This window comes from Aedes aegypti, chromosome 1 (assembly GCF_002204515.2).
Source record: "Aedes aegypti strain LVP_AGWG chromosome 1, AaegL5.0 Primary Assembly, whole genome shotgun sequence".
Classification (NCBI taxonomy): domain Eukaryota; kingdom Metazoa; phylum Arthropoda; class Insecta; order Diptera; family Culicidae; genus Aedes; species Aedes aegypti.
In genome coordinates, this window is record NC_035107.1 from 160,898,427 (window position 1) to 161,114,697 (window position 216,271).

The following is a 216,271-nucleotide window of genomic DNA, read 5'->3' on the forward strand; positions in this document are numbered from 1 at the left end:
TTACAATGATATTCGTAAAATTTCAAGAGCATTGTCAATATCAATTCCCTCTGTAAGAAAAAAAATACATACAGCAATGTATGTTTTTCATGCATTTCAATCAGATTTTGATAACTCAAGCCGGAATTGATAAGGTTGAGAATTGCTTATAATAAATTTGAAAACCTGTAGGGAAATGGTGAAAATTAAAGTAAGGTTGTAGTCTATTAATGTCAAATCTATCATAAAAGGGTTTTTAGGAAAAGAAATGCAAGTTGGGCTATCAGGGTATTGAATTTAGAAATATTATGAAGAATTCTCCTTGAAAAAGTTCTGTCACAGCACAAGTTTCACACAAATGAGACATTGAATTCTTCAACGAAAAAAAAAAAAAAACATTTCGAACAATTACTGCAAGTTCAAAAAAATATGTTCAATTTAGTAGAAAGGCGCAGAGCAGCTTAAATAGTAAATTATTCGAAACACGCTTGGAAATTGCTGAAGATTTTACCTACATAATTACAGGGGTACGATAAACGTTCCCGCTTATCTGCTTGGTACAAGATTCCAAAGATTCACCGTATGGTTGCCTCCGCAATTCGCATATATCCCTTTATTAGTATATTCTTTCACAAGACAGACGTCATCAACGTGAAAAGAATCTCAAGAAATCTCACATTTAGCATCCATACGGCAATGTTTGGTACCATGGCTCAACTGATGGCATCTGCGGCACTGGGTGAAGTTTTTGATTAGCTCAAAGGATTCCGCAGATTATGCCTTGTTAGGATAAAATAACAGAATATAAATTTAGCGTTTTCCAAAGCTCTTATTTTATTTAGAACAGGGTTGTTAAAGTGCATTCCGAAGTGGGTGTCCAAAAAGGGTTACCAACACTAACAGAATTTTACTTACAATACCGGGTCTCCAACGCCAACGAGAAATCGAAGGCGTGGATCCTAACAAGATCGAGGAGGGATCAATATGTATGAAAAGAGGAACTCGAAAGTACTAGTTTAGTTACACTAAGAAGCACTGTTTTAATGCTTTACATGGTATCAAAACTTCCGTCAGCAGAAAGATTGCTTTTGTGCACAGCCTGAGAGTATCTAGGATGTTTTACATTTCAAATAACTTGTAGAACATACATTCACAATTCAAAAACATATTTTTTATGAGAATCCTAGATTTTAACAGATTTACTTTACTTTCATAACATCTGTGGTATATTTGGTTTCCAACTGCCTTTGATACTTAAGTCGCCCAAAGTTATGAACGATGTTATAGGTTCTAGGTTCTACTTAAATACTTTCTTATCAGTCACTCTTCATCACAAGCTGCCAAGCTACAAGGCCACCGATCTCAATTTTGAGGAATATTTATGAATGACCTCGTAAAAACGCTGTTGTAAACTACGTGATCGGAACCAAAAAACTCTGCCATCGCCAGAATATAGCACATTGCGTGACGTCAGGTACGAAGATTTTTGACACATGATTCATTAACGAGAACACAGCTAGGTACCCGCACACATGAGAAAAAAAACGTCGGAGGAATCTAAAATTAGTTATTCCGAAACGCAAAGTTGCACCGTGTGTTTTTCTCTCTGGGTGTGAGTTTTTACTGCAAGACACACTACCATCTGCACGAAAAGCGTAGGATCTTAAATTCCTTTGCAAGATTTAAACATTACTCAAAACCTTAACCGGATCGCACAAAATCTGCAACCCGATGGAATCTCATACATAAAATATGAACGAAGCAAATGTTGAAGAGAGTCGTATCTTGCAACCCTTTCTGATTGTTTTATTTCCTTCGAATGGCCCTCTAGTCAACCCAACAGCTCTCGAGCATGTGCATGAGATAGGCACTTGCTAGTCAAACAAATTTTACCATTTTCTCTCGAAGGACGGTAAAAATAAATTTCAAAAGCAAAACACAAACGAGCTATCAAACTAAAATTAACCTCAATACTCCAACCAACCGTCGGGTTGAGCTTGGAAGGCATATCGGACATTTGTTGCGCCTATATGGCACAGTGTCCGACTGAACAATTCAACAGGTTTACGTTTATTTTTCTCATTTCAATAGCCCTAAATTGAATTTGATTTGAACGCCTGAGACGATGTTTGGTATTGGGCATGGTTCCAAATCAAAGTGCCAGAGCTTTCAAAAGGATAATTAACATGATGCAATAATGTTATGTCACTGTAGAAGCGCAATTTACGGTGACTATCCAAAAACAAAAAACATATTGAGCTTGAACTTATTTTTTAAATTTTCATATCGTATTGTGGGAGTCGCATCAATCGGAAAAACTTTGTAGATAAGTTGTTTACTTGCTACATTTGGTTTCAGGCTGGTCCATAATGATCAAACTAAACCCTCAGATTTGTTTATTTGGACCTCCAGAAGCTACTTTGAAAGTTAGAGCGCAATCCGTCAATTCTACGGGGGCTAAACGAGATTGAAGCTTGTGTTGAAAAAAAAAAAAAAAAACAAATATATGGGAAGAAATATTTCAATTACATTTTCAACCATAGATAGCGAATCAATACTAAAAAATATTGTATACATACATTTTTTTGTTTTGGAATAAACATGGCCCGATCGACCTTGGAGGAAAAACGAATACGAGTTTCCCAAGGTAATATTTTTTTTGTTGATTCTTAACGGAAGGATTTCCGGTTTTTTTGCAGTCTCTTCTATTTTGATTGCAGAATATTCTAATCAGAAATATAAAAAAAAATATTGACTACACCTTCATCTATGGTCGAAAATGTAGTTGGGATAGTTTTTACCTTATATTAGGTCGATTTTCTCCATTATAACTTCAAACTAGTTTATCCTCCGTAGAATTGACGTATTATGCTCAAACTTTCATACTAAGTTTGTTTTTTTTTTTCTGATAAAAAATGACCATCCTAGTGGATATCGCATTGGTTTCGGTAATGTGGTTGTGGTTGTCCGCTGAATTTAGGTATACCTGTAGTAGGAACGACTTGTAAAATAAACCAAACAACTTCTAACATGAGCTGATGGATCTTGATGGCTGCTTGGGCACGTCAGAAGATAATCATCAATATTAGCCTCCTTTTCCCGGGCAGCCTAGATAGCGGTTGTTCCAATTGGCTAAGAATTAACACAACCGACTGCTTGCTCCGGTGGTCCACCTCACAGGTGACCCCTTATTTATGGAGTGATGCGTACAGTGCCTAGGAATGAATGGTTAGGAGAGTCTAAATAAAACCTAATCACTAACGGAGCCTGTGGAGTACTAGGGCGCAATCTGCATATTGTGCCCTTCATGTGCTACCCGGAGAAACGACGCAGGCTAAATAAGGGCGGAATTGTGAATATGTTGTTATTTATTTTAAATTATCACCTACATATATGATTTTGCGTTTTACACAGTGTATTCTGTGCTTTTTCGATCTGTTTTTTCGCTGCTGGTCTTTTTCGAGCTGAGATTGCAAAATGCTTTATCCTGCCTAGTTTCGGCAGTAGCTACGTTTAGGATAACTCAGAGCAATCTTCAGCATAAAAGAACAGCAATGATCAATCTTTGAAGACTCATACAAAATGATACAGTCCAAGTGGCGCTAGTTCAAGAGCCTTACTTTCGTAAGGGGAACTTCGATCTAGGTAACCTTGTGGACCCAAGTTTCGCTACTTTCAGCAAACTTGCAATGGCAAACTTGCGTTCCATGCCTCGCGCCTGCGTGCTCGTTAATAAAGCAATCGTTGCTACACGCACTTCTGAGTTAAGGCCCAAGTAAAAATGGTGCAAATGTGAAAACTGGAAAAGCAGTTTTCTCTTTTTAAACAGACATATAAAAAAATTGAAACACACAGCTTTTTTATTCTCCAAATAAAAGAGCTGTGTGTTTTTATTTTCTTTGATTTGTTGGTTTGAAAGGAGAAAACTGCTTTTTCAGTTTTGACATTTGCTTCATTTTTACTTGGGCCCTTACTACCAGAGATATATGTGCTGTCACAATCGATGTTTCTGTTAGTGACCTCAATAGGAAATACGTCTATAGTTCGGTATATTTACCACATGATGAACCATCCCAAACGGATGATTTCAAACGAGTTGTCGTACACTGCGTAACAAAAAACCTTCCTCTCATTGTGGGCAGTGATGCCAATGCTCATCACATCATCTGTCGCAGCTCAGATGTCAATTTGGGAGGCTCCAGTCTGATGGAATACTTAAGTAGTACAGATCTTGGATTACTTTGTAACCTACGAGTTGCCTTGTGGATCGAAAGTAGTCATAAGCCACGTGTTATAATATGGCTTTCAAAAAACACAATACTACCACTCTAATAAAAATCGAGGGGTAAATAGATAGGAATACACATGGGACAAATTATCTTGAATTCCGTTTAAATGTTTATTAGAATACCAGTTTAGAGATGACTTCTTCAAAATACTTTGACAACATGCAATATGTTTCTGAAATACATTTAAAATATATAAATTCATAAAAAGTTTATCAAATATTATAATTTTTTCAACATGTTTTTATGAAATTTTTAAACCACCACAACAGAAAAGTCCCACGTGGCCCCACTTTTCTTTCTTCGCGACAATGAAACTTATGTTCTTGACTAGACGTATACAAAAAATTAGCTGCCGCCATCTGCCGCTTCATAAGTTATCCTGGATTTCGTAAAACACCGTTTTTACTAAAAATATAATTAAATCTGTATATTTTGCTAGTAAATGATGTAAATTTACTATGTTATAGTTAAACTTCTAAAGCTTGATGACAAATTTTTTTTAACATTTTTTTGTACAATAATATGATCAAAATCGATATTTTTCACTGTTTTTACTAAATTATCATATATCGTAAGTGTTTTCGGAAGAAATGTCAAAAATGCCTCGATAAACAACTTTGCAGAAGAAAGTTTTTTGCTAGGATGCTCCTATCAAAAGATAAAACTGATCTAGATCAGTTTTCACTTATCTAGATCAAATCTGAATGCGTCAAAATATAGTACAAATTATTCCAAAATACTTTGTCAAAGACATCAAACCTCTAGGATGTATTTCCAGAGTACTAGAGGTTTTGGCCGTCGAAAACAGCGATCTGCCCCAGTGTGCGCTAGTAGACAAACATATTATTTGCTTATATCTCAATCCATTGAATGGATACAAAGTTAGTGTTTTTGACAAAGTTGAAGAACTAAATGAGACCTATTCGCCTGGAAACTTGTTACTTCGAAAATCACGTAAATGACACTACTGGGCACACATTTTATTCGCTTATATATCAGTCCACTGATTAAATCCAAAGAAAGCTATTCGTCTAAAACCTTCATAGTTCGGAAGTCTTTCTCATGATAGCGCCATCAGTCGGCAAATTTTTTATTCGCCTATATTGAAGTCCAGTGATGAAAAATTTGGTATCTTCGAAAACGATGATAAACTAAAGGAGATATTTTCGCAAAAAAATAAAAACATATTAGCCGGGAATTGATTTTATGTGCGAAACATCAAGGAAACAACGAATAAGAAATTGGTCTACCTAGATCAAAACAATGGATACTTACTATGGATTCGAGCAACAATCGCTTATTTCAGATGCAATGATCCTTACATTTTTAGATAAACCTTGATACCATTTAGATCTTTTGATCTTTTGAAGGGAGTGAAGAACGAAAAAAACGACAAATTGACTTATCCATCCATGAACTGAACTCCAAGGGTGAAGGGCGGCTATCAAATGAGAGTAAAATAGAATAGTTGCCAACCTACGTCCAGAACCAGTTTTACGGCTTAACGTGAAAAAGTAAAAATTATTATTCGCAAAATTACAGGTAATAAATGCGCTTGAACGATATTGATTGTAAGCAGTTATTTACTACGCGCTACTGCAGTGCGTTGTTGCCAATTTAATCAGAAAATTCAACTAAATACAAAAAATGTATGTTTTCCAGAAAATTGATTACGCCTCCACCTTTGTTTGGTCGTAATTTTGTATGGTTGTTTACTTTTTAGAACCAGCGACACGTGGAGGTAGCAGTAAAGCGCCTCCCTTGCTGAACTCACTCGGTCCAAGAATTGTGACATTTGAGCGGGCATGCTTCCGTATGCTCCCCAGGTATTCTGGCATCTTGGACCGCGCGGGTTCGATTCTATCGGTGGATAAAATGTCGGCCAGGGTAGACGCGTCACGCGAAGCGACGCGAAAATCTTTTGGAATTTGACATTTCATTATTAATAATTGTTATTCCTTCGCAGGCAATTTTCGCGTCGCTTCGCGTGACGCGTCTACCCTGGCCGACACCTAAGACCATATAGAAGAGTGCATGGTGACGTCACGAAAAATTCTCCTTCTCTTTCCCGCTTTCATCACGCTCAATTGACTGTCCTGCTCTTTGACACTCACTGCTGGAATTGTTTAGATTTTTTTTGTATGGAGTTGACATTCACTGCTGGAATTGTTGACATTTTTTTATATGGAGTTACGAGGTTAGGTCAGGCGTGCAACGATCTATGCATCAGTGATGCAGTAACCTTAACGTTATACACGGAAAAATATTTTACCTAATTTTTGAGTTGACTTTACCCAAAATTAAGTATATCGATTATTCTCTCAACCCAAAATCTCTCGGTATTCTCTCTCTTCCCCACCAATGTTGTCAAAAATAGAGAGAGCTGCACCTACCTAATGGGAGTAGTTTGGCCCAATAAGCCAAAATTGTGTAAAATGCATTATTCTCAAGCTTGGTATGAATGAACTCAATTTTGCGTTGAATCAAACCAAATTTAAGTAAATTTTTATTATGGCTTTAAAGGCAAAGTACCTAATGGAGGCCTTGGAAATTTAGCCAAATTTGGGTTATTGGGCTCAACTACGGTTTTGCGTTGAAACAACTCAAATTTGAGTAGATCCGCGTTGCCGTGTAGACTAATAATGTTGGCTTCAAATATTCACGTCTGTAAAGCATGTTATAGTTGGAGTCCAATATTTGACTGTCATATGAACTGAAGTAATGTATGCAGTAATGAAATTCTGATATTGCCAAATATATATTTCGATCGCTGTCAAATCCGAGCCACATTGTATACTAATAACTTGTCCCAGAAAACATATTTTGATAGTTATATTTTCATTATCAGCTGGCAAGTTTTATAGAATCTTGAAGACTATTCTGAAACATCTGTAGGTTTTTTTTATAATCAGAATATTTGACGTATGGTTTTATTTTGTTTTTGGTATAAATTGTGTAAATGTGCATAATTGTACATGTACATGTATGGAAATGTATGTAGGGTAGTTGTACCAATAGTGGAGGTACTAAACACGGTAGAACTTTATTTAACCGCCTAAATCTAAGAAGCGCAATTAATGTACATGTTAATGTTGTAACGGGAAGTAAAGTCCATTGACTTAATGAGAAAAATGATTTCATCGCAGTAATGCACGGCATGTCAGTGAAAAATAATACCTCCACTATTGATACACTGTTCCTTTAGTTGAGGTATATTTTTAATTTGTGTTCCTATATTTGCGGTATCCGTTGTTTTCTTATGAGATCCTCCACTATAGGAACATTTTACCGCAACTATTGGTACAAGTAAAACAAGTTTTACTTATTTAGTGATATTTCATCAGTTTTAAAGCAATTTGAACGCTCTTTTCAACTATTCCGCGTATCAACAAGCCAATACGTCGATTGGCAGTGTCGGGTCTGTGGCTAATGTAATAAAATCAGTGAAAACGGCACTACCGCAACTATGGGAATCCTCACAACTAAGGGAACACTTACCCTATGTCTGTATCTTACTAACGTGGTAGAGTAGAAAATTGAATTGAAGTCACTAAACGATTTAGTTCTGGCATGCATCTTTCGCTTCTGAAATTTTTATTCTTTATGTTGCAATCTCTTCATCAAGGTACGTCCATAAATTACTTCACGCAAAGTTTTTTCCATATTCATCCTCCTCAATTTATCTCTGTATCACACTTTTTGTATGGATTCTAATTTTTATATGGGTAGTCACGTTACCTTGTCACGCCCTCCTTCCTCTTCTGTACGTGACGTAATTTATGAACCTGCAGTTATTTTTCAAATTGTTTACATTGTAATGGGTCAAAGAGCATGAAAATATATTTGATTAATCTCGAAAATAAACTTGTAGAACAGCTAGATATGGACGACACACTTTCAAGAATTTTTTTGGATCCCCACCATAGACCTGAATTTTTTTGGTGACATAAGGTTCAATTTATGGGAATATGACTATAAATAACAAACACAGAGCTGAATTCCAATTGTGAGATACCTTGGGCGTTAACGGGTTAAGGTCGATCATACAGTTCGGAGATGATCAAGAGCGCAGAGATCTGTGTGGAATAGGGCGGTTAGGAATTCAAAAATATTTGAAAATCCAATCTCCCATATCTTCCTTATCATCCTTACCAGGAAAATAGTGTTCTGTGAAATTTTCAGATTTTTCGGTGTTGATTTAAAGATGGCCCAAAGACAAAGTAGGTTTATATGGAAATTACTATGGAGAAATTTTGAAAAATGTTCCAAACATGTTAGTACTGGAATGTAAGCATAAACTCATCATTCCATAGTGAAAACTCATTCTTCAAACCATAGTAAAGAATTTTGCTGAAGAGAGGAATTCAAGCTGTTTGATAAGTGAAGAGATATTTATGAGTTTGTTTGCTATTATTTAGCTTAATACGGGATTATAGCCCTGAAAACATATGCAAAAATCCCAAACAAAAATTAGCTCAAAAGTGATTTCAATCTTCAGCAACATCTTTCATTAAGGTTTGAATAATGAGGTTTCACTATGGGATGATAAGTTCGTACTTACATTACTGTAATAACGTGTTTGAAACATTTTTCAAAATTTCTCCATAGTAATTTCTACATAATCCTACTTTGTCTTTGGGCCACCTTTAAATCACCACCGAAAAAGCTGAAAATTACACAGAATACTATTTTTATGGTAAGTTATCATCCTTATAGATATGGGAAGATATGGGAGATTGGATTTTCAAACATTTTTGAATTCTGAACTGCCCTAGTGTGGAATAAGGTCAAATTACTGCAGGACGTTGATACAGCTGGATCAATTGATGTCTTACAGGGCGTTAAGATGAATCTGATCTACGTGGAATAATGTCAAATTACTCCCTGGCGTTGATAATGCTTGGTATTTTCAACTGATGTCCTACAGGGTATTAAGATGCACCTGGTCTACATACGGTAAGGTCAAAATATTCTAGGGCGTTGATACAGCTTGGAAATTTTGATTGATTTTCTACAGGGCGTGAAGATACTCCAGATCTCGCAAAGATCTGTGTGGAACAAACTCAATTCTTTCTAGGGCGTTGATACAGCTTGATTTATTTATGTTATACAGGGCGTTAAGATATAACTGATCTACGTGGAATAATTTCAAATTACTCCAGAACGTTGATAAAGCTTGTTATTTCCAATTGATGCTCTATACACACCACCTACATAGGATAAAGTCAAATTACTCAGTGGTGATGATACAGCTCGAAGGTGCTCCAGGTCTCGCAAAAACATATGCAAAATATAGTCAAATTACTCCAGGAAGTTTATACAGATTGATCGGTTGATGTCATATCAGGCGTTAAGATGCATCTGATCTACGTGAAATAAGGTCAAAATACTCTAGGGCGTTGATAAAGCTCGGATTTGATGTCTCACAGGGCATTGAGATGCACTTGATCTACATAGGATAAAGTCAAAATACTCCTGGGCTCGGAAATTTCGATAGATTGTCACCAGAGCGTAAATATGCTCCAGGTCTCGCAAAGATCTATGTGCAATAAACTCAAATTACTCCAGGGCGTTTATAAAGCTTAATAGACTGATGCCATATAGGGCGTTAAGATGCATCTGATCTGCATGGAATAAGGTCAAATTACTCCAGGGCGTTGATTAAGCTTGGAATTTACAATTGATTCCCTACAGGGCGTTAAGAGGCGTCTGATCTTCACAGCTGGGAATTATTAAATGATGCCCTACAGGGCGTTTAGATGCAGCTGATCTTCACAGCTGGGAATTATTAAATGATGCCCTACAGGGTGTTTAGATGCAGCTGATCTATGTGAGACAAGGTCAGGGCATTGCTACAGGTCGTTAATTTCGATTGATGTCCTACAGGTCGTTGGGTTGCACTTGATCTCAAAGTCAATTTACTTCAGGTCGATGATACAGCTTGAATTTTCAATTGAAGTCCTACAGGGCGTTAAGAAAAAAATATGAGAAAAGCTTCTTAGTCGTCGACTAAGCGCGACTAAGCAGGATGACAGGGCTGGCTAAAACATACATTTAAAGCCTTTCATTTTTTACTGTGAAAAGCCAATTATTGTGGGAGAAAAAAAAAAACAATAAATTTTGTGTACCAAACAAATTTAAAAATTGTAGAAATTTTGAGAAACTCGTTTCCGTAGAACCAGTAAAATACTAATGAAAAGTAAACTAACGTCAAGAATTTATGTAACATAATTTTCACAGAAACCGATCAAGTGAATGTAATTTGCATTCCACACCTTCAATAACAGAAAATCTTTGGTTTTAATTAGCCGGAGGGCTATTTTCAACAAGCCTCTGATTTAAATAACATTTCGCAGTTTCAATAAGTTTATATGTCTGAACGTCAAACAACCGAGTGTTCAAATTATGTTTAAAAATAGACTACTATCCTCCTCCTATTGTAAGTGAATCCGACGAAAAACTTTTGCTCCAGACATGGGTTGATTTGGGTATCGTTCCGTTCCCTGCCGTGGGAGTAAAAATACGACTGAGCCGAAAAAACGTATCGCATCGGAAAACTGGTCCGATATTGAGGACACTCCTATGCTTGATAACGTGCATGTACGTGCTTCTGGGATGGTGGGGGAAATTGGTGATGGCTCGTGTCGTGCTGAGACCCCAGCAAACCTGGGGTTATATTGAATGAAATATGTTGGAATGGTTCTCATTGCGCATGACCAGCTGTAGGAAAACCTGTGGCCGAAGAACGATCGTGCGCGCTCTCAAGGTTTCCTGCGCCAAATTCGACTTCGTACTTGCCAAATATAACTCGCACTTGTTTCACTACGTCGTGAACCGTGATTGAGAATCGTTCCTCAGTTGAGTCTACGGCGATCCGCGAGATATACAAGACACAATGGTGAGTGCTCTCTAGTGCCAATAGAAAAAGGATAAATTGTGCATTAAAAAATGTATGAAGTTTTGAAACCAAGTGATAAAGGCATAAGCCATCGAAAATATGATAAAGTTTTGAGCAAAGTGCACGGATAATACATTAAGTGACCATAATTCTAATGAATTTCTATTCGGTTCAATTCCCTTTCAGGCAGCAGATCTGAAAGACGTTGAAATTGAGAGTAAGTATGAAAAGCTGTGCATAACGACTTCAATATTCAAAGGAAAAGTGATTTAGTAAGAAGTTACAGAATACTAGGCAAAGTGGCTCTTCCTAAAATTAGACAAACTATCAGTGACCAGACTCGTCGTTCTAGAATGTTCGAATCAATGACGCAATTGTGAAGTGTGGATCATGTTGGATTAGTGAACTCAGACTGGTGTTTGTATTTGCACAAGGTGGATCTAAAATTAGCTCGGTTCAAAAAAGGAGCGAATCAATGTGAATTTTTGTTGCCGTCTGCCTCATTACTAAATCATGTTTTCCTATGAGTGAAAAAATGTAGGCATTGTAATGACTAATTATGTTCTCTGTACCTATTGCGTGAACTTCTGCAGAGGCTCAGTTTGTCTTTTCCGTTTACGATTGGGATGGCAGCAACAGCATTGATGCTTTCGATATCGGAAACGCTCTGCGTGCCCTCAACCTGAACCCAACTCTGGAACTCATCGGCAAAATGGGTGGTACCCAGAAACGCGGTGAGAAGCGAATCAAGCTCGAAGAATTCCTCCCCATCTATGCCCAGGTGAAGAAAGAAAAGGACATGGGATGCTACGAGGATTTCCTTGAATGTTTGAAGCTGTACGACAAGGAAGAAAACGGCACTATGCTGTTGGCTGAATTGCAGCACAGTTTACTCGCTCTGGGTACGATTTGTTATAATTGACAACTATCGATTTGCCATTCCTAACGGTATTTTCCATACACCAGGTGAAAAGTTGACTGAAGATGAGCTTGAAAATGTCTTCAAGGATTGCATGGACCCCGAGGACGATGACGGTAACATCCCATATGCCCGTAAGTATCGTAGCGATTTATAATCTGAAAATTGAATAATGTTGATACAGTTAATTTGCAACACTTAAAATTCAATCACAACTAGTGTTACTTGATATGGTTGATATTTTAAATGTTACTAATGATTAGCTGTATGGAATATGTTGTATTTGTTATTAAAACATTTTTAATGTATTTTTCATGTGAACCCATCGTAAATGTTCGGCATTCCTTTTGTCTTCATAATATGTGTTACGTGTTGATCAATTGTAATAACAGCCTTCCTGAAGAAGATGATGGATAACATGGTCGTCATCAACCTCAAGTAAACATTTGAACGAACATCATTCAATAACTAAATTTACCAACATGTAATATGTAAGAGTATTCGTAAGTATTTTTCGTCTTTTTGCACAGATTACGCTTCGCACGCTTTAAAACGCTAGTAAAGTTATTTTACTTTTTTAAAAAAAAAACATTACACAGTTACATATTTCTGGCAAAATCAAATTTCTAGCAGTAATTTCGTTTTCATGATTTCATCGCGTTTTCAACGGATCGGTTATTTTCGGCACACACCCCGAGCGAAAAATGGACGTGAAATATTTCCACCCATACGGTGTTTTCACGCACTAAAAGTTATTTTTAGAAATTAGTAGACTACATTCCGCACCGGTATCTTACGAAACTTGTTGTTTTACTTTTCCCTGAATATCAATTAATGACATAACCGTGCCAGTTACCTTCAGTAATTTTTGTGTTCGCTTTTAATCGGATGATTCATTGAATAATAACGATAATTATTTGAATATTATTTTGTGTTTCATTCTGATTGCCAAATGCTATGCGTTATATCAACTGTGTATTTGTGGAAACTCATATTTTTTTTATATTTTCCACAGCATTTCTTCAGAGATTGTGTGACTATACACCAAAAGCATATTAGATCTATTTTGCAACCTAAAAACATGGTTGCAGAATGTGTTTGATTATGTTGAAACAAAACCAAAGAAACGTTGAACAACATCAACCAACGTCCAGGGAAAATAACGAAACAACATCGACGAAATAAATAAACAATACAATAAACAGCGTTTTATCAAACATCATCACGTTAACAAAACTGATAATTTATAATGACATCTAGTATGGGAGCGGTTATTATTAATTTCTTTTTTTTTAAGTTTTTAATAAAAGTATATGTATAAAGAGATTATATAATCCCTGGCAGTAGTTATTAGACTTAATCTTGAAAAATATCACAAAGCCATAAGTATAGTTAATTATATATTTTTAAGTACAGTCAACCCCTATTTATTTCATCGTATATTTTCACATTCTTTCTCTGACAAAGTTACTGTTTCGGCATTCGTCAATCGTTTGTCAGAGAAAATTTGTCTTGATATTTTCTGTTTGTTTTTCTTTAGTCGTGGATGTTACCACAAAGCTAAGATCCTTCATCTTAATATTGAATAGTTATATTTGTGTTCTCAAGATCTAGATTTGGCATGAAATTTTCAATTATCTTTTTGAATCGCTGTGGATGTTGGGTAGGATTTAACCGGAATTAAGTTATATGAATAGCTTCTGGTTCTACATATATATGGTGTTCTTTTTCTCTCTGACGTTACGTTCCCATTGGAGAGGGCCTGGTTCACAGCTTCTTATTAAATCTTTAGTTGATAATTGAGCACTTTCAAGTTTGTATATCGTGTGACAGGTACGAAAATTTTTTATGTCCTGGGAAGTCGATAAAATTTCCTCTACTGAAAGATCCTTCGCCGGCGGGATTTGAAACCCCGACCCTCAGCAGTGCCTTGCTGAATGACAATGAGTTTACAGCTGCGGCTGTATGGATATGATATGTAATTGAGAGAGGAAAATGCACCAAAACGAATCACTGAGGTTTAATGCCCATCCTTCTTTTCATCCCACAGTTGCCGCATTTTTTTGAATATATATACATTGACGGACATAATTTTGGTTTTGGTTGACACGGCCTCAAAAAAAAACTATATTTCCGCTACATTTTGTACATCCAAAAACATATTCCGTTGATTTTATTTATAAACTCATGTAAACGTAAAAATTTATTAAAATGTAATTATTTGCATATATTTTGAATTTTTTTTTGTGTTTTCTGAATTATTCCGGCTCGGTGAAGTGCTTGTTTTGTTCGTACCCAAACTGCAATAGGTGAATTCGTACGCAGCTATTGTTGTCAAAGTTGCTGTGGTTAATTTTGTTATTTTTCCCCGAATGTCGTTTCCCCGAGTGTCATTTTCCCGAACGCCTTGCTATGCAGATTGAAAGCGCGCACAACCTCAATCCAATTCTAACTGTTTCTCAGTTCTTGTGAGCTTTTCCACTGCGAGCTTTTTATGTCAATTTTGAATTAACTCTGAACTTTGTATGGTAAATAAAATAAGTTGCATGTCGTAAAGCGACAACATCGATGAAATGTACTTTTTCAAACATCTATCTATAATCGACTATATCTGCTCTGCTATATTTTTTAGAATCTGGATTTGTTCTAAGCATTCCTTTTATATATTGATTAAATCCTGAGTGTGATTTCAATCTGGAAGGAAATACTGTACATTGCGCGTTTATTTATCACGACGGCGATCTTGAAAGCTTGTTAAACTGCTGCGCGATTTATCCTCAATTTTCCAAGGCATGATCGCGCAGGAGACACGAAAATGATTTGAAGACTGCGACGTTTTTAAGATCGCCGGCGCGAGAATTTTTATCTTCAGACTGTTGGGCAGAGGTGGACACAGGGTCACCGAGGCGGAACACGGAACCAGGATTTCGGTAGGAAAGAAAACAACTACAACTTTACTACAAGATAACTTTACTAAACACGTCTGTACGGAACGAACATTACATTACGGATGAATGGAAAAACTTTCCATTCTCCCTTTCTATTTGGCGCACTCGCTGTCGCCGCTGCGACTGCATTTAGTGCCGCCTCACTACACACATCCAGTGCTGCCACTTTGCATACGAGATACAATCAATAATGCATACTCCAACACATACAGGGTCCTGCAAATGGTGTCGCGTTATGCAAAAATATTTTTTTTTTATTTTTATTGACGAAATCGGCAATGTTGCCTTTATGTTTCGGAAAAAATGTATATTTAGTATTGGTTTTTGTTTAATGCATTCGACATTCTGCATCACAGTGGAGTAATTTGATCCGATAATGCCCAAAATAAAAACGTGTTTCTGTGAAGCATTTTGAAATAATAGAATTTGACTAAATTCTTTCCATAATATTTAAACGTCTCTGTGAAATTTTTGATGATGTATCCAGTACAGTACCTTCGGATGGCGGTGCGAATAATTTTGAATTTTGACACATGGTGAAGTGATTGAATTTGATTGTAAAATAAACTCAACTACGGTTGTCATGTCTATTACGGCTTAAACCAGCCGACGGTGTTTTGAAAAAAAAAAGAATCTGATGGCAAAATTATTTAGACGTTTCAATAATGAGTTTTTAAGGTCATTGTTTCCGAAATTTGTAGAAGACCATAATAGCTTCCGAATAGTGTACCAAAAATCTGTATCTGAGCCGTTGTACAGATTATTTTAGCTTTCATTGACCATAGCATAGCATAGCATAGACTGACTGTACATGTCAATGGATGCTACTCCGTGATTGATCAGAACTGGTAAGAATTGCACTTTGATCCAAATGAATAAGGGATGGGAGTCTCCGATTACTCTCGAAGTGCAAATGATAAATAACGGCACCGTCCAAGTCCTTACAGTCAGTTGGGATGGGGAAGGAATGATAGGGTGATTGGTACTTCTAGAGATCAAGAATACCTCTTCATCTCCACAATCACCACGGTAAGAATGTATATAAGGGAGGAAAAGATCTGGGAGTCAAATTTGGTCGGTGATGCTATCCATGGATAAGGAGAAAACGACGTATACATAAAGCTAGTTTTGCATTTTCGTCTTGAGAAGTTTTTGGTAGAAGATTTAAAAAATACTTCAACATCCATAATGAGCAATTCTCGCTGAAATCAGGTCGCCAACGGTACCCATCGTTCGAATTCCAATTTGACGTCACTGATCGCATGTATATGCTAAAAATAAAGGGTGGTCGTTTCGATTTTCTCAAACAGGTGGACCCCTTGTACATCAGCTAAGCAGTTGCGTTGCGTTGCGTTGCGTTGCGTGGTAACGGAGTACCGTTTTGTCTCAAATTCCGAACAGACTCATATTCCGAACACTTGGTTTTTGTATGGCGATGTGGCTGAAATGTTTTGCTGAAATATGTCATCAAATTAAAAGGAAAAGGCAGTCAATTGCAATTCAATTTTAACGTCTTCTAATCTATGTTATATCTCTGGAGTAGGGATGATTCTCTAGTTTGAGACCAGTAGAACTAGCACTGATTAATTTATTTGCGAAATTATTCATTTGAATACGATTTATTCGTGCTGTTCGGAATTTGAATCAAGGTGTTCGGAATATGAGACAGAATGAACACAGTGTTCGGCATTTGAATCAAAATGATGTTCCATACTTTAACGTGAAAACAATACTAAATAAGCTAAAATAAACAATTTTGTCGGCACTCCCAACAGCTAACCGTTAGACTTCGCGAATAAATTGAAATTTTCACAAATATCTGCTAATGTATGTCTATCAGATGCATTTGAAGTCACTGTTGGCCTTAAGTGTTCGGAATATGAGTCAAAACGGTATTTCGTAGATTGCATACTGAAAACTGTCATGTTAGAAACTTTACAACACTTATTCTAATTGCTCATGGAAAACTATTTTGGATCAAATAGTTATCCAATCGGAAGTCAGAAATGCAAAGACATGATAATTTCCATTGCCGGCCACGCCCATCTTCTCCGTTACGAGGAAAGGAAAGGAAAATGATGATATGACACCTACTTGAAGAGAGGCCAGCGAGTCACCGACGCCCTCATAGATGTCAAGGAGTTGGATGATGGGAAGGGTAATGGTCTAGGATTCACTATAAGCGAGTGATGCGACCGGATTGAGATTTAGTGTATGTGTAGTTTAGTATACTTTTTGTAATTGAGTGTAAGTTTGAATGTGATGTTTTCATCATCGTTGGGAGTGACGTTGCTAAGAAAGTTAAAGTCACTCCATGCGTGTTCGTCTTCCAGGGATGAAACACAGGTATTTCCACCTTGTGCCCTAGCTAAGAAGCTTTGGTTTTAGCGCCATTACTCGCTCTCTGAAACGAGAAGATAAAATAACCCAACCTCATGCTACCGAAATAGCCCAGAAATAAAAATAGCGGTTAAATCGGAACAAACTCACCAAATCCGTCCATTTATCGAAACGCCGAGTAAAAACACGTTTCATCAAAAACTTTAATATTAATCTGTTGGGAATTTGAATCGACATCCTCTGAATGGTTTCATATCTGAATTTGGTTTTCTGCGTTGCACAATAATCATCATCGAAGGCGGCTTTCATTCTTAACACAGGTTTTCAAAACTTATTATCAGAAAGCATAAAATTAAAAATACTGAAAATCTTACAACCGTATGCTTTTTTATCTTATTTTGTCAAAGTCACATTTATTCCAAACGAGAAATTATCCGGGTGGCGTAACACTAACGGAATCATGCAAAAATCTAGCACGCCACAAGCCATCTTTGAAATCTTCGCAAATAAAAAAATAACACTTAAATCACTGTACCATCAGCCAGTTTTATTGCAGCTGTTTATCACTGTACAAAGCACTACAACCCGGATTACGTTGCACCTGCTAATATCGGCGGATTCGGGAACAACGAGAGCACAAAAAAAATTGAAGGTGGCATAGCGCCATCAGCCGAATCTATTTTTCACCGTCCGAAACGCGGAACCGGAGTAAACGTGACAGAAAATTCAGAACGCCTCCCTCGTATATTTTTTGATAAATATTAGGTATGTCTTCGAGTGATTCACTCGAATAAAAAAAAAACACCAATGGTTGTAAACTTATTTCTTTGTACAAAAAATGATGTTTGTATTGATATTATTACAATACGTCATAATCGTAGAACATGATTTAGAAAATCGTTGATTTTATAGGGTAACTACAATTGGTCACCTAGTTTTTGTAGCATTTCTTACTTAGTTTTATCTCAGCTTTCTGATGGTGATCTTAGAATACAAAACAAGCGGAGCGCTAATTGTGGAAAAACGATTTTTCTAACAAAATTCAAGATGGCGGCCATATTAAAAATGGCAATATATCACGCAAAGAAACACCAAATTTTTCAAAAAATGGACTTTTTCGCAAACTGTTCAGTTAGCTAGCGTACGTGGAATCCACCAATTTTGAGAAAACCGAAACGAACACCCTTTTGTTTTAAAATATGCTAGCGATCAGTAACATAAAATTGGAATTTTAACTTTGGCAACCTGGTTTCAGAGAGAATTGCTCTATGTTGAACCATTCAAAAGACGTTTTTCTTCTTCTTCTTCTTCTTCTCCCTGGCATTACGTCCCCACTGGGACAGAGCCTGCTTCTCAGCTTATTAACTGAGAGCTTACTTTGCCAATGATCATTTTTGCATGTGTATATCGTGTAGCAAGTACGAAGATACTCTATGCCCTGGGAAGTCGAGAAAATTTCCAACCCGAAAAGATCCTCGACCGGTGGGATTCGAACCCACGACCCTCAGCTTGATCTTGCTGAAAAGCTTCGCGTTTACCGCTACGGCTATCTGGGACGTTTTTAGTAATGGTGAAAAGAGAAAAACATATGTATATATTTTAAATTATATGAAACAGGAATAAAGCCGACAATTGTAATGACGAAGCATACATAGTTTGTTTGAAAATTACATAAGACTAACGCTGTGCATTTTTGTCTCAACGTTAAAAGATTTTGGTAGACGTTTTGAAAAATACGTCAACATCCATAATGCCGAACCAATCAAAAGATGTTATTTAAATTGTCAAAATAAGAAAAATATTTGTATATTGAAATTTTATAAAATATGAATAATATCGACATTTGTAGTGACGATGCATGAAATGAGCTCACCAGTTGATAATCCTCGACAGAACACGAATATCTTTTCGCACTCACAAAACACGAACCGCAAAACTTCTCGGCGTCCTGAAAACGAACCGTCTTGCTTGGGCTTTCCGAAGCAGTGCCCAGCAAAATGCGCGAAACGAAATGACTATTTTTACGGATGTTCTTGGTCTTCCAGAGGCCGTAATAGTGGCCACCTAGGTGCATGAATAATTTAAATAATCTATTGCGTTCTATAATATGGGATTCTGATGAGTTTTCATAAAAAAAAACACAACAGTCTTGGATTCTTTCCATCAATCGATCATTTTTACGGATGTTCCGGATTTTCTGCCAGAGAAACACGTTGTTTACCATCGGAGCCAACTATTCCCCAACATGTGAGAGACTATTCCTTCACTAAACGTCACCTGTCTGAAAAAAATTGGGTCACAAATCAAGGCGTCCATTAAAAAACCAAAGCTATTTGATCAGTTTTTAGCGAAAAACGAGAAAAAAATGTAGACATATTTACATCAATTAACTTGATAAAACCTCGCCAACAATATTTCGCCAATGCACTCGGTTCATGGCCGCTTTTCTCCATCTTCAACTGCGACCCACGCTCTCCAGGTCCTGGTGCACCTGGTCAATCCACTTAGCTTGCTGTGCTCCACGCCTTTTTGTACCGACAGGATTCGTGGCGAACACCATGTTTACATGGCTGTTTTCCGGCATTCTTGCAACATGCCCTGCCTATCGTATCCATCCAGCTTTAGCCACCTTCAGGATACTGGGTACGCCGTAGATTTGAGCAAGCCCGTAAGTCATTCTTCGCCGCCACACACTGTCCTCCTCGAGCACAGTCCACGTCTCATGCTCGTAGAGGACTACCGGTCTTATGATCGTTTTGTACATCGTGCATTTGGTGCGGGGGTGAATCTTTAATGACCGCAGTTTCTTCTGGAGCCCATAGTAGGCACGACTTGCACTGATGATGCGCCTTCGTATTTCCCGACTAACATTGTTGTTAACCGTCAGCAAGGATTCGAGGTAGACGAACTCATCCACCACCTCGAAGGTATCCCCGTCTATCGTGACACTGCTTCCTAGCCCTGTAGCGCTCAGTTCCGCCTACCAGCATGTACTTTGTTTTCGACGCATTCACCATTATCCCGATTTTTGTTGCTTCGCGTTTCAGGCGGGTAAACAAATTTGCCACCGTTTCAAATTTTCTACCACTAATGACATGGATATCGAAGCAAATTGTCCGAATCTCGTAAAATCGTGCCTCTAAGTCGGGCTCTCTGCATGACACCTTCAAGCGCAATATTGAAAAACAGACACGAATGTCCATCGCCTTGTTGTAGTCCCCGCCGAGACTCGAACGAACTGGAGTGTTCGCCCGAGATCTTTACGCAGTTTTGCTTACCGTCCATCGTTGCTCTGATCAATCTTGTGAGCTTCCCGCGTAAGCTGATCTCGTTCATGATCTTCCATAGCTCTACAGGTCAATATTATCGTATGCCGCTTTAAAATTGATGAACAGGTGGTGCGTAGGGACCTGGTACTCACGATATTTTTGAAGGATTTGTCGCACGGAAACGATCTGGTCCGTTGTCGAGCGGCCATCGATGAAACCTGCTTGATAACTTCCCACGAACTCGTTTGTATAGGTGATAGAAGACGGAAGAGGATCTGAGATAGCACTATATGGGCGGTTGCACGATAATTTTTACACTTCAGTTTGTCGTCCTTCTTGTAGATAGCGATTATAACGCCTTGCTTCCACTCCTCCGGTAGCTGTTCCGTTTCCCAGATTCTGACTATTAGCCGATGCAGACAAGCGGCCAACCTGTCCGAGCAAATCTTGATGAGTTCGGCTCCGAAACCATCCTTGCCAGGCATCCTCCTTTTTTTGTATTTCAAGATTACGGAAAATGTTATACTTGGGCATTTATTAATATTTCAAGTTCAAAATGATGCAAGAAGATCGAATATCATTGTAATACTGCTTAAAACTAATGTATCATAGGCCCGAGTAACATTTTTTTTTAATTTCTTTATTAGTATCATTCCAAACATTACATTTATTTCTGATAAGACAACATTAACATTACATTCAGCTTATAAGAGAAAAAAACACGTGTTCAATTTACTTAACCTAACTTAACCTAAATATATAACGCATTAATCGTGGCAATAGAAGATTGTGACGATTTTTGCCTGAAATTATTAATTATTTTATTTACCATTTGTTCCAATGTTTCAACATTGGATATTCTATGTAACTCATTGGTACTATACCAGGTAGGAAGCTTCAGAATCATTTTCAAAATTTTATTTTGAATTCTCTGCAGAGCTTCCTTCCTGGTATTACAACAGCTGGTCCATATTGGTACAGCATACAACATGGCCTGAAAATTTGTTTGAATATCAAAAGCTTGTTCTTAAGACAAAGAGTACTGTTTGATCCTTTGACCTGGTTGCTTGCTCCTGCGGGGGCGAGCGACGAAGGCAGGATCAAACATGTCGCGCGTCGTTCGGGAAGAAGTGAAAAAGCTTCGCGATTGTTAGTATTGTTTGATCCTTCGAATTTGTTGCTTGCTCCTGCGGGGGCGGGCGGCGAGGGCGGTATCAAACATGTCGCGCATCGTTCGCGAACCACGGTGGAATAGTATCGCGGATCGCGTTAGTAGTGTTTGATCCTTTGATCTTATCGCTTGCTTCTGTGGGGCGAGCGACGAACACTTGTTCGGCGTTCAATGCTTTTATCGAGTAATATCGCGAATCTGGTTAGGCGCATTAATTTCAAATTATATATTTATCGTTAACCAAAACGAATCCTTTACCCAAACCTTTCCCATATCCAAACTCCCAGTGTCTACTTGTGGAAGTGCAGAGGACTCCTCGGCTTCCATAAAGCAAGTAACACGTCAACATTTCCCTCCCATCTCTAAATTGACCTGCATTCGGACGCAGCCGGCGCCGTTATTGTTTGTTATAATAATGAGAGCACCAGTACTTACACATTGAGGATGCTACTGATCCCGAGTAGTGTCTGTTGGTTCCCTGTGTAAGTACAGCTGTTCTTGCAATAACAGAGTAGCATCTGCGGGCGGTCAATCATGCTCAAGCTCATGCTCATGCTCAAAAGCTTGTTCTTAAGACAAATAACATGACAATAACATAATAACATGTACACTTGAAATTTTCAAATAAAGAGCTTTTGGTTTATGTGGGAATATTATTAGTTGAGTTTTGGAAGCATTAGGCGAAATCATTCCATTTCTGCAAGTATGATGAAAAAATATCCAAACTTTTTTTTTGCAATCGACTACAGATGGCACGCAGACTTCGTCTTTTGGCGGAGAGGCCTGTGTCATCCGCAAACAAAGATTTTTGACATCCCTGAGGTAACTCAGGAAAGTCAGATGTGAAAATATTGTATAATATTGGTCCCAAAATGCTGCCTTGAGGAACACCAGCATGAGTTCTGATAATTAACCTGAAGTGTACGATTTGACAGATAACTTTGAATTATTCTAACAATGTACGTTGGAAAATTAAAGTTTTTTAATTTTACAATCAAGGCTTCATGCCAAACACTGTTGAATGCTTTTTCTATGTCTAGAAGAGCAAGACCAGTAGAATAGCCTTCAGATTTGTTGGAACGAATCAAATTTGTTATACGTAAAAGTTGATGAGTTGTCGAATGTCCATAGCGGAATCCGAACTGTTAAATGGCAAAAATTGAATTTTCGTTGATGTGGGCCATCATTCTGTTCAAAACGACCTTTTCAAAAAGTTTACTGATGGAGGAAAGCAAACTGATTGGAAGCTTCTGCAAGATTTATGTCTGGTTTTAAAAATGGTGCAACCTATGCATTTTTCAATTTGTCAGGAAAATATGCTAATTGAAAAAAAAAAAATGTTAAATATATCAACTAAGAATGATAAGCTACTATCTGGAAGTTTCTTGATAAGGATGTAGAAAATTCCATCATCGCCAGGAGCTTTCATATTTTTGATTTTTTTTTAATAATAGTTCTCACTTCTTCCAAATCAGTCTCACAGGCATTTTCGAAAACGTTTTCTTGATTGAGAATATTTTCGAAGTCCTGAGTAACTTGATTTTCAATTGGACAAGTAAGTCCTAAATTGAAATTGTGCGCGCATTCAAACTGCATAGTAAGTTTTTGAGCTTTTTCGTAATTAGTTAGTAATAATTTGTTTTCCTCTTTCAATGCCGGTATTGGCTCCTGAGGTTTTTTTTTCAAAATTTTAGATAATTTTCAAAAGGGCTTAAAGCCAGGGTCCAATTGAGAAATTTTATTTTCAAAATATTTGTTTCTTAATTGTGAAAAAACGTTTCTTGATTTGTTTCTGCAAATCCTGCCATATAATCTTCATAGCAGGATCGCGAGTGCGTTGAAATTGCCTTCTCCTCATGTTTTTAAGGCGGATCAAGAGTTTAAGATCATCGTCTATAATCATGGATTCAAATTTTTCTTCACATTTTGGAATTGCAATGCTCCTGGCTTCAACAACGGAATTTGTTAAAGTTTCAAGAGCATTGTCAATATCATGTTTTGTTTGTAAAGTAATGTTAACATCAAGATTAGAGTCAATATATGTTTCATATATATTCCAGTCGGCTCGGAAATAATTGAAAGTGGAGCTGATAGGATTGCGAATCGCTTCATGGGATATTTGAATCGTAACAGGGACATGATCAGAATCAAAACCAGCATGAGTAATAAGTTGTCTACAACGATGACTAGAGTCGGTTAAGACGAAATCAATCGTAGATGGATTTTTAGAAGAGGAAAACATGTAGGGCTATCAGGGTATCGAATTGAGAAATATCCTGAAGAGCACTCATCAAATAAAGTTCTGCCGTTGGAATTACTTTGAGAATTATTCCTTGACCGATGTTTGGCATTAAAGTCACTAATGACAATAAAATTGACTAATTGCGCAAGTCAGTTTGGAGCAAATTAACTTGCTGTTCAGAGCATTGAAAAGGCAAATAGAGAGCTTGAAAGTATATTTAGTAAGCTGTGTTGCAACAGAATCACCTAAAGTTTCAAAAACTTTAGTTTCAAATGACGAAAACAGTTATACGTCTATGAATGATGATTGCAACTCCTCCACATGCCCCATCAAGTCGATTATTACAATAAACAAAAAAGTTAGGATCTTTATTAGTTTGGATCCTGGTTTTAAATAGGTTTCAGTAATAACTGCTATATGCACGTTATTAGCTGTAAGAAAATTAAACAGCTCGTCCTCTTTAGCATTCAAAGAACGAGCATTTCAATTTAAAATATTTAAATTACGTTTACACACTACCGTCTTCGTGACTATGATTTTGATCGAGATTTGTTACGTCAAGTGTTACGTCTGTTTGTCTGTGCATCAAACATTTGATTCAATTGTTCAGTTACAAAAATAAAATCAGAGGCAGACATATCACTTGAATTGGGTACATTATCTGATGATTTTCCGTTTGAATTTTCGGTAGACGAAAAGGCAGAGTAGAAGTTACCTGTGGCGGCAGGGTTTTTTTTTCGTTTGATTTGAAACAATCAGAACTGGTACTCACAGTATGTAAAGGGGAGGAGTTCAAATTACCTGCTACGACATCGGCAAAGGATTTTTCTTGGGTAGATACATTCGAAATCAAAAGATTCGAACAGCTACCCGACGGATTAAAATTAGTTTGTGAATGAGCATGATTATGATCTACCAGATGGGTATGATTCCTAATCAAGCGATCGTTAACTGAAAAATGAGCTTTGTTCGAAACTCTACCAGAGAAATTCCGGAAACGACTGTTATCGTAACTGATATTACTGTTCATCTGCCTGGCACGAGCCTCGACGACTCGCCTACGCGACGGACAAGCCCAACAATTTGACTTATGATTGTCCCCGCAATTCGCGCATATGAACTTATCGGTATCTTCCTTCACTGGATAGACGTCGTTAGCGTGAGAAGAACCTCCGAAAATCATGCGTTTAGCATCCATGCGGCAATTTTTTGAACCATAACCCCACTTTTGGCACCGACGGCACTGAGTGGGGTTCTGGTAATTTCCTCCAGGTTTCTGGAAATGTTCCCATGTCACACGAACATCGTCTCATCGTCTAGCTTTTTCTAAAGCTTTAAGATCTTTCTTGTTAAAGTAAACTAAATAATATTCTTGAGAAAGCCCGATTCTTCCGAACAATGCCTGATTGGGTTCTCTTTTTCATAATGATTACTTGGACTGGGGAAAATCCAAGTAAATCATTTATTCCATTTTTGATCTCTTCAGGTGACTTATAGTCACATGCGAGACCTTTCAAACGACTTTGAACAAACGTTCAGTTTTGTTGTCATAAGTAAAGAAAATTGTGTTTCTTCTCTTCAAGATGTTTGGGAAGATGTTCGCGATCTTTAAGAGTTTCCGGCAAAACGCGACAGTCTTCTTTCTTTGCGATTTGGAAGGAGACCTTGTTTCCCCTAATGGAGTTCAAGATCTCCTTTAGGCAGGAAAAATTCGGAACAACTGACCACGATAGGCGGCACTCTTTGCTTCCTCACTTGAATCAAAGAGCCCGGGCTAGAGACTTGGTTGTTCGGAAAATTTGTCTTGAAAACGAAAGAAGACGAGACCTCCTAAGAGGTTTTTTTTTCCCAAGACGGTGTCCAAGAAGGATTACCACCGCTAGCTTTCGCAAACGGGTACAACTAAAAATCGAAGGCATGGGTCCAAACAAGAATCGTAAAGGGATCAATAGTAGAAAAAATAGTACTGAAAAGTACTGTTTTAGTAGCACTGAAAAGTACCGTTTTTAATTTTAGCACTGAAAAGTACTGTTTTATTGCTTTAGGTAGTTTTTAAAAAACTTCCAAGAGCAGAGAGGGGGGTGACCCATTTCGCATAAAGACGTTTCGCATATGGACGTTTCGCATACGGGCGTTTGGCATAATGGACGTTTCGCATAAAGCAGTTTCATACAATAACAGGTAGCATTTTAAAGAAGGCATGTAATTCTGATTATGCCAAATGTCCATTATGCCAAATGTCCGTATGTGAAACGTGCTTATGCGAAACGTCTTTATGCGAAATGTCCCAACCCCAGCAGAGAGAGTTGGTGTACGCACAGCACGAAGGTACGATTAGCACCGGTTAATTCATTTGTACAACGAGCTGCACATTTGGTTACCAATTAATAGTGCGACTTTTTTGTACCATTAAGAATATGATCATAGTAGATTAGAAGCAGCGGTTATGACAACAGTATCAATTTAAGCTATTATCTTAAAGTTAATACTGCTGTACACCTAATTTGGCCACAATATTATTCGCCAATTTAAGAACCGAAGTTAAAATGTGGCCGAAAATGGTTCAAGCAGCTTATTGCAACCAACGTGATTCTGGTCAATCTTATAGTTTTCATACATAATATCGATTGAAGCATGACATATGTTCCATATATTGAAGTCTTCCCAGATGTTTTCAATATTACCTGGCCAAAACCGGTGCTTTTACCTTATATCTGTTATATCCGTTTAGAATGTTTTATTCTATTTATTGTTAAATATTATTTATGTATTCATGATTTAAGAATATATTACAAACATGATTATTGATAGCTTTTCGGACGCGTGCTTTTCAAGTCAGAAACATGTAAGAAAAGTTGTACAATCATGAACGTAGACGGCATCAGGAGAATGAAGCTTTCTGTGGTTTCTACTGAGTGCTGCCATCTGTGAAAATCTGTCTTCAATTTTGGCGCGCATGCGTTGGTTGGCGCGAAAGTGTAGTAGACCAACATGTAGACACGAAAATTCCCCCACATTTGAAACAGTTACGGCAGTTTTTCGCTTCACGAACGGCTCCTAAATATCTGTTATCATATTTCTCCCTATCATCATCATCACTAGACGACAAAAACGCTCGTCAAACGCGATAATTTGCGGTGCAGTGTAAACAAAAAAGATAGGTGGATCCTCATAAGCATCATCCGTCGCAAAACGTTGAAGGGAAGTTCAACTCAATCAGTAATAGAGTTGCTTCCATTTGATTCAATGATCTTGTGAAGCTGTGGTTGACACTTGTTGTGCTAACTGTCTGCGAGCAGTGATAGAAATTCGCGAATCTTTGCATTACCATTGATTGAATAATCTATATTTTTCTCTCAGTGTTAAAAAAAGTTTAAAAATAGTTAAAAGTGTGGTCATCTTTGTTATTGTAGAGCAGCTGAGAAAGGTTGATGGGTGTTGATGTGATTAGAAAGAAGTGGAATAAGCATTTGTAATCGAAATCGTGAAAAACGCAATTTTATTGTTTCAAGGAGATAAAAGACTGCTAAAAGCGCAATTTCTGTTCTAGTGCAGCCGCCCATTCTTTGTGTGCTGGATTCAAAGCTGTAAAAAGGATACACGTAGAAAAAGCTCTTTGAAAATATCAAGATGGCGTCTGTTGCCGAGAGTACAGCATCATCGTCTGAAAAGCAGGGACTGTCGGATGCTGCAATTCAACGACAACGCCAAAGCACAGGTATTTCCTTACATTTGATAGCTCATGGTTAGCAAATTGTTTGTGTTTTCACCGGTTTTCATAACAAATGAATATCGGTAATATTTGGTATGTCCATCATTTCACAACATACATCATGGACTTATTTGAAATAGATAGCTATAGATAGCAATGTGGAGTGATTGTTAGATTTGATGGAACAATAAAACAATAAATAATTACAGTGCGAATAATTCAAATCAAGTGATAACGATGCAGTTCAATATCAGTTCATTGTTATTCATTTTGGCGTGTGATTAAGTAGATTAGATTACAACTTCATTCAATGTGAAGGTTTTTCAATGTCTCACCTTCACTTCCAGCAAATGGTAAACAATAAATTAGGTCACGATCTGTCTGCACAAACATCGCTATGGTTAGCACCTGGCTGTGAAGGGCTATACCCAATTGGTGTGCATGGAATTTGTACCCTAGATTGCTTGTTTAAAGATTGACAATAAAGCAGCCTAAGTGAACCATGTTTTAGTTTTTCTAGTGAGATTGAATACGGGGATAGTTGAATGCAATATAACTCTTCGGATTTGCTACATTATATCGGGAATTATTTTATATTGGGACATTTGTCCCTTTTTATTATTATAATACTACAGATATATCAGTAGAAAAACAACCATTCGAATGCGTTTTTGAACTTATCAAATTTTACACCACCAAATTTTCAGATATGTACATTGTTTCCAAGCGATAACATTTAGGATGGTCATGCTTTTTCGGGAAACTAAAATGGAGGAAACAAATTTAGAGCAGACATTCTTTTCTGGATCGGGATTAACAAAAACGAAACAAAACTTGTAAACTTAAGCTTCTTTCGTCCAGTCTAGGCATTCATTTATATATAAACTTACACTGCTTGTCATGGTAATCTGTTGTATCACAATCCGAGGGCAGTTTAACATAAAGCTTTGCCCCAGCTCTCAAAAGCGCACCATTTCTATTTTTTCATCTTTCTAAATTAATTAATATAGGTGTTTTGTGCTAGGCAACAATGTCATCCAAATTTATTAAAACTAAATTGAACATTTAGTTAACAATGTTCTTCTTGTCCCGTAACACGGGTAGATCACTTTTTCGAGGTGCGTTACGACGTTAGATCTACCATATTGTACTAATGTCGATCTGTTCTTGTTAATACTGATAAGTTATTGTCGAAAGAGTATAAGAGAGTAAAAAGTCACCAAAGCACACCAAATTTGTCCTAAATGATTAGGAGGTCGAAATGAAAAAAATGACCCAATCAGCATCTGGGGCTGGTTTCAATTCATAAAACAAGTTCTTTCCGAGTTCAAGTGCTTATCTTTGGATATCTAGGAGGTAAATGATTCCGAATCAGTGGAATAGCAGACCTCCCAAATTCAAAAATAAGCTTCTTGTTTCAAGGAATCTAAAATTCTATTGCGATAAAACCTTTTCACAGTTACAAAAAAAACGACTTTAGACCTTAAGAGTAGAACCAATGATTTGATACGCTAGAGTACCGATGCATGGTCAAAATCAGTATCATTCAACCAGATTAGTAGCCGAACTTGAATGAGGAGCTCGCTTTTGGGAGTTTAATGGTGACAAACTGTTTTCTCCAGAAGGTATAAATAGCGGTATCTTTTTCTTAAAAGGCTCTATGCAAAATGGTAAAGAATGATAATTGTATAAAAAACTATCAAACGGGGCTTCTTTTGACATTATTTTCACATGTTTCCCCTTGAGGATTTGTAGCTCTAAGAATTAAGGATAGATTTCGATAATTCTTACATATATCATAGTTGTATATGTGCGTAGCAAAAGTGCAAACTATGAGGCAAATCCATTAAGAAATAAAAATAGCAAAAAAATGTGTTCTTCAAAACAAAAAAGGGGCTACTTTGGGCACTTTTAGAAATCATTACAGTTTGATAATAAAATGATTTGTTTTCATAAATTTTGAACAGGTTCTATAGATGATCATCCGTTATGATGTTTTTGAACGTGTTTTTTTTTTAATCAAAAAACATAATTTAGAAAAAATTAAGGCTCGAAAAAATTACACATATATACTACACTTTTCTGCGAAACATGCTATTCACAATTTTTAGTTTGTAACTTCAAGTTTACCTTCATTTAAATGGAACTGTTAGTTACGAATGCTTGACTGTTTAAGTTGATACACACGAATATGTAACTACCAAGTACTGCAATGATTTATAAGTTTTGTACAAAACATTCGTTCTGATCCTTATTGTTATATGCAAGATATGTAGAAGGATCTAATCAATTCCTGTAACTAAAAGTAATTTCTATTTAAAGCGCAATCCATGAAGTATAAGAATAATGTTCCGCAAGATCGTATATAATTATAATTTTGCTTATCTTACATGCATTTTGGTTCTCAATAGTTTTGTGATGGCGTAAGAGTAGTTTATTTGTAGCAGATGAGGTATGCAATTACGTTGTACTGCGGATTCACGTAAAATTTGACCGAAATTTTTTTTAAAGAATTTGTTGCGAGTTCACTGTTTATACGTTTTGAAATATATATGTTCACTTTTCTGAATCCTTAGTTTAATTTTGTTTGTGTTGTAAAATATACAAACCAACACTCTAAACTGAAATAAAGGTCGTATGATAATAACCTTTGATCAATAAATAAAAAAACAGCAATTTTCAACATTAAATTATTGTTTTTATGAGCACTTCTATAATATTAACTGAGAGTTTTCTTTGCCAAAGTTGTCATTTTCGCTTTGTGTATCGTGTGGCAGGAACGATGATACTCTATGCCCTGGGAAGTCAAGGAAACTTCCATTTAATCAAAAAAATCCAGGACCGACCGGGAATCAAACCCAGCACGGCTTTGTTTTGTAGCATCGGAATCTAACCACTCGGCTGAGGAAGGATCCCTATGCTAACTTAACCTTAATATAACGATTTTTACGAATTACACAGCGCAACAAAAATGACATTTTTGCGTGTCTCAAGGATCAAATTATGTTCCTCTAGCAGATTTGAGGTCGCTGAATCTGATGCTGTTCTCAGAAATGTCACTGCACGTCACAATATTTAGCTACAGGTCGCCAAAGTTGTATAAAACACTGGTTTAATTGATGTTTACATGAAATATAGAGTATGATTTACAAAACTTTTTTGGATTCTGTAGCAAATTAAGCCAATATATTGCCTTACAAGCTGGCAATATCTCAAAAACTAGACGTGCTATGATATTTTTGAAAATGGCAATGGATTCAGCAATCATAAAATAAGTAAATAGCTGTATTTTGATGCTTGTGACAAAAACGTGTTCCGCACTGTTATCGATATTTTTTTTCGAAAATTTCTCCAACGTTTCAACATTGGATGTTCTCTGCAATTCACTTGTACTATACCAGGAAGGTTGACAAGGAAAGATTAAATACTGTAGTTAGCGGTTTTGCAAGTGTATCCACACATCGTTTTATAACAAGTGATAGTATATAATATATAATATATATTATAGTAGCAGCGATAACCATATCATAGTTAAGACAAATAGAAGTTTAGGCGCACGTAGTAACAATGAGTGTAAAAACGTTAGTTCCGCGATGGGTTGACTGCAGTACTCTTGATTTCGTCTCCTTCAAAACTGCCATAGACCGCAAGTGGAAGTCTGCCGCAATGATGTCGTCTACATGGCCGAACAATATGAAGTTCCGATTGTGTAGGGTAGAAGCACCGGTTTTGGCCATACGCCAGTTGTAGCCATAGTGGATTATACACCGTTTTACATAGCCAATCACCATGAAACCTTTTGTGTTCAGTAGATCACATTCATATGATAGAGCTACATTTATTTACTTGTCCAAATTGACGTAAAACATAAGACAAACAATTCATTTTCCTTATAATTTTAACTCCCATACACCTAATTTGGCCAGGGCACTCCTAATTTGGCCACTCTCATGTGAAATCAATGCAATTGGCCAATTTAGGAACCGAAGTTAAATCTATGGCCGAAACTGGTTCCGTTGGCCTATATTGACCAACAGGATTTTCAAAGCGAAAAACAAAGTTTTAGCTCAGTTTTGATATAATACATACATAATATGGATTGAAAGCTTGCATTTGACATATTTGTAGTTTAAATACGGCTTCACATTTATTTTTTATTGGCATTTTCTCTTAGGCTGACCAAAACCGGTGCTTTTACCCTACATGGAAACCCGACGCTGTGTAATTTGATCCTCGCACAATGGTTGGACTCCATGTAAAGGGGCAACCAAAACCACCAAATTTTTTTTTTTAGATTTTTATGACTTTTATAATTTTAAAATATACCTCATGTGTTATATTATTATGATCCTTAATTGAAATTGAACTAGAATTTAAAGTTCAATTACTTTTATGACGGCAAACCGGCTGAAGTCAAAAAATTGGAAAATGTAACAATAAAACAAAGCACAAAATTTATAACTTAGGAATGCAATATTTCCCCAAAGTTACGCACTATCTGGAAACTTATGGCTCAACACTTTTATTGAGCATGAGGATGGGAAAAAGTATTTGGTTGAAGTTTTTATATAACACTTGAGTAATTTTGATGATATTGAACATGAAAAACAACTCTTGTCGCGCCATGTCGCCGCTACTTCGAATATTGCGCATCAAAAAGCATCTTTAGATCTTACAAAAAACCTTTGACATTTTCGCAGAAATTTGCTGATTTGCAAGTTAGAGCTATTTGAATAATTCAATATTTTACATATATTTTGGTAATATTTTTCATACAAAGTTTATTTAAAATATATTTAACCACTATTCATACACATTTTGATCAAACTCGATCAAATATAAATTAAAATTTGATTACAATAACAATTTTAATAAAAAAAACTTTTTTTTAAAAGGCTACGTCATTTATGAATAACCCCTTCTGAAACAATAAAAATGCCAAATGACATATTCAGATTACATATTTCATCGATTTAGGCGATAAAAATAGTTTTGGCCAAACTTTTTTTTTCCGACCATTGTGCCTCGTTTGTGCTGTGAAAGTCTATAATTTTGTATTTGCGTGATGTTCAAATGTTATAAGGATTGTTTATTTCATAAAGTGGACACCTTGTACATGCAATATGTTTTTATTTATTATTGAAATTGCAATCGGTTTTCTGCACATTGTTCGACTTATATTGCAGGGGAAGGGGTGGTAAAATGAACATCTTAAGGATATCATCTTGTTTCTGATAGAAAAATGGAGAATTTATATAGTACAATCGCACAACATCAAAAATAAGGATGTTATCTATAGCAGCGACACGAATTCAGACTGAAATAGCCAATTTTTTACATATTTTTATCGCTAGCAAAAAACGATGTATATGTTCATTTTACATGCATCATGTGGGTAAAATGAACAGCTATTGGTGGTAAAATGAACATCATGCAAAAAAATGTGAGCAAAACAAATATTTTTGAAAATTTTCATTGCATTTCCGAAAATATATCCAATAATGATTGTAATACATTCAAAAAGAAATATGAAGGTATCAGATTTGACATCATATCATAACGATATTCACCCCACTGAAAAACCTCAAGACTCCCGAGCTAAAAGTTACGTCAGTTCTAATTTTCAAACGTGGTTTTCTAAAATCTTTGTTTTCGTTGATATTTTCACTTCAATTGACCTCCGTATCAACCGAACACTCCGATTTATGCTCTAAATCGTCCGTGCGTGAGAAAAATTCAATCATTTTTTTTTTCTCGGTAAAAGGCACGGTGTTCATTTTACCACCCCTGTTCATTTTGCCACCACTTCCCCTACAATATTGTGATAATAAAAAGCCACGAAAATAATTAAATTTCACACTAATAACGCACAACGCTTAGTACAATCCAATTTGGGAGGTTATCAAAAACAATGATTATTAGAAATCGGCGTTGCAGATACTACAGATTAGTCACATTGATCTTAGAACACAAAATGACATAAGGTCCAGATCCTACAATCGTAAAAATACCTATCGAGGACTGTGTTCATGGTTAGCAAATTGTTTGTGTTTTCACCGGTTTTCATAACAAATGAATATCGGTAATATTTGGTATGTCCATCATTTCACAACATACATCATGGACTTATTTGAAATAGATAGCTATAGATAGCAATGTGGAGTGATTGTTAGATTTGATGGAACAATAAAACAATAAATAATTACAGTGCGAATAATTCAAATCAAGTGATAACGATGCAGTTCAATATCAGTTCATTGTTATTCATTTTGGCGTGTGATTAAGTAGATTAGATTACAACTTCATTCAATGTGAAGGTTTTTCAATGTCTCACCTTCACTTCCAGCAAATGGTAAACAATAAATTAGGTCACGATCTGTCTGCACAAACATCGCTATGGTTAGCACCTGGCTGTGAAGGGCTATACCCAATTGGTGTGCATGGAATTTGTACCCTAGATTGCTTGTTTAAAGATTGACAATAAAGCAGCCTAAGTGAACCATGTTTTAGTTTTTCTAGTGAGATTGAATACGGGGATAGTTGAATGCAATATAACTCTTCGGATTTGCTACATTATATCGGGAATTATTTTATATTGGGACATTTGTCCCTTTTTATTATTATAATACTACAGATATATCAGTAGAAAAACAACCATTCGAATGCGTTTTTGAACTTATCAAATTTTACACCACCAAATTTTCAGATATGTACATTGTTTCCAAGCGATAACATTTAGGATGGTCATGCTTTTTCGGGAAACTAAAATGGAGGAAACAAATTTAGAGCAGACATTCTTTTCTGGATCGGGATTAACAAAAACGAAACAAAACTTGTAAACTTAAGCTTCTTTCGTCCAGTCTAGGCATTCATTTATATATAAACTTACACTGCTTGTCATGGTAATCTGTTGTATCACAATCCGAGGGCAGTTTAACATAAAGCTTTGCCCCAGCTCTCAAAAGCGCACCATTTCTATTTTTTCATCTTTCTAAATTAATTAATATAGGTGTTTTGTGCTAGGCAACAATGTCATCCAAATTTATTAAAACTAAATTGAACATTTAGTTAACAATGTTCTTCTTGTCCCGTAACACGGGTAGATCACTTTTTCGAGGTGCGTTACGACGTTAGATCTACCATATTGTACTAATGTCGATCTGTTCTTGTTAATACTGATAAGTTATTGTCGAAAGAGTATAAGAGAGTAAAAAGTCACCAAAGCACACCAAATTTGTCCTAAATGATTAGGAGGTCGAAATGAAAAAAATGACCCAATCAGCATCTGGGGCTGGTTTCAATTCATAAAACAAGTTCTTTCCGAGTTCAAGTGCTTATCTTTGGATATCTAGGAGGTAAATGATTCCGAATCAGTGGAATAGCAGACCTCCCAAATTCAAAAATAAGCTTCTTGTTTCAAGGAATCTAAAATTCTATTGCGATAAAACCTTTTCACAGTTACAAAAAAAACGACTTTAGACCTTAAGAGTAGAACCAATGATTTGATACGCTAGAGTACCGATGCATGGTCAAAATCAGTATCATTCAACCAGATTAGTAGCCGAACTTGAATGAGGAGCTCGCTTTTGGGAGTTTAATGGTGACAAACTGTTTTCTCCAGAAGGTATAAATAGCGGTATCTTTTTCTTAAAAGGCTCTATGCAAAATGGTAAAGAATGATAATTGTATAAAAAACTATCAAACGGGGCTTCTTTTGACATTATTTTCACATGTTTCCCCTTGAGGATTTGTAGCTCTAAGAATTAAGGATAGATTTCGATAATTCTTACATATATCATAGTTGTATATGTGCGTAGCAAAAGTGCAAACTATGAGGCAAATCCATTAAGAAATAAAAATAGCAAAAAAATGTGTTCTTCAAAACAAAAAAGGGGCTACTTTGGGCACTTTTAGAAATCATTACAGTTTGATAATAAAATGATTTGTTTTCATAAATTTTGAACAGGTTCTATAGATGATCATCCGTTATGATGTTTTTGAACGTGTTTTTTTTTTAATCAAAAAACATAATTTAGAAAAAATTAAGGCTCGAAAAAATTACACATATATACTACACTTTTCTGCGAAACATGCTATTCACAATTTTTAGTTTGTAACTTCAAGTTTACCTTCATTTAAATGGAACTGTTAGTTACGAATGCTTGACTGTTTAAGTTGATACACACGAATATGTAACTACCAAGTACTGCAATGATTTATAAGTTTTGTACAAAACATTCGTTCTGATCCTTATTGTTATATGCAAGATATGTAGAAGGATCTAATCAATTCCTGTAACTAAAAGTAATTTCTATTTAAAGCGCAATCCATGAAGTATAAGAATAATGTTCCGCAAGATCGTATATAATTATAATTTTGCTTATCTTACATGCATTTTGGTTCTCAATAGTTTTGTGATGGCGTAAGAGTAGTTTATTTGTAGCAGATGAGGTATGCAATTACGTTGTACTGCGGATTCACGTAAAATTTGACCGAAATTTTTTTTAAAGAATTTGTTGCGAGTTCACTGTTTATACGTTTTGAAATATATATGTTAACTTTTCTGAATCCTTAGTTTAATTTTGTTTGTGTTGTAAAATATACAAACCAACACTCTAAACTGAAATAAAGGTCGTATGATAATAACCTTTGATCAATAAATAAAAAAACAGCAATTTTCAACATTAAATTATTGTTTTTATGAGCACTTCTATAATATTAACTGAGAGTTTTCTTTGCCAAAGTTGTCATTTTCGCTTTGTGTATCGTGTGGCAGGAACGATGATACTCTATGCCCTGGGAAGTCAAGGAAACTTCCATTTAATCAAAAAAATCCAGGACCGACCGGGAATCAAACCCAGCACGGCTTTGTTTTGTAGCATCGGAATCTAACCACTCGGCTGAGGAAGGATCCCTATGCTAACTTAACCTTAATATAACGATTTTTACGAATTACACAGCGCAACAAAAATGACATTTTTGCGTGTCTCAAGGATCAAATTATGTTCCTCTAGCAGATTTGAGGTCGCTGAATCTGATGCTGTTCTCAGAAATGTCACTGCACGTCACAATATTTAGCTACAGGTCGCCAAAGTTGTATAAAACACTGGTTTAATTGATGTTTACATGAAATATAGAGTATGATTTACAAAACTTTTTTGGATTCTGTAGCAAATTAAGCCAATATATTGCCTTACAAGCTGGCAATATCTCAAAAACTAGACGTGCTATGATATTTTTGAAAATGGCAATGGATTCAGCAATCATAAAATAAGTAAATAGCTGTATTTTGATGCTTGTGACAAAAACGTGTTCCGCACTGTTATCGATATTTTTTTTCGAAAATTTCTCCAACGTTTCAACATTGGATGTTCTCTGCAATTCACTTGTACTATACCAGGAAGGTTGACAAGGAAAGATTAAATACTGTAGTTAGCGGTTTTGCAAGTGTATCCACACATCGTTTTATAACAAGTGATAGTATATAATATATAATATATATTATAGTAGCAGCGATAACCATATCATAGTTAAGACAAATAGAAGTTTAGGCGCACGTAGTAACAATGAGTGTAAAAACGTTAGTTCCGCGATGGGTTGACTGCAGTACTCTTGATTTCGTCTCCTTCAAAACTGCCATAGACCGCAAGTGGAAGTCTGCCGCAATGATGTCGTCTACATGGCCGAACAATATGAAGTTCCGATTGTGTAGGGTAGAAGCACCGGTTTTGGCCATACGCCAGTTGTAGCCATAGTGGATTATACACCGTTTTACATAGCCAATCACCATGAAACCTTTTGTGTTCAGTAGATCACATTCATATGATAGAGCTACATTTATTTACTTGTCCAAATTGACGTAAAACATAAGACAAACAATTCATTTTCCTTATAATTTTAACTCCCATACACCTAATTTGGCCAGGGCACTCCTAATTTGGCCACTCTCATGTGAAATCAATGCAATTGGCCAATTTAGGAACCGAAGTTAAATCTATGGCCGAAACTGGTTCCGTTGGCCTATATTGACCAACAGGATTTTCAAAGCGAAAAACAAAGTTTTAGCTCAGTTTTGATATAATACATACATAATATGGATTGAAAGCTTGCATTTGACATATTTGTAGTTTAAATACGGCTTCACATTTATTTTTTATTGGCATTTTCTCTTAGGCTGACCAAAACCGGTGCTTTTACCCTACATGGAAACCCGACGCTGTGTAATTTGATCCTCGCACAATGGTTGGACTCCATGTAAAGGGGCAACCAAAACCACCAAATTTTTTTTTTTAGATTTTTATGACTTTTATAATTTTAAAATATACCTCATGTGTTATATTATTATGATCCTTAATTGAAATTGAACTAGAATTTAAAGTTCAATTACTTTTATGACGGCAAACCGGCTGAAGTCAAAAAATTGGAAAATGTAACAATAAAACAAAGCACAAAATTTATAACTTAGGAATGCAATATTTCCCCAAAGTTACGCACTATCTGGAAACTTATGGCTCAACACTTTTATTGAGCATGAGGATGGGAAAAAGTATTTGGTTGAAGTTTTTATATAACACTTGAGTAATTTTGATGATATTGAACATGAAAAACAACTCTTGTCGCGCCATGTCGCCGCTACTTCGAATATTGCGCATCAAAAAGCATCTTTAGATCTTACAAAAAACCTTTGACATTTTCGCAGAAATTTGCTGATTTGCAAGTTAGAGCTATTTGAATAATTCAATATTTTACATATATTTTGGTAATATTTTTCATACAAAGTTTATTTAAAATATATTTAACCACTATTCATACACATTTTGATCAAACTCGATCAAATATAAATTAAAATTTGATTACAATAACAATTTTAATAAAAAAAACTTTTTTTTAAAAGGCTACGTCATTTATGAATAACCCCTTCTGAAACAATAAAAATGCCAAATGACATATTCAGATTACATATTTCATCGATTTAGGCGATAAAAATAGTTTTGGCCAAACTTTTTTTTTCCGACCATTGTGCCTCGTTTGTGCTGTGAAAGTCTATAATTTTGTATTTGCGTGATGTTCAAATGTTATAAGGATTGTTTATTTCATAAAGTGGACACCTTGTACATGCAATATGTTTTTATTTATTATTGAAATTGCAATCGGTTTTCTGCACATTGTTCGACTTATATTGCAGGGGAAGGGGTGGTAAAATGAACATCTTAAGGATATCATCTTGTTTCTGATAGAAAAATGGAGAATTTATATAGTACAATCGCACAACATCAAAAATAAGGATGTTATCTATAGCAGCGACACGAATTCAGACTGAAATAGCCAATTTTTTACATATTTTTATCGCTAGCAAAAAACGATGTATATGTTCATTTTACATGCATCATGTGGGTAAAATGAACAGCTATTGGTGGTAAAATGAACATCATGCAAAAAAATGTGAGCAAAACAAATATTTTTGAAAATTTTCATTGCATTTCCGAAAATATATCCAATAATGATTGTAATACATTCAAAAAGAAATATGAAGGTATCAGATTTGACATCATATCATAACGATATTCACCCCACTGAAAAACCTCAAGACTCCCGAGCTAAAAGTTACGTCAGTTCTAATTTTCAAACGTGGTTTTCTAAAATCTTTGTTTTCGTTGATATTTTCACTTCAATTGACCTCCGTATCAACCGAACACTCCGATTTATGCTCTAAATCGTCCGTGCGTGAGAAAAATTCAATCATTTTTTTTTTCTCGGTAAAAGGCACGGTGTTCATTTTACCACCCCTGTTCATTTTGCCACCACTTCCCCTACAATATTGTGATAATAAAAAGCCACGAAAATAATTAAATTTCACACTAATAACGCACAACGCTTAGTACAATCCAATTTGGGAGGTTATCAAAAACAATGATTATTAGAAATCGGCGTTGCAGATACTACAGATTAGTCACATTGATCTTAGAACACAAAATGACATAAGGTCCAGATCCTACAATCGTAAAAATACCTATCGAGGACTGTGTTCAGAATTTTTGTAGAGGTCAATGGGCGACCTCTACAAAAAAGTAAGTTTTCCCCATAGTAAATTATAATTCCACCGATCGAGCTGAAATGTTGTTATTGTTATCGGAACCAATTGTAATCCAAAAAGTGGACTGGTGCGAGAATCTGAATTTTGCCCCACACTAATGCCCAGTATATGCCGACCAATCATTTTCCTACTGATTTGCTTTGGCCATATTGTTCTAATAGAGTAAAGTGGAATCCAAATACCATTAAGTCACCAGTCACCGTGCGGCCTCCATTCACCGTGCACATATACAAATTCCTACAGAATATTCATACAATTTTCACAAATTATTATTTTGTCAGCAAAATAAGATAAAACTGATGAAATGAAGTAGTTTTTGTCACAAAGCATTTTCAAAAACCTAGTTTATGTAGTCAAAATCATGTGAATTCTGTTTGATAATGAGATTTTTCAACACTCTTAGTATAAATGCCAAAAATTCACTTTTTTTTCATTTTAACGCAAGAGTATGAAATTTTTCAAAATTTCAACAAGTTTTCACTGTGGATACTATTAGTAAGATGGATTTCATTGTATGAGCAATGAAATTTTATGCAAATTAGAATTTTTTATTTTGTCTCAGTCGAAACCCAAATGCACGGTGAATGGACCCTTTTCAATATACAGGGTGATTACTATTTCCTGTCAGTAAAATCAGTAATCATAGAAAAAAGATGGTTTGTATAAAATTTAATTATCAGTGCATATCCAGTTTTGAACATCTATAACATTTGCCTTCACTATACATAGATAACATATTTTTTTACCCTAATTTCCAGCCACATGCGTTGTTTCAGAAGCATTACAGTCAACACGCACGTTATTCAATAGCATATATCTTAACCAAAAAAGACATATTTTTTTCGCTAAAATTTTTCATAATCAGTCTTATGCTATCCCTAGTAAGTCTGAAAGATGGTGGTAGCATACTGTTTCAATCAGGCAAATTTTTCAGCGGAGTTTAGTCAAAAATACATATCTGTGGAAAACGTGCGTGCCAGGTGTAATGCCTTTGAAACAACATATATGACTAAAAACTAAGGTAAATGAAAAAAAGATTGAATCTTTACTTTGTCAAAACAAACTTTATAGATGTACAAACCAGGATGTACACTGGAAATTAAAATTCATACAAACATCTTTTATCTACGACAGTGGCGCAACCAAGGGGGGGTTTTGAGCCGAAAAATATAAGGCTCACCAAGTATATTTTTGAAATTCAACGCTACACATCATATACCTACAGAGCAGTAGCTTAGTTTGATTCGTATTAACACTAAAAATTTCAGTCGTTTTTACAATTTTCATTCTTCTAATTTGTATTTCAATTTATATTCGTAGACCTCTAAAGAGTTCGAAAAAAAAATTATTTCCTGCAAATTCGTAGTAATAAGCTAAAAACATAGTTTTTCAGCCTTTTTTAAAACAAAACGAATCGTATCAAGAGTTTGTCAAACCTTCAGATGTATTGGAACCTTTTTATTGGTGCAGTAGTAGAAATCCAGTTGCCTCAGCATTTTGCCAAATTTTGCGACCTTCAGAGGTTACGAATTTTTGAAAAAGTGTGTGCTATTGAAGTATTTAGCTGTCAGTGGAAGCATTTCAGCCCCATCAGGAATTTCAACAAATTTGAGATTTTGTTGTCGTGGGTCATAAATTACATTCTATTTTCTGGGTAAATCATGAGGGTGTTCATTCAATAAATTTGTCCAACATAATAAAATACTAATTGGCGTCTTACTACAATAGTAAATCAATCAGATTACAAAGTCATCGAAAAACAAAGTTTAATTGTTGTATTGAAATTTAAAGGTTAGTTATCTCGTTTTTATAGTAGCATCTTCACAATAAAAGCAAGACTCATTTTTGACATTCGGACTCGGTTTTCTGGATTGCCAATTCTGTAAGATGTGACAATTAGTCTTTAGTTTTGTAATGCTGATCTACTTTGGACCTACAATAGTGGTAATAATTACTACTGCAAATTGCTGCGCTTATTCTCGAATATTTTTTTCATTGTTGAAAAACTCGACAACACAGAGGAAGAGCGATTAAATGGAATCACGCTAATGTATTGTCATAATTCTTAATTCAAAGACAAAACATACTTAAATACTTCAATTCGATTTTTTTTATTAAAAAATATCTCCTCAACAAATATTTTAAAATTTGCTAAACCCCCCCTAGAACCAAATCCTGGTTGCGCTACTGATCTACGATCATTTACTTTACTGACAGGAATTAGTAATCACCCTGTATATGGTTCCTATTACCGTGCATTAGTTAAAAAAGCCATGAAATCATTCGGTAATATTAGATTTAGATTAGATTAGATTGCTATGTCGTGATTAAACTACTTCATATTTAGTTTTTGAGTGAATATGGAACGGCTTGGATAATACAGTCAAACGTCCTATAACGTACAGTCCTATAACGATTTTAGTAAAAAAATAATTATTTAGCAAATTTTTAAACTTTTTATGTTTTTTTTTTTAAAGAAGATTTGAATACTCTTAAAAATAAGTGCGCACACTACTAGCAACATAGTTGCTCCATCAACAACGTTTTTTCAAGATACGTAATAAAATCATGACGAAAACTATATGCACGGTGAATGGTGCACTAGTGAGCACGGTAAATGGTGACATAGAACGGTACGAGGCGACATTAACATGACATTTTCAAACATAATTTTTGAGTATTTTTTTGTTATGCATCACTAGTTTTAGATTTTTCCCTGAATTATGATACAACTTCACGCTACGTACTGGTATTCTAGAACGCTTCAAATTATTTGAATAAGTTGTATAATTTTTTGAACTGCAAAATTATTCTTAAATGCACGGTGAATGGTAGCTTGACGGTATGGTTATTCTTATTTGCAAAAGCAAGGGGAGGCAAGGTTTTATTCCCACATTGTTCAATAAGTAGGAACAGTAGCTAAGAGTTTTCAAAAATGTTCGTGACAACATGTGATTTTGATGTGTTCTTATATGGGATAATGTTATATGCAGTGGGATTGAATATAGCTTTTTCCTAATAACTAATAAAATATCAAGTAATGATAATACAAAGCCAGTACCTATTTGAATATTATTTGTCTCGGATTTAAAAACACAACATATATTTGAATGCTAGAACAAACCTTGAAGCGCTTGTCGGTCACAGCGTTGTCAGCTGCGTTAAATTTACCAGACATGCTTTCTAGGAGTAGACATGTCTGGGTAACTGAAATGTCCAGGGTTTGCTTTTTCTCTCCTACGCCATAAACAACGGGAACAAGCAACGATTTGTCATAGGATACCGGCCTGTACTATAAGTGCCTGTATGACGTGAGTTCGATCATTGACACATAATGTGATTAAACTATATTGTAGAGAACACCCGATGCACACATCGGTTTATTTTGCACAGCCTGTCTACTTGTACCTAGTTCACTTTCACAGAGCTAATGCTATACAGCAACGAGACAGTTAGTAGTGGACCAAATTTCATGTGGCTGTGTATGTCGGAAGAGCTGGTTTTGTTTTCATTTTCTATTTATATGATTCAATTTATTTCCGAATCGTCATCTGCCCTCAGTAGGTATATTTATGCAATGACACCGATGCCAGTGTAGGTCAGCGTCGCGAGAGTAGATATCTGTTTAATATCGTATGTTTTCGTGACACGTGCTATGAAATGCAAGCCATATGGACGATATGAACTTTTAAAGTTGAGTTCAGTACAGATACCAAATAAGCAGGACAAGTAATTCATGTTCAGGTTGGTGTTAATCATGAACGGTCAATCGTAATTAAGGGTCTGTCCATAAATCACGTGTTTTTTCTGGGGAGTAGGTTCTGACAAACGAGCATGAACGAAGAAGGAACAAAGTTCGAAGGTGAGCCACGTGATTCGCATTTCTGTAGATTTAAAACAAATATTCAATTCAAAATTGTATAGAGATTTATCGTTTATTCAATTCTTTTTTGCACGGTTTTTCCATGATCGTGCTGAAAGTTTATGTATACCGTCAAGCCACCATTCACCGTGCATTTAAAATAAATCTGCATTTCAAAAAAATATTTTTTTTTTCAAATCATTTGAAGGGCGCTAGAATACCACTATGAAGCGTGCAATTATAACATAATTCAGTGAAAAATCTAAAATCAGTGATGCATAACAAACAATTACTCAAAAATTATGTTTACAAATATCATGTTAAGGTCGCCTTGTACCGTTCTATGTCACCATTCACCGTGCACGCTGGTGCACCAATTACGGTGCGTATAGTTTTCATCGTGATTTAAGTTTGTATCTCGAAGAAACGTTATGGATGGCGCAAATATGTTGCTAGTAGTATGCGCACTAATTTTTAAGGGTATTCAAATCGTATTTTACAATAAAATTCATAGAAAGTTGAAAAAATGGTTAAATCATTATTTGTTCATCAAAATCGTTATAGGAGGTTTGACTGTATTGTCCAAACTATTTCATATCTGCTCAAAGACTAAATATGAAGTAGTTTAATCATTCATGAAATAACAATAAATCCAATAGTACCCAATAATTTCAAGCCTTTTATACTAAAGCACGGTAATAGGGACCATTAACATTGCAAAGGATCTATTCATCGTGCATTTGTGTTTCGACTTAAACACAATAACAAAAACTTATTTGCGTAAAATCTCATGGTTCATACGATGAAATACATCCTACTAGAAATATCTACAGCGAAAACTTGTTGAAATTATGAACAATTCGATACACTAACGCTAAAATGAAAAATGCAAATTTTTGGCATTTCTACAAAGAGTGTTACAAAATCCTATTATTTAACAGAATTTACATGATTTTAACTACATAAACTTGGTTTTTTTTTAAATGTTATGTGACAAGAACTACTTCATTTCATCAGTTTTATCTTATTTTGCTGACAAAAGAATGATTTGTGAAAATTGTATGAATATACTGTGGGAATTTGTTTATGTGCACGGTGAATGGAGGCCGCACGGTGACTGGTAACTTAACGGTATTTTTTCCGCCAAAACCTTATTTTTGCATGACACTTCGAGAAATGGTGTTTTTTTGCACATTTTTCGAACTTTTGAGCGGAAAACTTTTTTTACACGGTACTAATCGCCCGAGCAAAAACTGAATCTGGTGTTTTGTATTAACATCATGATAAACCTTATAATACCATGGAGAAGGAGAGAGAAAGGATGGTTGGCACTTGTTTGCTCACATCGGACCGTGTTTTATAGACGACCTATAATCTGGTCAAATTTCTGCATTTGTACAATTTAGGTACCGTCGTTGGGGGTGAGAATGGGTCAAAAAAGGATATGTACGATTTATTTATTGAATAACTTTTGCAATTTAATTCTAATAAACTTTAAATTTGGTGTGTATGTATGTTCGATGTTACATTAACAACTGTCCAAAAAATTATAGAAAAATATGTATTCACTGCGGCGCTACAAGTGAATAAAAAACGACCCAATCTCACCCCATAGAGGGGGTGACATTGGGTCACTGAAACTGAAATAACTTGTTTCTGACAATATGATTGCAAAACTTTTCAAAACTGAAAAATATTGATGAAATACGATGCAAATAAGATGAAAAGACGTGTAAGATGTTTCACAAGTATGATAAATCCACTTAAAAGAACGATTATAGCAAAAAATTGAAGAGCTATGAGGAAAAAAGCATTTATCGTCAAGTTTACACAAATTTTCTTGTTTTTTATTTACCCCAAATTGTCTTCAAAGCCTCATCCTCATTGCCATAAAGCCTATTTAGTTTCCCCAGAGGTTCACAGAAATAATGATTATTTTAAACCTTCGCAAATAGTTAAATTTCGGTGCGACATTCCACGACCAATACATTTTAGGCAGATGTTTACGTCATAATCGTGGTATTTCAGCGATCCAACTCATTTGTACTTCCGTGAGATGTTTCTGTAATATGAAAACACTAATAAATAATTAAATTTCGGAAAATAAAAAATCCGTTTGATAATATTACGATGTTGCTGCGCACGAAAAACAGTTACTGGTTAGAGGAGTTGTCAAAATGCGTTACATTGTTATTCAATGCACGGAGTCCTCAACTAGACTTGTTTGATGTTTCAGCGATGCTGTATTTAGTAAGAATAAACACATCTTAATGATGAAAGAGTACACATGGCACCGTTAAACGAAAAAAAAAGTAGACTTGTGATTCCATTCAATATTGTTCTTCCTTCACCCAATCTCATCCCCATTTTTAATGTTTTAGACACCGTACCGAAAAAAAATGAAATTTTTGTGGAAAAATCAAATAGATTCCGGAAAAAACGTGTGAAGTGTATTGGAAAGACTTTTTACCTTCTACTAATATAACAATAGAGATTAGAGTACATGCGTTATACTTGGCACAGGAGAAATTTAGTGTTGTTAATTTTGTCTCTTTTAAACATACAAGTTCATTGATATATCAAATAAAAACTACTGTTTCTGAAAGTGTATATTGTGATCAGTTATGTGTTGTAATATGTTCCCTAACATATGAATTATAGATTTTAGTAATATTAGAGTTATTAGCTGAAATACTTCATAAGTCATATTTTTCCGTTTTGACCCAATCTCACCCCCCAGACCCATTGTCACCCCCATCGACGGTACCGTAAAACAAATTATCGTTGATAATGCGGGTAACTTTGATAGTACGTGACCCAAAACATACCATACAAAATAGCATATTTTTTCTAAACAGTTAAGCAAAACGAATGCAAAAGTCGTTGTATGACTTTTTATGACAGAGAAATTTTCATTGAAATCAAGACCGCCTGAGTCCCAATATTCGAATACCGTCAAACGGGGTAACTTGCAACAGAGGTGAAACTTGCAACACATCGACATGTAACCGAATTGACGATTTCTGTAACATGGATTGTTATTATTTAAATTTATAATATCAGTTGTTGTTCGTAGGCAAAATTAGACGATTTTGATAAGGATTTGAGTATTTGTTCCATTTCGGTTGTTTTTCTGGAGGTTAAAATTATTACACATGTTTGATCGTATAAAAACAAGACTAAAAATTGTTCCCAGAACCACACAAATGGTAGAAGTATGCCATTAGAGGTATTTGCTATCAGTTACAGTATTTATCGGTGTACAAAATGACTAGATAACAGTTTTAATAAATTCAAAAAACGTGTTTGACTACCCCTGTGGGGTAACTTGCAACAGCAATTTTAATCTGCATTGCTTGATATTTCTTGCCGCTTGTCATCAAAAAGATTTGAAAAAGTTATTTTGAACTGAATTGATTAACTCATTACGCGTGGTAAACTTGAATATTTTTTTTTTCATTATTTCACCCATAATATATCCATCTTTACCACGCGAAATGAGTTAATTAATTTAATAACCATGCGGATCGGATTACCGAAAAGCTCAATATGTGTGTTACTATTTATAATTGAACATGTATATGGACTATTACGTTGAAATAGTTGTACTTCATCCACTTAATTACACATTTGGTACAAAATAATAGAAAATTTACACGAATCGCAATATTATTAGAATTATTTATATTTTGCCCGTAAAAACTGTGATTGATCTAAAAAATCTGAAGATATGCCATTGTGAACTTCCTGCATAAAATGCTATGTCCAAAAATCAACGGATGCCATTTCAAGTAATAGCATATCAATGAGACAAACCTAACCAGTGGAGCATCATTTGTATCTGATACTGTAAAGCATCATTTGTATCTGATACTGTAATTTGTATCTGATACTGTACCGGACTAAGTGGACGAAGATGAGAGTTTTAGCTTACTGCTAATAAACATCGATGGTAGCGTTTCGGAGGTAGACGTTCAACGAATGATTTGTCGAACATGGAAACCCGACGCTCTGTAATTTGATCCAAATAGTATGATAGTGATTCCTCGTTTGTATGATGTTGTTAAAGTCTTTAATTTTGTAATAGCGTAATGTTCAAATGTTATAAGGATTGTTCATTTTATAAAGTGGACACTAGTGTGGGACAAAATTTAGATTCTCGCTCCAGTCCACTTTTTGGATTCCATTTAGGACTCATAACAACTGTGCAAAATTTCAGCTCGATCGGAGAAACTATATTTTAGCGCCAGCCGTTCAAAGTTTTGTATGGGATTTACTATGGGAAAGCTTACTTTTACAAAAGAAAAATCGCCAAAGGTCGCCCATTGACCTCTATAAAAATTCTGAACACAGACCTCGATAGGTATTTTTACGATGAAGAATATTGCCGAAGACCGCAAAACAATCCGACACTCGTGAAAAAATTATTCAATGAAAACCTATTGGCGACGTTGATTAACACGTAAAGGAATAACAATAATAACAAAATCGGGCAAAATTTCCGAATAGTCTATGCTCAATAACTTTTTCACAAGCATCAGATTGCTTTGCGCTCTTCGGCAATGTTGTTCATCGTAGAAATACCTGTCGAGATCTTTGTTCAGAATTTTTATAGAGAACAATGGGCAACCTCTGGCGATTTTTCTTTGCAAAAGTAAGTTTTCCCATAGTAAATCCCATACAAACTTTGAATGGCTGGCGCTAAAATATAGTTTCTCCGATCGAGCTGAAATTTTGCACAGTTGTAATGGGATCTAAATGCAATCAAAAAAGTGGACTGGAGCGAGAATCTAAATTTTTCATATAACCGTGTCCCAGGCTGGACACCTTGTACATGCCAATATCTTTTTAATTTATTATTGAAATTGCAATCGGTTTGTACAATATTGTGGTAATAAAAAAGCCACGAAAAATAATTAAATTTCACACTAATAAAACACAACGCTTAGTACAATCGAATTTTGGAGGTTATAAAACACAATGATTATTAGAAATTTTCTTAAAAGTTCAACAATCGATATATATATTTTTTTTCATATAAGGCTTGTCTTCGAAAGCATCATAAATCAGACGCCTGCTAAAAAATATTTTTGGAGTTATTTTTGAAGCAACAATTTTTCAGATACATATAATAAAATCATTTTTTACCGTTTTTTTTTAGAAAGACATTTAAAATTTAAATGGAACTGATATGAGTAGAATTTTCAGGTTTAAAGTACGTCCTCGCGGAAGTACTAATATAGTATTAAGGTGAAGATGAATCGAAGCCGATCCTCAAATTTCCTAGAGCACAAATCTGGAGAACCAAACATTCGATTAAGCTGAAAACATAATCGATTGGGCACTAGCTGGTGGTGACCAATCGATTAAGTTTTCAGCTCAAACGGATGTGCGGTTCTCCAGATTTGTGCTTTTGAAAATTTGCGGCTTGGCTTCGATTCATCTTCACCTTAATATGGAAAATAACCTACGCCTTCATAGAGTTGCTAATTTGATCCCCACGTCACATTTAAATCACAATAGAAAAACAAATGCTATATTTCCAGAAGACCTTCCAAAGCACAATGAAAAACATCAATGTTGAGAACACTGCTGTAATGAAATCGAATTTATTTTCCATGTATTGTTTTCATATTGTGTTATGCTTGGATTACCAATCAAACATCAAACCATATAACCTATGCCTAATTGATGATTCTTTTTCCCTGCACTCGGTCCTGAGCTAAACGGCTTGAACGTGAAGTGTCCTTATGTCCTCATCAACTGCGAAAATCTCGTACCAATTTTGTGATCATTCAATTTCACGATTGATTCAAAATATAGCAGATCCTAATCTCGCTGAGACTGGCCCACTATTTACATTTGGTCTTTCAAAATGTTTAAAATTATGCTCATTCGAAAGCTCCTGAGTAAATAATGAAACTGCGGTAGCGATTCAATATGGAGGCTGAATATTTTTATTTTTGCAAATGAAGCTTCTATGCTTTCTCTTTCCAAAACCCATGTTGTTGGAGAGGGGATGTTGAAAAAAAAATCGAGTTATGGCGGTTTGAGTGATATTGTCAAAAATCAAGGGGTTCTCAAGAACTGCTTTGATTATAACTACCGAGGGGTCCATCAACTTGATCTACCGAATGCAGTTTCTTTATTTACTCGAGACAGGAGCTTTCGAATGAACATAATTTTAAACATTTTGATAGACCAAGTGTAAATAGTGGGCCGGTCTCAGCGAGAATTAATCAACTACATTTTTCATATTTTTTTTTTTACTTTTAGGCAAATGCAATCAATAAATCGCGGCGAATTAGTTATCCAACTATATATGTAAGATTATTGTGGACTGTTTGTATTACTTTCCATCCATCCAGACTTTTTACGCTGTTAATGATTGCCTCTGGTGCTCCCATATAACCGAAGCGGTTAACGCGCAGCTATTCAGCAAGAGTCAGTAGGTCGTGGGATCGAATCCCACCGGTCAAGAATCTTTCCATCAAAGAAATATTCTTGACTTCCCTGGGTATTGAGTATCTGCAGGTACGAAGATACATTATCTTCTTCTTCTTTCTGGCGTTACGTCCCAACTGGGACAAAGCCTGCTTCTCAGATTAGTGTTCTTATGAGCACTTCCACAGTTATTAACTGAGAGCTTTCTTTGCCGATTGATCATTTTTGCATGTGTATATCGTGTGGCAGGTACGAAGATACTCTATGCCCTGGGAATCGAGAAAATGTTCTTTACGAAAAGATCCTCGACCAGCGGGATTCGAACCCACGACCCCCAGCATGGTCATGCTGAATAGCTGCGCGTTTACCGCTACGGCTATCTGGGCCCCATCTGGGAAGATACATTATGAACACATGAAAAAATGGACATTTTGACAAAAGAATGCTCTGATTAGGGTAACTCGGTGTAATTCGCCCCAACGGGTCCAATACGCCCCTCTTCATTTTCACGGGATCGAGGTTTGATTACACGTAATATGATCACATATCCTAAATATTCGCGAAAAAAAATGATGTTGCGCAGACATGTTCTTTGAGAAGTATAAAAAATCAATAGAAATGCTGTGGACCTTTTTTTCTATAGGAGGGGCATATTGCCCGGGTTGTTTTAAAACGTAACATTGGGACCGTTTACAAAAAAAAACATCTTGTACACTTTTTTCGAAGCCGTCCTGGAAATGAAAAGTTGCGTGCTGAGCATGAACAACTAAATAAGAAACACCTTGAACATAAAAAACTTAAGAAGTGATGCATTTGCTACTGGGATAGAGCAAGATTTCCTTAATGGGGGTGTATTATACCTTTTTACCTTAATAAGTGTGGAAATGCTCATAAGAGCACTAACCTGAGAAAGCGGCTTTGTCCCCAGATGGGGATGTAACGCCATAAAGAAGAAGAATGTAGAACGATGGATGTTTTCAGATTTCTTTCGTCCGTGAGTCCTTTGTGTTTAGCGTTTATTCCATCTTCAACCAATGTCACCCTAGATTGTAGCACAATTTGGCAGTGAACTTTCTTCATAGCTCTAATTCTAGCCTTGTTTGGTCGTTGTATGTTTTCCGAGCAGAAAGATGTATCATAATTATGTATATATCTAGTAATTTTTAGTAAATGTTTCAATGAATTAAACTAAAAAGTTAATCCAACGAGATTAAAAAACTAGATCAAGAACGGAAGTATTTCAGGCTCTTGGGTTGTGTAAATAAGTTTAAGGGATGATATTTATATTCATTATCACTCTATCTGTAATCAACATTAGAGTGTAAAATAAAAGCTTAATATTTGATGCATTTTATTATCGTGGACTACCGTTATCATTATTCTTCTTAGTCTTTCTGGCTGTTACATGCAAACTAGACAAGTCTGATTTTCAGCTTAGCACTTCCACAGTTATTAACTGAGAGCTTTCTTTGTTAATAGTGGTGCAGGTACAAAAAACACCCTATACCAATGATTCCCAAACTTTTTGACTTTCGCCCCCTTGTGGCCAATATTTTTTAGAGTCGCCCCCGAATATATAATTTTAGTGGTTATAAGAATATTAGTATGACACTTCATGTAAAAGCTGTTTTCATTTGAATCGAATCATTTGAGGCTTTATATGCGAATATCAAAAATTAATGTTTTTAGCATTTTCGAATCGCTTTGCAAACAATCTGTTCTTACAATCACTATTTTGATGTTGTTTAGAATCATAGGACTGACACGACTGTCATCCTGCATACATTTTCGGCTTTTCTCCACATCGTTTTTGGTACTTTGCGTTTTGGTATCCACTTTCTGATCGGTTTGCCCTAACTTGCTCCTGATTTTCGAGTATACGGCTCATGTGCTTGCTAGTGGCTAGTTTTCTGGCAATTAAATATAATTGCGTTGAATCGTCGTATTTGATGACGCTTTCCTCGTGTTCAACATTTTGTTGAATGTTTTATGCATCATTTAGGTATCATTGATGTCTCCTATCCAAAAAATCATATGTTTTTCAAGTCCCAAATGAATCAAAACAATTACAATGGACGCCAATGTTGAATCAATGTTGGGTAGCAATTATATGGCTCATTTCATTCCCTGTTTGAATAGTTGGTCACTTATCGTTGACAGCCTAGTTATAATAGAGCTTATATATGGTCTCAAATCTCTTAGCGAAAAGCATTTTCACACACCTGGACCATTTTGGAAATCTAAGTCAGAAATGTCCATATAAAGTTAAACGCCTTGAGGTATGCAATGCTCTGAACATGTTACCTAATTCATTCATTTTTTTTTTATTCGATTATATGAAAAATTATACATCTATTCAAAATAAATCTTTTGGCAATCTATTAACTGCAATCGATAGCTAGGATGCCAGTACATGTTTTAATAATATAAATTATAATTCTTTGAAACAGCATGCACAAATATTCAGGTTTTCTTCAAAAAAACTATCAAAATTGCTCCGTTTTACGGTACTTTCTTTGTCAATTATTTGCAAGGTACGAAAATATTCTATGCTATAGGGAGTCAATGAAATTTCCATTACGAAAAGATCCTCGACCATCGGGATTTAAACCCACAACCCTGAGCTTGGCCTTGCGTGTTTACCGCTACAACTATCTGGGCTTTTGGTGTTTAATTATTATCATCATTAATGTATAACAAAACCTTAGGTTCTGGGTACAGGAAAGACACACGAATTATATATAAAAGTGACGTTCAATCACTTCTACTGCTCTTCTTATCATCTCTGGTTATAATTTACAATAACAAATAAATAGTCATCACAGATAAATGGGCAAATAGAAAATTCCTAAGTATATAGTAGTCGAGTTTAAACCAATTTCGTTTATCAATTTATCTTTCAGTTCGAAATCATACTAAAAAAAATTCCGATTAGAGTGTTTCACATATCGATATTTTTTTTTCTCTTGAGGCTTTATTCAGTCAGAACTTTTAATCAGTTCTTAATTATTGTTAGTGAAGCATATATTAGAAATAACTGCGATGATTAAAAAATTGATTTCGACCTTCTGTTCGGGATAGTATGCTTGTTTGGTAGAAACATGCCATCGAATTAACTGTTGCTAGGACGAATGGTAAGGGTTATTAACGAAAACATGGTAAACGAGTAGCGTTCAGGACAGAATGGTCGGTAGACAGTTTTTGGCTGGTTGTCTTTGCGTACGTCAGTATCTCAGCAACAGCCATTCACTCTCTGTGCTTTATCTGTGTTCCGCCTCGGCTTTCATAAATATTCAAAATATCTCTTGCGGTGATCAATTTGTGTTTGGTTTTAGTGGGTTCCTACTCTATCATGAGGCATACCAAACTTATCAAGAACAACATATCCAAAAATCGAGGTAAGCAATATATCTACATGTAATGCATCGGAATGTGCTTTATATCCGTGAAAAGTGCAATCGTTATCGATTCCATCACTTAGATTGCTCCATTGCAAGGACATTGTTTGAGAGTACGTTGAACTTGCAATGCTCATGCTCAACCGTTGGTGCTATTTATGAATGCACGTGAACCAATTTGTGTAGTGGTGTCATTTTTCCAGACTCCGATGAAACGTTACCAAATATTTCTTTGGTAATGGTTTGATGGTGTGAAAGGTCATTCTTTTTGATTATTCTATCAGGCCAGCATGTGGCTTGGCTCGACATAATCAAGGTGCACGTTTGATCGATTCCAAAACGGTTGAAAATTGCTGAAAATATGAAAGTAAAACATAGATACAGGTATACTCCATATGATTCACCGTTCATAATACAATGGTACGAAGACAACTGTTGAGCAACTTTAAACTTTTCATTTTTCACCACTTTAAGAATAATAGGTTTCCTATAGTAAAAGTACCGTAAACCTGGGTAACATTGATCAGGTCATTTTGTTTTTTGTTATAGTTGCTTACAAGAAAATGCAAACTTTGCTTATTATTAATTTTGGATATCAATTTTGGCCGTGAATGTTTTAGAATAAACACATTAACACCTCATGAAGAAAACAACGCAGTCTAATGTAATAGCTCTCGGCAAGAGTAATTTGACCCTAAAGAGGTTGTCCATTAATTACGTAAGACAATCATTAGCCCAGTTAGGATTTTTTTTCTAAGGCCTAACAAATACTTGTTTTTCAAAAGTAATGTCGGACGTGATAATCACGATTTTCACAAATTTCGTAGTTTTAACAGATTTGTATTGATTCTATTATTAGGTGTTTTCTCTCATTTCGCGAAAGATCAATGATATTTGTGAATTTCAATTTTCGCTACGAAAGAGATTCATTCTTTTTGTAATCCAGTCAAAAATCCTTCAAGAATTTTAGCAAAGAAAAAGCTCACAAGGCATGTCATTTGTGATTCTTCCACGAACTTTTCAAGTATTCAACCATGTGCTCTGAAGAGATTCCTTTGATTCCTATGGGAATTTCTTCATGAATTATTTTCGTACTTATCAGTGCTTTCTCCAAGAACTCCTTTATCAATTTTTACTGAGTTTGTCCTGGGATTTCCACAGAAAATCATTCATAGACTTTCTGATCTCACCAGAAAATTTCTCGATGAAACTCTCTATCGAATTGGTTAAAAAATCTCTTGAAGAATTCTGCCAGATAATGCTCTAGAAATTCTTTTAATTATTTCTCCTGGAAGGTCTTTACGTACTTATTACATATAAATTCCAATTGTTAGTTTCAAGTGTTCTCCCGTTGTTCATTAATAATATGCTGTTGTTCATTAATAATATGCGCCTCTTTTGCATGGGAGTGTTCATATAATCACGAAGTAATATGTCTGAAAAACTAATTTTAACAATCTTTCTTTTTGTTTCTTTTTCAGGTACGTTACGTATTCAATTACTGTGATGAACAACAAGGTCCTTAGCCTAAGGAGAACAGCTCTACTTTATATTTACCTTGCTAGCTTTACTAGGTAGAAATCTTAGTAGCACCAGTACAATTTCGCATGACAAAATATTTCAGCACGAGTTCTATTAGGACAGATCGACCACAACCAGCCTGACCGAATTCACACCTTTCTGTTTCAAACACATGAACCGCTTACTCCAAGTAGACCTGTATACGAGGACTTGTAAGCTGTCCTTTATTGCGTGGATCATCGTTTACTCTTGGCGATAGTTTGGCAGATAGCTTATGGGTGTCACCACCAGTTTCGATCGTTTGCTCGAGTCATATCTGATCTGGCCAATCATGGTCTGTCTGTGAAGCTAGGAGATATCGAATTGTATATCTAATGCAACGAAACTGAAGTTCCTTAAGGAACATCTTAGAAACACTTCTGTCCTTCCTCTTTATTTTTTTAATTATTCATTAGCATAATTTCAAGCATTACGTCCACCTCGGTGTTCTGTTTTAGGTTACACTATCATTATAATCTGGTATAAATAAAAGAAGCTATTTTTTTAATATTTTGTCAACAAGAGGATTTCAATATTTTTTCTAGTGTTTAAACATTAGATATTCCAAGTAGGGAAGTTCGGAATCATTTTGGTTATACATCTAAGCTATAAACTGATGATTGCTGTTGATAAAAAAGTGTTTATGATTTTCTACTATTAGTTTGATGTAAGAGTAATAAACACATGTGATACACATTTTTCGAACACCTTGACTGAATCTACTTAAAATCGTTAAAATTTCTAAATCTAAGTGAGTTTCAAGAGTAATTGAGATTCAAAAGGTCTTCCTTTTCTTAGAAATTTCTTGACCTATTTTATTAAAGTACTTCCAAAAAATGAACTACAAGATCAAGTGTTCGAAAAATTAGTACTAACAGATTCATTTGAGATAAAATGTTATATTTATTAACCAAGACAGATAAGCTACTTTCTGTAAGTTTCTCGATGAGGATTTCATTATCGGCAGGGGTTTTCATTTTTTCAACAACAGTTCTCACTTCATCGAAATCAGTCCTTCAAGAACTGTCGAAAACCTGCCCTTGATTGAGTATGTTTGAGTTACTTGATTCACAATTGTTAATTAGTACATTAAATCATTAGTTAAACATATTTTCTCTTCCTCTTTCAATGCCGGAACTAGATTCCAAAAAGGCTTAGAGCCGGGTTCCAATTAAACTTCTGATCTCAGCTTAATTTGCTTAATTTCTTCTACACAATAATGATGACACTGTTCTTCACTATTCGAAGACAAAAAAATCCTGCCTCTTCAAAGCTTTTTTAGATTTTCTAAAGGACACTTTGAACTATTTTCATGAAAAGTACCGTTTTTTTTTAAACTATTGAAATTAAATTTTATCAGCTTACCGCTTTGTTTCAAATTCCGAACATGACTCATATTCTGAACAGTGGTGATTTCTAAGGTAAGAATTGATATTTTTACAATTTTAAAATATAGAGGACTTGAATCATGAACATGATGATCTGATCATCCTGCGAAGAAGTTTGAAGTTTTTTTCTCTAGATAATCGATATCAGATTTTGAGTGTTTGGCATATAAGTCTGCAAAACGATACTTCGTATTTGTGATGTTCTAATTACACGTTGACAAAATATTTTTTGTTAATGCTCGAAAAATAGTCAAATTTGTATTTTTATTTTATTCATATTCTATATTTTGGGTAATATGCAGAACAGTCCAGTCCTTTCGAGAAATAAAACTGATCTGTATCCCTTCAAACATATCTAGATCAAAACCTGAAGAATAAAAATGTAGTACAAATCTATAAGAAAAACTCGAATATTCTAAACCTCTAAGATACACATTAAGGTAATGCTTTTTTACATGAAAAAATGCAAATACGAATAAAACCATTTTCTTTCGTTTCCATTTGGCCGCTACCGGTTTCGATTGAAATTTGTCTGGGAAGTTATATGGAAACCCCTATTTTTAGGTTATTTAAGAGTACTTGCACTCAACAAATTTGTGAAGAAATCGAGTTGCTTAAATCTTCCTTTAAATATATAAACCTTCAACATACAAATCTTGCGTACTGAGATTTGTTTTCACCTTGAGCCCTATGTAAAAGCACCAGTTGTGCTGGCAACAGAAGTATTGCATTGGTGTTCCCATGCTGGATTTTAATTTTTCGAAGCAGGGAATAATTATTTAGAGTAGAAATTTCTGCCTGTTCTTATGCATAACTTAATGTGTCAGGATAAAATCCTAAATCTTTAATTTACTGTCATTGGGCTGAAGGTCATTTGTTTGACACTTTAGAAACTCTAATAGTTTCAAACAAGAATCAAATCCCAGGCAAATATTTGCACAAGATACTTATAGCTTAAGCAAAACCCAGCGAATTCCCAAGACGCCTCCAAAAAATCTCCAGTTTTCCAACTAAGAGAAGAATTATGTCTTAAACCAAGGGTGGCTGACCTAAATGTCTTGAAGTGCTGTCACGATGCTATAAATTTTGGAGTTTTAGTAAATTAAGGTAAATTACAAACAATTTGAGTTTCAGTTTTTATACTATGTGTACTATCATATGCTATAATTTGGTTTTTAATGTGATAAGTGTTTAGGTAATTGATTCCAAACGATGATTTACAGAAGGAAACTGACAATTTATTCACAATTGTTAGAGTACATTTCTTAGAGGTTTTGAACCAAATATGATTTCTCAATTGAGTTGCAAAGGAGTGAAAGTGACATTTTGATTGGTTTTGAGATAAGTAAATTCCCGTGCAAAAGTTTGGGTTCGCCCCCTACAAAACCTACAAAAGTGTTTTGTCTTAATCTCTGTGATTACGTTCAATTGAAGCTCTCTATGGCGCATTTGAAAGGCAATGAGTTTTTCTTACTTTGTAGGTATTTTTGCAAAAACTTTAAATTTAAATTTTAATATCAAATTTATACTTAAAGTTGTGACTTTATAAAAAATAACACGCTAAAAAACATGACTTATTTTCTAATCTTTTATCGATCAAAATTTTAAATCAATGTGTCTTTCGAATCGTTATTTTAAAGTCGATGTAAAATGCTCACGAAGTTTTGGCAAATCAAACTGAAAACTATTCAAAATCGATGAAACAGTCATTAAAGTTATCATGCAAAAGTTTAGGTTCAAAAAACTTACTTAAAATACGTAAATTCAGTGAAATCTCAAACTAATCATGTATCCGCCATTATTTGCGTTTGAAAAAGCTATGAGCTTCAAAAATCGGTTGAAAAATGATAGTAATATTAACAAAAATGATTTGCGTGCAGCTCAGGTGATCCCAAACTTTTACACGATGACTTTAATGACTGTTTCATTGATTTTGAATAGTTTTCAGATTTTTCCGCCAAAATTTCGTGAACACTCTTCAGAGAACATACGATTACGATTCTTACGACACATTGATATAAACTTTTGGTCGATCCAATGCTGAGGAAATGTTCTAGAATGCCATGTTTTTTTTGAAAATGTTACAACTTTTAGTAAAAATTTAGTATACAAAATTCAAAAAGAGCTTAAGAAACGGAGCGAATAAAGAATAAATAATTGCATTTGGAATGCATCAACATAGAGAGTTTTAATTGGACGTGTAATTACAGAGATATGAACAAAACACTTTTGTATGTTTTAAGGGGTTGAACCTAAACTTTTGCACAAGAGTGTATAATGAAAAATTAAACTATTTCTATGCTCTCCAATAGTATTTTTTCGGGCCTCAAGTATATCCAAACTTTTATAAAAAAGGATTTAAAAAAATATTTCAACATATTTATTAGCGAACCTTAACAGGAGAAGCGCCAACTAGGGTGAGCGGTAGGCCGCCCTTAATTTTCGAAGATGTGAAATGTTATAAGTTCGTCACTGTTAAGTTCTTGCTTTGATAAGAAAAAATCTGGTAAAAATTTCCGTACATGGACGTTAAATAGTTCCAAAACGGCCCGTAAGATACCTATCAGGTGTAGATGACTGCGCAAAATCTCTGCTCTAGTGCATGCATCATGAGTACCATAGTCCGGGGTAACATTGATCGAAATGTAAGAAGTTTGAATCATCATATATCGATGACATGTTTTCAATGCATGCATGGTGCATCTTTTTAATATATTCATGAGCTAATAAAACTTAACCTTTTTGTGAAAATTGAGTTTCATTCATGCGTAAAGTTTTCAAATTTGTGATACTATGATTTCCATGATTAAGAATGGCGCTAATCAACATTCATGTCTTGTATGAGTTCTGCATATGATGTAAGCAACGAAAATGTGTTTTTTTACTAATAGTGGCATCGCCAAAAATCACCAAATTCCGTTGTTAAAATTTTCATAATTATTTTCAGTTCAGCAACATTGACGAATTTCTATGAAGAATGCAGAATTCCCTTAGAGAATTCCCTATCTGTAGGCGTATACCGCAAGACCAAGCTGAGCGAATCCCACCGGTAGAGGATCTTTTCGGGTTGGAAATTTTCTCGACTTCCCAGGGTATAGAGTATCTTCGTACCTGCCACACGATATACGCATGCAAAAATGGTCATTGGCAAAGTAAGCTCTCAGTTAATAACTGTGGAAGTGCTCATAAGAACACTAAGCTGAGAAGCAGGCTCTGTCCCAGTAGGGACGTAATGCCAGAAAGAAGAAGAAGAAGGCGTATACCGCGGTACAAGGCCTTCATATTCAGCTTCGGGAGCCATGATTATAGTATGTAATGTCATTTTCAATATTACCAATCATTGTTTACTTGAGTGATCAACGTTACCCCGTATAAGCAAAATCAAAAAATTTCTCAAAACATTTTTTTGAACATGCTTAAATCTTTCAGAAAACAAAATATAGTACATATTCACGAGTGATGGGTGCCAGTACTTGCTTCAAAAATATAAAACTTGCAACATTTGCATCTCCAATTGAAGTTTCTATTAAATATCCAAAAACCCTGATCAATGTTGCCCCGGAATACGGTACAAATTCTCCTGCGCGCGTTGATAATCTGCAAACAAGTTAATTTTCTTAGGAGTTACGAATTTTATGTCAACGTGCACAGTTCCAGAGGTGTCCATGGTATAAAATATTATTTTAGTTTGAACTAGTACTAATTTAGTGCATACGGTTGAAATGCTCCAACCTGTATCCACCCATCAAAAAGTCAGAAATTGTAAATTTTGCCATTTCGGCAATTTTCAACGATTTTTTTTTTGTTTATGCTTCAATGGACTCGTAAGATGTCTAAAATTATGAGGACCTTTAACGTGAAGATGCATCACCTTAAGCCAAACCTCGAATTTTCAAGAGCACAAGTCTAGAGAACCTGACAACCGTTCACGTTGAAATATTGATCGATTGGTCACCATCAGCGAGTGACCAGTGAGTTAAATTTTCAGCATAAACGGTTGTCTGGTTCTCTAGATGTGTGCTTGTGAAAATTCGAGGTATGGCTTCGATGCATCTTCACCTTAAAATCTTTCAAAATTCCCACCGGTCGGCAGTCATTCTGGTTACTTTGTCAGGTCGCTTAAAAATAACCTATTTTTCCTTTTTCATCAACATTTACCCAACTAAGAACGTAATTCAAGCAATAAAAATCTCTTGAACAATGCTGGTTGATATAACGTTTATAATTACAATAAAAAATGAACTTCAATGCTGACTATCAACGCGTGCAGAAGAATATGTTACTAGTGGCCTTTCGTAGTCATGTAGTCATGGTCTTCCACACCTGATATCTTCAGAGCCGTTGGAGAAATACTTAGCGTCCACATAAGGACTTCAAAATTTTACCTGATTTATTCTTATCGAAACGAGCACTTTACAATGACGAACTTATTACATTTCACATTTTCGAACAGTAAGGGGGCCTATTCAGCAGCCAGTCTAAACTTCAGAATTCAGTAGTCAATCAAAAAAGAGATCTGTGAATTAAATTATTATAATTATTGGGCACTTACGTATTTACATTTCGTAACAATCCTGGATAAGTATTCTGACTGACAAATTTATAGTTCATTTTTACTTCAATGAATTTGTCTGACAAATAATACATATTATGGTAAGTGATAAATATAATATTTTCGTACACCCTCCTACTTTTGCAATATGTCCTGCGTTACACGTTAAGTTAGGTTGAAGACAATATAATAATCTTTCAAACATTGTTAATGATTAAGTTATTACCATATTATTAATTCACAGCACGCATTCTTTCTGTTCTACCATGTATGGCGTGCAGTTCAGTTCGATAACAGTTCTTGCTCATCACACGATCAGTAGCAGTTCATTGGCTATTGACATTGAAATTTAATGATATCCCCGTTTCAACCGTCTGACATCTATTTTTGCTGGTTTCCAGTGCCAGGTTTTGGTGCCGAAGGATATTGTTATGGTACTCGTAGTCCTTGGTGTGCGCCGACTCGTGGTTTCCTTGGGTACCTTAAGTTTTAGGGAAAACTACTTTACCTTTGAAGGAAACTTTCAGTCCGTCTTATTCCTTGAGCCAGCTCACACGGAGTCGTTTCGGATTGTGTTAAGGATAACAGGTAAACAACCGTAGTTGGTTCTCACTTTTAACCGTACACCTCACAGTACATAATATTACAACAACACGCACACACGTTGTGGGTTAGAAATAGTGTTTTATACTTATACATAGTCTTTTCTCCTGTATAATAAAACTTTGAGAAAGCAAGTGATTTAGACGTACGTACAGCTCTGCTAAATATGTAAAGAAATAAAAAAAAAGTTCAAAACGTTATACTCATTAGGCTTCGTTTGAGGTGTCAGTAGAAACTTTGTTCATTTTTTTTCCTTCGCGAGTTCTAGCTTTCACTTTGCGCCACGAAGCAATTTTCAGCATAACTCTTCACCATCAAATAGGAATTGATTAACCGTGTGCTGAAATTATATAGTGTGTCTTGAAAGAAAAAAGAAAGTTTTCTTCTACGCATGATATACGATGTGCTCTACGCTGTCAAGGCAAAGAATTGAGGTCTCGTCGCTGTTCATGGATTCAGGATTGAATTTGGAACTGAATTGTTTCGGCTCAGAGGGATGTTCTGTACAATGTTCCCTTCCGAAGTAGTAAATAATTCAATCATCTATTGTGGTTAGTGCAACGGTGAAAATAGTGATTTACTATACTTTAACACGTTTTGTGCATCGAGTCAATGTGGGTGTGTTTTTGTCGAGTGTATGAAAACCTTCCATGGATATAATATAGAAAAAACAATCATATGATGTGAATAATAAAAGGATTATTTTGAATTGAAACCCCATCGGCTGAGTCATGCCACGCATGACATGCCTACCTATATTTTTTTCTGAATTTAGAACATTGCGGCTAGAAATTTGACTAAGTTTCATAACTCAACTTAGCTTTCCCAGTCATTAAATGAATTTAAACTCATCCATTTGCTCAATGAATCTATCCTATGCCATATTTTTTCCATGGATAATTTGTCGGCATATCAAAACCAAACAACCCATCAGCCTAAATTGAACAGGCATATTTTTCCCACATATGAGATACTGATTTAAAGCATGGATCTCCAAGGCCCTAGGGCACATGTTTGACATTGTTTAATTTATAATGGTTGAATTGTGTGCTGTGTAATTAGATCAATTGCTTCGCCAAATCAACGGTACCCTTGTCCCATCAACTATTTCAACAACTTTTACTACTATTTCAAGAGAATGTTGTAATCATGCGTCAGTTTTCACGGTTTAGCTGTTCCGACAAGGGCAGTTTTGACTTTTGTTGCAATAGTTGTGATGCTTTGTATAACTTATCAATTCTTGTTTAATGGTATATACCATCTTCAAACATTTCTTTATATGGGACGAAATAGAATTCACTTCCACATGGTTTATTTTTTCAAAATTATTAGGCTTACAATTTGCCAAAATACTTATGTGTCGTGTTCAAGTGCATCCCAAAAATTCAAATAATTTGGCCGATAAAAATCTCCAATGCCAAAGCGAATCATGAGAGTGGTCAAGTAATCCTTTATCGTACTGGTCGAAAATAACTATTAATGTAACAAATTGCACCATTATGACTTTTTCATTGAGAGTCGTACAAAAAATCGCTGAAAAAATCGAGTTTTGCAACGAGTTGCTTACAACATTTTTTGCAATTCCGAAAATGCCGTTACAGTTGGATTATTTCTTGGAGAATAAACATATGAAACCCACATGAATATTCATGCGTAGTATACGGTGTCCCTGAAAGTATGGGCACGGCATTGATAACGAGAATCACAATATTTTTTAACAAACGAATATTTTTATAATTTGGTGTTTTTTCAAGGGGTATTTTTAATGCTGCCTGTAGAAATTTGGTTCGATAAAGTAACCTTTTTCATTGGAATTTTTGATTTTAGAAAATCAATTCTTATCTAGCCAGAACAGACCCTACTTTTGCGTATCGTTGGAACTTAACTTGTAATGAATGTTTTTATCAAATTCCTTCGATGTGGTGAGTTCAAATACATTGTATCTAAAACAAAATGGTAATATTCTAAAAAATCACTGCTTTTTCTCTTCACATAAAGTAACATCACGAAATCATGGCTTTTCAAGTATTTTCAATATAAATGGACAATATACGTTTCAAATTTATCTATGCCAAGTACCTATACTTTTGGATAGGTAAGAACAATTTTAGATATTTGCATGTTTTAACGTTTATATAAAGACTTAGTTTTGACCCATATATGAATTGACCACAGCTGGAATTGAATTTTCAGTTACTATTCAAATTTCGCATACTTAAGTTTATAATTTTCATGAAAATAAGTTATAGTCTCATCATTTATCTTATCGGCAATGATAAATATAATTTTTCAGATTTTGTTTGTACGTATATTATGAATTAGAACAAATTTCGTACAACAAAGACGCTCATAAATAACGCAATTTGTGCAAAACTGATAAGTCGAGCTTCTAGAAATATAACACTATAGGGTGTCCCAGAAAGTATGGGCACGACTTCACCATACTGCCATTTCGAGACTAGTGAAGATAAAAATCTGATTTTTACTCATTTGATTACTGTGCCTAACAAAAGCAGATTGCGATTTTTTAATGAATAATTTAATTATCGATGAATTGATATCGTAGCATTTCTTTGAAGCATCTCTTATCAGTCTTGCACAAATCGCGTAATTTTTTAGCGACTTTGTTTTTCAAAATTTGTTCTATGGCAGAAAGTGTGTATAACAAAAATCTGAAAAAAATATTTATCAGCAACAATATGATAATTGATCGGACTATCACTTATTCAAATAAAAAATTCAAAAAATTATGTATAACTTCCTTGGTGCAATGTAATTGAACTCACCACAGCGAAAAATTTTGATAAAAACATATTTTACTAGTTATTTTTTAACAAAAACAAAATCTAGGGTCTGTGCTGACCGGATAAGAAGAGATTTTATAAAATCAACATTTTCAATGTAAACAATTATTATATCAAAAATATTTTTCACAGATGCTGGTTGAAATAGCCTATAGAAAAATACAAAATTATAAAAATATTTGATTGTTTGGAAAAGTAACATGATTTTCATTATCAAAGTCGTGCCCATACTTTCTGGGACACACTATATCAACAAACCGGTAGTGAAAAAAATCGCTCAAAATTCAAAATCTGCTCTTAATAAAAGCAAGAATCAAATGTGTGAAAATCAGATTTTATCTTCACTAATCTCAAAATGGTAGTATGGTAGAGACGTGCCCATACTTTCTGGGGCACCTATAACATGCATAATTTCTCAATCAGGTAGGCTGTGGCATGACTGTCACAAATTTTCACACTTCCATTACTCATTCAATTTTCAAAGTCGTTTTGCTGTTCATTCTCTTGAAAAAAGGAAGCTGATTTGCAACGGAATTGCAAAAACTTTAATTTTAACAGAAATAGTAGACTCGGGATTTAAAATCTTAATAGGATAAAAACATCTTTCTATCAAATATTTTCGCACTATCTTTAAATTTATTTTTACTTTCCTTTCAAGCATATCTGGAACATTGGGAGCTAAATAAATTTGAAACGAATAATGTTTTGGGAATTTCTTTCATGCAGAGTTATTTGACTCATTATGTCGTAAGATCTATATTAAGATACCCCGGGGCACGTGGAACCAGTGATGCCACATACACAGATTTATCTGTAATTACACAGATTTTTTTCCTGTTCTGGCCTACAGATATCTGTGATCACAGATCAAAGATTTTTAAGATGAAAAAGATTTTTAGGATTTATTGCCATTCTACGAGTTTTGGGCACGATTTTGACACATAATAAAAATAAATGCAATTCTTCCACTTAGTTTTTGTTAAATACCTACTAAAGTAATCCAAAATGTTTACCCGTAATGCGGGTAGATCACCTTTTCGAAGTGCGTCACGGGGTAAGATCTACCAAATTGTACTCTTGCTGTATCTGTTCTTGTGAATACTTATAAGTTACGGTCGGAAGAGTATAAGAGAGTAACAAGCCACTATGACCCACCTATTTGTCCTAGATGATGAGGAGGTCGAAGTGGAAAAATGGCTTAATCAGCATCTGAGGTTGGTTTCAACGCATGAGACAATTTCTTTCCAAGTTCAAGAGTTTATCTTTCGATATCTAGGAGGGAAAAGATTCCGAATCAATGGAGTAGCAGACCTCTTAACTTCTAAAATAAGCTTTTTGTTTCAAGGAATCTAAATGTCTCATGCGATGAAACCTGTTTACAGTTTCAAAAAACGACTTTTAACCTTATAAGTAGAAGCAATAATTTGATACGCTAGAGTACCGATGCATGGTCAAAATCAGTATCATTCAACCAGCTTAGTGGCCGAACCTGATTAAGGGGCGCGCTTTTGAGAGTTCAATGGTGACAAACTGTTTTCTCCAAAAGGTATAAATAGCGGTATCTTTTTCTAAAGAGGCTCTATGCAAAATGGTAAAGAATGATATTTGTATAAAAAACGACTACTTCATTATTTCTCAATAGTAATGGAGTAGAACGACATGCACTAAACAAAGGACACGGGTATACCACAAAAGATCAAAGAAAACTGGTCGCAGTGGTTCATCCCGAACAGAAACAGAAAAAAAATCCAAAATTAAAAAAAAAAAAAAAAACAATCAGCTATCATTTTATTTTAGTTGTGATGGTTCCGTTGCGAGATGCACAGTCTACTTGTTAGTAAAAAATATTGCAAGAATAATTGTTAACATTCCGAGAACAGGCTGGTATGTTCACAAAAGCTCTTGTTTACCTAATTGATTGAAATTTGAATTTATTTACGAAACACAGATTTTTACCAAGATTTTTGGAGGTTGACTACAGATAAAAAAGATTTTTTCAACCAAAATCACAGATGAGAATTGAAAAATATGTGGCAACACTGCGTGGGACCTCAAAAAATACGACAGTTTAGACAAATTGTTGAATATATTTTATAAAAAAAAAATCTAACCATTCGGCCTTCCTTAGCCGAATGGTTAGAGTTTGCGGCTTCAAAGCAATGCCATGCCGAAGGTGTCTGGGTGCGATTCCCGGTAGATCCAGAATCTTTTCATAATGGAAATTTCCTTGACTTACCTGAGCATAAAGGATCTTCGTACCTGCCACACGTTATACGAATGCGAAAATGGCAACTTTGGCAAAGAAACCTCTTAGTTAATAACTGTGGAAGTGCCCATAAAAACACTAAGCTGAGAAGCAGGCTCTGTCTCAGTGAAAACGTTTATGTCAAGAAGAAGAAGAAGAATAATGGTTCAGTTACCTTATGGTAGCCTATTTGCTGATGTTTGCCCGAATGTGGAGTAATGGTTTTAAAATATTGAAAACTCTAGAAGAAATTCTGAAATATAAGTTATAAGTGGAGGGCTTGTTTCCCAGATTTTTCAGACTTGAAAAAATCACGCGATCCGGATTCTTATTTTTGCAATTCGAGGATTTCCCAAGATCCCGGGATTTACCCAAATTATCTAAAAACTACTAAAAACCCGACCAGTGGATTACAACAGAGTTGTAACAGATTTTGTGACTCAGTTAGCGTGTTTTTTCTTACAAAATATGTTACAATTTAGGCTGGTTAGTAGTTAAAATAACAAAAAATATAACACAATTTCTTCTACACTAAAAACAGCTGAAACAAAATATGTTATTATTTTAAAAAAAATTAACTAATTGTGTTTCAAATTCAACAAAAAATAACTCATTTTGTTATTTTCCACAACCGAATTATAACTAAAATTGTTATTTTCTTTACATGAATAAACGCGCACATTATAAGCAATTACTCTTAAATTATGTATAACAAATTGTGTAATAATTATGTTTCACATTGACACAAATTTGAAACAGCCTTTGTTATTATAGAGTAAGGTGGGGCAAAAGTTCGACCTTAGTGGTTTAATCAAAGTTTCCAGGAAAACAATAGCAGTTAAAACAAAATAAATACCATACAGTGAACCGTCAACATATTGGCTATAATTTTGCTGAACAAACTTGTGTCAAAATATTTACCCATTTTTAGTTATAACAGTTTCAAAATTAATTGTCTTATTCGAACTTTTGCCCCACCGGTGGGGCAAGAGTTCGAATCTAGTGTGGGGCAAAAGTTCGCTGGCTAAAACACAAAATATCGATCCTTTTATGATAGGCATACTTTACACCAGCCATAAACTTAAGTTTGACGAAAAATACACACTAAATTTTCATCAAAAAATTGCCCAAAACCGGGTTAATTGTAATATACTCAAAAATAGCAGATTTTCACAAAACTATGTGGAAATTTAAAATTTTGGTGACAATTTTCACACGATCAGACAAATTTAACTGAATTTGAAGATAATATGTGGATTTTAGGCAATTTGCAAATTTTTCCATGATTTTATACATGGGTCGAACTTTTGCCCCGCTGATTCGAACTTTTGCCCCACTATGGGCCAAAAATTGTTTTCAAGCATCTATGCAAAAACTAATACACCTCAAAGCAACCTTATGATAGGCCTAGAAACGCCCTTACATAAAATATTGAAAAAGATTTTATCTTCAGTTGGTTCCATGCAACGAAAGTTTGACAAAAAATTACAATATTCACGTTGAAAAACAACAAATAGCCATAACTTTTCCAAATCTCAATCGATTTTTATGATATTTGGATTGAAAGTCTCTTACTTGAATAGCATTCGAACCACCATGGCATTTATAAGATTTGTTTTGAATTGAGCTGGAAATCTTAAAAAGAAACTCTTACCCCACTCGAACTTTTGCCCCACTTTACTCTAACTGATTTTTTTTTAAACTTAAAGCATCAAAGAACATACAGGTTCAAATATTTAGCAAAAAAGCAGTGGTACTCTGAACGTAAGTGAATGATCATATGAGATATCTCAGCATGGTTCAGATATTGATATCATTAATAACAAATTATCCTCACATCCCATCAAAATTTGGTCTTCGGCAAAGTTGTAGCTGGAAAGATTTTGTTCACTTTTCTATAGATTATTATTTCGAGCAGTTAGGGGACTGAATACAAAAGCTTCGCCTTTGTCGTAGTAATTTCCATGTAAACTTCAAATGGCGTGTGCACAACCAAATCACTTCAAATTTTGGGACAATGATTTTTATCATAATTGGCACCGTTTAAGCAAAGGGGAGCAAAAATTTCAAAATTTGCATCAGTCTAATGTCCAATTTTGTGAATTTTCAGGTCAATTTCAAATTCCCCATGAAATATAGAGAAGCAAATCAATCAATCAAATTCCCCATGTATTTTGACATTCTTCCAAAAAAGATTTCTGGTTACTAATGCGGGAGTCCTGTTCTTGGTGACTTTGTTTTACTTCGACAGGGTTTTTTTAGCTACTGGCTTATATTTATCCTGAATATATCTCCAGGGTGTCGACTACCTGGAAAAACCTGGAAAGTCAGGGAATTCCATTTTGACCTGGAAAGTCAGGGAAAGTCAGGGAATTTTACTTAAAGTCAGGGAAAAAATCCATACTATGTTCAATATTCAAACGAGTTCTGCCAATAAAAACACTTTCTACCTGTTCTACGACTCTAAAAATGACAAATTTAGATTATAAATCAAACAAGTTTATGACTAAAATCGTCCTTTCTAACAAATCTCTACTCATTAGATGCAAATTTGTTGCTGAAGTTCAAGAATTTCTAATCGTGGAACAGGTAGATTTGAGGTTAGAGAATCGCCACTGATGGAATAATTCCTGCGGTGGGGATTTCACAGAAATTCTGATCGAAAATTTTTGATGAATTTAACCTCTTTCGGCCCCCGACTTTTTTCAATGTCTTGGAGGGGCAAAAATGAGCTAGGTATACCAAATTTTCTTGAACAAAAGTTGATGAAAATTATCTAAACTTATCTAAATCGTAAAAATAGTTTTGGTTGTAAATAAATCAATAGTTCTTTGATTGTTTATCAATAATAGTTTATTGAATCAATAAGTATGGTGTATGAATGTTCCACTACGCTCATAATCTCATCAGATACCTACGTTACAATATAGAACAAAATTAGTTTATGTTGAATTCGTCAAAAAGTGATGATGCTCTAATAACACCACGGAAAAATCCCAAGAATAATTCATGGTGGAATCCATCGAAAAATGTCTAAATCCATAGATTCGTAAAAACTCGTAAGAGAATCCCTTGAGTTATTTCTGAAAATATATTTAAATAATACTGGTTGAAATCTTGAAGATGTTTTGAACGAAAGTCCTGGAGATTTTTCCAAGATAATAGAAGATAATGGTGAAAATATTGATAAAGTTCAAATCCTGTAACAAATTCTAGAAACATGCAGTTTTCTCTTGTTAAATTCCTGGAAGAGTTCCTTGAGAACTTTCGGGTTGAATTCTTCAAAGCGTTCTAAATAGAAATCTTTAAGGGAGTCAGAAAGCCGTTGCGGTAAACGCACAGCTTTTTAGCAAGACCAAGCTGAGGCTTGCGGATTCAATTCACATCGGGAGAGGATCTTCATCTTTTCGTTAGGGAAATTTTGTCGAGGGAAGTCGACTCATAGAAAATTTTCGTACCTGCCTCTCGATATACACAGGTAAAAATGGTCAATTGCTAAAGAAAGCGCTCATTTAATAATTGTGGAATTGCTCATAAGAACAGCTGAGAAGCAGGTTCTATCCCAGTTGGGACATAATGTCAGATATAAGAAGAAAAAGGAGAAGAAAAAATAAAAAGAAAACCGGAAACTTCTACGAGAACGTTTATGGAACCGATTTAATGTATTAACAGTATATTTCCTGCAGATTTTTTAGGATTTCCTTTAAATATTTTTTTTCAAGTTTTCTTGCTGAAATTAATATGTTCATGAAACAAACTTATTGGACAAATTTTAGCAAAGTATTGAGGATTTTTTTAATCAGTTCAAATTTGTCGGTCGAGGATGCTTAAAAAAATGTAAAAATAGAAGTTGAGTATTTGCCGGTTTTTCTAATTCAGTAAATGTGAAGGCTGATACCAAATCATCGGTTTCAGTTGTTTTCTGCTTTTGCTGGCCTCGAACTGAAAAGCAGTTACGGCGTGCCGTGACGAAAAAGTCTAAACCATTCAAATTAAATTTCAATTGACAGTATTTTTTATATTTTATCTAAATGTTCTAGAAGACATCATAATAATCGAATGTTTGAATCTGTTCGGAAATTAATCTACTATCTATCTATAGTACTATCCTGAATAGTGTTATCGTTTCTAATGAATGATTTTCTATCATGTTTAGATCTTTTCTTACTCTGAATGTAAAATGTGCCCAGAAATATTGTGGAAGCTGAGTTAAATTCATTTATAAAAATATACCATTTTCGATAATTGACATATTGTTTTCTAGTAATAGCTTAAACTATGCATACTGATGATAGTTATTCAAATATATAAAACTCTCAGTTAATGACTGTGGAAGCGTTCATAGGAACACCAAAAAAATATTTAACGAGGATGTAACGCCAGAATGGATTTTTTTGTTAAGCTCATACTTGTGCCAGTTAAAAGCAATAATTTCAATGGTCTGTATTTTTTCTGGAAATTTACTGGAAGGTCAGGGAAAGTCAGGGAATTTTATTCTCATAATTGAGTCTAAACCCTGATCTCGTATTGAAGTTCTTCTAATTGCAAATTTCCAAAATAATCTGCCCCGAAAAGCCGCCTTTGCCAAAGTGACTCATGGGAGTGTCCGAATAAGTTTACTGGTATGATTTTTTCTACTTGTTTGGAAGGAATTTCGAAATTTGGTTTCAAATGATTACTGTTTTTATATTTATGGTTCAAAGAAATATGTTTAACAGTTAGATATTAGAAAGAACTAATTGGGTACGTTCATTGTTCACTGAGACTAGGAGTTTTCTAAGGTCAAATTGTCTTAAATCGGTAATGCACTTATGTAAGATGCATATTGTTGCAAAAAATGGGTCCAGCGGCTTAAAAAACTGCCGAGAACAATCAAAAGTACCAATAATTTGATTCGTGTCCTTCTTTATTATACATAAACCAATTTAAACAGAATCACAGTTCATTCTTCTATCACACGATTGTTTATGAAATATATTTAACACAATCTTTGAAATACTCTCATGACAATTTGGTTGTTTAGCGACGAAAAAGTTACAGTGTTTTGTGGTTATAGAATAGAACTCATTTTTCTATTGTCAAAGAAAGTATGGGCACGACTTTGATAATGAAAATCATAGTATTTTCTAAACAATCAAATATTTTTATATTTTTGTATTTTTCTATAGGCTTTTTTAACCAGTATCTGTGATAAATTTGTTTGATTAAATAATTGTTTGCACTGAAAAATTTTATTTTAGAAAATCAATTCTTATCTGGTCAGCACAGATCCTACATTTTGTTTTTGTTAAAAAATAACTAGAAAAATATGTTTTTATCAAAAGTACGTTGAATCAAGGATGTTTCAAATAAATTTTAGTTTGGCTTTGTAAGAGAACACTTGAAAAAATGGTAAAATTCGAAAAATCTCGTATTTTTCTCTCCGCATAAGAAAACATCACGAAGTTATAACTCTTCAGGTTTGTTAAATAGTAATAAAAATAATACAATCCGAAATACATACGAAAGATTAATCGATATTCTCTTCGAAAGTGTGAACCGTCAACATATTGGCTATAATTTTGCTGAACAAACTTGTGTCAAAATATTTACCCATTTTTAGTTATAACAGTTTCAAAATTAATTGTCTTATTCGAACTTTTGCCCCACCGGTGGGGCAAGAGTTCGAATCTAGTGTGGGGCAAAAGTTCGCTGGCTAAAACACAAAATATCGATCCTTTTATGATAGGCATACTTTACACCAGCCATAAACTTAAGTTTGACGAAAAATACACACTAAATTTTCATCAAAAAATTGCCCAAAACCGGGTTAATTGTAATATTCTCAAAAATAGCAGATTTTCACAAAACTATGTGGAAATTTAAAATTTTGGTGACAATTTTCACACGATCAGACAAATTTAACTGAATTTGAAGATAATATGTGGATTTTAGGCAATTTGCAAATTTTTCCATGATTTTATACATGGGTCGAACTTTTGCCCCGCTGATTCGAACTTTTGCCCCACTATGGGCCAAAAATTGTTTTCAAGCATCTATGCAAAAACTAATACACCTCAAAGCAACCTTATGATAGGCCTAGAAACGCCCTTACATAAAATATTGAAAAAGATTTTATCTTCAGTTGGTTCCATGCAACGAAAGTTTGACAAAAAATTACAATATTCACGTTGAAAAACAACAAATAGCCATAACTTTTCCAAATCTCAATCGATTTTTATGATATTTGGATTGAAAGTCTCTTACTTGAATAGCATTCGAACCACCATGGCATTTATAAGATTTGTTTTGAATTGAGCTGGAAATCTTAAAAAGAAACTCTTACCCCACTCGAACTTTTGCCCCACTTTACTCTAACTGATTTTTTTTTAAACTTAAAGCATCAAAGAACATACAGGTTCAAATATTTAGCAAAAAAGCAGTGGTACTCTGAACGTAAGTGAATGATCATATGAGATATCTCAGCATGGTTCAGATATTGATATCATTAATAACAAATTATCCTCACATCCCATCAAAATTTGGTCTTCGGCAAAGTTGTAGCTGGAAAGATTTTGTTCACTTTTCTATAGATTATTATTTCGAGCAGTTAGGGGACTGAATACAAAAGCTTCGCCTTTGTCGTAGTAATTTCCATGTAAACTTCAAATGGCGTGTTCACAACCAAATCACTTCAAATTTTGGGACAATGATTTTTATCATAATTGGCACCGTTTAAGCAAAGGGGAGCAAAAATTTCAAAATTTGCATCAGTCTAATGTCCAATTTTGTGAATTTTCAGGTCAATTTCAAATTCCCCATGAAATATAGAGAAGCAAATCAATCAATCAAATTCCCCATGTATTTTGACATTCTTCCAAAAAAGATTTCTGGTTACTAATGCGGGAGTCCTGTTCTTGGTGACTTTGTTTTACTTCGACAGGGTTTTTTTAGCTACTGGCTTATATTTATCCTGAATATATCTCCAGGGTGTCGACTACCTGGAAAAACCTGGAAAGTCAGGGAATTCCATTTTGACCTGGAAAGTCAGGGAAAGTCAGGGAATTTTACTTAAAGTCAGGGAAAAAATCCATACTATGTTCAATATTCAAACGAGTTCTGCCAATAAAAACACTTTCTACCTGTTCTACGACTCTAAAAATGACAAATTTAGATTATAAATCAAACAAGTTTATGACTAAAATCGTCCTTTCTAACAAATCTCTACTCATTAGATGCAAATTTGTTGCTGAAGTTCAAGAATTTCTAATCGTGGAACAGGTAGATTTGAGGTTAGAGAATCGCCACTGATGGAATAATTCCTGCGGTGGGGATTTCACAGAAATTCTGATCGAAAATTTTTGATGAATTTAACCTCTTTCGGCCCCCGACTTTTTTCAATGTCTTGGAGGGGCAAAAATGAGCTAGGTATACCAAATTTTCTTGAACAAAAGTTGATGAAAATTATCTAAACTTATCTAAATCGTAAAAATAGTTTTGGTTGTAAATAAATCAATAGTTCTTTGATTGTTTATCAATAATAGTTTATTGAATCAATAAGTATGGTGTATGAATGTTCCACTACGCTCATAATCTCATCAGATACCTACGTTACAATATAGAACAAAATTAGTTTATGTTGAATTCGTCAAAAAGTGATGATGCTCTAATAACACCACGGAAAAATCCCAAGAATAATTCATGGTGGAATCCATCGAAAAATGTCTAAATCCATAGATTCGTAAAAACTCGTAAGAGAATCCCTTGAGTTATTTCTGAAAATATATTTAAATAATACTGGTTGAAATCTTGAAGATGTTTTGAACGAAAGTCCTGGAGATTTTTCCAAGATAATAGAAGATAATGGTGAAAATATTGATAAAGTTCAAATCCTGTAACAAATTCTAGAAACATGCAGTTTTCTCTTGTTAAATTCCTGGAAGAGTTCCTTGAGAACTTTCGGGTTGAATTCTTCAAAGCGTTCTAAATAGAAATCTTTAAGGGAGTCAGAAAGCCGTTGCGGTAAACGCACAGCTTTTTAGCAAGACCAAGCTGAGGCTTGCGGATTCAATTCACATCGGGAGAGGATCTTCATCTTTTCGTTAGGGAAATTTTGTCGAGGGAAGTCGACTCATAGAAAATTTTCGTACCTGCCTCTCGATATACACAGGTAAAAATGGTCAATTGCTAAAGAAAGCGCTCATTTAATAATTGTGGAATTGCTCATAAGAACAGCTGAGAAGCAGGTTCTATCCCAGTTGGGACATAATGTCAGATATAAGAAGAAAAAGGAGAAGAAAAAATAAAAAGAAAATCGGAAACTTCTACGAGAACGTTTATGGAACCGATTTAATGTATTAACAGTATATTTCCTGCAGATTTTTTAGGATTTCCTTTAAATATTTTTTTTCAAGTTTTCTTGCTGAAATTAATATGTTCATGAAACAAACTTATTGGACAAATTTTAGCAAAGTATTGAGGATTTTTTTAATCAGTTCAAATTTGTCGGTCGAGGATGCTTAAAAAAATGTAAAAATAGAAGTTGAGTATTTGCCGGTTTTTCTAATTCAGTAAATGTGAAGGCTGATACCAAATCATCGGTTTCAGTTGTTTTCTGCTTTTGCTGGCCTCGAACTGAAAAGCAGTTACGGCGTGCCGTGACGAAAAAGTCTAAACCATTCAAATTAAATTTCAATTGACAGTATTTTTTATATTTTATCTAAATGTTCTAGAAGACATCATAATAATCGAATGTTTGAATCTGTTCGGAAATTAATCTACTATCTATCTATAGTACTATCCTGAATAGTGTTATCGTTTCTAATGAATGATTTTCTATCATGTTTAGATCTTTTCTTACTCTGAATGTAAAATGTGCCCAGAAATATTGTGGAAGCTGAGTTAAATTCATTTATAAAAATATACCATTTTCGATAATTGACATATTGTTTTCTAGTAATAGCTTAAACTATGCATACTGATGATAGTTATTCAAATATATAAAACTCTCAGTTAATGACTGTGGAAGCGTTCATAGGAACACCAAAAAAATATTTAACGAGGATGTAACGCCAGAATGGATTTTTTTGTTAAGCTCATACTTGTGCCAGTTAAAAGCAATAATTTCAATGGTCTGTATTTTTTCTGGAAATTTACTGGAAGGTCAGGGAAAGTCAGGGAATTTTATTCTCATAATTGAGTCTAAACCCTGATCTCGTATTGAAGTTCTTCTAATTGCAAATTTCCAAAATAATCTGCCACGAAAAGCCGCCTTTGCCAAAGTGACTCATGGGAGTGTCCGAATAAGTTTACTGGTATGATTTTTTCTACTTGTTTGGAAGGAATTTCGAAATTTGGTTTCAAATGATTACTGTTTTTATATTTATGGTTCAAAGAAATATGTTTAACAGTTAGATATTAGAAAGAACTAATTGGGTACGTTCATTGTTCACTGAGACTAGGAGTTTTCTAAGGTCAAATTGTCTTAAATCGGTAATGCACTTATGTAAGATGCATATTGTTGCAAAAAATGGGTCCAGCGGCTTAAAAAACTGCCGAGAACAATCAAAAGTACCAATAATTTGATTCGTGTCCTTCTTTATTATACATAAACCAATTTAAACAGAATCACAGTTCATTCTTCTATCACACGATTGTTTATGAAATATATTTAACACAATCTTTGAAATACTCTCATGACAATTTGGTTGTTTAGCGACGAAAAAGTTACAGTGTTTTGTGGTTATAGAATAGAACTCATTTTTCTATTGTCAAAGAAAGTATGGGCACGACTTTGATAATGAAAATCATAGTATTTTCTAAACAATCAAATATTTTTATATTTTTGTATTTTTCTATAGGCTTTTTTAACCAGTATCTGTGATAAATTTGTTTGATTAAATAATTGTTTGCACTGAAAAATTTTATTTTAGAAAATCAATTCTTATCTGGTCAGCACAGATCCTACATTTTGTTTTTGTTAAAAAATAACTAGAAAAATATGTTTTTATCAAAAGTACGTTGAATCAAGGATGTTTCAAATAAATTTTAGTTTGGCTTTGTAAGAGAACACTTGAAAAAATGGTAAAATTCGAAAAATCTCGTATTTTTCTCTCCGCATAAGAAAACATCACGAAGTTATAACTCTTCAGGTTTGTTAAATAGTAATAAAAATAATACAATCCGAAATACATACGAAAGATTAATCGATATTCTCTTCGAAAGGCAACTTTAATTTTTGATTTATTCATGTTTTTACGTAAATATAAGGATTTGTTTTTTGACCTTTTTCAAACTGACCACGTCTGGAATCGGATTTGTAGTTCCAATAAAAATATTACATGCTTAAGTTTGAAATTTCAATTTGAATAAGTGATAGTTCGATCAATTATCATATCGTATTCTTTAGTAATCTACAAATGCCTGGGGTTCATTTACAGTGTAATGCACAATATCGCACCTTTTATAATTTTCTACAATCAACCTATCATAGAAGAAGAACCTGGTGGAATAAAAATAATTTCAAAGCTGTTTTTCCGTTAGTTACACGAAAAAAAAAGGTTCAAAAAAAAAACGGAAAATTTAATATTTTCAAAAGCATTGTGAAAACCTTAATTTTTATTTTTGCCAAAAATCAGTAGCCAGAAAAGGCTTCAAGAAAAAATGAAAAGGGACAGGGATGTTTAAAAATAAAAAATATAAAAATCAAAATTCACAAATGCGCGAATAGAAATAAATCATTGCTCAAAACGTGTTTAGAATGATTTTAGTTAACAAAAAATGATATTTAGATCGAGAATAAAAATTTGGGTATTAGAGGGTTATTGGGGCTTGGAATTAGCTTACCATTCTCAATGTGCACAAATCGAGGATTAAAAGTTTAAAAGTCAATAACGGCGCCAGCCAAGTCCATACGGTCATCGGGAAAAGGAATATTAGTTAGACAACCATTGTAAACCTCTGTCTGTTTTTTGGGGTCAATGACCCCAGAGAACTTTGAAGGGGTTTGTGAGTTTTTTTTCACACATTAGTGCGTATCCACGAGTTGTTTGTTTCGCACATGAAATTTTCTCAAATATCTTGTAACATAGTGTAAAAAAAAATAAAATAAAAATTGTTAAACATGATGATAAAATCATGAAATATGTGATTTCAACGTCGATAGCTTCAAATCCTTCTATCAATAAAATGTATAAAAATCACGATTCATTGGAAATTTCCCTGCAAAAAAATTCTTGCACTGTTCCTTTTGTGGAGGTATGTTTGAACCCATTGATTTCTTATGGGACCCGCCACTATGGGTACTGATGCACCACTAGGGAAGATGTACCGATATTCGCCATGTACCAGTTATTCGCCACCCCGGCTTATATACCGTTTTACGACATATATGGTTGCCAATTGTTTAGTGTTCGCTCAATTGCTTTAAGATGGTACGGAAAAATTCTTGGAAACCGCTAACATTTTTCAGAAAATAATAGAAAAAAATCATTTTCCTTAAAATTGTTGCTCCTTTGCACCTATGTTTCGCCATGGTGTTCCTGATTCGCCACCCTCCATAAGAAATCAACATAGGTGGCGAACTCAGGAACCGAAATTAAAATCGTGGCGAATACTGGTGCAAGTGGTCCAGTATTCGCCACCCCCATTTTTAATACAAAAACAAAGTTTCTGATTAGTTTTTATATTTTCCCTGCTGGGCATGGATTGGAAGCTTTCGTTTAATGTATGGACAGAAACCAAAGGTCTTTTCATTAATTTTTAAACAATATTTTTCCTTAGGGTGGCCAAAACTGGTACACCTCCCCTATAGGTACAAAGTAGGAAAAATTTTAGACAAAATAATTATTTTTAAACAGTTTTACGATTTAATTTCATTGTTATTATTCAATTGCTTGAATCATTTTCGCATCGCACATCATAGAAAATATCATATAATAATTCATTTAACTGAGACATGTCAAAACACACTACCTCCACAACGGGAGCGTTTGCCCTATGTTCACTAAACCAGAGGACACTGCTGAATGAAGGAAGGCTCAGCGTTCAAAACCATTGTAAACTAGTGATTTGTCTAGATGAGATTATTATGCAGAAAAGGAAACGAAACAAGCGTCGACTCATGTGGGCAACTTTTACTACCGGCTTGAAGTGCAAATAACAAACGAAAAGTTCTTGTTCACACCATCGCACTAAAGTGTTGCATTTTACTCCTCCTGATGGCGGAGAAAAGTTTGTGCCCGAGTTTCCGTGCGACGATGTCGATGAAAAACATTAACAACAACTCACGTGACGACTAACAGTGCGCCACGCCATGGCTCTGGCTTTGCTCTGTCTATAGTAGTCTTGCTTATATAATGTTGTTTTGGTAGCTATTGTTTTTATTCAGTGTCTACGCGATTTACAGAGAACCGTATTCGTGGGGTTTTCTAATTTGTTAGGATTGATTCATTAAAAAAATGTAATGAATTCTTAAATGTAAAATTCATTTAACTGATGTGATGTTAGTGATTAATTTTACATTCATGTTTAGACATTTTAGATTTTTTTTTTGTTCAACTTAATGTTTTGACATTCCTGTCTTTTGGTTTTCAATCTTGAACGTTTTTTTAATTTAAAGTTTTCACTATTTAAAAATCTTATTTTTTTTTTCGTGGAACTAACTAACAAATTTCAAGAAAATCATCATTTTTAGGAGATTGGATTGACTTTTACAAAACAAGGGAATCCTATTTAAAGAAAATATTTAAACTTTATTCAGACATAAGAGAACACAGGGAACAGATCCCCAAAAAAAATAGATTTGACATATTAAAATCAGTAAAACGACGTGAATTTACTGCATAAATGACGTAACAACTTTCAATGAATGGTAACCAAACGATAGTTTGATTAATCATATCAATGTTATTACAAACCCACCATCAAAGTTTCGCCAATATCGTATATTGATTATATGAAAAATTATTGGTGCATTCAAAATGAATTATTATACTACCATTATATTCAAAATAAATCAACTACAATCGAAAACTCAGACACCAGGACCTGTTTTTAAAATATTACATAAATAAAAAATTGCAGAAATATTTAGATTTGATCCAAAAACTATCGAAGTTACCCTGTTTCACGGTAATCTAGATGTAGTAGATAATCTTTGGTGTTCTCCAAATCCTTGAAAAATGCTGAACCTATTGGAAATTTTTCCCAACGACGGTGTCATTCGATGTTGCTTCTACTCCTTATGAGGAGGATTATTTATCGTGTTGTACCCATAAAACTAACCAAATCTAGACTGGAAAAGGATAGTGGGCAAGCCTTCAGGTTCACACATAAAAATATGACTTCTGTTTCGCATAAAATTTATGCTGGTTCAATTGATCAAACAAAAGCGTATATACCAGGTGCACATATAAAAGTAAACAATCGAACCAGGTCATCTTTTCGCTACTGGAGAAAGCTCGTTCCCTGTTGTAAGGAGACAAGTTTATTGACATACATTAGCGGTGAGCGATCCCCGAAAAGGCGGCAAAGTTTGTCGAGAAAAATGGGAATTTCCTTGAAAATTGATTGCTGACTCTAATGTGATGTTTTGTTGACGGCTCTGTTTGACATTGCACAGCAAATTGTTGATAGGCATGGAAAAACTTCTCTCAGAACGTTGTGAATTTTATGGGTATGCATTTGTGTAAGATATATGCAAGACTAAAAAAGCAGCAATTTATATTTTGTCTTATTGCTGGATTTATCAGCTGGTTCAACTTTCAGTCTTTTTGGGAATGTTTCATATTGTGTTCTTCCCGGACAAAATGTTTAAGCCAGTTGAAGCAATGGCAAGCAAACAAAAAATCTCCAAAGCCCAAATGCAGTAACCCCTCCGTTTTTAATCAACTAAGGGTCATTTTCAGATCAAAATATGATTAAAAAGCATGATGACCTTGTTGTTGTCGGGAATACACTTCAAAATTCGCGGTTATAGAAATTCCGAATATTGTCCTTAGAGCGCTTATAATTGTAATGCTCATGCGATATGCGTTCAAGCCTCCTGTTTAAAATCGCTGTCTTAAGGAAGTCTTAAGGAAAAAAGGTAAATTAAACGTAACATAATTTGTATAATCCCCTGTATAGTAGTCAGAAAACAGAAATTCAACACGTTAGAAGTCAGAGTCAACCCTCTTTGCCTGTAGAAATGATGTCGATTGACGACGAAGGTTTCACTCCACGTTTTCTCACATGCGATTGCCATTACCTTGCCACCGGTAAGAAGACATTGGTAAAGAAATGGAAAAAATCGATTTCAAAGTGTGTAAATATAGCGGTGCGAGTATGAAACCTGGATCAACTATTCCGTGACAACGACCGCGTCCTATTTTGATTGTTTATTACCGAGATTGAGTAAACTGTATTGATACGTTTGGTAAGATAAATCGCGAACGCAGCGAATCCGTTACTGAAAGAAAATCAGAATACAATATTGAATGAGGTCAGTTTCAGTTAACCTTCCTAATGCATTAAGAAAAAGTTACACATTATGCATTAAGGGTCAAAAATGACCCATGACTTTAAAACGCTCTCAAAAATCCATTTTTGAACCGATTTTCGTTCTTTTAGCTTTATATGAAAGATATGGAACCCTGGAAATTGTTTGTCAGTATGGCCATTCTGGGCACAAGGGCACAAGGGAACCTGGAACCTGTTTCAGAAGGAACTGGCGTATATCATATTCAGCAGTTCATACACATGTATATAACGATGGTTCAAATTTCATGGGTTTTCATTCCGATTTACAAGAGCACCAAGAGGACCAACATTCAGATTTTACCGGTATTTCGGAGTATTCCGGAACCGGTTCCGCTAGGGTGTGATGTGGACATTTTCAGATCATCATATAGTAGCATCATGCGACGGCTCAAAATACATGATTTTTCATCCAGATATTAATGGACACCATGCCTAGCGAATACCTAGCGTTACGCACCTAGTGGAACAGAGTCTGCTTCTCAACATTTATTAACGGAGAGGTTTGCCATCTGACTATTTTTGCCTATGTATATCGCTTGGCAAGCATGATGATATTGTATACCTGGGAAGTCGAAAAAATTTCCAACACGAAAGGATCTTCGACCGGTGGGAATCGAACCCATGCCAATTAGTTTTATCATACTGGAAAGCTGCGCGTTTACCGCTTAGGCTATATGGGTCTCTTAAACATAAAGTTATCATACTTGAATTTTATTTCCGTTATTACCAAACTAGTAAAAAAATGTAATATAAGGAATCGAAATCATTCGACATAATTCTAACTTATTACTATTATAACTTTTGACATCAATCACAATTTTGAGACCTGCTCAAATAGGGCACCAGACATCCTTTTAGGAAAACCTGCAGATATTCCTTCAAGAATCACTCTCTAAATATCTCCAGAGGTTCTTCCAGAGAATTCTCCAGGAATCATTTCGAAAATTGCTTCACGAATAATCTCTACCGTAATTCTTACAGCAATTTTTTCACTAGGGCTTTTGCCAGAGATTGCTCCAGGAAGAATTATTGTTTTCCATGATACATTTTAGACCAGTTTTGATAGGGCTCTTGATAGGCTGAATATCCTCCTGGAGTTTCTCCAGGGATTCGATAAGCAATTCGTCTTAGGATTCCTGCAAACAATATTTACAGGCATTTAATTTGGTTACCGGCATATCGGTCTATTTTACTTGAAGTAAGAGGGAGAATGGAATAGAAAGCAATGGATACTAGATGGATGGGTACCGTAAGGGAACGGCGAGAGAAATTGGATTAGATGTTGAAGAGGGCATACCATATAGAACAGTATTACTTGAAACGTCCTTCTTTCTGGCTAACGTCCACTACCACTACCAAGACAGCCAAGACATTTACAGGGATTCCTGTAGAGATTTCGCAAGGAGTTTCTGCAAGAATGTCTCTAGTGATTACTAAAGTAATTTTTTTACTGGAATTCTTCCAGGAGTTTCTCCCAGAAATCCTCCAAGATCTGTTCCAGGAATTTTTCCACGAAAGCTGCGGAATTTCTCCAGATAATTTTCAAGCGATTTTTTCTGGTATTCTTTCAGAGGTTCCTCTAGAACAGTGATTCCCAAAGTGGGCGATTTCACCCCCCTGCTGGGGGCGATTTTAAGGGCCAGGGAGCGATAATTTGTAAAATGGAATTTGGGGGGCGAAAAGACTAGAAAAGGGGCGAAAATGAGAAAAACTGGAAACCATCCATAACATTTGTGAAGCCGCTCATTTTAATAGAGGATTATATCCTGAAAATCATCTCTAGTAAAGAGTCTATACGTACTCATATCATGATCATAATTATCAAAAAAGCATTTAGGCCTTTAAGTTTAAATCTTGAAATTCGCTATGAATTACAAATTAGCAACTGTTTTTTTTTATTTCAAAACACAACTTATTTAGATTAACGTTATCTCTTAGTAGTCATAGATAGCATTGAAATTATTTCTAAAGTAAACAATTTGTAAAAATTAGAAAAAAAAACTTTTAAAATTGGTCGTAAATCAAAACAAATGATGTTTAATTTTGTTGACGAACTTAAGAATTGGACAGCTAATGTTACGATTATTGGTATCCGGGCAAAGCTTTCGACTCAACTTGTTTCGATATTTTGTAATCATTACTTATAGTACAAACTGTTTGATGAACAAGTTTCATAAAAAAATGAACAGCAAAAATTACCAATTACCGAAAACGGTATGAAAACTACATAAATTCAGAAAAGGAATCTGGATTTCTTTGTTTTTTTTTTCTTATGTTACATTGCAGTAAAAAAAGGTTTTTTTCATTATTCAGTGTTTTTAAAAGTTTTGGCTGTGTTGAATTGTCAAACACTCATTATCCAAAGCTTCTGAAACCTACTTGAGTAATTTTAAAAATAACAGATAATTCAAATTAAAATAACTTTCAACCTATCAAATTAGTATGTTTCGAAATGCAGAAAATGTGTCAAATCTATTTTTACAGTGCAAACTGGCCAGTTGCTAATAATACACGTCTAGGTTAGTATTATATTTTGTAATGAATCAATTATTGTTAGAATTAAAATTAAAGAAATATGTCGGATAGATTTTTCGATACAAAAATCTATCTATATAAATAAAAATAGAATGGTGTTTGTATGTCACGAAATGGTCTGCGAACGGGTTAACGGATAAGAATGTTTATTTCTCCGTTTTGTTCGTCAAGGGTTCCGATGTGTTTGTGTGTATAAAAATCCCAAAGTATTTCCCGGTGTAATGGGAGTGGATGGAACTGTAATTTTGTATGGGACGATCTATAGCGTATTCAACAGCCTACTTGATGGCAAGACGAAGTTTGCCGGGACCACTAGTATAAATGAAATTGAACGTAATCGCTTGGCTTTAACGTATATAATCGGTTCGAGGAAATTTTTGGGATTATAATATGCTTTAAAACCATTTTGCACCAGTAAACTTGATAACTTATTTAATCTTCGAAGCACTATGGTAATATATTGATCAAAATGTTAGCAAAGTGTAGCGTTAAGTATCAATATTTCAAGAACATATCGGTGGGCGATTCCTAAATATATTGGCCTCAAGGGGGCGACAGTTAAAAATGTTTGGGAAACACTGCTCTAGAAAATCAAGGATTCTTGCAGAGAATCTTCAAGGCAACACTTTTTTTATGGAGGGATTGTTAGAGTATGTTAATTTTCATATCTTCAAGGTTTCCCCCAGGAGTTTCTCCAAGAGTTACACTAGGACATTTTGTTTCAATGGTTACTCAAGATATTTATCTAGTGATCTCTTCAGAATTTTCTCTGATGATTCCTCCACGGAAACAAACAAAGATATCTCCAAGTAGTCCTCTCAAGATGCTTCCAGGAATTATCCAAAAATTTCTTCTTGGATTCCTCCCTGGATTACTCCAGGGATTCTACCAGGAATTTTTACAGGTGTTTCTCAACTTACAAATTTCTCAAGAATTTATTGGAGGAATTCTCCCAGAGTTACCACAAGGAAAATCGCGACATGAATTATTTCTATAATTTCTCCAGACTGACCGGAACTCGTTCTGAACCACCAACAGGGATTCCTCTAAGAGTTCTTGTTGAGATTCCTTCAGTGATTCTCCTATGAATTTCTGCAGGAACTTAGTCATACATTATGCTAAGAACTACTTCAGGGATTATATTACGAAAATCTCTTCACATATTCCTCCAGTAAATGCTCTACATTGATTTTTTTGGTAAATATCTTCATGGAATCCTCCAAAGATTTTTTTTGAGATTTCTTGAAGAATTATTCCATGGTTTTTTTTCCAGGGATGTCTCTACAAATTCTACCAGCATTCGCCGTGGGACACCTCCAAGGATTCTCCAAAAATCCTCAAGAAGCCCTTTAGAAATTCCTACAGGAGTATCTCCAGAGGCTCATCCAGGGATTTCTCTAGTAAAAACCTCTACAGCGATTCCTGCAGGGATTTCTTCAGCTTTTTCATCAGGAATATCACAAAGGATTGCTTTAAAAAAAATCTTAATGATTTCCTCTAGAAATTGTCCAAGGATGGGCTGGTAGACAATCAACTGCACATTTTAATGAAATATGCTTTTCGTCTACGCAGTCTTTATTATAAAAAAAAAGCCGGTAAAAAAAAAACAGCGGAGCCAAAAAGCATATTTTTTGTTCCAGGGATTTTTTCATGAATTCCTCTAGAGAATTCTTCTAAGAATCCCTCGATAGGCTCTTGCAAGAATTACTTCAGACATTTTTACAGGAATTCAACCGGGGATTCTTCAAGGGATTACTCTATTTTTTTCTAGAATAACAACGCATTTATTCGCATCGATCAAAGAGTGCGGGTTCGATTCCCGCTTCAGTTAGGAAAACTTTTCGTCAGGAACGTGTTTCGATTGTGAAATTGGGCGTTGCATGCTAGTCCGTGGTCTGGTGCGGTGCTCCTTTCAAAGGACAAAAGGTCCACTGGAAGCATTCACGTGAAAGTGTTTTTTAAGGTTTCTCCAGGGATTACTCTAGGAATCTTTTCAGGACCTCATCTAAGATTTTACTTTCAAACACCTTCTTGAGAAAAGGAGTTCCTATAGGAATCTTTTAAAAAATCGTAGATGAAATTCAGGATGAATTATTATTCATTTTGATGAAATCTCTGGAGGAATTCATGGGTAAATCTATGTAGGAATTTATAGAGGATTCTCGAAGAATTGCCCGGAGGAGTTTTTGGAGGCCCAGAACGAATCTCTAAAAAAATTTGAAGGGGAATTCCTGGAAGATTACCTGAAAAAATCCTTAGAAGAATGCAAGTAGCGATTTCCTGGATGCATGCCTGAGGGAATTCCTAAAGTAAACTTTTGAGGAATCGCTATAGGAATTCAAGAAGTTGTTTATTGTAGAATCCCTAGATGAATTTCTCCAGGAGAATTTCGGGAGCGATCCCGGAGGAAGTCTCAGGAATAATTCGTAGAAGAATCTTGAGAAGACTACCCGAGAATATTCTGGAGAAACGAATGGAGAAATATCTGGAGTAATGCTTCAAGAAATCGTTGTATTGTAACTTGGAGCCTCAAAGACATCACTGCATAAATCCTTGTAGAAATATTCCTGGAGGAATGCTTAGAAGAGTCCCCGACCAGATAGAAGAAACAAGATTGTAACAGTTTTGCTCTTATATGATTTTATTATAAGACCAGTTGTTATAAAACATATACCGTTAGTAGTTGGAATAACAAATTTAACGCCAAATAAATATAGAATATAACAAATCCTATTAAAATTATACCAATATGATTACAAAACGTGTTACCGACCTGTCACAACAAAACAACATTATTGCAAATTTTGTTATTGTTCATAATTTTAGATGTTATTTACAACCAACTTACACATGCAATGTAAGAAATATAACAAATGTCATGTAATTAATCTGGTACAAAAAAATGTGACAAGTTAAGAACAAAGCCATCTTGACAAAGTTATATGAACTTCTGTTATTTTAACAGCTTTTGTTACAATATGTCATAATCTTCTTATGTAATTCTAGACGGGTGTCTGAGAAGCCTGAGTGGCCCAGAAGTAATATCTGAAAAAGTTCCCTGAGGAATCGTTCGAGAAATTCCTGGAGAAATTCTAGTTAAAATTTTACTGGAGGAATCTCTGGAGGAATCACTGGAGACATTCCCGCAGTAAGTCTTGGCGAAATCCCTGTACAAATATTCCTGCAGAAATGCCTGGAAAAATCCTTGGAAAAATCTCTGGAGGAACTTCTGGCAATAATCCTGATGGAATTGCTGGTATTTCTGGAGTTCTATCGGAAACGGTCTGGTAGCGAACAAAATTTGTTTCTTGGAGAAATCTCAGGGCAACCAGTGGATTACAACAAAATTGTATCACAATTATATCAGGATTTGTTACAAATATCAAATTTTATTTCATTTTTGTTCATGCACTTTGAGTTGTAACAATGTTTTTACATAATTAAAACAAAATCAGTTATAATAACAAAGGCCATTTCAAATTTGTTTAAATTTATAACATAATTATAAAAAATCTGAGGGAAATTACTTATACATGAGCGCTTTTATTCATGTAAAAAACATAACAAATTTTGTTATAATTAAGTTATGAATAATGACAAACTGAGTTATATATTTGTTTGACTTGAAACATAATAAGTTACATTTTTGTTTAAATTATATTATATTTTGTTTCAATTTTGTTTAGTATAGAGGAAATTGTATTGTATTTTTATCTACTACCGACCAGTGGGTTACAACAATATTGTAGCACGATTATATCAAAATTTATTACAAATATCAAATTTTGTTTCATTTTTGCTAGAAGCGCTTTGAATTCATGGAAGAAATTTAAACATAATTGAATCAAAACCAGTTATATTAACAAAAGCTGCTTCAAATTTGTTACTAGTTAGAACATAATGATAACACATTTTTCATAAAATTTGTGAGAGAAATTACTTATAACAAATTTTGCTATAATTCAGTAATGGAAAATGGGTTATATTTGGGTTTGATTCGAAACATAATGATTTACAGTTTTGTTTGAATTATAACATATTCTGTTTCAGTTTAGTTTAGTTTATAGTAAATTGTGTTATAATTTTTATTATTTTAACTACTAATTTCTTAAAAAAAAACGCGCTAACGGAATAACAAAATTTTTTTCAACTCTGTTGCAATCCACTGGTCAGGTTACTCTAGCTTTTACTGTATACCTCCCTTATTATCTGGTCCGTTCAAAATCCAGTTATGCTGAGTTGACTGTATAATCATTTTTTCTAGTCTAGCTGTAACGGAAATGATATTCTAATATAATATTTTTATGTTTGGGAAGCCCAGCGGTAAACACGCAGCTTCTCAGCTAGACCAAACTAAGGGGCATGGGTTCGAATCCCACTGGACGAGGATCTTTCCAGATTGGAAATTTTTTCGACTTCCCAGGCATACAATATTATCGTGCTTGCCAAGCGATATACATAGGCAAAAATAGTCAGATGGCAAACCTCTCCGTTAATAAATGCTGAGAAGCAGACTCTGTTCCACTAGGTGCGTAACGCTAGGTATTCGCTAGGCACGGTGTCCATTTATATCTGGATGAAAAATCATGTATTTTGAGCCGTCGCATGATGCTACTATATGATGATCTGAAAATGTCCACATCACACCCTAGCGGAACCGGTTCCGGAATACTCCGAAATACCGGTAAAATCTGAATGTTGGTCGTCTTGGTGCTCTTGTAAATCGGAATGAAAACCCATGAAATTTGAACCGTCGTTATATACATGTGTATGAACTGCTGAATATGATATAAGCCAGTTCCTTCTGAAACAGGTTCCAGGTTCCCTTGTGCCCTTGTGCCCAGAATGGCCATACTGACAAACAATTTCCAGGGTTCCATTCTAGAGTTCCATATCTTTCATATAAAGCTAAATGAACGAAAATCGGTTCAAAAATGGATTTTTGAGAGCGTTTTAAAGCCACGGGTCATTTTTGACCCTTAAGGTGAAGATGAATCGAAGCCAAACTTCAAATTTTCAAAAGCACGGATCTGGAGAACCAAACATCCGTTTAAGCTGAAAACTTAACCAATCGATTAGATTTTCAGCTCAAACGGATGTCTGGTTCTCCAGATCCGTGCTCTTGAAAATTTGAATTTTGGCTTCGATTCATCTTCACCTTAATGCATAATGTGTCACTTTTTCTGTAGCGCCGCTCCTAGAGGTCGCTGAAAGCTTCTTTTAGCACGAAAATGTTTGTTTTCAAAAGTTAGGAAAAGTCAGAAAATTTCAGATTTATATCTCTTTTCTCTACAAAGTTACAGCTTATTTACTGTGCCGATTGGCCAAAAATGACCCCAATGCACAAGGAAGGTTAACAAGAATCAAACGAAACTAATCCGTTTTGAAATTCTTTATTAGTATCATTCCAAACATTACATTTCTTATATCTAGTTGTTCTGTGTTAGACGACACTATTATCCTAATTTGGTAAAACAAAATTAAGCATTAATTTAATAGCATTTGTTTAACAACATATTACATTTCATTTTTCGTAGCAGTTCAGAATGTTTACGGATGAGTTGATTTCACCTGCTTATAAAAGAGAAAAAAAAAAATTTCAATTTACTTAACCTAAATATATACGCGATTAATCGTAGCAATAGAAGATTGCAACGATTTTTGTATAAAATTATTAATTATTTTATTTGACATTTGTTCCAATGTTTCAACATTGGATACTCTATGTAACTTATTATTACAATACCAGGGAAAAAGCTTCAGAATCATTTCCAAAATTTTATTTTGAATTCTCTGCAGAGCTTTCTCCCTGGTATTACAACAGCTAGTCCATATTGGTACAGCATGCAACATGGCTGGCCTGAAATTTTTTTTGAAGACCAAAAGCTTGTTCTTAAGACAAAGTTTTGATTTTATATCAATAACATTTTATATATTTCTTACATTTGGCTTCAATGTGATTTTTGAAACTTAATTTTTTATCTAGCATGAGCCCTAGATACTTAACTTCATCGGATCAATTTATTGGACCCCTCTCAACGTGACAACATGTCTACTTAAAGGTTTCAAATAAAGAGCTTTTGGTTTATGTGGGAATATTATTAGTTGAGTTTTGGAAGCATTAGGAGAAATCTTCCATTTTTGCAAGTATGAAGAAAAAATATACATACTTTTTTGTAATCTTCTCACAGATGGCACGCAGGCTTCGTCCTCTGGCGGAGGGGCCTGTGTCATCCACAAACAAAGATTTTTGACATCCCTGAGATAACTCAGGTAAGTCAGATGTGGAAATATTGTATAATATTAATCCCAAAATGCTGCCTTCAGGAACACCAGCTCTTACAGGAAGTCTATTAGACCTGGAGTTCTTATAGTTAACCTGAACTGTACGATTTGACAGATAACTTTGGATTATTTTTACAATGTTTGTTGGAAAATTAAAGTTTTTTTCAATTTTACGATCAAACCTTTATGACAAACACTGTCGAATGCTTTTTCTATGTCTAGAAGAGTAAGACTAGTAGAATAGCCTTCAGATATGTTGGAACGAACCAAATTTATTACACGTAAAAGTTGAAGAGTGGTCGAATGTCCATGGCGGAATCCAAACTGCTCATTGGCAAAAATTGAATTTACGTTGATGTGGATCATCATTCTGTTCAAAATGACCTTTTCAAAAAGTTTACTGATGGAAAAAAAGCAAATTGATTTGACGATAGCTAGAAGCTTCTGCAGGATTTTTGTCTGGTTTAAAAATTGGAACAACTTTAGCATTTTTCCATTTGTTCGGAAAATATGCTAATTGAAAACATTTGTTAAATATATCAACTAAGAATAATAAACTACTTTCTGGAAGTTTCTTGATAAGGATGTAGAAAATTCCTCTTGATCGAGAATGTTTTCGAAGTCTTTAGTAACTTGATTTTCTATTGGATTGTTAAGTCTTAAATTAAAATTGTACGCGCTTTCAAACTGCATAGCAAGTTCTTGAGCTTTTTCGCAATTAGTTAGTAATAATTTATTTTTCTCTCTTAATGCATTGACTTTTGAGGTTTTTTTTTTCAAAATTTTAGATAATATCCAATAGGGCCTAAATCCAGGGTCCAATTGAAAAACCTTATTATCAAAATTTTTGTTTCTTTATTGTAAAAATCGTTTTTTTTTATTTTTAGGTAGGCCGTGTCGATTGTGGCTAATTTTCGAAAACGAAAAACCGCATAAGTAGTCACAAATGATAGCAAATGGGCCCAAACAAAACCCTGCAAAATTTAAAAAAATTCTTAAATATCGTTTAGCTACTCGGCAAGCAACTTGAAGTTTAGTATGGGAAAACGATTTATTCAGTATGGGGAAACTAACCATTTCAAAAATAAATAGAAAAAGGTACTTTAAGGACTTACAAGAAACTCTCCCTAGCTGATAATTTAGGGCATGAAACAGTGAACATTTCGTTAGAAAACATCTTCCTATTAGCTCTTCAAATAAACGAGTTATAAAATTTGGAAGCACCGAAAATGTTATACGCATGATTTGCCATTTTTTAATCTGGCATCGCGGTGCATTTTATGTGGGAAAGTGGGTGGCAAAGCCGTCTTCCGCAAAACCGCCCGCTGGATGGAGGTGTCAAGTAGTTGTTGAAACTAGTTTTACTTCCATGTTAAGTATTTTTTTGTGATTTTCACTAGATTAAATAACAGTGTCTTCAGCAAAGTTGTTACCTAATTCAAGGACTACCTCTTGGTAAGCCTATTTTTTAGTAATTCAAGTGCCAGGCGTCGCTAGAGAGCATACAAACTATGCACAAACTCTACAGATATATGCTGGTATCTCAAGATCCTAATCATTTAGAAGCACGATTTCTTCTACAAGTTTGTTCAGGTTGAAAACTACTGTCAATCAAACATTTTGTAATCTAAAATGGCGGCCTGGAAAACAAGATAGCGACTTCCGGTTCAATTTGTCAAAATCGATACAGCCTATTGAGACAGCCTTTTCCGACGTATTAAACAAGCAAGCAAGATTGAGTTCACTCTTTCATAATGATTAGTTGAACTGGAAAAATTCCACCTTTGATTTTTTTAGGTGAGTTATAGTCGCATAAGAAACCTTTCAAGAAGACCTTAAACAAACGTTCACTTTTGTCGTCGTTAGTTAAAAAATGTGCTTTTTCTCTTCAAGATGTTTGAGAAGTTCGCGATTTTTAAGAGTTTCTGGCAAAACGCAGCAATCTTTTTTCATTGCGATTTGGAAGGAAACTTTGATTCCTCCAATGGAGTTCAAGATCTCCTGCCTAAGTCTTCTAAATTCGGATCAGCTGACCACGAAAGGCGGCACTCGCTTGAATCATGGAGAATGGGCTAGAGGCTGCTTCGATTTGATGTTCGGGAAATTTTTCTAGAGCATCAAACTGTTTGTTCATTTCAATTCAATTATTAACAGACGCAGACAAAATATGTGTACCCACCCCACACACGTAAAAAGGGTTAAAAAGAGGTACTGGTTAAAAATCCAGTGGTTCCCAACTGAGTAGCCACGAATCACATTGCATGATTGGCCGCTTACATACTTGTCCTGTTTGTTTTTGTTGATGTATGCAGTGTGGGTTATGACTACTGAGTTAGGAATCAATGCCTCAATACGTGATATTCACGGCATTTAGATGAATTGGCCTTACAGTATATATATGGCCCGACGACGGAAGATGAGTACATATAATCCCATACTTTAAGGCAGTTTTTAGAATGATCGCTCGGATATTCTCGCATTCCATGTTGTCATTATTTTTTTGTACATAACACATATGTTTGTCAAAAATTTCCAAAGACCGCGATCCGACATTTGTGAAAAAGTTATTGAATCGATGGCAAGTTTTAACATGTGAAGGATAATCAATAATAATGAAATTTCGCGAATATTTTCTTGATGCTCAAGGTTTTAGAACTATTTTCGCGGTTTTCGATGTTGTCCTTCATTTCCTACTAAGGACAAATTTTGAAGAGATGATGACCTCTGGCGATTTTCAACTTCGGAAAAAAAAAATGGTGGGCTTAATGACATTTAAATTCGTCTAAATACAGTGTTCTATTGAGTTTGTTTGCAGTTGATAAAAAATGTACCATTTGCATAGAGTTCTCTCGTATGTAATATACTTACCAACCAAAACATCAACCAACCACTATCTACTAAGTTGTTTGTTTTTGCTTTACACCGTACTGTGAAGAGAATCGTATCGTAGTTATGTATACATTACGTATGTAGAGTCTGCACCAAAGAAACAACTGGGTTATGGCCGACACTATTGGTTGTAGTAGAAAATGTTTATGTAAAAATCTTTTAATTATGGGCTCGGAACGATGATCCAGCTTTTCGTATATTTATGTTGTTATCGTTGATTTTCAGCATATTTTTTTATTTTTTCAACAATGTGTAAGTTGTAGAAAGTAGCATTGTTTAGATAGAGATACTAGTTTCTAAAATACATGAAACCAATTGACGAATTTTATAGGTTTCAGAGGTTGTAAAAACGATCATCCAAACATTCACAGTAACATTCTAGTATAACACTGAACATAGAAACATAGAATACAATTTTAAAAATCATTTGCCCGTGTCTGGTTTTATTTGACTTTGTAAACCTTACACAGTATGTATTTCCCAAATTTTTGATTCTAAGCTGCATTAACTCTAGCGTTTGATGAAGTACACTGGGATAATTATTCGACCTATGTTATCTCCAATATAAATGATTGAACCTAAAACACCATTGAGGTGCGTTTCCCATAATTTAATTTCAAAACTTTCATTTTGAATTGTATGTAACAGCCATTAACAGCTATACAATGTATATACATAGCAAATATTAAAGCAGTGTTCAAAAGAACAAATAATGCGCGAAATGATATTACTATAGTTCGTGTATATTTTTCTATAAATAGTTATTTGAACTAAATTAAAGTGTATTTTACCCACAGGCAGGACACACAATCAAGACATTAACTTCAAAACAATATCGACCGACAAAGAATCTGCTTCCGAATTCGGATACAAACACACTCACAAAGGCTCACCCCCTAGGAGCAAGCCAATCAAGAATATGAACAGCTCGTTTTGATTTTTGTGTTCAACATAGAAAAAGAGTGCGTACAAGAAATGGTAAGCATGCGGTAGGAAGATTTATAGAACGCTATCGCCGAAACAGTGATTAAGGTAGAATGTAGTTCCACACCGCTCTAGCTTATAGATTATGTATGCTAATTCTGGTAAAAAAAAATTCGCAGTGTCTGGTGTGTCTGAAAGTAATAAATAAACAAGGCGGTATGAATATTTTGCGGGAGATTTTACAAAGTTAGAAACAAACTAGCTGCATTTTGAATTTAGGAATTGTTTAAAATCCGTAACCACAAACGATGGTTCATATCTTTTCCTGTTAAAATTTTGTTCTACTTCTTTGTAAAAAAAACTGTGCATAAAATGTGTCATCATTTGAATAATTTCTTACATGCATTTACAGTAAAGACTCGAATTAATACTTATTCTCATTAATTCTCATAAATTCTATCTGACAGTTTATGTCCTAATGAAACAGCCATTCCATGAAAAACCGATCTAGTGGGTCACCGAATTCCGTAAAAATTTGCTATTTAGTTCCTTATCCGAAATAAGGATACACGTATTTTTGGATTTTTTGATTAGAGTGACCATTTCCGAAATAGGGTGATCAGAAAAACCGCGATTTTGCAAAATTTTTATATTAAAAAATATTATAACTTTTGAACCGTTCGACCGAATTTCAATCTTTTTGGACGAAATGAAGGCTAAAGATTTTGACTTTCCAGGAAAAATATAAAATTTCACAAAAATTGTGTTTTTTACATGAAAAAACTCAATAGTTTCCGTTTTTTTCGTGTTTTGAAAGCCTCGGGACCAAAGGAGCTATTGCTGTTCTCATTTTTTCTTGAATGTTCAGAAAATTTTACGTCTACTGTCAAATTTTTAGCAATGTATGTTTTTTAGTTTTTGAAATATATATTTTTTGAAAATAAAAAATCAGTCATTTTTCATCGACACACACTAAGTCTCAGCGCATTAGATTTTTTTATTTAAAAAAAAAATCATAACTTTTGAACAGCTTAACCGATTTCCAATCTTTTTGTATGGAATGAAAGCTTAAAATTTCAACTTTTCAGACAAAATTGAAAAATCTGATAAAAATATGTTTAATCGTGAAAAAATATGAAAATTTCATAAATTTTCATATATTTTAATGTAAATTCGGTAATTTGTTCTCCTATTGTAAATGAAATTGGATGCTTCCGGAAGCAGTCGACGGAAAATTTGGTCTAGTTTCAGGAACTTGATTGGTCATGCATATTGGCCACTGGACACCGAAGATGTTCCGGATTTTCCGAGGTTATGACCAAATGTCATTTTTTCTGTCGCTTGTATTTTTGTGCGGTGTAAAGTTAGATAGATGTTTACAATTTTCCTAGAAACTACAACTAATAGGAAGTTGAATACCGCCGGACGCATTAAGATTCGTTGGAAATCTTCAGAAATATGACCATTTCCGTAAAACTGGTTCCGGAAGACATGGTCAGTAATGTATGTATTTTCAATAATGTAAATATTATCCGGAGCTACATCCAAGTGGGCATCAACTTTCAAAATTATGTTTCCAGCAGCATATTCATAACCATTAGATGCACAGACCACTCTATAGTAGGTTCCAGGTGCCCTGGGGGAAGTGGTAAATTATGAACATATCTGGAACCTTATCAATATGGGCATCAAACTTAATGATTTTCAAAGGTTATGCTTTCCGAAGCATTTCTAGCACTGGCTGTGGTGACCACTCTTATAGTAGGTTCCAGGTGCCACGGGAGATGTAGCCAATTCAAACTAGACCAAATTTGGCGTCGACTGCTTCCGGATGCATCCAATTTCATCCATTTTTCATAGAGTTATAGGCATTTGAATTTAGGCAAAATTTTGCCTATCTCAATCATTTTGCCTATCCCTTGTATAATATGGACGTATGATAGCCGAAAACTTCACAATAAGATTCAATTATCTCCACCACCAATTGAATTTCCATAAACTAAGTGATTCCTGTGAGACATAGCTATATATGTTGTGATCGCCATCTGTATTGTAGCAGATCTGCCCATTTTGTCCAAGAATATCAGATCAGTTCAGATTGTGTAGATTTATGTGAACTTGACATTATGCTCCTGCAGACCACCACAATCATTACACATACTATTTACAGTTAATTTAAGAAAGATGTGCTAATTAGTGTTTACGTTTATTCAGAATCCTCCAATCGTACTGTCCAAACCGGATTTAGGTGAAAATCCAACTGGTTCACCTGCTTCAACGCATTTCGTACCCCCAAAACCGCCTCCTCAACCACCATTACAACCGCAGCCACTAATTCGTCAGCTCTACACTAAACCTATCATCGCACCACAACTACTTGACCTGCATAGTAAGCCACCCTTATCACAAGGACAAGGGAATCAATATCCGGTACAGAAAACCGGCACATTTCCCCCACATACCGCTTCAATTTACTATCAATCTGGAACAAGACAAATAATGAGCCAAAATGGACCTGGAACACAGCGGCCCCCTAATCCTTCGATGTCACCGCAAAACATGCGTTCTATGGGCCCCATGATGCAACGACCAGGAGCACCCCCTCTCAACAGACCTCCCGGTCCACCAGGACAGTATATAACTTCTCCAAATGTAAGACCCCAAATGCCACCCCCTCCACAACAACAACAACAACAACAACAGCCTAGTATGCAACGACCTCCTTTGCGTCCAACGACCCCACAGCAAGTAAGACCTACTAATGTGATGCCACAAAATGTAAGGCCTCCATTTTCACCTCAAAACTCAACAACTGTAACCAACCAACCTATCAGATCAGGAGCTCCTCTGGTGAGGCCACCAAATATTGGACAATCTCAATCACCTATTGGCGGTCCAGGAACCCAGCAAATTAGACCTACACCAATACCACAGCAGATAATTAACAATAGACCACCTTCGATGCCGTTTAGATCCCCAGCACAACTCGGCAGTTTTGAACAGTCTGGAACTGAAAGAGACTCACCAGAAACGTTCAATAGAATGCAATCAGATTTGAGCTTGGGAAAAACAGATAGTCCTAGAAGTAGCTATTTGTCTACAGATGATGACGATGACGTGGTTATTGGAAAGATCACTCCTTTGGCATCATCACGGTCACCTGAAGATCTGTTGAGTGCCACATCAAAGATATCAGCTCCTTTGAATAGATCAGATAGTCAAATATCCATACCATCGAGACCACAGTCAGGACTTGGAAACTACATTAAATCCTCAGATAGAACCGCACAATCGCCTCAACCACTTCAATCAAACGAAATTGTTTACAAAGAGAAACAACCAATTTCTGCGGAAAAGCCGCTGGACGGCTTGAGCCATCCCGAAAAGGCAAATGATGAGTTATCGAAAAATATAAGTCATGTTCTTTCGAATGACAACACTAATCGACCTAATAAACCACTGGATTTTGCATCATCACGTCAGCAGTCATCTACTAGCGTGGGAAAACACCGGCAGTCAACACCAACGACACCCGGTGGAACAGATCGGGTTACCTTTGTTTTACCAGATGAAACAAACGGTACTGAAAACTCGGAACACTTGCGGAAGACTCCTCTCCCGCCAAATGCTCTTAAAAAGCCCGACGTGGAAACGCGTGGCCGTAGCCCTTTTAAGAGCAACCTCTCTGTGGATAAAGACCATCCAGATAAAGACAACAGTAAGATGATTTTTTTTTTATTCTTATACAACATTATATTTATGTGTCTGTTCTCCTTCGGCTAGTTTTCTATTAAATTGAACTAAAAGTAAATAATTTGCTTCTAACAATATGAATTTCTCTTTCACAGAAGGCGATAATGACAGTGGAGTGGACGAATCGACACAGGAAAAGGTTAGTATATACTCTGATTAATCATAACATGTTTGTTTTTTATATTAACTAAGGGAATGTCAGTACCTTCAAGCGTTAAGAAATGTTTCAAAATAATAAAAATCATCTCAGTTTGTCTAAGCCAATGTAATTTTTCATCAATTGTTTTGATACTTAGGCCAAAGTTAGTTGGATAAAAAACGATGGTTATTTTTCTGACAAATATCTTCGTTCATTAGGGGGAGATCCCCCAGTGCCGGACAGCACCCAATATCGGACAAAGTCGGAACATTGAGAAATCATGGTCCAATCAAGATGATGTATTAGTAGAAAAGAAAGCTATTATGTAGACTAATGTTTGCGTAGAATAACACATCCTTGAAATATGCATGCCTTTTAAAAAAAGTAGAAAAGTTTGAAAATCTTTAAAAAATTGACGTATCTTCTTAATTTTGAGCCTATTTAGTAATTATTTTGAATGTGAAAAAATACTTTGGATCCCACAAGCATGATCGAACATAATCCTAATTTGATAGTATGAATGTATTTTGTACCATAATTGAACTAAATATTGACAAATTACAGTTTTGGTTAAGCACCTCCTGTCCCTCAGTTTCGGACAGCTTGATTTGTTATATGATATCTTTGTAATAATTGCATCAGTGTCTCAAAATACTTTCATTTTCATGGGTTCCGTCGATCGTGGTATCAAACATGCAATAAAATTAAGAAGAATGAACATTCAGAACAACATCGTAAAATGTTCTATTTTTCATCATATATGAAAGAGGTTTTTAATAGGCATCTTGCAAACTAGGAAAAAACTCAAATTATTCTTGTAAATGTTGCAAATGCATTGAATTGGTAATTATAAACTATTCCTATAGTGTACACATTCAATGATGTTCAAATTTACAGAATTCGAGGCATTTCTAGATCGTGTCCGGTATTGGGTGCCACCTTTCAAGATCGATCAATTTGGTACTAAAATACATCATCAAAATACAATGTGAAAATTCATATTTATATTTCCAAATTTATTTTTGTACACTATAAAAATGATAATATTTATCATAAATGGGTAACACGAGCCCATAAAATCAATATTTTTCGAATTATGAATTTAGTGGCTTAAGTGTCCGGTACTGGGGGATCTCCCCCTATACTTCATGACAGGACATGAAAATCACAATTAGTATCGTACTTATTGAATAAAATATTGTTTTTTATTTTTTTTTGCAATCCCAGAATTAAGAAGTTATATTCATATTATTTTGTTATACAAATGGAAAATAGCGTAAGGATAGAAAATTTTCTCATGCCTTTAAAAACTTTAGAAAAAAAAATGCATTTCTTTTAGCAATACTCAAATGGCTCGTCATACACCTTCACGACAAATACTTTGTACCATACCTTTGCAAATTATTATATTTACAGTCACCCCACACTTATGGAGCAACTAAGGATCATTTTTTGAATAAAACATGTTTAAAAATCATGATGACGTAGTAGAAAATAAAATTTCCTCCCTGGCACTGCAGAATACAGTTGTTTTCGGGAATACATCTCAATATTCTTTATTAAAAGAGTGAGGATAATTATTATATTCGCCCCCAAAACCTCAATTCGACCTCTGAGGTATGTTGCTGTTGTCATGGTTATGGTTATAATATATGAAATTTAAATAGATCTAATGGTAGAGATTTCAATTTCTCTACACAATGGTATTTTAAGAGGTAGCGAAAAATGATCCAAACGTTTTTTTTAACGCAAAAATCGCTCGGGCCACAATGCGCATGAAACTAACCTCAAATATTGTATTGACACACTTATTGAGCTGTTCGATAATCCAATCCGCAAGGCTTTTAAATTAATACAGATGGATACAGATGGATAAATTATGAGTTAAATTATGAAAAATCCATGTGTTCAGGTGGGATTTGAACTCACGACTCTTGTATGCTAGACGTGTGCTTTACCAACTAAGATACCGAGCCACTTGATGACCCAATAACTCCGAAGGTATCAAATTTCGAACTCAAATTCCAACAGTTCACGCAGACCTTTTCTCGACTTCCTAGAGCATAGGTCATCTTTTTGCTTGCCTCTCGATAAACACATGCAAAAATTATCAATTGGCAAAAACAACTGTACGTTAATAACTGTGGAAACAGTCTATGATATTTGGTCGAATGACATTTAGTCGAATGACGTTTGGTCAAAAGTACATTTGGTCGGATGGACATTTCGTCGAATGGACATTTGTTCGAAAATGTTTAACTGCCACATTTGGTTGAACCGACATTTCGTGGAAAGGATATGTGGTTCAATTTAAATAGTACTTATGCACATAACATATGTGGAACTCAGAAGTGAAAGCGAGTTTAAAAGTTGTACCCACTTCCAGCTGCTGGCAAGTGGTATATCTAGTATAGAAGACATCGTACTGTCATTACCAATAGTAAACAAAAAACATATGATTCCAGCGGTAGACCAGTTGCTGCAAAGATTACAGACATTAAGATCGGGGGACGGTCGACAACGTTGGGAAGCAATGTCTAAAGATAAAACATTTATTTTATTTTTTCATAAAATGTGATTTTTTTTCTGTCATACTATTTAATATTCATGTTTCATAACAACAGAATGTGATCGTTTCGGAAATATTATTTCCTATCAAAAAACTTCCTGTTTCATAACATGAAAAAGCTTTTGCTTTCCAAAATCCTTCCATTCATTCACCTAAAAAATACAATATGCTAGAAACAATACATAATACATTGACTAAATTATCTCGGATACGAGTGGTGTAAATCTTATTCTAAACTTGTACCATAAATAGTTATTTTCATTCCCTTCGTTGCCACTCTGGATATATGTTATCTTTGGTTCATTTTAATACAATGTAACATTGGGCCAGACCGCAAAATTAGATGAAAAAAATATTTTGATTATGAAGATGATTTTTTAGAACAAAAATGGCTTAGGCAAAAATGTTACATATGATGAGGACTACATTTTGAGATTAAGTGGCATTAGGGTGGTCCACCAAAATACGGACATATTTTTGCCAACTTTTATGCTCTGCAATTCAACGCTTTTAAGTGTTCTATCAAGTTGATCTTTGTTTAATTTTGAACAACTTTGCCGAAGACGCCAATCTTGTAAGTCTACTGTAGCCATAGCTATGGCGTTTTCAATGATGCAGGGTAGGGTGGTCCATGAAAAAATGATATTTTGCTCATAACTTGTTTATTTCAAATTCTATCAAAATTACGCATTCTACGAAGATCTAGAACTAATTGGTCGGTGTTCAGGCAAACCGGACTAGATGGTATTTTGGAGTTTCAAAGATACGTTAATATCTCTTTAAATTCGGAATTTTTCGATGCTGTTCTGATACAGATGTATCATCAAATAGGTTAGTTTCATTACTACAGCAAATAATGCAAATATTTTCAAAATGTGAATGCCTGGGGTTTGTTTTTATGAAATCATTGAAATATACTTGGTTCAGTCTGTTTGGACACCGACCAATTGAAACGCGTATTTTGGTGAAAGAAATAAGTGATTCTATTTATTCGTTTTTGAGATATGAGCATTTTTATTCCAATAAATAATATTTTTCAAACTTCAATATCTTCAAAATGGGGACAACGGGGATGCAATTTGTGCAGGATTTGAAAGGTATAACTTAGAGGTTCAAATGGTATATGGTATCTTTGGAGGATATTGGAGGATTTACAGTATAATTTTGATGTGAAAACAAATAGTTTTTACAAATTCATGATTTTAGTTGAAATATTGAACATTACGGCAAAGTTCTATATAATGTTTAGATTCATATTCCGAACACTTGCGGTTTACGCTGACTTGAAATGCAACTTATAGGCGAAAATCAGCCTGAATTGGAGATAAAAATATTAATATCTTCTTCCCCACTGGGACAGAGCCGGCTTCTCAGCTTAGTGTTCTCATAAGCACTTTCACAGTTATTAACCCATATCCGCCCAGCGTCCTAAAAATAGGACAGAAGCCCCGAACGCTCAGCGTCCTATAAATAGGACAGTACTTGTAGTGCAAATATCTTGAAAATAAAGAGGTTTAGGAGAAAACTGTCTTCTGCAAAGTTGATCACAGGACTGCTGACTTCCACTTGGTAACTATTTTAATTCAGAATTAACTCACCAGGTGGCGCACAGACGGCAACAAATGTCGCATATATAAGCAACATATGAAACAACTTTTCAGCGTATAAATATTTGCATCGTTTATATCTCAGTCCAGCGATGAGATACAAAATTGGTGTCTTCGACAAAGTTGCGCAACTAAATAATACCTATTCGCACAGAACCTTATAAATTCGGAAACACTCCCAAGGTGGCGCTAGTGAGCCAAAATTTTATATGCTTATATCTTAGTCCAGTTATGAGATACAAAAATGGTGTCTTCGACAAAGTTGAACAACTAAATAATACCTATTCGCATAGAACCTTATAAATTCGGAAAACACTACCAAGATGGCGGTAGTGAGCCAAAACTTTATTTGCTTATATCTTTGTCCAGTTATGAGATACAAAAATGGTGTGTTCGACAAAGTTGAACAACTAAATAATACCTATTCGCATAGAACCTTATAAATTCGTAAAACACTCCCAAGATGGCGCTAGTGAGCCAAAACTTTATTTGCTTATATCTTAGTCCAGTTATGAGATACAAAAATGGTGTCTTCGACAAAGTTGAACATTAAATAATACCTATTCGCATAGAACCTTATAAATTCGTAAAACACTCCCAAGATGGCGCTAGTGAGCCAAAACTTTATTTGCTTATATCTTAGTCCAGGTATGAGATACAAAATTGGTGTCTTCTATAAAGTTGATCAACTAAATGAGAACTATTCACCTAAAACCTTATTTGTTCGGAAAACACTCAGAAGATGGCGCTTATGGTCGAACATTTCGATTGTTTATATCTCAGTTCAGTGATGAGATACAACATTGGTGTCTTCGTCAAATGTGTTCAACTGAATGAGATCTATTCGGCCGAAAACTTATTAGTTCGGAAAACATTCACTAGATTGCGCTAGTGGGCAAATATTGTATTTGCTTGCATCTTAGTTCTGTTATGAGATATAAAATTGTTGTCTTCAACAATGTTGAACAACTAAATGATACTTAGTCACATAAAACCTTATAACACTCACAAGATGGCGCTAGTGGGTAAAGATTTTATTTGCTAATATCGCAGTCAAGTGATTAGATACAAAGTTTGTGTCATGGACAATGTTGAACAACTAAATGAATCCTATTCGCCTAAAACCATATTTGTTCGGAAAACACTCACAAGGTGGCGCTAGTGGTCAAATATTTTTTTTTTATATATCAGTCCAGCGATAACACTGAAAAAAATCGAACTCTCGAAATTGGTATCTTCGACAAAAGTGTTCAACTACAGTCGCCTCTCCACATCTCGATATCGAAGAGACCATCGAGATAGGGAGAGATCGAGACAAAGAACACATTTTTAGCGAATACTAGATTGAAAACCACTCCGTTACAGGGAAATTAAAAACAAACAAACGTGCCTTCGTGTTCCCGAACTGTTTTGAATCAATAAAATCGGGTCTAGTAACCTTTGATAATGGGCATATCGACATACGGAGAGGTAATCGGGAGCAAACATTAACTAGGAACACATCGAGATAGGGAGATATCGAGATATAGCGGATATCGAGATACGGAGAGTGAAAATGTATGCAGAGTGAAGGGACCGAAGAAATCATCAACATAGGGAGAGATATCGAGATATAGAACATCGAGATGTGGAAAGTCGACTGTAAATGGGATCTATTCGCCCAGAAACATAGTAGTTTGGAAAATTATCCCAAGGTGGCGCTAGTAGACAAACATATTATTTGCTTTCATCTCAATCTAGAGATTGGATACAAAATTAGTGTTTTTGACAAAGTTGGAGAACTGAATGAAACCTATTCACCTGGAAACTTATTACTTCGGAAATCACCTAAATGGCACTACTGGGCACACATTTTATTCGCTTATATATCAGTCCACTGATTAAATCCAAAGAAAGCTATTCGCCTAAAACCTTCTTAGTTCGGAAGTCATTCTCATGATTGAAGTCCAGTGATGAAAAATTTGGTATCTTCGAAAACAATGATCAACTCAAGGAGATATTTTCGCAAAAAAAAAAACATATTAGCTGGGAATTGCTTTTATGTGCGAAACATCAAGGAAACAACCAATAAGAAATTGGTCTGCCTAGATCAAAACAATGAATACTTATACTATCGATTTGAGCAACAATCGCTTATTTCGGATGCTCCTTACATTTTTAGATGAACCTTGACACCATTTAGATCTTTTGATCTTTTGAAGGGAGCGAAGAACAAAATAAAACGACAAATTTACTTATCCATCCATGAACTTAACTCCAAGGGTGAAGAGCGGCTGTCAAATGAGAGTAAAATTGAATAGCCGCCAACCTAAGTCCAGAACCAGTTTTAAGACTTAAGCGTGGAAAAGTAAAAATTACACAGCGTAACAAAAAATGACATTTTTGCGTGTCTCAAGGATCAAATTATGTGTCTCTAGTAGATTTGGGGTTGCTGAATCTGGTGCCATTCTCAGAAATGTTCCAGCACGTCACAATTTTTAGCTACAGGTCGCCAAAGTTGTATAAAACACTGGTTTTATTAATGTTTACATGAAATTTAAAGTACAATTTATCATACTTTTTTGTAATCTAATCCACCAAACAAGCAAACTAGAACTTGAACTTTCATTTCAGACATAATTTGATTGAAATTGCGCGATTAAATTTTGATTAAACCGATTTTTTCAACATGCTTGCAGTCTCCATACAAAATTCTTCGTTTCTTCTACATGGCAAAATACAACAATTCTCTAAACCATCAAAAAATAACTTTTCCGTATCGAAAGTAATACAAACTTTGATGATAAGTATTGTTATACACATAAAGTTTGAATTCTGTGGCAAATTAAGCCAATATATTACCTTACAAGCTGGCAAACTTGCATGCAAGTTGGTTGAAATAGTCATTTTTTGCATTTTCAACAGTCAATATCTCAAAAACTAGACGTGCTATGATATTTCTGAAAACGGCAATGGATTCAGCAACCCTTAAATAAGAGAATAGTGGTAATTTGGTGCTGGAGACAAAAACGTGTTCCGCAGTGTTATTATTCGCAAAATTACAGGTAATAAATGCGCTTGAAAGATATTGTTTGCAAGCAGTTTTTTAATACGCGCTACTGCAGTGCGTTGTTGCCAATTTAATCAGAAAATTCTACTTAATTCCCAAAATGAATGTTTTCGAGAAAATTGATTACGCCTTCACCATTGTTTGGTCGTATTTTTGTATGGTTCTTTACTTTTTAGAACCAGCGACACGTTGAGGTAGCAGTGGAGAGCCTTCCTTGCTGAACTCACTCGGTCCAAGAATTGTGACATTTGAGCTGACACGCTTCAGTATGCTCCCCAGGTATTCTGGCCAGCTCTAGTGTCAAAAATCTTGGACCGCGTGGATTCGGTTCTATCGGTGAATAAGACTATATGCATCAGTGATGCAGTAACTTCAACGTTATAGCCGAATAATGTTGGTTTCAAATATTCACATCTGTAAAGCATGTAATAGTTGGAGTCCAATATATGACTGTCATTGGACTGAAGGACTAATTTTTGATCAGCACTAACGAAATTCTGATATTGCCAAATATATATTTTGATCACTGTCAGATCCGAGTCACATTCTATACTAATAACTTGACCCAGAAAAAAAATATTTTGATAATTATGTTTCCATTACCAGCTGGCATGTTTTATATAATCTTTATGAAGACTATTCTAAAATATCTGTAGGTTTTTTTTCTAAAATCAGAATATTTGATGTAAGATTTTATTTTGTTTTTGGTATAAATGGTTTAAGTGTGCATAATTGTACATGTACATTGAATTGAAGTCACTAAATGATTTAGTTCTGGCATGCATCTTTCGCCTCTGAAATTTGTTTTCTTTATGTTGCAATTTCTTGATCAGGATACGTCCATAAATTACGTCACGCAAAGTTTTGCCATATTCATCCTCCTCAATTTTCCTCTGTATCACATTTTTTGTATGGATTCCAATTTTTATATGGGTAGTCACGTTTCATTGTAACCCTCCCTTCCTCTTCTGTACGTGACGTAATTTATGAATTACCCCTCACCAGCAGTTTTTTCCAACTTGTTTATATTGTAATGGGTCAGAGAGCATGAAAATATTTTTGATTAATCTTGAAAATAAACTTATAGAACAGCTAGATATGGACGACACAATTTCAAGAATTTTTTTGGATCCCCACCATAGACATGAATTTTTTTGGTGAAATAAGGTTTAATTTATGGGAATACGACAGTAACATGTACATCACACATGTTAGTAATCCTTTCAGTTCTTCCAAAAAAGGACCACACCAGTGGTACCCATTTCTGAGAAATATTTGTTCCTATGCCATCGAACTGCCTATGCCATGAAATGCAAACGAGTGCATAAGCATGGTCGATGACTTCCAACTGTGCCCAATAAAATACTCATATTTCACGCAATGCAAACTCGGCGCAACGTCGTCAAGCGACTTGTTGCTAAGAGCCTTCTCCGTATGTTCTCTTGCTCACTCTCTCCGCCCAAAATTTAGTATCGATCACTGATTGGTGATCGAGTAAATAATGAAATGAAATAACTGATTCCCACTACCTCCTTAGGCTAAGCAGGGTAACTTGAATATTCTCAATAAACATTCTTGATCAACGATCAGTCCGGGTAGCACGTATTCCTTACCATGAACCGATGACATCCGTAATCAAGTGTTAATAATTCAACTTAGAACTCAAAGTAGTTCTATATGGCTGACCGCGAACAGGTGACAAAAGTCTGCAGTAAAAGTGCTTAAGAAAAGAGCAAGTGTTAACAAGTGTTCCAGTAACATTTTAGTAACCCATAATCAATATGGGAAAAACAAATTCAAAACCAGTTAATAACAGTGGGGATCCACAATTTTTGATCCAAAACCAGTTAGAAACGCATGCTGAAATGCATGAAAGCCACGACTTGAAATTAACTGTGATAATGGTTATCGTGTGCCTCCAATTAGCCATTACAGTGTACGTGATGTATAAAAAGCACTCCCGTAGAGAGGCCTTGAAAGTTGCAAAATCGGTCGCCTCATTACAGGTTTAAATCAAAGACGAAATAAGATCTCAAAGTGTCTAAGACAAAACGCTAATCGAAGAAATTTGTTAAAAGTGAAAACCCCCCAGCTAAGGGACAATCACAACCAATGTGAGTGATACAGAAAAATAAACAGTTCAAACGAAGCCACCATCTATGATGTGTGCCTAAAAATATCGAAAAGTGTTATCAGCGATGAAGCTAATCAAAGCCCACGAAAATACCGAACGAGTGTTCCTGCGTACTGAATACCAACAGGGGTGAGCGTTGAGGAGAGCGCCTCCGCCATCCACTATCTACTAAACCATCAAGGTGTTGAGGAGAGCGCCTCCACCTGAAATACACTCGTGTGGAGACGCGAGCCAATGTCGTTCATCAGCAAGCAGCAGAGACAGGAAGTTTTCAACAAATGCATGGGTAAAACGCATGTATCGTGAGTAGTTTTAAAAATTATTTTTTCAAACATTGTTAGATATTTGGTAAATTGTCATGAAAGACAAATACAACTCTTTGAAATTATTATTAGAAGAACTAAAGTCAAAGAGTGAAGTAAGGTCTTCAACCAGAATTCTAAATAAAAAGTTAGCTACAGCTACGGAATTATACAAACAAATTACTAGTAAATTAGGTGATAGCGAGCAACATGCACTAATATTTGAAAAAACAAAATTAGTATACGAAACGATAATAAGATTAATTAAAGAGAAAAAGCAAACAAACCTAAAATCATTCAAAGGAGTGGCTACCGCGATTATCTTCACAAACAGATTGAATAATCATCTAAAGATGGCGAATATAATGGAAATAGTGAAAATTATTCCGCAGTTAATTTTGCCTTTTAATGGTGATGGAGAGAAATTAAATGGTACCATAGCAGCATTAAATGCATGCAAGGAATGCGGAATGCGCATTTCTTTACATTGACGATATAATTGTGATTGGATGCTCAATAAGTCATCACTTTTCAAACCTGGAAAAAGTCTTCAAAGCTCTTCAAAAATACAACCTAAAACTCAATCCCAAAAAGTGTAAATTTTTTTGCCCAGATGTAACCTATTTAGGACATCAAATTTCTTCTGAAGGTATTCAACCGGACAAAGCCAAGTATTCAACAATTTTGAACTTTCCAACACCAAGAGATGCAGATGAAGTAAGAAGATTCGTCGCATTCACAAACTATTACCGTCGATTCATACCATATTTTTCGGACATCGCAGCCCCTTTAAATAACCTATTAAAGAAAAACGCTAAATTTGAGTGGACTACAGAATGCCAAAATGCATTCGAGACACTTAAGCGAAAATTATTATCACCAGTCATTCTGAAATTCCCTGATTTTACACAAAAATTTATTTTATATACAGATGCCTCCAAAATAGCCAGTGGAGCTGTACTTACGCAAAAACACGGTGACATTGAACTCCCAATTGCATATGCGAGTAAAAATTTTACTAAAGGCGAGAAAAACAAATCGACCATTGAACAAGAGCTTACAGCCATTCATTGGGCGATTACTTATTTTAGACCATATTTATATGGGAGACGGTTTACTGTGAAAACAGACCACCGTCCACTCGTATACTTATTCTCTATGAAAAATCCCTCGTCAAAATTGACACGGATGAGACTCGAGTTAGAAGAGTACACATTCGATATAGAGTACGTGAAAGGCAAAGAAAATGTCAGCGCTGATGCTCTTTCGCGAATTTTTATCGACTCTGATGAACTCAAAAATATTTCGTGTTTACCAGTTCAAACGAGAAACATGACCAAAAAACGAAATACGCAACACAATGATACGACAAATACTAATTCACTTGTCACTGAGATTGATCACCTTAGGGCATATGAATCAGTCAATAACTTAGATGCTTATAATATGCCGAAAGTTATTTTTGACTTTGACGACAATAAGTTATGCATACACATTTTAACAAAGAACCAGAAAAGAATAATTGCTCAAGCGCAAATATTCTATAACGGTAGCAACATTGAATTGCAAGAAAGTCTGCAGACCCTAGATAATATGGCCAAGAAAACAGAAATAAAAACGCTAGCTATGAAAATGAATGATAAAATATTAACACTGATTTCTCGAGAAACATTCAAAAAAGCATGCAACGAAATTTTAAAATGTGCGAAGATAATACTTTACGTGCCAGCACAAATAATTAATGACGACGAAACTATAAGAAGGATAATCTCTGAAAACCATGACACACCTACGGGAGGTCATATTGGTACTGGTAGATTATTAAAACGACTAAAATCAAAATATTACTGGACAAACATGAAACGTACTATCGCAGAGTACATAAAACGATGCGATAAGTGCATAAGAAATAAACACAGAATAAGAATTAAAGAAAATTTTGTAGAAACAACAACTCCGACCAAGTGCTTTGAGTTAGTCTCAATTGACACCATCGGACCACTTACAAAATCAAAACTTGGGAACAGATACGCATTAACTATGCAATGCGATCTGTCCAAGTATATAATAATCGCACCAATTCCAGATAAAAATGCACAGACTTTAGCGAAAGCTTTTGATTTGATCAAGGTATATGGTTATGGTTGCCCGATAGCTATAAAATCAGATCTCGGAACAGAATTCAAAAACGAACTGTTCAAAAACATTTGTGAATTTCTCTTAATCAACCAAAAATTCTCAACAGCATATCACCCAGAAACCATAGGTAGTCTTGAAAGGAATCATCGCGTTCTTAACGAATATCTTAGGCATTTCATTAATGAACAACATGATGACTGGGACACCTGGTTACAATACTACACGTTTTGTTACAATACAACCATACATTCAGCCCATAATTTCAGCCCTTTTGAATTGGTTTTTGGTAGAGTAGCTAACACACCAAGCTCCATCGAAAACATCATATCCATAGATCCGCAATATAATTATGACTCGTATTTAACAGAATTGAAATACAAAATTCAAGTAACTGCGCTTAAAGCAAAAACACTTTTGGAAAAAAGCAAAACAACTAGAATAGTAAAACACTCTCAAAACGCAAACCCTATAGATGTCAAGTTACACGACAAGGTCTATCTGAAAAAAGAGAATAGAAGGAAACTGGATAACGTATATTCAGGCCCATATGAAATAATTGCAATACAGCACCCTAATGTTACCATAAAAAATTGTTTAACTAACGAAAACCAAGTAGTACATAAAAATCGAATAATTAAATAAGCGAATACATATAATCTTGCAAATGATTTTAATACATAAAATCATTCTTTAGAAAGGGAAGGAATACACATACATAACTATATATCTACATAATTAATACTTACAATAAATAAATAAGAGAAATTGTGAGAGGTTGTCGGAATCAGAATTATACGTTTTGAAAATGCTAATATTCGGTTAACTATTTTTCCTTAGGGGGATGGTGTAACATGTGCATCACACATATTAGTTATCCCATTTCTGAGAAATATTTGTTCCTATGCCATCGAACTGCCTATGCCATGAAATGCAAACGAGTGCATAAGCATGGTCGATGACTTCCAACTGTGCCCAATAAAATACTCATATTTCACGCAATGCAAACTCGGCGCAACGTCGTCAAGCGACTTGTTGCTAAGAGCCTTCTCCGTATGTTCTCTTGCTCACTCTCTCCGCCCAAAATTTAGTATCGATCACTGATTGGTGATCGAGTAAATAATGAAATGAAATAACTGATTCCCACTACCTCCTTAGGCTAAGCAGGGTAACTTGAATATTCTTAATAAACATTCTTGATCAACGATCAGTCCGGGTAGCACGTATTCCTTACCATGAACCGATGACATCCGTAATCAAGTGTTAATAATTCAACTTAGAACTCAAAGTAGTTCTATACGACTATGAATAACAAAAACGGAGCTGAATTCCAATTGTGAGATACCTTGGGCGTTAACGGGTTAACTGAGAGTTTACCGTATTAATTTTACCGTATTAAATTTTAGACTTGTTGATTGTTCCGTTGTCTACAAGATTATCTTTATTTAGAATCATTTTTACTTACAAGAAGTCTTACAATCATTGAATTGCTTATGTTCTAAAAGTGTTCTAAAAGAGGCGGTACTTGGAGTTAACTTTTGGTATGTAAATATAAGCCAATCAGAATTTAGCACTATGCATTATAAGCGAAAAGAAATATAACCATTGGCCTCTTGCATCGTGAGAACGATGCACTTGGCGTAGGCAAGGAGATCGAATTACGCTATTGCATATATCGATTGTCTGGAATGATCGTTGGCGTCAGAGTGTAGTGACAATGACATGGGTCATTGCCTGAGTTGTAATTTGGAAAAGGTTGGCAATAATTTGGTTTGAATGTTAGCATGATATGAATGCTTGGGAATTGTGAAGTAAGGTTTTTATGATCGTGGGAAGGTTCAGCATTTCAGTTGATGTGAAATTTAGTTTTACTGTTTTATGCTTTTCACACTCTTAAGGATTTGTGAGAGCTAGGAAACGTTCTGTAATTTGATATTCTTTATGAACATCGGAACATGAACATGTTCTAATGCTTGAGATGAATTATTTATGTTTTTTGAATATTAACTTTGTAATGCAAGTCTATCATGCTACACCTCCACCCTTCGGGAGAGTAATGTATCGAAGAAAAATTACTCGTGTATAGCTATGCTCCAAATACCGTTTACATAAAAAAATATACTTATTTGATCCTATCGAATTTCAAGCTTCTTAGTGTTATACTAAGAAATTTTACCTACCCCATTTGATTGTCATTTTTTTTTTTGTGTTTTATTCTCTTTTTTATGGGTGTTAGGCTCGGTGGATCTCTTTTGTATTAAAATTTATTGTTAGTTATCGATACAATAATTAAATCAAAACTTTGTGTTTTTTTTTTTTTTTTTATTTTTATGCTTTAATAAGTCGATTTTTGTGAACTGTAATATTCTCATTATTTTGTGTCAAATAGTGATTAATTTTACAATTTGGGTCATTGATTTCGACTATTTTATAAGGTCCTGAATAAAATGAATCAAGTTTTTTTCTGTTTTCTACGGTTAAATATACTAAATCTCCAATATTTAGATTTATTGGGTTGATATTTTGATTTGCTTGATTTGTTCGTATTAATTTTTGATCAATTAATTTTCTTCTAGCGGTTTCATTTGATTTCTGAATTTTAAATTTAAGTTCATGATAATAGTCCTCGTAATTATAAAGTGGTTCTATGCCTTTTTCGTATATTTCGTTGGGTAGTTGAGCTTTTCTGCCAAAAACTAATTCAAATGGTGTAAATTGATGATCTGAATGTGGAGTGGTGTTATAGGAAAAACTGTAAAATTTTAACCAATCATCCCAATCTGTATGGTGTTCATTTGTAAAAGATCTCAGATATTCATTCAAACATCTGTGATTTCTCTCTAATGAACCAATAGTTTGGGGATGATAAGCCGTTGAAAAGTTTTGTTTAATTTCCAAAATTTTGCAAATTTGTTCTAAGGTTTGATTTTTAAATTCGGTTCCTTGATCTGACCTCGATTCAAGGAAATTTCCGTACACTAATATGAAATGATCGACTAATGCCTTGGCAATGACATTAGCTTCTTTGCTTGCCGTTGGTATTAAAACAACATACTTCGTTAAATCACATTGGATTGTAATTATGTATCTATTTTTGTTATTACTTAATGGAAGTGGTCCAACTGTATCAATTGAAATCACTTCAAATGGTGTGGAAGGTGTTGTGGTAACTATCATATTTTCTTTAGTATGTTTAGTAATTTTATTTTTTTTACATAATTCACAGGATTTTACGAACTGTGATATGCAACCTTTCATATCCTTCCATTTATATTTTTCTCTTATCTTGAGATAAAGTCTATGTTGTCCAATATGACCTCCTAATGGGGTCTCATGGTTAATTCTAATTATTTCATGTATTTCATTTTTATCCGTTATGAATTTTGGCGGATTGTAAATTATTATTTGCACGTGTCTAACTTTTTCATTTGTTATTTTTTTGAAAATATTTATAGGCCATAACTTGAAAAGTTCATTATCCGAAGATAAAGCAATCTTTTTAATTTTCATCGTAAGTAATAATTTTTCTAATTTCAGAAGAGCAAACTCAAGTGTTTGACTTCCGTTTCTTATAAACTGTTGTTGCACTGATGCAACATGTTTTTTACTGTTCTTTGAAAAAATTATCATTTCAAGAACATTGTTATCATAACTAATTCTTAACTTATGCAATTTGTTGGTAATGCTTGGATTTTCAGTTACGTAAGTAGAGAGGTGATCAGGCTCTTTACTAACAGTAACCTTTGGTGTTTCTGCGGGTGTTGTAGTTTGATTTTGTTCTCGGGTCATTGCTCTTGTATTAACCTTCAAAATATTTATATTTTTCAATTCTTTAGACGTTGTGACAATGCGTGACAGTGCGTCTGCGATTACATTAGCTTTGCCTTGTATGTATTCTACGACAAAGTCAAATTCTTCTAAGTCTAAACGCATATTTGTGAGTTTCGAGTTTGGATTTTTCATTCCAAACAGGAATACTAGCGGTCTATGGTCTGTTCTTACAACGAACTTTTTTCCATACAAATAAGGTTTAAAGTAGTTAATAGCCCAATGTATCGCTGTTAACTCTTTCAAAATTACTGGTTTATTTTTTTCTCCTTTCGTAAAGGTTTTACTTGCGAAAGCTATCGGTAGCTCGCTATTTTCAAATTGTTGAGACAGTACTGCTCCACAAGCAATGTCTGAAGCATCTGTCGTCAAAATAAATTGTTTATTAAAATCAGGATATTGAAGAATCATTGGTGACATTAAATAATTGCGTAATGATTCGAATGAATATTGACATTCATCCGTCCACATAAATTTTGAATTTTTCTTAAGTAAATTATTCAAAGGACTAGCAATTTTTGCAAAGTTTGGAACAAATTTCCTGTAGTAATTGCAGAAAGCTACAAATCGTCTAACATCATCCGCATTGGATGGAACTGGATAATTTTTAATTGTATCAAATTTAGAAGGATCAGGTAATATTCCTTTATCAGTTATTTTGTGACCTAGATAAGTCACTTCTGATTGAAAAAATTTACATTTACTTAGATTGAGTTTTAAATTATAGTGTCTCAATCTGTCAAAAACTTGTGTAAGATTCATTAGATGGTGGTTTACTGAACAACCAATCACAATGATGTCATCAATATAAATAAAAGCTAATTCGGGTGTCAATCCAGCCATGGCGATTGTCATCATACGCTGGAAACTATTTGGACTTATATTTAATCCAAATGGTAAACGCGTAAAATGATAATGTCCAGACTGTGTTGAAAACGCTGTGAATTTTCTTGAGTTCTCATCTAGTGGGATTTGATGAAAACCAGACATCAAGTCCAACGTGGAAAAATATTTAGCTCTTCCCAATTGATCCAAAATAGTATCAATCCTGGGGAGAGGAAATTTATCAGCAAGGATTTTTTTGTTAAGCTGTCGAAGATCGACAACTAAACGCCATTTCTTGTCATTAGTATCCGATTTTTTCGGTACCAACAAAATTGGAGAATTATATGGGGATACTGAGTGTTCGATAATGTTTTCACCCAGCATCTTATCCACTTGTTTCTGAATTTCATTGGTTTGGGCATGTAAGTTTTTGTAATTCGGAATATATATCGGACAGTTGTCCTGCAGAGGAATTTCCTGAGTATAAAAATTGTTAAAGGTTAAAACATCATCAGGTAAACTAAAAATGTCGTGATATTCTGCAATGAGGTTCTGTAAACCTTTTACTGCATCTAAAGGTATTCCAATAGTTTTAATTTGATTCAGAATGTCTTGCTGACGATTCTTCTTATTTTTAATACTACTATTAATTTTCATTATATGGTAATTATAGAGTGGTTCCATTATAGGTTGGAATCGTGAATACAATATATGTACAGGATTTTCTGTAGTGTTGATAAATTTAACATAAGGGTTATTAGATGATATGATAGTATTTCCACAGAAAACGCCTGGCAATATTTCCTGTGAATGCACAACCATATCGTATGTATATGGAATATTTATAATTCGCCTAATGACTTCACTTCTTTTCGGTAAGATAAAGCCATTGTTTAAGTTGTCTTGAATTGGTATAGTTATTTCTTCATTATTTACATTAAACTTAAGTAACCAAGACTCATAATCAATTATGCATCTATGGGAACTTAAGAAATCGCGGCCTAAAATGCCGTCTGTCATAATAGGGAATTCATCATTTACAAGGTGGAATTTATGCTTGATGCACAGTCCTCCTTCAAAATATAGGTCAGTTACTGCTGACGCGATGGTTTCAACCGTGTCATCAGTGATACCTGTTAACTTGATCTTCTCCGTTATATTTATTAGATAGCTGGGGTGTATTTTGCTACGTTTGAAAATAGATATGTCTGCTCCACAATCTATTATGAATGTGTTTGTAGTGTTTGTCATCTGAACATTGACCGATATGAAATTGGACGCGTTCAGATTCATCGTGAGTACGGGAACAGACCTGTTGTTCCTAAAAAATGATTTGGAACTTGTTGAGGTTGTTGGTGTTGCCTTTGCGGTGGCATCATGTTACTTGGCACCATACTTACCGGTTGAGGCAATGCACCGTTTGGCGCAAATTGACTGGAAAGCATTGAACCATCTACCTCATTCATATGATATAATCGTCTATTACCGGAATGGTTCCAGTTTTGTTGTCTTGGATGTTGATGATTGGTATTTTGGTAATTGTATCTTAAAAATCTGTTTGATGATTGTTGAGGAAAATTTGGTGTGGTTTGACGCGTATTATTACGTGTGAAACCTCTAAAATTACCTCTAGAGTTGTTGCCATTGTTGCGATTTTGATAATTTGATTGATAACTTGGCTTATTTTGAGGAAATTTCTTTCTCATCTGTAACATTGACACAGATGGTTCGTTGTTAAAATTCTCGTTTTCCACAACGATATTCAATGCCTCAGAAAGCGAATCAAATTTTCCAACTTTCAAAAGCATTTTTGTTTCCTGCTTCTGTGATGCGATAATCAAGGATTGAATGGCAGCCTTGTTTGCTAATTTTTTTGCTACTTCATTAGGTACTTCTTCTCTAATGTAAGCTTGTTTCAATTTATCTGCTAGTATGTCTACTTCCTTGGTAAACCCAGAAGTTTCTTGGCCTTTTTTTGGTTTAATATTTTTCAAGTTAGCGAGAGCTAATTCTGAACTGCTTTTGTCAGTGCAGTCAGCAGAAATTTTATCCACAATTTCTTGGTAATTAGCCGGAACGCCAGTAAACAAATCTCTGGCCTTACCAGTCAACCTAGTCAAAATGAGCTGAATGGCAGGGGCTTGCTGATCTGCTGGCACTATAGTTTGCACCAATCTGATAGCATCAATAAATGATTTTACACCTCCTGGATTTCCATCGTAAGAGGGAATCAGTGATGCTAATTCAGATGCTGTTTTTATGTTCAATGCCATTTTACTTTTTTTTGAAATCTTGATCAGTCTAATATTGAATATTATTGCGTAACTAAGTGATTTTAATGATATTGGTTTTGAATATTTCTTAAGTTTTGTTTCTAGTATATAAATTATTTCATCATAATCAAGACGTGCTGCTTTTATAAAGAAATCAACATGTCTATTATCTAAAACATCTTCATATTTCAAAAGAGTTTGTACGACTTTATTGTATATGGTTTTAGTTAAAAGAATTTTATCCTTTAGAGTACTTTTAAGGTATCTTCTAAAAGGAGATTTTTTTAAGTTTGTTTTAATATTATGTAGTTTTCCAATTAAATTTTGTATTTCTAATTCAATTCCACTCATTGAAAACTTTTAAAGTTGATCATAAGGTTAATTGCATAATAAAAAAAAATAAAATTTTTCTTTTATGGTTTTTCGCTCAGGGGCAACCATGTGATTGGATCGTCTCCTGGCAAATTTTCAATTCTTGCTATCAATTCTTCCCACGTACGGGGGGTTGTGTTTCTTTCAAAAGGTGCAAATGGTTCTGGACCATTACCCTTTTCAACTTCATTTAAAAATTTGAGAAAATCTTCCCATTCAATGTCATTCATTTTAAAATTTTAATTATAATTCATATAGTTAAGAAAAATATCAATACCAAATGAAATTTACTAATAAAGGCATAAACTTTCATTTATGTTCACCATATAAATCATAACATATTATTTCTTAATGGGGAATATTCATTCTTCTGTTATTTTCCAATATAATTATAAAAGTAGATTTACAATGCACAATTCACATATGAAAATTATTAATTAATGTTAGTAATCAATTACGGATTTGATACGCTCACCAATAGTTGTCTTCCTACGGGTAATTCTGCTCATCGCCATGTTCCTGGCTCTGGCACGATCGTTGCACCTCGGTCACTGCTGCTGCTTGTTGATGTTGTTCTAACTGTACGTTCTCATCTTCGTAGGGGCAGCTCCATGTTGCCGGTTTGCCCTTTGTTGGGGCGGCTCCAAGTTGCCGGTTCGCCCGTGGATAATTAATTTTCGTTTTCAATTCACTGCACCGCGGGATTTTCTTGTGTCACGCGATTCTTCAGTTTATTTTTATCGAATGATTTAAAATGTTTATTTTTATTCACTGCACTTGATTTCTTACTCAAACTTTTTCCAGTACAGCAATACTCTTAGCTGCTTTGAGTGCATTTTTTCGAGTGTTCTTCTTTATCATGTTGTAAACCATTATCACTGTTTGGATACCAACCATCACCAAAATTAGCCACAACTTTAATGCATTTTCCTCATGGAACTGTTGATGGTTTTCTAGGAGATTAGTTATTTGAACATTTGCGTCGCCTTCGTTGGACGACTTTGATGCGCCTTTTCCCATAATTGAATCTCACTTATCACTTGAATCTCACTAGCACTGTTTGAAAAACTTCCGATTTTTGTTTTGTTTTTTCACTTGTTTGCTTCATGCAAAATCAATCACTAGATCATCTAGTTGGTGATCAATAATAATCCACTTCGGACTCCGAAAGATTCGAAAGTCACCGGTCGCCATTTACCGTATTAATTTTACCGTATTAAATTTTAGACTTGTTGATTGTTCCGTTGTCTACAAGATTATCTTTATTTAGAATCATTTTTACTTACAAGAAGTCTTACAATCATTGAATTGCTTATGTTCTAAAAGTGTTCTAAAAGAGGCGGTACTTGGAGTTAACTTTTGGTATGTAAATATAAGCCAATCAGAATTTAGCACTATGCATTATAAGCGAAAAGAAATATAACCATTGGCCTCTTGCATCGTGAGAACGATGCACTTGGCGTAGGCAAGGAGATCGAATTACGCTATTGCATATATCGATTGTCTGGAATGATCGTTGGCGTCAGAGTGTAGTGACAATGACATGGGTCATTGCCTGAGTTGTAATTTGGAAAAGGTTGGCAATAATTTGGTTTGAATGTTAGCATGATATGAATGCTTGGGAATTGTGAAGTAAGGTTTTTATGATCGTGGGAAGGTTCAGCATTTCAGTTGATGTGAAATTTAGTTTTACTGTTTTATGCTTTTCACACTCTTAAGGATTTGTGAGAGCTAGGAAACGTTCTGTAATTTGATATTCTTTATGAACATCGGAACATGAACATGTTCTAATGCTTGAGATGAATTATTTATGTTTTTTGAATATTAACTTTGTAATGCAAGTCTATCATGCTACAAGAGCTTTCTTTGCCAAAGTTGCCATTTTCGCATTCGTATATCGTGTAGCAGATATGATGATAATCTTTGCCCAGGGAATTCAAGGAAATTTCCTTTACGAAAAGATCCTGAACCGAACCCAGACATCTTCAGCATGGCGTTGTTTTGTAGCCGCAGACTCTAACCACTCGGCTAAGGAAAGCCCCGAAAATCTTATAATAAAAGGAGATAATAATATATCTCCTTTTATTGTAAGTTTTTCGCAAAAGTATTGAACAACATTTTGTTTCCATTGTCAATCACTGTGATTATTCTGCCACATATTCCGATCACTGTGATTCATATTCCGAACAGCACGAATAAATCCTATTCATATAAATAATTTAGCATACAAATCAATCTAATCTGTTTTTTCTGACATCGAACTAGAAAGTCATTACTACTCCCAGGGAATAAAATAGGTTCAAACACAATAAATTTGAGTTGCAATTGACTTCCACTTCCTGGTAATTTGTTGACATATATCGGTGAAATATTTCAACCAACACGCCATTCAAAAACCGCGTGTTTGTAATATGATTCTGATTGTTTAGTGTTTTAAATCATCAACGAAAATGTTTTGATTCGTTGTATATTTCCAATGAACAGGCTGTGTATGGTTGATAGTGATTAAATAAAAAAAAAATAGACTATGAAATTGGTAATGCTTTTTGGTTTTGTAGAAAAATTACTTTGCAATGGATTACCTGCTTCGCTCTTGTCCATAGTTGATCAGCAGTTTTCTATCCAGACATCTTCAGCATGGCGTTGTTTTGTAGCCGCAGACTCTAACCACTCGGCTAAGGAAAGCCCCGAAAATCTTATAATAAAAGGAGATAATAATATATCTCATTTTATTGTAATTTTTTCGCAAAAGTATTGAACAACATTTTGTTTCCATTGTCAATCACTGTGATTATTCTGCCACATATTCCGATCACTGTGATTCATATTCCGAACAGCACGAATAAATCCTATTCATATAAATAATTTAGCATACAAATCAATCTAATCTGTTTTTTTTGACATCGAACTAGAAAGTCATTACTACTCCCAGGGAATAAAATAGGTTCAAACACAATAAATTTGAGTTGCAATTGACTTCCACTTCCTGGTAATTTGTTGACATATATCGGTGAAATATTTCAACCAACACGCCATTCAAAAACCGCGTGTTGGTAATATGATTCTGATTGTTTAGTGTTTTAAATCATCAACGAAAATGTTTTGATTCGTTGTATATTTCCAATGAACAGGCTGTGTATGGTTGATAGTGATTAAATTAAAAAAAAAAATAGACTATGAAATTGGTAATGCTTTTTGGTTTTGTAGAAAAATTACTTTGCAATGGATTACCTGCTTTGCTCTTGTCCATAGTTGATCAGCAGTTTTCTCTTTTTATTTTGTATGGGGAAAGGCATCTAACTTCAAATTTCTCGTAAATGAAATCATTAGTCAAAAAATATTTAGTAGGCGTGATAACCATCATCAGCACACACAATTGGTTCCAAATATTTTTTCAAAAATAGTTTCCAATTTGGAGAAATAATTCGTTAAATGTATTTCGCCATACAAATATTTTAAAATTATACAATAAATCCTCAAATATTCTCCAGTGATACAATAAACCATTTGAACCTCCAAGTTATACCTTTCAGATCCTGTGCAAATTGCATCCCCGTTGTTCCCGCTTTTTGAGATATTGACGTTCGAAAAATGTGATTTTTTGAATAAAAATGGTCATACATATCTCATAAACGAATGAATAGAATAACTTAACTGTTTCCCCAAAACACGCGTTTCAACTAGTTCTTGATCTTTGTAGAATGCGTAATTTTGATAGAATTGGAAATAAAAAAGTTAAGGGCAAAATATCAATTTTTCATTGACCACCCTACCCTACATCATTGAAAACGCCATAGCAACGGCTACAGTAGACTTACAAGATTGGCGTCTTCGGCAAAGTTGTTCAAAATTAAACAAAGATCAACTTGATAGAACACTTCAAAGCGTTAAATTTCAGAGCATAAAAGTTGGCAAAAAATATTTCCGCATTTTGTTGGACCACCCTAACACTTAATGTCAAAATGTAGTCCTCATCATATGTAACATTTTTGCCTAAGCCATTTTTGTTCTAAAAAATTATCTTCATAGTCAAAATTTTTTTTTTCATCTAATTTTGCGGTCTGGCCCAATGTGCAATGTCGATTGATGAATAGTGGTGTAACTCATTTGACATTTCGATGTCCTTATACCAGCATGCAAATATTAAAGTGGGTGCCACTTTTTGAGCTCGAGTTCCACTTATGTTATGTGACTTATGTCCAATCTAATGTTTTACGTTAAGTCCGATAATCGTCGGAATTAAGATTATGTCGCTTATACACGGCTTTAGGAAATTTCGTCGAATTACATTTGGTCGAATGGCATTTGGTAGGAAGTACATTTGGTCGAAAGGACATTTGGTCGAATTGGTTTGGAACATTTATTTTGGTCAAACGACGTTTAGTTGAACAAAAATATGGTTGAAAGCTTATTTTCAAATGGTTAATTATTGTTTCTAAGTTACGCAAAGTTGGTTAGATAACGTATTCTTTCGAATAAACTGTTGTTGAATAAAAAACGGGACATTCTATGTAGTCTTATTTTTACTTTCCAAACATCTTTTTATTTGTAAATTGAAGTTAAGCAAAAATCGAGGATTTCAATGATTTTGAATTTTTTAGAAGTAGGTTTTTTGTACATTGACTGAAATATTAAGTGAATTTATTATTCTTTGAAAATATCATCATTCTTTGAAGAACTGCTCAACAAGTTATTTTAATTCTCAACGATGTAGACATAATGTTTTTATTACCTTATATTCTTTTGAAATGTCATTGTTCTTCGTAATGAACTGTTGTTCTTCATTTGATGGAAGTATTCGGAGAGAGTGCTTGAGATCTTTCTTTGAATTCCGGGTCTTGCAGCGTATTGACGTGGGTAAGATTTTTGAAAGCGGAAATCATAATTGAAACGGCAGAAAAAAAAATGCTTCAAGGAAAACCTTTATTGCGAAGTGAATGTTAGGTGTCGGTTAATCTACTTATGGCCAATTGGCTTATTGTCACTTCCAGCTTAATAACATTCCTCATGCAAATATATGACTTTGCTGACAGTGTTGATGACCTTGGGTGAAGAGTGAAGTTTGCAGTAAAAGCTTTGAATTAATAAAATATAAAAATGTGCTTATGTTTCGGGAAAGGGACTGAGGTGACAAAAGTTGGCTTGCTTTCATTAAAGATCAGCTTATGTCAAATCACAGAACATGCCTGAACAAAAAAGCAGCATGAAATGTCAAAAAACGCAAGAGGTTGATCAATATTTTGGGAGAATGTCCATCAAATTGTATTTCAAAATTATGCTTATCGCATATAGATTGTTGAAAAAATAACTGATACTTTTACAATTATTCAATTACTCTTGTATAAGCGACAAAATGCTACCATCGACGAAAGTCAGACTAAACGTAAACCTTCGTTTTCATACTATTTAGATTCGACCACTGTCCTTTCCATGAAATGTCGTTTTGACCACAGATATGTGATATGATAATATGATTTCTGTTGCAAATAAACCTTTTCGACCAAATGTCCATTCGACGAAATGTACTTTCGACCAAACGTCATTCGACGAAATTTTCTAAAGCCCTGTGGAAATGCTCATATGAACTCCAAGCTAAGAAGTAGGCTCTGCCTCTGTTGGTACGTAACGCTAGAAAGAAGAAAAAGTAGATTCTCAATAATTTACTTATAATGTTTGTCATTGATTTCTTACAAAGTTTCTCTAAGAATTAGTTCAAGGGTTTCTCTTAGAATTTCTGCACGCATTCCTTCAAGAGGTTTCTTAAAAAGATGCGTTGCTATTCATTCATGATTTTTTCCATGGATGCATTGAGTAAACTCTTAAAATCATTATGATTAGTTATAATAGATATAAAATAAATGTTAATAACAATTAATGAAAATCAAATAGTTATTCAAATTTCATCAGAGATTTATTATTGAAAAATTTTAGGTATCCATCAATGGAACTTATATAGGATGCCCTTCTGAAATTCCTCACGTGATTCTTTCTTGAGTTTATAAAAAGATTCTACTGCAAATGCTTCCAGGGATTGTTCTATGAAATTGTGAGTAGGGGGAGATCCCCCAGTATCGGACTAAGCCACTATATTAATAATTATGGGCTCGTGTTACCCATTTATAGTAAATATTATCATTTTCATAGTGTACAAAAATAAATTTGAAAATATAAATATGAATTTTGACATTGCATTTTGATGATGTATTTTAGTACCAAATTGATCGATCTTGATAGGTGGCACCCAATACCGGACACGATCTGAAAATGCCTCGAATTCTGTAAATTTGAACATTATTGAATGTGTATACTATAGGAATAGTTTATAATTACCAATTAAATGCATTTGGAACATTTACAAGAATAATTTGAGTTTTTCTTAGTTTACTAGATGCCTATCAAAAACCTCTTCCATATATGATGAAAAATAACACATTTTACGATGTTGTTCTGAATGTTCATTCTTCTTAATTTTATTGCATGTTTGATACCACGATCGACGGAACCCATGAAAAATGAAAGTATTTTGAGACACTGATGCAATTATTACAAAGATATCATATAACAAATCAAGCTGTCCGAAACTAAGGGACAGGAGGTGCTTAACGAAAATTGTAATTTGTCCATATATAGTTCAATAATGGTACAAAATATATTCATACTATCAAATTAGGATTATGTTTGATCATGCTTGCGTGATCCAAAGTATTTTTTCATACTCAAAATAATTACTTAATTATGTGTTGGGGATACGTCAATTTTTTTAAGATTTCCAAACTTTTCTACTTTAAAAAAAAGCATGCATATTTCAAGGATGTGTTGTTCTACGTTAACAATAGTCTACATAATGGCTTTCTTTTTTAATAATACACCATCTTGATTGAACCATGATTTCTCAATGTTTCGACTTTGTCCAGTATTGGGTGCTGTCCGGCACTGAGGGTTTCCAGCAGTGTGTTTCATTTGGAATTTTTTCACCGGAACTGATTCTTCTAGGATTCCTTCAAACATTTTTTTCTGATTCTTTGTTATCTTGCTGGAATTCTCACAAGGATTCCTTCAAGTATTCAAAGATTTCTCTGTGGATTCATCCAGAAAACCTAGTGAAAATTTTCCAAGGATTGTGGCGCACAGGTCTAAATCAATGTTTCATTTTGTCAATGATTAATGAAAATACTTAAAAACATAATCTATCAGTACATTAACCCCTCTACCGGCAAGGAACATCGGAATATCTTCAAAACCAGATCACCAATGATTGATATCGACATGGATTTTTAAACTAGTTTTTTGAGAACTTGTGAAAAAATGGTGCAAAAATATTGAAAAACAAAAAAGTTATCACGATATGAATATTTTTTCTGCGGTAAAATGGAAGCTGATGGTAGAGGGGTTAAGGGGAAACATGGTTCATGTTTTGTTAAATTTACTGAGTGAAATATTTTTTGACATCATTTTCAAAAATCATGAAGAAAATTATTGTTGTGTTAAATAATATGTCATTAATTGAATAAAAGGCGAAAATCTGTCCAATAAATCTAATGGATAATTATATGTAATAACTTATTGAAAAATAATTATAATTGATAATCTACAATACTCATATTCAAGTTATATAAGATGTCTAGCTGATTAGCCACCCTATGAATTCCTTTTATATACATAGCTACTACCAAAGAAATATCACCGCAAAGACCTCGAATTATGTACCGTAGCATTCAGCTAGTTTACCTACCCTATCCAAAACGTTTGATCGAATAAAATGTCGTTAACCAACAACTTGAAACAATATGTGCTGAAGTCATGGTTCATTAGACTTTGTGATATTAATCACTTTTCATGTCTGCTTGCTTCTGCAAACGGTCACAGCGAATTTGGCATTCAGTCTTCTGTCGACATCCGCAACTAAGAATTGTTTGGTGTCAGTTCTGCTTCATACCTATGATTTCAATCATTTGGTAACATAGATACCTTTCAACTTGTTCTCATTTTTAAACATCTGGGACAGTAGATTTAATCTACCAATGATTAAAGACAAACTCTTTAAGAAAACTAACAGAGTGAAATTTTCGTTAAAAAGGTCACTTAAGGTGATGCTGATGGTGCTGCAGTAATCTCTAATAATCAATTAATTTGTTTCATATTTAATCAGGATCGAAATGGTCCAAATTCTCCAGGATCTCCATTGAAATCACCCACTAAGATTCCATCATTGCGGAGGCCAGAGAGCATTACCCCTCAAACACGATCCAGAAGTACTTCGAAGCAACGACTCACTGCTAAAACTCCGGAATTTCCAACTGAACCATTAATCAAAAGTAAGTGTTGGAAAAAGCTGTTGATTTCTTGATTGATAATTTATTGTTCATCTACAGAAGTACCAATGAATAAGATCCAAGTTGGAGCCGCACCTTCGCCGAATTTGAAGGTTGTTAGATCGAAAATTGGATCCTTAGAGAATGCAACGCACAAACCCGGTGGTGGACACGTTAAAATAGAGACTAAGAAACTAGACATCAAAGCTGCTCCGAGAATCGAAGCCAAAAACGAAGCATACGTTCCCAAAGGGGGTGATAAAAAGGTAAGTCGAATTGGATATCCGCTGGAAAGTTGTGTAAGTTTTGAAAGCTTATCTGTTGAACGTTAGAACTCTTCTAATCATGATGATTCGTGTTTAGAATTGAGCCAAAGGTTCATTCATTGAAAGGAAAGTGCAGATTTTTACTTGCTTTTGTTCCAATCTTTAGCCATGATGACTAAACTAAAATCTCTCAACCTTGTGGAATTTAGTTTCTAAATTGATAGAAGTGTCAGAAAAAACTGAAAACAATTCTGTTTTTGCTTATCAATTCCGTACAACTCTGTGGAATCTCGTGTCGAAATATCGTTGATAGAATCATTCTACATTAGTAACCAATTACTTCAACAAACAGTCTACTTCTACTGCATGGTTTAAATATTGCAATCATTTGTAAAAGCGCGTGATTTTAATCGAATAAAATATAAGGTTTTTATATTCATTGGCCAAACATATGCCCAAAAAATTCTCCTGCATAAACATTTACAGCGATGTACCAATTGGACCCATAAACCGTACAACAAAATTTCAACAGCCTGAAATATTTATTTCAAAGCATTTGAAAACGAAATGTATTATAGAATTAGCTGGTTACAAGTTAAAATAAAAAAAATTACAACATGGTTGACTCGACTATTTTCACGACTATAACAAATTTAGTTACGTATTAATCATTTTTTTTTCGACGTGAGATACAATCAACTGTGAAATTATAATGAAAGTGGTTTCAAATTAAATATTAATATATGTATTTACAAATTTTGCTATATGTTTATTTTTTATTTTTATATAATCTACTACATAAATTTAAACAAAAATCAAATTATGTGTCAATTTTGATATGAATAAACAAGCACACATTTCTTCTATAACTGTAAACGACTTTGGTATGACGTTTGTTGGCCACTTTTACGCAAAATATTTAAATATGCCATACATTTATATGAATTACAATTGGTGATATGATTGTATTATAACGAGATATTACTTCATAATGGCCTACCGCGTAACTCCGAGATATCGACTGCAAAAATCACGGAAAAAGCTGTAACCCATACTGTAAACTTTAAAATATATTTTAAACATCTAATGTTTTCATAATTTTACAGATTGTAACGACGAAGCTAACATGGAACGCAAAGCCCAAGATAGGATCGTTAGACAATGCCAACCACAGACCTGGAGGTGGTGACAAGAAGATCGAAACGCTGAAAATGGACTTCAAAGACCGTGCCAGGCCAAAGATTGGCTCCAAAGACAACCTGGGATATCAACCGGGAGGTGGAGACGTAAAGGTAATCAAAAGGCGCACCCAATATCGATCGTTTGTTCTGATGGCTCACGAGTCAAACCGGTGGGATCTTATTTATTAACATGATGATAATGAGTGTACAAGCAGGTTATCTTTTGGGTATGGTATGACGCTATGTGATTAAATTTGTGATCATGTTGGTCATACTAAGTACAATATTACAGGCTCAAACTACGATAAACTGCAAAACTTAAATTGACATTACTTGAAATGATCAAAATTATCATTTCATTTGATTCAGTTTTAGAAAATTCTTTTCTAATTTATTACTTCAAAATGATATTTCCTTATGATTAGAAATAATGTGAAACCTACATGAAATTAAGGGTTGAAGTAAGAAATGGTTAAAGTTTATTAACTTATAAGTATTAATAATTTATATGGTGGTCAAAAAACTGCAGATATATAGTTTCATTATTGGTTAAAGCATTAAATTCAGTGTATTATGAGTACAGCTCAACTTGTTGCACGTATTTTGCAAACCCTTGTATAGTTGAGCATAGGTATGTATAGGCAGCATTCAAAGCGTTTTGCTAAATCAAAAGATTCTGTTTTATTTATTGACACTGCATGCAGCAATCAACGTAAATATACAATTTTATTAGGACCGCATTGCCTTAGCCTATCACATTCATGTCGCTCTAGTTCATATTTCATCTTGACAAATGTTTGCGATGCGTAACAAGGCATATCTTGGTCGCGCTGTTTGCAAAGTAGTTGCTCTTGAATTTGCATCATAAAATTTCGTCAATCAACCAAAAAATGTGCGCTCTTGTTTAAATCTGTAGAATGTCGTATCGGGCTCAACCCATGCATTTAAGAACACACCCAAAAGTCATCTGCTGCCTATTCATTCATTAGCTACAGTGTGGGTGGAACGTTGATGAGGAGCCAAGCGATCATAAACCAAAGAACAAAATGTCACATGCAATTCCAGAAACATCAATTTCAATAGGAATAATAGAAGCTAAAGCAGCGATTGTGGGTTTTAAAATTTGAAACCAAGATCATTGAGTCATTCGATCGATCAGATCTTTCCATTTCATTGTTTTCTTCTTTCCTTATATTTAATAATTCGTTCTATGCCATACACATTTCCCTTATACGTATCATAATGCCTATCTTGAATATTCTCGTAAGCCTGGAAGCGCCATCACTGTTGAGCAAAAAAGAAAAGCAGTAAGTACTGATCGTACCGAACACCTATTAGAATATTATGTATTGACAACCGTAGCGAGCATTATCTTGTGTCGTATTGCAATCATACTTCAGCGATTATAAAGTCATTTTTTTTCGACTCGTTAATTGTCTCATCGTTAATTGTGTCGATTCATTTATAATTTTCATCCATCATCATTCATTTTCGACGCATATGAGCAAACGCTTTGCTTAAGTAATACATCATTTGCATTGCAATTCTGCACTGTTTTAAACAAAAAATAAACATTATATAGAACTTAATAATTAGAAATATGTTACCTATCACACGACGTTTACAAAACGTCGTACAGATTTTTGATGATTTTCGACTGAATAAGTTATTGTGGTATTTTTTTTCTTGAGAAGTCGAGATAATTTTCAATTTGACCAGATCCTTGACTGAACTGGGGATTCAAACCCGCGTGCATTGATTGCTATGTATACAGCCATTTCATGGAAAACCGATCTAGTGGGTCAACGAATTCCGTGAAAATTTTCTATTATGTTCCTTATCCGAGATAAGGATACGTGTTTTGGAGTTTTATTAGGGTGACCAGAAAAATCGCGATTTTGCAAAATTTTATTTTTTTTTTTTTAAATTATGACTTTTGAACCGCTTGACCGATTTTCAATTTTCTTGGACAAAATGAAAGCTAAAGATTTTGACTTTTCAAGGAGAATATAAAATTTTACAAAAATTGTTTTTTTTTTTTACATAAAAAAATCAATAATTTCTGTTTTTTCGTGTTGAGGCTATTGCTGTTCTCATTGTTTCTTGAAAGTTAAGTAAATTTTACAGTAAACGTCAAATTTTTATTTTTTTGAGAATATGTTTTGTTCTCATTGTTTTTGAAAGTTGAGTAAATTTTACGTTTACTGTCAAATTTTTATTTTTTGAGAATATATTTTGACAATAAAAAATCAGTCATTTTTCATCGGCACACACTGTAGGTCTCAGCGGAATAGATTTTTTAATTAAACAAAATATCATTACTTTTGAACCGATTTCCAATCTTTTTCAACCTCAAGCTCAACCTGTTCAAAAGCTATGATTTTTTTTAAATAAAAAATCTATTCCGCTGAGACCTACAGTGTGTGCCGATGAAAAATGACTGATTTTTTATTTTCAAAAAAATATGTCTCAAAAAATTAAAAACATTCATCGCTGAAAATTTGACAGTAAACGTGAAATTTACTTAACTTTCGAAAAACAATGAGAACAGCAATAGCCCCTTTGGTCCCGAGGCCTTCAAAACACGAAAAAACAGAAATTATTGATTTTTTATGTAAAAAAAAATAACAATTTTTGTAAAATTTTATATTTTCCTTGAAAAGTCAAAATATTTAGCTTTCATTTTGTCCAAGAAAATTGAAAATCGGTCAAGTAATTCAAAAGTTATAATTTTTTTTTAAAATAAAAATTTTGCAAAATCGCGACTTTTCTGGTCCCCCCTTTTTTGAAATGGTCACCCTAATAAAAACTCCGAAAACACGTGTATCCTTATTTCGGATAAGGAACATAAAAGAAAATTTTCACGGAAATCAGTGACCCACTAGATCGGTTTTTCATGGAATGGCTGTATATATAGGGACCTACTTAACCTTAGCGGGAAAGTCCGCGGCAACAAAGCAAATCCACGTCGAAGGCGTCTGGGGTTCGATTTCGGGACGGCTCAGGATCTTTTTATAATGAAAATTTCTTTAACTTCCCTGGACATATAATGGACATGCCTGCCACAGATATACGAATGTGAAAATGATACAACTAGCAAAGAGAGCACTCACGTTCAACGCTCCGTCATTGTAATCATCGTCATCATCGAAACTTCAAAAGCAGTTTTTCTGTTCAAAGCTGAAAATTATTCGATGAAAATGAGTTTACTATGTCTCGGTTGGAGCATAGAATACAGTGAACACATTTCCCTGTAAATTTTCTTGATTTTGAACGAAAAAACTGATGTCAATCTATCCAGCAGGATACTTTTCACCAAAATGAAAACTAATACCGTTTCGTGCGTGTACCAAGTGCGTACCATAGCGTACCTCGCGGGATTTTGAACGTACCTCACGTTTTCATCAAAAACGGCGATCCTGCTGAATAGATGGTCGATATTTTGAAAATCTAGGAAAACCGTTCCGATTTTTTCGGAAAATGCATGTACCAACGACGTACCTTCCGGATCTAACCTCGGTTTTAAACGTACCTCAAAATTTTCCATACTTCCTTATATAAACTTTTTTAAATCGCTTTATATGTTTAATAATTGCACCGAATCGGATTCCTTGTAAAATTTTAGCCCGAAAACATGTAAAAAACTTTATACTTAAGTTGAAATTTGACAACTTAATGGCAAAAAACGTAATATTATTACGCTATATGTGAGATTTCGAATAAACCACTTAATGTATACTACAAGATGTGTTCATATAATTGCCTGGATGTATGCAACACTCAACATTAAACATAGAAGCACATACCAAATATTAGCCGTGATGTGAACGGGCTTAATATGTAACATAAAGAAAATATATGATACATAGGGATACATATGTAGCAACTATGATATATTAGGAAAGTTTAATGTAATGCAGTTAACTAAAATCATCTGAAAATCATTCCTAGGTTTGTAAACTACATTCCCAATGTACTCACATTGAACGTACCTCGATATATTTCATATTTTATGAATAATTTGTATGCATATGAAGAAACACCCATATATAGAGATTTTAGCCAAAATTGTTTACTTACGTAGCATAATTGTTACTTGAATGTACTTAAATCACCTGAAAACCATTCGTAGATCTATGAACTACATTCCTACTGTACTCACATTGAACGTACCTCGATATATTTCATATTTTATGAATAATTTGTATGCATATGAAGAAACACCCATATATAGAGATTTTAGCCAAAATTGTTTAAGTACGTCGCATAATTGTTACTTGAATGTACTTAAGTCACCTGAATATCATTTATAGGTTTGTAAACTACGTTCCCACTGTACTCAAATTGAACGTGCCTCGATATATTGCATATTTTATGAATAATTTGTATGCATATGAAGAAACACCCATATATAGAGGTTTTAGCCAAAATTGTTTAAGTACGTCGCATAATTGTTACTTAAATGTACTTAAGTCACCTGAAAATCATTCGTTGATCTATGAACTACATTCCTACTGTACTCACATTGAACGTACCTCGATATATTTCATATTTTATGAATAATTTGTATGCATATGAAGAAACACCCATATATAGAGATTTTAGCCAAAATTGTTTAAGTACGTCGCATAATTGTTACTTAAATGTACTTAAGTCACCTGAAAATCATTTATAGGTTTGTAAACTACGTTCCCACTGTACTCAAATTGAACGTGCCTCGATATATTGCATATTTTATGAATAATTTGTATGCATATGAAGAAACACCCATATATAGAGGTTTTAGCCAAAATTGTTTAAGTACGTCGCATAATTGTTACTTAAATGTACTTAAGTCACCTGAAAATCATTCGTTGATCTATGAACTACATTCCTACTGTACTCACATTGAACGTACCTCGATATATTTCATATTTTATGAATAATTTGTATGCATATGAAGAAACACCCATATATAGAGATTTTAGCCAAAATTGTTTACGTACGTCGCATAATTGTTACTTAAATGTACTTAAGTCACCTGAAAATCATTTATAGGTTTGTAAACCATATTCCCACTGTACTCACATTGAACGTACCTCGATATATTTCATATTTTATGAATAATTTGTATGCATATGAAGAAACACCCATATATAGAGGTTTCAGCCAAAATTGTTTAAGTACGTCGCATAATTGTTACTTCAATGTACTTAAGTCACCTGAAAATCATTCCTAGGTATATGAACTACATTCCTACGGTACTCACATTGAACGTGCCTCGATATATTCAATATTTTGTAAATAATTTGTATGCATATGAAGAAACACTCATATATAGAGGTTTCAGCCAAAATTGTTTAAGTTCGTCGCATAATTGTTACTTAAATGTACTTAAGTCACCTGAAAATCATTCGTAGATCTATGAACTACATTCCTACTGTACTCACATATTTCATATATTATGAATAATTTGTATGCATATGAAGAAACACCCATATATAGAGGTTTCAGCCAAAATTATATATGTAAGTACGTTACATAATTGTTACTTAAATGTACTTAAGTCACCTTAAAATCATTTATTGGTTTGTAAAATACATACCCACTGTACTCAAATTGAACGTAGATCTATGAACTACATTCCTACTGTACTCACATTAAACGTACCTCGATATATTTCATATTTTATTAATAATTTGTATGCATATGAAGAAACACCCATATATAGAGGTTTCAGCCAAAATTGTTTAAGTACGTCGCATAATGGTTACTTAAATGTACTTAAGTCACCTGAAAATCGTTTCTAGGTATGTAAACTATATTCCTACTGTACTCACATTGAACGTACCTCGATATATTTCATATTTTATGAATAATTTGTATGCATATGAAGAAACACCCATATATAGAGATTTTAGCCAAAATTGTTTACGTACGTCGCATAATTGTTACTTAAATGTACTTAAGTCACCTGAAAATCATTTATAGGTTTGTAAACTACGTTCCCACTGTACTAAAATTGAACGTACCTCGATATATTGCATATTTTATGAATAATTTGTATGCATATGAAGAAACACCCATATATAGAGGTTTCAGCCAAAATTGTTTAAGTACGTCGCATAATTGTTACTTAATATTTTGTAAATAATTTGTATGCATATGAAGAAACACTCATATATAGAGGTTTCAGCCAAAATTGTCTAAGTACGTCGCATAATTGTTACTTAAATGTACTTAAGTCACCAGAAAATCATTCGTAGATCTATGAACTACATTCCTACTGTACTCACATATTTCATATTTTATGAATAATTTGTATGCATATGAAGAAACACCCATACATAGAGGTTTCAGCCAAAATTATATATGTAAGTACGTTACATAATTGTTACTTAAATGTACTTAAGTCACCTTAAAAATCATTTATTGGTTTGTAAAATACATACCCACTGTACTCAAATTGAACGTAGATCTATGAACTACATTCCTACTGTACTCACATTGAACGTACCACGATATATTTCATATTTTGTAAATAATTTGTATGTATATGAAGAAACACCCATATATAGAGATTTTAGCCAAAATTGTTTACGTACGTCGCATAATTGTTACTTAAATGTACTTAAGTCACCTGAAAATCATTTATAGGTTTGTAAACCATATTTCCACTGTACTCACATTGAACGTACCTCGATATATTTCATATTTTATGAATAATTTGTATGCATATGAAGAAACACCCATATATAGAGGTTTCAGCCAAAATTGTTTAAGTACGTCGCATAATTGTTACTTCAATGTACTTAAGTCACCTGAAAATCATTCCTAGGTATATGAACTACATTCCTACGGTACTCACATTGAACGTGCCTCGATATATTCAATATTTTGTAAATAATTTGTATGCATATGAAAAAACACTCATATATAGAGGTTTCAGCCAAAATTGTTTAAGTACGTCGCATAATTGTTACTTAAATGTACTTAAGTCACCTGAAAATCATTCGTAGATCTATGAACTACATTCCTACTGTACTCACATATTTCATATATTATGAATAATTTGTATGCATATGAAGAAACACCCATACATAGAGGTTTCAGCCAAAATTATATATGTAAGTACGTTACATAATTGTTACTTAAATGTACTTAGGTCACCTTAAAAATCATTTATTGGTTTGTAAAATACATACCCACTGTACTCAAATTGAACGTAGATCTATGAACTACATTCCTACTGTACTCACATTGAACGTACCTCGATATATTTCATATTTTATTAATAATTTGTATGCATATGAAGAAACACCCATATATAGAGGTTTCAGCCAAAATTGTTTAAGTACGTCGCATAATGGTTACTTAAATGTACTTAAGTCACCTGAAAATCGTTTCTAGGTATGTAAACTATATTCCTACTGTACTCACATTGAACGTACCTCGATATATTTCATATTTTATGAATAATTTGTATGCATATGAAGAAACACCCATATATAGAGATTTTAGCCAAAATTGTTTACGTACGTCGCATAATTGTTACTTAAATGTACTTAAGTCACCTGAAAATCATTTATAGGTTTGTAAACTACGTTCCCACTGTACTAAAATTGAACGTACCTCGATATATTGCATATTTTATGAATAATTTGTATGCATATGAAGAAACACCCATATATAGAGGTTTCAGCCAAAATTGTTTAAGTACGTCGCATAATTGTTACTTAATATTTTGTAAATAATTTGTATGCATATGAAGAAACACTCATATATAGAGGTTTCAGCCAAAATTGTCTAAGTACGTCGCATAATTGTTACTTAAATGTACTTAAGTCACCAGAAAATCATTCGTAGATCTATGATCTACATTCCTACTGTACTCACATATTTCATATTTTATGAATAATTTGTATGCATATGAAGAAACACCCATACATAGAGGTTTCAGCCAAAATTATATATGTAAGTACGTTACATAATTGTTACTTAAATGTACTTAAGTCACCTTAAAAATCATTTATTGGTTTGTAAAATACATACCCACTGTACTCAAATTGAACGTAGGTCTATGAACTACATTCCTACTGTACTCACATTGAACGTACCACGATATATTTCATATTTTGTAAATAATTTGTATGCATATGAAGAAACACCCATATATAGAGATTTTAGCAAAAATTGTTTACGTACGTCGCATAATTGTTACTTAAATGTACTTAAGTCACCTGAAAATCATTTATAGGTTTGTAAACCATATTCCCACTGTACTCACATTGAACGTACCTCGATATATTTCATATTTTATGAATAATTTGTATGCATATGAAGAAACACCCATATATAGAGGTTTCAGCCAAAATTGTTTAAGTACGTCGCATAATTGTTACTTCAATGTACTTAAGTCACCTGAAAATCATTCCTAGGTATATGAACTACATTCCTACGGTACTCACATTGAACGTGCCTCGATATATTCAATATTTTGTAAATAATTTGTATGCATATGAAAAAACACTCATATATAGAGGTTTCAGCCAAAATTGTTTAAGTACGTCGCATAATTGTTACTTAAATGTACTTAAGTCACCTGAAAATCATTCGTAGATCTATGAACTACATTCCTACTGTACTCACATATTTCATATATTATGAATAATTTGTATGCATATGAAGAAACACCCATACATAGAGGTTTCAGCCAAAATTATATATGTAAGTACGTTACATAATTGTTACTTAAATGTACTTAAGTCACCTTAAAAATCATTTATTGGTTTGTAAAATACATACCCACTGTACTCAAATTGAACGTAGATCTATGAACTACATTCCTACTGTACTCACATTGAACGTACCTCGATATATTTCATATTTTATTAATAATTTGTATGCATATGAAGAAACACCCATATATAGAGGTTTCAGCCAAAATTGTTTAAGTACGTCGCATAATGGTTACTTAAATGTTCTTAAGTCACCTGAAAATCGTTTCTAGGTATGTAAACTATATTCCTACTGTACTCACATTGAACGTACCTCGATATATTTCATATTTTATGAATAATTTGTATGCATATGAAGAAACACCCATATATAGAGATTTTAGCCAAAATTGTTTACGTACGTCGCATAATTGTTACTTAAATGTACTTAAGTCACCTGAAAATCATTTATAGGTTTGTAAACTACGTTCCCACTGTACTAAAATTGAACGTACCTCGATATATTGCATATTTTATGAATAATTTGTATGCATATGAAGAAACACCCATAAATAGAGGTTTCAGCCAAAATTGTTTAAGTACGTCGCATAATTGTTACTTAATATTTTGTAAATAATTTGTATGCATATGAAGAAACACTCATATATAGAGGTTTCAGCCAAAATTGTCTAAGTACGTCGCATAATTGTTACTTAAATGTACTTAAGTCACCAGAAAATCATTCGTAGATCTATGAACTACATTCCTACTGTACTCACATATTTCATATTTTATGAATAATTTGTATGCATATGAAGAAACACCCATACATAGAGGTTTCAGCCAAAATTATATATGTAAGTACGTTACATAATTGTTACTTAAATGTACTTAAGTCACCTTAAAAATCATTTATTGGTTTGTAAAATACATACCCACTGTACTCAAATTGAACGTAGATCTATGAACTACATTCCTACTGTACTCACATTGAACGTACCACGATATATTTCATATTTTGTAAATAATTTGTATGCATATGAAGAAACACCCATATATAGAGATTTTAGCCAAAATTGTTTAAGTACGTCGCATAATTGTTACTTAAATGTACTTAAGTCACCTGAAAATCATTTATAGGTTTGTAAACCATAACCATATTAAATTTCAATTTGCATATCAAGCAGGTAAATCTACAATAACGGCATTACAATCGTTAGTTATTAAAATCGAGAAATCATTTCAAGCCAAGGAAATAGCTGTAGTGGCTTTTCTTGATATTGAAGGCGCATTCGATAATGCATCTCATAACTCCATACGTTCGGCAATGGAATTAAGGGGCTTGGATAGATGCCTTGTTGATTGGATAATGAAAATGCTAAAAGATCGAGTAATTTGTGCTCATCTGGGAGGTGCGCAACTATCTATAAAGACGATAAAGGGTTGTCCTCAAGGAGGAGTACTATCACCCTTATTGTGGTCATTTGTAGTAGACGACCTTCTTAAAAAGCTAACGGACCAAGGTTTTGAGGTGATTGGATATGCAGACGATGTGGCTATTGTTATTCGTGGAAAATATGAATACACGATTTCTAATCGGTTACAAGCTGCACTAAACATGACTCTCAAGTGGTGTAGAAGAGAGGGCCTGAATGTAAATCCTTCTAAGATTAATATTGTTCCTTTTACCAGAAGGAAAAAAATTACTCTAACACAACCTTCTCTAGATGGGGTCCAGGTTCGGTTTTCGGATGAAGTGAAACATCTCGGTGTTACTTTGGACAAGAAATTGAACTGGAACTCACATCTAGAGAAGGTTATCACTAAGGGTACAAATGCTCTGTGGGTGTGTAGTAAAGCTTTGGGGAAAACATGGGGACTGCGGCCAAATATGGTTCTTTGGATATATTCGGCAATAGTTCGCCCAAAAATTACCTATGCTTCTTTGATATGGTGGCCCAAAACCAATGAGGTAACCACTCAAAAGAAATTGGGTAAATTACAAAGGCTTGCCTGTATTTCGATAACAGGGGCAATGAAAAGTACACCATCAGCCGCTTTAGATGCCCTTCTTAATATATTACCTTTACATCAATTTGTTAAACTGCAAGCAGCAAAAAGTGCCTTACAGTTTATCCGTTATAATGAAATATTGGATGGAAATCTGGTAGGACATTTAAAAATCATCAGTGACTTCAATCTGAACTCAGAGATAAAGACAGTAGAAGACTGGATGACAACGAAGGCAAACTATGATGCTCCTTTCAAAGTGGTTAAATTAAGCCGATATATATGGGAGTCTGGTGGGCCGAGTTTACGTCCAGGTTCTATTAGTTTCTACACAGATGGGTCTAAGATTGGTGAAAATACAGGAGCCGGAGTTTTTGGTCCTGGAATCAACAAAGTAATACCTATGGGGCACAGTCCCACTGTTTTTCAAGCAGAAATTCAAGCAATTATAGAATGTGCGAATATCTGTATTGAAAGGAAGTACAGATTTGCTAAAATCTGTATTTTTTCGGATAGCCAAGCAGCTCTAAATGCGCTGAAGGCATTCACTTGTCAGTCGAAGCTAGTGTGGGAATGCATTCTTTCTCTGAAACAATTGGCCAGTAGGAACGAAGTTACTTTATACTGGGTGCCCGGCCATTGTGGAATTGATGGAAACGAAACGGCCGACAGTTTAGCGAGACAAGGTTCTTCAATGAATTTTATTGGTCCCGAGCCATTTTGTGGAGTTTCAGAGTGCGCTCTGAGAGCAAAACTTAAATCTTGGGAAATGTCTATGGTAGAATCCAACTGGAATACCACGGATACATCAAGACAAGCAAAAAGGTTTATAAAGCCCAGTGGTTCAAAAGCCCAGGCTATGCTAAATTTAAATAAAAGGGATCTGCGGGTAATAACCGGTCTGTTGACTGGTCACTGCCCTAGTAGGTATCATCTGTATAAAATTGGGAAAATCCAATCTTCTGAATGTCGTTTTTGTCAAATCGAAAACGAAACTGCTGAACATATACTCTGCAGCTGTGGAGTTTTGTTCAATCAAAGAAGGTCAATTTTTGGAAAAGGGTTATTAGAGCCCCTAGAAATCTGGCAATGTAATCCCAACAGGGTTATAGACTTTATAAAACAAGTCCAGCCTAACTGGGATCGTGTGCTATATCAACCAATGTCTATCACATCTCAGTTGTGACAGGATATTTGATAAGCACCAAATCAATTATGGGTCATACCACAATATTCCTAAATAATGGACGCAGTGGTTAAATAGGCTCTACAGTAAAGGGAAAAAAAAACCATATTCCCACTGTACTCACATTGAACGTACCTCGATATATTTCATATTTTATGAATAATTTGTATGCATATGAAGAAACACCCATATATAGAGGTTTCAGCCAAAATTGTTTAAGTACGTCGCATAATTGTTACTTCAATGTACTTAAGTCACCTGAAAATCATTCCTAGGTATATGAACTACATTCCTACGGTACTCACATTGAACGTGCCTCGATATATTGGATATTTTATGAATAATTTGTATGCATATGAAGAAACACCCATATATAGAGGTTTCAGCCAAAATAGTTTAAGTACGTCGCATAATTGTAACTTAAATGTACTTAAATCAGCTGAAAATCATTCCTAGGTATGTAAAAGACATTCCCACTGTACTCACATTGAACGTACCACGATATATTTCATATTTTGTAAATAATTTGTATGCATATGAAGAAACACCCATATATAGAGGTTTCAGCCAAAATTGTTTAAGTACGTCGCATAATTGTTACTTCAATGTACTTAAATCACCTGAAAATCATTCGTAGATCTATGAACTACATTCCTACTGTACTCACATTGAACGTACCTCGATATATTTCATATTCTATGAATAATTTGTATGCATATGAAGAAACACTCATATATAGAGGTTTAGCCAAAATTATATAAGTACGTTACACAATTGTTACTAAAATGTACTTAAGTCACCTGAAAATCATTTATAGGTTTGTAAACTACGTTCCCACTGTACTCAAATTGAACGTACCTCGATATATTTCATATTTTATGAATAATTTGTATGCATATGAAGAAACACCCATATATAGAGGTTTCAGCCAAAATTGTTTAAGTACGTCGCATAATGGTTACTTAAATGTACTTAAGTCACCTGAAAATCATTCCTAGGTATATAAACTATATTCCTACTGTACTCACATTGAACGTACCTCGATATATTGCATATTTTATGAATAATTTGTATGCATATGAAGAAACACTCATATATAGAGGTTTTAGCCAAAATTATATAAGTACGTTACATAATTGTTACTTAAATGTACTTAAGTCACCTTAAAATCATTTATAGGTTTGTAAACTACGTTCCCATTGTACTCACATTGAACGTACCTCGATATATTGGATATTTTATGAATAATTTGTATGCATATGAAGAAACACCCATGTATAGAGGTTTCAGCCAAAATAGTTTAAGTACGTCGCATAATTGTAACTTAAATGTACTTAAATCAGCTGAAAATCATTCCTAGGTATGTAAAAGACATTCCCACTGTACTCACATTGAACGTACCACGATATATTTCATATTTTGTAAATAATTTGTATGCATATGAAGAAACACCCATATATAGAGGTTTCAGCCAAAATTGTTTAAGTACGTCGCATAATTGTTACTTCAATGTACTTAAATCACCTGAAAATCATTCGTAGATCTATGAACTACATTCCTACTGTACTCACATTGAACGTACCTCGATATATTTCATATTCTATGAATAATTTGTATGCATATGAAGAAACACTCATATATAGAGGTTTAGCCAAAATTATATAAGTACGTTACACAATTGTTACTAAAATGTACTTAAGTCACCTGAAAATCATTTATAGGTTTGTAAACTACGTTCCCACTGTACTCAAATTGAACGTACCTCGATATATTGCATATATTATGAATAATTTGTATGCATATGAAGAAACACCCATATATAGAGGTTTCAGCCAAAATTATATATGTAAGTACGTTACATAATTGTTACTTAAATGTACTTAAGTCACCTTAAAATCATTTATTGGTTTGTAAAATACATACCCACTGTACTCAAATTGAACGTAGATCTATGAACTACATTCCTACTGTACTCACATTGAACGTACCTCGATATATTTCATATTTTATTAATAATTTGTATGCATATGAAGAAACACCCATATATAGAGGTTTCAGCCAAAATTGTTTAAGTACGTCGCATAATGGTTACTTAAATGTACTTAAGTCACCTGAAAATCATTTCTAGGTATGTAAACAATATTCCTACTGTACTCACATTGAACGTACCTCGATATATTTCATATTTTATGAATAATTTGTATGCATATGAAGAAACACCCATATATAGAGATTTTAGCCAAAATTGTTTACGTACGTCGCATAATTGTTACTTGAATGTACTTAAGTCACCTGAAAATCATTTACAGGTTTGTAAACTACGTTCCCACTGTACTAAAATTGAACGTACCTCGATATATTGCATATTTTATGAATAATTTGTATGCATATGAAGAAACACCCATATATAGAGGTTTCAGCCAAAATTGTTTAAGTACGTCGCATAATTGTTACTTCAGTGTACTTAAGTCACCTGAAAATCATTCCTAGGTATATGAACTACATTCCTACGGTACTCACATTGAACGTGCCTCGATATATTCAATATTTTGTAAATAATTTGTATGCATATGAAGAAACACTCATATATAGAGGTTTCAGCCAAAATTGTTTAAGTACGTCGCATAATGGTTACTTAAATGTACTTAAGTCACCTGAAAATCATTCGTAGATCTATGAACTACATTCCTACGGTACTCACATTGAACGTACCTCGATATATTTCATATTTTATGAATAATTTGTATGCATATGAAGAAACACCCATATATAAAGGTTTTAGCCAAAATTGTTTAAGTACGTCGCATAATTGTTACTTAAATGTTCTTAAGTCACCTGAAAATCATTTGTAGATCTATGAACTACATTCCTACTGTACTCACATTGAACGTACCTCGATATATTTCATATTTTATGAATAATTTGTATGCATATGAAGAAACACCCATATATAAAGGTTTTAGCCAAAATTGTTTACGTACGTCGCATAATTGTTACTTAAATGTACTTAAGTCACCTGAAAATCATTTATAGGTTTGTAAACTACGTTCCCACTGTACTCAAATTGAACGTACCTCGATATATTGCATATTTTATGAATAATTTGTATGGCTGAAACCTCTATATATGGGTGTTTCTTCATATGCATACAAATTATTCATAAAATATGAAATATATCGAGGTACGTTCAATGTGAGTACCGTAGGAATGTAGTTCATAGATCTACGAATGATTTTCAGGTGACTTAAGTACATTTAAGTAACCATTATGCGACGTACTTAAACAATTTTGGCTGAAACCTCTATATATGAGTGTTTCTTCATATGCATACAAATTATTTACAAAATATTGAATATATCGAGGCACGTTCAATGTGAGTACCGTAGGAATGTAGTTCATATACCTAGGAATGATTTTCAGGTGACTTAAGTACACTTAAGTACATCCAGGCAATTATATGAACACATCTTGTAGTATACATTAAGGGGTTTATTCGAAATCTCACATATAGCGTAATAATATTACGTTTTTTGCCATTAAGTTGTCAAATTTCAACTTAAGTATAAAGTTTTTTACATGTTTTCGGGCTAAAATTTTACAAGGAATCCGATTCGGTGCAATTATTAAACATATAAAGCGAAACAAAAAAATTTATATAAGGAAATATGGAAAATTTTGAGGTACGTTTAAAACCGAGGTTAGATCCGGAAGGTACGTCGTTGGTACATGCGTTTTCCGAAAAAATCGGAACGGTTTGCCTAGATTTTCAAAAAATCGACCATCTATTCAGCAGGATCACCGTTTTTGATGAAAACGTGAGGTACGTTCAAAATCCCGCGGAGTACGCTATGGTACGCACTTGGTACACGCACGAAACGGTATTAGTTTTCATTTTGGTGAAAAGTATCCTGCTGGATAGATTGACATAAAAAACTGCTCTTGAAAATTCCGATTTTAATGACGGATCCTGCCCCCTTCATCACTGTGGAACTGTTCAAAGAGCACTATATTGAGAAGCCGGCTCTGTTCCAGTGCCGATGTAATGCCAAGAAGAAGATATATAAGTTCAAAACCTTCTAATAAAATCTAATTCCAACGACTCTAACCAGAGGCGCGTCCACGTTCGGAACCATGGGTAGGACAAACATTGGCAAATATTTTGTGCACATTGAAGCTTAAAAAGATAACCCTAAGAAATCTTAGGCTGGACACTGAAATGGGCTCAAACGCGAAGGGGTGTAAGTGACATTTTGGTCGGTTTTGAATTGAGTTGATTAAATTCTATTGTTTATAAGTTTATAACGATATTTTCAAGTGATTTTTCCGCTTAATAGAAAAATAACAAAATTCTTAGAATACTTGCATGTTTCTTTTTGCATTCCCATGCAATTTGTATAGAATTCAAAATTGCTGAACAAACTTCAAAGTAGATTTTCTTGGAAATAAAAACTAATTTTCTCATTTCCATGCCAGTCGTGACTACTAGACTAAGAAAGATTTTTGTCGTCATAGGGCACGACTGTGTACCTTAAAAAATAGGAAATTATAGAGCCCTTGCCTGGAAAATGAGACCAAACAGAGACCTATAAAGAACAACAAAAAGCTCAAAAAAGAGATTAGGCAGAAATCAAGAAAATAAAATGAAACCTTATAGAAGCCAGGAAATTTATCTAACGTCTAAGCTTTTTTTACAATTCCTCTTATGGAAGTATTAGCAGATTTTCCAGGTTACCGTAAAACGGGGTACCAGGTAACATTGATAGGAATGATCCTTTTTGCAAACAGTTCGAATCAACATTTTCCTTTGAAAATATTTCATGAATGATTCATATCCCTTTCGGGACGAACCAGCACAATTGTGCTGTTCGGCACCCATGACATTGAATGATTCTTCTAGCCAATAAATCATTGTTTTACCAAACTTTTTTGATTTCGACTATTGAATTATCATTGATACTTGTAATTAAGCTCAAAAACTTTTGTTTGCATTGTGTTTAGAAAACACCAGCTCAGGGTAAACAAAATGTAAACAAACACCGTAAGAATTGAAAAAGTTTTATCTGTCGCAACTTTTCAACTATTCGTTTTTTCTAGGTATGCACAGGTACGAATCGAGAGTGAAAGAGTCATTCTTTGAAGTGGTGAAGACCAACTGTGAATTGATTCACATAGCAAAGATTTCTGGTGGAGCAAAGTAGGACCAGCACAATTACCCGGTCGATGTTCGTTGTGGACTACCAATTTTCATTTTCAGTATTTTGATCAAGTTAAGTGGTTGAATCTGGTTCTAATGTCCACAATAGTGCATAATATTGTATTGGAACATGAATGAGTGATTACATACGAATCATAAAAATTATGTACCGTACAAAACTATGTAACAGAAAACCATAGCATTGGTTTAAAACCTTTTTTTTTTATAAGTCCATATTTGAAATAGATTAGGAATCACATTTATTGTCTTGAATCGCCTAGAGCAAAGTTTAAGAAGCAGTAAATGCATTTCTGCCGGGAAGTGCGTCGAGAAAGTCCGGGCAGTGCGTCGAGAACGCCCGAGAAGTCGTCAGTATTTTTTTCTCGGGTTGCGTTTTCTTTGGAGTGCATGGAGAAAGCCCGAGTAATTTAAGTTTGTTTTTTTCTCGGGTCGCGCGCCCCTTTTTTTCTGAGTGCTTTCATATGGCCGAGCAAACGAGTGAAGCTGGAAGTGGATTGTGGCTGCTCAATCAAGGATGAATGATCAATTGGTGAGCTCGTTTCATGCTTTTTTTCAAATCTGTAAAATATGTATGACCGCACATTTAATCGTTACATAAATATGATTTTTCAACAAACTATGAATGGTTCGTCACTGTAACTGTCGGCATAAACTTTTATTCATAACTTTTTTGTTTTATATTTTTATATAAAATCCCTTACCTTTATATTTGTAAATAAAAAAAGCTTTGAACGGTTCGGTCCGTTTTGTCTGTGCTAGAGGTGTAGACTTGCAAAACGTTCATTTTATTCAAAAGACTTTGAATGGTTCGCCACTGTAAGTGTCGGCATCAGAATATTATGTGATGGTCCAGCCAATCGATTTTTTATTCTCAATTTGAGTAAAATATCCTAATTGCTGTAAGAATGTTGCTTTAAGCTATTTGTTCAACAAACTTTGAATGGTTCGTCACTTCAAGTAACGACATTATTTTCTCATATTTGAAAATTTTCCATGACAATTGAAAATATTATATTCCTATGTATGTTTATATCTCACAAATAATTGTTTATCATGGTCTAATCGCTTATCAAAGTGAATTCTGTGACTCAACGATCCTCCTCATTAACAAACATCCCTCGCAGTAACCTTTGTGGAGATGCAGAGGAAAACACGGTCTCCAAATAGCAAACGTTACACACTAACATTCCTCCCCTCAATCCCACCTGACTGCAAGGACGTGGCCGGCGTCGTTATTGACCATGTATAAATAGAGGCACTGAATTATGCACACTGAAGAAGATTATGGCCAATCCCAGCCGAACTTCTAGTTGACTATTTGTGCATATTCACTGACTTCGGTCAATCACGGAATAGCAACCATTGATGTGTAGTCAGTCTAAGCTAAGCTAAGCTTTAGCAAAGTTTAAGAAGCAGTAAAATTTTTGAGGAACGTTCACAAATTACGTTAATCATTTAGGGGAAGGGGGGGGGGGGGGGGGTACGAAAGTGTGACAGTGCATGTACTAGGGGCTTGGGAAAAAGCGTGATAGTGAGCATAGGGAGGATTTAGACAGACTTAAAAACAATGGACGTATTATTTGAATGTCCCCTTGCTTTGATATTCTGCCAATACCATATCGAATCAATAATCCATTTTGGTGTTCTACAATGCATGCTGGTTCAATATCTGCTATAATATTTATGAAGTTGCACAACTGGAGCTGGAAACCTTTACTTACTATTTGCTTCTGAACTGCAGAGTCTTTTAAATGGCGTACTATTGATTTATGCGGCCCATGGTGGTCTTCTTCTTTCTGGCGTTACGTCCCAACTGGGACAAAGCCTGCTTCTCAGATTAGTGTTCTTATGAGCACTTTCACAGTTATTAACTGAGAGCTTTCTTTGCCGATTGACCATTTTTGCATGTGTATATCGTGTGGCAGGTACGAAGATACTCTTATGCCCTGGGAATCGAGAAAATTTCCTTTACGAAAAGATCCTCGACCAGTGGGATTCGAACCCACGACCCTCAGCATGGTCATGCTGAATAGCTGCGCGTTTACCGCTACGGCTATCTGGGCCCATGGTGGTATTACTTGCAAAAATGTTGTTTATTATGTTGATCTACGAAGTGCGTTTTAAACTGGGAAACTTTAAACTTTTTCAGTACTATAAAATACTCAACTAAAGCATTAAGCAATGTATGAAGTTCTGGAGTCTGGATTATCCACTCATATAAAAAAATATTGTTTCGTTTTTTTACCTTAAGAAATAAATTAAAATAAATAAATTGAAATAAATAAATTAAAATAAAATCATAAATTAAAATCTGGACTTCATTGCCATGCGTATAGTGTTGCAAAGTAACTAGCTGCATCGATCAAAGAAGTGTGGACTCAATTTCAACTTCATCTCGTTTTTTTTTTCAGGAACGTATTACCACTGTGCCATTTGGCGTTGCATGCTAGTCCGTTGATTCGTGTGATCTGCCATGAATCGCAAGTCAGTCCCATCTGCATTTTCGTTAAAATTGAGATGAGTTAAGTTCTCAACATATTTTCCAATGCTCTTTCAGCTCCAGTCATAAGATAATATGATTTGTTTGGGACAATTAGGAAAAAATAGCAAGTCAAATTGTCCCATAATGAAAAGTAACCGCATATCAGTCCCACTACGCATTTCAACCCCGTGTAACACAAAAAAGAACCATGTTTTGATCATCTCTATATTTTTCTCGAAAAGATATCGAAGTGAAAAGCAAATTGTGAAAGTTTCATTAAGATCTGATCAAGTTTCAATCTTCTGGGATTTTTTAAATATTCGTATGGAAATCGAGTTTGCAAACTTCACAGTCCATTTTCTCAATGCCTACTTTTTACAGATGGGACTGACTTGCGATTCACGGCAGTGATGCTCTCTTCAAAGGTCTTAATCGTACATAATGCTTTCAAGGAAACTTTCCATGGTAGGGTTGACAGCTAAAAGTGCCCATGCAACCGAAACGAAAGGGAAAACAAAACTTACGAGTATGGTCAGTGGTCATTAAAAAATTACGTTCATCATCAGGAGGGGGGGTCAATGAAAGTATGACAGTGCATGTATTAGGTATTGGAAAAAGCGTGACAGAGGGGGGAGGGGGGTGGGGTCTAGAAATCCCGAAAAACATTGGACGTCATATTTGAATCGTCCCTCAGAGCTTTACATTTTCCTTTGTAATCTAACGGTCACACCGATTGCGAAACTTTAAAAACTCATGGCAAACCAAAAAGCCTGCCGATCGCAGCTGTCTTATGGATTGTCTTATTAGAAGAATTGTCGATTTCTTTATTTTCAAATCTGACAATTCCCAAATAATTGAATACATTCGAAAATAAAATTGATTGTTTCATGTATTTTTTCAAATAGCTGGAACAATCTCAAAAAGCAAATTCATGCTTAAATATGGTTAATGAACTGATTTTGACAAGGCGTATTTAAAAGGGTTTTTGAATTCCCTGTTATATGTTAGCTATCCGTCTTAGTTGTTTCAGTCCTACAAAGTACGCAAAACTAATATGGCAATGACGTAAATTCAATTTTAAGCAAAATACTCGATGTAAAAAATAAAATTAAGTAAATTTGATATAGGGGGCTAGATAGCCATAACAGTAAACTCAGCAAGACCATGCTGAGGGTCGTAGGTTAGAGCCCAGCCGGTCGAGGATCTTTTCGTAAAAGAAAATTTTCTCGACTTCCCTGAGCGTAGAGTATGATCGTATTGCTATCTTTTCAGAACGATGGAAACAGTCGTTACCCCATTGGTTGATTATTTATTCTTTAAAGATTTACTCTTTCTTTTGTCGAATAAGTAACTACATTGAATCTATTCATAGATTTTCTTTAAGGATCATGATGTTGAATTTATTTTTATATTGCTGTTTGCATTTGAGATGCAAATGTTGAGTAAACGTCCTCCAAATGCGGTAACACAAAATAATCAAAGGACACCTAGCAACGATTACATAAATCACCGCCGCCCTAGCAAGAAAAATCTATCTTTGACATCGCATTTCTTGTAAAAAATCTTACCGCGTTTGGTGTTCCCGCATTTGATATTTGCATTTCAAACGCACACAGCAATACATTGATATATTTATTTTTTTGTGCAGAGAATTTAGATGGTAATACGAACATCAATTGATAAGTAAATGCCAACAGATTAAAAAACTATACCATTTAACTACAACTGGAGTTGATTGTTTTTTTCTAACGCGTCCCTCGCATCCTCCTTCTAACATTTGACTACATTTAGCACTTTTGATGAAAGACTCAAATAATTTTTTAATGATTAAAACAAATCTCAAACAATTCCGACAAGTTTTGGCTATTTTCAATTTGATTTTCTTAGGACTGGCACGCACAAATCATGTCAAGCCTCAAAAGGATCAAACTTTTTGTTTTCCTTCTCCACCTTGTTCCGCATTTTGGATGCGACTTCCAAAAATTTTGTAGGGCTTGACACGCTATGTCTGACCATGTTGTGTGACATATTTTGTACATGACCTCTTACTATCATTTCCAAGACCAGTTTAGTATTATTGTATGACGGTAATAACATTGGAAATAACATATTTTTCACTGCCTTCAGTATTCAAAACATTCACCCCTATTTTTGTTTGCGTTTGAATGCTGGATCCGTCGTAAACAAGAATGATGGTGATTGATTAGTATTTAGATTTGACAATTTGTATAGATTTACTAATTGTTCCTTAAACATAAAAAAGGTTGAACTTTTTTTTTGAGGCATTCACTACTTGTTTTCTTTTCGACGTTTCGTCCCTTCGACGTTTTACCCTTTCGACGTTTTGGAATTCGACATTTTGGCATTCGAGATTTTGTCTTTCGACGTTTTGTCCCTTCGACGTTTTGGCCTTTCGACGTTTTGTCCTTTCGACGTTTTGGCATTCGACGTTTTGTCTTTCGACATTTTGTCAACCAACCGTACCTGTCACACGATGTACACATGCGAAATTGGTCGATTGACAAAAAGAGCTGTCAGTTAATAACTGTGGAAGTGCTCATGAGAAGTTGAGAAGCAGGCTTCTGTAACGTCAGAAAGAAGAAGAAATTTGATGGTAATTATTTGCACATAAAATGCGTCATTCTTGATAACCAACGTCCAAGGGTCTCTAAAAAAATAAACTTATTTTCGAGTCGTATCTGTCAATAGATACAAACTCTAGTGGAATTGAATGGTACAGTACTATATTCGGTTTTTATTTATTTATAAGTATTCCACCAAACAATTCGAAGGTTTATTATTATTTTCAATTTAGATTTTTATTCCATAAATTATTTTTGAGAAAAAAATCTTGTATAATTTTTGAGGATATAAACAAACATAGCAAAACCTAGAAGGTTTGGTTGAGACAATTAGTTTTCACACATGTATGTTTACCCATTTTTCTATGACGTAGACTAGTTCTTGAATTATAGCGATAAACGTCATCGTCACCTAATGCTTTGAATCTTATAGAGGTTATGAAGTATTTTTATATCTCGTACATTGTTTTCGATCCATTTATAAAAAGATCATATGTATTAATCATATGTAATAAAAGTAAACCAAATCAAAACAAATTATTTCTGAATGTTTGGGTCACCCTATTCCACGAAAGAGCACCCTAATGACGAAATAAAAAAATACGGGTTCAAAATTTTTCAAAAAGGCATGACTAGAACAATTTTGAAAAATAAATAAAAAAAAAAATTTTTTTTCGAACTTCGACCGCCTTGGGGACGGACCTGAATTTGACCCTAAATAGTTCATAGATTAATAGAATAGCCAAAATAAAGAAAGTTTTGTTCTACGAGATGATGAGTTTATAAGGTAAATTTTGAAATAATCACTCAAATATGGTCCGTCCCGAAAGGGATATAAAAGCATAAGCTTGAGGATAGCTCAAGAGCCTTTGGCATAGGCAAAGTTGTTTAATAAGCTAAGGGCTATCATCATTTAAGCCAAATAATTCGAGATTTTGAGAAGTTGTGCTAGAGGTGTAGCGCTATCTGATAGATCGGAATTTGACCGCTGGGTGGCACTAGTGTGCATGAAACTATTACTTTTGTTTTGCAGATCTTAAGAGCCTCTCCATTTAGAAATATGGCTTTTTCGATAAAGTAGTTCAGTTGTTGTGTAGTAGGTTGTGTTGACTGAAGATCATTGATCTGCATGTCTAATAGATTCGAAGATATAAATTGTAGAAGGTAAGCAAAATCATGGGTTTTGGTCAAACTTTCAATTACGGGGGGTGGTGCCTACGCGGCTTTAGGACATTTCGTCGAATGACATTTGGTCGAATGACGTTTGGTCGAATGACATTTAATCGAAAGTACATTTGGTCGAAAGGACATTTGGTCAAATAGACATTTGGTCGAATGGCTTTGGAAAATTTATTTTGGTCGAATGATGTTTAGTTGAACGGAAACATTTATTGTTTCCTAAGTCTTGCAATGTTGATAAGATAACGTATTCTTTTGAATAATCTGAATCATTATCTGTTGTTGAATGAATAATAGGACATTTTATGTAATATTACTTTTTAATTCAATACACCTTTTTATTTGTAATTTGAAGATATTCCAAATGAAAAAGTTATGCCAAAGGATTTCAATGATTATTCAAATGTACTGTTTGGTATTTTTTTGTACATTGACTGAAATATTTAGCTCTAGTGAATTTATTATTCTTTTAAATTATCATCATTCTTTGGAAAACTGCTCAACAAGTTATGTTATTACTCAACGATGTGAACATAATGTTTTCCTCATATATTATTATTTTGAAATATCATCGTTCTTCGTAATGAAGATCAGCTCATCTGATGGAAGCATTCGGAGAGAGTGCTCAGGATCTTTCTTTGAATTCCGGGTCTTGCAGCTCACGGACGTGGATAAGAATTTTGAATGCGGAAATCAGAACTCTACTTATGGCCAATTCGCTTATTGTGACTTCCAGCTTAATAACAATCCTCAAGCAAATATATGGCTTTGCTGACAGTGTTGATGACCTCGGGCGAATAACAGAGTTTGCAGTAGAAGCTTTGGATTATTAAAAATGAAAACTGTGCTAATTCTATGTATCGGGTAAGGGAAGACGGGTTGACTGATGAGAAAAAAGTTGGCTTGTTTCCATTTGAGATCAGCTTATCTCGAATCTCAGAACATGCCTAAATGAAAAAGCAGTATGAAACATAAAAAAAACCGCAAGAGGTAGATTGATACTTTGGAAGAGCGTCCATCAAATTTAATATCAAAGTTTTGCTAATTGCCTATAGATTGTTGGTAAAATGGCTGATACTTTTTCAATTATTCAATCACCTTTGCATTAACGACAAAATGCTACATACTATTTATACTCGAGCACTATTCTTTCCACGAAATGTCGGTTAAACCAAATATCATTTGCTTTCTGTTTCAACTAAACCTTTTCGACCAAATGTCCATTCGACGAAATGTCCGTTCGACCAAATGTACTTTCGACTAAACGTCATTCGACTAAATGTCATTCGACCAAATGTCTTTCGACCAAATGTCATAGATTCGCCTACGCATATTAAGTGAATGGACATTTGACATATTTTGGTTGAAAACTTGGTATGGAATGATTCATATAAGGTACCGTGGGGCAAGTGGGTAATGGAATTCGCATAGTTGAGATTCATCCAAATCTAGAGACTTTAAATTGATACAAATGAGGTTGTGTATATTTTTTAGCTTGACTCCCACCATATATAAACAGCATGCTGAAATTGATTTTTATGAAAAATTGAAGAAAAAACTACAGAAAAAGTTTTTGAAAAACGTCTCCTTACTTGTCACTTGCCGCAAAAGTGGGGCAAGTGAAAAGTTTACCGTTTTGAACAATAAATTCAAAAACAAACAGTTCTATTCACGATTTCTATTAGCTTTAACACTTGTTAAGACTTCCCAATGAACAATAACATAAGTAACATGTAAACAAATAAAATGTTATTCTTTTCACTTCAATTTTCTTCTGTTCAGTTATGTTTGTTGAAATGATTCGACAACATTATAACTGCAACATTTTCAATGTTAGTTCTTACATTATAGGACAGCAATTGCATTTTAGAATTTCCACCGCTCGTTATTTGTTTTTGAGAAAGTTGAATATGACGTCGGATAACTCTTCGGGAGAAATCAAACGGAATCCTTCAATAACGTATTTAGGGTCTTTTACATGTGGATAGACCTATACCTCATTTTTATGTTTTGAACTAGCTTTACAGAGACATTCCACGAGATTTCCGTGTGTTCTCTAATATTGCAACTTTTCAATCAACGTCTTCCTTTCAATTGGCTGCACGAAGTAGACATATTGATATTGTAATGTTTGGCAACATTTTTTAGAGAATTTCCATGATTTCTAATAGCTTTTAACACTTGAGTATAGTGTTTCTTGAATTATCAGCACGTTATGTTTTTCTATGATAATTGCGAATCATGTTTACTTATGGCTACTTAAAGAGAAAACGCAAATTCAATCTCTAATGATAAACTTTTCACTTGCCCCACCTGATGAGAAAATTGACGGTGTTTAAATTTAGTTATTTTTAGGTCTACGTCGAATTAATTCTAAAACTTTTTTTTAATGCAGTTTGAAACTGTCACAGAGGACAACTAAGAAGTGGTACAGGAAATTATTTTCCGCAACTTTTTTCCACTGAAAATATTAAAATAAGATTGTACGCCGCCAACTTGTTACGGAGTAACAGTTGACAGGTTAACAATTTCTCACTCTATTATGCAATAATGGCTGAAAAATCTCAGAAATCTCTTACCTATCGTAATGTTCTCAATGACCTCAAAGGTTTACGCATGTTTTTAAAACGTTAATTCACATATTTAGTAAAATATATTAATTATTTTCACTTACCCCATTTACCCACATGCCCCGCGGTACCTTATAATTTTTACTGTGCGTTCAACTTTCAGTCACTATGTAAGGTGTTTTAAGCGTGTACTATAAACCAGAGTGAATTTAGATAAGTGGCGTCAATGTCAAAATTGGAACAGCGGCGAACTGTCATTCCCATACAAATCCGCGTTCCAATCGAGCAGGAGGCCTGTCAAAACTGGAACATGACGTCACTCTTGTTTACAGGCACTCTACTATAAACCATATCAATTTCAACCTTTACACAACCGCTTTTTGATATTCATGCACCTGCAGCACTATGGCAATGTTTCACATTTGCAGGTTTTTATTTGTTCGGCAAAACACTTAATCCTTCAAAGCACCACGAGTAGACTTTTCCTGAAGGAGCCGAAAACTGAGAACAATATTATATTTCTGTAAATTAAATGTTATGATTGGTTCCATTATAACTCCATCAGTATTTAAACACGACTGTTTAAATTGCGCAAATCTTATGATAGAGATTGGTGGATTCCAAATGGCAGCAATCATTATAGATTCGTCGGAGCTAACACTAAACATAATTTATTTCCTCTTATTTGTAGATCGTTAACCAAAAGTTGGACATCAAGGCCGAGAGCAAAATCGGCTCACTGGAAAACATCAAACATAGACCGGGAGGAGGAGATAAGAAGATTTTCGATGATAAGGATTATTTGAAACAAATTGACCACCCAGTGGCCCTAACACCACCGTCACAGGTAAAAACGGGTTCCAGAGAATTCCTCCTATATTAATTTGTCCTCGTCAAGCAAGCAGAAATAAATTGCCTTTTATATCTTGTTCAATTGTTGGTCGCAAGTCTGGCTTTCTAGAGCTGTGTAACGCATTTCTATAAAGCATAGTTTGTCAGAAAATATTAAATTCTTCCGAATTTGTTCTTACATCATACCTAGCAAATGCAATATATGTCTAGTCGAATTGGCCAGTTGGTGATTGGTAAAAGAAAATGTAGTTTTGTGCTTTAATGTCATTTGTTTCGAATTTTTCGCTGTGACTAAAATGCGATAATTCTTGCTTACGTTTTTTTATTTCATAGGATTATTTGTACAAGTTTTATTGATCATACAACAAATCCGAACCATGTACATCCAGGTAGAAGCAAGTTCAACAATTTGTCCCTCAATACGTAATGATTTAAGATTTTTATGATTCAATTGTAAGTTTTGATCGTATTATATTAAAAACAATGTGTGATTTTCGAGTTTGATTTGTTTTTGGTTGTGTTTCGAAAAAAAATTTATTCTCAATAATTTCTGCAAATATGTTAATTTCATCCAGGTTGCGCTTGAATACTTGCATATCAAGGCTGTACAGAACACAGCTGTGTAAATTAAGTAGAAAGTTTATTGGTCTACGAGAATAGTAACCGCCGGAGTTTCTAACACAACATAACACATATTTCGCGTGTTAAGGTGAAGATAAATCGAAGCCAAACTTCAAATTTTCAAGAGCACAAATCGGGAAAACTGAGCGCCCGTTTGAGCTGAAGTTTTTTTTAAGTTTTCAGCTTAAACGGATGTTTGGTTTTCCAGATTTGTGCTGTTGAAAATTTGAGGTTTGGCTTCAATTCATCTTAACCTTAAGTATCAAATGGGTGTATCCAGTGATTGATTTCCCTTCATTTTGTTTTTGAATTGAATAAGGTACACCGGGGCAAGTTAAAACGGGTGGGGAAAGATGATATGCAAAGTTTGTTTCATTCATTGACTTAATGTTGTTGTAGTTATATATCTCATAAATAAGCCGTTCTGTTCCAGCTTACCCAGGTGTACCTTACCAAAAACTATGAAATCAGCCAAAATATGTTTGGGTGAATTTTATGACAAAAAATCAATCCCTGCAAATGCTGCAAATTTGATAGTTTGATTGAACATGTTTATTAATAAAACACGGGGTTGCGTCTCAAAGACCGAATTTTATAACTTAATGCACACATTCACATATTTTTCTAACATTCCGCAGAGTCCAACACCAGACGATGGCAGCGATTTTGGAACCATCACATCGGCAGCAATTGCACATCCTAACACTTCAATCACTGCTAATAATGTAGAATAAATTCAAATGCAGTCACGATTTGCTTTGGCATACATTTACGAATAACATTTAAATCACAGTTTGTTTATTTTCATCCACTAATTGCGATTAGCTAGAGGTAGTTTTGTTTAGTTTGAGCGTGAAGTTTTTTACAGGTATTTAACTTTTGTATTTATATAGTCTACACCGTAAGCTAATAAATCACGCCTGATATTTAAAATGTACGTACAAAGTATAAGCAAATCATATAGAACGAATAGCTCACCCAGAGCCATTATTTATCACATTCTTAAAAAGTAGTTACACTTTCAAAGCACTTTTTCGAAGTAAACCTATTTTTGGTTTTTGTGAAATACAAAAAATATGCATTTACTAACAGAGAAAACTAATATATTTTTATATCGTTTTTTTTTAAATCCTTTTGTTTAAATAATTACTCTATTCAGTTTTGCATTGTTTTCGTATCTTAAAGCTTTATTTATGGTACCATATATATAACAATTATACAGTATTGGTCAAAATTAAGTACGCATTGGCCATTTTCCATACACAATGGTGGCATGTATCTCAGCTTTTAGCGCGCTGATTGATCTGAAATTCTTACCGCGGCATGAAAATAACTTGAATTACAATCTGCATAACAATTACATAATTTCTAGCATAACTTATTTCAAAAAAGCTAGTTGGTTAAAAACGAATGAAACTGATTTTTTTTCAAGCTATCAAGAAGACATGTTCTATAAACTTTTGTTCTTAACTTTTCAATTTTGAATGCCTTACGATTTTTCAATAATTTTAACTTGTACCAAATTTAATGATTGTTGACAACTGAATAATTTGTTTTTGAAATCCTATGGTTTGTTAAGCAAATTTCAAGCAATTACCTGGCTGCAGTGAAAATTTTAGGTCAATCGAAGTACCACAAACTAAGATAAAAGTCTCCAAACTTGACAATTTTTTAATAAAATACGACTAATGCATACTTTGTCCTACTGTATATATGTACGAATATATTTTGTTTTCGACAATTGTACCAAATGCTTTCTAATATGGCACATATGTCCGTGTAGGAAAGTTCCTGGTTTGTGACATTTATGTTGATTTAAATATGTTAATTGTTAAATTCCTGTTACTGTTGAAAATCCTTTCTATTTAGGATAAATGTTATTTCTTTTTATTTTTTTTGTTCATATTTATTTTTATTTTTATTTCATTCTAGTCGCCGGTTCCTGATTTCGATAAAAACTCTTATTATTAAAGAAGAATGAACTTTACTAGTCCTGCGATAAGAGCAAATCAATGATGCCAACAATTTAAAGTATAATAAATATAAATAACAAATAAATACAATGTAGTTCAAATTTGGCTCTGTTAATTAGTTCATAAGTTTATGTTATGTAATAATTGGAAACTTTCTAGAAAAAGACATTGGCTGTAGCCGCTTTGCACCGAAAGATACTACAGTACTATATTTGAACCACACTTGTGAAGCTGATAGAAAGTCATTTCGATATTACGCATTAAGTTTCAATTAATTTTGCTATCAATATTACACTGTTTCATAATTTTTGGACAGAATAAAAATGTACGTCATATTTTGTTATCTTTCGTAGAGTATTTTCTAGTCAAACATATATTTCCAAAGCAAAAATAAAAGCCAAGCATCAAGCATGTTTGTTTGGGAATATTTTTTCGCATAGAATATTATATTTTATAAATATGATTCAACGGAAAACAAAATTGTTGCCGGTACACTACTTTCGAACAACTGCAAACCATACACATGATTTAAAACACCTTTTTTTCTAAAAATATTCAGACAAATAAAACCTTAATATTTAGATTACAATTATAATTTATTTCTTAAAAAACCGTAACTATCAAACATGCTACCACCTTTGCAAGTAAAATTACCAAAAATGTAAAATGAGAATGAATGTATCCTTTTTAGTCGACAAGAATGACCGAGAAATAAATTATGAAGAAAAAAAAGCTCAAATTGTTTCGTATTTTATTATTGTTTATTTATCGCTACCAGAAACAAGAATTGCAATAGTATCAGCTAATTGCTTGGTATCGCACTTTCGTAGATTTGAATATAAAAAGATAAGCAAACTTTGCAATTTCCAATTATTGTCATTTTAAGCGGTGCTCTTCATTTAAGTCTTCTTGTTTTATTTTGCTTTCAATAAGGTTATTCTAACTCACGGTAGGATTTTAGGTTTCAATAACTTCCTTGACGCTCCTTCTAAACCAGTTGCTGTTTCAGTCAATGCAAGATGCAACATTTTTTTCACAAATTCTTGCGCCGACGGCATTGTTATCGTGCTAGATCGAAATCTATACTGTTTGTACAACTGTATCCTTTTAAAACTAGTTACAAGTTGGTGATGGATGAAAAGCTCACATATCATAACGATGAACGACTATCGTGTTGTATGATTTGGTATGTTTTTCATAAGCTGACTTGGGTTGCTCAACGGTCAAAGCTATCCATCAAACTGACGAGGAAATACTTACAAGGACTTATATTGGTCACGGATGTCACAGAAGGAGGAGGATTTGTTGGTTTACTGGTTTGCCTGAGCCACGGTATTCTATTCATCGCCTCACGCTTCCTTTCACTTACTGCTATTTCCTTACCGGTTAGGTGCCTAGGTCGGTCCAGTGATTCCGAGTGGAGCATGCACACCAAACGTATTCAGCAAAAATAGCTGATTTTAACAAAAAAAAATAGGTGTGTGGCGTTACAACGGCTGCCTTCAGTCATCCAGGTACAGTAACCCACGCAGTTGAATCACCCACAATTTATGAATCAGCTGATTTCAAATGACAAAATTATTATCAAACTTGTCACAAAACATCACAGAATTATTTTTACACATAGTTTTTTATCAGTAAAAATAATTCTGTGATGTTTTGTGACAAGTTTGATAATAATTTTGCTTTTTGAAGTCAGCTGATTCATAAATTGTGGGTGATTCAACTGCGTGGGGTGACTGTATTATACTATAGCGAACCGCTATGAATATAACCGTCATCAATGCGCCATTTCATTTATCCTTTAATGTTAGGCAAGAGAATGAGTCTAACACATTTTTCTGGGAAGCCATGTTCGAACATATTTTGCCACTGACTTGTTTCTCTTCACTGGATTGTATGCAACATTGAAGTCTACGAACAGATGATTCTTAGATTTATCGCGGGAATCCATCGTTGATCGTCTCTTTCGAAAACTAGCTTCGCAATAACCAGTGAAGCACTCCTCAAGCGGTCTCAATCTGTTAAACATAATTCATATAGCATTCAGTGCGCATCGTACCTTCGTGCTGTGCGTACACGAATTCTCTCTGCTCTTGGAAGTTTTCTTAAAAACTACCTAAAGCAATAAAACAGTACTTTTCAGTGCTACATAAACAGTACTTTTCAGTGCTAAAATTAAAAACGGTACTTTTCAGTGCTACTAAAACAGTACTTTTCAGTAATATTTTTTCTACTATTGATCCCTTTACGATCCTTGTTTGGACCCGTGCCTTCGATTTTTCGTTGGACCCGTTGGCGAAAGCTAGCGGTGGTAATCCTTCTTGGACACCGTCTTGGGAAAAACCTCTCGAAGGTCACGTCTTCTTTCGTTTATTAACTAAACATGGTATCAACAACTAACAAAAGGAAGGGTGAATCTCTGAATTCACTACTTCCTTCCAAAAAAGTGGGCTTTAAAACTGCCACTACACGTGGCAAGAATGGAAGAAAGGACGCTTCCCCGGAATGCGAAGTTTCTTCCAAGGGTGAAATGAATAATTGTATCGAAATGAGCAATCAGTTCGATGCTCTAGACAAATTTTCCGAACAAATCGAAGCAGCCTCTAGCCCAGGCTCTTTGATTCAAGTGAGGAAGCAAAGAGTGCCGCCTATCATGGTCAGTTGTTCCGAATTTGGGGGATTTAGGCAGGAGATCTTGAACTCCATTAGGGGAATCAAGGTTTCCTTCCAAATCGCAAAGAAAGGAGACTGTCGCGTTTTGCCGGAAACTCTTAAAGATCGTGAACTTCTTCTCAGACATCTTGAAGAGAAGAAGCACAAATTTTTTACTTATGACGACAAAACTGAACGTTTGTTCAAAGTCGTCTTGAAAGGTCTCTCAAGTGACTATAAGTCACCTGAAGAGATCAAAAATGGAATAAATGATTTACTTGGATTTTCCCCAGTCCAAGTAATCATTATGAAAAAGAGAACCCAATCTGGCATTGTTCGGAAAGGGCTTTCTCAAGAATATTATTTAGTTCACTTTAACAAAAAAGAACTAAATAATATTAAAGCTTTAGAAAAAGCAAAACTTATGTTCGATGTCCGTGTGACATGGGAACATTTCCAGAAACCTAGAGGAAATTACCAGAACCCCACTCAGTGCCGTCGGTGCCAAAAGTGGGGTCATGGTACAAAAAATTGTCGCATGGATGCTAAATGCATGATTTGTGGAGGTTCTTCTCACGCTAAGGACGTCTGTCCTGTGAAAGAAGATACCAGAAAGTTTGAATGCGCCAATTGCAAGGGCCCTCATAAAGCTAACTTTTGGGAATGCCCTTCACGCAAAAGGGTCATTGAGGTTCGTGCCAGGCAGATGAAAGATAATATCCGTTACGATAACGGTCGTTTCCGCAATTTGCCTGGTAGAGTATCAAACAATGCTCATTTTTCAGTTAACGATCGTTTGATCATGAATCATACCCATCAGGAAGATCATAATCATGCTCATTTACAAACAAATTTTAATCCGTCGGGTATCCGTTCGAATCTTTCAATTTCGAATGTATCTACCCACGGTAAATCCTTTGCCAATATCGTAGCAGGAAATTTGAACTCCTCCCCTGTTCGATCCATGGGTACCCATTCTACTTGTTTCAAATCAGATGGAAAAAACCCTACCGCCTGGTAATTCCGCTTCTTCGTCTACCGGAAATTCTAATGGGAAATCACATGACATGTCTGCCTCTGATTTTAATTTTCTAACTGAACAATTGAATCTAATGATTGATGCAATGTTCAAAGCCACCACTATGACTGAAGCAGTCCAAGTAGGTGTAAAATTTACAAATCAAATTGTTATTGGATTACGTTTTTCTAATGGATCCAAATAATAATTTAAATATTTTAAATTGGAATGCTCGTTCTCTGAATGGTAAAGAGGACGAGCTGTTTAATTTTCTTACTGCTAATAACGTGCATAGAGCAGTTATTACCGAAACGTATTTAAAACCTGGATCCAAACTCAAAAGAGATCCTAACTTTTTTGTTTATCGTAATGATCGACTTGATGGGGCATGTGGGGGTGTTGCAATCATCATTCATAGGCGTATAAAACATCAACTGTTTTCATCATTTGAAACTAAAGTTTTTGAAACTTTAGGTGTTTCTGTTGAAACACAGTTTGGTAAATATACTTTCATAGCTGCCTATTTGCCTTTTCAATGCTCTGGACAGCAAGTTAATTTGCTCCAAACTGACTTGCGAAAATTGACTCGCAATAAGTCAAAAATTTTTGTCATTGGTGACTTTAATGCCAAACATCGGTCATGGAATAATTCTCAAAATAATTCCAACGGCAGAATTTTATTTGATGAGTGCTCTTCAGGATATTTCTCAATTCAATACCCTGATAGCCCTACATGTTTTTCCTCTTCTAGAAATCCATCTACGATTGACTTGGTCTTAACCGACTCTAGTCATATTTGTAGCCAATTAGTTACTCATGCTGATTTTGATTCTGATCATGTCCCTGTTACATTTCAAATATCCCAAGAAGACGGAAAACAAAATTGTTGCCGGTACACTACTTTCGAACAACTGCAAACCATACACATGATTTAAAACACCTTTTTTTCTAAAAATATTCAGACAAATAAAACCTTAATATTTAGATTACAATTATAATTTATTTCTTAAAAAACCGTAACTATCAAACATGCTACCACCTTTGCAAGTAAAATTACCAAAAATGTAAAATGAGAATGAATGTATCCTTTTACGTCGACAAGAATGACCGAGAAATGAATTATGAAGAAAAAAAAGCTCAAATTGTTTCGTATTTTATTATTGTTTATTTATCGCTACCAGAAACAAGGATTGCAATAGTATCAGCTAATTGCTTAGTATCGCACTTCCGTAGATTTGAATATAAAAAGATAAGCAAACTTTGCAATTTCCAATTATTGTCATTTTAAGCGGTGCTCTTCATTTAAGTCTTCTTGTTTTATTTTGCTTTCAATAAGGTTATTCTAACTCACGGTAGGATTTTAGGTTTCAATAACTTCCTTGACGCTCCTTCTAAACCAGTTGCTGTTTCAGTCAATGCAAGATGCAACATTTTTTTCACAAATTCTTGCGCCGACGGCATTGTTATCGTGCTAGATCGAAATCTATACTGTTTGTACAACTGTATCCTTTTAAAACTAGTTACAAGTTGGTGATGGATGAAAAGCTCACATATCATAACGATGAACGACTATCGTGTTGTATGATTTGGTATGTTTTTCATAAGCTGACTTGGGTTGCTCAACGGTCAAAGCTATCCATCAAACTGACGAGGAAATACTTACAAGGACTTATATTGGTCACGGATGTCACAGAAGGAGGATTTGTTGGTTTACTGGTTTGCCTGAGCCACGATATTCTATTCATCGCCTCACGCTTCCTTTCACTTACTGCTATTTCCTTACCGGTTAGGTGCCTAGGTCGGTCCAGTGATTCCGAGTGGAGCATGCACACCAAACGTATTCAGCAAAAATAGCTGATTTTAACAAAAAAAATAGGTGTGTGGCGTTACAACGGCTGCCTTCAGTCATCCAGGTACAGTAACCCACGCAGTTGAATCACCCACAATTTATGAATCAGCTGATTTCAAATGACAAAATTATTATCAAACTTGTCACAAAACATCACAGAATTATTTTTACACATAGTTTTTTATCAGTAAAAATAATTCTGTGATGTTTTGTGACAAGTTTGATAATAATTTTGCCTTTTGAAGTCAGCTGATTCATAAATTGTGGGTGATTCAACTGCGTGGGGTGACTGTATTATACTATAGCGAACCGCTATGAATATAACCGTCATCAATGCGCCATTTCATTTATCCTTTAATGTTAGGCAAGAGAATGAGTCTAACACATTTTTCTGGGAAGCCATGTTCGAACATATTTTGCCACCGACTTGTTTCTCTTCACTGGATTGTATGCAACATTGAAGTCTACGAACAGATGATTCTTAGATTTATCGCGGGAATCCATCGTTGATCGTCTCTTTCGAAAACTAGCTTCGCAATAACCAGTGAAGCACTCCTCAAGCGGTCTCAATCTGTTAAACATAATTCATATAGCATTCAGTGCGCATCGTACCTTCGTGCTGTGCGTACACGAATTCTCTCTGCTCTTGGAAGTTTTCTTAAAAACTACCTAAAGCAATAAAACAGTACTTTTCAGTGCTACATAAACAGTACTTTTCAGTGCTAAAATTAAAAACGGTACTTTTCAGTGCTACTAAAACAGTACTTTTCAGTAATATTTTTTCTACTATTGATCCCTTTACGATCCTTGTTTGGACCCGTGCCTTCGATTTTTCGTTGGACCCGTTGGCGAAAGCTAGCGGTGGTAATCCTTCTTGGACACCGTCTTGGGAAAAACCTCTCGAAGGTCACGTCTTCTTTCGTTTATTAACTAAACATGGTATCAACAACTAACAAAAGGAAGGGTGAATCTCTGAATTCACTACTTCCTTCCAAAAAAGTGGGCTTTAAAACTGCCACTACACGTGGCAAGAATGGAAGAAAGGACGCTTCCCCGGAATGCGAAGTTTCTTCCAAGGGTGAAATGAATAATTGTATCGAAATGAGCAATCAGTTCGATGCTCTAGACAAATTTTCCGAACAAATCGAAGCAGCCTCTAGCCCAGGCTCTTTGATTCAAGTGAGGAAGCAAAGAGTGCCGCCTATCATGGTCAGTTGTTCCGAATTTGGGGGATTTAGGCAGGAGATCTTGAACTCCATTAGGGGAATCAAGGTTTCCTTCCAAATCGCAAAGAAAGGAGACTGTCGCGTTTTGCCGGAAACTCTTAAAGATCGTGAACTTCTTCTCAGACATCTTGAAGAGAAGAAGCACAAATTTTTTACTTATGACGACAAAACTGAACGTTTGTTCAAAGTCGTCTTGAAAGGTCTCTCAAGAGACTATAAGTCACCTGAAGAGATCAAAAATGGAATAAATGATTTACTTGGATTTTCCCCAGTCCAAGTAATCATTATGAAAAAGAGAACCCAATCTGGAATTGTTCGGAAAGGGCTTTCTCAAGAATATTATTTAGTTCACTTTAACAAAAAAGAACTAAATAATATTAAAGCTTTAGAAAAAGCAAAACTTATGTTCGATGTCCGTGTGACATGGGAACATTTCCAGAAACCTGGAGGAAATTACCAGAACCCCACTCAGTGCCGTCGGTGCCAAAAGTGGGGTCATGGTACAAAAAATTGTCGCATGGATGCTAAATGCATGATTTGTGGAGGTTCTTCTCACGCTAAGGACGTCTGTCCTGTGAAAGAAGATACCAGAAAGTTTGAATGCGCCAATTGCAAGGGCCCTCATAAAGCTAACTTTTGGGAGTGCCCTTCACGCAAAAGGGTCATTGAGGTTCGTGCCAGGCAGATCAAATATAATATCCGTTACGATAACGGTCGTTTCCGCAACTTGCCTGGTAGAGTATCAAACAATGCTAATTTTTCAGTTAACGATCGTTTGATCATGAATCATACCCATCAGGAAGATCATAATCATGCTCATTTACAAACAAATTTTAATCCGTCGGGTAGCCGTTCGAATCTTTCAATTTCGAGTGTATCTACCCACGGTAAATCCTTTGCCAATACCGTAGCAGGAAATTTGAACTGCTCCCCTGTTCGGTCCATGGGTACCCATTCTACTTGTTTCAAATCAGATGGAAAAAACCCTACCGCCTGGTAATTCCGCTTCTTCGTCTACCGGAAATTCTAATGGGAAATCACATGACATGTCTGCCTCTGATTTTAATTTTCTAACTGAACAATTGAATCTAATGATTGATGCAATGTTCAAAGCCACCACTATGACTGAAGCAGTCCAAGTAGGTGTAAAAATTACAAATCAAATTGTTATTGGATTACGTTTTTCTAATGGATCCAAATAATAATTTAAATATTTTAAATTGGAATGCTCGTTCTCTGAATGGTAAAGAGGACGAGCTGTTTAATTTTCTTACTGCTAATAACGTGCATAGAGCAGTTATTACCGAAACGTATTTAAAACCTGGATCCAAACTCAAAAGAGATCCTAACTTTTTTGTTTATCGTAATGATCGACTTGATGGGGCATGTGGGGGAGTTGCAATCATCATTCATAGGCGTATAAAACATCAACTGTTTTCATCATTTGAAACTAAAGTTTTTGAAACTTTAGGTGTTTCTGTTGAAACAGAGTTTGGTAAATATACTTTCATAGCTGCCTATTTGCCTTTTCAATGCTCTGGACAGCAAGTTAATTTGCTCCAAACTGACTTGCGAAAATTGACTCGCAATAAGTCAAAATTTTTGTCATTGGTGACTTTAATGCCAAACATCGGTCATGGAATAATTCTCAAAATAATTCCAACGGCAGAATTTTATTTGATGAGTGCTCTTCAGGATATTTCTCAATTCAATACCCTGATAGCCCTACATGTTTTTCCTCTTCTAGAAATCCATCTACGATTGACTTGGTCTTAACCGGCTCTAGTCATATTTGTAGCCAATTAGTTACTCATGCTGATTTTGATTCTGATCATGCCCCTGTTACATTTCAAATATCCCAAGAAGCGATTCTAAATCCTATCAGCACCACTTTCAATTATTTACGAGCCGACTGGAATGTATATAAAACGTATGTTGACTCTAATCTTAATGTTAACATTTCTTTAGAAACTAAACTTGATATTGACAATGCCCTTGAAACTTTAACAAATTCCATTGTTGAAGCCAGAAGCATTGCAATTCCAAAATCCTGCTATGAAAATTATATGGCAGGATTTGCAGAAAGAAATCAAAAAGCGTTTTGCTCAATTAAGAAACAAAAATTTTGAAAATAAATTTTTTTTTGAGGCTGTTAAGGCACGTCAGGAGTTAATCATCAATGTTAACTTCCTTTTCCCGATCAGCCTAGATAGCCGCGTAGTGTCGGTAGCGGTGACCCCTAATTCATACGGCTTTAAGCTTACCGTGCCTAAGAATGAATGGTTAGGGGGGTCTAAATAAAACCTAGCCGCAAACAGAGCCTGTGGAGTTCCAGGGCGCCCTCTACAGTATTATGCCCTTCCTGTGCTACCCGGAGCAATGGTGCAGGTGACCTTGTGTTTCTCCGAGATGATTGGCTGCTCTCCTTCAGTCTCAAGCCTGAGGCTAAATAAGGGTGGGATTATTAATACATTTAATGTAATTTAGTTTAAATTTTCACCTCTATGGTTTCGCATTATGCGTTTTACACAGTGTATTCTGTGCTTTTCGCCTTTGACGACTTTCAAGAGATACCGATCTGGTTTTTGTTCGCTTCTGGTCTTTTTCGTTCTGAGATTGTGAAAAGCTTAATCCTGCCTAGTTTGGGTAGTGGCTACGGCTAGGATAGCTTAGTTAGATCAATCTCCAGCATAAAATGTCAGCAACGATCAATCTTTATAGACTCATGCAAATGGTACAGCTCAAGTGGCGCTAGTTCAAAAACCTTACTTTTGTAAACTTCTATCTAGGAAACCTAGTGGACCCAGTTTTTGCTACTTTCAGAAACATGAAATGGCAAATTCGCGTGCCATGCCTCGTGCATGCGTGCTCGTAAATAGCGCTGACGTCGCTATACTCATTTCTGAGTTAACAACCAGAGATGTATGTGCTGTCACAATTGATATTTCTGTATGTGACCTCAATAGGAAATACGTCTTTCGTTTTGTGGTGTATTTACCACATGATGATTTCAAACGAGTTGTCGTTCACTGCCTATGAAAAGGCCTTCTGCTGATTGTGGGTAATGATATCAATTTGAGAAGCACCAGTCTGATGGAATGCTTAAGTAGTTCAAATCTTGGATTACTTATTGTAGGAAATCCCCCAACCTTCATGGTATCTGCTAGAGAAGAAGTGTTAGATACAATGCTCTGCTCGAATAGAATCAGTCACGAGTTGACGAATTGGAATGTATCAGATGATGAATCATTATCTGATCATCGCTACATCTCTATATGAACATAAGAATGTAAATTCGCAGACTTTGCATTTGTTATACTCCACAAACTGGGAATTGGTTGTGACCAAATTCTATGGATTTTCTCCGTCCATTGGAAATCCTAGTGATTTAGATGTTTCCACTTCCGGTGAATTGGGATACAATTGTCCTTGCTTCGAGTGATCTCACAATTGCTTGTCACTTTGCTTATAGGAAATGTTCCTCACAACTCCCTTCGCGGGACGAGTAGACGTCTGTACATTACTAAACTATCCAAAAGGGTGGCTAAGTATTTAACAAATCTGTCAAAGCAGAATTGCAGTCGCTTGGTTACAACCTTGACTGGCGCCACTGCCGACTCAACTATCACATGGCAAATTTTCAGTGTGTTGATACATTTGTGTGTGATAGTTGTGATTCCGATTATGGAGCTTTTGATCACCTGATATGTAACTGTCAAATTTTCGCGTAATTGCGATTTCAATTGTTTGGTAAACACTTATTAAGTGAAACTGATTTCAAAAACCTGAATTTTCAGGACCTTCTGGTATTCTTAACCCGCTGTGGTAATGAGCTATAGGCTCTCTTTACGCTCATGCGTTTTGCAGTGCCCTTTTTAGGGCGCTGTTCGAACCCATTGTGGTATGGAGCTACATGCTCTCAATTCGCTTATGCGATTTTCCCTCTTCAAGGGACCCCACTCCTATTTCCTCCCATCTTTCCCTTCCCTTTCCTCTCCCATCGGGTAGATGATGAAATAGGCTCAAATATGGCGATGGCACAAATCTCCCAAATGGCGGGGAACGTGCCTCTGGAGCCGGCCTTCTGATACCTGATACCTGATGTATATAAAACGTATGTTGACTCTAATCTTAATGTTAACATTTCTTTAGAAACTAAACTTGATATTGACAATGCCCTTGAAACTTTAACAAATTCCATTGTTGAAGCCAGAAGCATTGCAATTCCAAAATCCTGCTATGAAAATTATATGGCAGGATTTGCAGAAAGAAATCAAAAAGCGTTTTGCTCAATTAAGAAACAAAAATTTTGAAAATAAAATTTCTCAATTGGACCCTGGCTCTAAGCCCTTTTGGAAATTATCTAAAATCTTGAAAAAACCTCAGAAGCCTATACCGGCATTGAAAGAGGAAAACAAATTATTACTAACTAATTGCGAAAAAGCTCAAAAACTTGCTATGCAGTTTGAAAGTGCGCACAATTTTAATTTAGGACTTACTAGTCCAATTGAAAATCAAGTTACTCAGGACTTCGAAAATATTCTAAATCAAGAGAACGTTTTCGAAAATGTCTGGGAGACTGATTTGGAAGAAGTGAGAACTATTATTAGAAAATTCAAAAATATGAAAGCTCCTGGCGATGATGGAATTTTCTACATCCTCAACAAGAAACTTCCAGAAAGTAGCTTATCATTTCTAGTTGATATATTTAACAAATGTTTTCAATTAGCATATTTTCCTGACAAATGGAAAAATGCTAAGGTTGTTCCAATTTTAAAACCAGACAAAAATCCAGCAGAAGCTTCTAGCTATCGTCCAATCAGTTTGCTTTCCTCCATCAGTAAACTTTTTGAAAAGGTTATTTTGAACAGAATGATGGTCCACATCAACGAAAATTCAATTTTTGCCAATGAACAGTTCGGATTCCGCCATGGACATTCGACCACTCATCAACTTTTACGTGTAACAAATTTGATCCGTTCCAACAAATCTGAAGGCTATTCTACTGGTCTTGCTCTTCAAGACATAGAAAAAGCATTCGACAGTGTTTGGCATGAAGGTTTGATTGTAAAATTAAACAACTTTAATTTTCCAACATACATTGTTAGAATAATTCAAAGTTATCTGTCAAATCGTACATTTCAGGTTAATTATCAGAACTCCAGATCTGAAAGACTTCCTGTAAGAGCTGGTGTTCCTCAAGGCAGCATTTTGGGACCAATATTATACAATATTTTCACATCTGACTTACCTGAGTTACCCCAGGGATGTCAAAAATCTTTGTTTGCGGATGACACAGGCCTCTCCGCCAAAGGTCGAAACCTGCGTGTCATCTGTAGTCGATTGCAAAAAAGTTTGGATATTTTTTCTTCATACTTGCAAAAATGGAAGATTTCTCCTAATGCTTCCAAAACTCAACTAATAATATTCCCACATAAACCAAAAGCTCTTTATTTGAAACCTTCAAGTAGACATGTTGTCACGATGAGAGGGATTCCAATAAATTGGTCAGATGAAGTTAAGTATCTAGGGCTCATGCTTGATAAGAATTTAACTTTCAAAAATCACATTGAGGGCATTCAAGCCAAATGTAATAAATATGTAAAATGTCTCTATCCCCTTATTAATAGAAAATCAAAACTTTGTCTTAAGAACAAGCTTTTGATATTTAAACAAATTTTCAGGCCAGCCATGTTGTATGCTGTACCAATATGGACTAGCTGTTGTAATACCAGGAAGAAAGCTCTGCAGAGAATTCAAAATAAAATTTTGAAAATGATTCTGAAGCTTCCTCCCTGGTATAGTACCAATGAGTTACATAGAATATCCAATGTTGAAACATTGGAACAAATGTCAAATAAAATAATCAATTATTTCAGGCAAAAATCGTTACAATCTTCTATTGCCACGATTAATGCGTTATATGTTTAGGTTAAGTTAGGTTAAGAATATTTAAAGCGGTTTTTTTCCTCTTATAAGCAGGTGGAATCAACTCACCTGTAAAAAATCTGAACTGCTACGGCAAATGAAATGTTATATGTTGTTAACAAAATGTTAATAAAATCTTAAATTTGTTTTACCAAATTAGGATGATAGTGTTGTCTAATAACACAGAACACCTAGATATAAGAAATGAATGTAATGTTTGGAATGATACTAATAAAGAAATTAATTAAAAAAAAAAAAGAAAAAAAAATTCATATAGCATTCAAGGTTCCATAGCCTGTCCGTCGTCTTCGATTCTAATTCTGCTTACAGGTCCACTTTCGTCATCTCTGTTAAACAATATCTAGAAATGATCTTCCCTCCTCGAAATGTTTGATTTGTCAGCAACTTTTCTTGGCAGTCGTTGCACATGGCGACAGACTGAGCTGTCCTTTTCGCACGCTATCGAAAGTTTCGTAGAAGTGTCGAATGTTATTCTATTACAGCCAATTCTCCCTTACTCGATATTCCATATCGCGATATCGAGTTAGGAAACCATAGTAAATGTTGGTTTTCATTGCTAACTCGATGGTCCCTTGGAACGCAGTTGCACTGGTTTTATGTTCGGTAACTCGAAACCTCCCTAACTCGATGGTCACTTCAATATCGAATTCTTCTAGTTCGTCATACTCTCTGAGTCCTCTGCCAATGCCAATGCCAACAATGACGATACAATTCAACACAGCAGGAGTCGAGAACATGAACGCGTTCCAGAAAAGTGGTAGGGTAGGGTTTAGCAGTAGCTCGAAGCAATGTGCGACACAAGGACTACAAGGAGGATTAAAGATTCAGAGTCGAAATCGAGCAACAACGCTGTTTTTGGCAGGCTTGTCGTTTTGTTTACATTTTTTTCGTGACTAATAGAAGCAAACATATACTAAGAGCCGGCCCTGTTATATACGGCATTGTGATGTATACTTGTTAAGGCAAACGATCATACATCGTATGCAGATATCCTTCGGAAAGCTAAGGACGATCAAAACCTGAAGGACCTGTGAAAAAACGTGGTTAGAACGCGGCGCACCCAGGAAGGGGGGATGCTATTTGAGCTGAAGGGTGACCCAGCGATAAAGAGTTCGGCCTATCAGGAGCTACTCACGAAATCTTTGACGAACGGGGCGGACGTAAGAGCTTTTACTCAGGAAGTAGTTGTTGAGTGCAGATATCTGGACGAGAAAACAACTGTGGACGAGTGAGTGAGTAGCTGCGTAAGCAATGCAGCCTTGGAGAGGAGGCCATGGAAATCCGTCTGTAGAAGTCGTACGACAGCACACTGTCAGTGACGATTCGGCTACCAGTTGGCACTACGAACAAACTGGTGGAGAAAGGCAAGACGAGAATTGGCTGATCGATATGCCCACTGAGACTCGTCACACGACCAGATAGGCCACACGGGTAGAAATCAGAATCCAAAATCATGATTATGCACCCGGATATCATGATTCCAGTGTGTTTTCATCTTATGAAAATACACCATGATTTGGACTCACGATATCATGAATCAGATTGTCGTAACGCGACACAAGTTGCAGCTGAGTGCTCGAAATCATACATCGTATGCTCGAAAATCATGATTCGCGCATCCGTTTCGAATCTATCTATAATTCTGTCAGTCAGCCCGATAAAATTAAAACAAAAAAACAAAATTTGCTAGAGCAAGATTCGAACCAACAACCTTCAGATTGAGAGCTACGTACTTTACCACAGTACCAATTTATTGTCGATGCTAATGACTTGAAGCAAAGTGAAAAGCTTTGTGTTGTCGCTCTGGATGTTACGTTTATGAAGAATTATGATTATGACTCCAGAAACCATGATTTGTCGTCCTGATATTACGACCTAACCAACTTATGAACTTCATGACTTATAAATCATGGTGTGGGAATCAGATTTTTATCCGTGCACCGATGCGATGCTTCAAGTGCATGGGCCACCCGGCGATGAGCTGTAAAGCCAGGAGGCGTTACCAGAGAGCAAGGAACGTAGATGTCAAAAAGGAGCGAAATGTCGTATTCCAAGCAGCCAGAACTGCTTTCATACGCGAGATAACTCTGAGCAAGTCTGAGCAGCTGACGCCAACCCCTGGGGAACGCTTATCGAGTGGTTATGGCGAAAGTCAAGGGTCGGTCAATGTCGGTTGAAACGTGTGCTGAAAAGCTGAGGGTTATTGTGAAGGTTCTCTTCCCAACGCATGATCTGACACCGTGGCCTACCACACCGTATGTCGACGAGGAAGAACCGATGGGAATAATTTTTCAAAGCAGTTAATTCTTAGTTTACTTTTAGAGGAAAGGTATTCCATATAGGCAGCTAGGCAGTTAGACATATTTGTCAAATTAAGTGTAATTGTGGTGACATTATGAAAGATTATGTAGCCGACGGGACTTGAACCTACAATTTCCATTCTGTGCACGGACGCATTACCAATTATATTACAGCTTCGCAACGGTTTACTGAAGTATTTGGATAATGACCGTTGTAACATCCCCAAGGTCCACAATCACTCTAGTCCAATATACCACACTAATCCCTCACCATATCACTACTACAGCTATAATTGGTAATGCGTCCGTGTACAGAATGGAAATTGTGGGTTCAAGTCCCGCCGGTCACATAATCTTTTATCATAATATTACCGAAATCACATTTGATTTGGAAAACATATTCCTATCTACTGACATTGATACTTTTCCCCTAAAAGTAGAAGTAACTGACTGCAAAAGTCTTAAAAAATCTAAACGTTGCCACCAGGCGGCGCTAGTGTGCATGAAACTTTTGATTTGCAGATATATGAGATTCCCATCCACTTAGAAAGATGGTGTTTTCAACAAAGTTGTTCAAGAGTCTTCACTTCAAGAGTCCTATCATTATTCGAGTCATAAAGTTTAAAATTTCACCCCCAGCGAGAGCATAAAACTTTTGTACTGGATATCTCCAGATCCTGACATTATAAATACATGGCGTTTTTGGCAAAACTGTTCAGTAGCTTAAGTTTTATTTTTTTTTCTTTCGAAGTAGCCAGGATCCTGAGGTATTCAAAATAACAATAGTTTCATGCACACTAGCGCCGCCTAGTGGCAAAATATCATATTCACGGCTAAGATACTAAAAAAACGTTGCTAAACAAGTCACATCTTGAAGTTGTCAAAATCTTGGGATATAAACAAAATATTGATTCACGCTTACTTGCGCCGCCTGAAGGAAAAATCTCGAGTATCATGAGTAAAATAAAGGGTCTCTGAGCTACTGAACAACTTGCCGAATACGCCGATTATTTCATTGCAATAAAGACAAACTTTTAGCTACTGGACTTTATCGAAGGAGCCATATTTCTAAGGAGTAGTACATCCACTAATCCGAAGCTTCATGTACACTGGCACTGCCTGATGTCAAGATCTTGATTCTTTTGGCTTGAATAATGATAACACTGCAGACACTTTTTCGTCTCAAGCATCAAAATACATTATTACTCTATTTGGCTTTGGCTGAAAATACAAAATTTGACTATTTCAGCCAACGTGCATGCAAGGTTGCCAGCTTGTATGGCAATTTATTTGCTTAAGGTGATTATAAAACGAAGCCAAACTTCGAATTTTCAAGAGCGCAAGACTGGAGAATCTGACAATAGTTCAATCATTTACTTGCTTGCTGGTGGTGATTAATGGGACAAAATTTCAACGCAGAGCGCTGTTTGGTTCTCAAGTCTTGTGCTCTTGAAAGTTTGAGTTGTGGCTTCGTTCTATAATCACCTTAATTTGTCACAAAACTCAAACTCAAAAGTATAACAATACTTGTCACCAAAGTACATAATACTTTCAATGCTCAAAAGTTATTTTTTGATGTTTTTAAAAAGTATTGTATTTTGTCATATAAGACAAATGAAGAATTTTGTATAGAAACTGTAAGCATGTTGGAAAAATCGATTTAATCTAAATTGTATCGGGAATTTTCAACCGAATTATATCTTAAATGTAAATTAATGTCCTATTTTACGTTTAAGGCGGATTAGATCACAAAAAAATTTGATAAATCATATGAATGAATGAATGAAAACATTGATGAAACCTGTATTTTTTACAACTATAGCGACCTGAATGTGACGTGCTGGAACATTTCTGTGAACGGCATCAAATTCAGCAATCCCAAATCAACTAGAAAAACATAATTTGATCTTTTAGACACACAAAAAATGTAATTTTTGCTACGCTATGTAACCATTGAGCTACTGAGCAAATGGTAAGGATTCCGAGATATTTGCAAAACAAAAAAAATATGCTCACAAGCGCCGCCTTGTGGCAAAGTTTCGGATCTGTTGACTAGCTGCTAGCTAGCTGTTGAGCTGCTTAACATCTTTGTCGAAGACGCCATCTTTCTAAGTGGTTTCCAAAATATCCGCGAAACGCAAATTTCATGCTCACATGCGCTTCCTTCTCGAATCTCTTGGCTAGAATAATAATAGCTTTTGAGCTGCTGATCAATTTTGCGGAAAACTTCATACAGTCAACTCTCCCTTACTCGATGTTTCGTATCTCGGTATCGAGTTAGAGAACCATAGTAAAAGTTGGTTTTCATGGCTACCTCGATAGTTCCTTGAATCACATTTGCATTGGTTTTGTGTTCTATAACTCGATACCTCCCTAACTCGCTGGCCCCTTAAATATCGAGTTATGGAGAGTTGACTGTATTTCAAAGTGGTCAGTATCCTGCCATACCCGCAAAACGAGCTATTGAATAAGTTTGTCTAATATGGCGTCTTTTAAGTGGTCCGAATCCTGATGCGCAAAACAAAAGTTTAATACGCACTAGCGCCATCTTGTGGCGAAATCTCAAATCTTTTGGATAGAATAATGAAATCCCTTGAGGCAATGACGAAATTTTCCAAATACGTCTTATATAGAAGTAGCCAAAACCCTGATATATCCGCAAAACAAAAGTTTCATGCTCACTATCGCCGCCTGGTGGAAAAATCTCGGATCTCTTGACTAGAACAATGATAGTTCTTGAGCTGCTGAACAACTTCGCCGAAGACGCTAACCTTACAAATCCTCAACATCCAGAGATATCATATGTTATAAAGGGCCTTCCTTAGTCGAGTGGTTAGAGTTCGCGGCTACAAAGCAAAGCCATGCTGAATGTGTCTGGGTTCGATTCCCGGTCAATTCAGGATCTTCTTGTTCTGGATTTTTTTCGACTTCAATGGGCATAGAGTATCATCGTACTTATCACACGATATACGAATGCGAAAATGGCAACTTTGACTAAGAAAGCTCTTAGTAAGTAACTGTGGAAGTGCTCATAAGAACACTAAGCTGAGAAACAGGCTCTGTCCAAGTGAGGCCGTAATGCCAAGAAGAAGAAGAAAATGTAACATTCTTATCCCTCAAGGTTCATTTAGATTTAGATGCGACTTGTGAGGACCAAAGCTATTTTAGGCTCTCCTTCCTGGTTATCGTTTAACCGTTCTAAAACCCTCTATGAAATCTCAGTCAATCCTCCTTTTATAATTGATCACAAATAGCTGCTCTGATTGTATTAAATTCATATTATTTTTCGTCGGATCGTTCCAAAAACATAAGTTGCTTTAAACTTCTTGTATTCCTGCTTCCAATGAAAAGCAAAGTTTGCTTATCTGTTGTATTTACGTACAACGTTACAAGACTTCCGATGACAAAAGTCCTTTAACTGCATATATCAGAATCCTACTATACTACACTGATATATACAGAACATTGTTATATCCTACTGATCCTCGGCTCTGTTATCAGTTCTATCACGTAAGTGTTTCAACAACTTTTTATATTATTTAGAGTTTTACATTTGCAGAGTAGAGCATAGTCATCGGCGAGCATAGAATGATGCACAACCATGTAGCAGATTGAGTGTGTAACAAGTTTTCTTCTACCTTACTACAATGTGTTTTTTATCGTTTGATGAAGCGCACATTTCGGAAAATGGCTGCCAGTATGTCCGGTGTGGAGTTGGCTCGAGAGCTGCAAACCGTTCCTGAGCCGATGTCCTTGAGAACTTCAAGGCGGCCTTCGTCTTTGACAACATCTATCTCACTTCCAGCCGAGTGTATTGTGCTATCGGTTGCACCTGGCCCAGTGGATCCATTGCCGGAACGCAAACTACGACGAACGGAATCAACGCGTAGCTTCCTGAAGAAGGATGGACGAGCATTTCATCCGAAGCCATTTCGAATATATTGAGTATTGGTTAGTCAAGTCAATTGTTAAGTAGCTATGATAGCAGCCACTGAGTGTAAATGGTTTCAGGAATTCAAATAGTAAAAATTGTACACACTCAAAAAATTTTACTACACTCTCAACAGCTGAATTGTTTGTTAAGAATTATACTCATTTGTCATTGTTTGAATAACAATGAATTAAATGATTGAACAGTAATGAAACATAGTACTTCAAGGATTTACTTATTTTATGTTTTAATACTATAAAAAAAATGTAACATAGGAACACACTTTTACCAAACTGTTCTAGTTGTTGAAAGCTCACTGAAATTTTTTAAACATTTGAAGAGATGGTTTCCGTATAAAGTTTTCAATAATGAATCGAATCAGCTGATGTAGTCATACTTACAGAATGTTTCATTAGGTTTTCATGGAACGCAAAAAAAAGGTTTCGGCCATTTTTTTAAACTGTGTTACTGCAATTATTTTTTTTAGGTTCCAAAAGCTGCGGCCACATATTCAATTCCTAAAGAGCTGTTTTTATTACTGTTCGTTTTCATGACCATAGATATACGCGATCGATACATTATGACAGCTAAAATTACGATCGAATGGTTTTGGAGTCATTTTAGTATTAATCGGCATCAACATGTCAAAATGGCGGAACAGATATTGGACACAATCTTTCTTAGAAACTAATGAGCGCATTTGACGCCTCCCAAGCAGTCCAACCCCACTTACGGAAAGAGGTTGATTTTCTTTTATTTTATTTGAGTAGGCTTGAATACGCTCCACGACGTCGTGAAAGGTGTTGTTCACAAAAGTACTCACGTCCTTTTAAAATGTTGATATCAAAATATTGATTTGAAGATGTTTTAAATTACTGTAATACAAGTTAAACAACATGGATAACGATAAACGACACATAAACGAAAAATATGAATATAAATCAAAACTGATTTAATTATTTGCATAATCTGACATAACTTTGCTATGTAAAGTTACAGCTCATTGATTGAATACACTTTGTCGATGTTGTTTTTTTCTCAATTAATTAATTTGTTCAAGATGACATGTGTAAGGATTATGAGTACGGGGCGTTTGATAGCAGCGGCAGACTCCCTATTTGAGAGTCCATTGTCCACGTGCAACACATGACCTCATTCCATTTTTCTCCCATTTAATTCAAAATGCTTTATTCTACCTTAATTCCTGCAAAACTTACTGGGTATATCTATTTCAAATTTAATCCACCATTAGGTTTTGATCAATTCATAAGACTTTAGCTTGATTATTGATACTGAATATATGCCAAGTGCTAGTTGAGTTAGAAGAATTGCGATAACCCATATAAAATTTACAAAGTTGACTGAATTCAGCTGCTCAATTTGAATTTGACATGCGATAACTTGCCTCTACCTTGAGTTGCCCGAAGCAAGAACTTTGATAACAGTCTATCTGACTATCTGAATAGATAGTCTGATATTTTTCATTGCCTATTACGTGCTGTTGAAGTGTTGATTGCACTCTCTTATGTGAGGAGATAAATAGACGTCCAGTTTCCCCCTGAAGGGTAGGTATTGTGTGGAAATTTTCCCATAAGTAAAATAACAAGCAATTGTGAGATCACTTGGAGCGAGGACACTTATGTCCCAACTCAGCAAAAGTGGAAACATCAGAGTGTGTGTAGATTTACGATTAAGTGGATTTTTTCTGCATGATCAGTACCAATAAATGGTGAGAGATGTCAACGCGCTAGAATCCGTCATTACAATCATAGTCATCATCAAAACTTGATGCGCAGTTTTTCTGCTCAAAGTATTTTTTTTTCTATGAAAAAAATCTGTGATCCGTTTGGAGAATAAAATACAGTGAACAGATTTTCATTGAGGCTTCGATAGTATTAAAAAACGCTTTTAAAATTTATGAGTGACGGGTTCTGCTTCCTTGAGCGCTTCTTGCCTTAGATGTATTTAGAGGGGTGTTTAGTGTTCCCATGGGAGTCATTGAGAACGCTCTTGCCATATACAACTACATTCTTTGGAGATGATCCAGTTTAGATAGGATTCTACTAACTTCGTCCTTTTGCCATCACACAAGACATTCATATGCTAGTATTGGTCGAACAACAGTTGTATTCATATTTTTGATATGCACAGGCCGCAAATTTTATCAAAAGTTCGCTGGCATAACCGAAGGCCTGTCAGCTTTCTTAATATTCAATTCAATTTGAAGTACGGTTTGAGAATTTTTGTTTCCTAGAGGCGTTAAAATTTTCCCTAGAGCAATTAAACCAATACATTTTTTGTGAACTGAAACTGCATGCAAATCATATAAAATCTTACCGAAAAGGTTATTATTTCAAGTTTCTCAAATTCGGATAAATGTTAATAATAAGAAATAACACATGTATTTAAAAAAAATGTCGAGCATCCCCAACAAGGCAAACTTGGGTATGACACTCATTTCGACAGGTGAAATCTCTAGTGTTTTCGATATGCATGGTATAGGTTTGGTATCTTTTTATGAAAGTATTTCGGAATAAGTTGCACTACATTTTGATCGTTTCGGTTTTGATCTACATAACTTGTAATCCTTTTGATGCTTTCGACTGGTATGTTTCGCACTGGGGGATTTTTTCGGTAATGCAGTCTTAGGAGCAATTAATACGACAAAATTTGTTCTATGCCCGACGTTTCAATGGTCTATGCCATCTTTCTCAAGGGTTAGAAAGATGGCATAGACCATTGAAACGTCGGGCATAGAACAAATTTTGTCGTTTTAATTGCTCCTAAGACTACATTGTCAAAAAAATCCCCCAGTGATAACTTGTAACTTATCAAGATCAGTTTTATCTCTTAATATGAATGTATTAGTTAAAAACTTCTTCCTGCAATGTTGTTCAATGAGAAAGTATGGACATTTTTTCAATTTAAATTTTCTTGTATAAGTGCAGTTTGAGAAGATTCATGTTTGAGCAGAAATATAAATGTTTGATTACCGTCATGCAGGGTGACATTGGTCCATAAGGGTGACTTTGGGCCAAGATTTTTACAGCGAACAAAACACCATAATAATGAAAACAATGTAGCATGTGTCTTGAATCAGTGCCGGATTTGGGCTTCGGGGGCCCGGGTCAGATCTCATAAAGGGGGCCCTTTTATACGAATTTCAGCACGTTTTGGGATTCCACAAACCAACGTATTGAATTTGAATTTTGAAAGAGATGGTCAGTCCAAGGATATGAGAGGCCCAAATGCATAGTGGTGCAAGTTACATTTGCTGTTGTGAGCTACATACATTGCAAAATTCACCTGTTTCCAAACTTTTCAATTATACTTTTAGATTATTTTAAAAAAAATATAACAATTCATGACAGAATTAGATCTGTGAATCATCAAATTCTATGCAAAAGTGTCTAAGTTCTCAAAATTCGCCCATCTTGACAAACATGTTCAAATTTTGATACTAAGATATTTTGAAAATAAACAATTTACGATAAGTATAATCTTCTACAAAGTTTTGCATTTAATCAAAGTGAACAAATTTGCAGAAACATGCCTGCTTCTAAATATTTACGTTTCAAAAATACTCCAATTGAAAATTTTTGGCATTTTATTAAATAGTACTTTTTAATTAAATAGTACTACTTAATACCTTCCAAACTTTTTAATGGAATTTGATTAATTTCAAGTTATTTATGAAATGGAATACAAATTTCAGGTCAATCGGTTTGTAAGAAGCTGTCATACAGTTCCCTAAACTTGAACATTTTGTATGAAATTCAGCCTTTTTTTGTAAGAATTTCCCTTACACTTCAAGTTTCTGATAGAATTGCAAATATGTTTAAATGTTGAAGTTCTGATAGGAACCCTGTAAACTCTTTAAATTGAGCAATGCTTCACAGGTTTCGCCGTATTTTTTAAGATCCTGCAAAACGTTAAGCGCATTTTAATTCCAATATTATTTTAAAACTAAATAGAGAAGAGTTATGACAATTTTGGCTTAACATTCATGTTTTCTTGTAATATATTGAAGGATTATCATTGACCAAACAATACTGAGCGATTCAGATATTAGGCGAAGGAAAAAAATGACTCAAATATTGGAAAGTTGATTTAAACGTTTGAATTATATGTTCAAATGTCTAAAAAGAAAAGAAAAAAGATATTCTATTTTTTTTTGTTCTTAATTTTGGTTCCTCGGGGGCCCCCTTAATCGGGGGGCCCGGGGCATTTGCCCCCTTGGCACCCCCCCAAATCCGGGCCTATCTTGAATACGTTATAAATAGCCAATGGATAGTCATGAATTAGTTTTTTGACGCCCACATTAGCCGGCGGTGCACTTAAAATTTTTGTTACTGAAAAAATAGAAATAGGTCTTTTTCCTTAACTGTTTGACAATGAATTAAAATTTAAAACAATGGCATGTCGTTTTTCAACATTAATTTGATTGCAACAGCCCAGAGAACATTTTTGAGTAGGGTGACCATATTCAAAATCAGAATATTTAATAATTGTCTCAAATTCCAAAAACGATCGATATGTCCAGCAGTAGCGTTTCGCAAGATTCTAGCTATTATGTTATATTGCGCATTTCTTCCACCACTGGACTATTGGATAAGTTTTTACAAGTGCGGAAACGCTAATAAAAGTGCCCGATTGCATCAAATCGCGTCGGTGTGTTCAGCGTGCTTATTCTTCGCAATCCAAAGAATAGGTGCTCTGAAGACACCAACATGATTCGATGCAATCCCGAACTCTTATTCGCACTCTTATTCGCACTCTCATTCGACTTTGCGTTTTGGGAACTCTATATTGAATTGGTTGCAAATTTCATGGATATTCTCCGTCCATTGAAAATCCAAGTGATTTTGATGATGCCGTTGATACTACAACATCCTACATTATGGAAGCGTTTGAAGAAGCATCCCAGACAACCAGAATGTACGTATAATGAAATCACTTTTAGCGTTATGCGATGGTTACATGTGAAATGTTTCACGTATAATATGTCGCAAAAAGGCCTTATGCGTACAAAAGTGGAGGCTATATGCGTTTATTTTTTATATGATACAATATAACATGCTATATGAGTGTGTAGATTTTCTTGAGAACTAATATGTACTCTTTTGCGACTTAACTTATGATAAATTTGACAGCTGCTACGAATTGATCCGTCTTACTTTGTATGATTATACGGGACGAAACGAAATGTACATATGAACTCATAAAATAGCGTTTTATGCGAGGAAACTCATCAGTCGAACGATTTCATCCACCACGCAGTGAAGATGTGATGCAATTTGTATAAATAAACGACTTTGTTCGTAAACTGTTATGCCACTTCTGGTTGTCTGGGATGTCCTCTGCGGTCTGTAAAGACTACAAGAAGGACCCCATGGTGGAATTCCGATCTGACTAGACTCAGGAAACAATGTAGAAGGAGTTGGAACAGACGCCGTTCAGCTGGATCAGGGTCGTTCAAGTCGGCTCGCAAGGCTCTTCGTTCTTTGTACACAGCAGCGCTTGAGGCCCTTTTCGACGTTTCGCCACTACACATACATCTTAAACAAGAAGCACTTTCTCGCTCTTACCGTTTATGGGTATTGGGTCTACTGGAGAAAAATCCAGTGAATCGTAGATCTACACACACTTCTTTGTTCCCACTTTTAATGAATTAGGACAAAATTGTCCTTGCTCCAAGTGATCTCACAATTGCTTGTCACTTTCCTTACAGGGCATTTACCACACAATTCCCTTTACGGGAAGAGTGGACGTCGGGCTATTTGGAAAGAAGTATATCAAACAATATAGTATGTTACACTGTTGGCTCCCTTCTTGAAGGTAGAGCTAATGCAGGTGTATATTTTCGTGAGCTAAGGCTGAATCAATTTTACTCATTTGGTAGAAACTGCACCGTTTTTCAGTCGGAAATATTTGCTCTTATGTGTGGAGTGCAATCAGCACTTCAACAGCGCGTAATGGGTAAAGTCATTTACTTCTGTTCAGATAGTCAGGCTGCTATAAAAGCTCTTGCTTCGGCCAACTCAAGGTCGAAGCTTGTTATCGCATGTCTAACTCAAATTGAGGAACTGAATCCAGTCAACTCTGTAAACCTTGTATGGGTACCTGGCCATTCTTCCATCGCTGGAAATGAATTGGCTGATGAGCTAGCTCACGATGGAGCATCGCATGACTTAATTGGCCCTGAGCCTGCTGTCGTCAAACAAAATTGTACATTACTGAGCCATCTCCAAGGGTGGCGAAGTATTCATCAAATCTGTCAAAGCAGAATTGCAGTCTCTTGGTCAGAGCGTTGACAGGCCACTGCCGACTCTACTATCACATGGCAAATATTCAGCGTGCTGACTCATTTGTGTGTGATAGTTACTTGGTAAATACTTATTAAGTGAAACTAAATTCAGAAGCCTGAATATAGTACCGTAAAACGGGGTAACTTTGATAGTTTTTTTCGAAAAAATCTTGAATATTTATGCATGCTGTTTCAAAGAATTATACTTTATATTTTTAAAACAAGTACTGGCATCCTAGCTATCGATTGCAGTTGATAGATTACCAAAAAAATTATTTTTAATGGACATATAATTTTTCATATAATCGAAAGTCGGTTTTCTGTTTCGGGGTAACTTTGATAATCGAACAAAATTGAATGGATTACGGAACATTTATAGGGCATCGCATACCTCTAGGCGTTTAACGTTATATGGAAATTGTTGACTTAAATTACAAAAATGGTCCCAGTTTGTGAAAATGCTTTTCGCTAAGAGACTTGAGACCATATTCAAGATCTATGATAACTAGGCTGTCAAAGATAAGTGGCCAACTATTCAAAACTACATCAAATAGTCATCGTAGAATAGATTGTTTGTAAGCGTTTCGAAAATGCTAAAATTGTGTCAATTTTTAATATTCGTATAAAAAGCCTCAAATGTTCTTGATTCAAATGAAAACCGCTCTTACATGAAGTGTCATACTAATATTCTTTAGTTTTGCATTCGTTTTGCTTAACTGATTAACAGAAATTATGATATTTCGTTTAGTATGTGGTGGGTTATGCACTATCGAAGTTACCCGCATTATCAAAGATACCCCGTTTTACGGTACATAATACCATTCCAAGCGATGAAATATAATATTTGTTGATAGTTTTGCGAGAAGAAACAAATTTTTTGATTAAACTCCAAATTTGCTTCCCCTAAAACCCAATTTTTCAATCCTGTTTGCCTATGAATCAAACTTTAACTTGCTGTTTTTTTCGACATGTATTCAATTTTGGAAGCCCAGTGAACATGTTTAAGCAAAAAAGGCAAAGTATGATTACAATCCGAATACCATTTAATTAAGAAACTACTAAAACCCTCAGTTTTAAAAACCTGTTTGCCTTTATTTCGAAATTTGAAACGATGACATGTTGTTTTTTTACATAAATTTGAATATACTTGTGAATATGTTCGAGCAGAAATGAAAAATTTTGATTACACCCCAAATTTATTTTACTAAAAAAAAAAACGTTGAAACCCCTTATGTTTTAACCTTATACAGGTAAATCAAAATTAATAGCGAAAACGTGTCATTTCTCTACATAAATTGGCTTGTAGAAACCCATTAAACATATTTGTGTAGAAACCAAACATTTTATTACAATTTTTTTGCACTAAAAAAACAACAAACTTGAACAACTGTATATTTTTAAACTTTTATTTTGAAAAAAAAAACAACACATGTTATTGCTTTGAGTTTTGATTTACAGGCAAACAGGCTCGGAAAAATAGAATACTTCTTAGATTTTATGTACGAGAAATGTTGAGTGTAATCTAAAATTAGTATTTATTATTATTCTAGAAATTGCTTTGATTGTTGATTTTCCAGTAAATGAGTTTCAATAATAAGGATTTTCGTAATATTACTAAGCAAAATAAAATTTAAAGTGTAAAATTCTATTCCAGCTAGTTAAAAAAAAATTGAGTGCAGTTTTTAACTAGGACGTTCTTTTCCAGAGATAAAACTGATCTAGATAATTTGATTTGTTTTCCATTCCGGAACACCATTGCCGATTCCGCCAGGGCCCCTTTGGGGACACTTTTGTTTCCTGTCCAAAACATACCATGCAACGTCTTAATCTTCATGAATTCGAAAAAAGTTTTCAATAAATGAAGAATGAACTCGGTACGAACAGATGTGGTCACTCCATAGCTCCTGGCACAGGTTCCACGAGGGCCTCTTTGGGGACATTTCCATTTTATGTCCAAAACACACCTGGCGACATCTCAATCTTCGTGAATTATAAAGAATATGTCAATAACGGAATTTTGCCACTCCAGAGCATCTAGCACTGGTTCCGCAAGGGCCTTCTCGGGGACATTTACGTTTTATGTCAAAGAGATATAGTGCGACGTCTTCGTGAATTTGAAAAATATGTCAATAAAGGAAGAATAAATTCGGTACGAACAGGCCACTGCAGAGCTCCTGGTTACAGATTCTACGAGGGCCTCTTTGGGGACATTTCCGTTTTATGTCCAAAACATACCATGCGACGTGAATTCGAAACACGATATACAAACGCGAAACTGGTTAATTGTGACAGAAAGCTGTGGAAAAGTTCACAAGTAGAGTTACTGTGCATGTGTTGAAGCCTTTGTGCAGGAGCCACATTGCTTGTAGGCGCACGGGAGCGCTGTACATTCTTCTTCTTGGCATTAACGTCCCCACTGGAACAAAGCCGAGTACTCAGTGTAGTGTTCTAAGAGCACTTCCACAGTTATTAACTGATAGCTTTCTTTGCCTAAATTGCCATTTTCGCATTCGTATATCGTGTGGCAGGTACGATGATACTCTATGCCCAGGGAAGTCAAGGAAATTTCCATTACGAAAATATCCTGGACCGACCGGGAATCGAACCCAGACACCTTCAGCGCGACTTTGCTTTGTAGCCGCGGACGCTAACCACTCGGCTAAGGAAGGCCCCTACATCGCTGTACATTGTAAGACCTTTTTTGGTGCGTCCTATTTTTCTTGAGATATGTATCAATGCGGTCTTATGCGCTCCGTTACATGTGCTTTTTAAAACTCAGAGCAATACTTAAATGGGTGACCAAATTTTTCAACGAGGATTGAAATTGTAACTCTCGGATCGCGAATTTTCGACCGTATCATGTAGACCATCTAGACACCTGCATAATGAGGTGAAAGTAATTGTAGAGGTTCTTCGTTACTAAGCAGTTATTTCACAACTTGGATACCGATGGCGAGCCGTAGCACCGAGCAGCGCATGGGACGAGTCCCCCGGGAGCACATCACCTAGCGCGCTTACAGAATTTTCCTGAAGCTAGCGCAGCACACTAGGATTCCGATTAGCTGAGTGACGGTTTGGTTGGAGACTCGTCATTTATGTGCTCCTGAGAAATAATACTTGAAATTCTATTGTTTCAACCGAAATTAGGCATGGAAAATTCTAAAATTCTCTAAAAATTCTACTGAATCAAATTTTGTCTCTGGGACCACATGCGCATTGCTAATGAAAATGCTAGAAACCATATATCAAATCTTCTATGAGAAATCCTAACCATTTTACCCCAGAAGCGTGGTGTACGGCTTTAAGAATCAATTAAGTTTCGGTCTTATTTCGAAGCCATTCCCACAGCAGCACCTAATTATTTATAGGTTGAAGTATGTCAACGGTAACATTGCGTTTAGAAAAAAAAAATATTATCAGTAAGAAACATTAGAGATAGCATGACGTCATCAAGTAGTTGTCGCAAAATTTAATAGAGTGAGACATTCGGAAAAAAATATATATATTTCATAGTTATATGCTACAATCATAGAAAATGTTACTGTCATTAGCAATACAATAAAAAGAAATGTTTATAAATGCTTACGAATGAAATTAAATTATTGAAACAAACAAACCTAGGGAATCATTTAGCATAAATAAGAAGCTGCATTCGAGTACATTGTTTCATGTGACACGTCAATTGGAGTAGTTAAAATTAAAACCATACGGAAATACATATTTTATCAAAACAAAACAAATTAGTTCTATTATTAACATACTTAATTGCCCTCCCGATGATGATCATTCATAATTTGTTTGAAGCATTCACAAATGGGTAAATTGTACAAGGTTGAAATCATAACCGTTACCCAATGATGAGCGTTTATTGAAACGGTCACCTAATTCTGAATCGGTATTTAAAGTCAGCTTTTTAACACTATACCATACACATGTGGTTTTGTAATGATTTTTTTTATGATATGACAAACTCAGTTTTGATTTTACGTACGAATTAAAATCACTTGTAACACACTTAAAGGATACATACAATGAGTATTCAATAACGGAAAGTCATCTTCTTCTTCATACTTAGTAAACCCAGAAATTGACATTTTTTCATAGCTGTCCTCTGTTAATATTTTGATTAGTGCCTTCATTGGTTTCTATCAGATTGTTTCAATTTTATGTTTATTTTTCAAGGGGCACTACTGACTAGATTTACATTTTTTTTCTATTTACGTTTCAACCAAAGCAGCATTTGAAAATGTTTTTAAGGTTATCTTGTTTACTCAAAGGCATGCTTTACCACAAAAGACAAAGGATTAAAAGGATACATTTTGTAGTGAGAATTCAACTGACAGGAGGATATTTTGCGAATCATTATTGGCTTACTTTTAAATGAATACAAGGACAGTTCAGCCATTTTTACAATTCAAAAATAAAATGTTAATTATATTTAGGTACCTTTAATCGTTTCAACATGTTCTTATTCTATGTCAGAAATTTGAGTTTTGCAACTGCCAATAATTGAGGTCAATATTTGATTAACTCGATCAACGATTAGCGATCACTCGAAAAAGGCGTCTCAATGAAATTCATATTTTGTACGGAATCACGAATAAGTTACCACATTTCGATGTGCATTAAAAACCGATGACTGCATTTCCCGTAAAAAAAATCGAAACTAGCAGAACACATTACAAACAGTCCTTTTACTCCTTTGTCTCTCATTAGTATCGTTTCCTAATCCTTCCCCTTTGTCTTTCGGTACGCATCGTTTGGGTATTTGTGTTGGTGCCATGGCATAAAATACAAGAAGGTTTAGAATTGGTTTTGGGATACATCGTCTAGTTTTTGTTTCTATCTTTTCAGTCTCATTACCAGTGGTGTTAAAATTTAGATCAAGGTGTTGTAAAAACTATTGTATTCCAAAAGCTGTTTTGTACGTGTAGTTATGTTGGAAATCATATTACAAAGCAATAAAATGATGTCATGGTGTCCTACTTAAATATATTTGATTTTTTTGCATGTTAGTGTCATTCCATGTACTGTCTTATAAGACGTCCATCCCGCAGCTACATAACGTAACAGCATTTTCATCGTCTAAGTTTGGATGGTTGTCTCTTCTGATTCTATAAAACAATACATGCTTGGCGATGCAAATCGGACATAGACATAGCCAAGATCGATTATGACATTACCAAAATGCCATTGTCAAAATAGATTTTTCCAGTGCCAAAATGGGTTTTGGCATTGCCAATCGGATAAATGATTGAAAAACAATGGACAGCAGTAAACAATAAACCCTCTAGCTAGGCCTTACCGATTTCGATCCTTTGTTTATTGTTTTAGGATTAGTCGTAAATATAAATGTACTTATAATTCGCTCGTACGGTTGGCAGAATTTTATTTCGATGGGTAGCATAAAATTGGTGCCTTGTGTTCTCACTTTGTCTTCGGTTGTTACTCTATCAGATTAGAAACACAGTCTTCCTTCTAACGATAGATGAGAAATGAAAATTGGTTGCAACGAGGCGTGAGGTATACGGATTCTTTTAAACATGTTCTTACAATTCGATCGTGATTAGTTACGATGGCACAAAAATGTTTTCAAAAGATCTGAATGTTTTTCCACGGTAGAACGGTTTAAAAAGTTTGCCTAATATTTGGTTGTTCAGGGACTTATTTTCATCTTTTGTTTTATATTTTTAAAACTGTACGAAGAGACACATTAAACTAAGATTTTGAATATTGTTTTGTTTGGAATTTGCTTATGATTTTTTTGTGATTCTTCAGTTTTCCACTACTTAATCCTATATACAAGAGATGTCGGTAGTATTCGAATCTCATAAGAAGACATTCTCCGTTTACATCACAACACATTTTCGTTGGCGTCGTTTGAGCGGTTCTGGTCGAAGGACTGCTCGTACAGCTTCATCAAATACCTGCTTAAGACCACGCTGCGTCAATGCTGAACACTCCATATACTTGACAGCACGAACTTTGTTAGCTAATTTTTGTCCCTGTTCACGTTTTAGCGCCGACAAACCTTGCTCAGCAAGCGCACTCAATGTTTCTCGATCTTCGCGTAAATCAATCTTAGTACCTGAAAGAAGTAAACATAATTACTTAAAATCTTTTTGCATAAATGTAAAATCAGCTGAAGTATGATAAAGATTTAAAAATATGGTTGCCATTAAACATGACAGAAGCCCAAAGTATCCATAATGCAATCAATTCAATATAAAATTCTTTTACTTATTTCTTTTTATTTAAATTCAATATCCACATACTAAGAAAGCTTCGACGATGAAATAAATTTAAAATGAACTAAAATTGAAAACACTACTTCGAATTTTAAGAAACATGAAATTCGAGTATGATGGAAGTACCAGTAGTAAGGTGCAGAGCTACCTGGGCTCTTCCATGGTTCACTTTGGTATGGAGGGTTTTTTTCGGCTGAATTAGATAAAATTTTGCAATAAGAAGCACTTCAATATGACGCATATTATGGTAAAATATGGGCACAGTGGCTTATAAAAACTTTACCAAAGTGAATCAAAAGTGACAAGAATACGATCGGGCTTCCTATGTTATCCCCTTCGAGCAAAAACGAGTAACAGGATAATATCACATAGATAACATGTTGTTGGGGCCTTCCTTCGCCGAGTGGTTAGAATCCGCGGCTACCAAGCAAAGCCATGCTGAAGGTGTCTGGGTTTGATTCCCGGTCGGTCCAGGATCTTTTCGTAATGGAAATTTCCTTGACTTCCCTGGGCATAGGGTATCATCGTACCTGCCACACGATATACAAATGCAAAAATGGCAACTTTGGCAAAGAAAGCTCTCAGTTAATAACTGTGGAAGTGCTCATAAGAACATTAAGCTGAGAAGCAGGCTCTGAATGAGAACGTTAATGCCAAAGAGAAGAGAAAGAACATGTTGCAACTCCACACTAAATTTTAATTTTTTTGATGGCTAAAATTATGGCTCTATCTTTTCTTTTCCCAAAATTTTCCCGTGATTCATAAATGGTCCCTGATGATTATATTTAAATGAAAATTCTGTAATACACATTATTTGATCCATACTGACTCATGCTGGCCGATGCGAACAACGAGGCCAGGTGGGAAGCGATTCTGGATGACGATGATTGATGACTTCAGCCGCTGCACCGCCGTTTATTTGCTAGAGAAGAAAGCAGAAGCGCCGGAGAAAGTGAAGAAGTACGTTCGGTATACGGAAATTCTTTTCAACCGAGAGCCTCGTTTTTCCGCTTGGATGGTGGAGGCGAGTACGCAAACAAAGAGTTGCGCTAGCGGGATTTGGGGCAAGTGTGCCACCTTAAGCAAATTGTTTTCTAACTTTGTCTAAAGCTTAAAAAAACCACCAATTCAGCCTCATGGTGTTAGTTTCACATCTTTTAATAAGCACTGTGTCATTTAAAAAGAAAATAATTTCAAAAAGTATTAGTTTTGGAGCTCCTCAAATATCATCCAAAATAACCTGATTTTCAACACTATGGGGCAAGTGTGCCACCCTTATGGGGCAAGACGGCCACCGATTGAACATTCATGTAATTCTACTTGTAATGAAATTTTCTTTATTTCCTGTTAATATTGCTAACAAAGCAGAGCCTAATTGATAATTTTGAAAATATTTTTAAGTTTACCGTCATGAGGGGATGCTTTATAACAAGGTTCATCACATGCGGAACTCTACTAGTCAATTCGAATAACTAAAATTGGTATTTTTGTCTCCATTCAATACGAAATATGAATTACTCTTTAATAACGGGGGAACTGTATTAATATTACACTAGATCAGCACTATATAACGGTAAAATATTACTACACTTTTTATATTAAACTTTGGGAGGGATTATTAGAGTACGTTTAAAACTACAAATGAACTTTAACACTTCACTTTTTGCAAAAAATAAAATACTAAAATCACTAAGGTGAGCAAATACCTTTAAACTCTAATATGTGTTGCTTATCTTGACAGATAGGCCTATTTCGTCTGCGACTTACAGACTTCTTCACTCGACACTGAAGAAGTCTGTAAGTCGCAGACGAAATAGGCCTATCTGTCAAGATAAGCAACACATATTAGAGTTTAAAGGTATTTGCTCACCTTAGTGATTTTAGTATTTTATTTTTTGCAAAAAATGAAGTGTTAAAGTTCATTTGTAGGTAAAATATTGATGAAAATAAGCAAAATAGTTTTTAAAACGCCTTAAATCGTGTTATTATCGAATATTTGGAGAAAAAAAATCACTGTGGGAGCAAAAATGTTCTCTATTCCCCTTCTACACTTCAGAAACCACTACTGGAGCCTCATTTTGGTTTATTATTATGATTTTGTTGATGATGCTTACATTTTTATGAATTTCACTCCAACTATTTTTGTTTACCAAATAGGTGGCACACTTGCCCCAAAAAGTATAGATTTCAACCAAAATCGGGTTCGTGTGTAAAACTAAATATTTTTTTCGTTCAAATGCCACAATTACTTACACATTTGTATAGCTTCACGATGTACAGTACGTTTGAAAAATTCGTTATTAATTTACCTTTCACCGTGCTATTTAGAAACAACGAAATCTTATAAAAAAACCACTGAAATTTGATTATTTTCACAAAAATCGATGTAAATACGTGAAAACTAAAGTAATTTTCGTCATATTTTGACCATTGTATAATGAACTATAAGGGAACATATTGTTAAGCTCAAATAAAAAATATAGATTGTAGTTTTTATAAAAATCAGGTGTGGCACACTTGCCCCTATGGCACACTTGCCCCTATGGCACACTTGCCCCAAATTCCGCTACTTCTTTGTCAAGGAGGACATCAAAGCACAGCGAACATACATTGAGGCTCGAACAAAATTTCATCAAAATCATGTGTAAAGATAAGAGCCAATCATCAGCGCCGCCAACGCAGACAGCCCGACATACAAATTCGTTTCGACCGCACGATGGTGCTAGTGAACGTCAACATTCATTAGCGCACAGAGCAAGCGCCAAAGTGTATAAAGCGGCAAAATTGAAGCCTCCCTATTCTGACAACAGCGCCGTGCAACAGGAGATAACGACATACTTTGAAATGGCCAGTACAAAGCTTTATACACGCTGACGATTAAAGATGAACGTCTGTTCTCTGTGATCAAAGCGCAGTTCACAACAGCATATACATCATTACAATACAGTGTAGCCGAACGGAAAAATCGATCGCTGGCTCGATCGATGGTGACGACGATGCTCCTCGTTGCTGGTCTACCCAAGCGATATAGGGGCGAGGCCGTGCTTACGGCTGCTTATTTGCAGATCCGACTTCCGTCGCGGTCCATGGAGGCAACTACACGGGTAAAAATGCGGTACTCTAAAACAGGAGAAAGAGTCATGATTTCAGGAGAAAAGTGTGTTTTAATGTTATGAAAATACACCATGACCAAAAGTCATGAAATCATGAAGAATTTTACTGTAACGCCGGCTGTACGTTACGTTTTCAAATTATAGCGAAGAAAAATGTCAATGGGTTACATGTATGCCCTGATTCGCTACTCGCCGCATAGTAACGCACGTGCGCTAGTGTCGACGCACGAAAAATCGCTAGAAGGTAACGGAAAAAATATGTGTATGGCGAAATGCATCTAACGACTTATGATGATGGCTAACATGCCTACTAAATGTTTTTTTCGATTAAATCTTCCATTAACAAGATATTTGAAGTTAGATGCCTTTCCCCATACAAAATAAAGTGAGAAAACTCCTGCTGATCAACTGTTACGGCTACAACTGTGGTCAAGAGCAAAGCCGGTAATCCATTGAAATCCTCAAATCATGAAGCATGAATGCTGGAACCATGAATAAAATGAATGGAAACATAAGCACTATCCATGGATTTAGTCATCTATCATTTATGATTCCTAATTTTGATACGAAAAGTGACAATTTCGGTCATGAAATCATGAAGCAGGTTCTGATATCATGAACACAGGTCATGAAAACATATGCACTTTTCATGTATTAAAATACCTGTCATTTATGATTCCACTTTTGAGCATGAGCATGAGCATATATGACCGTACAATTCGTAGTTGCTACTCCGTGATTGACTAGAGCAATCGAAGTTGCACAGGGAATTAATGAATGGGGCTTGGGATTAGCTTACCATTCTTCAATGTGCACAAATTGAGAGCTCAAATATTAAAAGTCAATAACGGCGCCGGCCACGTCATTACGGTCATCGGGGAATGGAAGGAATGTTAGCTAGACAACCGTTGTTACTAGAGACCGAAGAATCTTCTGCATCTCCACAGTTGTCATGGAAAGGATATTGGGTTAGTGGGATAAGGTAAAGATCTGGGAGTCACCAGCGGTTGGTGATGCGATCCATGATACATTCACACCTAACCCGTTTAACGCCTATAAAGTGTTAATCGTTCACTCTCGCAAAAGCAAGAGATATGATCAACAGATCAAACACTACTGACCCTAACCACGAATCACGCCACTATTTATACATGCCACGCGAGCGACGCGCAACACGATTGATCCTGTTCACATCACCCGTCCACGCAGGAGTAAGTAACGCGAGCAAAGGATCAAACACTACTGACCCTAACCGCGAATCACGGTACTATTTATACATGCCACGCGAGCGACGCGCAACACAATTGATCCTGCTCACATCACCCGCGCCCACAGGAGCAAGTAACGCGAGCAAAGGATCAAACACTACTCCATTTATGATTCCAATTTTGATGCTGAAAAGTGGCAAGTCGAGTCATAAAACCATGAAGCAGGATCCCTGAATCATGACCTCATTTCATGAAAACGAAACATTATACTATCAAATATTATACGTCAATTAAGATCCCAGTTTATATTTGCCATTGGTAAACAAATAATATTAAGATTAAAATTGTTACTGCTTTTGTGCCGGTAGATTTGTAATAAACCGTGAAAACAGTCTATAAATGTCAACCTAACGAGTGTAACATCCCAAGTAACCACTAAGCTATATAAAATAGCACCAAGTTGGTTCTATAGTCGATTTAAAGGCTTGGCTATCAGGGCTTATTGGAACTATATCGCAATTAAGGGCTGCTATAGAGCCACTTTTGGCGAATTATTTGGCTGATAAACGGCCTACTTGTTCCGAGTCTCTGAAGTGAGAGGTGTCAAAATTTTATAATAGATCAAAGAAAAAGGAAAAAAATGTTTGTTTATTTTCCGTCCTTTTGTGCCTTTTTATGTTCCTAATCGAAGTTGATTTTTTTTGTTACGTGATCCAGGTTCGAACTTATGTTTCCGAGGCTCCTATTACATGATTTTCCCTAGATTTTCCAACTGCTGCAATGATGGTTTAGTTTGCCCAGGATAGTATTTAAAGCATAAGAGATTACCCAGGTGTCCAGATAGCCTCGGTAAGGTTGTTAGCAAACTCATGGAAGAGGCCACGGACTTCATTGCAGTATATAATGGTGGAAGTTAAATCCCTTAACAACTAATCGAAGAAGGATTTCAATGAGATGATCTCGCGGAATAACCCCAAAAACGCTTTCATGATTCATTTTGTATTTCCCCTCGCTGTTCTTGCAATGGTTCGGAATGAGAAAGTTCTTTATCAGGAGTGTTGCAAATCGGAAGCATTCAGTGTTTCCACTACTCATGAATTTCTATGGATTTCTTCCGCTGCGGAATCGTTTACTTTCTGCAATCATTCTGCTGTTCAAAATATATTTTAACCAAATTTGATCATCGAATCTACATTTGTTTTGATAGAAATCTGTATCGGCTTTGTTGTCATAAACGTCATGTCACAAGCCGTTTATAAGCATTCACAGCCCTTGTGTACTGCTAATAGGCACAGGGTTTACAAGCCCTGTAACATAGCGTTATATACCCGTATACGACTAATATCAGGGCTTGTGGATCACAATGCCTAAAAGCATTTAAAAATGTTATATGCTGCCAGTTGGCACTGACATGCCGTTGAACAGCCCATTTACCGCTTATAACAGTGCTTACTGGTTACCTGGGATATTTAGCAGTAACGCAAACATTCGGTGGTTAGGTTTGTACGCAACATGTTGTTTCGAGAATCAATTGAATTGGCAAATGGTCCCTGGGCTGGTGGATTGCGTGAGTGATGGAACACTCCTTAACGACTCTGCGGATGTAGTAAGTGGAACTGGAACATCCGGCTGCCGAAGACCTTTTGTGAGCTGCTCTTTTATAGGACGTGGGGAATGCATCGCTCCCGAACAGTTAAAATCGCCGACGAGCTTGTCAAGCAAAATCTTCGCTCGAAGCCAAACATTGCCCGGTTCTGCATAGTCAGGATGAAGTAAGTACATTATGATACATCCAACAGCTCCGGCAGATTAATTGTGTCATGAAACAATGTAGGAACTCACGGGAATTTCATCAAGAATGTCATCGATATGATGACAAGGTTCCTAATCTTCTAATTTATTTTTTTTTCAAAAACAAAACTAGTGTTGGACAAAACATTTGCAACTTTTTCGATTTTCCATACAAAATGATCAACTTTGGTAAGCTATATCTCAGTTATTTATTGACCGATTCGAATGAAATTTTGGCAGAACATCAGACATAACTTGAATTTTAACATATATTTTTGAGTGATTTTTCCAATAACAAGTTCAAAAGCAGTAACAATTTGACTAAAGTGAATTTTTTGACGATTTTTTATAAATGACATAATTAAACATATTGAAGGAATAGCTTCATGGTATTTTCAGCAAAGTTGGAAATTTTGACGAGATGAACAAGTTTGTTGAAGACAGTTTTTGTGTAGGGCGATCAGATTTTGAGATAAATAGTTTTAAATTTTTCGTCGAAAATTACACTTTAGTTAAACCGTTATTTCTTATAAACTCGTGATTGGAAAATTCATTCAAAAATATATGTTAAAATTCAAGTTATATCTGATGTTCTGTGAAAATTTCATTCAAATCGGTTCATAAATAACTGAGATATAGCTTACCAAAGTTGGTCATTTTGTATGGAAAATCGAAAAAGTTGGAAATGTTTTGTCCAATACTGTATACAGCACACAGCATGGCCGGCCTGAAAACTTTATTTTAAATCAAATGCTTGTATACATTTGGCTTGCATACCTTAAATGTGATGTTTGAAAGTTAAATTTTTATCCAGCATTACCCTTGAGTACTAATCTTCATCTGACCAATTTATTGGTATCCCGCTCATTGTGACAACTTGAAGGTTTCAAATAATGAGCTTTTGGTCAATGCGGGAGTATTATAAGTTGAAAAAAATGAGGTTTTCGTGAAAATTGAGTTTTGTTCATGCGAAAATTTTACAACTTTTCAAAACAATGATTACTATGCTTATGAACGGCACTACCGAAGAATAATGTCTCACATGAGTTCTGCAAACGATATGAGCAAGAAAAATGCATTTACTAAAAATGACATTGTTGAAAACTATTTCGTTGTCAAAAGTTTCATAGGTATTCCATATTCCAAGATGTTTTAATTTTTGAACAGCTCAAAAAATATATTACTTGAGAGTTCGGCCTTCATATTCAGCTTCAGAGTCCATGATTTAAGTAAGCAACGACATTTTCAATATGATCAAACGTTGTTTACTTGGATGATCAATGATACCCCATATCAGTCAAATCAAAAGTACGCCTAAACATTTTTTTAACACATGCTCAAAACTTTCAGAAAACAAAATATAGAATATAGTCACGAGTATGCAGTACTTTTTTTAATATAGAACTTGCAACATTTGAATCTTCAAATCAAACTGATCAATGTTACCCCGGATTTTTGATACCATTTTGAAGCTTCAGGAAATCATGGACTATCCATAATGATTACCAACTGGATTGATCAAATACTTCAAATTCGACAACTCTTCTTGACATCGTGCCAAGCTGCTAACCAGGGTTGCCACATATACAGATTTATCTGTATTTTACAGATTTTCTCGAATATTTTGTGATAAAGAATCTGTATATACAGATTACAGATTTTGTGGAAATATACAGATATACCGATTCTGTATACAGAATTTGGCCAAAATTATACAGATTTATACAGATTTTTTTGAAAAATGAAAATTTGTATTTTTGAAAACCATAAAATTTTATCTTAGATGTGTCGATTCCGCAATGTTATTACAAATGGTTGATATTTTAATGAATTTCTGGCATAATGTTAACTTCTTTCTCAATTTTGGTGCATACAGATTTGATATACAGATATTTTGTTCTTGGATACAGAAAAAAAGATAATTGAAGTACAATATACAGATTTAAATGTGGCAACTCTGCTGCTAGCATAGCATAGCATAGACTGACTGTACATGTCAATGGTTGCTACTCCGTGATTGATCGGAACTGGTAAGAATTGCACTACGATCCAAATGAATAAGGGATGGGAGTTTCCGCTTACTCTCGAAGTGCAATTTTAGCAGATCTAATATTATTGATCAATAACGGCGCCGGCCAAGTCCTTACAGTCAGTTGGGATGGGGCAGGAATGTTAGGGTGTAATGATTGTTGCTTCTAGAGACCGAGAATACCTCTGCATCTCCACAATCACCACGGGAAGGGTGTTTATTAGTGAGGGAGGAAAAGATCTGGGAGTCACCTCTGGTCGGTGATGCGATCCATGGACAAGGGGGAAATATACGACTTATATTTAAAGCTAGTTTTGTATTTTTGTCTCGAGAAGTTTTTGGTAGAAAATACGTCAACATCTATAATGTCGAACAATTCAAAAGACGTTTTTATCAATGGCGAAAACTGAAAATTACATGTATATATTTTAAACTATATGAACAGGAATAATGCCGACACTTGTAGTGACGAACCATACAAAGTTTGTTTGAAAATTACATATGAGTATTACTGTGCATTTTGTCTCGATATGGTAGAAGTTTTAAAAAATACGTCAACATTCACAATGTCGAACAATTCAAAGGTTATTTTTCAATAATGTCAAAAAGAGAAAAATATATGTATATTGAAATTGTATAAAAAGCACAATGCCGACACTTATAGTGACGAACCATACAAAGTTTGTTTTAATATTACATAAAAGTTACGCTTTCAAGAAAAAATGTGTTATCATAAGCATGAAACGAACTCACCGGTTGGTAATCCATCCTCGACTGAACACAAAACTGACACTGACAGCAAAACTTCACGAAGCACTACCCAGCAAGGCGCTCCAAAACAGGAAAAAAAAGAGTTCTCCGGCGACGAAAACACGCGCGAAACCTATTCGACGATGCAAAACCGAACTGTCCTGCTTGGGCTTCTCGAAGCACTACCCAGCAAGACGCTCCGAAACAGGAAAAAAAGAGTTCTTCGGCGACGAAAACACGCGCGAAACCTATCCGACGATGCAAAACCGAACTGTCCTGCTTGGGCTTCTCGAAGCACTACCCAGCAAGACGCTCCGAAACAGGAAAAAAAAAAAAAGTTCTCCGGCGACGAAAAAACGCGCGAAACCTATCCGACGATGCAAAACCGAACTGTCCTGCTTGGGCTTCTCGAAGCACTCTTAAATGTGGCAACCCTGCTGCTAATCTGAAACTGAGTGTTTACGGATTCCAACTACAATTATACCAAACGGAACCGCTGTGCAGGCCCTACATAAATGTTTGATTTTGGTAAAACTAATCGCAAACCTGAACTCTTACTTACCGACAAGTATGATTGGTGCGTCTGGGCAGTGATGTTTTATTTCTGGATACCATTTGGAAGTAACATTTTCGAAAGAAGACGGGCTGGCAACGCTAAAGCATATGAGGAATACATCCGTTTGTGGATACGATAGAGGTCGTAATCGATCGTAATCCTCCTGACCAGCGGTATCCCAGAGTCCGAGTGAAACTTGCACCCCATCCACTACCATTGGGGCGGAATAGTTGTCAAATCTGCGGAAATTATTACAATTAATACGGAAACCAGTGTGACCACTCAAGCGCACTGTTTGTGATGTGCTCTTTCGAGCATACCAATATCTGAAACTTACACCGTGGGAACGTATTCGCCGGGAAAACTGTCGGTTGTATAAGAAATGAGCATACATGTCTTCCCTACCGTTCCGTCACCAACAACAACGCATTTGATGGGTCTTCCTGAAGCCATCTGGGGAATGAAAATAAAACTGTGTAAGATATTTCCTAATAAGTTTTCCTGATTTCCTACATTCAAGCGCTGTAGGTGATTGAGTAATAAATCGATTCCAAAAAAAGCGAAAGTTCTATTTTTACTACTAATCTCAAATGAGATGCATCAGTTCGTATCAATGTACTTTTTGCTGGTATAATGCAGATGCTGCCGGGTCACGATACATTTTCTGGTTTATACGAATGAAAATGCGCCACGAAAGAGGAAATTTTAATTAATCTTACTCGCTTTCAGCCAATTAACTGTTAAGAGCTTTATGTGTGGAAAAGTGCAATTTCGCTTTTCAAATGATTCGTGACTGGTTTAATCGCAGCATGCATTGATCGTCAATGGTAACTGTTCTAGTGTGTGGGCAAAGGTATCATTCAACACTTATTAGTAGAGTGCATTAGAGGCAAATAGGCTATTAAAAGGCTATACTCCAACACCGCTTGAGTCATGTTTTTCAATGAAGATGGTTTTCACTTTCTTTCTTTCTTTCACATTCTCCACTTCACTGGACGACGGTGTAATGAAGAACGAACAAAATGCATTGACAACGCCTGAATTCTACGTGAGCCAAGGGTGGAGTTGAGTTTTGGCGTGCAGAAACTTACTTTTTGTAAGAGCTTTGTGTTACAAACAAATAGACAAATAATAAATACTTTAAAACAAACACAATAATCTTATTTGTTCAATTTCTTGAGGTCATCGGGATAAATCAAATGCTCCCGAAAAATGTTGATCACTTCACCACCACTTCAGTTCCGCAAAAGCAGCTGTATGTATGTGAGGCGTATGGAAGTAGTAAATGTCAATTTCTGCTAAGGTGTACAGTGCTGCACCACTGCAACATGACGGCCGTCCCGACAAACATAAGCTATGATACAAGACCAACACACAAAGTTGGAAAACGGCAACATGAATAGTGCCTGTGCATGTGCTATATTGAAGGCACTTATTGAACCTCTATAACAAATTTAAATATAGGGTTACGGTGCCAGTAATCTAGTAGTGAAGTAGTATCACATGTGATGCGATTTTAACATATTTCGACCAATTTGCATTTATGAGAATCAGAGGCGCGTCCACGTTTTAAATCATGGGTAGGACAAACGTTAACAAAAATTTTGAGCACAGTGAAGTAAAGAAAAAAAAATCCTATGGCTGAAAATTGAAAGTTACTATATTAAAGGGACTAAAACGCAAAGGCTGCCAGTCGCTACCACCAGACTAAAAAAGTCTTTACTGAACACCTTAAAAATAGGAAATTAGAGTCCTTTTTCCGCTTCTAGCTATCGTCCAATCAGTCTGGTTTCCTCCATCAGTACTCTTTTTGATAAGGTCATTCTGAACAGAATGATGGCCCACATCAACGAAAATTCAATTTTTGACAATGAACATTTTTTTTTTTTTTTTTTTTTTAATCTTTATTAGAGTGTATTTTAACGCACGAGGGCTAGTTCTACACTTAGACAATGAACAGTTCGGATTCCGCCATGGACATTCGACCACTCATCAGTTTTTACGTGTAACAAATTTGATCCGTTCCAACAAATCTGAAGGCAATTCTACTGGTCTTGCTCTTCTAGACATAGAAAAAGCATTCGACAGTGTTTGGCATGAAGGTTTGATCGTAAAATTAAAAAAACTTTAATTTTTCAACATACATTGTTAGAATAATTCAGTTATCTGTCAAATCGTACACTCAAAAAAATCCAAACGTCATTGCTACGTGAAAAATTACGTAGATCATTCCAAATTCATTTTGCCTCCACTTCACCTGACTAAGATAAAGATCACTAAGCCATTCATTACCATCAAATAGTGAATCGGTAATTATTACTGAGGTTACCTATCGCACTTACGTGAAATTCACGTAGGTGCCTAAATTCATTTTGACATCTGCATATTGTACGTACATTTGGTGTTGAGCGCAAATCCTAAGATGGCGCCCGCATGATTTTTGAACAACTTCAGAAGCTGCTGAATTTTAAACCCTGCGTTAGATTGATTTCAAGGTAAACATGCTTTGAATACCGAAGAATTCATGCATTACTTCATATTTTATACCTGATTTATAACCTCTATCAATTATAGCACGCGAAGGCTACAACAAGACAGAACAAACTCACAACATTTGGGAAACAGGATTCACAATGCTCAGATTGAATATAAAAATATCACAATCTTTTAGGTTTGTTTAAATTTTCCAATTGAGAATTAGTTTTCTTCCAAAGCCTATTAGAGATAAGGTTGGTCTTTATTCCAGTTAAATTTAATGCAAAACCATCTAGGTCCTATTGAAACGCTTCGTAAAGGCTACCGGAAAATCCACGTAACTCTCACGTGTAGCGCCGGTGGAATGGACAAAGTTTTTTTTAAGAAAGTCCTAATTTCTCAGAGGTTTTATGCAATGATTCATAAATCGATCTTCCTGGGACATCGTCCAAGATTCCTGGGCAAAATACCTTCTTAAATTTAATCAGGAACTTCTCCAGAAATGCCTCCAGAAGTTCCTAGTGATTTCCTATGATTTGTGTGAAGCTTCTTCGTTGACAGCTTTAGTGGTAATAATCTGCACCAGAAGCATGGCCTGCTTATACACATCCAGATCTACCACATCTCCTTTTGTTTAACACAAGTTGTGCTTTTTCCGTATTGATCGAAGCAATTTATACAGCAGATAATTGAAGCAACAATGTTTCACCTACCGTCGGACGGTATTTACAACATCGGTGAACTGTGTTCAAGATCTTTTGCATCACGTATCGCAAAGTATTTCAAAAAGTTACTCAACTTTTGAATCAACTCATTTACTTATATTGGCATGCTTTTGTTTTTGAGCCAAACCGATTGCATCCGCTGCTTCGGATGATTTTCCCAAGACCTAACCGTTCTGATTATATTTGTTTTTAAAACGTCTCCACGTGAGGCGAGCGTTCACATTTTTGCCGAATACTACGGATCGTACCCGTCACCCTTGTAGGCGAGCATTAGACTTTCCACCAAACCCAACAGTTCGGAACTGTTGCTTCGGCTGTTCCCTTCAAAGGCGAGCATTCCAGATTCCTCTGAGCCCAACAGATTGTGTTCATTGCTATGACTGCTGCTTCCTTCTAAGGCAAGCATTTCCGCCGGACCCGACAGTTCGAAACTGTCGCTGCGGCAGCTCCCTTCTAAGGCGAGCATTTCAGTATTGACCGGACTCAACGGATCGTATCCGCACCGGTTGCCCCCTTCTAAGGCGAGCACTCTGTTTCCTTTTCTGCCGGACCCGACAGTTCGTAACTGTCGCTACGGCTGCTCCCTTCTAAGGCGAGCCATTTATTGCTATAAGTTCCCTTTTAAGGTGAACTTATTTTTCGACAGCCTGACCCGACGGATCGAATCCGCCGCTAAGGCAACTTCCCTTCTAAGGTGAAGTTTTTTTTTTTAAGAACCTACTTACACATAGCGCCTTTTTACTTTGAAGCGAACATCATAGTAGAAGAATTTGGTGTCGTCAAATGAAGGAATTCTCGTTTGCAATATACATCGTAATGGTCCAAACTGCTGCTGTTTTCTTCACTTACTCTCTTCCCCGCTGTATAATCCAAGATATAATCCTAAATCTGATGGCCATCGCAAACGAAACTGGGTTCACTCGTCGCCAATGTGAAGCTTCTTCGTTGACAGCTTTAGTGGTAATAATCTGCACCAGAGGCATGGCCTGCTTATACACATCCAGATCTACCACAATTTGAAATAAAAATTTGTCTGAAGATACCTTCAGCAATTGTTTTAAAAGTTTATTTTTAACGAATGTCTCCAGGGAAATGTCAAGAATTTTTTTCAAAAATATAAATCCGTAAGAAATTTCTAAAAAAAAATCCTAAGCCTCTGTTTAAACCTGTATAAATTTTAAAATCATCCTTATTGAACAAGGATCTCTGAAACAACTCCTGGACTTTCGATGAAATTTTAGTAGAGTTCATAAATAAAATCCTTCAATCGATAAAATCAATCAAATCTCGGGATAGCATTTCGCATGATTTCTCAAAAATGATTGGACAGAAGAAATATGTGTAGGATTCATCGGAGGAACTATTGGACAAAAATCTGTAGTATTAACTGAAGTAAAAAAAATTAAACATACTTTCAAAGATTGCATGGGATTTTTTGAGAAACTTTAGAAGAAATTTTTGGATAAACTGCATTTCCTACTGTTTTTGAGTAGCGTGTGATCCTTTGACCGTGACGCTTGCTCCTGCGGGGGCGGGTCAAGCGGTCAGACAGGATTAATCGTGTTTCGCGCGCAGTGCAGTGGGGGGGAGAAAAGTGGCGTGATTCGCGAGCTAATTTAGTAGTGTGTGATCCTTTGACCGTGACGCTTGCTCCTGCGGGAGCGGGTGAAGCGATCAGGTTAGGCGCGTAGTGCAGTGAAAAAGTGTATAGTATTTGGCGATAAGCTCAGTGTGGCGACGGAAAAAAAGAGCATTACATCCAGGTAAAATCGTTCTTTTTTATTATTTACTCACCTATTACCATTTGAAACTAAATACGTGCCAGGGTCGAAAATTTAATTTTCGATTCGGGAAGTGTAAAAACATTTCATATATCCATTTGATATCTGGGTGTTTTTATGCGGGGCTTACTGTAAATGAAAATGACCTCAGAATGTGTGTGTATTTACTGCCATTCTTGAAATGGGTCGTTGGAATTTCAGTAGAGCTATCACCTTTCATCTCCCGGGCTAAAATTGTCTGCAGATATAAAGATATCGAAGGGTATCAATAAATACATGCATACAATTTTCTTCCATAAAAGCACTGCCGGTCAGTGGGAGGTGGATTGTATACACACACACACACACACAACTGCATTTGCTACTGTTTTTTTTTAATTTGGATGAAATGAAGGAGAAAATAGATTTGTTCGAAGAATCCCTCAAGGAGTTTTGGATTTTTTGGAAGAAACATGGATTAATACTTGAAAAAAAATTCTATGAACAGGCGGAAGTATTATTGAAGAAATCTTTGGAAGATCTCCTAGAGTAATAACTGGAGAACTCGGTTGAAGGAATTGTGAAAAAATATCTGGAGGAAATTCTAGAATAGTTTTGCGAAAAAAAAACAGAATAATACCTGAGGAGGTAGCATTTTATGGGTTTCGTGGAGCAAATTCTTCTAAGTACCCTTGTAAAAATTCCTGGAAGTATTTCTGGGACCATTGGTGGGTAAATTTTTAAAATAATTTCTGGATAGACCCCTCTAGAAGACCATGAAATAATTCTAAAATCACTATGATAATTTCTGAAGCTTTTTCTCCGGGCACCTGAGACGAAATTTACGAAGAGGTTGTTGAACCCGTTATAGTCTAGTCTGTATAATCATGCATCAGGATTCAATGCGAGCATAATAAGGAATAAATAAGAGTATCCTTTATATTTAAACCCTATCCAACCATTTTGTCAAACTAATTCGACAAAAATAGACCAAATTGCTTGCCTTTACAAGTAGTGGAATTGTTCAAATTTCCTCATCTATGTCTAGATACCAAATTGATGAACAGCAAAAAATCTGGTAATTTGTGTAACAATGCTTTGATAGATTATGTCAAGAGTGATAGCACGTTTAGAAGGCCTTTCTTAATTTAGTGTAAAAATTGTGAATTTTCCACAATTAAATTTTCATAAGTCATAGAAAAAATGAAGATATTGTCTTGGTATGCTCTGCAAAGTTCTGTATTTCGAAAATATATACATAGTCCTATAACATTGAAAGCCATGAAAATCACTGCGAAAAAAGTTATGTGAGTATTTGTACCTTTGAAGTAGTTTTTATATTAAAATCGCTATAAATCCTTTATTTTAATAGATAGATTTTAAAACTACAAATTGAACTTCAACACTTCACTTTTTGCAAAAAAAAATAAAATACTAAAATCACTAGTAAGGCGATCAAATACCTTTAAACTCTAATATGTGTTGCTTATCTTGACAGATAGGCCTATTTCGTCTGCGACTTACAGACTTCTTCAGTGTCGAGTGAAGAAGTCTGTAAGTCGCAGACGAAATAGGCCTATCTGTCAAGATAAGCAACACATATTAGAGTTTAAAGGTATTTGCTCGCCTTACTAGTTACCTTATTTTATTTATTTTTTTGCAAAAAGTGAAGTGTTAAAGTTCAATTTGTAGTTTTAAACATACTCTAATAATCCCTCCCCTAAATTTGATATTAAAAAGTGTAGATAGATTTTCTTCATTTAACAACTCCAACAACTTTACCAAAGACACCAATTGCTTTTATCGACAAACAAAGAAAATAAAAATTTTATATCACTTATGAGTAAATTAATCAAAATATTCTCAATGCAAAAGTTGCCGCTTAACATATGCAGTACCATTGTCGAACATAGTATGGTAATATTTTCACTTTTTGATAGTTAAAGAGCTGATAATCGTGTTTTTTAATTTTTAAACCACTGCACAGTGGTTCGATCTAGAACAAATGTCGGCCAAAACATCAAAACTTCTTTAAAATAGATCACATTAAATATTTGACATTTTTGACATAATTAAGTGTAATGGACTTTTATTTTTAAATGTTTTTAGTTTTGGACTGATAATTAGAATATACAGGTTTGGACATTTGCAACTTTTTCAATCTTTCATACAAAACGGTCAACTTGGACAGGCTAGTTCTGAGTTATTTACTGGCGGGTTTAAAAGAAAATTTTCACAGCGTGTCAGGCATAACTTGAATTTCAACATACATTTTGAATAATTTTTCCATGCCTAATAATTTTTGAATTATTTTTCAATGCCTAAAGTAAAAACAACTTGACTAAAGTGAATTTTTTGATGAAAACTAATTAACGATTTACCCAAAATATGCAAGCTCTCCACAAAAACCATCATATGCAAATTTGTTCATCTCGTCTAAATTTGCATCTTTATGTTTTTAATAATTGCAGTCCAAAATTGTAAAAAATACAATATATGTTGAAATTCGTGTGTTATCAAATTTATCCATAAATATCTCAGATATAACCTGCCTCAATGCAAGTATCATGCATTTTTGAATTTGAATTTTGAATTTTTGAATTTTGATTTTGATTTTGAATTTTGAAATTTTGAATTTGAATTTTTGAATTTGAATTTGAATTTTGAATTTTGATTTGAATTGAATTTTGAATTTTGAATTTTGAATTTTGAATTTTGAATTTTGAATTTTGAATTTTGAATTTTGAATTTTGAATTTTGAATTTGAATTTTGAATTTTGAATTTTGAATTTTGAATTTTGAATTTGAATTTTGAATTTTGAATTTTGAATTTTGAATTTTGAATTTTGATTTTGAATTTGAATTTTGAATTTTTTGAATTTTGAATTTTGAATTTTGAATTTGAATTTTGAATTTTGAATTTTGAATTTTGAATTTTGAATTTTGAATTTTGAATTTTGAATTTTGAATTTTGAATTTTGAATTTTGAATTTTGAATTTTGAATTTTGAATTTTGAATTTGAATTTTGAATTTTGAATTTTGAATTTTGAATTTTGAATTTTGAATTTTGAATTTTGAATTTTGAATTTTGAATTTTGAATTTTGAATTTTGAATTTTGAATTTTGAATTTTGAATTTTGAATTTTGAATTTGAATTTTGAATTTTGAATTTGAATTTTGAATTTTGAATTTTTGAATTTTGAATTTTGAATTTTGAATTTTGAATTTTGAATTTTGAATTTTGAATTTTGAATTTTGAATTTTGAATTTTGAATTTTGAATTTTGAATTTTGAATTTTGAATTTTGAATTTTGAATTTTGAATTTTGAATTTTGAATTTGAATTTTGAATTTTGAATTTTGAATTTTGAATTTTGAATTTTGAATTTTGAATTTTGAATTTTGAATTTTGAATTTTGAATTTTGAATTTTTGAATTTTGAATTTTGAATTTTGAATTTTGAATTTTGAATTTTGAATTTTGAATTTTGAATTTTGAATTTTGAATTTTGAATTTTGAATTTTGAATTTTGAATTTTGAATTTTGAATTTTGATTTTGAATTTTGAATTTTGAATTTTGAATTTTGAATTTTGAATTTTGAATTTTGAATTTTGAATTTTGAATTTTGAATTTTGAATTTTGAATTTTGAATTTTGAATTTTGAATTTGAATTTTGAAATTTTGAATTTTGAATTTTGAATTTTGAATTTGATTTGAATTTTGAATTTTGAATTTTGAATTTTGAATTTTGAATTTTGAATTTTGAATTTGAATTTTGAATTTTGAATTTTGAATTTTGAATTTTGAATTTTGAATTTTGATTTTGAATTTTGAATTTTGAATTTTGAATTTTGAATTTGAATTTTGAATTTTGAATTTTGAATTTGAATTTGAATTTTGAATTTTGAATTTTGAATTTTGAATTTTGAATTTTGAATTTGAATTTTGAATTTTGATTTTGAATTTTTGAATTTTGAATTTTGATTTTGAATTTGAATTTTGAATTTTGAATTTTGAATTTTGAATTTTGAATTTTGAAATTTTGAATTTTGAATTTTGAAATTTTGAATTTTGAATTTTGAATTTTGAATTTTGAATTTTGAATTTGAATTTTGAATTTTGAATTTTGAATTTTGAATTTTGAATTTTGATTTTGAATTTTGAATTTTGAATTTTGAATTTGAATTTTGAATTTTGAATTTTGAATTTTGAATTTTGAATTTGAATTTTGAATTTTGAATTTTGAATTTTGAATTTTGAATTTTGAATTTTGAATTTTGAATTTTGAATTTTGAATTTTGAATTTTGAATTTTGAATTTTGAATTTTGAATTTTGAATTTTGAATTTTGAATTTGAATTTTGAATTTTGAATTTTGAATTTGATTTGAATTTTGAATTTTGAATTTTGAATTTTGAATTTTGAATTTTGAATTTTGAATTTTGAATTTTGAATTTGAATTTTGATTTTGAATTTTGAATTTTGAATTTTGAATTTTGAATTTTGAATTTTGAATTTTGAATTTTGAATTTTGAATTTTGAATTTTGAATTTTGAATTTTGAATTTTGAATTTTGAATTTTGAATTTTGAATTTTGAATTTTGAATTTTGAATTTGAATTTTGAATTTTGAAATTTTGAATTTTGAATTTTGAATTTTGAATTTTGAATTTTGAATTTTGAATTTTGAATTTTGAATTTTGAATTTTGAATTTTGAATTTTGAATTTTGAATTTTGAATTTTGAATTTTGAATTTGATTGAATTTTGAATTTTGAATTTTGAATTTTGAATTTGAATTTTGAATTTTGAATTTTGAATTTTGAATTTTGAATTTTGAATTTTGAATTTTGAATTTTGAATTTTGAATTTTGAATTTTGAATTTTGAATTTTGAATTTTGAATTTTGAATTTTGAATTTTGAATTTTGAATTTTGAATTTGAATTTTGAATTTTGAATTTTGAATTTTGAATTTTGAATTTGAATTTTGAATTTTGAATTTTGAATTTTGAATTTTGAATTTTGAATTTTGAATTTTGAATTTTGAATTTTGAATTTTGAATTTTGAATTTTGAATTTTGAATTTTGAATTTTGAATTTTGAATTTGAATTTTGAATTTTGAATTTTGAATTTTGAATTTTGAATTTTGAATTTTGAATTTTGAATTTTGAATTTTGAATTTTGAATTTTGAATTTTGAATTTTGAATTTTGAATTTTGAATTTTGAATTTTGAATTTTGAATTTTGAATTTTGAATTTTGAATTTTGAATTTTGAATTTTGAATTTTGAATTTTGAATTTTGAATTTTGAATTTTGAATTTTGAATTTTGAATTTTGAATTTGAATTTGAATTTGAATTTTGAATTTTGAATTTTGAATTTTGGAATTTTGAATTTTGAATTTTGAATTTTGAATTTTGAATTTTGAATTTTGAATTTTGAATTTTGAATTTTGAATTTTGAATTTTGAATTTTGAATTTTGAATTTTGAATTTGAATTTTGAATTTTGAATTTTGAATTTTGAATTTTGAATTTTGAATTTTGAATTTTGAATTTTGAATTTTGAATTTTGAATTTTTGAATTTGAATTTTGAATTTTGAATTTTGAATTTTGAATTTTGAATTTTGAATTTTGAATTTTGAATTTTGAATTTTGAATTTTGAATTTTGAATTTTGAATTTTGAATTTTGAATTTTGAATTTTGAATTGAATTTTGAATTTTGAATTTTGAATTTTGAATTTGAATTTTGATTTGAATTTTGAATTTTGAATTTTGAATTTTGAATTTTGAATTTTGAATTTTGAATTTTGAATTTTGAATTTTGAATTTTGAATTTTGAATTTTTGAATTTTGAATTTTGAATTTTGAATTTTGAATTTTGAATTTTGAATTTTGAATTTTGAATTTTGAATTTTGAATTTGAATTTTGAATTTGAATTTTGAATTTTGAATTTTGAATTTTGAATTTTGAATTTTGAATTTTGAATTTTGAATTTTGAATTTTGAATTTTGAATTTTGAATTTTGAATTTTGAATTTTGAATTTTGAATTTTGAATTTTGAATTTTGAATTTTGAATTTTGAATTTGAATTTGAATTTTGAATTTTGAATTTTGAATTTTGAATTTTGAATTTTGAATTTTGAATTTTGAATTTTGAATTTTGAATTTTTGAATTTGAATTTGAATTTTGAATTTTGAAATTTTGAATTTGAATTTTGAATTTTGAATTTTGAATTTTGAATTTTGAATTTTGAATTTTGAATTTTGAATTTTGAATTTTGAATTTTGAATTTTGAATTTGAATTTTGAATTTTGAATTTTGAATTTTGAATTTTGAATTTTGAATTTTGAATTTTGAATTTTGAATTTTGAATTTGAATTTTGAATTTTGAATTTTGAATTTTGAATTTTGGAATTTTGAATTTTGAATTTATTGAATTTTGAATTTTGAATTTTGAATTTGAATTTGAATTTTGAATTTGAATTTTGAATTTTGAATTTTGAATTTTGAATTTTGAATTTTGAATTGAATTTGAATTTTGAATTTTGATTTTGAATTTTGAATTTTGAATTTTGAATTTTGAATTTTGAATTTTGAATTTTGAATTTTTGAATTGGAATTTTGAATTTTGAATTTTGAATTTTGAATTTTGAATTTTGAATTTTGAATTTTGAATTTTGAATTTTGAATTTTGAATTTGAATTTTGAATTTTTGAATTTTGAATTTTGAATTTTGAATTTTGAATTTTGAATTTTGAATTTTGAATTTTGAATTTTGAATTTTGAATTTTGAATTTTGAATTTTGAATTTTGAATTTTGAATTTTGAATTTTGAATTTTGAATTTTGAATTTTGAATTTTGAATTTTGAATTTTGAATTTTTGAATTTTGAATTTTGAATTTTGAATTTTGAATTTTGATATTATTTTGAATTTTGAATTTTGAAATTTTGGAATTTTGAATTTGATTTTGAATTTTGAATTTTGAATTTTGAATTTTGAATTTTGAATTTTGAATTTTTTGAATTTTTGGAATCTTTGAATTTTGAATGTTTGAATTTTGAATTTTTGAATTTTGAATTTTTTGAATTTTGAATTTTGAATTTTGAATTTTGAATTTTGAATTTTGAATTGGATTGGATTGAATTTTGAATTTTGAATTTTGAATTTTGAATTTTTGAATTTTGAATTTTTGGAATTTTGAATTTTGAATTTTGAATTGTTGAATTTTGAATTTTGAATTTTTGAATTTGGAATTTTGAATTTTGAATTTTGGAATTTTGATTGAATTTTTGAATTTTGAATTTGAATTTTGAATTTGAATTTTGAATTTTGAATTTTGATTTTTGAATTTCGAATTTTGAATTTTGAATTTTGAATTTTTGAATTTTGAATTTTTTGAAATCGCTTCGAAAACAACAAAGATATGCTTTGTCCAAGTTGGATTTCCGACTTTTTCAGGATGTTGGATGTACACAAGTAAGGTACATTTGATCATGCTGTGGTGAGTGAATTCCAAAATATAATTACCACTGAGTGGAAGAAATCAGGTCTGTGAACAAGTTCTCTAAGCATAACATCATTATATTTTGAGTCATTTTGAAGTTATTTGTGAAAATCACTGTCCTCAATTGAGGACACTGGGCGTTCGGGGCATCTGTCCTCAAAATAGGACGCTGGGCGTTAACGGGTTAATTTGAAAGGCAGTAAAAAGTGATCAATTTGCCCCTCTGTTTACAATGCCGATCAATGTTACCCCGCAGATTAATGACACTCCGTTATACGGTACCGTACTGGAGTGAATTTGATCAGATCGATTGAAAAAAGCATTACCTTCCAAGGATGCTTAATGTTTCGTTGGCATCATAGATATTCCATGTTTCCTAGTTTAAAGTTGTCTAATGATGATTTTGATCTAAATCATTTTTTTTAAGTTCAGATTTGCAAAGAAATATTCACAGTTTTTAAGGTGTATGCAATACTGTTATAAATAGCGGTACTAAACAATATGCTGGTTCTAAGCCTACATGCAAACTTTGAGTGTTCAAAATGTGGTGAAAGCTCAAGTGTGAACTACTGAACTTATTTTTGAAATTATACAGGCTAACATCTAGCAAATCTAAAATAGTTCTGATATTCGACGCCATTTTTGAATCCAAAATTTCTGAACAATAGCAAGATGATTACTTCCGGTGTGTAAAAATCTGTGTAAGCATATCCAAGATGGATATTGGATATATTCGGAGCGGAATCGATGAGTAGATGCCGCAAATATATAATAAATGCGGTAAAGCTTAAAAGAAAGTCCATCGCACCATTTATCATGGGATATATACCAATAATTTTCTTTGAAATCGCCTAACGTCCTAATTCACCTTCTAGTTGTGCACATTTCATGCAAGATTCACCAAAAACAAGATTTATCACTCTTACAAATTTTCCAATAATGCCTTCCAAGAAAGTTTCCCTTTCGGCAGAATGTATGCTATAATCAATGTTATGTGGGTTTGTTTGGTTGTGCTTTTCTCCGTTACATATAGATATAATTTCGAGTATAGTATCTGATCATGCTGATTCATTGTTCAAGCTTCTCTGCAACAAATTTATTTTAATCTCTCACCACCTTCGTCCAGTGGAGTATTCTTTTTCTCTCCAGGCCCGAACTTAGAAAAACAGGTGTAGAAAAATAAACTTGCGTTTTGATTGCATTCACTCTTATTAAAATTCTAAATAAAACAATAATAAAACAATCATATATGTTATACATTTACAGAACTACAAAAGTACAATCACTAGCGAAATTTATAAATTCAATTTTTCAAATTAAATGTTTCATGATTAAGAAGATAAACGAGGAAACATTTTCGAATCAATACCTTAGAGCTTGATTTGGCCAGATTTGATCAAAAACTCAAATTATATTTACATTGAGAACAAGAAATTGAAAACTGCATCCAACCCAGTCTGTCGTATGCCGTATGCTTGCAGCATAAAGCAAGGAGCTTCTACCATGGAATGCCAACATTATATAGCCCCCTTTTCAAGGAGTTTTCCCATTTCCCTTTGTGCGGACGGTTGGTTGTCGTTTTTGGACACTGGCTATTCAGCAAAACTGTGAAAATTTATGCGAATTTAATTTTGTCGGATGTTTCGCCACCATCCGTTTGGCTTGGGAAGGAAACTTTGGCGCACACATAGTTTGTCAAAAGAGCAGCGATCACCGTTGATAGGCAATTCATTTTCTTGATTTTTCCTTTGAGTTCATTCTTTTGCTTTAGTTTCGGGCGCCACGAAATGACACCCAGGGCCTAATAAATTTTATTCTGGCGTATTGTAGCCACGTACGGGAAACCAGGTTTATCGAGATGAAAACATTTGCTGGTTTGATAATTTACTTTGTTAAATTGGATATATCAGAATTATGAGTTATTGTGCTGGTCTACATAGCCATTCAGTTTTATGCATGTAAGCATTTTGGCAATTGATAAAAAACAAATTCAATATGTTATTTGAAACTAAAGCAGCGACAAGTCTCCCAGTCTGTCTCCATCACAGATGACATTGCGTTGAAGATCATTTCTAAAAGTTTATTTTATATTATAACGTTACGCGTTGTAGTAAGGCTTAGTTTACATTCATTTGTACGATTTCCCATTAAATTTGTCAAACTAAAAACATTTTTTTTTTGGGTTCCTTCTTGTCAGCTACTGAGCGTTTCCAATGGCTTTGGCACAAAAAGTAGGAGATCTTCTACCGGACAGCACCCAATACCGGACAGAGTTGAAAAATTGAGATATAATTGTCCGAACAAGATGGTGTATTAGAAGAAAAGAAAAGAGCGGTTCCACGCCGTTTCGCAAACCCGATTTTTTTTTTATTGTGGGCTTCGTTGCCGTGCGGTTAGCGGCGTCAGTCGTCTAGGCGTATTGTGCCACGGGGTGTGGGTTCGATTCCCGCTCCAGTCGGTGAAAACTTTTCGTCAAACGAAAAATTCATCGCTGAGCTACTGGGTGTTTCGTGTTGTCCGTTGCCTAATGTTAGTGATTGTTCAGTCTGTGCAGCCTAGAAGACGGTGTTAATTGTCTTTATAAATTGTCTTTATTTTTGTATTTTTTGAATCGCCTGAAAATTTGCATACAGATTCTTTATGACCAAAAATGCCATTATGCACCTTCAGACCGCCATTTTGAACCTTGCCTTATTTTTGAGAAGGGCGTATCGGAAAATGCATGGCAAATCTTAAAAAAACTGTAACTCGAAAACGGTTTGTCCGATCGATTTGAGATCTTCTGCAAAGTTGTAGGTATTGCTTAAGACTATATGGAGAAAAATATGCACGGTAAAAAAAAGTTACAGATTATTTTTTATTTCAAAAACAAAATTTTAAAATCGATTTGCTCCAGAAACGCAGTTTCGATTTTTTTTATTTTTGGATATGTTTTAGGGGACAACTTATGCGATTTATTGCACAATGTTTCAAAATAGAAGAATTATGGACAAAAAAGCTATGATTTTTTAAAAAAATACAGATTTTGAAAAAAAATCGAAATAGAGGAAAACAATAATTTTTTATGTGATTATTTGAAAGTACAGAAAAATTGCAATCGAAAAGTACTTGAGTAATTTTTTTCTAGGTTGCATCAATTTCGAGATATACTCATATTTATATAAAATTTTCAAATAAAAAAACAAAAATAGGCCCTTTTCAAGCATATTTCGTGTTTCTCCATTCCAGAAAAAAAAATATTTTGATTGAGCGAATCGTAGCTAAATCGTTTATCGTTTGATCAAAACATTTATGCTTAAGTATTGAGAAAAGAGTGCACGGTAAAAAATATAAACGATATTTTCAAATGAAAATTTGAATGTAATAGTTCTTAAAAGCCGCAACATTGATGTTTTCAATTTTTGGATATATTTTGCGGTTGTTGTAGGTATTGTTTAGGACTATTTGAAAAAAAATATGCACGGTAAAAAATAATGACAGATTTTTTAATAAAAAAAAATTAGAATCGATTTTCTATGAATCTGTGATTTTTATTATTTTTGGACATGTTTTAGGGGACAACTTATGTGATTTATTGCACAATGTTTCATAATGGAAGAATTATGGACAAAAAAGTTATAATTTTATAAAATATTATAAAATATAAAATATTAGCCCTGGGGACCAAAGGTACACCGTTGTGATAGAATCACATTTTTAATGCCACGTTTAGATTTACCGTGTATATCTCGGAAGTGATGCATCTCAGCTAAATTTTACTTGAGTATTTTTCGATAGAAATTTTTCATATTTAAAAATAAATAGTTATTTTTCTGTACTCAAAAAAAACGCACCAAAAATATCGTTTTGCATAAATTCGTTTTATTTATTTTTTTAAATAATTTATTTTTTATCCAAAAATTTTCCATTTTGAGGCATTGAGCAAGAAATTACAAATAATATGCTGCAAAACATATCCAAAAATTAAAAACGTCAATTTTGCGGTTTTTAAGAACAATGAACTTCAAATTTTCATTTATAAATTTCGTTTATATTTATTACCGTGCATACCTTTTTAAATACTTTAGTATATAGGTTTTGATCAAACAATAAACAATTCAGCTACGATTCACTCAATCAAAATAAAATATTTCTGGAATGGAGAAACACGAAATATGTTTGAAAAGGGCCTGTTTTACATTTTTTTATTTGAAAATTTCATATAAATATGAGTATATCTCGAAATTGATGCAACCTAGAAAAAAATTACTTAAGTACTTTTCGATTGCAATTTTTCTGTACTTTCAAATAATCACATAAAAATTATTGTTTTCCTCTATTTCGGTTTATTTTCAAAATCTGTAATTTTTTTAAAAATCATAACTTTTTTGTCCATAATTCTTCCATTTTGAAACATTGTGCAATAAATCACATAAGTTGTCCCCTAAAACATATAAAAAAAAAAAAAATCAAAACTGCGTTTCTGGAGAAAATCGATTTGAAAATTTTGTTTTTGAAATAAAAAATAATCTGTAACTTTTTTTACCGTGCATATTTTTCTCCATACCTACAACTTTGTAGAAGATCTCAAATCGATCGGACAAACCGTTTTCGAGTACAGTTTAGTGAAGGTGCAAAATGGCATTTTTGGTCATAAAGAATCTGTATGCAAATTTTCAGGCGATTCAAAATATACAAAAATTTAATTTAAAAAAATAATTCGTCATGTTCGGTGGAATTGCTCAAAACTATTATGGAGAGTAATGTTTGCGTAGAATAACACATCCTTATAATTCATTTAAAAAAAAGTAGAGATGTTTGTAAATCGTTAAAAAGCTGACGTATCGCCTCGAATTTGAGCCTAATTAGTAATTATTTTGCGCAAGCATGATCAATATAAGCATGATATAATGTGAAAGTTTGATTGTATTTTGTACCATATATAAAGTTAATGTGCACAAACTACAATTTTGGTCAAGCACGTCTTGTCCCCCAGTTTCGAATAGCTTTATTTGTTATACGATATCTTTGTAGCTTTTGCACCAGTGTCTCGAAATTCATTCATTTTTCCTGGATTCCTACGATTAATCAAACACGCAATCAAAAAAAGAAGAATAAAGATTCCATTTCGAACAAACAAGTTTGAGTCAAAATTTAAACTTAAATAAGGGACACCCTATTCAACTGTTTTCTTAGATGATGCAAAACTCAATTACCGTGCTGCATCAATGCCCGGACGCTAAAGTCGACAGAAATGTTCAAACTTACATTTAAGTATGTTTGGTTAAAATATTCTTGAAGTGTTAATATTCAACATATTTTTACACTTCAGATCTTTATGAAAGTGACCAAATTTTTGATATTATTCATGATTTTTACAAGTAAATCAACGATATATTGGAGCGTGTCTTGTCTTTAAATCCGGACACCTGATCAAATGATGTTTTTAAATCCGGACATTTTTGGATCAAAATCCGGACACCTGTGTTTTATATGATATTTTTGCATATCTTTTCAAGAAAATCATACAAACTCGTCGAAATAATATATTTTTATCAATTCGACGTACGTTTTTCCCTAAACTGTCACAAAGAACAACACATAACTAATATTAGTGATTTAATTACCTGAACTGAATCGCGCGTGTGGCTTGAACTCGTTAACGTGTGGCTGGAATCTCAGATATACGCAATTATTCTTACATTACACCATTTTCTTATAACTCACAACACTTTATATGTATGTATTTCAAGTCTTCTCTTGTTTTATATATAAAAAACATCATTTACACTAGTGAAAAGTGGGTCTTCCACACGATGTCCGGGTTTAAAAACACTGACCCGAAATCCCGGACAGTCTCTTTACACTCCTTTTAATACACATTTGCTTCATAATTCAAATAGCTTTGTTATTAAACATTGAAAGTATATCTCTGTATTTAATTGTGTTCAAAACACTTCATAAAAATATACTTCACACACTCTTTCTTCAACCTTTGGTTTGGGTTGTGCGTTCAAAGATCTAAATCTGCATTCACATGGACCACGGAGGAATGACGTCCGACAGAAACAATTAACGTGTTGTTATTTTTAGTAATTATTTGGCAATGTTAACTAGATTGAAAATGAGAGTATAATAATCTTCAATGTTTAAAGTATAGACTATGAAAAAATCCCAAACATAAAAACATTCAAATTATGTATAAATTAATGAATATTATTAAAGTGTCCGGATATTGGTACCGTCCGGATTTTGATTCACCACGGTACGAATAACTTCTCTGAACACATCGAACGTCTGAAATCGACGAGAACAGAGGAAACACTTTTTTCCGACTAAATTGTCGATTCGGAACTTTGTGGATTGGCTATGAAATACTATTCCTAAGGTAAAAACTTGGATGATACCGTGGTGAATCAAAATCCGGACGGTACCAATATCCGGACACTTTAATAATATTCATTAATTTATACATAATTTGAATGTTTTTATGTTTGGGATTTTTTCATAGTCTATACTTTAAACATTGAAGATTATTATACTCTCATTTTCAATCTAGTTAACATTGCCAAATAATTACTAAAAATAACAACACGTTAATTGTTTCTGTCGGACGTCATTCCTCCGTGGTCCATGTGAATGCAGATTTAGATCTTTGAACGCACAACCCAAACCAAAGGTTGAAGAAAGAGTGTGTGAAGTATATTTTTATGGAGTGTTTTGAACACAATTAAATACAGAGATATACTTTCAATGTTTAATAACAAAGCTATTGTGAATTATGAAGCAAATGTGTATTAAAAGGAGTGTAAAGAGACTGTCCGGGATTTCGGGTCAGTGTTTTTAAACCCGGACATCGTGTGGAAGACCCACTTTTCACTAGTGTAAATGATGTTTTTTATATATAAAACAAGAGAAGACTTGAAATAC

At 34.5% G+C, this 216,271-nt stretch overlaps 3 protein-coding genes across 23 annotated transcripts; 2 read left to right on the forward strand and 1 right to left on the reverse strand.

Moving 5' to 3' along the window:
• Positions 1 to 10,947: 10,947 nt before the first annotated feature.
• Positions 10,948 to 13,431, forward strand: LOC5580231 (myosin light chain alkali). 2 transcript variants are annotated; one of them, XM_001655879.2, is made up of 6 exons: positions 11,012 to 11,166; positions 11,353 to 11,383; positions 11,760 to 12,068; positions 12,133 to 12,219; positions 12,478 to 12,588; positions 13,101 to 13,431. In XM_001655879.2, the coding sequence occupies exons 1-5, from the start codon at positions 11,164 to 11,166 to the stop codon at positions 12,525 to 12,527; spliced, it is 480 nt and encodes a 159-aa protein (XP_001655929.1). In that variant the 5' UTR covers positions 11,012 to 11,163; the 3' UTR covers positions 12,528 to 12,588; positions 13,101 to 13,431. The 2 variants fall into 2 exon arrangements, with proteins under 2 accessions (XP_001655930.1, XP_001655929.1); XM_001655880.2 differs by lacking the exon at positions 12,478 to 12,588 and having other exon boundaries at positions 10,948 to 11,166.
• A 13,632-nt stretch (positions 13,432 to 27,063) lies between these two features.
• On the forward strand, positions 27,064 to 198,140 carry LOC5580230 (microtubule-associated protein tau). Of its 18 annotated transcripts, none has more exons than XM_021852632.1 (10): positions 27,064 to 27,216; positions 27,416 to 27,482; positions 27,611 to 27,773; positions 97,698 to 97,741; positions 124,986 to 125,151; positions 125,209 to 125,414; positions 126,521 to 126,706; positions 127,864 to 127,902; positions 153,207 to 153,362; positions 174,631 to 176,154. In XM_021852632.1, the coding sequence occupies exons 3-10, from the start codon at positions 27,686 to 27,688 to the stop codon at positions 174,901 to 174,903; spliced, it is 1,158 nt and encodes a 385-aa protein (XP_021708324.1). In that variant the 5' UTR covers positions 27,064 to 27,216; positions 27,416 to 27,482; positions 27,611 to 27,685; the 3' UTR covers positions 174,904 to 176,154. The 18 variants fall into 18 exon arrangements, 17 of the variants coding, with proteins under 17 accessions (XP_021708324.1, XP_021708320.1, XP_021708289.1 ...); XM_021852628.1 differs by having other exon boundaries at positions 27,469 to 27,527; positions 27,606 to 27,773; XR_002502057.1 differs by lacking the exons at positions 27,064 to 27,216; positions 27,416 to 27,482; positions 174,631 to 176,154 and adding exons at positions 96,064 to 97,567; positions 153,701 to 153,820; positions 155,921 to 156,700 and having other exon boundaries at positions 27,695 to 27,773.
• On the reverse strand, positions 184,682 to 198,151 carry LOC5579494 (ras-related C3 botulinum toxin substrate 1). 3 transcript variants are annotated; one of them, XM_001647742.2, is made up of 4 exons: positions 197,983 to 198,151; positions 197,229 to 197,344; positions 196,898 to 197,130; positions 184,682 to 187,284 (listed from the first exon to the last, which is right to left on the reverse strand). In XM_001647742.2, exons 2-4 carry the CDS (start codon positions 197,342 to 197,344, stop codon positions 187,046 to 187,048), a joined length of 588 nt encoding a protein of 195 aa, XP_001647792.1. In that variant the 5' UTR covers positions 197,983 to 198,151; the 3' UTR covers positions 184,682 to 187,045. The 3 variants fall into 3 exon arrangements, with proteins under 3 accessions (XP_001647792.1, XP_021708351.1, XP_021708359.1); XM_021852659.1 differs by lacking the exon at positions 197,983 to 198,151 and adding an exon at positions 197,511 to 197,848; XM_021852667.1 differs by lacking the exon at positions 197,983 to 198,151 and adding an exon at positions 197,405 to 197,499.
• Positions 198,152 to 216,271: the final 18,120 nt, after the last annotated feature.

Bases quoted from the DNA above. Each gene is read 5' to 3' on its own strand.
- LOC5580230 (XM_021852570.1), top strand. From the start codon at position 27,741: ATGCTGCAATTCAACGACAACGCCAAAGCACAG. The intron at 27,774-96,063 runs GTATTTCCTTAC...ACGTTTATTCAG, and splicing joins ACGACAACGCCAAAGCACAG to AATCCTCCAATCGTACTGTC. The intron at 125,415-126,520 runs GTAAGTCGAATT...ATAATTTTACAG, and splicing joins CCAAAGGGGGTGATAAAAAG to ATTGTAACGACGAAGCTAAC.
- LOC5579494 (XM_021852659.1), bottom strand. From the start codon at position 197,552: ATGTATCGTGACCCGGCAGCATCTGCATTATACCAGCAAAAA. The intron at 197,131-197,228 runs GTAAGTTTCAGA...TAATTTCCGCAG, and splicing joins GGCGAATACGTTCCCACGGT to ATTTGACAACTATTCCGCCC. The intron at 187,285-196,897 runs GTAAGTAAGAGT...TACTTCTTTCAG, and splicing joins CGCACCAATCATACTTGTCG to GTACTAAGATTGATTTACGC.
- LOC5580231 (XM_001655879.2), top strand. The intron at 11,384-11,759 runs GTAAGTATGAAA...GAACTTCTGCAG, and splicing joins GAAAGACGTTGAAATTGAGA to AGGCTCAGTTTGTCTTTTCC. The intron at 12,069-12,132 runs GTACGATTTGTT...TCCATACACCAG, and splicing joins GCACAGTTTACTCGCTCTGG to GTGAAAAGTTGACTGAAGAT.